The sequence below is a fragment of the Oncorhynchus mykiss genome, chromosome 23 (assembly GCF_013265735.2).
Source record: "Oncorhynchus mykiss isolate Arlee chromosome 23, USDA_OmykA_1.1, whole genome shotgun sequence".
Taxonomy (NCBI): Eukaryota; Metazoa; Chordata; class Actinopteri; order Salmoniformes; family Salmonidae; genus Oncorhynchus; species Oncorhynchus mykiss.
The window spans coordinates 24,414,225-24,700,972 of record NC_048587.1 but is presented as its reverse complement, the minus strand read 5'-3'; the positions used below and the strand labels follow the sequence as shown (position 1 = coordinate 24,700,972).

The window sequence follows — 286,748 nt, the reverse complement described above, 5'->3', positions numbered from 1 at the left end:
GTTAAAGGGGAAGCCAGCATTGTAGATATTGTGTGGACAGTGTATATTACAAATTACGAAGACAATAGAATCCCTGTACATATAGTTTAAACAAGCATAGACAATATAACTTTAACACAAAGAACCAACATTGATAACGAATCACAATCTGCAAGGAGAGAAAACAGGAATTGTATAAGTAGTGATTTTAGGTAGTGATTCTATTTAAATTGCGTTAAATTTAGATTTGGAAACTCCAGCACCTGCAAAAAGTACCTGGATGTCAAATCTAATGCGCCACATGCGCCGAATACAATGGTTGTAGACTTTACAGTGAAATGCTTACTTACAAACCCTTAACCAACAATGCAGTTTTAAGAAAAATAAGTGTTAAGTAATTTTTAAAATAAAAATAACAAATAATTAAAGAGCATTCAATGGTTCACAGGATCAGGTTCACAGGATCAGTCTAAAACTTTGCAGATACACTGCTGCCATCTAGTGGCCAAATTCTAAATTGTGCCTAAACTGTGTCCTTTCTCTTCAAAGACTATAAAAAAAATAAAAACGTTTTTTTCTTTGAATTATCTTTTACCAGATCTAATGTGTTACATTCTCCTACATGCATTTCACATTTCCACAAACTTCAAAGCGGTTCCATTCAAATAGTATCAAGAATATGCATATCCTTACTTCAGGTCCTGAGCTACAGGCAGTTAGATGTCTTTTAGGTGAAAATTGAAAAAAAGGGTCAGATCCTTAATAAGAAGCCTTTTGGACCTAGACTCCGGCACCGCTTGCCGTGCAGTAGCAGAGAGAACAGTCTATGACTTGGGTGGCTGGCGTCTTTGAAAATTTTTAGGGCCTTCCTCTGACACCGCCTGATGTAGAGGTCCTGGATGGCAGGAAGCTTGGCCCCAGTGATGTACTGGGCCGTACACACTACCCTCTGTATTGCCTTAGGTCGGAGGCCGAGCAATTACCTTACCAGGCAGGGATGCAACCAGTCAGGATGCTCTCGATGGTACAGTTGTAGAACTTTTTGAGGATGTGACGACCCATGCCAAATCTTTTCAGTCTCCTGAGGGGGAATAGGCTTTGTCGTGTCCTCTTCACGACTGTCTTGGTGTGTGGACCATGATAGTTTGTTGGTGATGTGGACACCAAGGAACATGAAGCTCTCAACGTACTCCACTAGAGCCCCGTCGATGAGAATGGGGGCGTGTCCTCCGTTTCCTGTAGTCCACAGTCATCTCCTATGTCTGTATCACGTTGAGGGAGAGGTTGTTATCCTGGCACCATATAGCCAGGTCTCTGACCTCCTCCCTATAGACTGTCTCATCGTTGTCGGTGATCAGGCTGTTGTGTCGTTGGAGTCCTGCCTGGCCATGCAGCCATGGGGGAACAGGGAGTACAGGAGGGGACCGAGCACACGCCCCTGAGGGGCCCCCGTGTTGAGTATCAGCTGGGGCGGCAGGCAGCCTAATGATTAGAGTGTTGGGCTAGTAATTGAAAGGTTGCTGGATCGAATCCCTGAGCTGACAATGTGCTGTTCTGTTGTTCTGCCCCTGAACAAGGCATTTAACCCACTGTTCCCTGGTAGGACAACTTTCTCATGGCTTCTGGAGGGAAATGCTGTAGGAATGCTCAACCGGTGTCGCTCATTCAGCCGACAGAAACTTTCAACCGGTTTTCCCCATTAAGTAGCGGGTCGGAGTCTGAGGCCGAGCCTTCTCTTGTCTCTACTCCTCCAGTTACGGGGTCTGAGACGCCGAAGCTTCGCACCATTAGCTCTGACAAATTGAAAACCCTAGTCATTGGCGACTCCATTACCCGCAGTATTAGACTTAAAATGAATAATTCAGCGATCATACATTGTTTACCAGGGGACAGGGCTACCGATGTTAAGGCTAATCTGAAGATGGTGCTGGCTAAAGCTATAACTGGCGAGTGTAGAGAGTATAGAGATATTGTTATCCACGTCGGCACCAATGATGTTAGGCTAAAACAGTCAGAGGTCCCCAAGCGCAACATAGCTTAAGCGTGTAAATCAGCTAGAAAGATGTCTCTGCCCCCCTCCCAGTTATGGGGAGTGATGAACTCTACAGCAGAGTCTCGCAACTCAATCGCTGGTTAATAAATTTGTTTTCAGCCCCTCCCAAAAGATAGAATTTGTAGATAATTGGCCCTCTTTCTGGGACTCACCAACAAACAGGACCAAGCCTGGCCTGCTGAGGAGTGACGGACTCCATCCTAGCTGGAGGGGTGCGTTCATCTTATCTACCAACATAGATAGGACTCTAACTCCTCTAGCTCCACAATGAAATAGGGTGCAGGCCAGGCAGCAGGCTGTTAGCCAGCCTGACAGCTTAGTGGAGTCTGCCACTAGCACAGTCAGTGTAGTCAGCTCAGCTATCCCCATTGAGACCGTGTCTGTGCCTCGACTTAGGTTGGACAAATCTAAACATGGCAGTGTTCGCCTTAGCAATCTCACTGGAATAAAGACCGCCTCCATTCCTGCCATTATTGAAAGAGATCACGATACCTCACATCTCAAAATAGGGCTACTTAATGTTAGATCCCTCACTTCAAAGGCAGTTATAGTCAATGAACTAATCACTGATCATAATATTGATGTGATTGGCCTGACTGAAACATGGCTTAAGCCTGATGAATTTACTGTGTTAAATGAGGCCTCACCTCCTGGTTACACTAATGACCATATCCCCCTTGCAGCCCGCAAATGCGGAGTTGTTGCTAACATTTACGATAGCAAATTTCAATTTACAGAAAAAATATATACGTTTTCGTCTTTTGAGCTTCTAGTCATGAAATCTATGCAGCCTACTCAATCACTTTTCATAGCTAGTGTTTACAGGCCTCCTGGGCCATATACAGCATTCCTCACTGAGCTCCCTGAATTCCTATTGGACCGTGTAGTCATAGCAGATAATATTCTAATTTCTGGTGATTTTAATATTCACATGGAAAAGTCCACAGACCCACTCCAAAAGGCTTTCGGAGCCATCATCGACTCAGTGGGTTTTGTCCAACATGTCTCTGGACCTACTCACTGTCACAGTCATACTCTGGACCTAGTTTTGTCCAATGCAATAAATGTTGTGGATCTTAATGTTTTTCCTCATAATCCTGGACTATCGGACCACCATTTTATTACGTTTACAATCGCAACAAATAATCTGCTCAGACCCCAACCAAGGAGCATCAAAAGTTGTGCTATAAATTCTCAGACAACCCAAATATTCCTTGATGCCCTTCCAGACTCCCTCTACCTACCCAAGGATGTCAGAGGACAAAAATAATTTAACCACCTAACTGAGGAACTCAATTTAACCTTGCGCAATACCCTAGATGCAGTTGCACCCCTAAAAACTAAAAACATTTATCATAAGAAACTAGCTCCCTGGTATACAGAAAATACCCAAGCTTGCTTGGATCGGAAATGGCGCCACACCAAACTGGAAGTCTTCCGACTAGCTTGGAAAGACAGTACCGTGCAGTATCAAAGAGCACTCACTGCTGCTAGATCATCCTATGTTTCCAACTTAATTCAGGAAAATAAGAACAATTCGAAATGTATTTTTGATACTGTCACAAAGCTAACTGTCACGCCCTGACCTTAGAGAGCCTTTTTATGTCTCTATTTGGTTCGGTCAGGGTGTGATTTGGGGTGGGAATTCTATGTTTTTGTTTTCTATGATTTTGTATTTCTATGTTTTGGCCGGGTATGGTTCTCAATCAGGGACAGCTGTCTATTGTTGTCTCTGATTGGGAACCATACTTAGGTAGCCCTTTTCCCTCCTTTCAGTGTGGGAAGTTGACTTTTGTTTATGGCACATAGCTTGTAGCTTCACGGTTGTTTTCTCGTTTGTTTTGTTGGCGTCATTTTTTTATAATAAAATTTACGCTCACCACGCTGCACCTTGGTCCACTTCCTTCAACAGCTGTGACACCAACTAAAAAGCAGCATTCCCCAAGAGAGGATGGCTTTCACTTCAGCAGTAATAAATTCATGAACTTCTTTGAGGAAAATATCATGATCATTAGAAAGCAAATTACGAACTCCTCTTTAAATCTGCGTATTCCTCCAAAGCTCAGTTGTCCTGAGTCTGCACAACTCTGCCAGGACCTAGGATCAAGAGAGACACTCAAGTGTTTTAGTACTACATCTCTTGACACAATGATGAAAATAATCAATGCCTCCAAACCTTCAAGTTACATACTGGACCCTATTCCAACTAAACTACTGAAAGTGCTGCTTCCTGTGCTTGGCCCTCCTATGTTGAACATAATAAACGGCTCTCTATCCACAGGATGTGTACCAAACTCACTAAAAGTGGCAGTAATAAAGCCTCTCTTGAAAAAGCCAAACCTTGACCCAGAAAATATAAAAAGCTATTGGCTTATATCGAATCTTCCATTCTTCTCAATTTTTTTTTGAAAAAGCTGTTGCGCAGCAACTCTCTGCCTTCCTGAAGACAAACAATGTATACGGAATGCTTCAGTCTGGTTTTAGACCCCATCATAGCACCGAGACTGCACTTGTGAAGGTGGTAAATTACCTTTTCATGGTGTCAGACCGAAGCTCTGCATCTGTCCTCGTGCTCCTAGACCTTAGTGCTGCTTTTGATACCATCGATCACCACATTCTTTTGGAGGGATTGGAAACCCAAATTGGTCTACACGGACAAGTTCTGGCCTGGTTTAGATCTTATCTGTCAGAAAGATATCAGTTTGTCTCTGAATGGTTTGTCCTCTGACAAATCAACTGTACATTTCGGTGTACCTCAAGGTTCCGTTTTAGGACCACTATTGTTTTCACTATATATTTTACCTCTTGGGGATGTCATTCGAAAACATAATGTTAACTTTCACCGCTATGCGGATGACACACAGCTGCACATTTCAATAAAACATGGTGAAGCCGCAAAATTGCCCTCGCTAAAAGCCTGTATTTCAGACATAAGGAAGTGGATGGCTGCAAACTTTCTACTTTTAAACTTGGACAAAACAGAGATGCTTGTTTTAGGTCCCAAGAAACAAAGATATCTTCTGTTGATTCTGACAATTAATCTTGATGGTTGTACAGTCGTCTCAAATAAAACTGGCCATCCCACATATGCTCTCTCTAATTCTCTCTTTCTTTCTCTCTCTCGGAGGACCTGAGCCCTAGGACCATGCCCCAGGAATACCTGACATGATGACTCCTTGCTGTCCCCAGTCCACCTGACTGTGCTGCTGCTCCAGTTTCAACTATTCTGCCTTATTATTATTCGACCATGCTGGTCATTTATGAACATTTGAACATCTTGACCATGTTTTGTTATAATCTCCACCCGGCACAGCCAGAAGAGGACTGGCCACCCCACATAGCCTGGTTCCTCTCTAGGTTTCTTCCTAGGTTTTGGCCTTTCTAGGGAGTTTTTCCTAGCCACCGTGCTTCTTCACCTGCATTGCTTGCTGTTTGGGGTTTTAGGCTGGGTTTCTGTACAGCACTTTGAGATATCAGCTGATGTACGAAGGGCTATATAAAATAAATTTGATTTGATTTTGATTTGAACTGTGAAGGACCTCGGCATTACTCTGGACCCTGATTTCTCTTTTGACTAACATATCAAGACTGTTTCAAGGACAGTTTTTTTTCCATCTATGTAACATTGCAAAAATTAGAAACTTTCTGTCCGAAAATTATGCAGAAAAATTAATCCATGCTTTTGTTACTTTTAGGTTAGACTACTTCAATGCTCTACTTTCCGGCTACCCGGATAAAGCACTAAATAAAGTTAAATACGTGCTAAATACGGCTGCTAGAATCCTGACTAGAACCCCAAAATTTGATCATATTACTCCAGTGCTAGCCTCCCTACACTGGCTTCCTGTTAGGCAAGGGCTGATTTCAAGGTTTACTGCTAACCTACAAAGCATTACATGGGCTTGCTCCTACCTATCTTTCTGATTTGGTCCTGCCGTACATACCTACACGTACGCTACGGTCACAAGACGCAGGCCTCCTAGAGCTCCATTTTTATGGAATGGTCTGCCTACCCATGTGAGAGACTCAGACTCGGTCTCAACCATTAAGTCTTTACTGAAGACTCATCTCTTCAGTGGGTCATATGATTGAGTGTAGTCTGGCCCAGGAGTGTGAAGGTGAACGAAAAGGCTCTGGAGCAACGAACCGCCCATGCTGTCTCTGCCTGGCCGGTTCCCCTCTCTCCACTGGGATTCTCTGACTCTATCCCTATTACAGGGGCTGAGTCACTGGCTTACTGGTGCTCTTCCATGCTGTCCCTAGGAGGGGTGCGTCACTTGAGTGGGTTGAGTCACTGACGTGATCTTCTTGTCTGGGTTGGCGCCCCCCCTTGGGTTGTGCCGTGGCGGAGATCTTTGATGGCTATACTCAGCCTTGTCTCAGGATGGTAAGTTGGTAGTTGAAGATATCCCTCCAGTGGCGTGGGGGATGTGCTTTGGCAAAGTGGGTGGGGTTATATCCTGCCTGTTTGGCCCTGTCTGGGGGTATCATCGGATGGGGCCACAGTGCCTCCTGACCCCTCCTGTCTCAGCCTCCAGGATTTATGCTGCAGTAGTTTGTGTCGGGGGGTTAGGGTCAGTCTGTTATATCTGGAGTACTTCTCCTGTCTTATCCTGTGCCCTGTGTGAACTTAAGTATGCTCTCTCTAATTCTCTCTTTCTCTCTTTCTTTCAGTCTCTCGGAGGACCAGAGCCCTACGACCATGCCTCAGGACTACCTGGCATGAGGACTCCTTGCTGTCCCCAGTCCACCTGGCCATGCCGCCGCTCCAGTTTCAACTGTTCTGCCTGCGGCTATGGAACCCTGACCTGTTCACTGGACGTGCTACCTGTCCCAGACCTGCTGTTTTCAACTCTCCAGAGACAGCAGGAGAGGTAGAGATACTCTTAATGATCGGCTATGAAAAGCCAACTGACATTTACTCCTGAGGTGCTGACTTGCTGCACCCTCGACAACTACTGTGATTATTATTATTTGACCATGCTGGTCATTTATGAACATTTGAACGTCTTGGCCATGTTCTGTTATAATATCCACCCAGCACAGCCAGAAGAGGACTGGCCACCCCTCATAGCCTGGTCCCTCTCTAGGTTTCTTCCTAGGTTCTGGCCTTTCTAGGGAGTTTTTCCTAGCCACCGTGCTTCTACACCTGCATTGCTTGCTGTTTGGGGTTTTAGGTTGGGTTTCTGTACAGCACTTTGAGATATCAGCTGATGTAAGAAGGGCTATATAAGTAAATTTGATTTGATTTAGGCATTGTAAATAAAAATGTGTTCTTAATTGACTTGCCTAGTTAAATAAAGACTACATTTAAAAAATCAGCGTGGCAGATGTGTTGTTACCTAGCCTTACCACCTGTGGGCCACCCAGGATGTCCAGGATCCAGTTACAGAGGGAGGTGTTATGTCCCAGGGTCATTAGCTTAGTGATGAGCTTTGAGGGCACGATGGTGTTGAACCCTGAGCACGTAGGTGTTCCTTTTGTCCAGGTGGGAAAGGGCATTGTGGAGTGCAATATAGATTGCATCATCTGTGGCTCTGGTATGCAAATTGGAGTGTATCTAGGGTTTCTGGGATAATGGTGTTGATGTGAGCCATGACCAGCCTTTCAAAGCAGATGTGAGTGCTATGGTTCGATAGTCATTTAGGCAGGTTACCTTAGTGTTCTTGGGCACAGGGACTAAGGTGGTCTGCTTGAATCATTACAGTCTCAGTCAGGGACAGATTGAAAATGTCAGTGAAGACGTTTGCCTGTTGGTCAGCGCATGCTCGGAGTACATGTCCTGGTAATCCGTCTGGCCGAGCGGCCTTGTGAATGTTGACCTGTTGTTTTTAATAGGCTGATAAAACGTTATTTTCTGAATGTTCTCCAATCAGTAAACCACACTGCAGGATAACACCCCATCCCAGGAACACAACCTAAATGTTGTGTCACAAAGTTAAGAGTGGTTATGTTGATATAAAACTAGGAATTCAGCATTTGGAAACAGGCCCATGTCAATGGCTGAGATCTATTTAATACATGAATGATAATGTAAGCAACACTTGCTCATTAGAGGATCCTAAACACTAAGTAATACAACACTTGGACTCATGAGATTTTGGATTTAATTTAGGCCTATTACTTCAGTTGGAAAAATCTGTAACTCCAATGCTTGCTAACACTGCCATCTAGTGAAAAGTAATTGTGAAAGGGCTATAGACCCACGATGCACTTTTCAGTTGTACCTCTCGCCGGAATCTCTATTTTTAAACATTTATTAAAAAAAGAAAGGAATAGAACATTTATGTATACAAAGCCCACCATATATTTAAAAGATGCATTACTAATGCTCTTGAAAAAAAGATGATGATCATACATCCCATAGGAAGGAACACCTTTGTAGATGGGGCATTAGCTATGGTGAGACTATTCATTGTTGAGTCAATTTATTTTCAGCCAAAACAAGCCAAAATCTAATCAATCAAAGAACTCAACTAAGTTATTGAGGTACTGTGTACTTCAAGATCAATAGACCTATAAGGCTGTATCACAACTGGCTGTGATTGGGAGTCCTGTAGGGTGAGCACAAATCGGCCAGTGCTGTCTGGGTTTGGCCGATGTAGGCCGTCATTGTAAATAACAAATTGTTCTTGACTGACTTGCCTAGTTAAATAAATAATTGTGTGTGTGACGATGAAAGATTCAAAGTCAATATCATTCAGGGCAAGCTAAGGTAAATACAGCTACTAAAATACATATTTTTAGAGCTCTCCTCCCTCTCTCCCCCCCTGCTTCCTTCTCTCTTTCTCTCTCTGTTGCTCCCTCCTCTCGCCCCCTCTCTCTCTGCAAAAGCTTTTACTGCACCCAAGGTACAGCCAGGAGACTTCCTCCATGTCTCTATAGGAATCTGCATACAGACATAACCTGGGAGCTGCATTTCACAGGCTGGACATTAACTCCTCAAATAATTTTGCTCCTTCAGTTTGAGACAAATTTGATCCCACTGTGCTTTAAAAAAAATCTACTTGTGCTGCAAAATTATTTCAAAATCCCCAAATATATTGGTGGTCAGTTTATATTGTGTTTCAATATGGATGAGGCAGATGATAACGCATTTAATAATGTTGTCATAGCGTTTTCAATTCAATGTCCAGGGCCCCTGGAAAATATTTGTTGAGGCGGCATATGCCACAGCCCTTTTTAATCTCCACTTTTACAGATTTGCCTGATGACTTGTCAACTCGCACACAATTTATCTGTCCTTCACATCCGAGTGCTGCTGCAGGCTTTTTGAGAAGGGTGCAATTGCGGCCTGTAATTCGGGGCATCTTGCATGTGGGCATTCCCAGTGGTGGAAAAAGTACTCAATTGCCAAACTTGAGTAAAAGTAAAGAAACCTTAATTGAAAATGACCCAGTAAAAGTGAAAGTCACCCCACAGAATGAGGGGTGGGGTCAACAACTGTAGTTAGCTGGCCTTACACCGGTAGACAGTGTCCTTCGTCCCTGCCTGTCAGTCACTGTTTTCCCCCAATTCTGTTAACGACGGCGAGGGCATGTGTTCGGAAAATGGGAGCGAAGGACACTGTGTGCTAGCTTTGCTAGTCCAGTACACAGCCTGTGGGAGCGACACCGTGTACTAGCTAGTTAACTAGCAAACTAGCTAGTAAGCTAACACACGATGTTGCTCCAGCTTCCTGACTGCTGTGCTAGAGGGAGGCTGGGGCGACCGATAGACAGTGTTCTACACCACTGCCTGTCAGGCACAGTATTCTCTGGCACACAGAAGGTGGGAGACGAAAGGTAGACAGTGGCACCATTTTCCCGTAGTTCTGTTAACAACTGTGAGGGCAGGTTTTTGGCAGGCGGGACCATAAGACACTTTACCGTCGTAGCTCCCGCTAGCTAGCAAGGAGGACTCCGGGAATGGGGAGTGAAAAAACGAATATAATATTTTATTTCCTCTATTAAGCTATATGGAATTGTTTAAAGAAGGGTCATTTTGCTATTTGATTTAGAATTTCAAAACCCCTTGAAGTATCAAAAAAAAAAAAATATATATATATACATATATATATACTTGGTTTTAGCCCATACAAACGCATTGAATGGCATATTCACTACGTGGAACAACCGATAGTCCCCCTCACCAAAAAAGGAAATGTATTCTGAAGTGTCTGTCCTATATCGGAGACATATAAGAAAGACCAGGAAACATTAAAATGTATTTTTTAAATGTATTTAAACACTTGTTTTTGCTACTAAACAGTCTTCATATATACTCCTATTAATTTTTTCAACTGATAATCAAATCAAATCAAATTGTATTGGTCACACATGGTTAGCAGAAATTATTGTGAGTGCTTGTGCTTCTAGTTCTGACAGTGCAGCAATATCTAACATGTAGTCTAACAATTCCACACAACTACCTAATACACACAAATCTAAGTAAAGGAATGGAATAAGAATATATACATATAAATACATGGATGAGCAGTGACAAAGTGGCATAGGCAAGATTCAATAGATGGTATATAATACAGTATATACATACAGTGGGGCAAAAAAAGATCCCAGAACCACACGGGGGGACCTAGTGGGGCAAAAAAAAATCCCAGAACCACACGGGGGGACCTAGTGAATGACCTGCAGAGAGCTGGGACCAAAGTAATAAAGCCTACCATCAGTAACACACTACGCCGCCAGGGACTCAAATCCTGCAGTGCCAGGCGTGTCCCCCTGCTTAAATGTCTTGGAATGACCTAGTCAAAGCCCAGACCTCAATCCAATTGAGAATTTCTGGAATATCTTAAATATTGCTGTACACCAGTGGAACCCATCCAATTTAAAGGAGCTGGAGCAGTTTTGCCTTGAAGAATGGGCAAAAATGCCAGTGCCTAGATGTGTGAAGCTTATAGAAACATACCCCAATAGACCTGCAGCTGTAATTGCTGCAAAATATGTTTCTACAAAGTATTGCCTTTGGGGGGGTGAATAGTTATGCAAGCTCAAGTTGTCTGTTTTTTATTATTTCTTGTTTGTTTCACAATAAAAAATATTTTGCATCTTCAAAGTGGTGGGCATGTTGTGTAAATCAAATGATACAACCCCCCAAAAAACTATATTTTAATTCCAGGTTGTAAGTCAACAAAATAGGAAAAATGCCAAGGGGGTGAATACTTTTGCAAGCCACTGTTGATCAGCTTTAATATTGCAGATAGATTGTGGCTTCCATCAATTTTTGCCTAATTTCCAATCCTCCTTATATATTTTTTGTAAATATACAGCATATAAAAATATACAGTACCAGTCCAAATTTGGACACCTACTCATTCAAGGGTTTTTTCTTATTTTGACTATTTTCTACATTGTAGAATAATAGTGAAGACATCAAAACGATGAAATAACACATGTGGAATCATGTACAGTAGTAACAAAAAAATACTTAATTATACCTCAGACCTATCTAACAAACAGGTACCACAGATGTGTTGCAGTCATGAAACACATGTGGCCATTGCAGGCTGGGCGAAAGACCTTTCCAGCTTGGCAGAGAACTTGACGGATGGAGGTATGGATAGGTCAATTGAGAGTGGTACACTCCAAAGCTGCAGCTGTCTCCAGGATTTGGGGGTTAAAATATGTGCACTCATCAGAGAGAATGAATCAGCCTACCAAGTATATACAGTACCGGTCAAAAGATTTAGAAAACCTACTCATTGAAAGGTTTTTCTTTATTTGTACTATTTTCTACAATGTAGAATAATAGCGAAGACATCAAAACGATGAAATAACACATATGGAATCATGTACAGTAGTAACAAAAAAATACTTAATTATACCTCAGACCTATCTAACAAACAGGGAAATCAACTCTGCCTACATTATTGTTTAATCACATCATTAGGCATCCAATTCACAAGACTCATGATAGCAAAACACAAAGTAATCTCCAAAACTTTGCCTTTCATTCATGTCAGGTCAAATACATGGGGAAGTCTTGACCACTCGAGAATGTAATCATTTGAGAATATACGTAGATGTGAGCTTTTTGGATTATTTTTCTCCTAAAGCTCCATTTGAAATAATAGCAGAACAATCCCGACAGTGTTTCTTTTTGTTGTTTAAGCATACCCATGTGAACGCCATATTTTATTCATAAGTCTGGAAAGAGTGCCACGGACAAGGCTAGAGCTCCTACGCTCAACGGGTGGATGACGCTCATGAAAGATTTAATAGCTCCTCTCAGAAAGGGGAGTTCAGACATGTTGTGTTTAGGGAAAATTCTCTTTGTATCCCAAATATAGATTTCTATGGTGCAGTCCAACGAGGGTGTCCCCCACTGACCTCTCTATTTCCATGTTGTAAATATATGAGCTAAGCTATGGTTTGTTTTCTATAAGCTGGCTTGAATGTTTTGCCTCTGCAAGACTCTCCTACCTGACATATTTTTTGGACAGGATCCTAGGTAGCTAAAGGGAGAGAACCATTGTCTTTCAATATACCAGTAGCTTAAGAAACGTTTTCTTATATAAAGTATTATCTTCACTGTGGTCAGAATGAACATGTCAGTGTTAATACTTCGGGGGCAAAAATGGATTGGTGGAAACTACTGATAACGTACTCATAATATTCATATCAGAATATCCAAAGCTGAAAGGTGACGAGTGCGGTATGAAGCTGTTAGGGTATATTTGAATTGTACATAAAATGGAGACATATCTTCTTTAAATCTCATCCGACAGCATCAGGAAAGTGTCATTTAAGTCTTACCTCATTTTTTTTTGTACCATGACAAGCATATACACTGGGGCAAAAAAGTATTTAGTCAGCCACCAATTATACAAGTTCTCCCACTTAAAAAGATGAGAGAGGCCTGTAATTTTCATTATAGGTACACTATGACAGAAAAATGAGGGGAAAAAATCCAGAAAATCACATTGTAGGATTTTTGATGAATTTATTTGCAAATTACGGTGGAAAATAAGTATTTGGTCAATAACAAAAGTTTATCTCAATACTTTGTTATATACCCTTTGTTGGCAATGACAGAGGTCAAACGTTTTCTGTAAGTCTTCACAAGGTTTTCACACACTGTTGCTGGTATTTTGGCCCATTCCTCCATGCAGATCTCCTCTAGAACAGTGATGTTTTGGGGCTGTTGCTGGGCAACACGGACTTTCAACTCCCTCCAAAGATTTTCTATGGGGTTGAGATCTGGAGACTGGCTAGGCCACTCCAGGGCCTTGAAATGCTTCTTACGAAGCCACTCCTTTGTTGCCCGGGCGTTCTGTTTGTGATCATTGTCATGCTGAAAGACCCAGCCATGTTTCAACTTCAATGCCCTTGCTGATGGAAGGAGGTTTTCACTCAAAATCTCACGATACATGGCCCCATTCATTCTTTCCTTTACACAGATCAGTCATCCTGGTCCCTTTGCAGAAAAACAGCCACAAAGCATGATGTTTCCACCCCCATTCTTCACAGTAGGTATGGTGTTCTTTGGATGCAACTCAGCATTCTTTGTCCTCCAAACACGACGAGTTGAGTTTTTACCAAAAAGTTACATTTTGGTTTCATCTGACCATATGACATTCTCCCAGTCTTCTTCTGGATCATCCAAATGCTCTCTAGCAAACTTCAGATGGTCCTGGACATGTACTGGCTTAAGCAGGGGGACATGTCTGGCACTGCAGGATTTGAGTCCCTGGCGGCATAGTGTGTTACTGATGGTATGCTTTGTTAATTTGGTCCCAGCTCTCTTCAGGTCATTCACTAGATCCCCCCGTGTGGTTCTGGGATTTTTGCTCACCGTTCTTGTGATCATTTTGACCCCACAGGGTGAGATCTTGCGTGGAGCCCCAGATCGAGGGAGATTATCAGTGGTCTTGTATGTCTTTTATTTCCTAATAATTTTTCCCACAGTTGATTTCTTCAAACCAAGCTGCTTACCAATTGCAGATTCAATCTTCCCAGCCTGGTGCAGGTCTACAATTGTGTTTCTGGTGTCCTTTGACAGCTCTTTGGTCTTGGCCATAGTGGAGTTTGGAGTGTGACTGTTTGAGGTTGTGGACAGGTGTCTTTTATACTGATAACAAGTTCAAACAGGTGCCATTAATACAGGTAACGAGTGGAGGACAGAGGAGCCTCTTAAAGAAGAAGTTACAGGTCTGTGAGAGCCAGAAATCTTGCTTGTTTGTAGGTGACCAAATACTTATTTTCCACCATAATTTGCAAATAAATTAATAAAAAATCCAACAATGTGATTTTCTGGATTTATTTTCTCATTTTGTCTGTCATAGTTGAAGTGTACCTATGACGAAAATTACAGGCCTCTCTCATCTTTTTAAGTGGGAGAACTTGCACAATTGGTGGCTGACTAAATACTTTTTTGCCCCAAAACAATTAGTGTACAAAACATTAAGAACACCCTCCGAATATTGAGTTTTAACATGAGCCTGAGATGAGCCAGCACCCAATAAGGGATCATAGCCTTCACCTTGATTCACCTGGTCAGTCTGTCATGGAAAGAGCAGGTGTTATTAATGTTTTTTATATTCAGCATATTTTGCATATTGTATTTTACTCAGCAATCAAAGTTTCCATGTTGTCACATCCTGGAGACTGAAATGACTGATATCAGTGACAGTTTTAAGTTTTGAACATGAAAATAAAATCCTCCAAATTGTCCCCTTTGATGTTAGCAATCAGTCCAATGCAGTCACATCTAAAATGTACAACATACAGTAGATCAAAACTCTCCATACTCTATCTCAGTTTTAGTATGCTATCACAAGAAATAGCTTAGGCTAATTTGAGCAATTGTTTAACCATTTTTCATATTCTCAGGCAAATAGGTATTATAATGACAAATTTGACAGTGACTCATAATCAATATCTCAGAAACACAATGTTTGAAGTATATTTCAATGCTTTCATCTGCCTTCATATCTGTTCTGTTGATACCGTATTAAATCCTGGGCAAATATGATATAAATATGATATAAATATGGTATAATGATTAATTATATTGTAATAGTCATGTCTGGATGACACACAACATAGACCTAATTTGAATCCGATGCAAGATTTTTATTTACTATTTTCTGATTGCGTTGACAACTGTACTTTTTTCCAGAGCCCCCAAAAGCTGACAGAAGAATCTGAGCTCCTTTGTATACTTTCACTCCAGCAATGCTCTAAGGAGCGATACGCAACTCTCTTTAGACTCCTTTATTCTCTCTCTCTCTCTCTCTCTCTCTCTCTCTCTCTCTCTCTCACTCTCTTCTCAAAACTAGCAAATACCTTCCAATTACCAGCTTTCAGGAGGGCTGTTGTGACAGCGACAGAATACAATTTATAGTAAAGAAAAATCTGAACTCACTGGTTACCTAAATCATAAGTGAGCCGAATTATAACCCACTTAACTTTATGAAGTAAGCAAAAGTGATGAGGTGATGTTGGCGGGACAAACGTGGCCTTATCTAGAAAGAACATCTGTCCACAGCACAATGGAAACTCCGCTGAAATGGTTGCCATAGTACCACAGAGGTGTTGCAGTCATGAAACACATGTGGCCATTGCAGGCTGGGCGAAAGACCTTTCCAGCTTGGCAGAGAACTTGACGGATGGAGGTATGGATAGGTCAATTGAGAGTGGTACACTCCAAAGCTGCAGCTGTCTCCAGGATTTGGGGGTTAAAATATGTGCACTCATCAGAGAGAATGAATCAGCCTACCAAGTATATACAGTACCGGTCAAAAGATTTAGAAAACCTACTCATTGAAAGGTTTTTCTTTATTTGTACTATTTTCTACAATGTAGAATAATAGCGAAGACATCAAAACAATGAAGAAACACATATGGAATCATGTAGTAACCAAAACAGTGTTAAATAAACCAAATTATATGTTATATTTGAGATTCTTCAAATAGCCACCGTTTACTATGATGACAGCTTTGCACACTAATGGCATTCTCTCAACCAGCTTCACCTGCAATGCTTTTTCAACTGTCTTGAATGAATTCCCACATATGCTGAGCACTTGTTGGCTGCTTTTACTTCAATCTGCAATCCGACTCAAACCAAACCATCTCAATTTGGTTAAGGTCAAGGGATTGTGGATGCCAGGTCATCTGATGCAGCACTCCATCACGCTCCTTCTTGGCAAAATAGCCCTTACACATCCTGGAGGTGTGTTGGGTCATTGTCCTGCTGAAAAACAAATTATAGTCCCACTAAGCCCAAACTAGATAGGATGGCGTATCGCTGCAGAATGCTGTGGTAGCAATGCTGGTTAAGTGTGCCTTGAATTCTAAATAAGTCACAGACAGTGTCACCAGCAAAGAACCCCCACACCACAACACCTCCTCCTCCATGCTTTACTGTGGGAAATACACATGCAGAGATAATACGGTTTTTGAAACCAAAAATCTCCAACTTGGACAAATTTCCACGGTTTAATGTTCATTTCTAGTGTTTCTTGGCCCAAGCAAGTTTCTTCTTCTTATTGGTGTCCTTTAGTAGTGACTTCTTTGCAGCAATTCAACCATGATGGCCTGATTAACATAGTCTCCTCTGAACAGTTGATGTTGAGATGTGTCTGTTACTTGAATACTATGAAGCATTTATTTGGGCTGCCTATTCTGAGGCAGGTTCATTCTAATGAACGTATCCTCTACGGCAGAGGTAACTCTGGGTCTTCCATTCCTGTGGCGGTCCTCATGAGAGCCAGTTTCATCATAGCATTTGATGTTTTTTGCGACTGTACTTGAAGAAACTTTGAAAGTTCTTGAAATGTATCGTATTGACTGACCTTCATGTCTTAAAGTAACGATGGACTGTTGACTTGCTATTCTTATTTGAGCTGTTCTTGCCATAAAATGGACTTGGTCTTTTACCAAATAGGGCTATCTTCTATAAACCACCCCCCCTAACCGGCCGCGACCGGGAGGTCCGTGGGGCGACGCACAATTGGCCTAGCGTCGTCCGGGTTAGGGAGGGCTTGGTTGGTAGGGATGTCCTTGTCTCATCGCGCACCAGCGACTCCTGTGGCGGGCCGGGCGCAGTGCGCGCTAACCAAGGTTGCCAGGTGCACGGTGTAGCCTCCGACACATTGGTGCGGCTGGCTTCCGGGTTGGATGCGCGCTGTGTTAAGAAGCAGTGCGGCTGGTTGGGTTGTGTATCGGAGGACGCATGACTTTCAACCTTCGTCTCTCCCGAGCCGGGAGTTGTAGCGATGAGACAAGATAGTAGCTACTACAACAATTGGATACCACGAAATTGGGGAGAAAAAGGGGTCAAAAATGTTTAAAAAAAAAAAAGAAAAAAAAAATGGTCTTCTGATTAATGAATTCTTCTTTACCTCACGTTAGTCTCATTCCAAACGTCGTAAATTGTTGGTTATCTGCATGAACCCAGTCTTCACTATGAGTCATCCATACATCAATAGTCTTAAATAATGTATTTACTAACTAAGTAATTCACAGAAATGCATAAACAAACAGTAGATAGTTACAAGGAAATGATAACGGAGTTTCCCTAGTGGGATAAACCGGCATCGCGGCTTGGTGTACAAAAGGGAAGTGGGGGTCGACTGAGATAAGATAACACACAGTTGATAATTATAACAAATGAAATGCTATTCCTTTGCACATGAGTGCTCACTCATTCAGGACAAATTGCAATCAATCAATATATTTACGCTCAGTGTGTCGTCGGGATCTCTGTTGAAAAGTTAGTTTCTGTTGGAGAGTTTGTCCGCCCTCTCTGTCGCGGTTAGAATGGATAGTTCAGAGTGACATTCATTCATGTCGTTATGGATAGATGTTTTGGCGGATGTCGGTCTTCGCGTTCAATGATACCAAATTCCTAGCTGCAGACTAGTAATTAATATCGAAGACTTGTTCTTATTCTGTCGGTATCGATAGTCTAAGAGTTTAGACTGGTGGTATGGTTAAAAGAGTCAGCCATCTACTCAAACCTTGGCCCTCTCGTTATCGAGATAAGCTGGTCTGCAACCTTTGTCCTCACGTAATTGAGGGAAACATGGTCTGTTGAGAAAGTAGGGGTTTTATTCAGAACATTGAAAAGGGCTGTCTCATGACACCCGGTCCTGTCTGTGCCCCTGGGGGCATGCCAAGGACTTAGTGAAACTTTTTAGGGAATTGGAGTTTCCTTCATTAAACAGTCCAAAATCACATTATACAATTTCACAAACAGTTCCATCCTCACTCATTCATTTTATACAATAATTAGATGTAAGCCTCATAACTGGGGCTATAATATAAACAGCGTTATGGTAAAGTGGCCGTGTTGTCTCCCCTGAGTTTCACAAAATTGTACCAAACGGATCAGTTCATAGCTCGATTCTTCACCGATCTTTTATACCTTCTCCGGAACATAAATGTTGTTTGGACCTCAAGTTCTGTGAGGTGGAAGAAATTCCTTTGTTGTCTTCTATGAAAACTCTACCTTCTCTCTATACTGTGGCCATGAGGAGATAATCTCCTCCAGGAATTTACGACCTCTCTCTGACCATATAACCCTGGGTGTAGGAGACAGGGAGAGGGGGATGGGGCTTGCTGTACCCAAAGAGGGCAACGTCATGACACTCTATTAACAAAAAAAGCATGCACTCCTCAGAAATCTTCTGCTTTAAAACTTCCTTGAATATTTCAAATGGCATGTCATGGCCTTGGGAGACAAGAAGGGACAAATTAATAATTGCCATGATGAATTGCATTTTTACTGCTCCTGTCATCAGATCTCCATAACATATCATCCACCCTCAATGGGAGGCTCTCATTAGGATGATTGAAGGCAGCCATTCTTTGTCAAAGGGCTAAAGGGACCAGGGTAGTATATCCCACTGGGCACACTGGTTGAATCAAAGTTGTTTCCTCGTCATTTCAATGAAATGACATTGAACCAACTTGGAATAAACGTTGAATTGAAGTCTGTGTCAAAACCTGATCTGCTTCACCTGCCTTTGTGATTGTCTCCACCCCCCTCCAGATAACCGGATGTTTGTGGCTGACACTGTCCACTCCGTGGTCCTGGAGGGGGCCCATTCCTCCAGGTTTACCTGCCACCCAGGCTCCCGCGAACCCTGGCCTTCGCGAGACCAGCTTCGGCTTCGTCCCTCACCGTCCCTGGTCCCACATATCCCTGGTCTCCACCCGTCTGAGGACAACACTGACATTCTGCCTGTGATTGACCGGTTTTTCAAAGCCACCCACTTCATTCCTCTCCCCAAACTACCCTTGGCCAAGGAGACGGCCCAGCTCATGGTGCAGCACGTCTTCCGGATCCATGGACTGACCGTGGACTTGGTCTCCGACCGGGGGCCTCAGTTCTTGTCCCAGTTCTGGAAGGCGTTCTGCACCCTCATTGGATCGTCGGCCAGCCTGTCCTCTGGGTTCCACCCCCAGTCAAATGGCCAGTCGGAGAGAGCCAACCAGGACCTCAAGACTACTCTGCACTGCCTGGTCCCCACCAACCCCACCACCTGGAGCCAGCAGCTTGTGTGGGTGGAATACGCCCGCAACACCTTTCCCTACTCTGCCACGGGCCTATCACCATTTGAGTGTTCCCTGGTGTATCAGCCCCCACTCATTTCCGAGCAGGAAGAAGAGGTCGGCATGCTTTCTGCCCAGATGTTTGTCCGCCGCTGTTGTCGTACCTAGAGGAGAGTCCGTCGGCCCTCCTCAAGACCACCTCCAGGTATTGACGAAGAGCGGATCACCATCGGACCCCGGCTCTCCAGTATCATTTCGAGCAGAAGGTATGGCTATCCACACAGGATCTGCCCCTCCGTGTGGAATCCCGCAAACTCTCCCCCCAGTTTACCGGCCCATTTTCCCATCTCTAAAATGATTAGCCCCTCTGCTGTTTGTCTTCCTCTGCCCCGTACCCTTTGTATACACCCAACCTTTCATGTGCCATGAGTTAAACCACATATGTCAGAGTCAAGGCCCGCGGGCCACATCCGGCCCGCAAGAAGGTTTTTTACGGCCCCTGGGATGATCTTGATTTATTATTAGAACCGGCCCGCAGCAAGCCGGCAGCCCGCAGATCTTTTACACGCACCAATACTACATTTCCCACAATGCAAAGGTGACGCACCGAGCAGTAGGCTGCTTCATTTCAATATTTATTGGCACAGCAGTCGTCAGCATCACAGTAAAATTAACTTTCAGATACCCATCAAAAATGGCAAAACGGAAGGTGGATACTGAGAACCGGGGGTTTCAAACAAGGTGGGAGTCGGAGTATATGTTCACGAAGGTAGCTGGAAAACCTGTGTGTCTTCTGTGTGGAGAAAGTGTGGCGGTACTGAAAGAGTATAATCTGAGACGACATTATGAAACGAAACACGCGGACAAAAACAAGAATATGGACATGGAACAAAGGCTACAAAAGGCAGAGGAATTAAAACGAGGCCTCAAATCTCGACAGGCTCTGTTCAAAAAAGCCAAATCACAAGGCCAGGCTGCTGTCAAGGCCAGTTTTATTTTGGCAGAAGAGATCGCTAAATCAGCCCGGCCATTTACGGAGGGGGATTTCATCAAAAACTGCATGATTAAAGTTTGTGACGAAGTTTGCCCAGAAAAAAGGCAACTCTTTTTAAATGTGAGTCTGAGCAGAAACACCATTGCCGAGAGAGTAGACCAGTTGTCCATCAATCTAAAAGAGCAGCTTGTGAAAAAGGGAAAAGATTTTATTGCATATTCCTTGGCTGTGGATGAGAGCACCGACATTTCTGACATTGCCCAGTTGTCAATTTTCATCCGCGGAGTGGACTCCAGCCTAAGCGTGACAGAGGAGTTTTTGGCTTTACGTCCTATGCATGGCACAACTACGGGGCATGATTTGTATGAAGAGGTGTCAAGATGTGTAAATGAGATGGAGCTGCCTTGGGAAAAACTCGTGGGTTTGACAACCGACGGAGCACCTGCGATGTGTGGACAGAGGAGCGGACTGGTGGCGAAGATACGGGAAAAGATGCAAGAGGAAAACGCGACAGGTGAGCTGACAGCTTATCATTGTATCATACACCAGGAAGCGTTGTGCGGTAAAGCCTTGAAAATGGAGCATGTAATGAGCATCATCACGCGCACAGTTAACTTTATCAGAGCCAAAGGTTTGAATCACCGCCAGTTCAAGGCATTTCTGACGGAGTTAGAAACGGAGCATGGTGATTTGCCTTATCACACAGAGGTGCGATGGCTAAGCCAGGGAAAGGTGCTTCAAAGATGTTTCGAGCTTCGTGAGGAGATTTGTCTATTCTTGGACAGCAAAGGGAAAGACACAACACAACTCCGAGACGAAATGTTTCTGTGTGAAATGGCTTTTCTGTGTGACATTACGAGTCATCTGAATGCAATAAACTTGCAGCTGCAGGGTCGGGATCGTGTCATCTCTGATATGTACAGTACAGTGAAGGCATTTAAAACCAAACTGACTCTGTGGGAGACGCAGATGCGGAAAGAAAATTTGAGCCACTTTCCCAGCTGCCAGACCATGAAAGAGAAGCTCTCTACCAGTGCGTTCCCGAGCACACAGTTGGCTGATAAAATAGGTATGCTTACCACTGACTTTCGACGCCGATTTGCTGACTTTGAAGCACAAAAAAGCAGGTTGGAACTGCTCGGTAACCCATTTGCTGTTGACGTGGAAAGCTCACCACCAAACCTCCAAATGGAGTTGATTGACCTCCAATGCAATGATGCACTGAGGGAAAAATATGCGGCAGTGGGTGCTGCGGAGTTTGCCCGTTTCCTCCCCGGCACAATGCCCCAGCTGCGCATCCAGGCTGCTCAAACGTTGTCTATGTTTGGCAGCACATACCTGTGTGAACAACTGTTTTCTTTGATGAACCTGAACAAAACATCACACAGAAGTCGACTTACTGCTGAACACCTCCACTCAATTCTGAGGATTTCTTCAGCTCAGAGCCTTACCCCGAACATTGATGAACTTGTGGAAAAGATGGGACACCACCAAGTATCACCCTCAACCTCAAACAAGTGAACATTACTGTGCAATCACATATTTAGAGTTTTTACTCAGTTCAAGTTTAAAAGTTAAAATTTAATATTTGTTTTCACTGCATGTTACTTCTCCTTAAACAAAGTGTTGTTTTTGATTAATAGATTTTTGCACTTTATTTTTTTGTATTTCAATCCAATTATATTTTAAAAATATTTCAGTTGAGTGGATGATAGAAAATTGCTATTATTGTTTTTTCTTTGAAGTAAATTTAGCCCACTTTTGCTAAAATAGAAAATATAGTCTACTGATGGTGCCTTGAATACCGGTTTCTTTCATTTAATGTTCATGTTATGGGGATATTTATATAAAGGAAATTTGTCTTTTGTGTCTGTTGAAAATTAAAGATTACTGACAGAGCCATAAGAAAATATTGCTTTATTTATCTGATCATATTGTAATATATTTGTTAGGTTTTCAGTAGGTTCAATTAGGTTCACTAGACTATATGCGTCATTTAAAATTTTTTCAATGAACATTCGAACAGTCCGGCCCTCGTCTTGTAGCTGATTTTTTTATTTGGCCCTCCGTCCATTTGACTTTGACACCCCTGAGTTAAACTCATGTCTCACATCCCTTTGTCTCCTGTTTCCAGCCTATTGACCCTTGCTTGTCCTTGATCTGTCTTTTGCCTGCCCCTGTTGGATTATTAAACGGTTGTTAATTCAACATTGTCTGCATCTGGGTCTTACCTTGAAATGTGATAGTCTGTGCCCAGTGGGATGGGATAAGTAGCAAAGATACTGAGGTTGCATCCCTTGTCTCTCAAATGACTACACCATGTTGATAACTTACAGAAAAACAACATGATTTTCACATGTGATCACATAGCCTTTCACATGTGAAGCTATGTGGTTTTGGAACACTTCACACAGCATGAAAAGGAAAATTTACAGTTCGAACAATCCAGTGCACAAGTCCGAAAACATACCATTTTTTGGAAATTTGCGGGCAAGTGTCCAGCTGTGCTCGACCCTGCACACACCCTCTAAATCTCCGACAACAGACCACTTTTGTGCACGGACATGCATGGACGTGTATACACTACATTTTACATACACTTAGATTGGAGTCATTAACACTCGTTTTTAAACCACTCAACAAATGTATTGTTTACAAACCATAGTTTTGGCAAGTCGGTTAGGACATCTACGTTGTGCATGACACAAGTCATTTTTCGAACAATTGTTTACAGGCAGATTATTTCACGTATAATTCACTGTATCACAATTCCAGTGGGTGAGAAGTTTATATACACTAAGTTGACTGTGCCTTTAAACAGCTTGGAAAATTCCAGAAAATGTAATGGCTTTAGAAGCTTCTGATAGGCTAATTGACATCAGTTGAGTCAATTGGAGGTGTACTTGTGGATGTATTTCAAGGCCTACCCTCAAACTCAATGCCTCTTTGCTTGACATCATGGGAAAATCAAATGAAATCAGCCAGTCTGACAGACCTCAGAAAAAAATTGTAGACCTCCACAAGTCTGGTTCATCCTTGTGAGCAATTTCCAAATGCCTGAAGGTACCACGTTCATCTGTACAAACAATAGTACGCAAGTAAAAACACCATGGGACCATGCAGCCATCATAACACTCAGGAAGGAGACGGGTTCTGTCTCCTATATCCACAGTAAAACGAGTTCTATATCGACATAACCTGAATGGTCGCTCAGCAAGGAAGAAGCCATTACTCCAAAACTGACATAAAAAAGCCAGACTATGGTTTGCAACTGCACATGGGGACAAAGATCATACTCTGGTCTGATGTCCTCTAGTCTGATGAAACAAAAATATAACTGCTTGGCCATAATGACCATTGTTATATTTGGAGGAAAAAGGGGGAGGCTTGCAAGCCGAAGAACAATCGGGAAGCACCGGGGTGGCAGCATCATTTGGTAGGGGTGCTTTGCTGCAGGAGGGACTGGTGCACTTCATAAAATAGATGGCATCATGAAGAATGCAATCTATGGAGATATATTGTAGCAACATCTCAAGACATCATTCAGGAAGTTAAAGCCTGGTCGCAAATGGGTCTTTCATATGGACAATGACCACAAGCATACTTCCAAAGTTGTGGCAAAATGGCTTAAGGACAACAAAGTCAAGGTATTGGAGTGGCCATCACAAAGCCCTGACCTCAATCCTATAGAACATTTGTGGGCAGAACTGAAAAAGTGCGTGCGAGCAAGGAGGCCTACAAACCTGACTCAGTTACACCAGCTCTGTCAGGAGGAATGGGCCAAAATTCACCCAATTTATTGTGGGAAGCTTGTGGAAGGCTACCCGAAACGTTTGACCCAAGTTAAACAATTTAAAGGCAATGCTACCAAATACTAATTGAGTGTATGTAAACTTCTGGCCCACTGGGAATGTGATGAAATAAATAAAATTCATCGGCATTCATCGGAAGAAGAAGAGGAATGGTCAGACCAAAATACAGCGGGGTACGTGTTCATCTTTAATATACTGAACTGAACAATAAATACAAAATAACAATAGGAATAACCGAAAATAGTCCTGCAAGGTGAAAACACTAAACAGAAAATAACCACCCACATCTAACAGTGGGAAAACAGGCTACCTAAGTAAGGTTCTCAATCAGAGACAACGAAAGACAGCTGTCCCTGATTGAGAACCATACCCGGCCTAAACATAGAAATACAAAACCTAGACATACAGGCAGAGAATGCCCACCCACATCACACCCTGACCAAACAGAAAATAGAAACATACAAAGCAATCTACGGTCAGGGCGGGACACATTTCACATTCTTACAAAAAAGTGGTGATCCTAAGTGACCTAAGACACGGAATTTCTACTTGGATTAAATGTCAGTAATTTTGAAAAAAACTGAGTTCAAATGTATTTGGCTTAGGTGTATGTAAACTTCTGACTTCAACAGCATGTCCGGAAACTGTTTAGTAAATCCTCAGAAACGACCATAGACTTCCACCCACTTACCACGACAAATCTTGAAATTCCAGTGCCCGCCGTTGATGTCAGTTGCAATGCAGTACGTCTCCGTCCACGTCTGCCTACGTGGCACCCATAAATGTCAGTAATAGGCTGTGGACTTGTTCAAGGTTGTTATAAACATGTTATAAACATGTTTAGCATTTCCAGGCCCCCATGTGTAAGCCGCTGATTCGCACCTTTGGAACATCTGCATTTAAAAAAGTCTAATAAACCAGGTTGCACATGCTTATTCGCCCCCACTGAATGCTAATCTTAGTCATTGCTAGCTTGCGTTAGTGGCTGTCACTGGTATACTAAAAACATTATTATTAAATGATTGAGTTCCAGTGAATTAGGAATAAATTAATGAATAAATGACATTTCATTATTTTGTATTATTATTCATATCACATATCAGGGTTCCAACACCTTTTCAGAATTAATAGTCAAGCACCACTACCATGGTTTTTCCAGCACCTGATGACGTCGCTATACAAAAACATTTCTTAGTTCCTTGAGTAAAACTCACAAATACACTTCTTGAAGGATGACAATTTGTTTCAGTAGAGCAGGAGAAAGTGGGTAATAGCTAGGGCTGTGATGGTCATGACATTTTGCCAGCTCGTTATTGTCATGCGGAGGACTGCTGGTCTCATGGTAATTGACATAAACATGTTTAGCATTTCCAGGCCCCCATGTGTAAGCTGCTGATTCACACCTTTGGAACATCTACATTAAAAAAAGTATATTAAATCAATTGAATTTACACCATTGCAATAAAACCATTATTTATTTTAGTCAGGTCTAAAGAAAATGTATTATATGAAGAAAATGTATTTAATTTAAGAACAGAATAGGACTTGGCCTACTGTATGTTAGTTATCTGGCTATGCTCCATGCCATAGTCTGTAAGCTTGTTCATTTAGCTGACAATATGTCACGGTTGTCGTAAAGAGGAGACCAAGGTGCAGCGTGATATGATAACATTGATCTTTAATGAAAACGAAGAACACTTAAACAAACTATTCAGAACTACAAAACGAACGTGACGTTATATATAACGAGTGTTGACATGCAACTAACCATAGACAATAACCCACAAACTATCCAAGGCATATGGCTACCTAAATATGGTCCCCAATCAGAGACAATGATAAACAGCTGCCTCTGATTGAGAACCAATTTAGGCAACCATAGACATAAAAACACCTCGACTTTAAAACCCCCAAAACATACAAATACCCTAGAGAGGACAAAAACCACATACAGTATATATATAGTTGAAATAGGAAGATTACATACACCTTAGCCATATACATTTAAACTCAGTGGTTCACAATTCCTGACATTGAACCCAAGTAAAAATTCCCTGTCTTGGGTCAGTTAGGATCACCACTTTATTTTAAGAATGTAAAATGTCAGAATAATAGTAAAGATTCTTTCATATTTTATTTCTTTCATCACATTCCCAGTGGGCCAGAAGTTTACATACACTCAATTAGTATTTGGTAGCATTGCCGTTAAATTGTTTAACTTGGGTCAAACGTTTCGGGTAGCCTTCCACAGGCTTCCCACAATAGGTTGGGTAAATTTTAGCCCATTGCTCCTGACAGACTGGTATAACTGAGTCAGGTTTGTAGGCCTCCTTGCTCACACACACTTTTTCAGTTCTGCCCACAAATGTTCTATAGGATTGAGGTCAGGGCATTGTGATGGCCACTCCAATACCTTGACTTTGTTGTCCTTAATCCATTTTGCCACAACCTTGGAATAATATTTTGGGTCATTGTCCATTTGGAAGACCAATTTGCGACCAAGCTATAACTTTCTGACTGATGTCTTGAAATGTTGCTTCAATATATCCACATAATTTTCAGTCCTCTTGACGCCATCTATTCTGTGAAGTGCACCAGTCCTGAAGAAAGCACCCCCACAACATGATGCTGCCACCCCCATGCTTCACAGTTGGGATGGTGTTCTTAGGCTTGCAAGCCTCCCCCTTTTTCCTCCAAACATAATGATGGTCATTATGGCCAAGCAGTTCTATTTTTGTTTCATCAGACAAGAGGACATTTCTCCAAAAAGTATGATTTTTGTTTCCATGTGCAGTTGCAAACTGTAGTCTGGCTTTTTTATGGCGGTTTTGGAGCATTGGCTTCATCCTTGCTGAGCGGCCTTTCAGGTTATGTCGATATATATGACTCGTTTTACTGTGGATATAGATACTTTTCTACCTGTTTCCTCCAGCATATTCACAGGGTCTTTGGCTGTTGTACTGGGATTGATTTGCACTTTTCGCACCAAAGTACGTTCATCTCTAGGAGACAGAACCCGTCTCCTTCCTGAGCAGAATGACGGCTGTGTGGTCCCATGGTGTTTATCCTTGCGTACTATTGTTTGTACAGATGAACGTGGTACCTTCAGGCGTTTTGAAATTGCTCCGAAAGAATGAGCCAGACTTAAGGAGTTCTACAATTCTTTTCTGAGGTCTTGGCTGATTTATTTTCTGTTTTTCCCATGATGTCAAGCAAAGAGGCACTGAATTTGATGGTAGGCCTTGAAATACATCCACCGGTACACCTCCAAATTACTCAAATGATGTCAATTAACCTATCAGAAGCTTCGAAAGCCATGACATCATTTTCTGAATACTTTTTTTTTTTGTGACCAGGTTTTTCTTGTGATTTTGCTTGCTGTTCACGTTCTGTTATAGTCACAGACATGTCGAGCCATCCCGGATCCGGGATCGTGACTACAGCCTCAAGCCCATTACCATAACGCAACGTTAACTATTCATGAAAATCGCAAATGAAATTAAATCAACATGCTAGCTCTCAAGCTTAGCCTTTTGTTAACAACACTGTCATCTCAGATTTTCAAAATATGCTTCTCAACCGTAGCAAAACAAGCATTTGTGTAACAGTATTGATAGCTAGCGTAGCATTTAGCGTAGCATTTAGCATTAGCATTCAGCAGGCAACATTTTCACAAAAACCAGAAAAGCATTCAAATAAAATAATTTACCTTTGAAGAACTTCTGATGTTTTCAATGAGGAGACTCTCAGTTAGATAGCAAATGTTAAGTTTTTCCTGAAAGATTATTTGTTTAGGACAAATCGCTCCGTTTTCTGCGTCACATTTAGCTACGAAAAAAACCTGTATCCAGGATTGTGTAAATCTATCTGCAAGCTCATTAGCATAACGCAACGTTAACTATTCATGAAAATCGCAAATGAAATTAAATAAATCTATTTGCTCTCAAGCCTAGCCTTTTGTTAACAACACTGTCATCTCAGATTTTCAAAATATGCTTTTGAACCATAGCTAAACAAGCATTTGTGTAACAGTATTGATAGCCTTGCATAGGATTATCCCTGGCATTCAGCATGCAACATTTTCACAAAAACCAGAAAAGAATTCAAATAAAATAATTTACCTTTGAAGAACTTCAGATGTTTTCAATGAGGAGACTCTCAGTTAGATAGCAAATGTTCAGTTTTTACAAAAATATTATTTGTGTTGACAAATCGCTCCGTTTTCTTCATCACGTTTGGGTAAGAAAAAAAAAAGAAAAATAAATAAGTAATAAAATTAAGTCATTAAAACGCGAACTTTTTTCCAAATTAACTCCATAATATCGACAGAAACATGGCAAAAACGATGTTTAGAATCAATCCTCAAGGTGTTTTTCACATATCTATCGATGATAAATCCTTCGTGGCAGTTGACTTTCTCTTCTGAAGAAATGGAATGCGCATGGACCTAGAGATTACGCAATCATTTCGACACAGGACACCGGGCGGACACCTGGTAAATGTAGTCTCTTATGGTCAATCTTCCAATGATATGCCTACAAATACGTCACAATGCTGCAGACACCTTGGAGAAACGACAGAAAGGGCAGGCTCATTCCTGGCGCATTCACAGCCATATAAGGAGACATTGGAACACAGCGCCTTCAGAATCTGGGGCATTTCCTGTATGAAACTTCATCTTGGTTTTGCCTGTAGCATTAGTTCTGGGGCACTCACAGATAATATCTTTGCAGTTTTGGAAACGTCAATTACATGCATAGTCGAGCATCTTTTTGTGACAAAATATCTTGTTTAAAACGGGAAAGTTTTTTATCCAAAAATTAAAAGAGCGCACCCAATCTCGAAGAAGTTAACCAGTTTTAGAAACTTCAGAGTGTTTTCTATCCACACATACTAATCATATGCATATACTATATTCCTGGCAAGAGTAGCAGGACGTTGAAATGTTGCGCGATTTTTAACAAAATGTTGAAAAAATTCAAGAGAGCCTTAAGAGGTAGGCACAGTCAACTTAGTGTTTGACCCACTGGATTTGTGATACAGTGAATTATACTTGAAATAATCTGTCTGTAAACAACTGTTGGAAAAATTACTTGTGTTATGCACAAAGTAGATGTCCTAACCGACTTGCCAAAACTATAGTTGGTTAGCAAGAAATTTGTGGATTGGTTGAAAAACAAGTTTTAATGACTCCAACCTAAGTGTATGTCATCTTCCGACTTCAACTGTATATTTGTAATAATGACAATTACAACAATACTGAATAAACAATGAACATTTATTTTAACTGAATATAATACATAAATAACATATATTTAGTCTCAAATAAATAATGAAACATGTTCAACTTGATTTAAATAACGCAAAAACACAGTGTTGGAGAAGAAAGTAAAAGTGCAATATGTGCCATGTAAAAAATATAACATTTAAGCTCCTTGCTCAGAACATGAGAACATATGAAAGTTGGTGGCTCAATATTCCCAGTTCTTCAATATTCCCTGTTAAGAAGTTTTAGGTTGTAATTATTATAGGAATTATGATTTGTCAACTATTTCTCTCTATACCGTTTTTATTTCATATACGTACATATGACTATTGGATGTTATTATAGGCACTTTAGTATTGCCAGCCTAATCTCGGGAGTTGATAGGCTCGAAGTCATAAACAGTGCTGTGCTTCAAGCATTGCTAAGAGCTGCTGGCAAATGCAGTAATGTACTGTTTAAATTAATGCTTACGAGCCTGCTGCTGCCTACCACCGCTCAGTCAGACTGCTCTATAAAATATCAAATCATAGACTTAATTATAATATAATAAACACACAGAAATACGAGCCTTAGTTCATTAATAGGGTCAAATCCGGAAACTATTATTTTCGAAAAAACAAAACGTTTATTCTTTCAGTGAAATACAGAACCGTTACATATTTTATCGAACGGGTGGCAACCCTAAGTCTAAATATTACATTCACACAATTTGCAACGAGCCTGCCGGCCCAAACTTTTCAGTATAGCTGTCACGCCCTGACCTTAGTATTCTTTGTTTTCTTTATTATTTTGGTTAGGTCAGGGTGTGACATGGGTAATGTATGTGCTTTTGTACTGTCTAGGGGTTTTGTATGTTTATGGGGGTGTATACAATCTAGATGTTCATGTATGTCTATGGTTGCCTAGATTGGTTCTCAATTAGAGGCAGCTGTTTATCGTTGTCTCTGATTGGGAACCATATTTAGGCAGCCATATGCTTTGGGTATTTTGTGGGTTATTGTCTATGTGTTTGTTGCCTGTGTCAGCACTATATTTAGCTTCATGTTCTTTTATGTGTTTCTTCGTCGTCATTAAAGTAACATGTATTCATATCACGCTGCGCCTTGGTCTACTCCATTCAACGAACGTGACAATACCTTGACTCTGCTTGCACTGATGTTTGATTTTTGAAGCATTGATGTTTATGCTTAGGTACATTTGTGCAACGATTGTGATTTTTTCGCAAATGCGCGTTTTGTTAAATCATCACCCGTTTGGCGAAGTTGAAGTAGGCTGTGATTCGATGATAAATTAACAGTCACCGCTTTGATTATATGCAACGCAGGACAAGCTAGTTAACCTAGTAATATCATCAACCATGTGTAGTTAACTAGTGATTATGTGAAGATTGATTGTTTTTTATAAGATAAGTTTAACGCCAGTTAGCAACTTACCTTTGCTCCTTGCAGCCACAAGGTCCTTTTGATGCTGCACTCATTAACAGGTGATCAGCCTGCCATGCAGTTTCTTCATGGATTGCAATGTAATCGGCCATAATCGGCGTCTAAAAAGTTAGATTACCGATTGTTATGAATTTTTACTTAAGTACTTTACACCACTGCATCCCGCTGTCATCCAAATACAATTTGAATTTTAAAAAATGTAAAATGATTGCAGTTTGCGTACACTGTAGTATTATATACTTTGGCATTCTATACTGTGGTATTCTAGTAGGAGACTATATAAAAGTGTAGTAGTCCAAGTGTAGTTATTTCTAATGAAAAGTGTGATCTAACTGCCCCACAATCCAAAGTAATAAGGTTGATATAGTAGTATATAAAAAAGTAATCAGACTAATTATTTTCCTACATTTAACTTTAAACTTTTTAAACTTCTTCCACTACCACAAAAATACCTTTAAAGAACTAAAGCAAGCCACACAACTTTACTTCATGTATAGTAACCATCTAGTTATTATAATATTCACGTCTGTGGATGACACATATCAGAGCGAATTTGAATCCTATGCAAGATTTTAGACTACTATATTCTGATTGCGTTGACAGCTGTATTTTTTCCAGAGCCCAAAAAAGCTAACAGAGGAATCTGCCATAGAGCTCCTTTGTACACTTTTCACAGCAGCAATGCTCTAAGGAGAAGCAGCGGCATGCAACTCTGTGGCAGTCAAAGCATAGACATCTTAGTCTCTCACTCCCCCTCTATCTCTCTCTCTCTCGTTCACTCTCTCTCCTTTTCTCAAAATGAGCAAATACCTTCCAATTAGTAGCTTTCAGGAGGCTGTTGTGACAGAAAACAATTTACAGTAAAAAAAAAAGAAAGTCTGAACTCACTGCTTGCCTAAATTATTAGTGATCCAAAATATAATCCACTTAACTTTGTGAAGTAACTAGAAGTGATGGTGATGTTGGCGGGTCAAAGATACTCTCACTAGTTGAGGCTATCTGTCCACAGCACAATGGAAACTCAGCTGAAATGGTTGCCATGGTACCAGAGATGTGTTGCAGTCATGAAACACACATGGCCATCACAGGCTGGGCGAAAATACCTCTCCAGCTTGGCAGAGAGCTTGACGGATGGAGAGGTGAAGGGAAAGTGGTACTCTCCAAAGCTGCAGCTGTCTTCAGGATTTTGGGGTACAAACATGTGCACTCCGCTGAGAGAATGAATCAGCCTACCAAGTACATCAAAAAACCTTTATGTACAGTACGAATCCCTTTTAGTTTCAGACATTCAACATCAGTTTATTGATTACCGTAAATTAATAGTCCCACTGTGAAGGAATAATTTACTTTTAGCTTATCCGCAAACCTCAGGAACCCAATCTGAAAAGTAATTCATTGTACCTCACAGTATTATGCTAAGGCTAGAACCATATCTTGCCGGTGGCATTGGAAGAAAAAGAGACTCAGAAGTATTGATTTCTAATTGTGGCTTTAATCTGAAACGACTGCCCTCTGTGAGCGCAATCATGTTGAGGCTGCTCCAATGGACTCCATTGATTCATTACGGCTTTGGAAATGGCTGCTCAAGCTATTCATCTAAGCTGAAACTCTCAGTCAATTTGATAGCCTCTGCCACTGCTCTGTTTTTTTCTTATTTTGTCAGTGTGATGCCATTGGAACAATGCCTGAATGTCCGTCAGATGAATATATAGTGACATGTTCTCAATACTATCACGTCATCTCTCTCTCGGTATGGGATTGAACTGTCCCATCTTCTTTACTCGGTTTTACTTCAGGTTCAAGAATGAGAAAAAACCTTCTAACTTGATGCTGCTGTACTCTGATAAAGGCAACATAGTATTCTGATAGATACAAGCACATAGGCAACATATTAGATATCATACTGCAGTGCACATTCAGTATAACATTCTTACTAACTGGGGGTGACCACAGTCTAAATGTATCTCTGTTGTGTGTGTGTATAACAAACCTTCAACCTGTGAACATAGCTTTGTGTAGGCTACATTATGTGCCTGTGTGAGTAGGTCTGGGCTTGTATGCATTTCTTTGCATGTATTAGGGGCGATGCACTTTATGTGTGTATGCGCACCTGCTTTAGTGTGTGTGTGTGTGTCTGTGCGTGCCAGTGTGTGAGTGCCTGTGTGTGTGCCTGTGTGTATGTATGCGCAAGTCACGCTGAAGCTGCCAGACCAGATGTGCAGGTGTCTGGATTAAGTGGAGTGATGAGTGACTCCTTCACTAACTCGGCAGACTTGGAATAATGCACGCAGGTCTCTCTGACTAATGAGCTCCTATGTAATGCACACATGGAGAGTAGCCACTCTAGCTATAGTTTCAATCAGGACCATCATATCCTGGGGCCAAGGCTTTTTATCCTCCTACTTGCATCAGACCAAAGAAAATGACATAAAATGCTAAACAGAATAGAGTATCTTGGGCACCTTCAAAAGTGTTTGTGTGACAGGGTGGAAATGACAGGCTCCTTGGATGTATATAGAGCAGGCGTTGTGAAGCAGAAGCCAGACAAAAGGAGCCCGTTTGATCTATGCCTTCTTTTGAACAATAGGCTACTCATTTTCATATTATGATGAGACATTTCAAGGACCAACATAATGACGTAATTGTTTCCATTGGTTAATTGTTTTGGTCAACCCCGTTACCCCACCACCAGTTAAAATCCACTAAACACATAAACATAGGATACTGAAACAAAGGAGTTATAATAGCCCCTTTTAAAACCCTCAATGATCGATGTCCGTGCCGGCGCAGATGTTGAAGTCATCACGTTTTATTCAATAAAACTGTGTATGCTTACACTAGTGTCACGGCTTTCTTCTGTTGAAGGAGAGGCGAACCAAAACGCAGCGTGGTTATTGTGATACATCTTTAATGAAGATGATAAATGAACAATATACAAAACAAGAAATGTGAAAAACCGAAAACAGCCCTATCTGGTGTAACAAACAAAGACAGGAGCAAAGAAACCACTAACGTTAGCCTGCTATTCAATGGAGTGGCTGTGTCCAGAGAATGCCAGACTTTGATGACAAAATTTTGCCACAAAGGACCACAGCGTCACCTTCACAAGGTGAGTCCAAAAATGTCTTGTATGCTGCGGCATCAATTCTGGAATATAAAAGAGAGAAATGTATACTGTAGCTAAGAACATAATACTCAGTGTATGTTGTGTAGTAAGCTGTTAGTAGCCCATGTGCCTCGTCATAATAATTTGGTCTATTTTCACCAACTTGGCTTGGCTTTCACGTGGTGCAAATTCAGCACACACAACATTCTATAATAGAATTGTGTTATTTGACCTGTCAAATTAAAATATTATTCAAAGTGTCAAATAGTGTTATGTGACGTTTATCTTTTTTTCACACGCAAAGACCCAAACGGCATTCAATATGCCTCACCCTAATAATTTTTGAGTATTTTCACCTCTTAATTTTCCCTACTGTTCAAACTTGGTGGTGCACAAATAGCCTATAACCATTTTTAGAGAAATGTAATCATATAATATTGTAAGAGCTTTCATTGTCTGTTTATATGCCCCATTTATTTATCACATGGTTCTGACTGGTACAGGGAGTACACTGTAAGAACGGCCCATGTTCTGAATTCTGTCGCTGTACATTTAAAAAGTGCTGAACAAATAGTTACATTGACTACGTCCGTCGTCGCTTTCTCATTGTCTTAATCGAAATTATGGATTGCCTCTTGTCCGCTTGTCATCCCCTTACGCCATAATTTGTACATCTCAATTGTCAGTAGAAACCACATTTTTTAAAGCAAGTCTGCCATATAAGCTATGTTTTTTTAAGCAGTAAATTAGGCTGAATGAATTGTTTCGCTGCCAGACAAGGCTCCGCTGAAAGCCAGGTTTAGCAGTGGTAAGGTGTTGGGACTCTGCTGTTGGGACTCAGCTGTTGGGTCAGCTTTATGTAGGCCCTAACAGTTTTTGGGCACCGTTTGTCACCGTTATAGTGCAATTAATGTGTTGTGTTGTGTAGTGTAGTTGTTTTCCTGGCATGCATCCCAATTATTATTTTTGCCCCACCAAGATTTACATGCTAAAATTGCCACTGGCTGCGTTGCATTCCACTGATTACCCCTGTATCGCTGTTCTCATATGCAGTGTTAGTCAGACAGGAGAGGATGCCGACAAGTTACTTTTCACAAAATTGTCTAACCAGTCCGAACTGTTTGAGCTAGAAACTATTGAATGCTGAGACTCACAAACATGCAGATGATGGGTGTTTTGCACTAGGGCCCTCAACAGCTTAATGAGAGTCATCTGAACTCTGAAGGTAACATTGTACTGGGTGGTAAAACTTTTGAAAAGTGAAAGGAGGGTAAATGTGCCAAAAACAAAAGGCTTAAATATGGGTCACATGCGGACATTCAGAGAGGGGGTCTAATACTGTTGTCCTGTGGGTACAGCATACAGAAGAGCAGTTTCCTCTGGAGACCAGCGTGTGTGTGTTGAGGGGGGGTTGCAAGCTCCATCAGGCAGGAATAGACATTGGTCAATCAAAACCTAACCATCCCGGAACATTTTGGTGTTCCTTCCGAATGGCAATAACTTTATGGGCATTCACTTAGCAAGTATACTAATATGGTACACTACTGACGATGCGCTCCCCAAATTTCACCAGGCTCACTGTTCATTAACTCTTGGAAGTGCTTGCACAAAGGATAGTAACATCTCATCCTATGTTCTTGGAATCTGAATATCTGGACTTGTCCAGTGACTGCTGAGAAAGATCAGCTGACAACAGGGGAAAGTCCTTGTGGCGGCACGGAGAGACGGCTGACAGGAGGGAATAGACCCCACTGGGACAGTCATGGGGTAGCATCCCATTTCTGTAGTTTCCCATGCTTCGCAGTATTTTGGAAACACCCACTTTAGCTACAGAAAGTCAACATACGAGAACACCCCTACAGTCTGCGAGAGCGGGGGCGGAAGATGACTCATCGGCTGACAACATGGTAACGACTAGACCGGAAACGACTATGAGTAATGAGAGCACAAACTGCGGGCCACAAACAGATGCAGGTATGTGTCTGTGGTTGGAGGAAAGTTACATGGGTTGAGGATCCACCAGGGGAAGAAGGGGTGTTTGGGTAAAGAGGCCTCGCATTCTGTGAAAGCGATCAAATCAGTCGAATGAAGCACAGCAACTGGACGCAAACCATAGTTTGCAGCGCATCAGTACCACTGTCATGGAGGACGTAAACTCAAGCACTGAAGTAACAACTGAGGTGGAACCAACAACAGGAGTGGAACTCACCCAGCCTCCCAGACCTGCAGTCGAGAGGAGACTACCAGGGCACAGACTGTATGTGAAGTGGCCTGGCGCCAGTGACAAGAAGTTGTGGGAAACAGTGAATACTGACCTTACCTTGATCCTCGAGAAACTTCGAGGCACAGTGGAGAAGAAGTTGGAGAGGATGGGGGACATCATCTATGAGTACGGGGCAGAAAGCTTTGGAGTGCAAGAGGCAAAAGGCGGGAGAAAGGTTCCAACCTCACCAGTTTCCAGGAAAATCAAGCGCCTCGTTCAAGAAATGAGACAGCTTAAGAAACAGTGGAAGAAGGCCTCGGAAGTGGAAAAGGAGGGCATAGAGGCACTTCAGGCTGACATCAACCCGGTTGGCATCCCTCCGTAGAGCAGAGAACCTATGGAACCGCAGAAGGAAGAAAGAACAAACTAGAACTCGATTCTATAAAGATCCCTTCAAGTTCCTTAAAAGTCTCTTCACGAAGGAAAAAAGTGGAGCTCTAAAAACAACAAAGAAAGACCTAGAGGAGCACCTGAGAACAACAAACTTTGACTCAAAGCGACATGAACATCTGGCCATCCCATCAGATATCCCACCCATTGAACCCCGGAACATCATATTGAGACCTGCCCTCCGACATGGAAAGAGGTGGAAAACACAGTTCGACAGGCAAGAACAGCATCAGCCCCGGGGCCAAATGGAGTCCCGTACAAAGTGTATAAGAACGCACCAGACGTCCTGAGGTTCCTCTGGAGGCTTATGAGAACAGCTTGGCAAAAGAAGATAATACCCAAAGTGTGGCGTAGGGCAGGCGTGGTCCTGATCCCTAAGGAGAAGGATGCAGTGAACATCAGCCAATTCCGCCCAATCTCCTTACTGAATGTCGAGGGTAAAAATCTTCTTTAGGGTCATTGCCCAGAGGATGGCCGAGTACCTGCAAAGGAATGTGTACGTCGATACATCTGTACAGAAGGCAGGAATATCAGGGTTCTCTGGCTGCTTGGAACATTCCAACATGATCTGGCATCAGATACAAATGGCCAAGGTGGAGAAAAGGGACCTCCATGTAGTATTCCTCAACCTCGCCAATGCATTTGGCTCTGTGCCCCATGAACTCCTACGGTCTGCCTTCAGATTTTTCCACATACCGGACACCATCACAACCCTGGTGAAGTCGTACTTCCAGGATCTGCAGTTCTGCTTCACCACCTCAGAGTTCACCACCTCATGGCAGTGCCTGAATGTAGGTATAATGGCGGGATGTACCATTTCTCCATTGGCATTCATAATGGCAATGGAGGTTATCATCAGATCCTCAAAATGGGTTGCTGGTGGACAGCGAGTCGACTCTGGTTTCCGCCTCCCTCCACTCAGAGCCTACATGGACGACATTACAACATTGACCACCACTGTCCCATGCACCAGGAGACTGCTCAGAAAACGTGAGGAGAACATCAGCTGGGCCTGTATGAAGATTAAACCATTCAAGTCACGCAGCATCTCGATTGTGAAGGGAGTACTCTCTGACCTGAAATTCTTCATCGGAGATGACCAAATCCCAACAGTGTCTGAGCAGCCGGTAAAAAGCCTTGGAAGGTGGTAATGATGCAAGCCTGAAGGACAAAGACCAGGTGCAACAGCTATGCAAAGACATCAGTAGTAGCCTACAGTCCATCGAAAACACCTGGAAAGTTAAAGGCCTGGTGTCTGCAGTTTGGTCTCCTACCCCGGGTGTTGTGGCCCCTAGCGATGTATGAGGTTCCAATCTCAACAGTGGAGAAGATGGAAAGAGGAGTCACAGGCTACTTAAAGAAGTGGCTCGGAGTTCCACGATGCCTTACCACCATAGGCCTCTCTGGAGATGGTGTCCTCAAGCTGCCCCTCACCAGTCTAACAGAGGAATTCAGGTGTGCAAAAACCAGGCTCCAGAGGACACTGAATGAATCTCGAAACCCAGTGGTGAGCAACAACGCGCCGACCTTGGCAACTGGGCGCAAATGGAGGCCAGGAAAAGCAGTCCAGGAGGCAACAGCAGCCCTCAGACATGCTGACATTGTGGGTCATGTTCAGCAAGGGAGAGGAGGCCTTGGGCTAACTAGCCGTGCTGCTTGGAGTAAGGCCACTGCACCAGAGCGGCGGAAGATGGTAGTGCAGGAAGTACGCCATCAGGAGGAGGCTGCAAGGTGGGCCAAGGCAGTCTCTCTTGCCAAACAGGGACAGTGAACTCGATGGGACAGTGTGGAGAAGAGGAAGATCAGCTGAAAGGATCTGTGGGCCATGGCAGCAAGGCGGTTGTTCTTTTCCATCAGAGCAACATATGATGTCCTTCCAAAACCAGTTAATCTTCACCAATGGTATGGTGAAGATCCGGACTGTGCCCTCTGTTCCATGACAGCTAACCTCAGGCACATTCTCACAGGGTGTAAAACAAGCCTCACCCAAGGACGCTACACTTGGCGTCACAACCAAGTCCTTAAAAACCTTGCGTCCGCCCTGGAGGACAAGCGAGCTGCCACCAACTCCCTACCACCCCAGCAGCATCACACCCCTTACGGACAACCTTTGTCCGCGAAGGGGCTAAACCACCGAAGAGCGGCTCTACACCATTAGAGTGAGACCAGCTGCACTTGGCCCGCGACTGGAAAATGCTAGCTGACATTGGCCGGCAACTTGTGTTTCCTCCGGAGATCGCAACCACCACCCTAAGACCTGACATGGTGCTCTGGTCCCGTTCGCTCAAGAAGGTCTTCATCATTGAGCTCACAGTACCCTGGGAGGACTCAGTAGATGAGGCTTATGAGCGAAAACATCTGCTCTATACCGATCTAGCTGCCGAAGCACGGCATCATGGCTGGAACACAGAAGTCCGACCAGTGGAGGTGGCCTGCAGAGGTTTTGTGGCAACATATACAACCAGACTGCTTAGAGACCTGAGAATTAATTAAGGGCCAGAGCCAGCGTTCGGCAATCAAAGCTGTATCGGAGGCGGCAGAAGGCAGCAGTCAGTGGCTCTGGATGAAGAGGAAAGACCCCAGCTGGGCCCCGAAGTGAGAGGGCCAGGAGGTATGCGGTCAACAATGCTTGACTCAGGGAGGAGGACGCCCCTGCCATGCATAGTCCCATGGGATGTTGGCTATCAACAACAAGGCAACTCCTATGACTAATTGGGAATGGGACGCAAGCGTAGGATTGATCACCCTGTCGCTGGCCGCCTTTGGGGAGGGTGTATAGTGTGAAAGGCCGAAACACCCTAGGAACCAAAGGTACACTACTGACGATGCGCTCCCCAAATTTCACCAGGTTCACTGTTCATGAACTCTTGGAAGTGCTTGCATAAAGGATAGTAACATCTTATCCTGTGTTCTTGGAATCTCAGCAAAGCTTGAGGGTGGAACAACTGTGTGAAGGTCTGTCGGATACGGTCATGTGCATGAGCTTGAGGTTGAATGCTTGTGTGTAAGTGTGTGTGTAGATGAGTGTACGAGCGGAAGGGGAGAGGTTTAGAGATGCGTGGGTGGGGGCGTGTGCGTGTATGCATCCCACAATCGTGACTATACGGTGGCAGACTCCACTGTGCTGGCAGGCTGGCTGGCTAACAGCCTGCTGCCTGACCTGCACCCTATTTCATTGTGGAGCTAGAGGAGTTAGAGCCCTGTCTATGTTGGTAGATAAGATGAGAGCACCCTTCCAGCTAGGATGGAGTCCGTCACTCCTCAGCAGGTCAGGCTTGGTCCTGTTTGTGGGTGAGTCCCAGAAAGAGGGCAAATTATCTACTATCTTTTGGGAGGGGCAGAAAACAGTTTTCAACCAGAGATTGAGTTGCGAGACTCTGCTGTAGAGCTCATCACTCCCCCTAACTGGGAGGGGGCCAGAGACAATTACTCAAGGACCATATCACCTCCACCTTACCTGACACCCTAGACCCACTCCAATTTGCCTACCACCAAAATAGGTCCACAGATGACGCAATCACAACCACACTGCCCTAACCCATCTGGACAAGAGGAATACCTATGTGAGAATGCTGTTCATCGACTACAGCTCAGCATAGTACCCTCCAAACTCGTTATCAAGCTCGAGACCCTGGGTCTCGACCCCGCCCTGTGCAACTGGGTACTGGGGAGCACCCTCCTATCCACATCGACGGGACAGTAATGGAGAGGGTAGTAAGTTTTAAGTTCCTCGGCGTACACATCACGGACAACCTGAATTGGTCCACCCATACAGACAGCGTCGTGAAGAAGGCACAGCAGCACCTCTTCAACCTCAGGAGGCTGAAGAAATTTGGCTTGTCACCAAAAGCACTCACAACCTTCTAGAGATACACAATCGAGAGCATCCTGTCGGGCTGTATCACCGCCTGGTATGGCAACTGCTCCAACCACAACCGTAAGGCTCTCCAGAGGGTAGTGAGGTCTGCACAATGCTTCACTGGGGGCAAACTACCTGCCCTCCAGGACACCTACACCACCCGATGTCACAGGAAGGCCATAAAGATCATCAAGGACGACAACCACCGAGCCACTGCCTGTTCACCCCGCTTTCATCCAGAAGGCGAGGTCAGTACAGGTGCATCAAAGCAGGGACCGAGAGACTGAAAAACAGCTTCTATCTCAAGGCTATCAGACTGTTAAACAGCCACCGCTAACATTGAGTGGCTGCTGCCAACACACTGACTCAACTCCAGCCACTTTAATAATGGAAATTGTTGGAAATTGATGTAAAAATATATCACTAGCCACTTTAAACTATGTTACTTAATATAATGTTCACATACCCTACATTACTCATCTCATATGTATATGTATATACTGTACTCTATATCATCTACTGCATCTTTATGTAATACATGTATCACTAGCCACTTTAAACTATGCCACTTTGTTTACATACCCTACATTACCCATCTCATATGTATATACTGTACTCGATACCATCTACTGCATCTTGCCTATGCCGTTCTGTACCATCACTCATTCATATATCTTGATGTACATATTCTTTTTCCCTTTACACTTGTATGTAAAAGGTAGTAGTTTTGGAATTGTTAGGTTAGATTACTCGTTGGTTATTACTGCATTGTCGGAACTAGAAGCACAAGCATTTCACTACACTCGCATTAACATCTGCTAACCATGTGTATGTGACAAATAAAATTTCACTTGATTTGATTTGATTTATGGGAGGAATTTCAAGCTATAACTTAAAATAATTTCTACTTGACAAAATGTTCCACTGCCCGATACCTTTATCAATGGTAGCTATCCTTTTAGAGGAAATGCTTACAGCATTACGCACACTATCCATGTCATGTGAAAGGAATTAAGATAATCAGGAATAATAAACTAAAATACTTCATTTATATAGTACAACTGAGGCAAAAGGGTTAGAAATGCTTACTGCTACTAACTTACTGCTACTAACTTACTGCTACTAACCTGGTTTTGTGCTGTAAGTGGCACTATGTACTCTTTCTAAGGAACACATCTCAACTTATGTGCTCTAGGATCCATAAAATAAATAAAGATGTTTTATTGTCACATACACCGGATAGATGCAGTGTGTTTTTTTGCATGGTCAGCCATAATAGTACAGCGCCCCTGGAGCAAATTAGGGTTAAGTGCCTTGCTCAAGAGCACATTGTCATGTATTGTCATGTTGTGTCTTTCTGTCCTTTCCTTTCACCCTGTCTCCCTCTGCTGGTCGTATTAGGTTACCTTTTCTCCCCCGCTTTCCCCCAGCTGTTCCTTGTCTCCTCTTGACTACCTCGTCACCCCTTCTCCCACCTGTTCCCCTTTTCCCTCTGATTAGTCCCCTATATCTCTCTCTGTTTTTGTTCCTGTCCTTGTCGGATTCTTGTTTGTTGTGTTTCATGCCTGAGCCAGACTATCGTCATGTTTGCTGTAACCTTGTCCTGTCCTGTCGGAATCTGCCGGTCTATCTGAGCCTACCTATGTTTGGTTATTAAAGAAGCTCTGTTTAAGTTAGTTCGCTTTTGGGTCCTCATTCACTCACCGTAACAGAAGAATCCGACCAAGAATGGACCCAGCGACTTCGGATCCTCTCCACTCAGCCGTCGAGATCCAGGGAGCGATGCTAGGCAGACACGAGCAGGAATTGTCTGCTGCTCGACATGCCGTTGAGACCCTGGCCACCCAAGTCTCCAACCTCACAGAACAGGTTCACCATCTCCGCCTCGATCCACCGGCCACTTCCAGGGCTTTCGAATCTCCGGAGCCCAGAATCAATAACCCGCCGTGTTACTCTGGGGAGCCCACTGAATGCCGCTCGTTCCTCACCCAGTGTGATATTGTGTTTTCTCTCCAGCCCAACACTTACTCCAGGAGCACTGCTCGTGTCGCCTACGTCATATCTCTCCTTATTGGACGGGCTCGTGAGTGGGGCACGGCAATCTGGGAGGCAAGGGCTGAGTGTACTAACCAGTATCAGGACTTTAAGGAGGAGATGATACGGGTTTTTGATCGATCTGTTTTTGGGGAGGAGGCTTCCAGGGCCCTGTCTTCCCTATGTCAATGTAATCGATCCATAACAGACTACTCTATTGAGTTTCGCACTCTTGCTGCCTCCAGTGGCTGGAACGAGCCGGCTTTGCTCGCTCGTTTTCTGGAGGGTCTCCGCGCAGAGGTAAAGGATGAGATTCTCTCCCGGGAGGTTCCTTCCAGCGTGGATTCCCTGATTGAACTCGCTATTCGCATTGAGCGACGGGTTGATCTTCGTCACCGAGCTCGTGGAAAGGAGCTCGCGTTCTCCGTTGCCCCCCTCTCCGCATCACTACCATCTTCCTCTGCCGGCTCGGGAGCTGAGCCTATGCAGCTGGGAGGTATCCGCATCTCGACTAAGGAGAGGGAACGGAGAATCACCAACCGCCTCTGTCTCTATTGCGGTTCTGCTGGTCATTTTGTCACTTCATGTCCAGTAAAAGCCAGAGCTCATCAGTAAGCGGAGGGCTACTGGTGAGCGCTACTACTCCTGTCTCTCCTTCAAGATCCTGCACTACCTTGTCGGTCCATCTACGCTGGACCGGTTCGTCAGCTTCCTGCAGTGCCTTAATAGACTCTGGGGCGGAGGGCTGTTTTATGGACGAGACCTGGGCTCGGGAACATGACATTCCTCTCAGACAGTTAAGGGAGTCCACGGCCTTGTTCGCCCTGGATGGTAGTCCTCTCCCCAGGATTCAGCGTGAGACGCTACCTTTAACCCTCACTGTTTCTGGTAATCATAGCGAAACCATTTCTTTTTTGATTTTTCGTTCACCTTTTACACCTGTTGTTTTGGGCCATCCCTGGCTAGTTTGTCATAATCCTTCCATTAATTGGTCTAGTAATTCTATCCTCTCCTGGAACGTCTCTTGTCATGTGAAATGTTTAATGTCTGCTATCCCTCCTGTTTCCTCTGTCTCTTCTTCACAGGAGGAGCCTGGTGATTTGACAGGGGTGCCGGAGGAATATCACGATCTGCGCACGGTGTTCAGTCGGTCCAGGGCCACCTCTCTTCCTCCACACCGGTCGTATGATTGTAGTATTGATCTCCTTCCGGGAACCACTCCCCCCCGGGGTAGACTATACTCTCTGTCGGCTCCCGAACGTAAGGCTCTCGAGGATTATTTGTCTGTAGCTCTTGACGCCGGTACCATAGTCCCCTCCTCCTCTCCCGCCGGAGCGGGGTTTTTTTTTGTCAAGAAGAAGGACGGGTCTCTGCGCCCCTGCATAGATTATCGAGGGCTGAATGACATAACAGTTAAGAATCGTTATCCGCTTCCTCTTATGTCTTCAGCCTTCGAGATCCTGCAGGGAGCCAGGTTTTTCACTAAGTTGGACCTTCGTAACGCTTACCATCTCGTGCGCATCAGGGAGGGGGACGAGTGGAAGACGGCGTTTAACACTCCGTTAGGGCACTTTGAATACCGGGTTCTTCCTTTCGGCCTCGCTAACGCTCCAGCTGTCTTTCAGGCATTAGTCAATGATGTCCTGAGAGACATGCTGAACATCTTTGTTTTCGTTTACCTTGACGATATCCTGATTTTTTCACCGTCACTCCAGATTCATCTTCAGCACGTTCGACGTGTCCTCCAGCGCCTTTTAGAGAATTGTCTTTTTGTGAAGGCTGAGAAGTGCACTTTTCATGCCTCCTCCGTCACATTTCTCGGTTCTGTTATTTCCGCTGAAGGCATTAAGATGGATCCCGCTAAGGTCCAAGCTGTCATTGATTGGCCCGCCCCTAAGTCACGCGTCGAGCTGCAGCGCTTTCTCGGCTTCACGAACTTCTATCGTCGTTTCATCCGTAATTTCGGTCAGGTGGCAGCTCCTCTCACAGCCCTTACTTCTGTCAAGACGTGCTTTAAGTGGTCCGTTTCCGCCCAGGGAGCTTTTGATCTCCTCAAGAATCGTTTTACATCCGCTCCTATCCTTGTTACACCAGACGTCTCTAGACAGTTCGTTGTCGAGGTTGACGCGTCAGAGGTGGGCGTGGGAGCCATTCTTTCTCAGCGCTCCCTCTCTGACGACAAGGTCCACCCATGCGCGTATTTTTCTCATCGCCTGTCGCCGTCGGAACGTAACTATGATGTGGGAAACCGCGAACTGCTCGCCATCCGGTTAGCCCTAGGCGAATGGCGACAGTGGTTGGAGGGGGCGACCGTTCCTTTTGTCGTTTGGACTGACCATAGGAACCTTGAGTACATCCGTTCTGCCAAACGACTTAATGCGCGTCAGGCGCGTTGGGCGCTGTTTTTCGCTCGTTTCGAGTTCGTGATTTCTTATCGTCCGGGCTCTAAGAACACCAAGCCTGATGCTTTATCTCGTCTCTTCAGTTCTTCAGTAGCCTCCACTGATCCCGAGGGGATTCTCCCTGAGGGGCGTGTTGTCGGGTTGACTGTCTGGGGAATTGAGAGGCAGGTAAAGCAAGCGCTCACTCACACTCCGTCGCCGCGCGCTTGTCCTAGGAACCTTCTTTTCGTTCCCGTTCCTACTCGTCTGGCCGTTCTTCAGTGGGCTCACTCTGCCAAGTTAGCCGGCCACCCTGGCGTTCGGGGTACGCTTGCTTCCATTCGCCAGCGTTTTTGGTGGCCCACCCGGGAGCATGACACGCGTCGTTTCGTGGCTGCTTGTTCGGTCTGCGCGCAGACTAAGTCCGGTAACTCCCCTCCTGCCGGCCGTCTCAGGCCGCTTCCCATTCCCTCTCGACCGTGGTCTCACATCGCCTTAGATTTTGTCACCGGACTGCCTTCGTCAGCGGGGAAGACTGTTATTCTTACGGTTGTCGACAGGTTCTCTAAGGCGGCTCATTTCATTCCCCTTGCTAAGCTTCCTTCTGCTAAAGAGACGGCACAAATCATCATCGAGAATGTTTTCAGAATTCATGGCCTTCCGTCAGACGTCGTTTCGGACAGAGGTCCGCAATTCACGTCTCAATTTTGGAGGGAGTTTTGCCGTTTGATTGGGGCTTCCGTCAGTCTCTCTTCCGGCTTTCACCCCCAGTCTAACGGTCAAGCAGAACGGGCCAATCAGACTATTGGTCGCATCTTACGCAGTCTTTCTTTTCGCAACCCTGCGTCTTGGTCAGAACAGCTCCCCTGGGCAGAATACGCCCACAACTCGCTTCCTTCGTCTGCGACCGGGCTATCTCCTTTTCAGAGTAGCCTCGGGTACCAGCCTCCGCTGTTCTCATCTCAGTTCGCCGAGTCCAGCGTCCCCTCCGCTCAGGCTTTTGTCCAACGTTGCGAGCGCACCTGGAAGAGGGTCAGGTCTGCACTTTGCCGTTATAGGACGCAGACTGTGAGGGCTGCTAATAAGCGTAGAACTAAGAGTCCTAGATATTGTCGCGGTCAGAGAGTTTGGCTCTCCACTCAGAACCTTCCCCTTAAGACGGCTTCTCGCAAGTTGACCCCGCGGTTCATTGGTCCGTTCCGTATTTCTCGGGTCATTAATCCTGTCGCAGTTCGACTTCTTCTTCCGCGATACCTTCGTCGCGTCCACCCGGTCTTCCATGTCTCCTGTATTAAGCCCGTTCTTCGCGCCCCCGCTCGTCTTCCCCCCCCCCCCCCCCATCCTTGTCGAGGGCGCACCCATCTACAGGGTCCGCAGGATTTTGGACATGCGTCCTCGGGGCCGTGGTCACCAGTACCTCGTTGATTGGGAGGGGTACGGTCCTGAGGAGAGGAGTTGGGTTCCCTCTCGGGACGTGCTGGACCGTGCGCTGATCGAGGATTTCCTCCGTTGCCGCCAGGTTTCCTCCTCGAGTGCGCCAGGAGGCGCTCGGTGAGTGGGGGGGTACTGTCATGTATTGTCATGTTGTGTCTTTCTGTCCTTTCCTTTCACCCTGTCTCCCTCTGCTGGTCGTATTAGGTTACCTTTTCTCCCCCGCTTTCCCCCAGCTGTTCCTTGTCTCCTCTTGACTACCTCGTCACCCCTTCTCCCACCTGTTCCCCTTTTCCCTCTGATTAGTCCCCTATATCTCTCTCTGTTTTTGTTCCTGTCCTTGTCGGATTCTTGTTTGTTGTGTTTCATGCCTGAGCCAGACTATCGTCATGTTTGCTGTAACCTTGTCCTGTCCTGTCGGAATCTGCCGGTCTATCTGAGCCTACCTATGTTTGGTTATTAAAGAAGCTCTGTTTAAGTTAGTTCGCTTTTGGGTCCTCATTCACTCACCGTAACACACATACACATATTTTTCACCTTGTCGGCTAAGGTAATCGAAAAAGCAAACTTTCGGTTACACGTCCAACTCTCTAACCGCTAGGCTACCTGCTGCCTCAAAGAGCAGTAGGATTCAAACCCATGCTGACTCTTACATATGTGTATTATGATCCTGCTGAAAAAAAATATAGATCTTGTATTGCAATCTGTTGAAATAGATCAAGACGGAAGCCACTCCTCAGTAAAAGGCACAGCCCGCTTGGAATTTGCCAAAAGGCACCTAAAGGACTCAGGCCATGAGAAACAAGGACTCAGGTCTAATGAAACTCTTTGGGCTGAATGCCAAGCATAACATCTGGAGAAAATCTTGCACCATCCCGACGGTGAAGCATGGTCGTGGCAGCATCATGCTGTGGGGATGTTTTTCAGTGTCAGGGACTGATAGACCAGTCAGGATCGAGGGAAAGCTGAATGGAGAAAAGTACAGAGAGATCTTTGATAAAAACCTGCTCCAGAGTGCTCTGGACCTCAGGCTGGGGTGAAGGTTCACTTTCCAACTGGACAACAACCCTAAGCACACAGGTAAGACAACGCAGTAGTGGCTTCGGTACAAGTCGCTGAATGTCTTTGAGTGGCCCAGCCAGAGCCCAGACTTGAACCCGATCGATCGAACATCTCCGCAGAGACCTGAAAATGTCTGTGCAGCGTCGCTCCCCATCCAACCTGACAGAGCTTGAGAGGATCTGCAAAGAAGAATGGGAAAAACTCCCCAAATCCAGATGTGCCAAGCTTGTAGCATCATACCCAAGAAGACCCAAGGCTGTAATCGCTGCCAAAGCTGCTTCAACAAAGAACTGAGTAAAGGGTCTGAATATTTTTTTTGTACAAATTTGCAAAACTTTCTAAAAACCTGTTTTTGCTTTGTCATTATGAAGTATTGTGTGTAGATTTATGATGGGAATGTATTTATTTTTTAATCCATTTTAGAAATGTGGAAATAAACAAGGGGTCTGAATACTTTACGAATGCGCCGAATACATAAATAGACAGTAAAGCCAATCATACGACCAACTATCACCCTCTGGCCAAAAGTGAATAAAATATTGACCATCAACAGACCATCAACTTGTATCCCTCAATATAATTATGACAGACTTTACAGGAGGACAGGGATATTGGACTAGAGTTTATTGACAGACAGTACTTTCTTAACAAAAACGAAGTATTTCACAACAGATTTTTTTCTGCACAATACAGTTTCAGCCATATTGGAAGCCTTTAAATCTGCCATTAGAGGCCACTCCTATTCAGTTTTCATCCTAAAAACAAAAATGGGTTCGGCAGCGGGAAAACAAAAAACGGCAACAGAAATAGAAAATCTAACATTACATATCAATGATGTTGATAAATGTGACAGACCGGCTCGATTCGGTCTAATGTATCAACATTTGAAATTGTGTTTTTTACATTGGATAAAAGTAGAGACTCATAGTTAGAACATGGTGTATCTTACACTACAATTGAGGAACAACGGGAAAGTAATTATGCTTTGAAAGTTGATCAAGTTGAAAATGGTCCTTGAATGTTTTAGTACCTACTGGTGAGCTCTTCTTTGTTCACACCCATTCTGCATTGTTTACACCCTCGTAAGCTTTAGCCCCACCCATCTCTGTAATGATTCACGTGTGAGGCTATCTACTAAACAACTAAAGGTTTCAAGATGAAAGGCTGGTTTATACTACGGGTGAGCTCGCAAATTTAATCTGGAGTGCCAGAGTGTGTTCCGGGCATTCGTAAACTCAGAGCGTTTCGGTCTCAGAGCGTTCAGAGCTCACATTGGACGCTCTGGCCAAGGAGTATGGTTGATCCAAGTGTTCTAACCTAGCAACAGCAGTCAAGCACCCAAGCTAACTGACTAATTTTGGCTAGCTTCCTAGCTACTTCCAGACACAAAGGAGAGAACAGCTCACTCGGATCATTTTATTCACCCAAGAAGAGCTGGTTAGGCTGTTTTTATGTTATCCATAGCGTTGGTGATTGACTATACTGTTTTGCCAACGTTTACTGACTCCGGCCATATTCCACCTACCTCATCCCCATACTATTTTTTATTTTATTTACTTTTCTGCTCTTTTGCACACCAGTATCTCTACTTGCACATCATCATCTGCTCATGTATCACTCCAGTGTTAATCTGCTAAATTGTAATTATTCACTCCTATGGCCTATTTATTGCCTACCTCCTCATGCCTTTTGCACACACTGTAAATAGACTTTCTTTTTTTCTTCTGTGTCATTGACTTGTTTATTATGTTATTGGCTTGTTTATTGTTTACTCCATGTGTAACTCTGTTTGTTGTCTGTGTCACACTTTGCTTTATCTTGGCCAGGTCGCAGTTGCAAATGAGAACCTGTTCTCAACTAGCCTTCCTGGTTAAATAAAGGTTAAATAAAATAAATAAAATAAATAAAAATGGGTGTTGAGCATTTGTAAATCCAGAGACAGGTGTTTTATCCAACAGCTTTCTGTGTGTGCTCTTTTCGACTCTGTCTGCATATTTGCAATAAAAGGGCAGCATTTTCTCCATCTCCTTTGCTATCATACTCCAATTCCACTGATTTCAAAACCCGGTCCTCCAGAAAGTGGATAGCAACCCTTATGCAGTTCCTCTACATGATATCTTTCAAAAAAGCTCAGTTAGAAAGTATTACCTACACATACTGACCAGCTCATGTTATGGACAGAAACGTGTTACATGGCAGATCAATCCAAACTCATCTCTCTACATGTCCAGCCCACTATTATCTCAGCCAAAAATGGCTAGCAGAAAGGTTGCAGGCTTTTTCCATGGCTAAACCAACTAGGCTCTTAATGTAACAATTTTATTCATATTTACAGATGGCATACAAGTTTGTTCACAAGTTCCGGAAGGCATTTTGACTTTAAAAAAAGTTTACATTCAAATGGCGCTCCTGTGAAGTAGTGACGCGCGACACAGGCCTAGTTTCCTGAAATGCATCACAAATGTACTACTGAAGCACTGAATACTCTAGATGCAAAACAAAAGAGTTTGAGGAACTTATTCATGAAAGATTGGGTTTTATTTATAAAAAAAAGTTTTAAAAAGCTGAGCAAATTGGATGGAGAACATCCTCCCAAAAAAGTACAACTACATAAAATAGTTACAAACGATGGAGACATCCTTTTTTCTTCCAACGTCACGTGGCGATGAGTTTGGTGATATCTGTTTCACCCACAAATGATGTTAAACTATCTGTGACACAAAAAAGAGGAGTGATCTCTCTTCTACTGAAGCAGGAGCCAGGAGGGCAGTACAAAGACCCAGTGTCTTAAAATAATTTGAAGCCCCTCACCCTTCAATGTTACGACACAAAAATATTGGCAAAATGTATTGCTCATAGAATTAAAAAGGTCCTACCGGATATTATTCATCACGATCAGACAGGATGCTTAAAGGGAAGATATACTGGAGACAACATTAGACAACTACTAGAAATAATTGGAAACTATGAGAATACAAGGAAACCAGGTATAATGTTTATAGCAGATTTTGAGAAAGCCCCACTCCCCCAATCATTTATTTAAAATAAAGCCCTCTGGAAATTACCATTGACGGTTGACTTTGGGCATGAAAAACAGTTAATCTCCTCCACTTTCTCAATTTTCAAACAGAAATTGGGTGTGATTCCACCTCCCACTTATACTTATACTTTCAAAATATCCCTCTATATACCCCTCAAAATACCCCTCAAGAGAGGCATAATCAGTCATGTCAAACTGTGTAGAATCGCAGGAAATGCGATTTTTTAAAAATCCGGTGGAGGACCCCGTAGACCTCTGTCTACTGTTCATCTCCCTTAATATCTACACCACAATTTCGCCCCTTGGTTTAGTGACAAAATTATCAATGTATGCCGATGATTCAAGCGACCTCAATCATCGATGCTGAAGGGTCTTATTGAGGACCTGGATAATTTCTCCAGTTTCTCTGGACTAAAACCCAACTATGATAAGTTTATTATGTTAAGGATTGGGTCTCTAAAATGTACAAACTTTAAATTGCTATGTGTTCTCCCAATTAAATCGGCGGATGGTGAAGTCGATGTGCTTGGTGTACATATCCCGGAAAAGTCTAACGATCTATTAACTTTGATAGAAAGCGTAGTAAATAGAAAATATCTTGAAACCATGGTGAGGGAAAAACCCGTCCATCTACGGGAAAATTACAGTGATTCATTCTCTAGTGATATCGCAGTTTAAGTATCTATTCATGGCTCTACCAACTCCAGGATAATCTTTTTTTCAAGTTGTGTGACAATTATTTTTAACATTTCATCTGGAATGGCAAACCAGACAGACACAGTTAAACGGGAAAGTTTATATATTTGGTTTGTAGGGTTAAACCAATAAAAATGAAGACATTAAATCTCTCAATTAAAGCATCCATTTGACCAAATCTATTATATTTAAATCCAAATGGTTTTACCAGCAGGCTGCTAAGACGCACATCCAATGTTCAAATGGGGGCTTTTTGCTGTTTTGCACATTGAAACTAACAATTTCTGGTGGATTGACAACGCTATTCATACAGAGTTGGTTACAATTCCAAATATTATAGCAAATAATAGAGTTAAACTCCAATGTACTGACAGAGGAAAGACCAATTTTCTTGGAAAAAAATGTATTAGGAACTTATCTTGTTTATGAGTGACTATAAATAAGGATGGTACAATTTTTTGCACACAAGCAATGTTAATTAAGAAGCATAGTTTGGCAGATCATGTTTCGGAGGAATGGCTCGACCTTCGCCTCCCGAGCCCGTTGGGGAGTAGCAGTAATGAGACAAGATTGAAAAAGTATTGTTGAAAATGTTGTTTTGTCTAAACAGAAGAGGACAAAACAAAAGGCAATGAAGGAAGAAATGCCAGGGCATTAGTCATGCAGAGTGTCCACCCCTCCTCCCCTCTGCTCCAACAAACATCTACCTTTACTGCAGCAGGATCTCTGGCTATGGATCAGACTCAGCATCACCTCCAAACTCACAGCTATGCCTCCCATAGGAAGATAAATCCTGTGATTTAACCACAGATGATTACATATTTAATCCTGTCTTTTCTGTCAGAAGACTGAATACGAAAGACATTCAACCAGTCATGGCACTGTCCTAGTATCAATGCTGCGTTGAATGAGTTTTTGAGCTAGCTCATTTTAGTGAATGACGCTTGAGACTTCCACTTCAATTAGTACGCGCAACACATCTGGGGCAGCTGAAGAGATGATCGCCTTTTCAAATAATGACTTCAAATACATTACTGAGAGATAAGGTGCAAGGCAATACAGGCAGCGGGTTAAGTGTTTTGACTCTTGTGGAGTACTGTAGGCCATATGTAGTGATGTCAAAACTCCTCTGGTCTATTTCACTGAAGAAAAAGGATAAGTAATGCGAGCCTTTCAGGTTCTGTGGCAGCTAAGGTTTTGGTATTACAAACCAGATCAATTATATTCTATTTTCAAAGACATATGAATTGTAAATGTAATAAAGAGATTTGTACAGACATATCAGTCTCAAACTTGTTTAGGATCAATAGACGATAGAGAGGTGGATGAATTTCCCAACACATAACATTTAAAAGAGAATATGACATCAAATCGAATCAAAGTTTATTTGTCACATGCGCTGAATACAACAGACCTTACAGTGAAATGCTTACTTCCAGGCTCTAACCAATAGTGCAAAAAAGGTATTAGGTGAACAATAGGTAGGTAAAGAAATAAAACAACATTAAAAAGACAGGCTATATACAGTAGTGAGGCTATAAAAGTAGCAAGGCTGCATACAGACACCGGTTAGTCAGGCTGATTGAGGTAGTATGTACATGTAGATATGATTAAAGTGACTATGCATATATGATGAACAGAGAGTATCAGTAGCGTAAAAGAGGGGTTTGTGGGTGGTACACAATGCAGATAGCCCGGTTAGCCAATGTGCTGGAGCACTGGTTGGTCGGCCCAATTGAGGTAGTATGTACATTAATGTATAGTTAAAGTGACTATGCATATATGATAAACACAGAGTAGCAGCAGCGTAAAAGAGGGGTTGGGGGAGGCACACATTGCAAATAGTGTGGGTAGTAATTTGGTTACCTGTTCAGGAGTCTTATGGGTAAAAACTGTTGAGAATACTTTTTGTCCTAGACTTGGCACTCTGGTACCGCTTGCCATGCAGTAGGAGAGAGAACAGTCTATGACTGGGGTGGCTGGGGTCTTTCACCAGTCTTAGGGCCTTCCTCTGACACCACCTGGATGGCAGGCAGCTTAGCCCCAGTGATGTACTGGGCCGCACGCACTACCCTCTGTAGTGCCTTGCGGTCAGAGGCTGAGCAGTTGCCATACCAGGCAGTGATGCAACCATCGATGTTGCAGGTGTAGAACCTTTTGAGGATCTCAGGACCCATGCCAAATCCTTTTAGTTTCCCGAGGGGGAATAGGCTTTGTCCTCTTCACGACTGTCTTGGTGTGTTTGGACCATTCTAGTTTGTTGGTGATGTGGACACCAAGGAACTTGAAGCTCTCAACATGCTCCACTACAGCACCATCAATAAGAATGGGGGCATGCTCGGTCCTCCTTTTCCTGTAGTCCACAATAATCTCCTTGGTCTTGGTGACGTTCAGGGATAGGTTGTTATTCTGGCACCACCCGGCCAGGTCTCTGACTTCCTCCTTATAGTCTCATCGTTGTCTGTGATCAGACTTACCACTGTTGTGTCGTCTGCAAACTTAATGATGGTGTTGGAGTCGTGCATGACCATGCAGTCGTGGGTGAACAGGGAGTAAAGGAGAGGACTGAGTATGCACCCCTGGGGAGCTCCAGTGTTGAGGATAAGCGTGGCAGATGTGTTGCTACCTACCATCACTACCTGGGGGCGGCCCATCAGGAAGTTCAGGATCCAGTTGCAGAGGGAGGTGTTTAGTCCCAGGATCCTTAGCTTAGTGATGAGCTTTGAGGGTACTATGGTGTTGAACGCTGAGCTGTAGTCAATGAACAGCATTCTCCTTTTGTTCCCTTTATCCAGGTGGGAAAGGGCAGTGTGGAGTGCAATAGAGATTTCATCATCAGTGGATCTTTTTAGGTGGTATGCAAATTGGAGTGGGTCTAGGGTTTCTGGTATAATGGTGTTGATGTGAGCCATTACCAACCTTTCAAAGCACTTCATGGCTACAGACTTGAGTGCTATGGGTCTGTAGTCATTTAAGCAGGTTGCATTTGTGTTATTGGGCACAGGGACTATGGTGGTCTGCTTGAAACATGTTGGTATTGCAGACTTAATCAGGGACATGTTGAAATGTCAGTGAAGACACCTGCCAGTTGGTCAGCACATGCCCAGAGCACACGTCCCGGTAATCCGTCTGGCCCCGCAGCCTTGTGTATGTTGACCTGTTTAACCTCTAGCGTCGCGCAATCCCGTATCCGGGAGCGTAATCATAGCCTCAAATCAAATCAAATCAAATTGATTTATATAGCCCTTCGTACATCAGCTGATATCTCAAAGTGCAAGCAATGCAGGTGTAGAAGCACGGTGGCTAGGAAAAACTCCCTAGAAAGTCCAAAACCTAGGAAGAAACCTAGAGAGGAACCAGGCTATGTGGGGTGGCCAGTCCTCTTCTGGCTGTGCCGGGTGGAGATTATAACAGAACATGGCCAAGATGTTCAAATGTTCATAAATAACCAGCATGGTCGAATAATAATAAGGCAGAACAGTTGAAACTGGAGCAGCAGCACGGTCAGGTGGACTGGGGACAGCAAGGAGTCATCATGTCAGGTAGTCCTGGGGCATGGTCCTAGGGCTCAGGTCCTCCGAGAGAGAAAGAAAGAGAGAATTAGAGAGAGCATATGTGGGGTGGCCAGTCCTCTTCTGGCTGTGCTGGGTGGAGATTATAACAGAACATGGCCAAGATGTTCAAATGTTCATAAATACCAGCATGGTCGAATAATAATAAGGCAGAACAGTTGAAACTGGAGCAGCAAGCTCATTACTAGCCATCCCGGATCCGGGATCGTAAATACCTCAAGGCCATTACCATAACGCAACGTTAACTATTCATGAAAATCGCAAATGAAATGAAATAAATATGCTAGCTCTCAAGCTTAGCCTTTTGTTAACAACACTGTCATCTCAGATTTTCAAAATAAGCTTTTCAACGATAGCAAAACAAGCATTTGTGTAAGAGTATTGATAGCTAGCATAGCATTAAGCCTAGCATTCAGCAGGCAACATTTTCACAAAAACAAGAAAAGCAGTCAAATAAAATAATTTACCTTTGAAGAACTTCGGATGTTTTCAATGAGGAGACTCTCAGTTAGATAGCAAATGTTAACTTTTTCCAAAAAGATTATTTGTGTAGGAGAAATCGCTCTGTTTTGTTCATCACGTTTGGCTAAGAAAAAATCCTGAAAATTCAGTCATTACAACGCCAAACTTTTTTCCAAATGAACTCCATAATATCGACAGAAACATGGCAACCGTTGTTTAGAATCAATCCTCAAGGTGTTTTTCACATATCTATTCGATGATAAGTCATTCGTGGCAGTTGGGTTTCTCCTCTGAAGCAAATGGTAAAATACACGCAGTTGGAGATTACGCAATAATTGCACCAAGCGAGCACCTGGTAAATGTAGTCACTTATGGTCAATCTTCCAATGATATGCCTACAAATACGTCACAATGCTGCAGACACCTTGGGGAAACGACAGAAAGTGTAAGCTCATTCCTGGCGCATTTACAGCCATATAAGGAGACATTGGAACAAAGCGCATTCAAAATCTGGGGCATTTCCTGTTTAAAATGTCATCTTGGTTTCGCCTGTAGCATCAGTTCTGTGGCACTCACAGATAATATCTTTGCAGATTTGGAAACGTCAGAGTGTTTTCTTTCCAAAGCTGTCAATTATATGCATAGTCGAGCATCTTTTCGTGACAAAATATCTTGTTTAAAACGGGAACGTTTTTTTATCCAAAAACTAAAAGAGCGTCCCCTATATCAAAGAAGTTTTAAAGGTCTTACTCACGTCAGCTACGGAGAGCGTGATCACACAGTCACCTGGAACAGCTGATTCTCTCATGCATGCCTCAGTGTTGCTTGCCTCGAAGCAAGCATAGAAGTGATTTAGCTTGTCTGGTAGACTCGTGTCACTGGGCAGCTCGCGGCTGTGCTTCCCTTTGTAGTCTTTAATAGTTTGCAAGCCCTGCCACATAAGACGAGCGTCAGAGCTGGTGTCGGAGCCGGTGTAGTATGATTCAATCTTCGCCCTGTATTGATGCTTTGCCTGTTTGATGGTTCGTCGCAGGGCATAGCAGGATTTCTTGTAAGAGTCCCGCACCTTGAAAGCGGCAGCTCTACCCTTTAGCTCAGTGCGAATGTTGCCTGTAATCCATGGCTTCTGGATGGGGTATGTATGTACAGTCACTGAGTGTACGATGTCCTCAATGCACTTATTAATAAAGCCAGTGACTGATGTGGTGTTTTCAATGCCATCGGAAGAATCCCGGAACATGTTCCAGTCTGTGATAGCAAAACAGTCCTCAACACCTGCATTGCTTGCTGTTTGGGGTTTAAGGCTGGGTTTCTGTACAGCACTGAGATATCAGCTGATGTACGAAGGGCTATATAAATACATTTGATTTGATTTGATCTGTAGTTTAGCATCTGCTTCATCTGACCACTTTTTTACTGACCAAGTCACTGGTGCTTCCTGCTTTAATTGTTGCTTGTAAGCAGGAATCAGGAGGATAGAGTTGTGGTCAGATTTACCAAATTTGAGGGAGAGCTTTGTACGCGTCTCTGTCTGTGGAGTACAGGTGATTTAGAATTTTTTCCCCTCTGGTTGCACATTTAACATGTCGATGGAAATTTGGTAGAACTGATTTAAGTTTCCCTACATTAAAGTCTCCGGCAACTAGGAGCGCCGCCTCTGGGTGAGTGGTTTCCTATTAATTTATTTCCTTATACTGTCACGAATCCCGTTTCCTGAGTCTGTTTTTTACCTATGTTCTGTCCTGGAGAGTTTTTCCGGCGTCCTGGAACGCACCCTGTCTGGTTGCCGGGCAATGTAGCCAGTTGGGGTTTCTGATTACCCGCACCTGTATCCCATCAGCTATCTGCACACCTGGTCCTGATCATCTCTCCTCTTCATAAGCCCGGACCTGACATCCATTCCCTGCCGGATCGTTAGCCATGAACAGTATGTTGTGCCAGAGTATCAGCCTCAAGTTGGATAGAAGTTGTTTTGTTGTTTGTTACGTATTGCTTGCCTTGAACTTACCTCTGTTTGTTCTGTCTTCAGTTACTCACCCGGATCATTTACCCCATTCCCGCCTGGTCGTCAGAAGATTCCGCTTCCCCATTGGATCCACCTATTTACTCCCATCAACTCATCACCGCTACCCGCTACACCACCTGGATATATCTACCCATTCACTTGTAAATAAATACTCACCTTTTTCCTACTCTCCTTGTCCTGGTCTGCTTCTGGGTTCGACTTTGAAGAATCGTGACATATACAGCTGACTGAGTGCGGTCTTAGTGCCAGCATCTTTCTGTGGTGGTAAATAAACAGCCACGAAAAGTATAGCGGAACACTTTCTAGGCAAGTAGTGTGGCCTGCAATTTATCACAATATACTCTACTTCAGGCGAGCAAAATCTGGAGACTTCCTTCGATTTCGTGCACCAGCTGTTGTTTACAAATATGCACAGACCCCCCCCCCCCCCCCCCCCCTCTTGTCTTACTGGAGTGTGCTGTTCTATCTTGCCGGTGCAGCGTGTATCCTGCTAGCTGAATATCCATGTCGTCATTCAGCCATGATTCCGTGAAACATTGGATATTACAGTTTTTGATGTCCCGTTGGTAGGATATTCGTGATCGTGCCTCGTCTAGTTTATTGTCCAATGATTGCACGTTGGCAAGTAGTGTTGGCGAGTAGTGTTGGCGAGTAGTATTGACGGTAACGGCTGCTTTCCCACTCGCCTTTTTCGGCTCCTGACCAGGCATCCGGCTCTTTGTCCTCTGTACCTGCGTCGCTTCCTCTTGCAAATAACATGGATGTCGGCCCTGCAGGGTGATTGAAGAATGTCTTGTGCGTCTTGTTTGTTGAAGAAACAATCTTTGTCTAATCCGCGGTGAGTGATCGCTGTCCTGATATCCAGAAGCTCTTTTTTGCCGTAAGATACGGTTGCAGAAACATTATGTACAACATAAGTTACAAATAATGCGAAAAAAACACATAAAGCACAATTGGTTGGGCGCCCATTTCTTCCGGCGCCATTTTCATGTTTGATATGAACTTCTGAGAAGTTTATTTAGTTTTTTCTTGCATCACACCAACATTCTCTGAGGCCTTTGGCACAAGTGGTGGACACGAGTACAGTGCCATCATGTTTGATCTGTTGCCTTCAACCAGGTTAGACAGTGTCCTCTCATCTCTTTGTCCTCCCTCTATCCACTTCTCGCTGGGTTGAACACAGTCAGTCACTCCCCTCCCTCTTAAGTGTCCCGTTAGAAACAGCTGTGGGAGTTCACTATGATGTAGTGTGATCAGGGTTGGGTAGGTTACTTTCTGAACATGATCCATTACAGTAACTAGTTATCTGTCCAAAATTGTAATCATTAACTTAACTTTTGAATTACCCAAACTCAGTAACTTGATTAACATTCAGTTACGTTTAGATTACTTTCCGCTTAAGAGGCATGAGAAGAAGACAAAAATGAATGTTCCCAATTGAACGACATCTATTGCAGGATAAATCAATGTTAAAGTTTACCTAGCTTGCCATATATGGATGTTACATTTTACTTTATGGGTTATGTAGGCTTCTTCTAACCCATTGCTTCTGACTACATATAATAACACGATTAAATTATATCTTAACATTAAAAACCAAAGTCTAGCAGAATTCCAATCATTCCGATAAATATTCTAACCCTTGATCTTCAAGAATAGGACCTGTAAATATGGAAGCATAGATTCGCCAAGTTGATTTATCTGAGCATAACCCCAAAACTAAGGACTTATTAGCCATCCCTACTCTGTGATTATGATTTTGTTGTCATGGAGGACAGATTGGGCTCATTGATTTGAGTTGAAAATTAAATGCTGCGCTCATGGAATGGCATGCTTTGAGCACTACTGAAAAGTACCATTTACATGTGAAAAATGAATGCCATATGCTGTGTTTGATTTTGACCTATTGTTTACAAAATTGTTGGTAACACTTTGATATCTTGATAATATGTATAATAATAATATTTTCAGTACACGTAGCATGTGTAAATATTTGTATGAACATAACAAGATTCAACAACTGAGACATAAACTGAACAAGTTCCACAGACATGTGACTAACAGAAATAGAATAATGTGTTCCTGAACAAAGGGGGGGATCAAAATCAAAAGTAACAGTCAGTATCTGGTGTGGTCACCAGCTGCAGGAAGTACTACAGTGCATCTTCTCTTCATGGACTGCACTAGGTGTGCCAGTTCTTGCTGTGAGATGTTACCCAACTCTTCCACCAAGGCACCTGCAAGTTCGCGGACATTTCTGAGGGGAATGGCCCTAGCCCTCACCCTCTGATCCAACAGGTCCCAGTCGCGCTCAATGGGATTGAGATCCGGGCTCTTCGCTGGCCATGGCAGAACACTGACATTCCTGTCTTTCCGGAAGTCACGCACAGAAGGAGCAGTATGGCTGGTGGCATTGTCATGCTGGAGGGTCATGTCAGGATGAGCCTGCAGGAAGGGTACCACATGAGGGAGGAGGATGTCTTCCCAGTAACACACAGCGTTGAGATTGTCTGCAATGACAACAAGCTCAGTATGATGATGCCGTGACACTCAAAAGTATCTGTAATGTGATTACAATATTTTTTTGCTGGAAACGTAACAGATTACAGTTGCCGTTTTGTAACTGAGTATGATATACACCAGCCCCACTGCTCTCTCTGTGTTCCATTCTTTAAGTCAACAGCCTCAGGTCTTATGTTGCTTTGTTTTTTCCCTGTCCTCTCCACTATAGTGGGGGCTTCTTGTGGAGCAGAAGTAATTCCAGCCTGGCCCTGAGTAGGCTTACTGTAGTCTCAGAGTTTTGTGTAGCTCCAGTGTAAGAAGGTTCCTTGTGGCTAAATTGAGGTTTTCAGACCTTTTCGCCTGCCTAATTAGTCATGCGAGACATAATATAAACAAGGAGAGTGTCACTTTTGTTTTTTCTCCTGCAAAAACTCTTGCAGAAAGTCCAGTGCACAAGTTGCTAGCTCCATATGTTAGATCTTTAAATGAGGTCATCCCAGTCTATCCTGAGCAATCTAAAGGCCATGACAGCCCAATAAACCACTGAGGTTTGCTGAATTACCGTTAGAGACAACTCCCACACAGTGCATCAGTCATTCACTAAGTAAAATATTTCATCTTTCAGGAGATCCCTCTCATTTTCAGGAATGTCCTTTTTGAGCCTTATGAAGGAGGATTGAGAGAAACATCATACTTGACATCAATTATTAACCAACGCATATATCACAACCTTAGAGATCAAAACAGCATGCTTGTAAGACACCGGGGGGCAACTCTTATATTTAGTACTGTGAAGTGCAACACAAATCTAAGATGGAAAGGTTAGACATTTGAAATCTGACAAAATCACAGAGCATTTTAAATTTCCCTGACAGGTTCCCAATATGGCAGAGGAGCACTGTAGGGTATATGAGTCTATCTTAGTACCTCTCCAAGAGGCTGAGGATTTTGCACCAGCACACAGAATAGGGTTCCTGAGAAAGTAAATATTTTATGATATTGCGAGCAGGCTATGATTGAAAGCATGAGCGGATTAGCATTCCAAACTGCCTCTTGAGCATAAATTACATCATTATCAACCTTTAGGTTTAACAGCCAGCATTAATGTCTACGCTGCTCCACCGGGTTGAAAACAACAAGGCACGTAAAAAATATTTACCCTCAATTAAAAGTTAACCATCGCTTGACTCATTACAGCCATTTCTAGAAACAAGACAACAAGACATGACAAAACATGCATTAAAATGGTCAATACTGGTTGTGAGAACTTTGTTCCCTCTGTGTTTTAAAGTCACATGACTATGTTGCTTTGACAGTTTTGATGAAGTACAATAGACATATCATGAATTCAATGAAAAAAATATACAATAATGATAATAATTGATGTCAGAGCTTTTGTCAGAAGGCATGATGACACTGTAATTGTCCGTGGATTAACTGTGTTTTAATTTCACAAAACCAGAAACTCTCATTATTAGTAAATTCATGCTTAAAGCCCCCATGCATTCTTTTTAATACAGTACATATTTTAAAATCATCAATGTAAGTTTAATAAATAACTGTGTGTGTTTATAAAACAAATATATTCATAATTTATTACCATGAGCCTCCTTTTGCCATTGAAATGCTCAGTCTGAGCGTGTGGGTGTTGATACAAATGTAAATATATTTATATAAAACAGCCCTGACTGGTGGATAGGATCGTACTCTAAAGCCTACCATGTTTACCCCTTCAAAATTGGAGGATACACAAATAAAAGATGACTAGTCATTGGTCAGAATAATCAGATCAGACTGTGATGTCATGATCTGGGCCAAAAACTCTATCCCACCTGAACAGGCTGAAATTCCAGGGATAGCTCTGAGACAAAAAGGGCATCATAATTTTCACATTTTCAGAGTGTTATTTCAACCTCATAGTGTGGAAATATTATACAAAAAAATAAGAAAATCATGTTTTTAACTGCACTTCCCCTCTAACTGGATGATTAAACAAACGTCCAATGTAACTCCCTGTGTTGGCTGCAGTCCACAGGTAGTGATGCAGTCTCTTATATTTGTGGTCCCTGTAAGCATGGTTTTTGTTTAGACTCAAATGTTGGAGTGAAATGAATAATGTAGATTACTAATAAGAACGAAAATAGACCAATATTTTTTGTAATTATATATATTATAGATCAGATATGATATTACCAGACAGATTACTCTATAAAATAAAATAATTTCTAATCCCCTTCTTTTTTTTCTAACACCCCCTCCCCTGGTTGGAGGACCAAATGAAAAACATTACAATTCAATATGCGTACAGTACCAGTCAAAAGTTTGGACACGTACTCATTCAAGGGGTTTTCTTTATTTGACTATTTTCTACATTGTAGACTAATAGTGAAGACATATAAACAATTAAATAACACTTTTGGAATCATGTAGTAACCAAAAAAGTTTGAAACAGGTCAAAATCTATTTCATTTTTGAGATTCTTCAAAGTAGCCACCCTTTGCCTTGATGACATACCCCTGTATAGCCTCCTCCTACATATACTGAAATCCAAGTGCATCATCAAATCAACCAATACCTCTAATCTTAATTCCATCGCTCAGATGTCCACAAACTAGCCCGTCTTTCCCAGTTATTACCATTTTACTATTTCCTTTTACAAAGGATCTTTCTATTTGACTGTGATGTCTCACAAGGGTCTTTAAACTCTCTATTTGTACCATTGCTACTGAGATTTCCCTAAAAAGAAATACTACATCGAAGAGTATAATCATATTTCCTATTGCTTGATCATGGTTTTTCAGATCTAACAGTACTGGTTGTAGGTCCATCTGAATACAAACATTATGACTCAACAACCACTCCTGGACCTGACTCCAAAAGTGAAATGACAGTACCAAAAGAGATGATCTATTGATTCTGTTGCTTCGAGTCTGCACAGGACTGATTGTTCAATGCCCCATATATTGAGCATTCTTTTTGTGCAGAACATTTTATATAATAGTTTAAATTGAAAATAATGGATTGATGCATCAAATGTTTTTTTTTAAATATCAGTTCATAAACCCGACGGTATTGGGAAATCAAAAATCTGTTCCCAACTAACTTGAATATTATGTTGTCAATAGTTGTCAAACCTCTCAAACTTAAGTGGAACTGATACATTTTACGATTAATACTACTCATTTTAAGCCGTACATGGTTTTTGATTGGCGGCAGACGAATTCATTCCTTTCTCTTCTAAGTAATTACATCTTCCATTTTTGTGACAGAGCCTCGATGAGTTGATTATACTTTTGTATTGAGCATACATTGACATACACCTTTATTAAAACCTCTTAAGGATCCGCCCCTTTTTTCAACTTTCGCCTAAAATGACATACCCAAATTTAACTACCTGTAGCTCAGGATGCGAAGAAAGGATGTTCATATTCTTGATACCATTTTATTATTTTTTTATTAACCTTTTATTTAACCAGGTAAGCCAGTTGAGAACAAGTTCACATATACAACTGCGACCTGGCCAAGATAGAGCAAAGCAGTGCGACACAAACAACACAAAGTTACACATGGGATAAACAAACGTACAGTCAATAACACAATAGAAAAGTCTATATACAGTGTGTGCAAATGTAATAAGATTAGGGAGGTAGGGCAATAAATAGGCCATAGTGGCGAAGTAATTACAATTCAGCAATTAAACACTGGAGTGATAGATGTAAGATGAATGTACAAGAAGATGAATGTACAAGTAGAGTTAATGGGGTGCAAAGGAGCAAAAAAAAAATAACAACATGAGGATGAGGTAGTTGTGTGGGTGGACTATTTACAGATGGGCTATGTACAGGTGCAATGATCGGTAAGCTGCTCTGACAGCTGATGCTTAAAGTTAGTGAGGGAGATATAAGTCTCCAGCTTCAGTGATTTTTGCAATTCATTCCAGTCATTGGCAGCATAGAACTGGAAGGAAAGGCAAACAAAGGAGGAGTTGACTTTGGGGGTGACCAGTGAAATATACCTGCTGGAACGCGTGCTACGGGTGGGTGCTGCTATGGTGACCAGTGAGCTGAGATAAGGCAGGGCTTTACCTAGCAAGACTTATAGATGACCTGGAGCCAGTGGGTTTGGTGACGTATATGAAGCGAGGGCCAGCCAACGAGAGCATACAGGTCGCGGTGGTGGGTAGTATATGGGGCTTTGGTGACAAAACGGATGGCACTGTGATAGACTACATCCTATTTGCTGATTAGAGTGTTGGGGGCTATTTTGTAAATTACATCGCCAAAGTCGAGGATCGGCAGGATAGTCAGTTTTATGAGGGTATGTTTGGCAGCATGAGTGAAGGATGCTTTGTTGTGAAATAGGAAGCCAATTCTAGATTTAATTTTGGATTGGAGATGGTTAATGTGAGTCTGGAAGGAGAGTTTACAGTCTAACCAGACACCTAGGTATTTGTAGTTGTCCACGAATTCTAAGTCAGAACCGTACAGAGTAATGATGCTAGACGGGAGGGCGGGTGGGGGCAGCGATTGATTGAAGAGCATGCATTTGATTTTGCTTGCGTTTAAGAGCAGTTGGAGGACACGGAAGGAGTGTTATATGGCATTGAAGCTCGTCTGGAGGTTTGTTAACACCGTGTCCAATGATGGGCCAGAAGTATACAGAATGGTGTTGTGTGCGTAGAGGTGGATCAGAGAATCACCAGCAGTAAGAGCGACATCATTAATGTATACAGAGAAAAGAGTCAACCCTAGAATTGAACCCTGTGGCAACTCCATAGAGACTACCAGACGTCGGGACAACAGGCCCTACGATTTGACACACTGAACTCTATCTGAGAAGTAGTTGGTGAACCAGGCGAGGCAGTCATTTGAGAAACCAAGGCTGCTGAGTCTGCCGATAAGAATGTGGTGATTGACAGCTTCGAAAGCTTTGGCCAGGTCGATGAAGACGGCTGCACAGTATTGTCTTTTATCGATGGTGGTTATGAAATCGTTTAGGACCTTAAGCGGGGCTGAGGTGCACCCATGGCCAGCTCGGAAACCAGCAGATTGCATAGCGGAGAAGGTACGGTGGGATTCGAAATGGTCGGTGATCTGTTTGTTAACTTGGCTTTCGAAGACTTTAGAAAGGCAGGGTAGAAAGGAAACACTTTGAAGTTTGTGGAAATGTGAAATTTATGTAGGAGAATATAACACATTAGATCTGGTAAAAGATAATACAAAGAAAATACAACCTTTGTTTTTGCACTATCATCTTTGAAATGCAAGAGAAAGGCCATAAGGTATTATTCCAGCCCAGGCGTAATTTAGATTTTGGCCACTAGATGGCAACAGTGTTTGTGCAAAGTTGTAAATTGATCCAGTGAAGCATATCATTTCTGTTAAAATGTTTGTTTCAAGACTGCCCAAATGTGCCTAATTGGAAAATGAATAACTTTTCAAGTTCATAGCTGTGCACTCTCCTCAAACAATAGAATGGTATTCTTTCACTGTAATAGCTACTGTAAATTGGACAGTGCAGTTAAATTAACAAGATTGTAAGGTTTCTGCCAATGTCAGATATGTCTATGTCCTGGGAAATGTTCTTGTTACTTACAACCTCATGCTAATCACATTAGCGCACATTGGCTCAACCATCCCGTGGGTGGGACACCTATCTGTAGAGATCCTTAAGAAGGTTTAACTTGTTATGGCTGCAATCCCAATATGGAATCGATATGACAACTACCAGTGAAAATAGAGGGCGCCAAATTCAAACCACAGAAATCTAACAATTACAATTTCTAAAACATACATGTGTCTTATATCATTTTAAAGCTATTCTCGTTGTTAATCCCACCAAAGTGTCCAATTTCAAATAGGCTTTTCAGCGAAAGCACTACAAATGATTATGTTAGGTCTCCGCCAAACCACAATAAGGACAGCCATTTTCCAGCAAAATATAGCATTCACAAAAAGCATAAATAAAGATAAAATGAATCCCTAACCTTGAATTATCTTCATCAGATGACACTAGGATTTCAAGTTACACAATACATGCATGTTTTGTTTGATAAAATTCATATTTATTTCAAAAAATCTGAGTTTACATTGGCGCGTTAGATTCAGTAGTTCCAAAAACATCAAGTGATTTTGCATAGCCACATCGTTTCTACAGAAATACTCATCATAAATGTAGATGATAAAACAAGTTATACACATGGAATTATAGATATACCTCTCCTTAATGCAACCGCTGTGTCAGATTTCAAAAAGAGTTTACGGAAAAAGAAACCCATGCAATAATCTGAGACGGCGCTCAAAACAGTAGCCAAATTAGCCTCCATGTTGGAGTCAACAGAAACCAGAAAATACATGATAAATCTTTCCTTACCTTTGATGAACTTCATCAGAATGCAGTCCTAGAAATCCCAGGTCCACAATAAATGCTTGATTTGTTCAAAAATGTCCGTTATTTATGTCCAATTAGCTACTTTGGTTAGCGCGTTTGGTAAACAATTCCTGTGTCAATCGACCCCCTTTCACATTAGAGTCATCAGACAAGGTTCTATTGACTGCTGACATCTAGTGGAAGGCGTAGGAAGTGAAAACTCATCCACATCTCGCTGTAATTTCAATAAGACCTTGGTTGAAAATCTGCCACCTCCAGAAAAAAACAAACAGGAAGTGGAATTTCTCAGGTTTTTGCCTGCTATATAAGTTCTGTTATACTCACAGACATAATTCAAACAGTTTTAGAAACATCAGAGTGTTTTATATCCAATAATAATAATAATAATAATAATAATAATATGCAAATATTAGCAACTATGACTGAGGAGCAGGGTGTTTGATATGGGCACCTTTCATCCAAGCTACTCAATACTGCCCCTGCAGCCATAAGAAGTTAACCCCTTTGAAACCCTATTTCCTAAAAGTTTGAGGAGCTAACACAAAAGCATGCTTATTATGTTCATTTTCAAAATTGGCCCCATGACCTGTTGTCATCTTTGGAAATTACCATTTGCCAATCTGACTGAGTGTCCAGCACAGCTAAGATAATGAGTAGGTCAACTCTAAGATTCTATTCTGTAAAAGTAATACAACAATCACTCACTTTATTAGCATAATAGTTGGCATGAAGTTGCTGAAAATATGCAGAATTATGGCAATACATTGGCCAGAGAATATAATATATGAAATCCTTCATACTGTGCAATGACTACTTGGATTGAATCCAACATTGGGGCTCTATTAGATGTGGAAGCCATCCTCACCATGCCAACTCTTTCATTCTAGTCCTGAGGAACAGTTAATCAATAGGATGAGGTTGGACTTGACTGATGCCTTAGAGCGTCTCTATATTGAGCTGTCCTCCCCATCTCTTTGCTTGAGCTGGGACATGTTCCTGTTACATGGAGGGGTCAGCAGCACAGAGACGTCTTTCATTTGCAGCCATTAGCAATGCAGTGTGCACTAGATGTCTCAATCTGTTTTGGTTATGCTGCATCAGACAGGAGGAAGACCGCCTAATGCAGATGGATGGGTGATTGGGAATTTCAATCATGATTATAGGCCTATGTGTGTAGACCAGCATTTCCCAAACTCGGTCCTCACATTTTGCCTTCTTCCCTAACACTACACAGCTAATTCAAATTAGCAAAGCTTGCTGATTAGTTGATAATTTGAATCAGATGTGTAGTGCTAGGGAAAAAACGCAATTGAATAAATATGGGTTTTGACACTCTTATGTAGGTGTCATAATGTGTTATGACGCTGGGTGTCAAGTGTTACCGAAAACAAACATAAGATCCCTGTTGCATAAAGAAGTATTGTATTGGCATCCCAAGTGGCGCAGCGGTCTAAGGCAATTCCCGGGTTAGGGGATGGTTTGGCCAGGGGGGCTTTACTTGGCTCATCGTGCTCTAGTGACTTCTTGTGGCGGTCCGGTCGCCTGCAGGCTGACCTCGGTCGTCAGTTGAACAATGTTTCCTCCGGCACATTTGTGCGACTGGGCGGGTGTTAAAACTTCTTATGGCTAGGGGAACCCCTCGACAACATTCAGCTGAAATGGCAGAGCGCGAAATTCAAAAATATTTTTTTGAAATATGTAACTTTCATACATTCACAAGTGCAAAACACCAAATTAAAGCTTAACTTCTTGTTAATCTACTCATTGTGTCCGATTTCGAAAATACTTTACAGTGAAAGCACACAATATGATTATGTAAGGTCAGAGCCAAGTCACAAAAACACACACAGCCATTTTCCAGCCAAAGAGAGGAGTCACAAAAAGCAGAAATAGAGATAAAATGAATCACTAACCTTTGATGATCTTCATCAGATGTCACTCATAGGACTTCATGTTACACAATACATGTATATTTATATCCAAAAATCTCAGTTTACATTGACGCTTTATGGTCAGTAATGTTGTGCCTCGAAAACATCCGGCAAATTTTCAGAGAGCCACATCAATTTACAGAAATACTCATAATAAACATTGATAAAAGATACAACTATAATGCACAGAATTATAGATATACTTCTCATTAATGCAGCCGCTGTCATATTTCAAAAAAGCTTTACGGAAAAAGCAAACCATGTAATAATCTGAGTACGGCTCTCAGACACAAAAACAAGCCATGCATATACCCGCCATGTTGTGGAGTCAGTAAAAGTCAGAAATAGCGTTATAAATATTCACTTACCTTCGATGATCTTCATCAGAATGCACTCCCAGGAATCCCAGATCCACAATAAATGTTTGTTTTGTTCGATAAAGTCCATAATTTATGTCCAAATACCTCCTTTTGTTAGCGTGTTTGGTAAACAAATCCAAACTCACGCGGCGCGGGCAGGTCCAGGCGAAAGTTCAGACGAAAAGTTCAAAAAGTCATATTACAGTTCGTAGAAAAAGGTCAAACGATGTATAGAATCAATCTTTAGGATGTTTTTAACATAAATCTTCAATAATGTTCCAACCGGAGAATTGCATTGTCTTTAGAATTGCAATGGAACGCAGGCCACTCTCACATGTGCACGCGTGATCAGCTCATGCCACTCTGGCAAACCCCTGACTCAATCAGCTCTCATTCCCCCCTCCTTCACAGTAGAAGCCTCAAACAACGTTCTAAAGACTGTTTACATCTAGTGGAAGCCTTAGGAAGTGCAATATGACCTCATAGACACTGTATATTCGATAGGCGATGAGTTGAAAAACTACAAACCTCAGGTTTTTGCCTGCCATATGAGTTATGTTATACTCACAGACATCATTCAAACAGTTTTAGAAACTTCAGAGTGTGTTCTATCCAATACTACTAATAATATGCTCATATTAGCTTCTGGGCCAGAGTAGAAGGACGTTTACTCTGGGCACGCTTTTCATCCAAACGTGAAAATGCTGCCCCCTATCCCAAACAGGTTTTATTGGGCTGTCTCCTTAGGAAAACCATTTTTGGTTGCAGGTAGAAACGTTTTTGGTTCCAGGTAGAACCCTTTTGGGTTCCATGTGGAAAGGGTTCTACATTGAACACAATATTGTTTTACTTTGAACCAAAAACTGTTATTTAAATGGGACAGCTGAATAACCCCTTTAGGTTCTAGATAACACTCTTTTTTTTTTACAGGAGTGCATTGTATTTCACATTATTATTTCAACACTTGTAATTCCATGGCATTAACTAAGGTGAAAGTCCGGAGCAAATGACACAGTGATGGGCAGGATCATTTCCTTGAGTCACAGTTACTGCTGAATATCTGATGCTCTTTGCTCAGTTAACAGTCCATTCTGATAGAAAATGAAAAGATATCAAGGGCATCGTTATTTTTTACTAATGATTTAGACATGCGTTTGTAAGAATGACATTGACAAGATCATTTTTTTTGAACAGGGGTAATAAAATGTTATGAATATAATTATGATTTATTGATTTACTATTCATTAAGAAATGCCATATAAGTGATCTATCCTAACTCTTACTGTTACTTGCGTTTGAAAATGTAATATACTAATAAGGAATTGCAAATTATGAACCCATGTCTTATAATTGGTCTATTAATGACAATACAAATTGTGGACATAGTTAAGGTCCCCAAAGACCGCTCTGAGCAAAAATAAATACGCAGGCTATGTTGATTTGAAAGTGTAGCCAAAATGTCTTGACAAAAATTAAGCAGCCTATATGCATCAATTGGTCCAATGGAGTGCATCATTAACAATGCATCAGTATGTTTTAAGGGCTGTTCCTTATTAAAATATGACTAAAATAATTTCTAATTTTCTATGTTATCCAGAGACTAAATTACCCTTAACAGTAAGTCACCTCAAATGGAAATGTAATCATGGTAAATATGTTCCAATCATTATTTTTCTATCGTGGTTGAGATCATGTGGAAGAAAGCACATGGGAAATATAGCCCCTCTCTTTTCTCTCCTATCATGACTGAATCTAACCGCCAGCTCCTCCTCAGTGCATCGTTTGCATCACTACTTGTTTGAGCACTTCTTCGCGCACCGTATCAACCTACGGTCCCGAAACGATTCAACAGATAATAATCAAACCCTAAAAACTATTCTATTATCTACAAGACACAATTCAAAGCGGACTAACTTTAACCAAGGATGGAGGCAACCGTACCCGGCTGCTGCTCTTATTGTTACATTGCTATGTGGATGTGGCTCTTTACCCTAACTTCCACCCTGGACTTGATCAAAACGGAGATAAGGTGCATTCCATCATGCCAACTCCCCGTTATCAAGCCGGCTCCCCGTGAACTCTCTGAAGTGGTATTTGACCCGTTTGGAAAAGTACCAGAGGGTGAAATTGTGGGGTTAGCAGAGAAGTCACCACGTTGTCACCCCTTTAATGGCAGATGTAAAGAAGTCAAAGTTGCGGAATATTTAGCGCGCGTCTCCGGTGATGGGGAGGTCATTTCAGTGCGTAAATCCGAGCAGCACTTTGCAAATAAATCAGACAGCCGTGGATTTGAAAAACGTCAGAGCAGGGAGAAACTTTCCAGTTCTGAGGAGCTTTATCAGCATCAAAGTGGCTCGGGCATATATATTCCATCTGCCACCCTCAATAAAGTATCCGTCAATAACACTAGACATAATAAGATTAATTGTTTTGGAAGAGAAAATAGACTTAAACGACGTGAATTGTCAAAAAACAAGGTTGGAGCAAGTTTTAGGAGCCGTGGAAGGAGACGAAAGCGTAGCTTCCAGACGGCGGAGAGCAGAGCAACTTGGTCCGGATTCCGATGGAACAGTGAAGATGCCTCAACCCCGGGGCAACATGATGAGTTGAAACTCATTAGTTCTACGTTCGCACTCACCGGGGATTCAGCTCATAACCAAGCCATGGTGCATTCCTCCGGACAAAATAGCAGTGTAAGTCAAACTTGGCAATGATGATTGCACCCTTGCATTAGCCTATAGCACATTGCATAATCGTTTTGAATGTATAACAATTAGCCTATATGTTCTGTATTTTAAAATTACAATTTAGGTGGTGGACTTGGTCTTCTGAAGGGTCAATAATATGTAGTTAAGTTGTATTGTGTACGCATCTAGTTAAAATCCTGGAGCTTGGTTTAAATTGTGAGGCATTGGAAGACCATGGGCACTGATAATGCCCTGGCAGTACAGACCAGTGCAGCAGGCCATTTAATGAGAGGATGCTGAAGAGCTGGATTGTGGAAATTGGAAACACACAAAAACACAGGACTGCCCTGTTCAATTAAAACCACATGCTTTCAATGGATTTCAAGTCCACAGACTCAAATTGCCTAAAAACATGTTGATTTTGTGGCCAATATTTTGTTTGTTTACAAAAAGAGATTGCAGTTTTGTAACTGCAGTAAAAGTGCAGTAACTGCAGCGTGAGTGAAGGAGGCTTTGTTGTGAAATAGGAAGCCGATTCTAGATTTGCTTTCGGATTGGAGATGTTTGATGTGAGTCCGGAAGGAGAGTTTACAGTTTCACCAGACACCTAGGTATTTGTAGTTTTCCACATAATTCTAGATCAGAACCGTCCAGAGTAGTTATCCTGGTCGGGTGGGCTGGTGGGGGCAGCGAACGGTTGAAAAGCATGCATTTGGTTTTACTAGCATTTAAGAACAGTTGGAGGCCAAAGAAGGAGTGTTTGATGGCATTGAAGCTTGTCTGGAGGTTAGTTAACACAGTGTCCAAAGAAGGGCCAAATGTATACAGAATGGTGTCTTCTGCGTAGAGGTGGATCTACGCAGAAGGGAATCACCAGCAGCAAGAGCGACATCATTGATCTATACAGAGAAAAGAGTCCGCCCGAGAATTGAACCCTGTGGTACCCCCATAGAGACTGCCAGAGGTCCAGATTGCATTAGGGAGAAGGTACTGTGGGATTCGAAATGGTCAGTGATCTGTTTATTAAATTGGTTTTCGAAGACTTTAGAAAGGCAGGGCAGGATGGATATAGGTCTATAACAGTTTGGATCTAGAGTTTTTCCCCCTTTGAAGAGGGGAATGACCGCTGCAGCTTTCCAATCTTTAGGGATCTCGGACGATACGAAAGAGAGGTTGAACAGCCTGGTAATAGGGGTTGCAACAATGGCGGCGGATAGTTTTAGAAAGAGAGAGTCCATATTGTCTAGCCCAGCTGATTTGTACGGGTCCAGGTTTTGCAGCTCTTTCAGAACATCTGCTATCTGGATTTGGGTGAAGGAGAAGCTGGTGAGGTTCGGGCGAGTAGCTGCGGGGGGTGCGGAGCTGTTGGCCGGGGTTGAGGTAGCCAGGAGGAAAGCATGGCTAGCCGTAGAGAAATGCTTATTGAAATTTTCGATTATCATGGATTTATCGGTGGTGACTGTGTTACTAAGTCTCAGTGCAGTGGGCAGCTGGGAGGAGGTGCTCTTGTTCTCCATGGACTTTACAGTGTCCCAAAACTTTTGGGAGTTAGAGCTACAGGATGCAAATTCCTGTTTGAAAAAGCTAGCCTTTGCTTTCCTGGCTGACTGCGTGTATTGGTTCCTGAATTCCTTGAACAGTTGCATATTGCGGGGACTATTCGATGCTAATGTAGTCCGCCACAGGATGTTTTTGTGCTGGTCAAGGGCAGTCAGGTCTGAAGTGAACCAAGGGCTATATCTGTTATTAGTTCTACATTTCTTTGAAAGGGGCATGCTTATTTAAGATGGTGAGGAAATTACTTTTAAAGAATGACCAGGTATCCTCGACTGACGGGATGAGGTCAATATCCTTCCAGGATACCCGGGCCAGGTCGATTAGAAAGGCCTGCTCACAGAAGTGTTTTAGTGAGCGTTTGACAGTGACCCATAGCGGATGCAAGCAATGAGGCAGTGATCGCTGAGATCCTGATTGAAAACAGCAGAGGTGTATTTAGAGGGCAAGTTGGTCAGGATAATATCTATGAGGGTGCCCATATTTACGGATTTAGGGTTGTACCTGGTGGTTTCCTTAATCATTTGTGTGAGATTGAGGGAATCTAGCTTAAATTGTAGGACTGCCAGGGTGTTAAGCATATCCCAGTTTAGGTCACCTAACAGAACGAACTCTGAAGATAGATGGGGGGGGGGCAATTCATTCACATATGGTGTCCAGGGCACAGCTGGGAGCTGAGGGGGGTCTATAACAGGCGGCAACAGTGAGAGACTTATTTCTGGAGAGATTCATTTTTTTTTATTAGAAGCTCGAACTGTTTGGGCATAGACCTGGAAAGTATGACATAACTTTGCAAGCTATCTCTGCAGTAGATTGCAACTCCTCCCCCTTTGGCAGTTCCATCTTGACGGAAAATGTTGTAGTTGGGTATCTCAGAAATCCCAGAATTTTTGATGGCCTTCCTAATTTAGGATTTAGACATGGCAAGGACATCAGGGTTGGTGGAGTGTGCTAAAGCAGTGAGGAAAACAAACTTAGCGAGCAGGCTTCTGATGTTAACATGTGTGAAACCAAGTTTTTTTTTAATTAGAGAAGTCAACAAATGAGAGTGTCTGGGGACATATAGAGTGGGACTAGGGGCTCCGCAGTAAACTAAAACAATGATAACTATCTTAAACAACGGTATACAAGGCATATTGACATTTGAGAGAAACATAACGCGAGGCATAAAGCAATCACAGGTGTTGATTGGGAGAGCTAGCTAAGACAACAACAGCTAATCAGCTAAGACAACAACAACAGGTAAAATGGCGATGAATGGGCAGAGAGGGTTGGTTAACTACACACTGGGCCTGAGTTCGGGGCTAGGGCTGACAGATAACAAAAGTAAACAAAGTGGAGTACCGTGATAAATGAACAGTCCAGCAGGCATCAGCTATGTAGTCAAGTGATCGTAAGGTCCAATGAACAGCAATAGCTGGAACAGGGAAGCCGTGGGGTAGTCGTTGCTACTCTAGCAAGCGGGAGACATGCCTTTTAAAGTTAACAGGCCGGGGCTAGTAGAAGCGTCTGCTCCGAGGTCGGATGGAATTACGTCTGCGGACCAGTCGTGGTGGTCTGGCAGGTCGTCGTGTCGACAAAGAGACCGGGCCAGATGGCGAAAGAGGTATTGTAGTTGTAGTAATTTTGTTTGATAGCCGGGAGATCAGCCTGGTTCAGGGCTAGCTTCGGGGCTGGATCACCTTGCGGTAGTTAGCTAGCTGTGATTATCAGGAGTAATGGTCCAGGGTTTACGGCAGGAATCCGGCGTTGTATTGGAGAAAAACAGTCCGAGGCTGGTAGGTATTATCCAGGCTAAAAAACAGCTGGTGCCTGTGCAGAGGCTAACAATGACTAAATAGCTAGTAGCTAATGGCTGGTTAGCTTCTGATGGCTAGCTCCTGATAGAGGTTTTGTCTATAAGGTCTAAAAAAAAAAATAGCGGATCCGTGTCACATTGAGTGAGGCAGGTTACCAGAAGGTATATTTAATTTAGAAATCAAAAAGAGATCGAAAAATAAATTGAAATATATACAAAAAAAGATGAAAAATACAAAAAGTAAACAAGAGGACGACAAATCATATCTGCACTGCTACACCATCTTGGGGGGTTACACTGCAAATAATAAAACTGTGTTCTTTTGGACACAGTATTTGCAGCATACTCCAGTTATACTGCAATCTAACTGCAGTTATAATGCAATCTTTTTTCGTAAGGGTGGATTTTGAGGTGAGCTTGGGGTTATTGTCTTGCTGGAAGAGCCACTTGTGACTAAGTTTTAGCCTCCTGGCCGAGACAACCAGGTTTTTGGTTCAAATATCCTGGTACTTGGTAAAGTTCATAATGCCTTTAAGTACACCAGGACCAGTGGAAGGAAAATAGCCCCGTAGCTTCAAAGATCCACCACCATATTTTACAGTAAGTATGGGGTTATTTTCCCTTGCCCTCGGATCAACCTCAATTCATCGGGGCATGGAATCTACAAGGTGTCAAAGCGTTCTACAGGGAGGCAGGCCCATGTTGACTCCAGTTCTTCCCACAGTTTTGTCAAGTTGATTGGATGTCCTTTGGGTGGTGGACCATTCTTGATACACACAGGAAACTGTTGAGCGTGAAAAAAAACAGCAGTGTTGCAGTTCTTGACACAAACCGGTGCGCTTAGCACCTACTATCATACCCTGTTCAAAGGCACGGAAATATTTTGTCTTGCACGTTCCCCCTCTGAATGGCAAACAATCCACATTCCATGTCTCAATTGTCTCAAGGCTTAAAAATCATTTTTTAACCTGTGTCTTCCCCTTCATCTATACCGATTGAAGTAGATTTTAGAAGTGACATCAATAAGGGATCATTGCTTTCACCTGGATTCACCTGGATTTCACCTGGATTCACTATGTCATGGAAAAAGCAGATGTTCTTAATGTTTTGTATATTCAGTGAATAGCGTAATTTACTACACATCTCATTTATATAATTTATGTATAACATAATTCTCACATACTTTATTGTTCCCATATGTGTATCTTTTTCAGTTTCATTCAGCATTGGATTTAGTATTTATTATTCATTAGGATCCCCAATTAGATCCTGCCGAGGCAGCGTCTACTCTTCCTGGGGTCCAAACAGAAAACAACATAACAAATAAAATACATAATATGCATGAATATACATACATAGCACTAGATTTGCATTACAATTTAGTCACTCCCATCCAGAGCGACCCACAGCTAGTGCTTAAGATCGCCAGGTGAGACAACCACATATCACAGTTGTATCCCAACCACGTGTCACATACAGTGCATTCGGAAAGTATTCATACTCCTTGGCTTTTTCCACATTTTGTTACTTTACAGCCTTATTCTAAAATGGATCAAATATTTTTTTTACAAAATTAATTTACAAAATTCTTTGCTCTTCTGCTTGCCTGAAGGAAGAACGTGTCACGTCATTTATAAACTTTTCAAGCACACAAAGAATATGAGATTTGGCTTCGACTTAGGTGTTTGTTAGTGGGGAGAGAGTACTTGTCCCCCTAGATGTTGCAATTTTTGGGACTTGGTATCCGTTTTTGTGTTTGCTAAAAGCTAACTACTTTCTGCTCTGCTTGTGAAGCTAATGTTGCCTTGCTTGAGTAAGATAGTCAGTTGTAAGAGTAAGTTCAAAAAGGCTAAGCAAACGAGTTTGAACATCTGAATGTGCCCTACGGCATGTGATTTCACAATGAAAATTAAAGATACTGTCATGTTTGCCTGGGGTAGAAACACACTCAGGAGGTTTTGGCTCGGACCCGTTCGTGTGACCATTGTCTCCGGCTGGGCTCAACTTCCATTGGGTGGACTTTGTGAGAAAGATTTCAGCTGCTGGCGAGGGGTTTTCCGGTGAAGTGACCTCAGGAAGGGTTGTCTGAGGCCGAAAGAGAGGAACAGTGGTGGTCGGAGTTGATAGGGGTGTAATCCCAGCCGAGTGAGGCTCATTCTAGGTTCTATGGTAGTGTTCGGAGTCTGAATTCAGGGGATGCTATACTATCCCTGGTTGGCTCTGGAGGGTTCCTCCAGGTTTGGTGGAAGGAATTGGCCTCCTGTCCCTGCAGTGGTGAAGCGTCACTTAACCCCGTTTAAAGATTTTGCAGATGAGCTAAAGGCATCCTTGGATTTCCCTCATTCAGCCAGGCTGGTTCTACCATGTTATGGCGAGTTCATGAATGTAGAGGGTATGGAGGAGATGGGGCTTATTTGCATAAAACTGGCGAGTTACTTAGTTCCAGAGGCTAACAACGGGGCTAATCCTAGCATTTTGCTTCCGAATAAACAGTGTTGGGTCTCAGCGGTATCAGCTTGACAAAGTGTACCAGGCTAAGGGAGTGGTTCCTAAGAGGTACAGGTGGATTTATTTAGATGAGCCAGTTTTGCCAACAAGGTAGTTTGTCTTGGCTATGGAGACCTTACAGGTATGTTTCAAAAAAACAAACAGGATGCAGCTCTACGGGGATCTTTACCTACGAAAGCTCTACAATTCTTTACCTTTGTGAGGGCAGCTCAGCAGTTCTAGAGGTGTGAAGGAAATGGTCCAGACCAGAGATGGGTTGTCCTGGGCTAGGGGGCGGCTTCAAGGTCAGTTTTTGACCATCTTGGTGCTTCTGGGCAGTGGCAGACATCTTGTCACAGATGCCATGCTGGGTCGTGGCAGAAGGAGCAGACCTTGCAACCCTAGCAGAAGGCCCTGCTCCCTATTAATTTACTGTGGCAACAGTGCTCCTAAATGGCTTGATCAATGGGGGTAAGTTACTGTTGCTGAAGTCCCCAAACCCGGTGTGGGCCGGGTATCAGAATGGTGGTACCAAGGTTCCTCTGTGTTCAGGGGTATTGAAAGTGTGGTATTGTCCAGGTTTGAGCATAATAAACATAATTCCTTCCTCACATTCAGACACAATTGTCAAGAGTGGTGGATATGAAAACAAGCATGCCCCAAAGAAATGTTTAGCACAGTCCTCAAGGTGGTTCACTGTCCCTTCAGGAGATAATGGTCATTCACCATGGGTGATGAGGATGGTGACAAGAGGGTACAGTCTGCAGTTCGCTCTGCATCCTCCTCCTTGGCAAATCAAATCAAATATCAGTAACATCTCACAAGTAGTCTAACAATTCCCCAACAACTACCTAATACACACAAATCTAAAGGGGTGCATGAGAATATGTACATGTAAGTATATGGATGAGCGATGGCCGAGCGGCATAGGCAAGGTGCAATAGATGGTATAAAATACAGTATATACATGTGATATGAGTAATGTAAGATATGTAAACATTATTCAACTGGCATTATTTAGAGTGCATTGTATAAAGTGATTAGTGATCCATTTATTAACTTCTCTGGGATATGCTAGCGTCCCACCTCAACAACAGCAGGTGAAATTGCAGGGCGCCAATTTCAAAACAACAGAAATCTCATAATTAAAATTTCTCAAACAAACAAGTATTATACACTATTTTAAAGATAAACTTCTCGTTAATCAAGCCACAGTGTCTGATTTCAAAAAGGCTTTACAACGAAAGCATACCTTGCGATTATGTTAGGTCAGCACCAATTCACAGAAAAACATACAGTGGGGAGAACAAGTTTTTGATACACTGCCGATTTTGCAGGTTTTCCTACTTACAAAGCATGTAGAGGTCTGTAATTTTTATCATAGGTACACTTCAACTGTGAGAGACGAAATCTAAAACAAAAATCCAGAAAATCACATTGTATGATTTTTAAGTAATTAATTTGCATTTTATTGCATGAGATAAGAATTTGATACATCAGAAAAGCAGAACTTAATTTTTGGTACAGAAACCTTTGTTTGCAACTACAGAGATCATACGTTTCCTGTAGTTCTTGACCAGGTTTGAACACACTGCAGCAGGGATTTTGGCCCACTTCTCCATACAGACCTTCTCCAGATCCTTCAGGTTTCGGGGCTGTCGCTGGGCAATACGGACTTTCAGCTCCCTCAAAAGATGTTCTATAGGGTTCAGGTCTGGAGACTGGCTAGGCCACTCCAGGACCTTGAGATGCTTCTTACGGAGCCACTCCTTAGTTGCCCTGGCTGTGTGTTTCGCGTCATTGTCATGCTGGAAGACCCAGTCACGACCCATCTTCAATGCTCTTACTGAGGGAAGGAGGTTGTTGGCCAAGATCTCACGATACATGGCCCCATCCATCCTCCCCTCAATATGGTGCAGTCGTCCTGTCCCCTTTGCAGAAAAGCATCCCCAAAGAATTATGTTTCCACCTCAGGATGGTGTTCTTGGGGTTGTACTCGTCCTTGTTCTTCCTCCAAACACGGCAAGTGGAGTTTAGACCAAAAAGCTCTATTTTTGTCTCATCAGACCACATGACCTTCTCCCATTCCTCCTCTGGATCATCCAGATGGTCATTGGCAAACTTCAGACGTGCGCTGGCTTGAGCAGGGGGACCCATTTTCCAAAGAAGGAGAGGTTTCACAAAACTCAGAAATATCGTTAAAATTAATCACTAACCTTTGATGATCTTCACTGGATGTCACTCCCAGGACTCCATGTTAGACAATAAATGTGTGTTTTGTTCGATAAAGTTCATCTTTATGTCCAAAAACCTCATTTGAAATTGGTGTGTTATGTTCAGAGATGCATTGTCTCAAACAAACATCCGGTGAAAGTGCAGAGAGCCACATCAAATTACAGAAATACTCACCATAAACATTGATAAAAGATACAAGTGTTAAACACACAATTAAAGATAAACTTCTCCTTAATGCAACCGCTGTGTCAGATGTCAAAAAGGCTTTACGGTGAAAGCACACCATGTGATTATGTTTGGTCAGCGCCAAGTCACAGAAAAACATACAGCCATTTTCCAAAGAAGGAGAGGTGTCACAAAACTCAGAAATAGCGTTATAAATAGCGTTATAAATATTCACTTAACTTTGATGATCTTCATCGGAATGCACTCCCAGGAATCCCAGTTCCACAATAAATGTTTGTTTTTTTCGATAAAGTCCATCATTTATGTCCAAATACCTCCTTTTTGTTTGCGCGTTTAGCCCAGTAATCCAAATGCTCAATGCCCGATCACTTAGTTAAGACGAAAAGTAAAAAACATGATATTACAGTTGGTAGAAACATGTCAAACGATGTATAGAATCAATCTTTAGGATGTTTTTATCATAAATCTTCAATAATGTTTCAACCGGACAATTCCTTTGTCTTTAGAAATGAAAAGGAACACGGCCACGCGCCTGACTGAGCTCATGGCATTCTGCCAGACCCCTGACTCAAACAGCTCATATTTGCTCCCCCTTCACAGTAGAAGCCTGAAACAAGGTTCTAAAGACTGTTGACATCTAGTGGAAGCCTAATGAAGTGCAATATAAACCCATAGACACTGTATATTGGATAGGCAATGACTTGAAAAACTACAAACCTCAGATTTCCCACTTGCTGGTTGGATTTTTTCTCAGGTATTTGCCTGCCATATGAGTTTTGTTATACTCATATACATCATTCAAACAGTTTTAGAAACTTCTGGGCCTGAGTAGCAGGCAGTTTACTCTGGGCACCTTATTCATCCAAGCTACTCAATACTGTCCCCCAGTCCCAAAGAAGTTTTAAAGTGGCCAGTGATTGGGTCTAAATGTAGGCAGCAGCCTCTCTGAGTTAGGGATTGCTGTTTAGTAGTGAGAAACATGAGATAGAAGCTGTTTTTCAGTCTCTAGAAGCTGTTTTTCTAGAAGCTGTCTCTCGGTCCCTGCTTTGATGCACCTGTACTGACTCCGCCTTCTGGATGGTAACGGTGTGAACAGGCAGTGGCTCGGGTGGTTGATGTCCTTGATGATCTTTTTGGCATTCCTGTGACATCGGGTGCTGTACGTGTCATGGAGGGCAGGTAGTTTGCCCCCGGTGATGCATTGTGCAGACCGCACCACCCTCTGGAGAGCCTTGCGGTTGAGGGCAGTGCATTTGCTGTACCAGGCGGTGATACAGCCCGACAGGATGCTCTCGATTGTGCATCCTTAACAGTTTGTCAGGGTTTTGGGTGACAAGCCAAATTTCTTCAGCCTCCTGAGGTTGAAGAGGCACTATTGCGCCTTCTTCACCACACTGTCTGTGTGAGTGGACCATTTCAGTTTGTCTGTGATGTGTACGCCGAGGAACTTAAAACTTTCCACCTTCTCCAGTGCTGTCCCTTCGATGTGGATAGGGGGTTCTCCCTCTGCATTTTCCTGAAGTCCACGATTATCTCTTTTGTTTTGTTGACGTTGAGTGAGAGGTTGTTTTCCTGACAGCACACTCCGAGTGTCGTCACCTCCTCCCTGTAGGCTGTCTCGTCGCTGTTGGTAATCAAGCCCACTACTGTTGTGTCGTCTGCAAACTTGATAATTGAGTTGGAGGCGTGCATGGCCACACAGTCGTGGGTGAATAGGGAGTACGGGAGGGGGCTGAGCACGCACCCTTGTGGGGCCCCAGTGTTGAGAATCAGCGAAGTGGAGATGTTTCCTACCTTCAAAACCTGGGGGCGGGCCGTCAGAAAGCCCAGGACCCAATTGCACAGGGCAGGATTGATACCCAGGGCCTCCAGCTTTATGATGAGCTTGGAGGGTACTATGGTGTTGAATGCTGAGCTATAGTCAATGAACACCATTTCGCTTGTTTGATTGCCTTGCGGATGGAAAAGCTACTCTGTTTATATTCAGACATTTTCCCAGACATTTTCCATGGTTAAACGCGGTGGATCGCGCTTTAAGTTTTGCGCGAATGCCACCGTCCAGCCATGGTTTCTGGTTAGGGTAGGTTTTAATAGTCATAGTGGGTACAACGTCTCCAATGCACCTCTTTATAAACGCACTCACGAGTCAGCGAATAGGTCGATGTTGTTCTCTGAGGCTGTCCGCGTGATCAAAACAATCTTGAAGCGTGGCTTCTGATTGGTCGGACCAGGGTCGACTGTTTCTCGTCACTAGTACATCCTGTTTGAGTTTTTGCCTATAAGTCGGAAGGAGCAGGATGGCGTCATGGCCGGATTTGCAGATGCGATAGCGGGTGAGGGCTTTGTATGCATCACGTAAGTTAGAGTAGCAGTGGTCGAATGTGTTGCACGTGGGTGTAGCGCAATCAATATGCTGTAGGAATTTAGATAGTCTTGTTCTCAAATTTGCTTTGTTAAAATCCCCAGCTTCAATAAATTCAACCTCAGGATGTATGGTTTCCAGTTTGCATATGGTTTCGAGTGAAGTTCCTTGATGGCCGTCTTGGTGTCTGCTTGAGGGGGAATGTTCACAGCTGTGACTATAACTGACGATAATTCTCCAGGTAGTTAAAATGGCTGGCACTTGAGTGTAATGAATTCTAGATCCGGTGAGCAGAAGTACTTGAGTTCCTGTATGTTGTTATGATTACACCATGAGTCGTTAATCATAACGCATACACCCACGCCCTTCCTTTTCCCAGAGAAGTGTTTATCTCTGTCGGCGTGATGCATGGAGAAGCGCGGTGGCTGAACCGTTTCCGACAACATATTCCGAGAGAGCCATGTTTCTGAGAAACAGAGAATGTTACAGTCTCTGATGTCTCTCTGGAAGTCAACCCTTGCTCAAATGTAATCTACCTTGATGTCAAGCGACTGAACATTGGCTAGCAGTATACTCGGGAGTGGTGTGCAATGTGTAAGTCTACGGAGCCTGGCCAGGTGGCAGCTTTGTCTGCCCCTTCTGCGGCGTCATTGTTTTGGATTGCCTACTGGAATTAGCTCCATTATCCTGGGTGTTGGTCCAAACAGAGGATCCGCTTCGGGAAAGTCATATTCCTGATCGTAATGTTGGTAAGTTGACGTTGCTCTCATATCCAGTAGTTCTTCCCGGCTGTATGTAATAAGACTTAAGATTTCCTGAGGTAACGATGTGGGAAATAATACATAAAAACGGCATAGTTTCCTAAGAACTCGAAGCGAGTCGACCATCTTTGTTGGTGCCATAATGATTGTTGTGGTGTCATTATGTCAATGGTCCCCGAGGTCCTAATGCCTGTCTGCTTCAAAAGCTGGCTATTTGTGTGGTCCCGCCTTAACCCGGAAGCCAGCCGCGCCAATGTGTCAGAGGAAACACTAATGACCAAGGTCAGTTTTGCAGGGGCCCAGCCCACCACAGGGAGTCACTAGAGCGCGATGAGTTAAGTAAAGCCAATCCCTCCCCTAAACCTGGCCCGTTATCTGCTCATATGGAGCTGTGTGCAATTCCTGTCACTCAGGTTAAAGTATCTTGGCAGATATTTCCAGGGGAGATCCTATCTCTACAGAGTGGAGACTGCACCCTTCGTTGCAGAGCTAACGTAGATCTTTGTTCTTCTCAATGAGGGATCTGGGCACTCCGCTGGGAACGGATTCTTTGGTATATTAGTTCCCAGAGATCATCCACCTGTTGGAATCTGTTGTTCTAGGCGCACATGAGTGTAAATAACGATTGTCAGAATGGCCAAACACATTATTTAAATGAGTTTATTCTGATAAAGTTTGATCCCGTGGTGAATTATTTTGAAGTTCGCTACAAGAGATATTTAATGAAATAGTGATGTCACACCCTGATTGGTTTCACCTGTGCTTGCCTCCATCCCCTCCAGGTGTCACCCATCTTCCCCATTATCCCCTGGGTATTTAACCTTGAGTTTTCTGTCTGTCTGTGCCAGTTTGTCTTGTATGTTCCAAGTCAACCAGTGTATTTTCCCTGTGCGCCTGCCTTTTCTATTCTCTTTTGCTAGTCCTCCCGGTTTTGACCCTTTTCTGGACTCTGTACCCATCTCCCTGACCATTTTGCCTGCCCTGACCTCTAGCCTTCCTACCACACTGTACCTCCTGGACTCTGAACCGGTTTTGACCTTTTGTCTGTCCACAGCCATTCTCTTGCCTACCCCTTTTGGATTATTAATAAATATCAAAGACTCAAACCATCTGCCTTCAGTGTCGGCATCTGGGTCTCAACTTGTGCCCTTATATGTGATCCATTCTGACTACTTCATTTGTCGTCACACCAATCACAGTCCCTGTGGCTGAAAAACATCCCCACATCATGATGCTGCCACCACCATGCTTCACTGTAGGGATGGAGCCAGGGTTCCTCCAGACGTGACAATTGGTATTCAGGCCAATTAGTTCAATCTTGGTTTCATCAGACCAGAGAAACTTGATTGTCTTTAGGTGCCTTTTGGCAAACTCCAAGCAGGCTGTCTTTTACTGAGGAGTGGCTTCCATCTGGCCACTCTACCATAAAGGCCTGGTTGATGGAGTGCTGCAGAGATGGTTGTCCTTTTAGAAGGTTCTACCATCTCCACAGCGGAACTCAGGAGCTCTGTCAGAGTGACCATCAGGTTCTTGGTCACCTACCTGACCAAGGCCCAACTCCCCCGATTGCTCAGTTTGGTCGGGCAGCCATCTCTAGGAAGAGTCTTGGTGGTTCCAAACTTCTTTCCATTTAAGAATGATGGAGCCCACTGTGTTCTTGGGGACCTTCAATGCTGCAGAAATGTTTTGGTACACTTCCCCAGATCTGTGCCTAGACAATTCCTTTGACCTCATGGCTTGGTTTTTGCTCTGACATGGGCTGTCAACTGTGGGACCTTATATAGACAGGTGTTTATCTTTCCAGTCAATTGAATTTACCACAGGTGGACTCGGAGAAGTTGTAGAAACATCTCAAGGATGATCAATGGAAACAGAATGAGATGTTTGTTTATTTAATCCATTTTAGAATAATGCTATGAGTTAACAAAATGTGGAAAAAGTCAAGGGGTCTGAATACTTTCCAAAGGCACTGTATTTTCACAAATGTACATTATATTGACAGTAGCGAGAGCAACATCAGCACAATGATTTTGATTTAGCCTTTGCATTACATAAATCAGCCCCTCATACTTAACATTAGCTATCATAAATCATAACCATTATTACTCTTTTATTCACCTCCTGTCCCTGCAGTGGTGAAGCGTCACTTAACCCCGTTTAAAGATTTTGCAGATGAGCTAAAGGCATCCTTGGATTTCCCTCATTCAGCCAGGCTGGTTCTACCATGTTATGGCGAGTTCATGAATGTAGAGGGTATGGAGGAGATGGGGCTTATTTGCATAAAACTGGCGAGTTACTTAGTTCCAGAGGCTAACAACGGGGCTAATCCTAGCATTTTGCTTCCGAATAAACAGTGTTGGGTCTCAGCGGTATCAGCTTGACAAAGTGTACCAGGCTAAGGGAGTGGTTCCTAAGAGGTACAGGTGGATTTATTTAGATGAGCCAGTTTTGCCAACAAGGTAGTTTGTCTTGGCTATGGAGACCTTACAGGTATGTTTCAAAAAAACAAACAGGATGCAGCTCTACGGGGATCTTTACCTACGAAAGCTCTACAATTCTTTACCTTTGTGAGGGCAGCTCAGCAGTTCTAGAGGTGTGAAGGAAATGGTCCAGACCAGAGATGGGTTGTCCTGGGCTAGGGGGCGGCTTCAAGGTCAGTTTTTGACCATCTTGGTGCTTCTGGGCAGTGGCAGACATCTTGTCACAGATGCCATGCTGGGTCGTGGCAGAAGGAGCAGACCTTGCAACCCTAGCAGAAGGCCCTGCTCCCTATTAATTTACTGTGGCAACAGTGCTCCTAAATGGCTTGATCAATGGGGGTAAGTTACTGTTGCTGAAGTCCCCAAACCCGGTGTGGGCCGGGTATCAGAATGGTGGTACCAAGGTTCCTCTGTGTTCAGGGGTATTGAAAGTGTGGTATTGTCCAGGTTTGAGCATAATAAACATAATTCCTTCCTCACATTCAGACACAATTGTCAAGAGTGGTGGATATGAAAACAAGCATGCCCCAAAGAAATGTTTAGCACAGTCCTCAAGGTGGTTCACTGTCCCTTCAGGAGATAATGGTCATTCACCATGGGTGATGAGGATGGTGACAAGAGGGTACAGTCTGCAGTTCGCTCTGCATCCTCCTCCTTGGCAAATCAAATCAAATATCAGTAACATCTCACAAGTAGTCTAACAATTCCCCAACAACTACCTAATACACACAAATCTAAAGGGGTGCATGAGAATATGTACATGTAAGTATATGGATGAGCGATGGCCGAGCGGCATAGGCAAGGTGCAATAGATGGTATAAAATACAGTATATACATGTGATATGAGTAATGTAAGATATGTAAACATTATTCAACTGGCATTATTTAGAGTGCATTGTATAAAGTGATTAGTGATCCATTTATTAACTTCTCTGGGATATGCTAGCGTCCCACCTCAACAACAGCAGGTGAAATTGCAGGGCGCCAATTTCAAAACAACAGAAATCTCATAATTAAAATTTCTCAAACAAACAAGTATTATACACTATTTTAAAGATAAACTTCTCGTTAATCAAGCCACAGTGTCTGATTTCAAAAAGGCTTTACAACGAAAGCATACCTTGCGATTATGTTAGGTCAGCACCAATTCACAGAAAAACATACAGTGGGGAGAACAAGTTTTTGATACACTGCCGATTTTGCAGGTTTTCCTACTTACAAAGCATGTAGAGGTCTGTAATTTTTATCATAGGTACACTTCAACTGTGAGAGACGAAATCTAAAACAAAAATCCAGAAAATCACATTGTATGATTTTTAAGTAATTAATTTGCATTTTATTGCATGAGATAAGAATTTGATACATCAGAAAAGCAGAACTTAATTTTTGGTACAGAAACCTTTGTTTGCAACTACAGAGATCATACGTTTCCTGTAGTTCTTGACCAGGTTTGAACACACTGCAGCAGGGATTTTGGCCCACTTCTCCATACAGACCTTCTCCAGATCCTTCAGGTTTCGGGGCTGTCGCTGGGCAATACGGACTTTCAGCTCCCTCAAAAGATGTTCTATAGGGTTCAGGTCTGGAGACTGGCTAGGCCACTCCAGGACCTTGAGATGCTTCTTACGGAGCCACTCCTTAGTTGCCCTGGCTGTGTGTTTCGCGTCATTGTCATGCTGGAAGACCCAGTCACGACCCATCTTCAATGCTCTTACTGAGGGAAGGAGGTTGTTGGCCAAGATCTCACGATACATGGCCCCATCCATCCTCCCCTCAATATGGTGCAGTCGTCCTGTCCCCTTTGCAGAAAAGCATCCCCAAAGAATTATGTTTCCACCTCAGGATGGTGTTCTTGGGGTTGTACTCGTCCTTGTTCTTCCTCCAAACACGGCAAGTGGAGTTTAGACCAAAAAGCTCTATTTTTGTCTCATCAGACCACATGACCTTCTCCCATTCCTCCTCTGGATCATCCAGATGGTCATTGGCAAACTTCAGACGTGCGCTGGCTTGAGCAGGGGGACCCATTTTCCAAAGAAGGAGAGGTTTCACAAAACTCAGAAATATCGTTAAAATTAATCACTAACCTTTGATGATCTTCACTGGATGTCACTCCCAGGACTCCATGTTAGACAATAAATGTGTGTTTTGTTCGATAAAGTTCATCTTTATGTCCAAAAACCTCATTTGAAATTGGTGTGTTATGTTCAGAGATGCATTGTCTCAAACAAACATCCGGTGAAAGTGCAGAGAGCCACATCAAATTACAGAAATACTCACCATAAACATTGATAAAAGATACAAGTGTTAAACACACAATTAAAGATAAACTTCTCCTTAATGCAACCGCTGTGTCAGATGTCAAAAAGGCTTTACGGTGAAAGCACACCATGTGATTATGTTTGGTCAGCGCCAAGTCACAGAAAAACATACAGCCATTTTCCAAAGAAGGAGAGGTGTCACAAAACTCAGAAATAGCGTTATAAATAGCGTTATAAATATTCACTTAACTTTGATGATCTTCATCGGAATGCACTCCCAGGAATCCCAGTTCCACAATAAATGTTTGTTTTTTTCGATAAAGTCCATCATTTATGTCCAAATACCTCCTTTTTGTTTGCGCGTTTAGCCCAGTAATCCAAATGCTCAATGCCCGATCACTTAGTTAAGACGAAAAGTAAAAAACATGATATTACAGTTGGTAGAAACATGTCAAACGATGTATAGAATCAATCTTTAGGATGTTTTTATCATAAATCTTCAATAATGTTTCAACCGGACAATTCCTTTGTCTTTAGAAATGAAAAGGAACACGGCCACGCGCCTGACTGAGCTCATGGCATTCTGCCAGACCCCTGACTCAAACAGCTCATATTTGCTCCCCCTTCACAGTAGAAGCCTGAAACAAGGTTCTAAAGACTGTTGACATCTAGTGGAAGCCTAATGAAGTGCAATATAAACCCATAGACACTGTATATTGGATAGGCAATGACTTGAAAAACTACAAACCTCAGATTTCCCACTTGCTGGTTGGATTTTTTCTCAGGTATTTGCCTGCCATATGAGTTTTGTTATACTCATATACATCATTCAAACAGTTTTAGAAACTTCTGGGCCTGAGTAGCAGGCAGTTTACTCTGGGCACCTTATTCATCCAAGCTACTCAATACTGTCCCCCAGTCCCAAAGAAGTTTTAAAGTGGCCAGTGATTGGGTCTAAATGTAGGCAGCAGCCTCTCTGAGTTAGGGATTGCTGTTTAGTAGTGAGAAACATGAGATAGAAGCTGTTTTTCAGTCTCTAGAAGCTGTTTTTCTAGAAGCTGTCTCTCGGTCCCTGCTTTGATGCACCTGTACTGACTCCGCCTTCTGGATGGTAACGGTGTGAACAGGCAGTGGCTCGGGTGGTTGATGTCCTTGATGATCTTTTTGGCATTCCTGTGACATCGGGTGCTGTACGTGTCATGGAGGGCAGGTAGTTTGCCCCCGGTGATGCATTGTGCAGACCGCACCACCCTCTGGAGAGCCTTGCGGTTGAGGGCAGTGCATTTGCTGTACCAGGCGGTGATACAGCCCGACAGGATGCTCTCGATTGTGCATCCTTAACAGTTTGTCAGGGTTTTGGGTGACAAGCCAAATTTCTTCAGCCTCCTGAGGTTGAAGAGGCACTATTGCGCCTTCTTCACCACACTGTCTGTGTGAGTGGACCATTTCAGTTTGTCTGTGATGTGTACGCCGAGGAACTTAAAACTTTCCACCTTCTCCAGTGCTGTCCCTTCGATGTGGATAGGGGGTTCTCCCTCTGCATTTTCCTGAAGTCCACGATTATCTCTTTTGTTTTGTTGACGTTGAGTGAGAGGTTGTTTTCCTGACAGCACACTCCGAGTGTCGTCACCTCCTCCCTGTAGGCTGTCTCGTCGCTGTTGGTAATCAAGCCCACTACTGTTGTGTCGTCTGCAAACTTGATAATTGAGTTGGAGGCGTGCATGGCCACACAGTCGTGGGTGAATAGGGAGTACGGGAGGGGGCTGAGCACGCACCCTTGTGGGGCCCCAGTGTTGAGAATCAGCGAAGTGGAGATGTTTCCTACCTTCAAAACCTGGGGGCGGGCCGTCAGAAAGCCCAGGACCCAATTGCACAGGGCAGGATTGATACCCAGGGCCTCCAGCTTTATGATGAGCTTGGAGGGTACTATGGTGTTGAATGCTGAGCTATAGTCAATGAACACCATTTCGCTTGTTTGATTGCCTTGCGGATGGAAAAGCTACTCTGTTTATATTCAGACATTTTCCCAGACATTTTCCATGGTTAAACGCGGTGGATCGCGCTTTAAGTTTTGCGCGAATGCCACCGTCCAGCCATGGTTTCTGGTTAGGGTAGGTTTTAATAGTCATAGTGGGTACAACGTCTCCAATGCACCTCTTTATAAACGCACTCACGAGTCAGCGAATAGGTCGATGTTGTTCTCTGAGGCTGTCCGCGTGATCAAAACAATCTTGAAGCGTGGCTTCTGATTGGTCGGACCAGGGTCGACTGTTTCTCGTCACTAGTACATCCTGTTTGAGTTTTTGCCTATAAGTCGGAAGGAGCAGGATGGCGTCATGGCCGGATTTGCAGATGCGATAGCGGGTGAGGGCTTTGTATGCATCACGTAAGTTAGAGTAGCAGTGGTCGAATGTGTTGCACGTGGGTGTAGCGCAATCAATATGCTGTAGGAATTTAGATAGTCTTGTTCTCAAATTTGCTTTGTTAAAATCCCCAGCTTCAATAAATTCAACCTCAGGATGTATGGTTTCCAGTTTGCATATGGTTTCGAGTGAAGTTCCTTGATGGCCGTCTTGGTGTCTGCTTGAGGGGGAATGTTCACAGCTGTGACTATAACTGACGATAATTCTCCAGGTAGTTAAAATGGCTGGCACTTGAGTGTAATGAATTCTAGATCCGGTGAGCAGAAGTACTTGAGTTCCTGTATGTTGTTATGATTACACCATGAGTCGTTAATCATAACGCATACATCCACGCCCTTCCTTTTCCCAGAGAAGTGTTTATCTCTGTCGGCGTGATGCATGGAGAAGCGCGGTGGCTGAACCGTTTCCGACAACATATTCCGAGAGAGCCATGTTTCTGAGAAACAGAGAATGTTACAGTCTCTGATGTCTCTCTGGAAGTCAACCCTTGCTCAAATGTAATCTACCTTGATGTCAAGCGACTGAACATTGGCTAGCAGTATACTCGGGAGTGGTGTGCAATGTGTAAGTCTACGGAGCCTGGCCAGGTGGCAGCTTTGTCTGCCCCTTCTGCGGCGTCATTGTTTTGGATTGCCTACTGGAATTAGCTCCATTATCCTGGGTGTTGGTCCAAACAGAGGATCCGCTTCGGGAAAGTCATATTCCTGATCGTAATGTTGGTAAGTTGACGTTGCTCTCATATCCAGTAGTTCTTCCCGGCTGTATGTAATAAGACTTAAGATTTCCTGAGGTAACGATGTGGGAAATAATACATAAAAACGGCATAGTTTCCTAAGAACTCGAAGCGAGTCGACCATCTTTGTTGGTGCCATAATGATTGTTGTGGTGTCATTATGTCAATGGTCCCCGAGGTCCTAATGCCTGTCTGCTTCAAAAGCTGGCTATTTGTGTGGTCCCGCCTTAACCCGGAAGCCAGCCGCGCCAATGTGTCAGAGGAAACACTAATGACCAAGGTCAGTTTTGCAGGGGCCCAGCCCACCACAGGGAGTCACTAGAGCGCGATGAGTTAAGTAAAGCCAATCCCTCCCCTAAACCTGGCCCGTTATCTGCTCATATGGAGCTGTGTGCAATTCCTGTCACTCAGGTTAAAGTATCTTGGCAGATATTTCCAGGGGAGATCCTATCTCTACAGAGTGGAGACTGCACCCTTCGTTGCAGAGCTAACGTAGATCTTTGTTCTTCTCAATGAGGGATCTGGGCACTCCGCTGGGAACGGATTCTTTGGTATATTAGTTCCCAGAGATCATCCACCTGTTGGAATCTGTTGTTCTAGGCGCACATGAGTGTAAATAACGATTGTCAGAATGGCCAAACACATTATTTAAATGAGTTTATTCTGATAAAGTTTGATCCCGTGGTGAATTATTTTGAAGTTCGCTACAAGAGATATTTAATGAAATAGTGATGTCACACCCTGATTGGTTTCACCTGTGCTTGCCTCCATCCCCTCCAGGTGTCACCCATCTTCCCCATTATCCCCTGGGTATTTAACCTTGAGTTTTCTGTCTGTCTGTGCCAGTTTGTCTTGTATGTTCCAAGTCAACCAGTGTATTTTCCCTGTGCGCCTGCCTTTTCTATTCTCTTTTGCTAGTCCTCCCGGTTTTGACCCTTTTCTGGACTCTGTACCCATCTCCCTGACCATTTTGCCTGCCCTGACCTCTAGCCTTCCTACCACACTGTACCTCCTGGACTCTGAACCGGTTTTGACCTTTTGTCTGTCCACAGCCATTCTCTTGCCTACCCCTTTTGGATTATTAATAAATATCAAAGACTCAAACCATCTGCCTTCAGTGTCGGCATCTGGGTCTCAACTTGTGCCCTTATATGTGATCCATTCTGACTACTTCATTTGTCGTCACACCAATCACAGTCCCTGTGGCTGAAAAACATCCCCACATCATGATGCTGCCACCACCATGCTTCACTGTAGGGATGGAGCCAGGGTTCCTCCAGACGTGACAATTGGTATTCAGGCCAATTAGTTCAATCTTGGTTTCATCAGACCAGAGAAACTTGATTGTCTTTAGGTGCCTTTTGGCAAACTCCAAGCAGGCTGTCTTTTACTGAGGAGTGGCTTCCATCTGGCCACTCTACCATAAAGGCCTGGTTGATGGAGTGCTGCAGAGATGGTTGTCCTTTTAGAAGGTTCTACCATCTCCACAGAGGAACTCAGGAGCTCTGTCAGAGTGACCATCAGGTTCTTGGTCACCTACCTGACCAAGGCCCAACTCCCCCGATTGCTCAGTTTGGTCGGGCAGCCATCTCTAGGAAGAGTCTTGGTGGTTCCAAACTTCTTTCCATTTAAGAATGATGGAGCCCACTGTGTTCTTGGGGACCTTCAATGCTGCAGAAATGTTTTGGTACACTTCCCCAGATCTGTGCCTAGACAATTCCTTTGACCTCATGGCTTGGTTTTTGCTCTGACATGGGCTGTCAACTGTGGGACCTTATATAGACAGGTGTTTATCTTTCCAGTCAATTGAATTTACCACAGGTGGACTCGGAGAAGTTGTAGAAACATCTCAAGGATGATCAATGGAAACAGAATGAGATGTTTGTTTATTTAATCCATTTTAGAATAATGCTATGAGTTAACAAAATGTGGAAAAAGTCAAGGGGTCTGAATACTTTCCAAAGGCACTGTATTTTCACAAATGTACATTATATTGACAGTAGCGAGAGCAACATCAGCACAATGATTTTGATTTAGCCTTTGCATTACATAAATCAGCCCCTCATACTTAACATTAGCTATCATAAATCATAACCATTATTACTCTTTTATGGTTAGCTCCGTCAACTTGCATCAGCACTTATTCTTGCCTTAACTCTTGCAGCATCAATCTACCATTCACATCTTTACAGTAGCAGCACCAGAGTTGGTAATTTACCTTTGCAACCATGACATAGTGACCTGGTACTCATGGCTCTATTGTCCCTCTAACCACTCCGACATCAATGCAAATTCAATCAGAAATTACATCAAAATAGTAGGTGCTTTTAAAACTCACCTCGCTGTGATTGATCAATTTGATGAAAGAAGTTGAACAACAGGTTGAAACTGAGTGAAAAACATGGTCATTGTGGATGTTGTTTCAAAGACTAACACAACAAAATGGACTGTGTGCGCTTTCTAAGGTGATGATTAATTAAAAACCCCATATTCATATTAGAGCTTATGCATAAGCTTATATATGAGCCCCCCCCCAAAAAAAATATCTGAATTAAAATAAAGTTTGCGCCATTGTACAATGCATAGCCTACTGCATATTATGCGCAGCAGGAAACATAAAGAAAAACTGATTTAAGAAATCGCCTTTGAGTGTGGACTGTATTGTTATGCATACTGGATGGACTTTCTATCCACGAGTCTGGGAGAGAACGTATAGGCCTAGGCGATGCTTGTTGGTTCATTGATTGTTTATTGATTGTGCAGGGAGGTTTACAGTGAATTTGTATTTGATTTTTAATAACCTAGTAATAGAGAATTTTTTCTATTTTCATAATTATTAGGCAAACATATTTACTTTAGCTACAGAATGTCTCCCCACCATGCGTTTCCATCTCCTCCCCTCTCTCCTTCATTCCTTTCTTGAGTGTGCAGAATTTGGTGAAATATGTTTCGTTGCTCTCGATGTTCCCGAAAAGATTTCACTTGGTCTCCCAAATTGGATGGAGAGCCCATGGCATACAGAGTTTGGGCAGAATATCACCTGTCAAGCAGCTAGTGGTTGACGGTGGAGTGAAATAACCGGAGTAGCCTACCCTGCATGAGTGAAAAACGAAACAGCAGGGAAGTAGCATCCTTTCACTATTCCAGTGCATACAGATGACATGTATTTCTCCCCTACCCCTCTTCCTGCCCATTTGACAATGGGCCATTCTAAATGTAAGAAAAGTTATTATTAAACACATGATTAAATTGAGAATAGTCTGATGAGTGAAAATATGATCACTTGATGTTGAGAGAACAGCCTATGCAAGGAACAGAGTGAAACCTTTTTTGATATATTTTTCAAATAATCAATAGCCTATAGTGGCATCATGCAGCCCATATACAGTACGTTTTGATTTCTAAGACATTATAAGGTTTGTATCATTCACTACTAAAGTTGCCAAATAACTCTAAATCTAGCGTATATAGGACCTGTTTCAAATTATCTATTTTACGATCAACATAGCCACTTCATATACACACTCGCTCCAGAATGGGAAAATATCCTTTCTAGTTATTTCAACCAAGTTCAATTATATTCATCTTACTATAAAATCATAGAATATAAAATAATGGGACGGGACTTATTGTCAAGTCCGCCGTAAGGAGGAGACCAAGGCGCAGCGTGGTAAGCATACATTCTTAATTTATTAAACGAATTAACACTGAAACAAACTAACAAACTAACAAACAACCGAACGAAGCGTGAAGCTATACACGAGTGCCAACAGGCAACTACACATAGACAAGAACCCACAAATACCCAAGGGGAAATGGCTACCTAAATACGGTCCCCAATCAGAGACAACGATAAACAGCTGCCTCTGATTGGGAACCATAATCAGGCCACAATAGACATACAAATACCTAGACCTACTAAACCCCTAGACTTACAAAACCCTTAGACAATACAAAACAAGCATACCCACCCTAGTCACACCCTAACCTAACCAAAATAATAAAGAAAACAGAGATAACTAAGGTCAGAGCGTGACACAGAATCATATCGTGTCTGCTAAATGAACAAGTCTACAGCCTATGGCATTGCACATTGTCAGATAACATTCAGTAGGCCAACTCATATTCTGTTCTTCTGAAATACATTTTATTCATATCATAATGTTTCTTTAGACCAACCTAAAATAAATAATGGATGTATTGTGATGGTGTATATTAAATTGATGCATTCGTCTTTTTTAAATGTAGATGTTCCAAAATCTTGTATGCGTGCAGGTCTGGAGAATCTAAACGTGCTTATTTTAATCAACAGTGAATTACCATGAGACCGGCAGTCATTTGCATGTTTATAACCGGCTGACAAAATGTCATGACCACCACAGCCTTAACTGTGACTCAAAATTTGGATACTTCTGTTGGACCTCAGCCCCCCACTAAGTGTGCTGCAAGGGCAAGAGAGGGCAAGCAGGATTTTAGACCAAGGACATTGTACAAGAGTCATGACGTATGCCCCAACCCCAAAGCAAATTACAGAAGTAGATTAACTAGTGACACCCCATCCCGGATCTGGGAGCGTAATCATCGACTGACACTAATTAGCATAACGCAACGGACATGAATATTGCTAGAAAATATTCCTATTCATGAAAATCACAAGCTAAATATATTGAGACACAGCTTGGCATTTTGTTAATCACCCTGTCGTCTCAGATTTTCAAAATATGCTTTACAGCCAAAGCAAGACAAGCATTTGTGTAAGCTTATCGATAGCCTAGCATAGCATTATGTCCAGCTAGCAGCAGGTAACTTGGTCACGAAAATCAGAAAAGCAATCAAATTAAATAGTTTACCTTTGATGAGCTTTGGAAGTTTTCACTGATGAGACTCCCAATTAGATAGCCATATGTTCCTTTTTTCAAAAAATATTATTTTTGTAGGCGAAATAGCTCTGTTTGTTCTTTACGTTTGGCTGAGAAATCGACCGGAAATTGCGGTCACGAAAACGCAGAAAAATATTCCAAATTAGCTCCATAATATCGACAGAAACATGGCAAATGTTGTTTATAATCAATCCTCAAGGTGTTTTTCAAATATCTATTCAATAATATATCCACCGGGACAATTGTTTTTTCAGTAGGACCGATTGGAAAAATGGCTACCTCTGTATTTTACGCGAGAATCACTCTGAAAGCCATCAGGTGACCACTTACACAATGTAGCCGCATACGGGTATTCTTCAACATAAATGCGTAAAACTACGTCATAATGCTGTAGACACCTTGGGGAATACGTAGAAAAAAGTAATCTGGTTGATAGCCCATTCACTGCTCAATAGGGACGCATTGGAACGCAGAGCTTTCAAAACATGAGGCACTTCCGGATTGGATTTTTCTCAGGCTTTTGCCTGCAATATCAGTTCTGTTATACTCACAGACAATATTTTTACAGTTTTGGAAACTTTAGAGTGTTTTCTATCCTAAGCTGTCAATTATATGCATATTCTAGCATCTTGTCCTGACAAAATATCCAGTTTACTTTGGGTATGTTATTTTTCCAAAAATGAAAATACTGCCCCCTAGTCACAACAAGTTTTAACATTTGCTTTGGTTCCAGTTCTTACAATATGTGCATTAATTATCATCCATTGTATCAGAGTTAGACAAATCTCATTGCAGGTAAGGTACATTAGCTTTGAGTTTGTCAACAGAACACACAACCCTGCACCTTTATCTCTGAGCACCCACATTTCAGAAGGCATATCAATGAGTTGAAAGTGTTTTTTGAAAGCATCCTCAGCTCAGCAGGTGCTACTTTTGGGCTGGGTAGGAAACAAACCCACTCGATTTCTTATCTTGCCAGCATTGATCAGACCCCCCTCATCCACGATGAAGCTTCGAGGCTCAGCAAGCTGCCATTGCTGCTGGAGACAGTCGTTAGAGAAAAAGCATACATGCAAAGAAGAAGGGGCTTCTGATGATTTCTCACTTCAACAATTGAAAACAGAGAAATGTCCGCCACAGGGGTGTCTGTAAAGGATCTTACATTTCATATTTTCCTAATAGTATGATAGCATCAGGATATCCCTAGCCAGAGTCCTTTCTGCATGTTGGATAGCTACTGTATATACTCTGGTTAACCAGTTAAAATTATATGGTTAACAGAGGTTCAGGGAAACATAGATCAAAATGGATATTCAATTAGCAAATGTGATGACATGCATATAGGCTTTTGTGGATTTTGGTTGTGCAACATTTTGTTACATGTAATAAATGCTTTAGGATGGATGTTTTATTTTTGAACTTAAGGCTAGTTTGAAGGAGTTTGTGCTGAATAAATATGTTAATGACAGATATCTAGAGAGTCATAGTGCACTGTAAAACATTCCCTGTAGAATTACAGTACAGTGATTTATTTTATGGTAATCCAATTTACAGTACCATTTTTTTTTTACTGTATTCAAATTTCCAGTATATTACTGGAATTACCCACGCAGCGAAATATTACCCAGTGTTCTTTTCAATTTTTCAATTTACATTTTGGCCATTTAGCGGGCACTCTTATCCATAGCAGTTTACAGTCAAACAAGGTTCAAACAAGGTTGATTTAAAAAAAAATCACAGTCAAAGCAAGTAAAAGGTTTATGTAAGTGTTACTGAAAATGTTGTAGGTAAGGATACATTGGTCTTCAAAATAATAGCAATTACAACAAGACATCTTATGATATACAGTGCCTTCGGAAAGTATTCAGACCTCTTGACTTGTTCCAAATTTTGTTACATTACAGCCTTATTGTAAAATATTTCAAATTAAATGTTTTCTTCATCAATCTACACACAATACCCCATAATGACAAAGCGAAAACAGGTTTTTAGACAGTTTTGCCAATTGAAAAATAAATGAAAATAAATACCTTATTTACATAAGTATTCAGACCGTTTGCCATGCGACTCAAAATTGAGTTCAGGTGTTTCCTGTTTCCATTGATCATCCTTGAGATGTTTCTATAACTTGATTGGAGACCACTTGTGGTAAATTCAATTGATTCGGCATGATTTGGAAAGTCACACAACTGTTTATATAAGGTCCCACAGTTGACATTGCATGTCAGAGCAAAAACCAAGCCATGAAGTCAAAGGAATTGTCCGTAAAGCTCAGAGACAGGATTGTGTTGAGGCACAGATCTGGGGAAGGGTACCAAAAAATGTCTGCAGCATTGAAGGTCCCCCAAGAACACAGTGGCCATCATTCTTAAATGGAAGAAGTTTGGAACCACCAATAATCTTCCTAGAGCTGGCCGCCCGGCCAAACTGAGCAATCGAAGGAGAAGGGCCTTGGTCTGGGAGGTGAACAAAAACCTGATGGTCACTCTGACAGAGCTCCAGAGTTCCTCTGTGGAGATGGGATAACCTTCTAGAAGGACAACCATCTCTGCAGCACTCCATCAACCAGGCCTTTATACTAGAGTGGCCAGATGTAAGCCACTCCTCAGTAAAAGGCACATGACAGCCTGCTTGGGAAAAAAAATGCACCTAAAGACTCTCAGACCATGAGAAACAAGTTTCTCTGGTCTGATGAAACCAAGATTGAACTCATTGGCCTGAATACCAAGCGTCACGTCTGGAGGAAACCTGGCTCCATCCCTACAGTGAAGCATGGTGGTGGCAGCATCATGATGTGGGGATGTTTTTCAGAGGCAGGGACTGGGAGACAGGATGGACGGATCGAGGGAAAGATGAACGGAGCAAAGTACAGAGCGATCTTTGATGAAAACCTGCTCCAGAGCTCTCAGGACGTCAGACTGGGGATAAGGTTCATCTTCCAACAGGACATACAGACAAGACAATACAGGACTGGCTTTGGGACACGTCTCTGAATGTCCTTGAGTGACCCACCCAGAACCTGGATTTTAACCTGATCAAATAACTCTGGAGGGACCTGCAAATAGCTGTGCAGCAACGCTACCCATTCAACCTGACAGAGCTTGAGAAACTCCCCAAATACATGTGCCAAGCTTGTAGAGTCATGTTCCAACAAAGTACTGAGTAAATGGTCTGAATACTTATGTAAATGTCATTTTGAAGTTTTTAATTTGTAATATATTTGCAAAAAAAATCTAAAAACCTGTTTTTGCTTTGTCATTATGGGGTATTGTGTGTAGATTGAAGAGAAAAAAAAACAATTTAATCAATTTTAGAATAAAGCTGTAATGTATCAAAATGTGGAAAAATTCAAAGACTCGGAATACTTTCCAAATGCACTGTATCGCTGACTATCTCTGTATAGTGTCAATACAATATTGAGATATTCACGGTATCTTGATGCCAGAGCAATGAAACACAGTGCAATTAAATCAAATCAAATCAAATCAAATTTTATTTGTCACATACACATGGTTAGCAGATGTTAATGCGAGTGTAGCGAAATGCTTGTGCTTCTAGTTCCGACAATGCAGTAATAACAAGTAATCTAACTAACAATTCCAAAACTACTGTCTTGTACACAGTGTAAGGGGATGAAGAATATGTACATAAGGATATATGAATGAGTGATGGTACAGAGCAGCATAGGCAAGATACAGTAGATGGTATCGGGTACAGTATGTACAAATGAGATGGGTATGTAAACAAAGTGGCATAGTATAGTATAAAGTGGCTAGTGATACATGTATTACATAAGGATACCGTCGATGCTATAGAGTACAGTATATCCGTATGCGTATGAGATGAATAATGTAGGGTAAGTAACATTTATATAAGGTAGCATTGTTTAAAGTGGCTAGTGATATATTTACATCATTTCCCATCAATTCCCATTATTAAAGTGGCTGGAGTTGAGTCAGTGTCAGTGTGTTGGCAGCAGCCACTCAGTGTTAGTGGTGGCTGTTTAACAGTCTGATGGCCTTGAGATAGAAGCTGTTTTTCAGTCTCTCGGTCCCAGCTTTGATGCACCTGTACTGACCTCGCCTTCTGGATGATAGCGGGGTGAACAGGCAGTGGCTCGGGTGGTTGATGTCCTTGATGATCTTTATGGCCTTCCTGTGACATCGGGTGGTGTAGGTGTCCTGGAGGGCAGGTAGTTTGCCCCCGGTGATGCGTTGTGCAGACCTCACTACCCTCTGGAGAGCCTTACGGTTGAGGGCGGTGCAGTTGCCATACCAGGCGGTGATACAGCCCGCCAGGATGCTCTCGATTGTGCATCTGTAGAAGTTTGTGAGTGCTTTTGGTGACAAGCCGAATTTCTTCAGCCTCCTGAGGTTGAAGAGGCGCTGCTGTGCCTTCTTCACGATGCTGTCTGTGTGAGTGGACCAATTCAGTTTGTCTGTGATGTGTATGCCGAGGAACTTAAAACTTGCTACCCTCTCCACTACTGTTCCATCGATGTGGAAGCTCTCATGGTATGGGATGCTTCGGAATCTTGACGGTTAGGAGAGTTGTGTGAGGACATTACTCATTTATCTTTGCAATAATCTACCGTGAAGTCACTTAATAATTCATGATCCAGTTGACATGTTATCCATAGGAGACCAAATAGCTCTGACTTCAAAAAACACTGTCTGTGTGAATAAAGAGATACAAATTGATGTGGTAGACAAAAGAAAGCCAATAATACAGGTTGAGGTTGTATGGTTGAGAGCTCTGAGCTTGTGCCTGAAACAGAAAGGTAAAGGTTGTATAAAGAATGATAGTTTATGCATTTTATTCCGTTTGTATTCTTTTAAAAGGACGTCCATCCAGTAAAAGATGGGTAATTAGTCCGATTTTAACATATAGATGGATGATAAGTTGATAATACGAAAGCCTCTACTTTCAAAATGCATAACTTTTGATGATAATATCATTATGAATCAACAGAAACATCTCTTTGAAAGTAAACACTGGCTCCGCTCGCAGTGAAATGTGTCACAATTCTTAGACTCATTGTGTTAGACTGCACATTCTAGTTTGAATCTCATTAATTTGCCATAATGTACTTAGTTAAGTTAAGTTTCTAAGAATGGGGTGTCTCTATTCCATTGCTAATAAGAACTTAAAAAGTATAACAATTCACATCTGTACAATAAGGGTTACCGTTAGGGAGCTGGCTTGTTATTTTTCATCAGCGTCATTAGTGTTGTAGTAGTGGAAATAGATTGAGAAACTCTTAAAAACCAAAAATGGTAATGTGTTAGTGCTTTTCCATGTATAGGGTAAAGATAGAAAACCATCATATATTATTGATATTCTGAGCAGTAACTTGGTAACAATTGATTTTATGGAATCATCTATCTATTTAATTGCAGCGGGTAAATATGTTGACAGTTTTATTGATGAGGTAACTTAATTCCTGAAGCTGATAAGGCTGGATCAGGGAGTCGCTGAGTCTGGGAATGAATCTTAATTTGTAGTCTGTCTAGCCTTTAAATGTCTCTTTCAGGGGCTCCTCATCCTTCACTAATAGGGTGCCCCCCTCCACCCTCTATCCCACATTCCTCCATCCCTCTTAATACAGCGCCTTCATTCTACTGTAGTAATCTTCTCAAACTAAGCCCTTTAAAATCACTATAACACCTCTTTCATGCCTCAAGAATGATCAGATTCATACCAATGTATTCACACAGGGTTGAGATTCACACAGGATTTTTATAGCTACAGTTAGATAGCAAGTAAGTACCCAGCCCCAACCCCCTGTTTAACACAGAAAAATCTGCAAATTTAAGAATCACTGTATATTGATGCCTGGCACATTAAATATGTACAACACTAAGAGAGCTTCACCTTGCACTTTCAACACTCGCCTAACACTTTTCCAGCTGGCACTTGAGGATGCAAATTATTTGAGTCTTCCACTGGACCTTCTCCAAGTAAATAGATAAGGTAATGACTATCCAGAAGACAGGAAGTAATTGGCTCTACTTTCCAAACTGCTCGGGTTCATTTTATTGTGTATGACAATGTCCAGCAGATTGGGACTTTTGGAAGCTATAAAGGTCATGTAATTGGTAGACCATTCATCTCTACAATGGCTTGCGAAAGTATTCCCCCCCCCCCCCCCCCCCCCCCCCCCCTGGGCATTTTTCCTATTTTGTTGCCTTTCAACCTGGAATTAAAAATAGATTTTGGGGGGGTTTGTATCATTTGATTTAAACAACATACCTACCACTTTGCAGAAGCAAAATAATTTTTCTTTCGAAACAAATTAGACAAAGACAAAAAAACGGAAAACTTGAGCGTGCATAACTATCCCCCCCAAAGTCAATACTTTGTAGAGCCACCTTTTGCAGAAATTACAGCTGCAAGTATCTTGGGGTCTCAAAAGCTTGGCACATCTAGCCACTGGGATATTTGCCCATTCTTCAAGGCCAAACTGCTCCAGCTCCTTCAAGTTGGATGGGTTCACCTGGTGTACAGTAACCTTTAAGTCATACCACATATTCTCAATTGGATTGAGGTCTGGGCTTTGATTAGGCCATTCCAATAGATTTAAATGTTTCCCCTTAAATCATTCGAGTGTTGCTTTAGCAGTATGCTTAGGGTCATTGTCCTGCTGGAAGGTGAACCTCCATCCCAGTCTCTAATCTCTGGAAGACTGAAACAGGTTTCCCTCAAGAATTTCCCTGTATTTAGCCATGCTTCACTGTGGGGATGGTGTCTCGGGGTGATGAGAGGTGTTGGGTTTGCGCCAGACATAGTGTTTTCCTTGATGGCCAAAAAGATAAATTTTAGTCTCATCTGACCAGAGTACCTTCTTCCATATGTTTGGGGAGTCTCCCACATGACTTTTGGCGAACACCAAGCATGCTTATTTTTTTTCTTTAACCTCTCTGGGATATGTGGGACACTAGCATCCAAAATCCAGAGAAAATGCAGAGCGCCAAATTCAAATAAATTACTGTAGAAATCAAACTTTCATGAAATCACACATGTAAGATACCAAATTAAAGCTACACGTGTTGTGAATCCAGCCAACATGTCAGATTACAAAAAGGCTTTTCGGTGAAAGCAAACAATGCTATTATCTAAGGATAGCACGATAGTAAACAAAAGAGAAAACATTTCAACCCTACAGGCGTGACACAAAACACAGAAATAAAAATATATAAATCATGCCTTACCTTTGACGAACTTCTTCTGTTGGCACTCCAATATGTCCCATAAACTTCACAAATGGTCCTTTTGTTCGATTAATTCCGTCCATATATATCCAAAATGTCCATTTATTTGGCGCGTTTGATCCAGAAAACACAGATTCCAACTTGACTACAAAATATCTCAGAAGTTACCTGTAAACTTTGCCAAAACATTTCAAACTACTTTTGTAATACAACTTTAGTTATTTTTTAAAGTAAATAATCGATAAAATTGAAGACGGGATGATCTGTGTTCAATACAGGAAGACAACAAACTGACGCTAGCTTTCTGGTTATGCGCCTCTATCAAACAGTACACATGAAGTGACCATCGATCAAGATGGCCGTACTTCTTCATTACACAAAGGAATAACCTCAACCAATTTCTAAAGACTGGTAACATCCAGTGGAAGCGGGAGGAACTGCAAGCAAGTCCCATAGAAATCTGGATTCCCAATGAAAATCCATTGAATAGAGAGTGATCTCAAAAAAATTGTTCAGAATGGTTTGTCCTTGGGGTTTCGTCTGCTACATAAGTTCTGTTTTACTCACAGACATGAGTCAAACCGTTTTAGAAACCTCAGTGTGTTTTCTATCCAAATCTACTAATAATCTGCAAATCTTATCTTCTGGGGATGAGTAGCAGGCAGTTGAATTTGGGCATGCTTTTTATCCAAAATTCCAAATACTTCCCCTATCCTAGAGAAGTTAAGCAATGGCTTTTTTCTGGCCACTCCTCCGTAAAGCCAAGCTCTGTGGAGTGTACGGTTTAAAATGGTCCAATGGACATATACACCCATCTCCACTCTGGAGCTTTGCAGCTCCTTCAGGGTTATCTTTGGTCTTTTTGTTGCCTCTCTGATTAATTAATAAAGTTTTGGTGGGCGGCCCTCTCTTGGCAGGTTTGTTGTGGTGCCATATTCTTCCCATTTTTTAATAATGGATTTAATGGCGCTCTGTGGGATGTTTAAAGTTTCAGATATTTTTTTATAAACCAACCCTGATCTGTACTTCTCCACAACTTTGTCCCTGACCTGTTTGGAGAGCTCCTTCGTCTTCATGGTGCCGCTTGCTTGGTAGTGCCCATTGCTTAGTGGTGTTGCGCACTCTGGGGCCTTTCAGAACAGGTGTAAATATACACTGAGATCACGAGGCAGATGATGTTACCCTTAGATTTCACATACAGTTGAAGTCGGAAGATAGAAAATACACTCAGTTTGGAGACATTAAAACTCATTTTTCAACCACTCCACAAATGTCTTGTTAACAAATCATAGTTTTGGCAAGTTGTTTAGGACATCTACTTTGTGCATGACACAAGTAATATTTCCAACAATTGTGTACTGACAGATTATTTCACTGTATCACAATTCCAGTGGGTCAGAAGTTTACATACACTAAGTTGACTGTGCCTTTAAACAGCTTGGAAAATTCCCGAAAATGATGTCATGGCTTTAGAAGCTTCTGATAGTCAATTCGAGGTGTACTTGTGGATATATTTCAAGGCCTACCTTCAAACTCAGTGCCTCTTTGCTTGACATCATGGGAAAATCAAAATAAATCAGCCAAGACCTCAGAAAAATAATTGTAGACCTCCACAAGTCTGGTTCATCCTTGGGAGCAATTTCCAAACGCCTGAAGGTACCACGTTCATCTGTACAAACAACAGTACGCAAGCATAAACACCATGCAACCATCATACCACTCAGGAAGGAGACTCGTTCGGTCTCCTAGAGATTAATGTACTTCGGTGCAAAAAGTGAAAATCAATCCCAGAACAACAGCAAAGGACCTTGTGAAGATGCTGGAGGAAACGGGTACAGAAGTATCTATATAAACAGTTAAACGAGTCCTATATCGACATAGCCCGGAAAGCAGCTCAGCAAGGAAGAAGCCACTGCTCCAAAACCACCATAAGAAAGCCAGACTATGGTTTGCAACTGCACATGGGGACGAAGATTGTACTTTTTGGAGAAATGTCCTCTGGTCTAATGAAACAAAAATAGAACTGTTTGGCCATAATGACTATCCTCATTTGGAGGAAAAAGGGGGAGGCTTGCAAGCCAAAGAACACCATACCAACTGTGAAGCTTGGGGTGCAGCATCATGTTGTGGGGGTGTTTTGCTGCAGGAGGGACTGGTGCATTTCACCAACAGATGGCATCATGAGGAAGGGAAATTATGTGGATATGTTGAAGCAACATCTCAAGACAAAAGTTAAAGCTGTCACAAATGGGTCTTCCAAATGGACAATGACCCCAAGCAGACTTTCAAAGTTGTGGCAAAATGGCTTAAGGACAACAAAATCAAGGTATTGGAGTGGCCATGACAAGCCCTGACCTCAATCCTATAGACAATTTGGGGCAGAAATGAAAAAGTGTGTGCCAGCATAGAAGCCTACAAACATGACTCAGTTACACGAGCTCTGTCAAGAGGAACTGGCCAGAATTCACCCAACTTGTGGGAAGCTTGTGGAAGGCTACCCGAAACGTTTAACCCAAGTTAAACAATTTAAAGGCAATGCTAGCAAATACTAATTGAGTGTATGTGAACTTCTGACACTGGGAATGTGATGAAAGAAATTAAATCTGAAATAATTCTCTTTTATTCTGATATTACACATTCTTAAAATAAAGTGGTGATTCTAACTGGCCTAAGACAGGGAATTTTTTGCTAGGATTAAATTTCAGGAATTGTGAAAAACTGAGTTTAAATGTATTTGTCTAAGGTGTATGTAAACTTCTGACTTCAAGTGTAGGTGGACTTTATTTAACTAACTATGTGACTGAAGGTTATTGGTTGCACCAGATCTTATTTAGGGGCTTCATAGCAAATGGAGTGAATACAGATGCACTCACCACTTTTCCGTTTTATATTTTTTAGAAACAAGTTCTTTATTTAATTTCACCTCACCAATTTCAACTTTTTTTTGTATGTCCATTACATGGAGTCCAAATAAAAATCTATTTAAGTTACAGGTTGTAATGCAACAGAACAGGAAATACGCCAAGGGGGATGAATACATTTGCAAGGCACTGTATTTCCCAATGTGTGGGTTTCTAGATTACTGCTGTGTTAAAATACTCAGATTATTCCTCACCACACTTTGGCCAACCACAATATATATATGTTACAATGAAGAGACAACTAAAAGGCCAAATTTTAATCAAAATAAATGGGTACAACTGGAAAGACCAATGGTCCCAGGAGATAGGTGTTGTCTCCAAGGTGTAGAAGACCTCCACACTGGTTTATTATGCAGTAAACCATTGAGAGAGTTTTGTACTTAAATGGTCATTTTTCCACATTGTCTTCAAGTATTTAGAGCTGAGGGAATGGGAAAAATCAATCTGTAAACATTGACTGTATGTAATATTAATGTAGTGATACAAAGACTTCAATTTAGGTTCCAACAAACGCTGAGTAGGAAAGAAGTTTCTCCTTTCAAATTAAAACAGAAAATAGAGCTGTCCATAGAGACATTTATTAACATGTAGAATCATTTACATGACACCTCACAATTTATTTGTCTACATACCTATTAAGTATAAGCTTGTATAACCGCCATATAACAATGGTGTTCTTTACAATCTTCTCAAAAAAGATGATATTTACGAGGAGAGCCTTGCTGTACCTGGGATGCTTGTAATGGAAGAAACCCGCTGAGCCCTAAAAAAACCCCACAACCTGTCACATTGTGATCGGAGACAGGCGCAGGAATAAGTAATGGGGGGTTTTATTACTCCACCCAAAAATACAACATGTCATGAAAAAGGAACGGAGCCCAAAACAAATACGTATATAAGGTACACAGGGATGTAAACCAAACAAAAGAGTGAGGGTTAACCTTTAATAATTACATGGGATGTGACCCGAAACAACAAGTGCACGTAGCATGAAAGCCGAAACAACAAAGCACAGGTACTCACAAGACCAACAGACATGGGAACAATGATTGACAAGGACAATGGGGAACAGAGGGCACATATATACACATCCTAATCAGGGGGAATGGAAACCAGGTGTGCGTAATGAGACAAGACAGTCCGGGGTTGGTGGTGATGATCCAGTTCAGTGACACCTAGAAGGCCGGTGACGTAGACCTCCGGAGCTGGTGAATGGAATGAGCAGAAGTACTGGGGGAATCCGTGACACAACCTTTACCTTTACACAGAAGATGCAACATTCTCATGCAGAATGAAGCCTTGACAAGGCCTCATGAATTGGTTTGGGATTAGTTTATGTGTGTGGAGGTTTGACAAGCATCCATATTAAGCTGAGTATCCATATTAAGGCTGCTGTTGTAAAATTGATGATGCACTCCTCCTAAGGCCATCCTGCTCAAACCACTTCCAATGATAAAATAGCAACAGGTGCAAGTTTGAAAATGAGGTAGTCAACATTTTTTTTAAATCCTTTATTTTGAACTTTAGGCTTATTTACCAGAATTGTGAAATACTGCATAATATGCAACTCATTACTTCAAGTCCCTCCAAAGTGTCAGATGATATGATGCATGGAAGTGTTACATTATCAAAGGGTTGTATATTACTCGTATTTTCTAAAGATGCGTGCTGAGATGGGAACTGTGTTCTCTTTTGTAGGTGATTCTAATGCTGACTAAGTACTTTGACTTCAGCCTTGGCAGTGTCACAGAGAGCTCTCTATGGAGGTAAGGATGGGTTAAATTCATCTCAGTTGATTTCTCTCTGGCTTTGATGTTCATGTTTAGGGCCACAAGTATTTCTTGAGCATGTGACCATGGGCCTGAGTGATTGCCTATCACATTGTTAGGAAAACTAATGGCACTTCTCATATTGAATGTTGGTTATATAGGTAACTGCCAAAATAAAGACAGACACGGTCTCTCTGTTTCTAGCTCCTAGCAAACTTTATTTTTTGTTATTTCTTACATTATTTGCTCAGAACGTCTCTTGTATTATTACCTACAGCTGAAAATAACTTTTGGATATTAAATCTGTGGTCACCCACCAGTATTTCGACCAGAAATTTGACTTCCCTGAAATGGATGCTGTATGTTTGAACTGCCCAAGGCAGCTCCATTCATCCCGGGGTCTGCACCAAAATGCTGACGAGTAAGAGGAAGAAGAAGTGGGGCCCTCGTCAGACTCAGACTCATGCATTACCATCCACCGGTTCCAAGTATATTACTCGCTAACGTTCAGTCCCTGGACATTAAAGTAGACGATCTCAGGGCGAGGATCTCCTTTCAGAGAGACATCAGGGACTGTAACATACTCTGTTTTACGGAATCATAGCTCTCTCCGGATATATTGTCCCCATCTATTCAGTCAGTTGGGTTCTCCGTCCATCATGCAGGCAGGAAGAAAGAACTTTCAGGGAAAAATATTGATGGAGGAGTATGTTTTATGATTTACAACTTGTGTAAACATACAGGAACTAAAGTCCTTTTGGTCTCCCAATCTGGAATACCTCACCATCAAATTACTGCATAAACTCCCGAGATAAGTTTCTTCATCATCACTGCCGTGTATGTTCTCCCCCAAGCCGACACGGCAATGACTTTCAGGGAACTACACTGGACTTTGTGCAAACTGGAAACCACATATTCTGAGGCAACATTTATTGTAGCTAGGGACTTTAATAATGGAGATCTGAGGAAAATTCTATCAACACATCTTCTGTGATACTCGTGCATCCAACACTCTGGATCGTTGCCACTCTCCCTTCTGGGGTGGCTACAAGGCCCTCCCCTGGCCTCTCTCCGGCAAATAAGATCACACCTCCATTCTGATCCTCCCCATCTATAGGCAGAAACCTAAGCAGGAATCACCCATGGTAAGGACTGTCAATTGTTGGTCTGAACTATCATAATCTACGCTTCAAGATTGTTTTGACAATGCGGACTGGGAAATGTTCTGGTTCGCCTCTGAGAATAGTATCTACGTATACACTGACTCAGAGACTGGGTTCATCAGGAAATACATAGAGGATGTTGTTCCCACTGTGATCCCACTGTGATAATCCAAACCAAAAACCAAGGATAGATGGCAGCATTTGCGCGAAACTGAAAGTGCAAACCACTGCATCTAACCACATCAAAGTGACTGGGAACATGGACGTACATAAGCAGACCAGCTATGACCTCCGTGAGGCAATCAAAGAGGCAAAACGACAGTACAAGGACAAAGTGGAGTCGCAATTCAATGGCTTAGACACAAGACGTATGTGGCAGGTGACTCCAGGCAATCAATGATTATAAAGGGAAAGCCAGTAAAGTCGCAGACATTGACACCTCATTGCCCGCTTCAAAGAAAACAGCACCGAGCTGCCGCTGTGGGCCACCGCAGCTCAAGAGGACTGTTAGCGCTCATTCTCCTTGTCTGACGTGTTAACCCTCGCAAGGCTGCCAGTCCAGGAGGTATCCTAAGCTGCATCCACAGAGCATGTGCAGACCAGCTGGCTGGAGTGTTTACAGACATATTCAATCTCTCCCTATCCCAGTATATTGTCCCCACTTGCTTCAAGATGGCCACCATCTGAAATAGTCCCTCCATGCTGACAGCGAGGTGAAAGCGCAACAGCACCTCTTCAACCTCATTGGGCTGAAGAAATGTTACTTGGCCCTTAATAAGACCCTCACTAACTTTTATGGATGCACCATAGAGAGCATTCTGTCGGGCTGGCAAATGCAACGTTTGCAACCAAAGGGCTCTCCATAGGGTGATGCAGTCAGCCAAACTCATCACCGGGGGCACACTGCCTGCCCTTCAGTACATTTACAGGAAGGCCAAGAAGATCATAAAGGACCTCAGCCACCTGAGCCACGGCCTATTCACCTCGCTAGCATCTAAAAGATGAAGACAGTACAGGTGCACCAAAGCTGGGACCGAGAGATTGTGAAACAGCTTCTATCTCCAGACCGTCAGGCTGCTAAACAGTCATCACTAGCCGGTCCCCGCCCGGTACTCTGCCCTAAACCTTAGACACTGTCACTAGCTGGCTACCATCCGCTACTCTACCCTATTCCTTAGAGATTGCTGCTCTATAGAGTAATTTAACACTGGTCACTTCAGAAATGTGTACATACAGTTTTACCCACTTTATATGTACACTATTTATACAAAATAACTGTATATTGTTTTACTTTTTGGATTATTTGTGTATTGTTTTGTATTGCTAGATATTACTGCCCTGATAGAAAACAAAAGCATTTCACTGCGATAACATCTGCAAATGGATGTACGCAACCAATAAACGTAATTTTTACAAGAGACTAGGAAGCAGAGAGCTAAGAAACAGAGACTGTACAGCTGGAATGTTTTGTTCAAATATTGCAAACTAGTACAGTATTGTATGTTACTGAATGTAGCATATTACACTTGAAGTATTTCTGACAACCAGAAAATGCACATTAGAAATGTGAAATATACAGTGAGGGAAAAAAGTATTTGATCCCCTGCTGATTTTGTACGTTTGCCCACTGATAAAGAAATTATCAGTCTATAATTTTAATGGTACGTTTATTTGAACAGTGAGAGACAGAATAACAACAAAACATTTATAAATTGATTTGCATTTTAATGAGGGAAATAAGTATTTGACCCCTCTGCAAAACATGACTTAGTACTTGGTGGCAAAACCCTTCGCAATCACAGAGGTCAGACGTTTCTTGTAGTTGGCACCAGGTTTGCACACATCTCAGGAGGGATTTTGTCCCACTCCTCTTTGCAGATCTTCTCCAAGTCATTAAGGTTTCGAGGCTGACGTTTGGCAACACGAACCTTCAGCTCCCTCCACAGATTTTCTATGGGATTAAGGTATGGAGACTAGCGAGGCCACTCCAGGACCTTAATGTGCTTCTTCTTGAGCCACTCCTTTGTTGCCCTGGCCATGTGTTTTGGGTCATTGTCATGCTGGAATACCCATCCATGACCCATTTTCAATGCCCTGGCTGAGGGAAGGAGGTTATCACCCAAGATTTGACGGTACATGGCCCCTTCCATTGTCCCTTTAATGCGGTGAAGTTGTCCTTTCCCCTTAGCAGAAAAACACCCCCAAAGCATACTTTCCACCTCCATGTATGATGGTGGGGATGGTGTTCTTGGGGTCATAGGCAGCATTCCTCCTCCCCGAAACACGGCGAGTTGAGTTGATGCCAAAGAGCTCCATTTTGGTCTCATCTGACACTTTCACCCAGTTGTCATCTGAATCATTCAGATGTTCAGTGGCAAACTTCAGACGGGCATGTATGTGTGCTTTCTTGAGCAGGGGGACCTTGCGGGCGCTGCAGGATTTCAGACCTTCACGGCATAGTGTGTTACCAATTGTTTTCTTGGTGACTATGGTCCCAGCTGCCTTGAGATCATTGACAAGATCCTTCCGTGTAGTTCTGGGCTGATTCCTCACTGTTCTCATTATCATTGCAATTCCACGAGGTGAGATCTTGCATGGAGCCCCAGGCCGAGGGAGATTGACAGTTATTTTGTGTTTCTTCCATTTGCGAATAATCGCACCAACTGTTGCCACCTTCTCTGCTTGGCGATGGTCTTGTAGCCCATTCCAGCCTTGTGTAGGTCTACAATCTTGTCCCTGACATCCTTGGAAAGCTCTTTGCTCTTGGCCATGGTGGAGAGTTTGGAATCTGATTGATTGATTGATTGCTTCGGTGGACAGGTGTCTTTTATACAGTTAACAAACTGAGATTAGGAGCACTCCCTTTAAGAGTGCGCTCCTAATCTCAGCTCGTTACCTGTATAAAAGACACATGGGAGCCAGAAATCTTTCTTATTGAGAGGAGGTCAAATACTTACTTCCCTCATTAAAATGCAAATCAATTTATAACATTTTTGACATGCATTTCTGGATTTTTTGTTGTTGTTATTCTGTCTATCACTGTTCAAATAAATCTACCATTAAAATTATAGACTGATCATTTCTTTATCAGTGGGCAAACGTACAAAATCAGCAGGGGATCAAATACTTTTTTCCCTCACTGTAGATGCTTCTGTAAATGGTTTATGACTCCATACAGCTCATTTTTCTAATATGATTATGTAACTGTATCCAACTCCACCACAGTTGTTATCAAACTCGTTTTTTTATGATAGTACTGAGATACAGGGTTGGTATTTATAATGGTCATTATGGTGTCAACATTTTAGGAGACTTGAATACTGAATGTTTTACTTTTACGACAAATCATATAATTCTCTTGCATATATCCATGTTTATTCTGATAATGAAACAGTTCTCTATTCAACTGGCAAATTGTGTTGTATTATTTCCTGTTTTAATTTTCTGCTTGCCCGCATAGCCATAGGTATTATCATTGATATTGCTCCGTGCTCTCATTCTCACCATTAACATCAGAATAACACATTTTTTTTAATCCCATAATTGAATTCTAGGTCAATAGACTATGGAACCACATATGAGAAACTTAATGAAAAGGTGGGACCAAAAACATTACTAAGCTACTTGTACGTGAGTCCGAATAACAAACGAAAGGTATGTCCTTGTACATGTATCTGCTCTTACCATGTACCATACCATTACCATATCTGTTTGCTGTCCTTAACCCTTACAAAAAAACACATGTCAAATTTGCTGTTTCGTATATGAAAGCATATTTTCAAATAGCATACTTAATGTAAATCCGGGACACTCAAATCAGATTCATATGTTACATACTGTATGATAAGGTTACAGAAGATAGAAGGTTACTTCAGGCAAAAAACTAAAGTATGGTGGTTGGTCAGGGTGGATGGGTAGGCGTATAACGCGAATGTCTAACAACACAATCTGTTCCAATCTCATCATGGACAGCTTTAGCATTTTAGCTAATTAGCAACTTTGAAACTACTCACTATTTTTAGCTACTTTGCAAATTCTTAGCATGTTAGCTAACCTTTCCCCTAACTTTAACCCTTTAACCTAACCCTAACCTTAATCCCTAACCCTAAACCCTAGCCTAGCTAACGTTAGCCACCTAGCTAACAGCATTGGAATTTGTAACATATCATATGAATTGTAATTCGTAACATATGATACAAAATGGATGATAGACATCCACAAATGAATACATAGCACACGAAACATAACATATCATGCTATTTTGAGTGTCCCGGATTTACATTTACTATGTCACATCTACCTCTGAGTCCAAGTGAAACTTCACGTGTCTGAAAACCACGTGTCTGTTTTTCCCACATTACATTTTCCATGTGAAATGTCACACACGTCCAAAAACCATACGTGTCTTGCCAGTCAAAATTTCACGTAGCATTACATTTTTCAAGTGATTTGTTCACACATGTTCGAAAACCTTACGTGTTCTTTTGCATGTATTCTATTCACGTGATTTTTTTCATGTGTTTGTTTTTAAAGGGAAAACTCATAACTATAGTATAATTAGCAAGTTTAATCATTACGGACTTGAATGGATAAGGATAATTATTGCTAAATGTTGTGATTTATAAATCTCTCCTTTCGTCTCCTGACCCGTCCTCTCTCATCTCAGATCATGTTACTGACCGACCCAGAGGTGGAGAGCAGCCTGCTCATTAGTCTTGATGAGGGCGCATCCTATCAGAGGTACCACTTAGCCTTCGACATCCTCAGCCTCCTCTTCCACCCCGAGCAGGAGGACTGGATCCTGGCTTACGGCCATGACCAGAAGGTAAAGAGAAACCGGTCAATTATAACAGAGGAGTGAGGAGGGGCGAGAAAACACACACAACTTGATTGAGGTAAGGGTCTTGTTAATTCCAGTGAGTCTATTGACCTTATTGGCTTTAACAAGATGTTTACTTCAACCGTAGCTGTGTGCTCCACACTTCTGCCTGTTCTTTTATTAGCATCATTGTCTTCCAGTGGGGAAAGCACCTCCCATCTCTTAGTAGCCGACACATCAATGTGCTCTGTTCAGAATAGTCGACTTAGTTAATGTCCCAAAAAGGAGACTGAGACCACGCTTATTATTCCCAAGGAGAACCAAACTGTTTGTTTAACTCAACATAACAGAGATCAAACTCTCCCCTCCCATCCTACTGAAAGACTTGATTATGAGAGAGAGTGCAGTAAAAGGCTGAAAAGTAAGATAAATGGTGAGGGGGAGAGATGAGATGCTTTATTGAGAGCCATCAATATGGTCGACGTGAAGAAGCTGGGGAGAAGTTATCCCTGAGTTTACTCCATATCTTTATGTTAATATAAATGTGTGATTGTTTTCCTCTCTGTATGGTTTCCTTCTTCTGTTTCTGCTTTTATATTAATTAATTGATTTGCTGTCTTTTACTGTGCAATAGTATTGTACACAACAAATTTATTGTACAACAGTTCCCTATGTGTGATGTGCTCTAAAATGAAGTAAAACAGCCCTAATCTGCTGAAAGAGGGAGGTCACTAGCATAATACAAAGGGAATTTATCCTGTCTAGGACAAACGTTCAGCTAACGGAATCCCACCCCAACATTCCGCTGAAAATTCAAAAATATTTTTTAGAAATATTTTACTTTCACACATTAACAAGTCCAATACAGCAAATGAAAGATAAACATCTTGTTAATCTACCCATCATGTCCGATTTTAAAAATGTTTTACAGTGAAAACACAACATACATTTATGTTAGATCACCACCAAATCCCCAAAAACACACAGCCATTTTTCCCAGCCTAAGATAGTCACAAAAGCAGAATTAGAGATAAAATGAATCACTAACCTTTGATAATCTTCATCAGATGACACTCATAGGACATCATGTTACACAATGCATTTATGTTTTGTTCGATAATATGCATATTTATATCCACATATCTCGGTTTACATTGGCACCATGTTCAGAAATGCCTCCAAAATATCCGGAGTAATTACAGAGAGTAACGTCATAGAAATACAGAAATACTCATCATAAACATTGACGAAAGATAAATGTTTTACATATAATTAAAGATACACTGGTTCTTAATGCAACCGCTGTGTCAGATTTTTTTTCAACTCTACGAAAAAAGCATACCATGCAATAATCTGAGAAGGCGCTCAGAGGTACACAACATTTCTCCGCCATGTTGGAGTCAACAGAAATACAAAATTACATCATAAATATACCCTTACCTTTGATGATCTTTCATCAGAATGCTGTGCAATGAATCGTTGTTTTGTTTGATAATGTCCATTACTAGTGTCCAATTAGCTACTTTTGCTAGCACGTTTAGCTCACATGTCGAAAAGCTGGCACCGGTCCAGGCGAACTCGGACGAAAACTTCAAAAAGTTATATTCCAGGTCGAATAAACTGGTTAAACTAAGTAGAGAATCATTCTTCAGGATGTTATTATCATATATATCCAATAACGTTCCAACCAGAGCATTCGTTTTTGTCTACAGAGTAATGGAACGCAAGGCGATATAATAAGTAACCAGGAACTGGCAATCTGCCAGAGCAGTGACTCAAATAGCTGCCATCCGGTCCCACGTTACACTAGAGGCTTCATTCCACGTTCTACTGACTGTTGACATCTAGTGGAAGGCGTAGGAAGTGCGAACAGATCCATATCTTATTTGGATGTGAAAAGGCGATGAGTTGAAAATCAACCTGCCCCAGAATTTCCACTTCCTGTTTGAAAATTTGCCTGCCTTATGAATTCTGTTATACTCACAGACATAATTCAAACAGTTTTAGAAACTTCTATCCAATAGTAATAATAATATGCATATATTAGCATCTGGGACAGAGTAGGAGGCAGTTCACTATGGGCACACTATGGGCACACAATTCATCCAAAGTGGAAATGCTGCCCAAGTGTGTCATTTTATAATGTCAAATAGGGACAAATCCTATGGCCATAGACAGGTACCACTGGGAGCCAAAACGAGCATGTCATTAAAAAAAAAATATGTCTCTCGCTATCTCTCTCAAATAGTCACAAGGCATTAAATCATGAACTCTAGTTAAAATATAAAGTACTATTTTCAAGCCTGCTTTAAAGATTCAGCTGTACAGCACTCATAACAAAAACAATCAAAGTGTTCTGAAGTGCAAAAAGTGAAAAAACAAAGCAATATAATTGAAATGTTGAATGACCCTCCATGAGACATAGATGACAGTCCCTACAATGGAGGGAGAGAATTCTCCAGGTCTAATGTTTCCTTCGTTTTAACTCTTAGTTTTAACTCTGGAATAAAATGTTATTCTTTCTCTTCTGATTTTTTAAACTATAGGATGTTCTTTTCTTGCAGCTGTACGTCTCTGTTGAATTTGGAAGAAGATGGCAGCTCGTGCATGAGAGTGTAGTCCCCAACAGATTTTACTGGTGAGAGTAAAAATCTCTTTCGATCATCATTGGACACATACTTCAAGTCTCTGTAATACAATATTCATAGAAAACAAAGTACCACTCTTTCCTCTACTGACAGCATTTTGAACTGATAGCCCATCAGAATTGACACAATTAATTTAATCTCAAGAAGTACCTGCTAGTACCGGAGTTGAACTCAATAGATGGCATATACAGTGGCTTGTGAAAATATTCAGCCCCTTGGCATTTTTCCTATTTTGTTGCCTTACAACCTGGCATTAAAATATATATTTTTTTGGAGGGGGGGGTTGTATCATTTGATTTACACAACATGCCTACCACTTTGAAGATGCAAAATATGTTTAATTGTGAAACAATCAAGAAATAAGACAAAAAATGTTTAACATGAGCGTGCATAACTATTCATTCACCCCCCCAAAGTCAATACTTTGTAGAGTCACCTTTTGCAGCAATTACAGCTGCAAGTCTCTTGGGGTATGGCTCTATAAGCTTGGCACATCTAGCCACAGGAATTTTTGCCCAGTCTTCAAGGCAAAACTGCTCCAGCTCCTTCACGTTAGATGGGTTCCGCTGGTGTACAGCGATATTTAAGTCATACCACAGATTCTCAATTGGATTGAGGTCTGGTCTTTGACTAGGCCAGTCCAGTACATTTAAATGTTTCCCCTTAAACCATTCAAGTGTTGCTTTAGCCTTATGCTTAGGGTCATTGTCGTGCTGGAAGGTGAACCTCCGTGCCAGTCTCAAACCTCTGGAAGACTGAAACAGGTTTCCCTCAAGAATTTTCCTGTATTTAGTGCAATCCATCATTCCTTCAATTCTGACCAGTTTCCCAGTCCCTGCCGATGGAAAACATCCCCACAGCATGATGCTGCCACCACCATAGCGTTTTCCTTGTTGGCCAAAAATATCTGGCCACTCTTCCATAAAGCCCAGCTCTGTGGAGTGTGCGGCTTAAAGTGGTCCTATGGACAGATACTCCAATCTCTGCTGTGGAGCTTTGCAGCTCCTTCAGGGTTATCTTTGGTCTCTTTGTTGCCTCTCTGATTAATGCCCTCCTTGCCTGGTCTGTGAGTTCTGTTGGGCGGCCCTCTCTTGGCAGGTTTGTTGTGGTGCCATATTCTTTCCATTTTTTAATAATGGACTTAATGGTGCTCCGTGGGATGTTCAAAGTATCAAATCTTTTTTTATAATCCAACCCTGATCTGTACTTCTCCACAACTTTGTCCCTGATCTGTTTGGAGAGGTCCTTGGTCTTCATGGTGCCGCTTGCTTGGTGGTGCCCCTTGCTTAGTGGTGTTGCGGACTCTGGGGTCTTTCAGAACAGGTGTGTAAAATACATTTTAACTCAGTTTTTCACAATACCTGACATTTAATCGAAGTAAAAATCCCCTGTCCTAGGTCAGTTAGGGTCACCACTTTATTTTAAGAATGTGAAATGTCAGAATAATAGTTGAGAGAATTATTTATTTTTATTTATTTCCCAGTGGGTCAGAAGCTTACATACACTCAATTAGTATTTGGTAGCATTGCCTGTAAATTGTTTAACTTGGGTCAAACGTTTCAGGTAGCCGTCTACAAGCTTCCCACAATAAGTTGGGTGAATTTCGACCCATTCCTCCTTACAGAGCTGGTGTAACTGAGTCAGGTTTGTAGGCCTCCTTGCTCACACAAGCTTTTTCAGTTCTGCCCCAAATTGTCTATAGGATTGAGGTCAGGCCTTGGGATGGCCACTCCAATACCTTGACTTTGTTGTCCTTACGCCATTTTGCCACAACTTTGGAAGTATGCTTGGGGTCATTGTCCATTTGGAAGACCCATTTGCGACCAAGCTTTATCTTCCTGACTGATGTCTTGAGATTTTGCGTCAATAAATCCACATAATTTCAGTCCTCATGATGCCATCTATTTTGTGAAGTGCACCAGTCGCTCTTGCAGCTAAGCACCCCCACAACATGATGCTGCCGTCCCCGTGCTTCACGGTTGGGATGGTGGTCTTCAGCCTGCAAGCCTCCCCCTTTTCCTCAAAATGACGATAGTCATTATGGCAAAACGGTTCTATTTTTGTTTCATCAGACCGGTGGACATTTCTCCAAAAAGTATTATCTTTGTCCCCATGTGCAGTTGCAAACTGTAGTCTGGCTTTTTTGTGGCGGTTTTGGAGCAGTGGCTTCTTCCTTGCTGAGCGGCCTTTCAGGTTATGTCGTTAAAGGACTCGTTTTACTGTGGATATAGATACTTTTGTACCTGTTTCCTACAGCATCTTCACAAGGTAATTTGCTGTTGTTCTGGGATTGATTTGCACTTTTCGCACCAAAGTACGTTTTTCTCCAGGAAACAGAACGTGTCTCCTTCCTGAGCGGTATGACGGCTGCGTGATCCAAGGGTGTTCATACTTGCGTACTGTTGTTTGTACAGATGAACGTGATACCTTCGTGATACCTTCGATACCTTCGGGTGTTTGAAAATTACTGGATGAACCAGACTTGTGGAGGTCTACAATTTTTTCTGGGGTCTTGGCTGATTTCTTTTGATTTTCCCATGATGTCAAGCAAAGAGGCACTGAGTTTGAAGGTAGGCCTTGAAATACATCCACAGGAACACCTCCAATTATCTCAAATGATGTCAATTAACCTATCAGAAGCTTCTAAAGCCATGACTTCATTTTCTGGGAAAAAAAATTCTGTCAACTTAGTGTATGTGACCTTCTGACCCACTGGAATTGTGATACAGTGAATTATAAGTGAAATAATCTGTCTGTAAACAATTGTTGGACAAATGACTTGTGCCATGCACAAAGTAGATGTCCTAACCGGCTTGCCAGAACTGTAGTTTGTTAAAAAGAAGTTTGTGGATTGGTTGAAAAACACATTTTAATGACTCCAACCTAAGTGTATGCAAACTTCCGACTTCAAATCTATATATGCTGAAATCACGTGACACTTGGATTGCACACAGGTGGACTTTATTTAACTAATTATGTGACATCTTAAGGTAATTGGTTGCACCACATCTTATTTATTGTCTTCATAGCAATGGGGGTGAATACATATGCACGCACCAATTTTATGACATTTTTTTTATTCTTTAGAATTTTTTGAAGCACGTTATTTTTTTCATTTCAGTTCACCAATTTGGACCATTTTGTGTATGTCCATTACATGAAATCCAAATTAAAATCTATTTAAATTACAGGTTATAATGCAATAAAATAGGAAAAATTCCATCGGGGATGAATACTTTTGCAAGGCACTGTAGTAGATACAAGTATGGTCCTGATGAACACATGAATAGATATTTGTACACTATTTTTTCAAGTTCCAACTGTTGTGCTTAAGAAATAATGTATTTAGTAATGGTCTCTAATCTACACTATTTGCAAGACATATAACAACTTAATGCAGTAGTGCCTGTTGCCAGATAATTATAATATTAATGTGTTTTTGTTAAACATAATATTTTTTATTTTACAAGGAAGCAAGGGAGATTAATACTTTTTGGGTGATCATGTTACGGGGTGCGTGAATGAGGACCCAAAAGCGAATCAACTTAAACAGAGCTTCTTTAATTACCAAACATAGGTAGGCTCAGATGGACCGGCAGATTCTGACAGGACAGGACAAGGTTACAGCAAACATGATGACAGTCTGGTTCAGGCATGAATGACACAAACAAACAAGAATCCGACAAGGACAGGAGCAGAAACAGAGAGAGATATAGGGACCTAATCAGAGGGAAAAAGGGAACAGGTGGGGAACGGGGTGAATGGGTAGTTAGAGGAGACAAGGGACAGCTGGGGGAAAGCGGGGGAGAAAAGGTAACCTAACACGACCAGCAGAGGGAGACAGGGTGAAGGGAAAGGACAGAGACAAGACAACATGACAGTACATGACAGTACCCCCCCACTCACCGAGCGCCTCCTGGCGCACTCGAGGAGGAAACCTGGCGGCAACGGAGGAAATCATCAATCAGCGCACGGTCCAGCACGTCCCGAGAGGGAACCCAACTCCTCTCCTCAGGACCGTACCCCTCCCAGTCAACTAGGTACTGATGACCACGGCCCCGAGGACGCATGTCCAAGATTTTACGGACCCTGTAGATAGGTGCGCCCTCGACAAGGATGGGGGGGGGGGGGGGGAAGACGAGCGGGGGCGCGAAGAACGGGCTTAACACAGGAGACATGGAAGACCGGGTGGACGCGACGAAGATATCGCGGGAGAAGAAGTCGCACTGCGACAGGATTAATGACCTGAGAGATACGGAATGGACCAATGAACCGCGGGGTCAACTTGCGAGAAGCCGTCTTAAGGGGAAGGTTCTGAGTGGAGAGCCAAACTCTCTGACCGCGACAATATCTAGGGCTCTTCGTTCTACGCTTATTAGCAGCTCTCACAGTCTGCGCCCTATAACGGCAAAGTGCAGACCTGACCCTCTTCCAGGTGCGCTCGCAACGTTGGACAAAAGCCTGAGCGGAGGGGACGCTGGACTCGGCGAACTGAGATGAGAACAACGGAGGCTGGTACCCGAGGCTACTCTGAAAAGGAGATAGCCCGGTCGCAGACGAAGGAAGCGAGTTGTGGGCGTATTCTGCCCAGGGGAGCTGTTCTGACCAAGACGCAGGGTTGCGAAAAGAAAGACTGCGTAAGATGCGACCAATAGTCTGATTGGCCCGTTCTGCTTGACCGTTAGACTGGGGGTGAAAGCCGGAAGAGAGACTGACGGAAGCCCCAATCAAACGGCAAAACTCCCTCCAAAATTGAGACGTGAATTGCGGACCTCTGTCCGAAACGACGTCTGACGGAAGGCCATGAATTCTGAAAACATTCTCGATGATGATTTGTGCCGTCTCTTTAGCAGAAGGAAGCTTAGCAAGGGGAATGAAATGAGCCGCCTTAGAGAACCTATCGACAACCGTAAGAATAACAGTCTTCCCCGCTGACGAAGGCAGTCCGGTGACAAAATCTAAGGCGATGTGAGACCACGGTCGAGAGGGAATAGGAAGCGGCCTGAGACGGCCGGCAGGAGGAGAGTTACCGGACTTAGTCTGCGCGCAGACCGAACAAGCAGCCACGAAACGACGCGTGTCATGCTCCCGGGTGGGCCACCAGAAACGCTGGCGAATGGAAGCAAGCGTACCCCGAACGCCAGGGTGGCCGGCTAACTTGGCAGAGTGAGCCCACTGAAGAACGGCCAGACGAGTAGGAACGGGAACGAAAAGAAGGTTCCTAGGACAAGCGCGCGGCGACGGAGTTTGAGAGAGTGCTTGCTTTACCTGCCTCTCAATTCCCCAGACAGTCAACCCGACAACACGCCCCTCAGGGAGAATCCCCTCGGGGTCAGTGGAGGCTACTGAAGAACTGAAGAGACGAGACAAAGCATCAGGCTTGGTGTTCTTAGAGCCCGGACGATAAGAAATCACGAACTCGAAACGAGCGAAAAACAGCGCCCAACGCGCCTGACGCGCATTAAGTCGTTTGGCAGAACGGATGTACTCAAGGTTCCTATGGTCAGTCCAAACGACAAAAGGAACGGTTGCCCCCTCCAACCACTGTCGCCATTCGCCTAGGGCTAACCGGATGGCGAGCAGTTCGCGGTTACCCACATCATAGTTACGTTCCGACGGCGACAGGCGATGAGAAAAATACGCGCATGGGTGGACCTTGTCGTCAGAGAGGGAGCGCTGAGAAAGGATGGCTCCCACTCCCACCTCTGACGCGTCAACCTCGACAACGAACTGTCTAGAGACGTCAGGTGTAACAAGGATAGGAGCGGATGTAAAACGATTCTTGAGGAGATCAAAAGCTCCCTGGGCGGAAACGGACCACTTAAAGCACGTCTTGACAGAAGTAAGGGCTGTGAGAGGAGCTGCCACCTGACCGAAATTACGGATGAAACAACGATAGAAGTTCGCGAAGCCGAGAAAGCGCTGCAGCTCGACGCGTGACTTAGGGACGGGCCAATCAATGACAGCTTGGACCTTAGCGGGATCCATCTTAATGCCTTCAGCGGAAATAACAGAACCGAGAAATGTGACGGAGGAGGCATGAAACGTGCACTTCTCAGCCTTCACAAAAAGACAATTCTCTAAAAGGCGCTGGAGGACACGTCGAACGTGCTGAACATGAATCTGGAGTGACGGTGAAAAAATCAGGATATCGTCAAGGTAAACGAAAACAAAGATGTTCAGCATGTCTCTCAGGACATCATTGACTAATGCCTGAAAGACAGCTGGAGCGTTAGCGAGGCCGAAAGGAAGAACCCGGTATTCAAAGTGCCCTAACGGAGTGTTAAACGCCGTCTTCCACTCGTCCCCCTCCCTGATGCGCACGAGATGGTAAGCGTTACGAAGGTCCAACTTAGTGAAAAACCTGGCTCCCTGCAGGATCTCGAAGGCTGAAGACATAAGAGGAAGCGGATAACGATTCTTCACTGTTATGTCATTCAGCCCTCGATAATCTATGCAGGGGCGCAGAGACCCGTCCTTCTTCTTGACAAAAAAAAACCCCGCTCCGGCGGGAGAGGAGGAGGGGACTATGGTACCGGCGTCAAGAGCTACAGACAAATAATCTTCGAGAGCCTTACGTTCGGGAGCCGACAGAGAGTATAGTCTACCCCGGGGGGGGGTGGTTCCCGGAAGGAGATCAATACTACAATCATACGACCGGTGTGGAGGAAGAGAGGTGGCCCTGGACCGACTGAACACCGTGCGCAGATCGTGATATTCCTCCGGCACCCCTGTCAAATCACCAGGCTCCTCCTGTGAAGAAGAGACAGAGGAAACAGGAGGGATAGCAGACATTAAACATTTCACATGACAAGAGACGTTCCAGGAGAGGATAGAATTACTAGACCAATTAATGGAAGGATTATGACAAACTAGCCAGGGATGGCCCAAAACAACAGGTGTAAAAGGTGAACGAAAAATTAAAAAAGAAATGGTTTCACTATGATTACCAGAAACAGTGAGGGTTAAAGGTAGCGTCTCACGCTGAATCCTGGGGAGAGGACTACCATCCAGGGCGAACAAGGCCGTGGGCTCCTTTAACTGTCTGAGAGGAATGTCATGTTCCCGAGCCCAGGTCTCGTCCATAAAACAGCCCTCCGCCCCAGAGTCTATTAAGGCACTGCAGGAAGCTGACGAACCGGTCCAGCGTAGATGGACCGACAAGGTAGTGCAGGATCTTGAAGGAGAGACAGGAGTAGTAGCGCTCACCAGTAGCCCTCCGCTTACTGACGAGCTCTGGCCTTTTACTGGACATGAAGTGACAAAATGACCAGCGGAACCGCAATAGAGACAGAGGCGGTTGGTGATTCTCCGTTCCCTCTCCTTAGTCGAGATGCGGATACCTCCCAGCTGCATGGGCTCAGCACCCGAGCCGGCAGAGGAAGATGGTAGTGATGCGGAGAGGGAGGCGACGGAGAGCGCGAGCTCCTTTCCACGAGCTCGGTGACGAAGATCAACCCGTCGCTCAATGCGAATAGCGAGTTCAATCAAGGAATCCACGCTGGAAGGAACCTCCCGGGAGAGAATCTCATCCTTTACCTCTGCGCGGAAACCCTCCAGAAGACGAGCGAGCAAGGCCGGCTCGTTCCAGCCACTGGAGACAGCAAGAGTGCGAAACTCAATAGAGTAGTCTGTTATGGATCGATTGCCTTGACATAGGGAAGACAGGGCCCTGGAAGCCTCCTCCCCAAAAACAGATCGATCAAAAACCCGTATCATCTCCTCCTTAAAGTCTTGATACTGGTTAATACACTCAGCCCTTGCCTCCCAGATTGCCGTGCCCCACTCACGAGCCCGTCCAATAAGGAGAGATATGACGTAGGCGACACGAGCAGTGCTCCTGGAGTAAGTGTTGGGCTGGAGAGAAAACACAATATCACACTGGGTGAGGAACGAGCGGCATTCAGTGGGCTCCCCAGAGTAACACGGCGGGTTATTGATTCTGGGCTCCGGAGATTCGAAAGCCCTGGAAGTGGCCGGTGGATCGAGGCGGAGATGGTGAACCTGTTCTGTGAGGTTGGAGACTTGGGTGGCCAGGGTCTCAACGGCATGTCGAGCAGCAGACAATTCCTGCTTGTGTCTGCCTAGCATCGCTCCCTGGATCTCGACGGCTGAGTGGAGAGGATCCGAAGTCGCTGGGTCCATTCTTGGTCGGATTCTTCTGTTACGGGGTGCGTGAATGAGGACCCAAAAGCGAATCAACTTAAACAGAGCTTCTTTAATTACCAAACATAGGTAGGCTCAGATGGACCGGCAGATTCTGACAGGACAGGACAAGGTTACAGCAAACATGATGACAGTCTGGTTCAGGCATGAATGACACAAACAAACAAGAATCCGACAAGGACAGGAGCAGAAACAGAGAGAGATATAGGGACCTAATCAGAGGGAAAAAGGGAACAGGTGGGGAACGGGGTGAATGGGTAGTTAGAGGAGACAAGGGACAGCTGGGGGAAAGCGGGGGAGAAAAGGTAACCTAACACGACCAGCAGAGGGAGACAGGGTGAAGGGAAAGGACAGAGACAAGACAACATGACAGTACATGACAGATCAGGTAGCTTTTAATGTTTTGATAAATAACACCATTTGGACAACATCATCTCTTAAAGTGGATAACTCAATTAGAATACCTTAATTCATATATCACATTTACTAATATTGGGACTAAAATTAGACAAACGTATTTCGCAAACTTTGTCACTTGCGAACAAATGATGATGAATTTCTTTTTAGCCCAAAACTGGAGCAACAGAAAGATGTAGTGGAAGCAATGTACCATCAAGTTAAAGCCATTATTGGCCTCTTGTTCTAAACAGTTGATATATTTGCCCTAAGATTTCCTGGTGGAGATGATACAACAGTAGAGCTGGATACAAAATTGAGTAATACATTAGTTTCTTAATTAGTCATATGATGAATTCATTCTAGTTTACAATTACTTATCAACCTGTGGTAACATTGGTAACATATTTACAGTATGTGTGTGTTGTGTATGGAGGTACAGTATATTTACAGGTTGTGCGTATAGACGGGTTGGTTGTTTAGCAACAATACCTTCTGTACACGTGCTCAACTAGGGGGCAAAACAGTGTTGGCTTAGATTGTTGACATGTTTTAACTATATTTAGTCTCCAAATGTTTGTTGAAAACGTAAATACATTTGCACAATGAGCACTTGTTGTCTCTCAAGTACATTGTTACAGTTGTTGGTTAGCTAGCTAGCAAATTTGATCCATGTTAGCATTGAAAGCAATTCACTCAAAACAAGACATTGTATCAAGAACATGATAAAACTAGCTGAAACGAGCCACATACAATTACCCACATGGCATCTTTTAATATTGTTGCTAGCTATCTGACCGTTCAGAATCATAACAAAGCATGGCTTCTATAGACGGGAATATTACATTCAGGTAGGGCATGCATATTTCGTCAAGGACAAAATACAGGTAATATTTTCAGTTAATATACACGTAAAATATTTTGCTGCTTCACATACTGCAGTTTATGTTACAATAGCCTCAACTTGGCAGAGTTACACCATCAACCTGATAACGAGCAGCATAGCTCACACAATGCAGGCATGTAGTCCATACATTCCGGAGTGATAGAAGAACATAGAAGCAGCCTATCTAAGAACATGTGGCTGCTGTTCTCCAATAGAAGATGATGAAGTATTTGACAGAAAGACCATTAGAAAAAGATGGAGCAGAAAGACAATTACGGAGTGCTGAGGGAAGCAAGATGGGCCCTTTTTTTTATTATGTCTTAGACACTGACACCTTGGAATGTGAGGAGAAACCCATCTTCTTCCACACTTAGCTGCTATTAATGCAACAAGGGGTCACACTTGTCACTCCACACTTAACCGCTGCTTCCCAGTCGTGGCTCTTTTGAAAGAGCATGAAATGGCTCCGAAGTACCTTCCCCTTGAATTACCACACAGGCCCAGTGATTGAAGGGGTCATGTTTGTGGGAAATGTTTGTTGTCATTGTTATATTTTCAAAGAGAAAGGGATCAACGTTTCATGCAGCTAGGTTCCCTATTATAATTGAATTGAATCAAAATGGAAATCACAAACATTGTTTTCCTTCAAATGTTTTCCAACATGACTTTGTCCTCTCTAGAAAGCTGATGTTTTAATAGCGCAATTGAACAAAGGGGTTGACATTTGTGAATGAGTATCCCTGGTCACTCACTTGTTTTAGGACTTTTATGACAGGATCCTTTTGGAATAGATGAAAACAAACAGAATGATTATTCATGTTTCCCATACAGTTTGACCTCAGCGTGCCTTTCTTCATCTTGTTAAACAGATGATTTATTGAATCACAAGGCACACCTACAGCATACTCTTCAATTAAGATATCATATCTGGATCATGAGATAAATTCACACATCATTGACGAAAATGTTCAAATCATGAATTAACTGATACTACTACAAATCCACAAATACTTACCATATGATGTACATATCATAATTGGATAGATGTTTTGCTATGTTCCTCAGTTGCCTCTCCTGTCCCCACAGGTCAAAACTGGGTTTGGACCAAGAGCCAGGAATGATTCACTTGGAGACCAGTGTTTCTGATAGACGTGAGTCATCACCACATCTATGACATCTTATTTGAGGACTTTATTATAGGGATTCTTGGGCTTATTTTCACACACAAGTGACATTTTCTATCTGCTAAACAGCCTTTACAGCAGGGTTCCCCAACTGCCAGCCAACGGGGCAGACTTGCAGTCTACAAATTATTTGTTATTTTATTCCAGCCCCAGACTATCCGCTCAAGAAAAAAAACTGCCTGAGGCTTAATCTAGTTGATGATCCCAGCTTTACAGGGTGCTTCCCACAGTTGTGACAAGTTGGCTGGATGTCCTTTGAGTGGTTTACCATTCTTGATTAACACGGGAAACTGTTGAGCATGGAAAACTCAGCAGTGTTGCAGTTCTTGACACTTTGTCTTGCCTATTCATCCTCTGAATGGCACACATAAACAATCCATGTCTCAACTGTCTCAAGACTTAACCTGTCTCCTCCCCTTCATCTACACTGATTGAAGTGGATTGAACAAGTGACATCAATAAGGGATAATTGCTTTCGCTTGGATTCACCTGGTCAGTTTATGTCATAGAAAGAGCAGGTGTTATTCTAGTACGGTACAGTAGAACGCAGAAGGTGCAATTTCAAAATTGGGTAGTGCATAATCAGTTCCTCTCGTTATGTTAGTCATTGCATACCATAGAGAGTTATCCCATGTCAGCTAATGCTTTTTTATTTCGTTTTTTTTTTGCCCATAGATATTGTTGTAACTTTTTTCTTACTCAAATATCACATGAATAAACATTAAACATAGCAAAATGTATAGAATTGCAAGAGGATTTGCTTTAAAATGACAATGTTCTTTGCACCCCATAACAAAATGTGTAGAATTGCAGGAAATAAGCTTTAAACTGCAAAATTCACCCCACCAACAAGAGGGGTGTGAACAGTTTGTGTCATGAACAGGGGTTGTGCCCATAGAGATAGACATGGCCCGTGCGCACGCATGGGGAGGGGGGGTGCGTGATGTCCCCCACTCATGCTGCCAAACATACACTCCTAAAACTGACCATCCTACCGATCCTCGACTTCGGTAATGTCATCTATAAAATAGCCTCCAACACTCTATTCAACAAACTGGATGAAGTCTATCACAGTGCCATCCGTTTTGTCACCAAAGCCCCATACACTACCCACCATTGCGACCTGTACGCTCTTCGTTGTTTGGCCCTCGCTTCATACTCGTCGCCAAACCCACTGCTACAGGTTATCTACAAGTCTCTGCTAGGTAAAGCCCCGCCTTATCTCAGCTCACTGGTCACCATAGCAGCACCCACTCGTAGCACACGCTCCAGCAGGTATATCTCACTGATCACCCCCAAAGCCAATTCCTCTTTTGGTCGTCTTTCCTTCCAGTTCTCTGCTGCCCATGACTGGAACGAATTGCAAAAATCTCTGAAGCTGGAGACTCACATCTCCCTCACTAGCTTTAAGCACCAGCTGTCAGAGCAGCTTACAGATCACTGCACCTGTACATAGCCCATCTGTAACAGCCCATCTATCTACCTACCTCATCCCCATACTGGTATTTATTTATTTATTTATTTTGCTCCTCTGCACCCCAGTATCTCTACCTGCACATTCATCTTCTGCCGATCTACCATTCCAGTGTTTAATTGCTATATTGCAATTACTTCGCCACCATGGCCTATTTATTTCCGTAACTTACCTCATTTGCACTCACTATATTTTGTTTTCTTTTGTTCTACTGTATTATTGCCTGTATGTTTTGTTTATTCCATGTGTAACTCTGTGTTGTTGTATGTGTCGAATTGCTACGCTTTATCTTGGCCAGGTCGCAGTTGCAAATTAGAACTTGTTCTCAACTAGCCTACCTGGTTAAATAAAGGTGAAATAAATCAAATTAAAATTAAATGCTGGAAGGGGGGGGCCCAAGTGAAAAGGTTTGTGAACTCCTGATGTAAGGGGTCGGACTGGACTCTTAAGTTGGACGGAGTGTTGAGAGCGTCTGTTCCTTAAGGGCTCCAGTGTTACTGTCTTGTCCCTGAGGAGAATGGCTCATTTGGCTGTAGCTAACACGCAGGGACACTTATTCCATCTCTGTTAATAGTAGAAATAGAAATTGGCTTCCCTGCTTTTCTGCTTTCTACTATGAATGCAATTAATGCTAGACACAATGAAATAGTCCCGAAGCACTTATTTTCTCCTGTTACATTGTGTCAATTATTTACCGTCTGTTATAGGGTCCCAGTATATAACGTGTAAGCTGCAGAACTGCTCAGAGGCCAACAAAGGCAGGCCTTTCCCTGGATTTATCAGCCCTGATTCCCTGGTCGTTCAGGACCAGTATGTTTTCATTCAGGTGGAAATTTTGAATCTTTCTGTTATAATAAAAATTCTCTAAAACTGTTCATCTTAATGTACAGTAAACTTGTAGGTATTAATGACCATAAACCAAGAGAGAATGGTATAAAAACATACAACTAAGACTATTGCATAATTAGTCTGTTAGCCCAATTTATAGTGATTCGTTGTAATAATTTTGCTCTAAATGAAATAGAAATTGCTTGGTTTCTCTAGGTACCAATGGGTGGCCGGCCTGTCCATTATGTGTCTTACAGAAGAAATGCTTTCTTCCCAATGAAGCTACCTAAGTACATATTACCAAAGGTGGGTTGGAAATATTACGTTGAGTATTACTACTATCCTGTTATGAATCCAGTGAAAAACTGTTTTGATATTATAACACTTCTAAAGAATATATGTTCTTGATTTTTCTGCTTTTCCAAGGCCAACTTTAATAAAATAAACATACAAATATTGAATAGAAAGTATATATAGACAGTATATTTAAATAAATATTTCAAGAATGTTTTAAAGCTTTCACAGAGGGATTCCATCACAGAACAGATGTACAAACATCATACTAACAGTAGAATAGTTGTACAGCTTCGTACAGAATTACCCCACTGGATACAGACATCAGTTCAACGTCTAGTTGTGTCTAACATTTTATTGAGTTGTCAGTTAACATGAATTCAATGTGTAATCAAAAGAAATGTGAACCATGTCATTAGATTGAGGTTAAAAGTTAGGTAAAAAAATTAAAGACGAACATTCCCCAAATGTATTTACTTAAATTACTTTTTGAAAATCCAGTCAGTTTTCCACATTGATTCAACAGCTTCACATTGATTTATTTTTAGGACATGGAAACGTTGATTCAACCAGTTTGTGCCCAGTGGTACCACTGCAGCCCTGAAACTAAATTAAGTTTTGTATTGGATTATATTGTATGACATATTATCCTAACTCATAATTCCTTCACCAGGACTTGCAGATAATCAGCACAGATGATAACCAGGTGGTTGCAGCAGTGCAGGACTGGCACCAGAATGACTCATACAACCTGTACATGTCAGAGGCCCGAGGACTCTTCTTCACTCTGGCCCTGGAGAACATAGTGAGCAGTGGGGGACCAGAGGGCAACATCATGATAGACCTCTATGAGGTATGTAGCAATGGCTTAGTTAGACTGCCATCCCTGTTTGTATGTACACGACCACTTCTGCCAAGAGGTCTCAACCTTTATGGCACAGATGGTACTGGAGTGTACTTACCCTGTAAGGGCTGGAGGTCTTGTTGAAGCCCTGATCCTGGCTGTTCCCCCTCATTTCCTACGTTATGAACTTAAGCAAACACATACAGTACATTAGTCATGATGAACTGCAATATCCAAGTATGCAGCGTTGATAGAAACCTGGGTTAGCATCTATTCACTCATACAGTATCAGATCCTTATGATCTGTATTTATGAAGTATAAAGGTTTGTTAGCCATTAACTAGCACGTCCATGCGTAACGATGATAATATAACTTTATAAGTTACTGTATGTAGCATTCGTACATTAGCAAAGTTGGCAGGTCTACACACATTAATTCAATATTCACTTCTATTATATCAATCTTAACGACTGTAGAACATGCACCAGAGGTGGCTCCACAGGTCCCATAATGGTGTGAGGAAAAAATATTATAGGGCCCGTAGTTTGTCCTTATCTGATAACCAAACCAATTGAAATTCCAGACTTTATACTTTATGACGTGATTATTCTGTTGTTAAAAGTTTTAATATGAGCTATGATGGGACCAGAGTTTTTCTAATCAAGTCACATGGTTTTAAAAAAAAACTGGAAAAACTCCTGACCTTGGGGAGGATGAATGCCTGTCAAACTGGAGAAACCTTGTACTTGTTCAAATTAATTATATTTAAAAAAGGACTAGGGGGGTTTCCTATACCCAGACTTAGAGATAGGAACAATTGGATAAAACTCATAGTGCTGAGGTTTGCATTGTGTAGTCCTGCCCTATGCAACTGTATTAGGCCTAATACAAAAGTCTATGTCAGCGATTGTGTTTATTGAATATTTTGGATTGAAAAAGTATCGGTAGCCTACTCAGCACAAGTTCGAATATCAACACATTTTTTTCCCATTCCCATTTTTTTCACAATCATATGGTATTTCTTTACTATTTAAGGTACTATTTAGATACAGAATAGCGTTGCGATGAATATCTGCTGTTTTACGGGCCCCTGAAAATGTCTGCTATTTCTTGCACTGATCTTAACTTCTTTTGTACATAATGTTTCCACCATGACTGAAAAGAGGTTCTGGACATCAGAACAGCAATCACTAACCTCAATTTGGAGGAAGATTTCTACTTCAACGAGTCGCCGGCACGGGACCTACGGGACCTACTGCTCACCCCAGACCATGTCCTAATCCCAGAGACTCAGAAAAGGAAGAGACAATGTAAGTGGCTGACGTGCGGGCACTCTGATGAAACTACAACGGCGAATAAATAATTTGCCTCTACCCACTGTTCTATTGGCGAACGTACAATCACTGGAGAAAAAATTGGACGAGCTCCGTTCAAGACCAGCCTGTTAACGGGACCTGAAGAACTGTAATATCCTATGTTCCTTTGAGTCGTGGCTGAACAAGAGCATGGATAATATACATCTAGCTGGTTTTTCCATACATTGGCAGGATCGAACGGCAGCCCCGGGTAAGTTCAATTGGGGATCTGGGTGTTTCTTTGTTAACATCATCTGGTGTGAGATCTCTAATATTAAGTCTCGCGGTTCTGCTCGCCTGAGTGAAAATGCCTCATGATAAACTTTAGGTTAATAAATAATACTATTTACCAAGAGACTTTTCATCTCTATATTTTATTGCTGTCTATTTACCACCACAAACCGATGCTGGCACTAAGACCACACTCAACGACCTGTATAGGGCCTTAAGCAAACAAGAAAATTATGATCCAAAGGTCGCTTTCCTAGTGGCTGGTGATTTTAATGCAGGGAAACTGAAATCCGTTTTACCTAATTTATACCAGCATGTCACCAGTGCAACTACAGGAGACAAAATTCTAAATAATCTTTACGCCACAAACAGAATACAAAGCTCGCCCTCCATTTTGCAAATCTGACCATAACTCTATCCTCTTGATTCCTGCTTAAAAGCAAAAACTCAAACAGGAAGAACCAGTGATGCGCTCCATACGAAAGTGATCTGAGGAAGCGGATGCTAAGCTGCAGGACTGTTTCTCAAGCACAGACTAGAATATGTTTCGGGATTCATCCGATGACATTCAGAAACATCAGCAATGGACATTAGACCGGTGGACATTTGTCCTTTGGGCTGATGAAGGAAAGTAGCCAACAAGTGCTCAGCATATGTGGGAACATTCCAGGTGAAGCTGGTTGAGAGAATGCCAAGAGTGTGCAACGCTGTCATCAAGGCAAAGGGTGCCTATTTGAAGAATCTCAAATATAAAATGTATTTTGATTTGTTAAACACTTTTTTAGTTACTACATGATTCCATATGTGTTATTTCATAGTTTTGATGTCTTCACTATTATTCTACATTGTCGAAAATAGTAAAAATAAAGAAAAACCCTTGAATGAGTTGGTATTCTAAAACATTTGACCGGTAGTGTACGTTTGGGCTGCATCCCAGCCTGATACGGCAACTCCACCGTCGCAGACCGCAAGACGCTACAGAAGGTGGTACTCTCAGCCGAACGCACAAATGGGTGCACATTGCTTACTTTCCAGGACACTTACAGCACCAGGTGTCGCAGGAAGTCCAAAAAGATCGTCAGGGACCCCAGCCCCCAAGCCATGGCTTTTTCTCCCCGTTTCCATCACTCAAATGCAGACAGTATAGGGGCATCATGGCAAAAACTGTAAGACTGGCCAAATGCTTCTACCCCCAGACCACCACTAGCCTGCAATGTTCTCCAAAATGGTGTTCCCTGTCATAAATGCTATTATGTACAGAAGACTTCACTTTCACCTCAAAACTAGGGCTTCAGCTTTACTTATGTTTGAATAATTTACAGTTGTAGCCTTTTCCCCTAATTTTTCTTCATGTCTGTTTCTCAACGTTCCTAGGTAGCAGGAATAAAAGGGGTGTTCTTGTCAAATAAAGTTGTCGAGGGCCAAGTGAAAACGTTTATCACTTACAATAAGGGGCGAGACTGGCATCTTCTACAGGCTCCAACCACTGATCTGAAGGGAACCAGAATCTACTGTGTACAGGTGAGTCTGCTTTTGAAAGTGGCCAATATCTGAAAACCTATAACTGTTTTTGTCTATAAACCACGTTATGTTTTTTTTTTTTTTGATTTTCAGCCCTACTGTTCATTACACCTGCATCTCCATGTGTCTGACAACCCGTACACGTCTGGAAACATAGTCAGTAAGGAATCAGCTCCAGGAATTATAGTAGCTTCAGGTAGGCACTATTTGAAATGTTTAGCTGTGTCTTTTGTTTATTTTTACCCGCATTGGCAATTATCACAGGGACCTCCGCTCTCCTTAATTATGGCTGCAGGGGCAGTATTGAGTAGCTTGGATGAAAGGTGCCCATAGTAAACGGCCTGCTCCTCAGTCATAGTTGCTAATATTTGCATATTATTAGTAGTATTGGATAGAAAACACTCTGAAGTTTCTAAAACTGTTTGAATTATGTCTGTGAGTATAACAGAACTCATATAGCATGCAAAAACCTGAGAAATTCCACTTCCTGTTTGGATTTTTTCTGGTGGTGGCAGATTTTCAACCAAGCTCTCATTGAAATTACAGTGAGATATGGATGAGTTTTCACTGCCTACGCCTTCCACTAGATGTCAACAGTCAATATAACTTTGTCTGATGACTCTAATGTGAAGGGGGGTAGAATGAGACAGGAAATAGTCACCACTGCCACGAGTTGACCATGCTTTCACCATGCGCGTTCACATGGGAAGGACCTGCGTTCCACCGCTCATCTGAAGTCATTCTAATTCTCCGGTTAGAACGTTATTCAAGATATATGTAAACAACATTCTAAAGATTGATTCAGTACTTTGTTTGACATGTTTCTAATGACTGTTACGGAACTTTTGGACATTTCGTCACGTTATAGTGGACGCGCTTTGTGACTTTGGAATTGTTTACCAAACGCGCTAACCAAAGTAGCTAATTGGACATAAATAACGGACATTTTCGAACAAATCAAGCATTTATTGTGGACCTGGGATTCCTAGGACTGCATTCTGATGAAGTTCATCAAAGGTAAGGTTCATCATTTATCAAGTATTTTCTGGTTTCTGTTGACTCCAACATGGCGGCTAATTTGGCTGTTGTTCTGAGCTCCGTCTCAGATTATTGCATGGTTTGCTTTTTCCGTAATGTTTTTTTGGAATCTGACACAGCGGTTGCATTAAGGAGAGGTATATCTATAATTCCATGTGTATAACTTGTATTATCATCTACATTTATGATGAGTATTTCTGTTGAAACAATGTGGCTATGCAAAACCACGTTGTTTTTGGAACTAGTGAATCTAACGCGCCAATGTAAACTCAGATTTTTTGATAGAAATATGAACTTCATCAAACAAAACATGCATGCATTGTGTAACATGAAGTCCTATGAGTGTCATCTGATGAAGATAATTCAAGGTGAGTGATTAATTTTATCTCTATTTCTGCTTTTTGTGACTGCTATATTTCGCTGGAAAATAGCTGTGCTTATTGTGGTTTGGCGGAGACCTAACATAATCGTTTGTTGTGCTTTCGCTGAAAAGCCTATTTGAAATCAGACACTTTGGTGGGATTAACAACAATATTAACTTTAAAATGATATAAGACACATGTATGTTTGAAGAATTGTAATTATGATATTTCTGTGGTTTGAATTTGGCGCCCTCTATTTTCACTGGTAGTTGTCATATCGATCCCGGTAGCGGGATTGCAGCCATAAAAGGTTTTAAGGTTCACAATTTGCAGTGGTTGCTCAACTCTTACACTGCTCTTTTTCCACCCTTAAAGACCCCTTTTATCTTTAACTCTGTTCCCCAAGTAAAGGGTGGTATTCTGGCTTAAAACATTTTAGTCAGCTCCTTTTGATCTGTAAATTTGATCTGTGAATCTGCCAGATGTTTGGCAAAAGCAGATACAGAAGAAAGAGTTTGAATTTCTGAATCTCTGTTTTTGGCTGAGTAAATACTCCCTTTATAGGAGAGCTGTAGCCTGTGGCAGAATATTTTCATCTGTATTTTTATTTCATTGTGCATGAAATATATTTTAATGTGGGTTAAGAAGGCATATAATGAAAGTGTTTACACTGTAACTATGCTCTGCTTTTTACATCTAGGTACCATTGGGCCCGAGCTTACCGCCTATAATGTCAGCATTTTCATCACCTCAGATGCTGGCAACACTTGGAGAGAGGTACTGTGACTGAAAGAGACAGGTGCCACTGAAATGTGACACAAAATCAAAACAACACGTAGAAGAAAAGATCAATCTGCTTATAATTTGGAGGGAGCAAACTCTGGATGCATAATGCATGATATTGTTTGCTTTACCCTTGATCACATGCCATGTATACTGGCTTAAGGAAGATTTTATTATTTTTTTCCATAGAACTTCTTAGGAGCTGATAATATTTGATGTTTTCTCACTTAAAAATAAAATGTAATATGTGGCTGTGTTACATGATATAGAAGAATAGCAGTAGCCTACAGTGATACAAATCCACCACTCATCAAAAGTATACGTGAACGGTATGCACATCTCTGACCTTTGAAAATGTGATGAAATCCTGTCCTGTTTGTAGGTATTTGAGGAGGAGTATAGTGTCCTCTTTCTTAACCAGGGTGGTGCCCTAGTGGCCATTCGACACACACCTCTCCCCATCAGACATATCTGGTATTTTTTCCTTTAACATTCAACTTCCGTGCATACTGTTACAGTATCAACATTGAATTACATTTGTCTATTGAATTACATTTGTCTATACATGTTTTATGGACTGTATTATGTAAGTCCACCTAATGTTAACGTTACAGTACAATCTATTCTATGCATGGTTTATGTTCCACATGAGCCATGCATGAGAGCCAACATGTTGTTTCTCCATCCAGGCTGAGTTTTGATGAGGGAAAACGCTGGAACAAATACAGCTTCACCCCCTCTCCTCTCTATGTAGACGGGGTCTTAGGAGAGCCAGGGGAAGACACCCTCATCATGACGTAAGATTCAAAACAAACACTCTATGGTTAATAGTATGTATTTTGCAATGCGTTGAAAGTTTAATGGACGTTTTGAAAAGAAAGAGTTTGTTTCGAACACAGTGGAAAAACATGTACTCGCTGTCAGAAGTTAGACACTTTTTTATTTATTTTCCCTTTTTACTCTTCTGAGTCATTGTACAAATCCCTTGTGGTTAGCTCAGGCAGCCTTTCATCTCCCACTTGTATGATTAAAAGGTATTTTACTTAATATATTTTAGCTAGCGACCCTTTTTTTCAGCCATTTTTCACCATCGTTTACTTTTTGTGTTTGCAGAATATTTGGCCATTTCAGCCATCGTTCTGAGTGGCAGCTTGTCAAAATAGACTTCAAGGCCATCTTTAACAGAAGGTGTAACACAGACGACTATCAGACCTGGCAGTTACACAATGATGTAAGAGCAACCACTTTGATACATTTGTAATGGATTTGGGCACTTTATTCCAATGGAATACAGTATGAAGAGAGATGTCCTACCACACCCATTTTATATCTCAAATTTGTCTGAAAATTATGGATGCTTTCTATGTATTCACTTTCAAAACAAATTAGCAATTATACACATTTTCATGTACTTTAAAAAACAACATATTAAAAGAACTTCATCACTCAGAGGCTTTTCTTTGAAACTGTTACATCGTATCACGCCTCGGGATAGGACCCAGATATAGACACAGGAGGCGGATAGTACAGTTCTCAGATATTTATTGTAAACACGGGGCAGGCAAAGAGCAGGTCAAGGACAGGCAGGGGTTCATAATCAGGCCAGAGTCAGGCAGGTACAGGACGGCAGGCAGGCTCGGGGTCAGGGCAGGCAACGGTTCGTAATTAGGTCAGAGTCAGGCAGGTGCAGGACGGCAGGCAGGCTCGGGGTCAGGGCAGGCAGAATAGTCAGAACTGGAAAACCTAGGAAACTAAACTTGAGAAAAAGGAAGATGGGAAAGCACGCTGGTAAGACCTGACAGACAAGACAAACTGGCATCAGACAAACAGAGAACAAAGGTATAAATACACAGGGGATAATGGGAACACCTGTAGGGGATGGAGACACAAAGACAGGTGAAACAGATCAGGGTGTGACACATCCAAAAATAAAGTAAATTCTGAAATGTTGTAGTTAATTATTTCAAATAATACATTATTTCTCACAGGGTAAAGTCTGCATTATGGGAGTGAAGAGAATCTTTCATAATCTGAAGCCCGACACCAGATGTGTCAAAACCAGAGATCAGTACATCTCCCAGATGTCAGACTCCTGTCCATGCACCGAGGCTGACTTTGAGTGGTGAGGAGACTACTGGCTGCAACTGTCAATAATATATAACATTCAATTCAATTACATACAGTTTATATTAATCCTTTCAGTGGCAATTTAAGAAGGCATCATTGGAGCACAATAACACGATGACATGCTGTTTATAATTGTATTCATAGAATTATTGACACTAACTGCCCTAGACACAGTTAAAAGTAGTTTTGGGGACAAGATCAAGAAGGCAGGTAGACATCTCTATCTCCATTGTGAAGTAGAAGTTTCACAACCTTCAGCATACATTTCTGTGATCGGTTGGGTCTGTCCAGGTACATCTTTAACCATGTTTATACCTGGTTCTAACATGTACCCTGATTTTGTCCACATTTTGATTCCAACACCGTTGTTCATCCTTTATCTACTCAATGATCTGTCTTGTGTTCAACTTCGTTAACTCTGGACAAGTTAAGATAGTGTTATTTGTCATCACAGTGATGAAAGTATGGCTAGTGTTTGGAAGGAGCCTTAGATTGAGCAGGCTCCTAGGAGCTTACATATTCACTGGTGTTGAGGACTGAAGTGGACCTCTCCTTTAGTCTAGTGGAGGCACATATGTGACATTGCTAAAAGGCCACTTATCTGCTTGATAAGCATTTCGCTACACTACAAGCATTTCGCTACCCTCGCATTAACATCTGCTAACCATGTGTATGTGACAAGCTAGGCTGTCAAGTCAGGTAAGGTCAAAACAGTACTCCACAAATTTATCGCAGTAGTCCTGTGCCATCTTGCTCAAGAGCCAGTCGGCATTGGAATCTACAGTGGTTCCTCCTTTAATTAAAAGTTGCATGTAGTTACACCTTGCGTGCTGTCGCAGCATTCTGTGGCACGTCATTTAATTCTCAGCCATTTTTTCTGTTACTGCAAGTTACTGCTAGTTTGATCACCAGAGGGCATCTTTGAAAAGCATTTGATAGTATTTCATATTGGCAGTACCAGAGCATTTAAAACCTTTTTTGTAATAACATAGTAAATGGGATTGATTTTAAGAAATTTGGTTTAATTCATTTGATTAATATTATGGTGCTTCTATTCAGAGAAAAATGAAAAACCAAATCATTTATAGCAAAGATACACCCCTCTCAACTTACATGACGAACCACAGATCTTAGGAACTCTTCACAAAGGGCATTTTACTTGAGAAAGGAGTATCCCTTAGCCAGATTGCATTCGCTATAAATTATCGCTCAGTTTGGTCTCTAAAACGAGGTTCTAATCTCATTCCTGGTACTTCATAGTACCAAAACATTACCTCATCCAAGGCATAACTCAATTGTCAACTCTATATACTCCCAAGTCAAGTAAACCGCCTCTTGACCCCACTCATGGATAAGCTCACTGAGGGGAGTAACTTGCGCACAGACATTGTAATTGCGCACAGACAAGTAATTGGTTCACCCTTAATCAATCCATCCTTCACATGGTTTAACAGATACATTCACATATGAAGACAATGTTCCATCCTGTCCTCTTCCCTTTCTGATATTATGCATAACACCAGAGACATGTAAAAGACAAGCCTGTCCTTTCCCCTCTCTGGGCCCCAAATGACTGAGCCCCAGCTTCGAAAAAAGTGCAACTGCCAACACTATAGTCCAAAAGGATACATTCTAATGACAAGTATCTCACATAAGCATATTATATAAATAAAATATATTATTTATCTATGTTACCCAACTAATTCTGATTCATCCGCCACATTAGACAACTTTGTTCCAATATTTCTGTAAGTCAGTGATATTTATTCCCATAGTAATTCATTATGGATCCCATAACTAAATCAACATCTGCATTTTGAAAGAGTATTTTTTTATAATTATTTTATTAACGAAATGTGTTTATTTGTTTATTAGGCTACTTTGCAGTCTACAATACATACTGTAGTAAACATGGAAAAGTGCCTAATTCCTTACATAAGGGAGAGCAGGCCATGTCTGTACTACAGAATGCAGGGCACGCGGGAGATGGTGTTATTTCATAGTTGTGATGTCTTCACTATGATTCTACAATGTAGAAAATATTTTTTTTAAATTACATCCTAGAATGAGTAGGTGTGTCCAAACTTTTGACTGGTACTTGCTTAATTAATTTGATTAATATTATGGTGTTTCAATTCCATGAAAAATGAAAAACCCTCTGGGTTTCTGTTAGGATGGAATGGAAAATATGGGGCTGTATAATCTATTGTTTGGCAGTACAGTACTGAGCTATTTAGCTAAAGAATCCCTGTGTCGTGCGGACGGGAGAATGACAGGAATAATCAAGTCAATAAACATTGGGTAGTTAGATAGCCTATAGTTAATATACTGTTAAGTTTGATGTATAACTACTAACGTTAGGTAGATAGCTAACATACCGGTACGTACTGCAGTAATGATATGCTATGTGGTTCGTAAGGACAGCATAGCTACCAAATTATCAGCCAACATAACGTGTAAGGTAACTCATTTGAAATGTCATTACTTTATTACATAGAGTGCGTCCTCGCGGTAGCTTGCTACTCAATCGACTCTGCGGCTTGAGCATGCTTTTGGTGCACTGTCAGTAGCGTTGTAACGCTCGTTGTCGGTGGAAGGAAGAGTGGACCAAAGCGCAGCGTGGAAAGTGTTCATGATATTTATTTTCAAGATACACTCAAACAAAAATAACAAATAAAAAAAAAAAGCGAAAAGTTCCGTCAGGCACAGACACTAAACAGAAATTAACACCCCACACAACCCAAACGGAAAAGCACAACTTATATATGATCCCCAATCAGAGACTACATGCTTTTGGTGCACTGTCAGTAGCGTTGTAACGCTCGTTGTCGGTGGAAGGAAGAGTGGACCAAAGCGCAGTGTGGAAAGTGTTCATGATATTTATTTTCAAGATACACTCAAACAAAAATGACAAATAAAAAAAAACTGACAGCTGCCTCTGATTGGGAACCATACTCAGCCAAAAACACAAAGAGTTAGAAAACATAGATTTTCCCACCCGAGTCACACCCTGACCTAACCAAACATAGAGAATAATAAGGATCTCTAAGGTCAGGGCGTGACAAGCATGCTGGACTTTGGGCAAGAAGGTTGAGGGTTTGAAACCTGCTCCCTGCTTGTTTCATTTGAACTTGTGCACAATTATCAGTTTATTATTTGGTTTATATTGCCCATTCATTGTCAGTTAGAGACAGTAGTGCATTGGGACCCAAAAGCATTATCAGTGCTCAAACTCCCGCTTGGTTATTGTCAAATCATTTTTTTATTTCTGAAAGCAACTTTTTTATTTTCATTCCAAAATAATTGTTATGAAAGCAAAAAAAAAGGGTTGAAATTAAAAAAAATGTTTTGCAATCAAATATTTTGTAATAGAGCTCAGAACTTTATGCATTTTATTCCCCAAAAATATTTAGAAAACAAAACATGTATTGTAAAACAAAACTCCAATTTAATTTCGTTATCAACCACCCTACATTTTGGCCATTTTTTGAGAGTCAGTTTGGCTACAACCAATACTGTTCTGCCTTATATAGCAGACACCTACGAAGAAGGACTGTGTAATGATGGCATCTCAGGTAAGCAGCACTGGGCTTTCTTCTGTCCAGCTTTCACATAGCTAGTAGTTAGCTCCTATGATTCAGTGTCGGTTCATAACATTCTACTATATTACATAGCGTAGAATGATAAATCATGCTATTATTTTTCTCAACCTAACAAAAAGCATTTAGCTATGAACTCCTGTTCTAGCCAATTTCACTTTAATTAATCTAACTTTCTTTCATGGCAACTCATAAGCAGGCCATGTCCTATTTGTTTTATAGTCGATAATAATCATATTTCATGACAGTGTAACGGATAGCTTTTTTACAGAAGGATGAATGAACATAATATGTCTGTCAGGGAATGCTATTCTGATATGTCAGTTAAAGAGTTAGACCAGAAAGTCAGCGCCATGTGGGCTTTAGAATGGTCAGAAGAGGTCTCAGAGCAATGGGCCATCGTGTACAATGGCCAAGAGTTAGGGAGTCTCTGCAGCATGTAGGTGGTGCAGGTATCATTGCCAGAATGATCCAGCTTTGTTGCATTGCTCGGCAAAAATACTCTGTTCCTGCACACCTGTCTCTCGTCCACATTGATACAAATCAAAAATTGGGTACTAAGGTACTAAGATGTATAATGTCTCCATCAAATCTAAGAAGTTATTTTAACTTTTTTATTCTTACTTATTCCTTGACAAATTTTCAATGATGTATGAAATTGGAGTTGTTCTTCATCAACTGGTAATTCATAAATAATGAAGCAGGTTAATAGGGTAAACATTTCACTTTTAATTCCCAATGCTTTTTTTCAAGATACAACAGATAAGCATATTATTTTGTATACATATTGCATATTTCCCATCACCTAATGAACAACCACAATACCAGTCTGGTGTTAAGCTTTCTGTGCTGTGTTGACATATCCTGAATATGACATCTGCTGCTTTAGATTGAACGGTCATACTGTATCTCAGTTATTGTTTTCATATCTACATAGAAGAAGCTATTTTCTTTACTTTTAGAGTGTGAGCTGATCAAGAGGTCAAAAATGTAGATATTGCCAGATGTTCACTGTCCGAGGAACAGGCTGTGGAAGCTTTATTGCTGGTAAAAGTGTCCATAACCAGAGGTATTTAAACTGTTCTGTGTTCTTTTTTTCTCTTCCTCGCTGCCTGTCTTGTTGTACATGGAACCTGTTTCAGTTGCACAGTTTGGAGGAAGAAGGATACACTGTCAAATTCTATCCACCTCTTCTGTGTGGGATATGTGTCCCTACCTCGTCTGTGGGCAGATCTGCAGCATTTCACAGAGATTTGGAATAATCACCCTTTACGTACAGAGCTGAACCTGACACCTCACCAGCTGTGGCATATCAGAATGCACATTTTTGTTTTTGCCTTATCACTACACAGCTGATTCAAATGATCAAGTCATCATCAAGCTTCAAGTGGTATTTATGTCTAATAATGACATTATCATCTATTTTTCAGCATAGAGTACTCTTTGGCCACTTAGTGTGGACACCAGATGAGACCACACACACACGATAACAGTCTCTCTCCTTCACTTCATCCCTCTCCCCCTTCTCACTAAATCCTCTAGGTTATATTAGCTGTGTTGGTGAACCCCTCCCGCATCTGAACTGGCTGACACAGAGGGCACAGAATGATCATATGTGAGAGGTCAGGTCAACAGGAAGTATTATTATTACATTGAAATACAGAGATAGAGATGTAGTAGTCCCAGAGTTATTGATCCAAGGTCAGTTTTGCATTTCACCTCCTGATGATTATGATGACGGACTGTGTTAGAATAAAAAAAACAAGGCTTAATCAAGTTCTCTAACTATCAATCTGTCTCTCGTCTGCAGGTATGTTTTGATGTGAGAGAGGAAGCCAGTCCTGTCATCGCCACCTCACCTGCTCTTAAGATAACCTTCAGGTCAACTGGGGGCCCATGGCTGGTTAGGAGACACCGCTAGAGACACTGTAATTGTGATGAACTGAGAGAATTTTAGGGTAGCAATGTAATTCGTTAATCATATGCTGTCTGCCTCTGTTCTTACCTCTTTCCCTTTCTGTCTTCTACACCTCTCCCCACCTCGTCTTTCTCCTTATGTTATAATGCGCACCATATGTGCATTGAAGTACAGATTGAACTTGTATTTATAATATAACATTACAATGATCATAATTATAACACCTGTATAATGAACTTCTTTCAATAAAGCGTTTCACATTCTCCACTGGTTGAAATTAAGTATCTCATTGAAATGCTATACTGCGTCTTCAGATTAATGCAGATGAAGGGAGTTAGATATGCATTGTTTACTTTCGGTATATATGAATTACAAATCAGCCTTTACTTAAATCATGTTTCTAGTCTGTTGCATAGTTACAATGTGTAATCATTGATTTCCCAGGAGCAGGAGTAGTAAACACTGTTGAAGTGTATAATTGTAATGCATACTGTACATGCAGACACAGAATCATTCAAAGAATGGAGATTGATACACCTGGTATTGGATATGACTGAAAAAGAATGTCTCATAGAGTCATATCTGAACCACGCCTTTATTTGCCAAGGAAGAGTACATGATCAGTGAATATATTCAATGTACAGGCTACAATGTGGGGGGGATCTCATACATGGTAATAACTACAGTACATGTTTATAGGACTTGCATCCTTGGCACAATAAAGTTATTATAGTCTACTCAATACATAGGCTTCATTAATGCCATTCAGACTTGAAGTTGAAACAACAGCTATGATAGCTGAGGTTCATAGATTGGTATGAATATTAGTTCAGAACCTAACATTTTAGGGTCCATACACAGATCGGCTACATACTATAGCTAGCTACACATCCATAGGCATACAGTTATTTTTATCCTCCACTACACAATAAACAAGTAAATAGTTAGCTAGCTATGTTACTTCAGCTGCATTGCACGGCAAGGCAAGCATACACAATTGTACATTCAATTTGCAGTAAATGCTTTAGCTAGCTAGATTCTTTACATCCACGGCTTCCCAAGACGACAGCCTGGTTTTCTCAGGAGTCCCTAAAACATTAAACAACACGAATTACAATGTCATACTGTACTCATATCATAACACCAGCTAGCTAGCTGGCTAATGTTAGCTAGTCAGTTAACTTGCTAAATTGCGATTTTCGTAAATGAATGTTATGACAAAAAAAATGGCACAATCCACATTAACACATTCCCCTCAATTGTACATTTTTAGCTTGACTCGTTACGACGTCATAACTACTTACATCTGCTTCGCCGTAATGTTTTGTCAGCCATCTTTGTTGAAGAAAGCTCCAGGGACGGGTGGTACGCGTAAAAGTCGTCATTGGAACCACTCGATATGATTGGTTATATAAAAACCTTGGGACCCAAATGCATAATGAGAGCTCTAACTACCCCTTGTGGTGACCTGGAGTAATGATGCCGTGACGCTAGGTATCTCTAACTCCCGCGGTGTACGCTCAACTTTTAAAGGAGGAACCACAGTACATCTGAACCTGTAGCCGTTCTGCCCCTCAAGGGTTCTAAGCATGTTTACCAGTGTGTAGATAGACAGTGCGAAGGCATTGGAGGCTTCTGTGTCTCCAAACTCGACAGTGGGTTCAGAATGGTGCCTATCTCACATTGGACGAGTTGGTTAACATAAATGTGAGTGGTTACAGGATCAGGCGTTTGACACTAATTCCTACTTCACAGTAGGGCTGTTCGAAAATGTATTTTTTATTTTTGAACGTGAACGTTCATGTGCCTTGAAGAGTGACTGCCCTTAAAAAGCAGCTAATCCTTTTGAGAATGGCCTATGATATAAGTCAAAAACACTTATTTGAGTGTCAAAATTTACTACAAAGTTTTAAATAGGATCATTTTGGTCATAAACTCAGTCTGGTCTAAAAAAGAGATTGGAACCTCAGTGCATCACAACGAGTAAAGGAAGGTTGGGAATGGATTACAATTATGTAAACAAATCATGCCCCCTTTTGCCAATTCCACATGCAAATCGCCCCTCCTCCCACTTCGCTTCCCTTCATTGAGGGGGTTTGATTCATCTGTCCCTGGCACCCTGTTAGGCATGTTTTGCTTGCATTTGGTTTGGAACTGGGCTGCCTTCCAAGCGTGAGCCAGATGCCCCGTTCAAAGCCGATGACGGAGTCGGCTCAAATCAAAAGTAATGTAATTAGCACGTGTTGTAATGAGTGGGATTGTGTTTTGCTTTTGATAACAACGCTTTATCTGCCTTCCAAATGAAAACTAGTTCAAACATATGCACTGAAGAAAAATATAAACGCAACATGCAGAAGTGTCAAAGATTTTACTGAGTTACAGTTCAGGATATCAGTTAATTTATATAAATTATTTTGGCCCAAGTCTATGGAGTTCACATGACTGGGAATACAGGCAAGCATCGGTTACAGATACCTTTAAAACAAGTAGGGGCGTGGATCAGAAAACCAGGCAGTATCTGGTGTGACCACCACTTGCCTCATGCAGCTCGACAGATCTCCTTTGCATAGAGTTGATCTGGCTGTTGACTGTGGCACTCTGTCCACAATGTTGAAATCAGCAAACCGCACACCCACAAAACACCATACACCGCTGTCTGCCATCTAACCGGTACAGTTGAAACCGGGATACATCTGTTAAGAGCACACTTCTCCAGCGTGCCAGTGACCATCAAAGTTGAGCATTTGCCCACTTTACTCGGTTACGATGACGAACTGCAGTCAGGCCAAGACCCTGTTGAGGACGACGAGCATGCAGATGAGCTTCCTGAGGGGGTTTCTGACAGTTTGTGCAGAATTTCTTCAGTTGTGCAAACCCATAGTTTCATAAGCTTGACTTCATCCACATTTTGTTACGTTACAGCCTTATTCTAAAATCGATTCAATTGTTTTCTTTCCTCCATCACTCTACACATAAAACCCCATGATGACAAAGCAAAAACAGATTTTTAGACAATTTTGCAAATGTATAACATTTTTTAAACTGAAATATCACATTTACATAAGTATTCAGACCCTTTACTCAGTACTTTGTTGAAGCACCTTTGGCAGCGATTACAGCCTTGAGTCTTCTTGGATATGACACTACAAGCTTGGCAGACCTGTATTTGGGGAGTTTCTCCCATTCTTCTCTGCAGAGCCTCTCATGCTCTGTCAGGTTGGATGTGTAGCGTAGCTGCACAGCTATTTTCAGGTCTTTCCAGAGATGTTCGATCAGGTTCAGTCCAGGCTCTGGCTGGGCAACTCAAAGACATTCAGAGACTTGTCCCGAAGCCACTCCTGCATTGTCTTGGCTGTTTGCTTTGGAGGCCACTGTGTTCTTGGGTACCTTCAATGCTGCAGAAATGTTTTAGTACCCTTCCCCAGATCTGTGCCTCAACACAATCCTGTCTCAGAGCTCAACAGACAATTCCTTTGACCTCGTGGCTTGGTTTTGCTCTGACGTGCACTGTCAACTGTGAGATCTTACAAGGACAGGTGTGTCTTTCCAAGTCATTTTCAATCAATTGAATTTACCACAGGTGGACTCCAATCAAGTTGTAAAAACATCTCAAGGATGATCAATGCAACCAGGATGCACCTGAGTAAAATGTTGAGTCTCATAGCAAAGGGTCTGAATACTTATGTAAATAAGGTATTTAGTATATGTTTTTTTGTACATGTTCAAACATTTAACAAAAATGTTGCTTTGTCATTATTGGGTATTGTGTGTAGATTGATGAAGATGTAATGTAACAAAATGTGAACAAAGCAAAGTGGTCTGTATGTACATATGTACATATTTCCCTCAATTACCTCGTACCACTGCATATCGACTGGTACTCTGTTTATATAGAGAAGTTATCGTTATGCATTGTGTATTTATTACTCGTGTTACTATTTTTCTATTATCTCTGCATTGTAAGTAAACATTCCACTGGTAGTCTACACCTGTTGTTTATGAAGCATGTGATTTGATTGGATACATTTTATTTTACTGGTATATTTACTAGTAAACTACCAGCGTTTTGGTGACTTTATTATTTTGTTGTTAAATTTTATCACATGACATCTAATGTCCTTTTTGGGTACTTCAGATGACCTCTTTTGGGCTTTATCACATGTAAACTATATAAACTAATAAAATAAGATTTTTTAAACCTGGAAAACATTATCCTTAATATTAAACCATCAACGTAGTGAATTCAATTGGTGTTTAATATTAGGGTTTCAGCATGAAATATATATATTTACATTTTACACACATATTTATTTTACTATGTCTTTATTGTAAATGTGTTGGGGCCAAACTGGTGGCAGTTGTGAAAAAAGTCAATGGAAAATAATGTCATTGCTAATGCCATTGTTGATTAGATGCCTTCATAATTAAGCCTATTTTCTCTTGAGCCATATGGTCTATCCACTAAAACACATAAAACATTTATACTATATATGAATAATATATATATAATATTTAAGTTATTCAAGTATGTGTAAATTACCAAAGTTACCATAGATTGCCATAGACGGAACATAGGCGGAATACGTTTTGCAACCCTACGTTTGCTTGAATGTGAGTATTTGAATATGTATTTGGTTTGTGTGTGTGTGTATGTCACCGATGCTGTAATTTGTTTACTGGAACCAAACTTTTGATTCCAGCTAACATACATCCAGCTAACATAAAAATGGCCTTTTTGCCTTTGTGCAGATTGCCATGTCTCATTTTCGATTTATTGAAAATGATACTTTTTTCAAAGTATCTATATTTTTCAAACAAGCCTTGCAGAGCTGGCTACAATTTAAATTTCATCCCCCTGAAAAGATAGAACAAATATTACAACAAATATTATGGCTGAACTCAAATGTGCTGGTTGATAAAATACTGTACCTGTATTTATGGGAAAGATGTTTGAAAAGGGTATTTTGTTCTTAAATTACATTGTAAATTGTAATGGTAGAGTTATGTCCTTTGTGGTGTTATCAGAATTGTACGGGAAGGTCTGCTCAATCCAAGAGCACAACCAATTGACAGCATTAACCCAAAAATGGAGGAGGTGGGTGGCAGTGGGAGGAGGTAGGGAACTGGTCTGTCTGCCCAATATACAGGATCAAAACTGGCAGAGGAATGAAAATAGCATAAATAGGAAATTATACCAGTTTCATTTGAGGACCAGGATGTTGACAACTGTGCCATACTGATTGCAAAATAGTTGGGAAGAGAATTTTGATGTACTGATTCCATGGTACAGGGTGTATGAGTTGGTATATAAAACAATGCAAGATTCAAGACTTCGTGCTTTTCAGCTAAAATTATTATATAGAATTCTTGCCACCAACAACATGTTGAATATTTGGAGCATAAAATCATCGAAGCTCTGCAGATTCTGTTGTGAGGATACAGAATCAATAGACCATTTATTTTGGTAATGCCCTCGGGTAGCCTGTTTCTGGTCTCAGGTTCAGGAATGGCTGAAAATGCATAGCATTGATCTAAAATTGACCCTAGAAATAGTACTGTTAGGAGATCTTGAGAGACCGGGTCAGTCAATTACTAATATACTAATAGTCTTAGTAAAAGTATTTATCTTCAACTCGCAATCTGTATATTATATTCGATTAGACAGATTGCAATTCTACTTTAAACGTCATAGCATAGTTGAAAGATGTGTGTTGCGTAGAAACACGAAGTGGGTGGCCAGCAGAGATAGATGGGATGGGCTGAGGGAAGCTGATGGTTGGTATGTGGAATTGGAGACAAGTGGGAGTGGAGTTGCTGTGTGTGAGAGAGAATGATGGTAAAAAAAAGTCAACATGAAACAATAAAAGTACATTTGAATGACACTAACTGGCAGTGTTTTTACAACTAATGCAGGTTTGCCTGAGGCTGATGCCGTGCAGGTGTTTGTATACATACATATACACACACTCTCATTCAAATAAACACATACAAGAACACACACACATACATGTAATCGTGCCAGACATGCACACAAACATATAAAGTAGGGATTGCTGTTATGATTTCAGTCGTCCTTGATGTCCTTTGTTTTAAATGTATTGTTATTATTATTTAAATTTTGCATTGTTGTTTGCTGTTTTCTTCTGTCTTTTCCTTTTTTCTCTTTAGTTCATTCTCTTGGATGTTGGTGCATTGGGGGGGTTTCTTGGTGGTGGGGAATGGAATTAATTGTATTTTATTTAATTTTTTCTTCCTGGGGGGTGGGGGGGGGGGGGGACTGTGGGAGGGGTCTCGAATGGTTGAGGGACAGCTATTGGGGAACTGTGGAGGGTTCGGGTTTCACAAGATTGTGATCATGAAAAAGGGAACTATGACATATATTTTATATCACTATCATGCATACGCACCCTCACACATAAGGATTGCTCTGTTGCGGAAAGACTGATACATGTTTGATAGTGTCTTGGTGCCGTATTGTTTGTCCTTCATGCTCTAATACTTTAATGTTACCCCTTACTTGTGTTTTTTGTAATAAATAATAATACTAAAATAATTAAACTTTTTTTTTTAATGCTTTGAAAGGTTCACTGACATCTGTCAATCAATCAAATAATCAAGTTTATATGATATCTGTTTACATAACATTTTCTTACAGAGCTCCAAAGCCAGCAAACAATATTAAACATATTTAGATGTTTTTTGTCTTCTTATGGTTATTTTGATGTCGAACACACCAAACATAATACTATCAAACTATGTAATGATTGGTATTAAAAATCAAGTACATTCAAATCTGTCTATTTTTATTTTACAGTCTTTAAATGTTACTAATAAACCTTACAAACAGACATCCACTTTCTATGCTTAATGCTTATTACTGATCTCAAGACTTGTAGCCTATTGATTTCTCTCTCCCACCCCAAATAGTGATTATGGCTTTGAGAGGCAGAGTGATGGAGGATGCACCCCTGTCTTTTGGTTTGTTCCATCCTCCGTGTCCACAGACTGCACCACTGGGGACAGCTTCCTCAACACTACTGGGTATGGCAAATCTTCATTTAAACATTATGTACTGCTTAACTAGTCAGAATAACGTACAGTATTAGAGATCCCTTCAGCAAAGTTGACAGTATATTTTCTTGTTTTATTTTTTCATATGTATTTAAGATAGAGTATGGGCTGTCTAGATATTTATGTGTGTATGTGTGTATGTTGCAGATACCGTAAGGCTCTATCCAATAACTGCACTGCGGAAACCCTGGGGAAGTATAGCCCTAGGAGCCAGAGGTGTCCCCGCCAGGCCCCGAGAGGTCTGCAGCTGGTCACCAGTGAGGGGACACTTACGGCCACCATGGGGGACAACGTCACCTTCCTGGTGTTTCTGGAAGAGGTAATGTCTGTAATATTTCTTAGACTGTAAGGGCGTTCGTCTGTAGGAGGAGGAGAAGCGGACCAAAGCGCAGCGTGGTGGTTGTTCATATTTTAATAAATCACTACACATGAACAAACTAACGAAAACAAGAAATGTGAGAACGCAAAACAGTCCTATCCTGTGATGACAAACACAGTGACAGGAACAATCACCCACAAACACACAGTGAAACCCAGGCTACCTAAGTATGATTCTCAATCAGAGACAACTAATGACACCTGCCTCTGATTGAGAACCATACTAGGCCGAAAACATAGAAATGCCCCAAAACATAGAAAACCAAACATAGACTGCCCACCCAACTCACGCCCTGACCATACTAAATAAATACAAAACAACAGAAATAGAGGTCAGAACGTGACAGTACCCCCCCCCCAAAGGTGCGGACTCCGGCCGCAAAACCTTGACCTATAGGGGAGGGTCTGGGTGGGCGTCTGTCCGCGGTGGCGGCTCTGGCGCGGGACGCGGACCCCACTTCACCATTGTCTTAGTCCGCCTTATTGTCCGCCTCCCTGGCTTACTCACCATGGCCACCCCTCTCAATGACCCCACTGGACAGAGGGGCTGCTCGGGACAGAGGGGCAGCTCGGGACAGAGGTGAAGCAGCTGCTCGGGACAGAGGGACAACTGCTCGGGACAGAGGGGCAGCTGCTCGGGACAGAGGGGCGATAGCAGCTCGGGACAGAGGGGCGATAGCAGCTCGGGACAGAGGGGCGATAGCAGCTCGGGACAGAGGGGCAGCTGCTCGGGACAGAGGGACAGCTGCTCGGGACAGAGGGACAGCTGCTCGGGACAGAGGGACAGCTGCTCGGGACAGAGTGACAGCTGCTCGGGACAGAGGGACAGCTGCTCGGGACAGAGGGGCGGCAGCAGCTTGGGACAGAGGGGCGACAGCTGCTCTGGACAGAGGGGCAGCTGCTCGGGCGGCCCCTGGCTGACTGACGGCACTGGCGGCCCCTGGCTTACTGGCGGCCCCTGGCTGACTGGCGGCACTGGCAGCCCCTGGCTTACTGGCGGCCCCTGGCTTACTGGCGGCACTGGCGGCCCCTGGCTGACTGGCGGCACTGGCGGCCCCTGGCTGACTGGCGGCACTGGCGGCCCCTGGCTGACTGGCGGCACTGGCGGCCCCTGGCTGACTGGCGGCACTGGCGGCCCCTGGCTGACTGGCGGCACTGGCGGCCCCTGGCTGACGGGCGGCACTGGCGGCCCCTGGCTGACGGGCGGCACTGGCGGCTCCTGGCAGACGGGCGGCACTGGCGGCTCCTGGCAGACGGGCGGCACTGGCGGCTCCTGGCAGACGGGCGGCACTGGTGGCTCCTGGCAGACGGGCGGCACTGGCGGCTCCTGGCAGACGGGCGGCGCTGGGCAGACGGGCAGCACTGGCGGCGCTGGGCAGACGGGCAGCACTGGCGGCGCTGGGCAGACGGGCGGCACTGGCGGCGCTGGGCAGACGGGCGGCGCTGGGCAGACGGGCGGCACTGGCGGCGCTGGGCAGACGGGCGGCACTGGCGGCGCTGGGCAGACGGGCGGCACTGGCGGCGCTGGAGAGGAGGAAGGCTCTGGAACCGCCGGACTGACGGGCGGCACTGGCGGCGCTGGGCAGACGGGCGGCGTTGGCGGCGCTGGGCTGACGAGCGGCACTGGCGGCGCTGGAGAGGAGGAAGGCTCTGGAAGCGCCGGACTGAGTAGCTCTCGTAGCGCCGAACAGGCGGGAGACTCCGGCAGCGCTGGAGAGGAGGAAGGCTCTGGTAGCGCCGGAGAGGCGGGAGACTCCGGCAGCGCTGGAGAGGAGAGAGCCCCTGCAAGGATGGGCCGGAGAGACAGCCTGGTACGGGGAGCTGCCACCGGAGGGCTGGTGCGTGGAGGTGGTGACGGATAGACCGGGCCGTGCAGGCGCACTGGAGCTCTTGAGCACCGAGCCTGCCCAACCTTACCCGGTTGAATGGTCCCGGTTGCCCTGCCAGTGCGGCGAGGTGGAATAGCCCGCACTGGGCTATGCAGGCGAACCGGGGACACCGTGCGCAAGGCTGGTGCCATGTAAGCCGGCCCAAGGAGACGCACTGGAGACCAGATGCGTAGAGCCGGCTTCATGGCACTTGGCTCGATGCCCACTCTAGCCCGGCCGATACGCGGAGCTGGAATGTACCGCACCGGGCTGTGCACCCGCACTGGGGACACCGTGCGCTCCACAGCATAACACGGTGCCTGCCCGGTCTCTCTAGCCCCCCGGTAACCACAGGAAGTTGGCTCAGGTCTCCTACCTGGCGTAGCCATACTCCCTGTTAGCCTCCCCCCAATAAATTTTTGGGGCTGACTCCCGGGCTTCCTTGCCAACCGTGTTCCCTCATATCGCCGGCTCCTCTCTCCGGCTGCCTCTGCTCTCCTCGCTGCCTCCACCTGTTCCCATGGAAGGCGATCCTTTCCCGCCAGGATCTCCTCCCATGTGTAGCAACCCTTGCCGTCCAACACATCATCCCAAGTCCATTCCTCCTTGTGCCGCTGTTGCCCGTTACCACGCCGCTTGGTCCTGTTGCGGTGGGTGATTCTGTAAGGGCGTTCGTCTGTAGGAGGAGGAGAAGCGGACCAAAGCGCAGCGTGGTGGTTGTTCATATTTTAATAAATCACTACACATGAACAAACTAACGAAAACAAGAAATGTGAGAACGCAAAACAGTCCCATCCTGTGACGACAAACACAGTGACAGGAACAATCACCCACAAACACACAGTGAAACCCAGGCTACCTAAGTATGATTCTCAATCAGAGACAACTAATGACACCTGCCTCTGATTGAGAACCATACTAGGCCGAAAACATAGAAATGCCCCAAAACATAGAAAACCAAACATAGACTGCCCACCCAACTCACGCCCTGACCATACTAAATAAATACAAAACAACACAAATAGAGGTCAGAACGTGACATAGACATCTTATTGAAAGCATGTGCTGGGTCGTTCCACCAATTGGGTGCCTTTTGAGTAGCGTAACTTGGTGATACATTTTTTAAATAATAATCTGTCATAAAGAGCACATATTCAACTTAGATAACAAACATGTTTTGCCATTTCAAGAGGTTGATAAAAAAAGACAATAGCAAGTGCCTATTAAGTGCCAAGTAAAGTAACAGGGTTGACGATTTGGTCTTATCAGCCATAAATCCTCTTTTGATAGGGGTACAGAAGCTTGTTGTGTGCAACAGGGAGGGAAATTGAATGCAAGCTTCACCCCAAAAAATTGCTAAACGTTTGTAGTCTGTCAATCTATGTGCACAGACAAACATACACGTGACAAGACACGGATGTACACATTCATTTTGTATTGTAGATACAGTATGTGATAGTAGAGTTGTCGCCTGAGGAAGCACACTTAATGTGTTGTGAAAAGTTATAAGAAATGTAATGCCATGTAACATTTTTTATTTTATATAACCGCCTTAGTGTTGCTGGACATCCTTAATAAATACAAATAGGTAACAGGGTTGATGTGTTATGCTCGACCCACTCAGTTTTCCACCATAAAACATGAGAAAATGGCAAAAAAAAGAGTAGGACCAGCTCACCTGCTTGGACTTTAAAATGTTCCGTCTTTGTTTTTTGTTTTATATTTAAAAAATGAATCATTTTAAATAATTCCATATTAAAACGAGAGTTCAGTTCACGTAACAGGGTCGACCTTAAAATGATGAACAGGTAGTTTTTTTTTTTACGTTAAAAGTAATCACCAATCACATTAAATGAACTAGGGGTTTACAATTATGGAGACAACTTTGAGAAATGTTGGGGCAAGTGGGTTAAATCTTACAAGAAGTCACTGTTACGCTCGTCGAAAGATGAGTTAAACCAAGGTGCAGCGTGGTAGGCGAACATCTTACTTTTATTTAAAATGAACACCAAAAAAAAATACACCACGAACGTAAAGTTCTGCAGGCTATACAGCAACTAACAAAAATCAAGATCCCACAAACTAAGGTGGAAAACAGGCTGCCTAAGTATGATCCCCAATCAGAGACAACGATAGACAGCTGCCTCTGATTGGGAACCATACCTGGCCAACAAAGAAATAGAAAACATAGATTGCCCACCCTGGTCACACCCTGACCTAACCAAAATAGAGAATAAAACGTATCCCTAAGGTCAGGGCGTGACAGTCACAGCGGGTGCACATGTCAAAATGCTGAATAAATCAGATTGATTAAATTTGACATGTGGTCTATATTAAAAGGCACTTCATTTATTATATAACAAGCTGTTAAAATTCAATATTTGTACTTGAAATATCAAAGGGATCCAAAAGGCACTCATTTTGTGGTATGAATGGGCATGTTATGTATTTGTCGCCCTATAGTATACATTTACATATACATTGGTTTACTCTCAATCGTCAACCAATGGATTGAGATGAGCTGCAGTGCATCATGTTGTACATTTTGTTGATTCGTAGAGCCTAGATTGTTGTTGTCAAACACTTGTAGCCATTGTCATATAACAGTTGTCACATATAACAATGTATTTCTACATGCAGAATATGTGTAGGATGTATAAATAAATATATGAATATATGTATTTCAATTGTGTTAAACATGCACACTGTGGCCATTTAAAAAAAAATCTAATCATAAACATGTTTCCATTGGTAGAGTGATGGCTCCACAACAAGTATAACATTGGACTTTGGAGACGGGACGGCCATATCCTACGCTAACATCAGCTCCATAGAGGATGGAATCAAACATATATACAGTAAAGTGGGCATTTACCGAGTGGCTGCCACGGCACTCAACAGCCTTGGCTCTGAGAGAGTCTTACTATATCTACATGTTACCTGTAAGTGAAACAGCACATGAATGACTGATATAATTCATTTACTTTAGAATTACAGGTACTCTTTGCAACATTTCTACCCGTAAAAAAAACTCTGTTAATGATGTATCTGCAGTAGGAAAGGAATACACTTCCGTGAAAGGAAACACATCTATTTTATTTTACTGTAGGTCTCCTTGAGCAAGTGCAGCTTTCAGCTCCCTCGGTGGTTGTTAGGAATGAAGCAGTGAATCTATCAACAGTCCTGAAGCCACGTTACGTTGGATCAGTCACCTACTACTGGTGGTTCAACAACCACACTGAGGTCAGTGAAGTATTCCACAGTATCTTAAAACTTTACAGATTTACTGAACTTTACTTACAGTACCTCATTTACCATATGAATTGCAATATTGTGAATTGTACGGACAAACCCACCTTTAGTTTGTGACATTCTCTCTCTCTCTCTCTCTGTCCAACTCACTCTGTCTTTTGTATGTGTGTTAGCCTGTTATGACTTTAGTGGGAGGAATGTCCTTCACCTTCTCAAAGGAGGGAACCCATACTGTCACCGTGCAAGTGTCAGTTGGTAACACCGTCCTTCAAGACAAAATAACTGTTGCTGTCTATGGTAAGGTATTTGAAATGACTCATCTCTAAATTACAGAGGTGTTATATGTTTCTAACATTCAGGTGGTAAATGTTCTGTGATATAAAATACTGACTGTGATGCGACCAATAGAAGGTGATTTGATCATTTAGATGTTTAACGTTTAATCATTTATAACCTCTTCTGATCTATTAACAGTTTCTCTCTTATTATCTAGCATCTATCGCCATTAAATATGTGTCTTGTATTTTCCTGTAGAACATTTCAAGTCGCACGTTTTAGCCTTCTCCTCTAATCTGGAGGCCTTCAATCCTGGTGTGCCTGAATGGAGGCAGGACATCAGTAGAGTGGTCAAGGACTCCATGGTCCAAGTGAGTTCTCCTGTACCAGCCCAGCCTCACATCCAATTTGCGCATATATATACAAAATGTATTTCAGCAGATTTCGTGCGTTTTTGTTTATTTTTGTGTGGTTCAATTCGTTCGAAAATGCACAAATGTATATGCTACTTAATTTGTGCAAAAAGACACGAATTTAACCAGTAGGCACACAAGCCTTTGCAACAACCATATACGCGACTATACCTTACCCTAACCTTAACCCTAACCTTAACCATTCTACTAACTATACCTAACCCTAACTCCAACTGGACCTAACCCTAGCCCCCACCCTACGGACAGACGACTCTTTAACCCAACCAATGGGTCAATCTACAAGTGGGCAACCATGGGGCCTACAACTTTGGCTGGCTGCGCCCGGACCCCTCGGCCTACACGCATATGTGTGGAGTTCACCCCCTCCCTTCCCCCCTCCGGTTTCCACGTGTCAGAGATGGAAGTGGATCAACCGACTCAAAACTAGAAACCAAACTCCTAGTTTGCACTATGCTTTCCACATCCGTTGACAAGCGGACCTAGACATCATGACCACACCACTCGATATGGACACATGGCAACCAACCGAGGACTAAACCTGCATAAGGTGCGGCGCAACTCAAGGGATTTTGCCTGATCCTACATCGAGTTTAAGAACAAAAATTAAATATAAACTATCGCGTCTATATGGTTGTTGAAAAGGCTTGTGTGTAGCCTACTGGTTAAATTTGTGTCTTTTCGCACGAATTAAGAAGCACATAAATTCCTGTCTTTTCTCACGAATTAAGCCAGAAAAACACACAAAAATGCACGAAATTTGCTGAAATGCATTTTGTACTTATATGCACGAATTGATTGTGAGACTGTGTTGCCTGTACAGTACTACTACAGAACTTCTTACCAGTAAATTACTGTGATTACAGTAACTAATTGGTGCACTCTGATGATTATTTCAAGTCATTCTAACAGCATTGCAAACAACTTGGTAGCAAATTGTATGTCATGATGCTTCCCTCACTGAATTCACTGAAGTTAGCTGGTAAACATTACTAGCAGTATACGATTTCTAATTGCCACAAATCAGGTTATGTCCCTATAAGTATTTGGCTTAATGTAAATAGCAGGTAGAGTGTACCATATAAGGTAAAGTGTTTCCAGTCTCCTCCATTGTCTCTTTCAGGATGTTAAGAAGCACATTGGGTTACATAAAAGGCCTGGCTGCTGAGCTATATATATACACCACACACTGGCTTTCTGTCTTGTCAGCTATGACCATGTTTTATACCAGGAAACTGACAGGGTTGTTACAGCACAAATGCACTTAAAAAGGCCTGCTCTTTACTAAAGACTGTCAAAATGAACTTGCATGTTTGGGCTGATTTGTGCATTATCTCTTGCCAGTGACTGGTACTTAGTCAAATGACATCTTTAAAAAAACAAAAAAAGCTGGTGCATTTAGCCTTTTCCATAGTTAAGTCCAGTGTATGACATAACGTAATGAAAATATGGGAGAAACTGAGATGCCAGATGTATTTTTTTTATTTTTCATTACTTTTTAATTGAAGGTCACAGGGATCAGTGGAGAGCAGCTTCTAGTGTCAGTGCTCCCAGGGTTGCCAACGGCAGCAGAGTTTTGCATCGTCCCTGAAAAAAGGTCAACCGAGGGGAGAATGGATGGAAAAGTGACACATTTAGAGCAGGTAATGTATCACCAGATTATAAAGTCTTAAACGATTTTGTATTATTATTATAGTTCTACCCATTTACTTCCATTTATATAGATCCATTACATGAATCATGCTGTAGTTAGGCCTACAGTACCTCAATGTGAAATTAAGCAAATAATAACAGCATCACTAAATAGCAGCACATTGTGAAAACACATTTCCCCTTGATTATATTCTTCATATCATGGTGGGTTCATCATTTGCTCATAATTCGTTTTTCTCTTTTCGCTGCTTTAATCAGACATGCATATGGAATCTACTGATCCTTTATTAGATATTCAAGCGCAACAAAAGGGCATTTATTCACACACTGCCACCACTAGAGGGCAATGTCTTCCCATCAAAATAACAGAACTTCGCTCTTGAAAAGCTGCATTCATCTCAGTACATCCTTGCAACCTAAACTGTAGCATCACAATTTATTTCACATAACTCATGTCTAACCATTATAAGTTAATAGCTCTAAGACATACTATACTTATCATTCATTCCATCATAAAGGGTTTGCTTCGAATATAATATCTAAGATGCTGGACCTGGGCTCTAATGGTTTTTACAGCTCTATAATTCTTGACATTCTATAGAGTTGATAAAACACACCACGTTTTCATCTGCCTTTCAGCAGCTCAATCGTATAGTAAAATTGATATCCATTTCAGTCCACCATCAGACATTTTTATTCTGCATGATCTGTTACACTTATTGCATATACAGTGCCTTGCGAAAGTATTCGGCCCCCTTGAACTTTGCGACCTTTTGCCACATTTCAGGCTTCAAACATAAAGATATAAAACTGTATTTTTATGTGAAGAATCAACAACAAGTGGGACACAATCATGAAGTGAAACGACATTTATTGGATATTTCAAACTTTTTTAACATATCAAAAACTGAAAAATTGGGCGTGCAAAATTATTCAGCCCCTTTACTTTCAGTGCAGCAAACTCTCTCCAGAACTTCAGTGAGGATCTCTGAATGACCCAATGTTGACCTAAATGACTAATGATGATAAATACAACCCACCTGTGTGTAATCAAGTCTCCGTATAAATGCACCTGCACTGTGATAGTCTCAGAGGTCCGTTAAAAGCTCAGAGAGCATCATGAAGAACAAGGAACACAACAGGCAGGTCCGAGATACTGTTGTGAAGAAGTTTAAAGCCGGATTTGGATACAAAAAGATTTCCCAAGCTTTAAACATCCCAAGGAGCACTGTGCAAGCGATAATATTGAAATGGAAGGAGTATCAGACCACTGCAAATCTACCAAGACCTGTCCGTCCCTCTAAACTTTCAGCTAATACAAGGAGAATACTGATCAGATATGCAGCCAAGAGGCCCATGATCACTCTGGATGAACTGCAGAGATCTACAGCTGAGGTGGGAGACTCTGTCCATAGAACAACAATCAGTCATATATTGCACAAATCTGGCCTTTATGGAAGAGTGGCAAGAAGAAAGCCATTTCTTAAAGATATCCATAAAAAGTGTCGTTTAAAGTTTGCCACAAGCCACCTGGGAGACACACCAAACATGTGGAAGAAGGTGCTCTGGTCAGATGGAACCAAAATTGAACTTTTTGGCAACAATGCAAAACGTTATGTTTGGCGTAAAAGCAACACACCATCCCCACTGTCAAACATGGTGGTGGCAGCATCATGGTTTGGGCCTGCTTTTCTTCAGCAGGGACAGGGAAGATGGTTAAAATTGATGGGAAGATGGATGGAGCCAAATACAGGACCATTCTGGAAGAAAACCTGATGGAGTCTGCAAAAGACCTGAGACTGGGACGGAGATTTGTCTTCCAACAAGACAATGATCCAAAACATAAAGCAAAATCTACAATGGAATGGTTCAAAAATAAACATATCCAGGTGTTAGAATGGCCAAGTCAAAGTCCAGACCTGAATCCAATCGAGAATCTGTGGAAAGAACTGAAAACTGCTGTTCACAAATGCTCTCCATCCAACCTCACTGAGCTCGAGCTGTTTTGCAAGGAGGAATGGGAAAAAACTTCAGTCTCTCGATGTGCAAAACTGATAGAGACATACCCCAAGCGACTTACAGCTGTAATCGCAGCAAAAGGTGGCGCTACAAAGTATTAACTTAAGGGGGCTGAATAATTTTGCACGCCCAATTTTTCAGTTTTTGATTTGTTAAAAAAGTTTGAAATATCCAATAAATGTCGTTCCACTTCATGATTGTGTCCCACTTGTTGTTGATTCTTCACAAAAAAATTCAGTTTTATATCTTTATGTTTGAAGCCTGAAATGTGGCAAAAGGTCGCAAAGTTCAAGGGGGCCGAATACTTTCGCAAGGCACTGTATATATGCAATATATGATACACTTATTTGCATATGTTGCAACATGTAAACGTAATTCCAGTCGCTCGCAGTTAGTCTTGAACTGAGTTAATAGGTATTTAATTACAATGATGCATCATGTAATTGGACACATCAGAGGAGACTAGTGGCTGGGCAGCCTGAGTTGGGAATTAGGTGGATGTATTTATCTATAGCCTGTCTGAATACCTGGCAAGACATCACAGACAATAGGTTGATATATCTTAGTTCACTATTGCACATCTTATAGTGTCGTGTGTGTGCACGTTGGGTTTGTGTGTGTCTGTGTGGTGGGGGGGTGGTGATGTCTGGCACAGCTTATTAAAATGTGTTATAGATTTACTGACCCTGATATGCCACTAGAATAAAAAGTAATTATTCATACAGTGTAGAGCAGTCTAATTTTAACCAGTGGAAAGATTTTAGAAAGAGCGAGATGGAATTAGTGAGCCATGGCTAAGGAGTCGAATAGGTTTTGGGAAGGCTTTCTGGTCTCTTGTTAAATGGTTTCTGGTAAATTGTTAAATTACTGCTTTTTCTAGCTGTGAACCCTTAATGAAAAAACAGGCTTCTGGCAAACAGTTGTGGCAAATCTTTGGCAAATTTTCCTAAAATTGGTCATATTTTCAGATGCAAATAATTTTTTTTGTCACTTGTCTACACACAATACCCCATAACATCAAAGTGGAATTCTGCTTTTAGAAATTTTTACCAAAAAAATTAAAAGCCGAAATGTCTTGAGTCAATGAGCATTCAACCCCTTTGTTATTGCAAGCCTAAGTTCAGGAGTACAGATTTGCTTAACAAGTCAAATATAAAATGTTGCATGGTCTCACTCTCTGTGCAATAATAGTGTTCAACATTATTTTTTATTCACTACCTCATCTCTGTACTCCACACATAGAATTATCTGCAAGGTCCCTCAGTCGAGGAGTGAATTTCAAACACAGATTCAACCACAGAGACCAGGGAGGTTTTCAATGACTTGCAAAGAAGGGCACCTATTGGTAGATAGGGGAAGCAGACATTGAATATCCCGTTGAGTATGGTTATTAAGTACACTTTGGATGGTGTCTCAATACACCCAGTCACTAGAAAGATACAGGCGTCCTTCCTAACTCAGTTGCCGGAGAGGAAATAAAACGCTCAGGAATTTCACCAATGGTGACTTTAAAACAGTTACAGAGTTTAATGGCTGTGATAGAGGGAAATTGATGATGGGTCAACAACATTGGAGTTACTCCACAATACAGAGTGAAAAGAAGGAAGCCTGTACAGAATAAACATTTCCAAAACATGCATCCTGTTTGCAACAAGGCATTATGGAGAGTGGTACTCAGTAATGTGTTGTATTGGATTTTCCCCAAGCATAATTGCTTTGCCACATTTTTGGCAGTATGAGTTTATTTTCAAACATAGTGGTGGCTGCATCATGCTATGGGTATACTTGTAATCTTTCAGGAGTGATGAGTTTGTTAGGATAAAAAAGAAACGGAATGGAGCTAAGCACAGGCAAAATCCTAGAGGATAACCGGGATAAGTCTGCTTATACACCAGACATTGGGATATGAATTCACCTTTCAGCAGGACAATAACCTAAAACACAAGGCCAAATCTACCCTGGAGTTGCTTCCCAAGAAGACAGTGAATGTGAGTTGACAAAATACAGTTTTGACTTAAATCTACTTGAAAATCTATGGCAAGATTTGAAAATGGTTGTCTAGCAATGATCTACAACCAATTTGACTTGGATACATTTTTAAATAATAACAATGGGCAAATATTGTACAATCCAGGTGTGCAATGCTGTAATCGCTGCCAAAGATGATTCTAAGATGTATTGACTCAGGGGTGTGAATGCTTAGGTGAATGAGATATTTCTGTATTTCATTTTCAATAAATAAGCAACAATTCTGAAAAACAAGATTTCACTTTGTCAGTATGGGATATTATGTGTAGATGGGTGAGACAAAAAGGCACTCTACCTACAACATTTACTTGAGAGAAATGTGAACACGACGGGGATGTTGACCTTGATAACTGAGCAATGAGCTTTCAACCAATGGATGTTTAAAAGAAAAGGAACCAAATTAAAATTATTAAAACCAAACAAAAATATTAAACCCAGTTCAGAACTGTTGCCTTTTTGAGTGAAAAAAAGGAACATTATTAGATGAAAATTTGGCCTTGTATTAGCCCATAAAAATGCATTGAAAAACAGATTCACTACATGGAACAACAGATAGTCCCCCCCAAAAAATCTTAAGGAAGTTTGTTCTGAAGTGTCTGTTCTATATCTAAGAGATACAGTTGAAGTCGGAAGTTTATTTACACCTTAGCCAACTACATTTAAACTCAGTTTTCACAATTCCTGACAATTAATCCTAGTAAAAAATCCCTGTCGTAGGTCAGTTAGGATCACCACAATATTTTAAGAATGTGACATGTCAGAATAATAGTAGAGATAATGATTTATTTAATCTTTTATTTCTTTCGTCACATTCCCAGTGGGTCAGAAGTTGTCATACACTCAATTAGTACTTGGTTGCATTGCCTTTAAATTGTTTAACTTGGGTCAAATGTTTTGGGTAGCCTTCCACAAGCTTCCCACAATACGTTGGGTGAATTTTGTCCCATTCCTCCTGACAGAGCTGATGTAACTAAGTCAGGTTTGTAGGCCTTCTTGCTCGCACATGCTTTTTCAGTTCTGCCAACAAATTCTCTATAGGACTGAGGTCAGGGTTTTGTGATGGCCACTCCAATACCTTGACTTTGTTGTTCTTATGCCATTTTGCCACAACTTTGGAAGTATGCTTGGGGTCATTGTCCATTTGGAAGACCCATTTGCGACCAAGCTTTATCTTCCTTACTGATGTCTTGAAATGTTGCTTCAATATATCCACATCATTTCTCCCTCATGATGCCATCTATTTTGTGAAATGCACCAGCCCCTCCTGCAGCAAAGCACCCCCACAACATGATGCTGCCACCCCCGTGCTTCACGGTTGGGATGGTGTTCTTAGTCTTGCAAGCCTTCCCCTTTCTCGTCCAAACATAATGATGGCCATTATGGCCAACCAGTTCCATTTTTATTTCATCAGACCAGAGGACATTTCTCCAAAAAGCATGATCTTTGTCCCCCATGTGCAGTTGCAAACCATAGTCTGGCTTTTTCATGGCAGTTTTGGAACAGTGGCTGCTTCCTTGCTGAGCGGCCTTTCAGGTTATGTCGATATAGGACTCATTTTACTGTGGCTATAGATATTTTTGTACCTCTTTCCTCCAGCAGCTTCGCAAGGTTCTTTGCTGTTGTTCTGGGATTGATTTGCACTTTTTGCACCAAAGTATGTTAATCTCTAGGAGACAGAACGCGTCTCCTTCCTGAGCAGTATGATGGCTGCGTGGTCCGATGGTGTTAATACTTGCGTACTATTGTTTGTACAGATGAAAGTGGTACCTTCAGGCATTTGGAAATTCCTCCCCATGATGTCAATTAGCCTATCAGAAGCTTCTAAAGCCATGACATAATTTTCTGGAATTTTCCAAGCTGTAACTTAGTGTATGTAAACTTCTGACCCACTGGAATTGTGATACAGTGAATAATAATAAGTGAAATAATCTGTCTGTAAACAATTGTTGGAAAAATTACTTGTGTCATGCACAAAGTAGATGTCCTAACCGACTTGCCAAAACTATAGTTTGTTAGCAAGACATTTGTGGATTGGTTGATAAGTGTGTTTTAATTACTCCAACCTAAGTGTATGTAAACTTCCGACTTCAACTGTATGAGAAAGATCAGAAATGATTTGTAAAAAAATCGACACGTATTATCCCCCTTATTTTTGGCACTAAACCGTCTCTATATACAGTTTACTTCATTATATTTTTTCAACTGGTACCAGAGACAAGTCTCGTGAGGCCTGTGGGCTTCCTAGAGCAAAACTACAGACATGTATGTGTCTGTGAGAGTCTCACCTTTCCACAGAGGGTCATATTAGTGTATAGCCCTAAAGCAGGGTTTATTTTTCAGCCTGGGACCCAAATTCAAAATGTTGTGTTTTCCTGGTACCCAAGCTTAGGAAAATACGCAACTATACCTAAATGTCGGTACATTTCATTGCCCTCATGCCTAAAACAAATGCAATATAGACAAAAACAAATAACAATGAAATTAAATATTCATATACAGTAAATATATATTCATGTTTATTTTCCCCCATTTAACATCTACTGCTTTCTCAGTCAGGCAGTAGACTGTTTCCTGCTGTAGAACCCAGAACTGTGTGAGTGTTTGCCTCAAAAAGCATCTTGCTTCAGTCAATTTATTCCAGTTCAGAATACACATTTTTACTTGTATTTTAACAGAAACAGTTCCAACCTAGACTAGTTTCCAACAATCATTTCCGACAATCAACAATCATTACAGATGTAGGAGGATTGTTTGAAAGAGAAACTCACATCTACTACTATGAGAGTTACTATTTCTGCTTATCATCGCCTATTCTAAAATTACAACACTGCCTTGCTAGCTGACTTACCTTTCCAATGTCAAAGCACTGTTTCCTGAAGCAGGATCAGCACTGTTTCCTGGTCAGGATGTGTCATTTTATTAATTTGTTTGTTTACTAACGTTAAGCACTTCTCCGCGCAAAACACATTGTGTTTCTCCTTATTTGTCAAAGTAAGAGAGAGAAACTCATCCCTGTCTTTGCGTTTCACGACAGTTGAGCTCAGTCAGAACTTGTGGCTAGCATGAGTACATTTGATGACAGTGGTGAGTGATGGCGAGTGGGAATGACAAGTCATTGGCTGTCAGGGCATCATCTGCTGCTGAATGATAGCGCTGCCTTGTGTGTCGTGGAGTGATCTTCAAGAAAAGTGCAGAAAATGATCTGGCATCTCCCTCTCCCACTTGCGCAACTGCCGAACTGAGCAGAGACCGCTGCTAAGCAGAGAGTGCACTGAACAGATAGCACAGATGCACTTGGCCAAATCAATTCCAGTAATTAATTAAATAATAAAACATTTACTCTGACACGTTGCAACCCACCATTAACAGGTCGGTGGGTCGCGACCCATAGGAAAGGCTGCCCTAAACTGTTGCGGACACTACAGACGGACGTTGGCAGATTGTCTGTGCCGACTTCAGATGAGTCCCAAGACGCTTGTGGGGGCAGATGCGGAAGCGCGACATCAGCGGATGCGGTGGACAGATATCTTACACTGACAGTTTTTTATGGGGATTTTTGTATTATGCTAATTAGATTTTTGCGTGGCAGCAGAAAATCGACTCTAGGGGTTATTAAGGGCCAGTTGTCTACAAGTTGTTTCTTCTTCCTGATTCAGGTGTATAATCCTTGGGTGGAAGAAAAGTGACATACCATTTAGTTATGCCGACTATGTAGTTGGTGAGCGATGGATTGGCAATGTAGAAAACAAGCTCCCGGGCGGTTGTAAATAATTCACCCCCAAATTCATCTTTTCAAAATGTTTATATATTAAGCTTCAGTATAAAATGAGTGGGGGAAGTTGAACGAGATGTCAGAATAAGTGTAAAACACAAGTTATAGAGTCAGATAAAGCAGAAATGGATGAAGATATACACAGCCCTCAACAAGCAAGGCAAGACGGCAATGTCGAAAGTGAGATGGAGAGGAACCCAGCGAAGGAAATTCTGATAAGTATTAGCAGAGAAATCTGCAAACTTAGAACCGAAGTGAGAGGGAACCTGACTACATTCAAGGACGAAGTTGAGAAGGAAATAAAGAAGGAGTTAGAGGAATTCAAACATGAAGTTTCAGCGAGGCTCCAGGAAATGTAATGGGAACTTCACGCCCAAAGTAAAGTTTTTAAGGGGCAGAGACACGGATCGAATAGCTGGAAGGACAAAACATGGAAATTGGCAAAGCTCTACTTCTTCCATTGAAACAACAACAGTGAATATAGGAGAAACTGAGGGACCTTGAGAGGGAAGGTCCAGGCACAACAATATCCATATTTACGATATTGCTGTGGATGCAGAGGGAAGAGATATGCCCCAATTCATTGAATGTCTACTCAAAAATGAACGTTCTCTGCCGACAGACACAGATCTTCCGATCCAGAAAGCATACAGGGCACTTGCTCAAAAACCAATACAATACAAAGGAAATGATTTTGAGGAAAGCCTGGCAGAAGAAGATTAAACATGGAACACGCATACTGTCATTCGACCACGATTACGCTCATGAGGTGATTCAGAGATGCAAATCCCCCATGGACAACGGTCTACAGCAGTGTGGCTGAGGCTGTACAGGACATGAGGAAGATGGGATTCAGTATCAAGGTAGAGGAGAGAACGGGCTCAACAGCATCACCAGTGAGAGACAACTACAACACGTGTTGAAGTGGAGGCGTGTGGGAGGGGAGCGGAATTCTGCCAGAGCCGAAGGATAAGAGACGGTACAATGAGCAAGGGACAGACTGCAGTAATTCAAACGGAGATCTAATTCTATGGATATATATGTGATTTGTAATAACGGGTATGGGGAATTTGCTAGGGCTGAAATATGATGTAGGTGGATAACACCTATAGATGGCTGGGTTGACCAAGCAATTTATAGCTAGCCAAATAGCCTGCAACCTCAGCTCTGCTAATTTGTTTTGGGGCTAAAACTGTCATTGTTTATAGGCTATAACCCAGCCTTGGATAGGGTCACTTGAGGATTAAGGCCAATCGGTTAACATACTGACGTAACGTTATTTCCGACTGTTTACTTTAGCTGCAACAACGTTTTATTCAGAAACTCACAAACGAAGTGAATCTTTCAAACGGAACACTGACTCTTTTGATTAGGAACCAAGACTGGCGGGTGTGTGTCATAAACTGGTCATAGCTAGAATGTGTAGAGGGAGAATTTTATACTATCTCTGCACTGCTAGAGAGGGGCCTCCACATAGCATGGATTTTTCTCCTCGGACCACACAGGGGGTGTGTGGGGAGGACTGCATTGGGCAACCCATTTTTTTTGAAGGTCTACTTTTTGTTATCTTATTGAGATTTTGTATCCAGATGTTCAGGGTTTGAATTTTTTTTGTTTACCGGGGTTCCAATACCATCTTGATGTATAAAAATAATGCAACATATGACTAATTAAACCACTGGGAGTTCGGCCCGTGAATGGTTTGAACAATCCTATTAAGAGAAGTAAGGTTTTTTCAAAAATAAAAAAGGAGAACGCACAAGCCATTTATCACAATTGGAACATGAAAAACTGAAAAACACATTCTACAATACTTTTAAATAGAAACACAGTAGGGGTCTGGCGATCATTATTATTAACTCTGTTCATTTTGAAAGTATTAAGTCAATTAATGACAAAAAGGAGAGATTAACGGTGGTAATGGGGAAAATAAAACATAAAGAGGTAACTAACATTCATGTTTATGTCCCTCCAGAGAGTGAAAAGTAATTTTTTACACATTTATTTCAATTTGTACGGGCAATTTGAACCTGGTGTTAAATCATCTGGACACGACCAGTACTAGGAGAAATAAAATGCACCTCACAAAGTTGATTAATATCTCATTGATAGAACTGGGACTGATAGATATCTGGAAGGACCTCCACACATTGGAAAGGGATTATACCCGTTACTCTGTACTTCACTCAGTCTATTCTAGGAAGAGGTAGGGAGTGCAGTTGCTCGACTTGAGAACAACAATTCTCCAGGGAGCGACGGCTTCCCATCAGAGTGGTACAAAACCTTTGAAGAGGGATTGACCCCTTTGCTTATACTGTATCATCCGTCAATTAGACCTTGAAGTAGGAGGGCCTTACTCCCCCATCGTGGAAGGAATCTATTATCTCAATTTAGTTATGCATTACATTTAACTATGGTTCCCTGAAAGCTTTCCTGGGAGGTTTTATTAATGTTTTGAGAATAGACATTTTAGGTCATTTGAAGGTAATTAAATAACGTTCTGAGAACATGTTTCAATAAGGCTTTTAATAACACTGCTAGCTTCGGTTAATAGGATAGGATGCATGGAAATTAATTTGCTTAGGCATTAATCATGCAAACACATTTATGTTGTATTGTGGAAGGGAAGGGAAAGGGGGAAACCTTGTACTACTGAATGCATTCAACTGAAATGTGTCTTCCACATATAACCCAACCCCTCGGAATCAGAGAGGAGCTGAGGGCTGCCTTAATCGACATCCACGTCTTCGGTGCCGGGGAACGGTGGGTTAACTGTCTTCTTCAGGGGCAGAACGACAGAGCACGGGTCAGTGAGATTCGTACCTATGATATTCTGTTCTATTTCCATGGAAATAGTCCACTGTGGAACCAGAATGGAGCTACATTAGCATGGCATGTTGATTCTTTTGTACTTATACAAAGCTGTTTATTTTTGTCTATTCAAACAGACTCCACCTCAAACAAAACAAGCACTCATTAAGATCAGGTGTGGTCAATTAGTCAAACACACTTAATTAACAAGATAGAAGATAGTGAGACCCAAAGTGGGTCGTGACATGTCTGACTAAATGTATAGTTATTTAGTTAATTACTGGAATTGATTTGGCCAACTGCAACTGCGCTCACTGTTTAGCAGCGGTATCTCAGCTCAGTTTGGCAGCCGCATGATTGGGAGGAATATGCCCGTGTGCTTCCTTGTGTTCCAGATCCTTTTTCTGCCGTTTTCTAGATCACGCCGCGACCCACACGCTGAAGCGCTGTCGTTCAGCAGCAGATGATGTGCTGTCAGCCACTGACTTGTCATTCCCACTCGCCATCACTTACCGCTGTCATCAAATGGACTCAAGCTAGCCACAAGTTCTGACTGAGCTCAATCATCATGAAATGCATATACAGCGAGGAGTTTCTCTCTCTTTGATTTGTACAAACTTTGAGAAATAACGAGGATCGACCGCAATGTGTTTTGTGCGGGGAAGTGCTTAGTAATGAGTTTCTCAAAACGAACAAATTAAAATGACATGTCCTGACCAAACATCCACAGCATGACAGTAGACCAAGGGAGTTCTTTCAGAACAGGGCAGGATGCTTCAGGAAACAGTGCTTTGACAGTGGAAGAGTAAGTCAGCTAGCAAGGCAGTGTTGTAATTGTATAACAGGTAGAACAGCACTTAACAGCATAAGTAGAAATAAGGGAGCACCATCTCTCGTAGTAGTCGTTGTGAGTTTCTCTTTCAAACAATCCCCTCGTACTCAGCTAATAGCTAACGTTAGCCAAAGCAAGCCAGCTAGAGACTAGGGTTGCCAACTGTCCCGTATTACCCGGGATGTCCCTTATATAGGGCTAAATTGGTTTGTCCCGTATGGGACACTCCCTTGTCCCGTATATTCATCCAATCACAGTATAGCGTAAACGCACCAATTCCTACAAAGTCATTTCTGTTGTTGTTTGGTCGGTTTGGCATATCAAGGAAATCTGGATAAACCTGCAAAAAAAAAGAAAAGACTTTGCAGCTACAACAAACAATAAGAAACAAAAAGACGTGGGTTAAGCCCATCAGTGGTGACTCGACGAAAGCTTTCTGTACTTTATGCCGTCGGGAATTCTCAATAGGCCATGGAGGGGAGAATGACCTAACTCAGCATGCATCCACAGAAATGCACAAGAAGACCAAGCTAGCTAAAGGTGCTAGCAATATCGGTGCATTCTTCATGACGTCTACTGCGGAAAATAACAATATCACGGAAAGCGAAGCCTCGTATGTGTACCATTCGGTTAAACACAGACTCCGGCTACAACAGCACCAACTGTCTTGTTAAGCTCAAAGGTGCTTTGTTTCATGACTCAAATGATGTGAAGAAGATGCACTTGGGAAGAACAAAGGTTAGATTATTACACTGAATGTTTTAGGACCAAATACTGTGCCGGATATTTTAGATGATGTGTCCCCGACCTAAGGTGAGCCCGTGTATTTCCCAGTTGCCAGGGATGCCTCAAACAAGGGAAATAGAAACATGTTTCCAGTGTGCGTGAGATATTTCTCTGTGTCTGATGGAGTGCAGTGCAAGTTACTTGACTTTTACGACAATGATGAAACTGCAAATGGCATCCATCAAGCTCGGATGAATTATCTGGAAAAGCTTGAACTGGATATTAGACACATCACAGCAGATATGCAGCAGATAATGCCAATGTCAACTTTGGAAAACACCTCTCTGTTTACCAGTTATTGAGCAGTGCCAACAATCGCTTTCTGAAAGCTAATTGCCCAGCACACATAGCTCCTAATGCCTGCAAGAAGGATTGTGATCAGCTGTCAGTGGATATTGAGACAGTTGTTTTAAAGATCTACAGCCACGTCTCAGTATCTGCTTCCCGAAGAGAGGAACCGCTTGCATTTTTTTGCCTTTGTTGACATTGAATGGAGTGAAATTCTGCGACATGTTTGCACACGATGGCTCGCTCTTCATCCAGCTGTCAATCGTCTCCTGCAAAGCTGGCCAGCTCTTACTTCCTACTTCAGGTCCCTTGGGGAGACTTGCCCTGTGGCACTGAAGAGTGCTTTTGAGTATGAAGAAAAAACGGAAGCTGCTGAGATTTATCTGATTTAAGTTAGCCAGTTAGCCTATCAGAAGCTTCTAAAGCCATGACATCATTTTCGGGAATTTTCCAAGCTGCTTAAAGGCACAGTCAACTTAGTGAATGTAAACTTCTGATCCACTGGATTTATGATACAGTGAGTTAAAAGTGAAATAATCTGTCCGTAAACAATTGTTGGAAAAATGTCTTGTGCCATGCCAAAACTATAGTTTGTTAAAAAGATTTTTGTGGAGTGGTTGAAAAACTAGTTTTAATGACTCCAACCTAAGTGTATGTAAACTTCCGAATTCAACTGTAAATCAAGAGTGTTGGCAGAAGTTTGCATCTTGTAGCTCCAACTCCAAAAAGTTCTGGGACACTGTGAAGTCCATGGAGAACAAGAGCACCTCCTCCCAGCTGCCCACTGCACTGAGGCTAGGTAACACGGTCACCACCGATAAATCCATGATTATCGAAAACTTCAACAAGCATTTCTCAACGGCTGGCCATGCCTTCCGCCTGGCTACTCCAACCTCGTCCAACAGCTCCCCCCCCCCCGCAGCTACTCGCCCAAGCCTCTCCAGGTTCTCCTTTACCCAAATCCAGATAGCAGATGTTCTGAAAGAGCTGCAAAACCTGGACCCGTACAAATCAGCTGGGCTTGACAATCTGGACCCTCTATTCCTGAAACTATCTGCCGCCATTGTCGCAACCCCTATTACCAGCCTGTTCAACCTCTCTTTCATATCGTCTGAGATCCCCAAGGATTGGAAAGCTGCCGCAGTCATCCCCCTCTTCAAAGGGGGCGACACCCTGGACCCAAACTGTTACAGACCTATATCCATCCTGCCCTGCCTATCTAAGGTCTTCGAAAGCCAAGTCAACAAACAGGTCACTGACCATCTTGAATCCCACCGTACCTTCTCCGCTGTGCAATCTGGTTTCCGAGCCGGTCACGGGTGTACCTCAGCCACGCTCAAGGTACTAAACGATATCATAACCGCCATCGATAAAAGACAGTACTGTGCAGCCGTCTTCATAGACCTTGCCAAGGCTTTCGACTCTGTCAATCACCGCATTCTTATCGGCAGACTCAGTAGCCTCGGTTTTTCGGATGACTGCCTTGCCTGGTTCACCAATTACTTTGCAGACAGAGTTCAGTGTGTCAAATCGGAGGGCATGCTGTCCGGTCCTCTGGCAGTCTCTATGGGGGTGCCACAGGGTTCAATTCTCGGGCCGACTCTTTTCTCTGTATATATCAATGATGTTTCTCATGCTGCGGGCGATTCCCTGATCCACCTCTACGCAGACGACACCATTCTATATACTTCCGGCCCGTCCTTGGACACTGTGCTATCTAACCTCCAAACGAGCTTCAATGCCATACAGCACTCCTTCCGTGGCCTCCAACTGCTCTTAAACGCTAGTAAAACCAAATGCATGCTTTTCAACCGTTCGCTGCCTGCACCCGCACGCCTGACCAGCATCACCACCCTGGATGGTTCCGACCTTGAATATGTGGACATCTATAAGTACCTAGGTGTCTGGCTAGACTCTAAACTCTCCTTCCAGACCCATATCAAACATCTCCAATCGAAAATCAAATCAAGAGTCGGCTTTCTATTCCGCAACAAAGCCTCCTTCACTCACGCCGCCAAACTTACCCTAGTAAAACTGACTATCCTACCGATCCTCGACTTCGGCGATGTCATCTACAAAATTGCTTCCAACACTCTACTCAGCAAACTGGATGCAGTTTATCACAGTGCCATCCGTTTTGTCACTAAAGCACCTTATACCACCCACCACTGCGACTTGTATGCTCTAGTCGGCTGGCCCTCGCTACATATTCGTCGCCAGACCCACTGGCTCCAGGTCATCTACAAGTCCATGCTAGGTAAAGCTCCGCCTTATCTCAGTTCACTGGTTACGATGGCAACACCCACGCGCTCCAGCAGGTGTATCTCACTGATCATCCCTAAAGCCAACACCTCATTTGGCCGCCTTTCGTTCCAGTTCTCTGCTGCCTGTGATTGGAACGAATTGCAAAAATCGCTGAAGTTGGAGACTTTTATCTCCCTCACCAACTTCAAACATCTGCTATCTGAGCAGCTAACCGATCGCTGCAGCTGTACATAGTCTATTGGTAAATAGCCCACCCATTTTCACCTACCTCATCCCCATACTGTTTTTATTTATTTATTTTTCTGCTCTTTTGCACACCAATATCTCTATCTCTACCTTTACATAACCATCTGATCATTTATCACTCCAGTGTTAATCTGCATAATTGTAATTATTTGCATACCTTCTCATGCCTTTTGCACACAATGTATATATAGACTCCCCTTTTTTCTACTGTGTTATTGACTTGTTAATTGTTTACTCCATGTGTAACTTTGTGTTGTCTGTTCACACTGCTATGCCTTATCTTGGCCAGGTCGCAGTTGCAAATGAGAACTTGTTCTCAACTAGCCTACCTGGTTAAATAAAGGTGAAATAAAAAATAAAAAAAAAGAGAAGGTCATATTTAGATAAAAATATTTTTACATGATAGTTCATTGTTATTGGTTTTGACAAAAGGCTTTCTCTGCTTCTCTAACAGACCTTCAAAGGGAACAGAGCTATCCTCAAAGCTTCATACTAGGTGAGCCTAAATATAGCCAAATCAAAGAAGCCCCACACTATAGGAGAGGAGCTCATCAAACCCTGCCTGAGGGATGTCTGTGTATCTCTTTTGGGTGAGGAGGCAGTAAAAAAAGAGGACTCAGTAGGCAAAAGAATGACACAGTAGGCAAAATAATAAGAGATATGTCAGTTGACATAGAAGCATCCGTGATAGTAAAGATTTCAATTAGACGAGTCAGCAGATGTGGCTGGAATTCCGCAATAGACGGTATATGCATGATACGTATTTGATGACGATATCCAGGAGGAATTTCTTTTCTGTGACCATCTACAAACAACAACAAGGGGAGAGGACATTTTTAGGGTGGTAGACACTCATTTGAAAGACTTACAAATTGACTGGGCAAATTGTGTTGGTATTTGCACTGATTGTGCAAGATGCATGACTGGGTGCAACTCCAGATTCATAGCTCATGTCCACAGAGTGGTGCCCAACGTGAAACTGGCACATTGTATTCTGCACAGACAGTCTTTGGCCAGCAAAGCATTACAACCTAAACTAGGGGCTGTTTTTGACTCAGTCGTGAAGATGGTGAATCTGACCAAGAAGAGACCTATTCAAACAAGACTGTTCAGAGAGCTTTGCAAGGAGATGGGAGCAGACCATAAGCACCTGCTCTTTCTTTTTGAGGTTAGGGGAGGGTCCTGGAGAGGCTGTGGGTACTGAGAGAGGAGGTTCTGGCCTATCTGAAGAAAGAGGACAGCGACCTTGCAGTCCTATTCGGTGACAAACTGTGGTTGGCTAGGCTGGCTTACCTGGTTGACATTTTCAGAAAACTCAATGAGTTGAACACAAGCCTCCAGGGCAAGGAATCAACCATTTTGGAGCTTGAAGATGGCATCAAAGGATTCGCTGCATGCCTGGGATCGTGGCAGTCACAGCTGAAGGCTGGAGCATATGGCATGTTCCCTGTTCTGTCAGCTCACATGCAGCTGTAAGTTTCCCCCCTATGTAAAGCTGTGAAGAAGGACATGGCTGAGCACATGACCAGCCTGCAGCAGAACTTTGACCTGTACTTTCCTAACCCACAGAAATCTAAAAAAACTTCAATGGGTGAGGTATCCTTTTCAAGCAGTGTCCTCATCAGACCTAGGACTAGTCTGCCTGAGATGGAGGCCTTAGTGACGCTACAAGGAAGCAATGGAAGCAAGATGCTTTTGGAGGCAAACACACTCACACAGTTATGGGTTGCTCATCTACAGCAGGAAGCGGTCTCCTGCCTGGCTGTGAAAGCAGTAGATGTTCTGATCTAGTTTGGCACCACATAGCTATGCGAGTCAGATTATCAATTCTGGCATACTTTAAAAACAAGCACAGAAACAGACTTCATGCATGACCTCAGGGTTGCACTGTCAAAACCTAAGCCCAGAATAGACCTGGTTGTTGAAAACTTCAACCAGTCACACACCTCTCATTAGGACTGTGTGTGTGTGTGTGTGCTCGTCTACATCTGTGTGATGTGATCAATCAGTTTATTCCAGTTCAGAATACACATTATATATTGTATTTTATCAGCAACAGTTCCAACCTATACTTTCTACAGAAAGATTTAATTTTTTTACCAGGTAAGTTGACTGAGAACACATTCTCATTTACAGCAACAACCTGGGGAATAGTTATAGGAGTGGGATGAATGAGCCAATTGTAAGCTGGAGATGATTAGGTGACCATGATGGTATGAGCGACAGCTTGGGAATTTAGACAGGACACCAGGGTTAGCACCCCTACTCTTACAATAAGTGCCATGGGATATTTAATGACCTCAGAGAGTCAGGACACCTGCTTAACATCCCATCTGAAATACAGCACCCTATACAGGGCAGTGTATAGGGCATTGCAATATTTTTTAGATCAGAGGAAAGAGAGCCTCCTACTGGCCCTCCAACACCACTTCCAGCAGCATCTGGTCTCCCATCCAGGGACTGACCAGGACCAACCCTGCTTAGCTTCAAAAGCAAGCCATTTTTATTTTTTATCTGTACTGTTACTTAGGGTTGCATTATCAAAAACTGAGCCTGTGTGTGTGTGTGTGTGTGTGTGTGTGTGTGTGTGTGTGTGTGTGTGCTTTGTTCACAGGCGGTTGGTGGCACCTTAATTGGGGAGGACAGGCTCATGGTAATGGTTGAAGCAGAATTAGCGGAATGGTATCAAATACATCAAACACATGGTTTCCAGGTGTTTGGTGCCATTCCAGTCGCTCTGTTCCAGCCATTATTATGAATCTCCCTCCCCTCAGCAGCCTCCTGTGGTTCTGTTATACATCTGTGTGATGTGATCAGTCAGTTTATTTCAATTCAGAATGAAAATTATTTATTGTATTTTAACAGCTGCAGTCTCACCTAGACAGATATGTAAGACTGTTTTTAATGGGGAAAATAAACAAGAATAGCTATTTATACGGGTATTTAATTTTTTTAAATATATATTGCATTTGTTTTAGGCATAACGGCAATAAAGGTTTGCTACAGATTCAAATAGAAACTTGAGGGAACTGTTTGCCGCGGGTTCACCACTAGTGGCAAAAATCTGCAAACGTCTGGCTTCATTATGTGGCACACTATTTATTTTGCATCAAATTTACCACAAACTTGCAGGAAGTTTCCTGCAAAAAAAAAATTGTAAGGGTAAAACAGGGAAAATCATAGAGCATTGGGAGAAAAATGTGGGGGAAAGGCAGATTTTTAGAATTTAAATGTTTTTTTTTAATACTTTTTTGAACTACTTCATTATTATTTTAATAAGCAAAAAACATCCAAAACAAAAAATCACCAGTGAAGGAAAAAGTATTGGAAAAGCGACATACATTTTTCAAATGTCAGTAACTCTTGTCTTTCATAACCAAGGCAATTTTTCCTGATAGGATTTATATTGCTATGATTGGTATGTTAGCCTTTTGACAGAAATGTTATTACAGTAGGCCTTTACATGTCATATCAACACTTGCCCCTCTTTAAAAAAAGCTATAGTTACTGATCATGATTGAGCTTGAAATATTGATGAGTGTGAAACCAGAGCTGTGTTTATTCCTCCACAGCTCTCTCTAGTCCTGCTAAGTGCCCTGAATCAAGACCTCATCCAGTTTACTCTGCAGCCTGGGGTTCAGATTAACGTCTATGCCACACAACTGTCTCCAGGTCAGCCAGTCTGCTGTGTTCACAGTATAGTCTGATGTCTGGCTATAGGATAGTTAAAGATATAAGGTCCTGCCTACTACTATGCAATTACAATCAATTCATAGGGTTTTGCATGTTGGCCATTTTGGCAATGATGTTATTATGAAATGGAACAATAACAGTCTCTACACCCACGCACACTTGAGAGGTTGTTAGCACAGGGTCAGCCACAGAGCAATGCACCGGGAGCAACATGTTTTATTAGGTGACTTGCTTATGGCCAAAACAGCAGGAGATTGCTCCAGAGATTTGAACCAGCAACCTTCCAGGTTGCATAGCATTGTGCTACTCTACCCTTTAGGCTAACTGCTGTTGAGAAGTCTAGTACCACAACAGCTTTATGAGAACGGTATAAGAAAGACATAACACATGTTGTTTTGATCATTGAGGTCAGATTCAGTTACACTTTGGTGTTGAAAATCCTCACAGCACTTGGGAGTTTGATTCCAGAAGAAAAGACAGCCCTCTATTTCTCTCTTTGTCTTGTGTCTAAATACTTTTTCCCCCCCTCTATTTTTTCCCCAAGCTCCTATCATGGACACCAGTGAGAGTGGTCACAATGGTGCTACAGTCATTATGCTAGTGTCAGTCGTATTTGTGGGTTTGGCAGTTTTCGTTATCTACAAGTTCAAAAGGTAAAGTATCCCCGACTTCATTTGAACTAAGCCGATTCTAATGAGAGTGATAGTGTCAATTTAGGCCATTCTCACACGCCAATCCTTAAGCAAATGAATATGTACATCTTGTTTCTTGAATCCAATAGCATAAACTAGTCAAAATATCATGAACTATCTTTAGAGACATCCTAACAATTGGACATCATCAAAGACACTCTTCTCTTTCCTATACTCTTGAATATTCCCAGGAATGACAGTCGAATCAATGTTTTAAGTGCTGAATGAGTGTAAGTATTTTGCAGTCAGTATTCTGCAGTATTCATCTATCTAAAAATATGAATGTTGACATTTCTGAAATGCTGAAATAGAGTCATTCAGGGAGAGGCATTCAACAGAATGGCAGCAATGGTTGAAAAGATAAGACCCGAGACAACATACAATGTCATATAAAATGGATAGTATCCTCTATTATTTAACTAGGCAAGTCAGTTAAGAACAAATTCTTATTTACAGTGACGGCCTAGGAATAGTGGGTTAACTGCCTTGTTCAGGGGCAGAACGATTTCTTTTACCTTGTCAGGTTGGGGATTTGATCTAGCAACCTTTCAGTTACCAATGCTCTAACCTCTAGGGTACTTACCACCCCTGCTTCCATTGCATTGCAAAAGACCACACTCTTTCACAAGTTTAAATTATTACTATACTCAAAGTATTAAAGTGTGTGAATCTGTCACTTTTAAAGATAATGAGGGTTGTTCATAGTTCAACATTTATCACGGCAGTGAAAAAGTACTGTAAATACCCCATGAAACCCAGAATTATCAGAAAATTAAACAGGGAATTTTACTAAATTTTTCCCTCATCGGTGGTAAATATATTTTATGAGATATATTTCACAAGTGATTAAGCAGAGAACCAAGCTAGCACATACAATTCTGAGTTCCCACAACCAATGTGAAACCAAAAACATACGTTCCAACAACTTCCAAGGAACCAAATGTGCTAGCTGGGAGCTAACAATGTATTTACTATTCATTTGACTTGCTGTTAATCCTCTTAACTATTTTCTACAACGTCTATTTCCTATAGGAAGATCCCTGGCATCAACATCCACACAAATGAGCGAGAGAAACAACAGGAAGTGATCCCTTCGGTGGTGTCTATAGCTGTCCCAAACCCTGAGGGGGACATGGTGAGCACTTTGGAGCACTTGGACATAGGGCCAGATGCACGTGGCATAGGTAAGGTATCCTTCATAAAGAGGACAGTTACTGATAAGTAGTCAAGAATAACTCATGGGCCTATTGATGAGACAGCTATAAATGCACTTATTTTACCTTTATATAGTGGTGTACTGGTCTATTAAAGGGATAGTTCAACATTTTGGCAATATTTACCCAGAGTCAGATGAACTCATGGATACAATTTGTGCCTTTACTTGCAGTTTGTAGTCAGTTGAAGGTCGTTTCTGGTCCCTTTGCTAACTAACGTTAGCACAATGACTGGAAGTCTACAGGAACAGCTAGCATGCTACCAGAAATGACTTTTCTTCCCAGAAACTACCTTCAACTTCCTTCAAACTGCACGCAGAGACATAAAAATGGTATCCATGAGTTCATCTGACTCTGGTTAAGTAGAAACATGGCCTTAATTGCCAACCTTTTGCACAATTGTTTTACTGAATTACTTATTATTTTGAAACGTGTTCACAGGTAGATCAAAACAATACATTGAAATTGCAATGTCCTTACTCTCCTCATTAAGTTGATACATTCCTATATGTTTGCTTTGGTAATGTGAGATAGTGCCCTATCATGCCAAAAAACCTAAATTAATTCAATTGCATGCTGAAGTTATTTTTGAATATTTGAATTAATTATTGTCCTAAGAATGTAGCAGTGCAGTGAGAATGCTATATTAGAATTGTGATAAATGACTCTGTAGAGCTGTAGTTGATGTAATCCTTCCAAATGTCAAGCAAGATTTGTTAGCATGGAAGATGGATATGCTTGCATGGAAAAATAGATATGCTAGTGTGCTAATGCTGATACATAATTTATTATCTGTCTCTTGTGTCACCTGTCTCTGGCTAGGATACCTACCATCTCACACAGATGTCAAACTCTCAGATGAAACTCCCCATATGTTTTAATGCTGAGTCTACAGCCAACTTGTAAGCAATACATCTTTTTGGCAGTTGCTTCCAGCATTCTCTGAAACCACAGAACAAATGGAAGGTCTCCAGTGTTTTCTACCCATGCATGGACAGACCATCTTACACTGTGCTGCCTGGACTATAGGAGGAGACTACAGATTTTACTGGCGTCTTGAAAAGGGTCATTTTTAATCGAAATACTTGTATTTTTGCAAGAACATTGCACGTTTGTGAAAATAGGGTAATTACAGAACTGCTGAACTAAAGATAATTTGACTCAGCTGGTTACAGTCGTGTGTATGACTTCAAGACAAGCAACAGTAAAGCAACAGTAATGTACAGTAATCTATTTCTCTTGAGTGTTCCATTCCTAGTACGTCTCTGGTGGTAGGTGTGTGGAGGATGTGTAAGTTAAGTGTACTTAGGTCCCGATTCCGACCCGAGTTAAGCACCTGTAAATGGAACGTTATTCCCTTTTTATGCACTTTTCTCTCTTTCTCTCTATTATGACCTTGAACATAACCATTGTGTAGTCTTAACATTCTGTATACTCCCCTTTTCACTAAACCCCAAAAATGAAGCAGCTTAATTTTAAACCCCAAATCTATTTTGCATGAAGAAACAATCAGTCATTCATCACAAACTTTGTGAATATCTGGGTTTTCCCTCTTCACAATGCAGAAAGACTGCATTTAATCAGTGGACACTACTCATTTTTATAATACAACACACCTGTTGTAATTGTTTTCTTTACTAAAGTAGAGGTTTATTATTATTATTAGTATTATTGCTAAAGGTACTGCATAGGTGTAAATATTTTTTTTTAAATATCAAGAGATAGCACTTGTGTAGCCTAAGAAAGTAGCAGAAATGTGCAGAAAGTAGTTTTGAATGAATTTTATTGAAAGGAAACTAACTTTTGGCAACGTGGTGATGTATTATTATATACTGTACAATGAGGATTTCAACTACAAAATACAAGTCTTCTCCCATTTTTTAACCATTGCCCCCACCCACAAAGTGTATAAACAACAACAATAAATAATAATAAAATAAGATAATAGATACAAAACGAAAATGTGAAGAACATAAATCAATCAACTCTAATTAGCACATGTAGGACAGTGTGCAAGTGTGTGTGCATGGATGTATTTCTCACATGTGCAGCACATAGTGTTTGTTTTACAGTCCTTCTTTGGGAGGCAGAATTGGAATCTCCTCCTCTTGCCTGCCCCAGCCTGCCCCAACAGACTCAGGAAGCGGGATTCGTGACAGTACCCCCCCTCCGACGAACGCCACCGGGCGGACTACCTGGAGCGCCAGGGTGCAGGCGGTAGAAGTCACGAAGCAGGTCGTCATCAAGGATCTGACGCCGAGGAATCCAACTCCTCTCCTCTGGACCATATCCTTCCCAATCCACGAGATATTGGAACCCTTGACCCCGCCGTCTGGAGTCCATGATGCGGCGCACCGTGTAGACAGGACCACCTCCGATCATCCGAGGAGGAGGAGGACGAGGAGGAGGGGGCAACAGAGGACTGAGGTGAACCGGCTTGAGGCAGGAGACATGAAAGGTGGGGTGTACTCGAAGCGTTGCCGGCAATTTGAGTCGGACCACAGCAGGGTTAATGATTCTCTCCACCACGAACGGACCAATGAACTTTGGTGACAGTTTCCTTGACTCAGTCCGTAGAGGAAGATCCCGTGTAGCCAACCACACCTTATCTCCGATGGTATAAGCGGGAGCAGGAATACGGCGACGATTCGCCTGGATCTGATACCGGTCAGAAACTCTAAGGAGAACCTTCCTGGCCCGATGCCAGGTCCGGTGGCAACGACGAACGTGGGCCTGGACAGAAGGGACCGTAAGATCCCTCTCCTGAGAAGGAAACAAGGGAGGTTGGTATCCGTACAGGCATTGGAAGGGGGACATCCCAGTGGCAGATGAAGGAATGGTATTATGGGCATACTCGACCCAGGGTAATTGAGATGACCAAGAGGTGGGATCAGAGGAGACAAGACAACGCAGCGTGGACTCCATCTTCTGGTTGGCTCTCTCCGCCTGACCATTAGATTGGGGGTGAAATCCAGATGTGAGAAAAACAGAAGGATTTCCAGACAGCAGAGGTAAACTGAGGACCACGGTCAGAAACAATGTCACAGGGCAACCCGTGGACCCTGAACACCTCCCTAACCAGGATCTCGGACGTCTCAGTGGCAGAAGGCAGCTTGGAGAGGGGAACAAAGTGGGCAAACTTGCTGAATCTATCCACAATGGTCAGAATAACCGTGTTACCAACAGAAGAGGGCCGTGACAAAATCCAGGGCCAGATGCGACCAAGGTCGTCGGGGAATAGGTAGGGGGTGAAGAAGCCCAGAGCTGGCCCGATTGGTACTCTTATTCTGCGCACAAACAGGACAAGCGGCAACAAACCTCCGGGTATCTTCTCCCATGGCAGGCCACCAAAATCGTCTGCGCAGTAGCGCCATAGTCCGAGCAACACGAGGGTGACAAGCTATCTTGCTGGCGTGGGACCACTGAAGGACAGCAGAACGAACCGACTCAGGCACGAACAACCGACCGGGTGGACCGTTACCGGGCCTAGGCTGTGTCCGAAGAGCCGCCATCACCTCCTCCTCAATCCTCCATGTAACGGCTCCCACGATAACGTTCTGGGGAAGAATCGTCTCAGTCTTGGCCTCACTCTCCTCTGTCTTGGAGAACATCCGGGACAGGGCGTCCGCCTTCCCGTTCTTCGACCCAGGTCGGAACGTCAGGGAAAAATTGAAGCGTCCAAAAAACAAAGCCCACCGGGCCTGACGAGAGTTGAGACGTTTAGCCGATTGCACGTAAGCCAGATTCTTGTGGTCAGTCCAGACCACAAACGGTTGCTCCGCTCCCTCCAACCAGTGACGCCACTCCTCTAAGGCAAGCTTCACAGCGAGAAGCTCCCGGTTACCCACATCGTAGTTTCTTTCAGCTGGAGAAAGACGACAAGAGTAGAAGGCGCAGGGATGGAGTTTACCGTCAGTGGAGCTACGCTGGGACAGGATGGCGCCCACCCCCACATCAGACGCATCCACCTCCACAACGAACTGACGGGAAGTGTCAGGTTGAGAGAGAATCGGGGCGTTGGTGAATCGGCTCTTCAAATCTAGAAATGCTCGGTCTGCCTCAGGAGACCAACAGAACTTTCTGGTGCAAGACGTCAGTACAGTTAAAGGGGCGGCCACCCGGCTGTAATCACGGATAAACCTCCGATAAAAATTTGCAAACCCCAGGAATCTCTGGAGCTGCAATCTCGAACCGGGCTGGACCCAATCCCGAACCGCCCGAACCTTCTCTTGGTCCATCTTGATCTCTCCCCTGGAGATGATGTAACCGAGGAAGGACGTTGTGTGGGCGTGAAAATCACACTTCACGAACAGACGGTTCTCCAATAACCGCTGCAGGACCTGCTTGACATGTTGAACGTGGCTAGAAAGCTCCTTCGAGAAGATGAGGATATCATCCAGGTAAACGAACACAAAAATACCAATCATATCTCTCAGAACGTCATTCACCATACTTTGGAACACAGCAGGAGCGTTGGTCAGTCCAAACGGCATCACCTGGTACTCGAAATGTCCCATCAGAGTATTGAACCCAGTCAACCACTCGTCCCCCTCTTTGATCCGAACCAAATGATAAGCATTACGTAAATCAAGCTTCGTAAAAACCGTAGCACCCTGTAAAGAATCGAAAGCCGAGCTCATCAAGGGCAGGGGATACTTATTCTTGACCGTAATATCATTCAAACCCCGATAATCAATACACGGTCGAAGAGTGCCATCCTTCTTGCTCACAAAAAAAAATCCTGCTCCCAGAGGTGATGACGATGAGAATGAGACTTGCAGCTAGAGACTCCTTGATGTAGGTCTCCAAGGCCTCACGTTCAGGTCAAGAGATACTGTATAACCGTCCTTTGGGAAAGGCGGCTCCAGGAAACAGATTAATCGCACAGTCATAAGGTCGGTGGGGAGGAAGAGACTGAGCCTTCTGTTTACTGAAAACTTCACCCAACTCGTGATATGTTTCTGGAACCAGGGACAAATCAGGAGGAGCAGAGTCACTGACCTGACTGGAAATGGCAGGAGAACAGGCAGTCCTAAGACAGTTAGCATGACAATCAATGCTCCAACTAGTTACCTTACCCGTCACCCAATCAAACGAGGGATTGTGTTCCTTCAGCCAGGGGTAACCAAGAACCAGAGGAACATGGGGCGAGGACAGAATGAAGAAGGAGATAAACTCTGAATGATTACCCGACAACAACATCTTAACCGGTTCAGTCCTCATAGTGATCCGTGCCAGACTACTGCCGTTCAGAGAGGTTGCTTCAATGGCTTCCAGCAATTGCTCCTTGGAAAGCCCCAGCTGTTCCACCAAGTCAGCATCAATAAAGCTGCCATCGGCACCTGAATCGATAAAAGCGTTCATCTCTAAGCTCTGATCCTTATTCATAAGGGTCGCAGGAAAACGGGGTCTGACAGGATTCTTGAGAGGTTGAGTCTGGCTCGCTAAAATTCCGGGCAGTTTAACGAGCGCTGTGGACAAGCGGAGATGTAATGTCCTGAGCTACCACAGTAGAGACAGCTGTTGGTCTCACGTCTACGTTGGCGCTCCTCCTTAGTTAGCCCGTGTCGCCCCACTTGCATTGATTCAGGCTCTGGTGGCAAGACCCCTCCACTAATCCCGTGTGGGGAATAACGATCAATACGTTCTGGTTCACTTCCTGAACCGAATGGTAACCGAGTTGCTGATTGATTGGATGGGCCCCACTGCTTATCCCTCCTTCTCTCTCGGACTCTATTATCTACCCGAATAGATAAAGTGACCAAGCTGTCTAGGTCCAGGTCCGCTGGGTTCATTCTTGGCCGGATCGTTCTGTCACGATTCTTCAAAATCGAACCCAGAAGCAGACCAGGACAAGGAGAGTAGGAAGAAGGTGAGTATTTATTTACAAGTGAATGTGAATGGGTAGATATATCCAGGTGGTGTAGTGGGTAGCGGTGGTGAGTTGATGGGAGTAAATAGGTGGATCCAATGGGGAAGCGGAATCCTCTGACGATCAGGCGGGAATGGGGTAAATGATCCGGGTGAGTAACTGAAGACAGAACAAACAGAGGTAAGTTCAAGGCAAGCAATACGTAACAAACAACAAAACAAATTCTATCCAACTTGAGGCTGATACTCTGGCACAACATACTGTTCATGGCTAACGATCCGGCAGGGAATGGATGTCAGGTCAGCGCTTTTGAAGGGGAGAGGTGATGATAAGGACATGTGTGCAGATTACTGATGGGATACAGGTGCGGGTGAACATCGATCTCCCAACAAGCTAATTCGCCCGGCAACCAGACAGGGTGCGTTCCAGGACACCGGAAACACACTCCAGGACAGAAACACAGGCAAACACAGACTCAGGAAGCGGGATTCGTGACATCCATACTTAGTTTGGCATGTTTCTACGGGCTGTAACGGACATTTTTGAACTTTTCGTCCGACGTTCGGAGCGACCTGAACGCGCTTTTGGATTTGTTTACCAAACGCCCTAACAAAAGAAGACATTTGGACATAACTGATGGACATTATCGAGCAAATCAAACATGTATGGTGTAACTAGGATTCATGGGAGTGCATTCTGATGAAGATCATCAAAGGTAAGTGAATATTTAAAATGCTATTTCTGAGTAATGTTGACTAACCAATATGGCAGGTATCTTTTTGGCTGCTTTGTTGTCTGAAGGCTGTACTCAGATTATTGCATGGTTAGCTTTTTCCATAAAGTTTTTTTGAAATCAGACACAGCGGTTGCATTAAGGAGAAGTGTATCTAAAGTTCCATGTATAATAGTTGTATCTTTATCAATGTTTATTATGAGTATTTCTGTCATTTGATGTTGTTCTCTGCACAATCACCGCATGTTTTAGAACTACTGAGCGTAACGCGCCAATGTAAACCTAGATTTTTTTATATAAATATGAACTTTATCAAACAAAACATACATGTATTGTGTAGCATGAAGTCCTATGAGTGTCATCTGACGAAGATCATCAAAGGTTAGGGATTAATCTTATCTCTATTTCTGCTTTTTGTGACTCCTCTCTTTGGCTGGAAAAATGGCTGTGTTTTTCTGTGGCTTGGTGGTGACCTAACATAATCGTTTGTGGTGCTTTCGCTATAAATACTTTTGGAATTCAGCCACTGTGGCTGGATAAACAAGAATTGATCTTTAAAATGGTGAAAAATACTTGTTTGCTTGAGGAATTTTAATTATGAAATTGTTGTTGTTTTGAATTTGCCACTTTCACTGGCTGTTGACCATTCTGCCTGCCCTGACCTCGAGCCTGCCTGCCCCTCTGTACCTTCTGGACTCCGACCTGGTTTTGCCTGTCCATGACCATTCTCTTGCCTACCACTTGGATTATAATAAATATCAGAGACTCAAACCATCTGCATCTGGGTCTCGCCTTGTGCCCTCAGCTGTTTTGTGCAGTGTGCTCAGGAGGACCACATTCTTGTTCCTCTCAGGGAGGTAAGAAACTAGGGTGGGGGTGAAGGCAACTTTGATGAGAAGGCCTCTCTCCCCCTTGTTGCAAGGAGTGCAGGGGGAGCTCAGGCTTGTTCTTTCTAACTGTGCCAACCATGGTGATCTTCCTCTTCAGGAGCTGCTGCCTGAGTTAAGAGGCAGCAGAGGCATAAGAGGTGAAGACATTTTCACACGTGACATTGTGCCCCCTCAGTCCATCTGTCACATCAAGCACAACCCGCATCCCCTGGTTCTTCTCCGGGCCTCCACCTGTTAGCTTCCCTGTGTATACGTGCATCTTCCAAGCGTTACTGGATTGTGCATTACAAGCCACCCATGTCTTGATGCCATACTTTGCTGGCTTGCTGGGCATGTACTGCTGGAAAGGACAGCGACCTTTTGACAAAAGAGATTACTATCAGTAACTAGTATCAGTGTCACAGAAAATTATCACAGAAATCAATGATATTACAGTACATAATACAATTAACATTGAAAATCACTTACAGTTGAAGTTGGAAGTTTACATACACTTAGTCATTAAAACTTGTTTTTCAACTACTCCACAAATTTCTTGTTAGCAAACTATAGTTTTGGCAAGTCAGTTAGGACGTCTACTTTGTGCAAGTAATATTTCTAACAATTGGAATTGTTTCACTGTATCACAATTCCAGTGGGTCAGAAGTTTACATACACTAAGTTGACTGTGCCTTTGGAAAATTCCAGAAAATGATATCATGGCTTTAGAAGCTTCTGATAGGCTAATTGACATCATTTGAGTCAATTGTAGGTGGACTTGTGGATGTATTTCAAGGCCTACCTTCAAACTCAGTGCCTCTTTGCTTGACATCATGGGAAAATCAAAAGAAATCAGCCAAGACCTCAGAAAAAATAATTGTAGTCCTCCGCAAGACTGGTTCATCCTTGGGAGCAATTTACAAATGCCTGAGGGTACCACATTCATCTGTACAAACAGTAGTACACCACGGGACCACGCAGCCATCATACCGCTCAGGAAGGAGATGCATTCTATCTCCTAGAGATGAACGTACTTTGGTGCGAAAAAGTGCAAATCAATCCCTGAACAACAGCAAAGGACCCTGTGAAGATGCTGGAGGAAGCAGGTACAAAAGTATCTATATCCACAGTAAAACGAGTCCTTTTTCGAGATAACCTGAAAAGCCGCTGAGCAAGGAAGCAGCCACTGCTCCAAAACCACCATAAAAAAGCCAAACTACGGTTTGCAACTTCACATGGGGACATCGTACTTTTTGGAGAAATGTCCTCTGGTCTGATGAAACAAAAATATAACTGTTTGGCCATAATGACCATCGTTACGTTAGGAGGAGAAAGGGGGAGGCTTGCAAGCTGAAGAACACCATCCCAACCGCGAAGCACGGGACCGTGAAGCACTCATGTTGTGCGGGTGCTTTTCTGCAGGAGAGACTGGTGCACTTCACAAAATAGATGGCATCACGAGGGAGGACAATTATGTAGATATATTGAAGCAACATCGCAAGACATCCGTCAGGAAGTTAAGGTTTGGTCGCAAATGGGTCTTTCAAATGGACAATGACCCCAAGCAATCTTCCAAAGTGGTGGCAAAATGGCTTAAGGACAACAAAGTCAAGGTATTGGAGTGGCCATCACAAAGCCCTGATCTCAATCCTGCAGGTCAATCTCATCCATCCTTTTCCAGTTTTCTCCATATTTAGGAAACCCTTCAAATTTGTCATCTCCAGGATGATATTTTTGATGGCTGGTGTGATGAACGCGTAGAATATTGAGGCAATGTCCTGAGCATGGGCAACTGCATGTCTTGTGGGCCCCAGGTTAATCAATATGACATTTGTGCTGCCCTGGTTGTCATATGGTGACAAGGACAATGCTAATTTGCTGTTCTTTGACAAAAATGTCTCTCAATCAGCTTGAGGGATTTCTTTGATGATACATTGTGCTCTGGGTTGTATTCTTCCCCATCTTCTTCTTCAGATACCTCCTCCTCCTCTAAATCATTGTTCCCTTGTTCCTCCTGGACATCTGAAAAATGGCAGATCTACGACCTGTTGGGCACTGAAACGTGCAGTCGTGGCTTCAGCAAAGAGAGAACTTGAGGGGACTGTCATCTGCAGCGCATTTATAGCCACTGACTGCATTCCCCATTAGGTAACAATGCTTTCAAGACATTTTTATTTTGTCTGAAATGTTGTTTATTTTGTCTGTGAACTGTGAGTCATGTGTGGGGTCGTGGAGGGGAGATGCACAAGAAGGTTTTAGTTTTGTCTGAGTTCAATCAGTAGCACATGTAATCTCAATTTCTCATTGTGTGTGTGTATGTGTCTTGGTGGTTTTTCTGGTGTGTAAATGGTTTTATAATTGTCGTGTCAACAATGAACCTAAGACAATCTTTGTACCTTGGTGGTGTACAACTTTCATGGAACTATGAACAAAGTCAATGTTTCACTTTTTCTAATGTTGGTGTCACTCTAGGAAAAGTGATAACATTTCAAGTTGAAAAAATATAATTTAGTGGGTTGTCTCTGCTGTTAAACATAGTGGCGGGACATTTTTGACCCTTAAGACAACACCAGAGTTAATCATGAGAATAGCATGATATTCACCCGCTTTTCGTTGGGAGGATCTAAGAAATAAAGGTGTGGTGGAGTTTGGTCTACAGATAAACCGTATTCTGACCTTTACTTTATTCCCTCATAATTCCACCACTTTTTGTTTTTTCCCATATAAATAACAGCATTCTCCATGTACTGCAATTTATAAAATGGATAAGAGCTATTGATAAATGCTAGGTAAATGAGTAATCCATTTGGAGATGGGAATTGTAAATACACATAGCAATTGTTTAATTTTGATTATTTTCCTTATGATCCCTGGATACGAATGTGAAACCAGCCATATTGAAGCAAACAGAAAATCATATCAATATGACGTATTGCGGCCCGTTATCCACAGTGAAATAGGCTATAAATAGCTGTCCCGTTATTCAGAATTTGAAGTGTGTACTCTCATAATTTGCATGGATGAAATTTGGACACCAAAGGTATAGGCTTCTGTAGGGCTGAACCTACTGAGTTGATGTCCCAGAACTGCTGTTTTCAACTCTCTAGAGACAGCAGGAGCGGTAGAGATACTCTGAATGATCGGCTATAAAAAGCCAACTGACATTTACTCCTGAGGTGCTGACCTGTTGCACCCTCGACAACCACTGTGATTATTATTTTGACCCTGCTGGTCATCTATGAACATATGAACATCTTGGCCATGTTCTGTTATAATCTCCACCCGGCACAGCCAGAAGAGGACTGGCCACCCCTCAGAGCCTTGTTCCTCTCTAGGTTTCTTCCTAGGTTCGGGCCTTTCTAGGGAGTTTTTCCTAGCCACCGTGCTTCTACACCTGCCTTGCTTGCTGTTTGGGGTTTTAGGCTGTGTGTCTGTACAGCACTTTGAGATATCAGCTGATGTAAGAAGGGCTCTATAAATCAATTTGATTTTGATTTGATGTATTCCTATGCCAGTGCTTTTCTCCATGTATTTTATAATTTGTATCATATTAGACACTATGGGGAGCCACCGTCAGTAATACCCACATACATTTACAACTATCACTTTAGTGTTAGTTTTCTTCAAGTTGTGACTTACATTTTGCATCATTCCATTCCATTCCGTTGACCTTTCTTTCCTCTGTCACGTGAAGTTGTTCCTGAAGGTCGCTAGCATTAGTGGATCATATTAGGCTAACGTTGTGCAATAATTTGGGACATTAATCATTATGGAACTCAGACCACACGTAGCAGGATAAACCTGCTAATCAATATATTTTGTTCGTAAAGGCTCTCCAAAACAGTTTTTGTAATGATTGATAGATACTTATATTTGCCTAAATAATCTAAAAGATCAAGAGTATTTTTTAAATCTACCAGTTGCAGCTGAAACAGAGACGAAGATGCATAGATGGCATTCATTCATTGATCCCTATTTTCTGAACCCATTCTAACGATGTATTGTAGTCTGTCAACAAAATTGTAATTAAAAGGTACACTGTATTTAAAGTGTTGGCTTACTGAAAACGCTATTGAATGAAAACTCCACGAGATCATCTGTTGGCTAGGAAGTGGGAGGGTTTTCAGCAGCTGAATTACATTTATTCAGTACGGACAAGGGAACCATGCTTGCAAAGCCTGTTATGCATTTTCGTAAGGTAAGTCTGAACACCAACTACTGAGAAGTGCATAGGAAAGGAATATATAAGAAATATGCAATTCCCTACGTCGGAATCGGGCCCTTAGTGACTAACTACATGGAAATGATATTTAAACAAAACAATAAGAGAAATGTCTTAACGTGTGGTTTATGCAATCAGTCAATGTTGTTGTTGGGCATTAATACAATATTTAAAGCTCGTGGTATTCAGATGCTAACTTGAGATTCATGCAAAAAACTCTCCACTTTTTTCTCATGTTTGGATGCAGACCATAATGCATACGTAAGGTCTATGACTGTGTTATGTAATTATCATGACAGTATCTAAGTTAGATGTGGTGGTTGTAGGAGGATGGAAGTTTCCACATAGCACATACCAATACCAGACAATACCTTTTTTTGGCTCTGCTGGATTTTGCCCTTTAAGCTTTGAATCAGAAGTTGAGAGCACACTCAAATTGGAGACTGGTAGACCCCAGGACCTCCATGAGAAGGGCATAGTTCAGGATGTACCATGCAGGCTTTATCTCTGTCAAATCGTCGAGTTTCTGAAGAGGTTTTTTGCAGATGAGACATGGACAGAGAATTTCTGCATTCTCTATTTGTTCTTTCGCACATTGGATATATGCCATGATGTCAACACTTGGATGCTACCACTCAACTTACGGTATTGTTGCAGACATTGCCATCGAAACTTCTTTCCTTGGGCAAAGGACTACTGGGTAAAAGATTCACCTCCAATCTCCTTGTGTTCCACACTGAAAGACTGAAGAATATCCCTTCTTGTCGACAGGAGGTTCCTAGCCAGAGATGACTGACTGTTTTCAGTAGGTTGGCTGTCTCTTTGGGAGAGGCACAGAGGTTCTAATATCCCACTCCTAGACTTTATTTGGGGAAATGTAAACTCATTTTCCATTTGCAAACTGTGCAACTAGAGTAGGGCAAGTATTGTGACTCCTTTACTGTGCATTAATGTCTTTTTGGGTGGTATCACACTGTACCAGCCAATGTGAGTTGAAAGAACAAATATAGAAATACTGACAATGTGGTGAAGACAGAGATGATCTGCAACTATATGTTTATTCTATTTGCATAGTTCTTATGAAAGGAATTATTCCAACTGCTCCTAACAGTTAGTTGTATGACATAATTAGATTTAGATGCTGATTACCCTGAGTTAGTTACAGTAGATCTGAGACTATTACGATGAGTAGGAGGAGAAGCGATCTCGGGAGGAAACGGACTGGGATTGGCTCATGATGAGGATCTTTAAGATAACCATCCACAGTTGATCTGTTTTTACCTGTAACAATAGTTATTTAGCATCCTCTATGTCCTAAGGTGGTCATCTGCATATACTTGGGGGCTGACTAGGAGGACAATGAAAAGAAGCAAGAAGCCTTGAGTGTATCTAATGGGCTAGATGCACATTTTCCCCCCTGTGCAACAAATTAATTTTCCCCTCTCCACACTGTAAACCAAAGGCTTTTTTAACTCAAAATACTTATAGAAAGTTGAACTCAAAGTCAATAAAGTCATTATTGCTTAAAATGTTTATATGGTACTGACTCAAAACTAAATGAGAAGTCACATCAACTCAGTTTTTTTTAAGGTATGATGACAAATTAACTTTTTACCCAGCATACTCTACCGCATGTAAAAAAAAAAAAATCTAATTGTTTTTAATACCTGTGTGTTACGGTTTTCTTCCGTCAAAAGAGAGGAGGACCAAAATGCAGCGTGGTGATTTATAAACATCTTTAATAAATATGAATAACGTGAACAATAAACATATACAGAACAAGAAAACGTGGAAAACCGAAACCAATCCTAACTGGTGCAAAACACAGAGACAGGAACAATCACCCACTAAATACTCAAAGAATATGGCTGCCTAAATATGGTTCCCAATCAGAGACAACGATAAACACCTGCCAACGATAAACACCTGATTGAGAACCACTCTAGGCAACCATAGACTTACCTAGACTACTTCACTAACCACAATCCCATAACCTACAAAAAACCCCTAGACAAAACACACCACATAAATAACCATGTCACACCCTGGCCTGACCAAAATAATAAAGAAAACACAAAATACTAAGGCCAGGGCGTGACACTGTGTTTTTGCATGTACAGTGCCTTCGGAAATGATTCAGACCCCTTGACGTTTTCCACATATTGTTAGGTTACAACCTTAATCTAAAATTGATTGTTTTTTCCCCTCATCAATCTACACACAATATCCCATAATGACGAAGCAAATACAGCATTGAGTGCAAAGGGTTTCCTCAAAAGTTTGAGTGATGACAGCACATTGTCATTACTCAAACACACTCCAGCGGGTTTCTATAAGTGGACTAGCACCTTGAAGGAAAACACCCCACAACAATAGCTTGCGGCAATATTGTGTTAGCAGCAGTGTGAAATAGTTTCCTTTAATTGAGTACAGCATTATGTTCCTGCTATAGAAATGTAGTTGGTGTAAATTTGGAATGAGAAACGTAGGTAGAGTGAGACTCCCAGGGACATGGAAACTGCTTAACAATGATGTAGCTTGGTATCTGACATCGTGGTGTTGAAATAGTTACACACAAAATAGAAAGAGAGAGAGAGAGATTAGGGGGTGAGGAGAGAATGAAAAAATGCACCTGTTCAAATTGTACTTTAATGTCAGGGGTACAAAATCTCACACAAACTTAGACTTCTGGCAAAAAGAGATTACTTCGGGGCCTATGCTGGATAATCAGGAAGTGAGTGTGTCAGTGTGCATGTCTAGCCTTAGCTGGCAGATATAAGGGATATGTGTTCCAGCCAGGACTCACTGTGCAAAACCTTTGGGCATAATAGTAAAACAGAGATTCAGGAAGCTGGGGGGTGTTTGTGTTAGAGGCTGTCCCGATGACAGTACAGACAACTCCTCTGATAGAGAGGACAAACATATAGAAATAGGTTTGTTTGTCTATCACTTCTGTTGCAAACAATTATTACAAGGTAGACTATCATTGAACCATGGTGAATAACGTGGTTAAATGTTAAAATGAGGTGCTTTGTAAGACCAAAACTAGTGGCAACTGAGTTGCCAACAACTGAAGGAGACAAAACTGTAACTGTGGTAGATTATTGAAACACATCATCTTGATGTGTGTTGTAACACCACTTAATCAAGTATTTTGCAAAACCTTACCAGAGACTGGGATTATTAACAAAAAAGGTTGAAAACCCTATTATGTTTTGAATCCTGTCTAGTACAGAATTAGATCCCCTTTTCTGAAGTGTCTTAATGCTTAACATTTTTCTATGTATTTTATAATTTGGCGGGCATTGTCAAGCACAGTGTTCAAAACACCTGCAGTAACTGGTGGTTGTATTGCAAGAACTGAGGATTCTGCACTTGCCTCTGCCATTGGTTCTCGAGTAGCACAGCAGTCTAAGGCACTGCATCTCAGTGCTAGAGGTGTCACTACAGACACCCTGGTTTGAATCCAGGCTGTATCACAACTGGCCGTGATTGGGAGTCCCATAGGGCGGCCCACAATTGGCCGGTGTAGGCCATCATTGTAAATAATAATTTGTTCTTACGTAACTGACTTGCCTAGTTAATTAAAGGTAATCAGGGTAGTGATGGAGTCCAGGTGTGCGTAATGAGGGTTGCCAAGTGTGCGTGATGATGGGTTGCCAGGACCTGCAACGTCGAGTGCCGGAGAGGGGACATTTTTTACATCAAAATAAAGCATCATAAAAAATAAAGGTGGACTTCCACAAAAAATATTCCCCATAGGCCCTTAAAGTATCACCAATCAATATGTAGGTTATAAACCATTTGCATTTCTAATTAATTGATTGAATGAAAAACTGTTTTTTGTTGTTGTGTGTCTTGATGCAGACTTTTACATGCACTGAAACCCCTATAAGCAACAATATTCAGGTTGAATAACCACTTTGGGTTACTCAGAGTACTACATTTCTGTTTTAAAACACATTCTGTGTATTAAAACATTTACATCCTCCAGACACCAGATCTCAGCTTACAGTAGGTGCATTACCTTTCATGGTTTCATGACACAATCATGGTGTTTTAAGACTTTCTGTTTTTACAGTTTGGTCATCAGTTATCAGAATCCGTGATTATGGAGAACATAAAGCTTGGAACTCAAGGCTAGTTACCTTGAAATACTTGTTTACGTCTCCATCAATACAATCTGTACATGTAAAAACAACATAGGCCTACTTTCATAGAAAAATACATTTATTTTGAACAATTACAACATTTCATTTTGTTTACAGTAAGAACTATGGGGTAAAAACTTAAATATTAGCTTATCTAACAAAATTAACAATACAGTATAGCTCATGCACTACAATGTTAAGAAACTTTTGCTAAATCTTCAACAAGACCATCCCATAAATGGTTTAAAACATTTACTAATATTAAAATCACCATGATCAACACTTGCTTACCTCATCATATTATCTTAGATGTTACAGTTACAAAGTGAATTATGACATGCTAGAAAAAGTGAGAAATATTATTATATTAGCAGTAAGCTAATAGAAAACCAACTCTGTTCAGTGTGCCAAGATTCTAGAATGGACAATCTAATAAAATGTACATCTGTAAGATAATCATGTTGCGTTAAAGTTTTCATTAGCAATGCTATCTGGCACTGAAGAAAAAAATTACTCTTTCAACAATGGCATGTTCTTATGCCTATTTCTGACATTCACAGATGTCATATTACGCTTCCTCAATACTCAAGTAAGGTATATACACCAAATGTATTCTCCTGCTATACAGAATTCCAAAGTATTGTGAAATACATATTAAGTAGCAATTCTCGGCGACCAAAGTATAGGGTGAAAACGAAGCTTTTTAAATTGGTACATTGAAACACCACAACCTGTACTTACAGTACTCATAATCTCATTTCTTAGACATTAGTACAAGTAGGAAACTCTCTTGTGATCACTCTCTCCCCATTTCTTCCATTTTCTCCTGGTGATAGAATATATAAACACAGGTATAATTATTATGAATAGTGCCCCCAAATACACTATTGTCTCCAACACCCCAATAAAGCAAATTACCCTAGTTGGTATCATTTTAATGTTTTGATGTTGGCAGCAATTTAAGGACCTTTGTGTCAACCTACCAACTAAACTAGCACTGCAGGCATCAGAGTAATCATGGAATCTTAACTTCTTATGGCTGGGGGCAGTATTGAGTAGCTTGGATGAATAAGGTGCCCAGAGTAAATTGCCTGCTACTCAGGCCCAAAAGCTAAGATATTTATATCATTAGTAGATTTGGATAGAAAACACTCTGAAGTTTATAAAACTGTTTGAATGATGTCTTTTAGTATAACATAACTCATATGGCAGGCAAAAACCTGAGAAAAATCCAACCAGGAAGTGGGAAATCTGAGGTTTGTAGTTTTTCAACTCATTGCCATTCCAATATAAAGTGTCTGTGGGGTCATTTTGCACTACCTAAGGCTTCCACTAGATGTCAACAGTCTTTAGAACCTTGTTTGATGCTTCTACTGTGAAGGGGGGCCAAATGAGAGGGGATTGAGCCAGGTGTCTGGCAGATTGCCACGAGCTCGTGACGCGCGGTCATGTGAAAGTTAGCTTGCGTTCCATTGCTTTTCTAGAGAAAAAGGAATTCTCAGGTTGGAACATTATTGAAGATTTATGATAAAAACATCCTAAAGATTGATTCTATACTTCGTTTGACATGTTTCTACGACCTGTAATATAACTTTTTGGACTTTTCGTCCGACCTTTCGGCTGGACTTGTTTACCAAACGCCCTAACAAAAGGAGGTATTTGAACATAAATTATGAACTTTATCGAACAAATCAAACATTTATTGTGGAACTGGGATTCCTGGGAGTGCATTCTGATGAAGATCATCAAAGTTAAGTGAATATTTATAATGCTATTTCTGACTATTGTTGACTCCACAACATATCTCTTTGGCTGTTTTGGTCTCTGAGCGCCGTACTCAGATTATAGCATGGTGTGCGTTTTCAGTAAAGCTTTTTTGAAATCTGACACAGTGGTTGCATTAAGGAGAAGTTTATCTATAATTCCATGCATAATAGTTGTATCTTTTATCAATGTTTATTATGAGTATTTCTGTAAATTGATGTGGACCTCTGCAAAATCCCTGGATGTTTTGGAACTACTGAACATAACGCGCCAATGTATAGATTTTTTAAATATAAATATGAACTTTCTCGAACAAAACATACATGTATTGTCATGTATTGTCATGTTGTGTCTTGTTTCTGTCCTTTCCCTTCACCCTGTCTCCCTCTGCTGGTCGTTATTAGGTTACCTTTTCTCCCCCTCTTTCCCCCAGCTGTTCCTTGTCTCCTCCTAACTACCTCGTCACCCCTTTTCCCACCTGTTCCCTTTTTCCCTCTGATTAGTCCTCTATATCTCTCTCTGTTTTTGCTCCTGTCTTTGTCGGATTCTTGTTTGTGTTATTCATGCCTGAACCAGACTATCGTCATGTTTGCTGCAACCTTGTCCTGTCCTGTCGGAATCTGCCGGTCCATCTGAGCCTACCTATGTTTTGTCATTAAAGAAGCTCTGTTTACGTTAATTCGCTTTTGGGTCCTCATTCACGCACCGTAACAGAAGAATCCGACCAAGAATGGACCCAGCGACTTCGGATCCTCTCCACTCAGCCGTCGAGATCCAGGGAGCGATGCTAGGCAGACACGAGCAGGAATTGTCTGCTGCTCGACATGCCGTTGAGACCCTGGCCACCCAAGTCTCCAACCTCACAGAACAGGTTCACCATCTCCGCCTCGATCCACCGGCCACTTCCAGGGCTTTCGAATCTCCGGAGCCCAGAATCAATAACCCGCCGTGTTACTCTGGGGAGCCCACTGAATGCCGCTCGTTCCTCACCCAGTGTGATATTGTGTTTTCTCTCCAGCCCAACACTTACTCCAGGAGCACTGCTCGTGTCGCCTACGTCATATCTCTCCTTACTGGACGGGCTCGTGAGTGGGGCACGGCAATCTGGGAGGCAAGGGCTGAGTGTACTAACCAGTATCAGGACTTTAAGGAGGAGATGATACGGGTTTTTGATCGATCTGTTTTTGGGGAGGAGGCTTCCAGGGCCCTGTCTTCCCTATGTCAAGGTAATCGATCCATAACAGACTACTCTATTGAGTTTCGCACTCTTGCTGCCTCCAGTGGCTGGAACGAGCCGGCTTTGCTCGCTCGTTTTCTGGAGGGTCTCCGCGCAGAGGTAAAGGATGAGATTCTCTCCCGGGAGGTTCCTTCCAGCGTGGATTCCTTGATTGAACTCGCTATTCGCATTGAGCGACGGGTTGATCTTCGTCACCGAGCTCGTGGAAAGGAGCTCGCGTTCTCCGTTGCCCCCCTCTCCGCATCACTACCATCTTCCTCTGCCGGCTCGGGTGCTGAGCCTATGCAGCTGGGAGGTATCCGCATCTCGACTAAGGAGAGGGAACGGAGAATCACCAACCGCCTCTGTCTCTATTGCGGTTCTGCTGGTCATTTTGTCACTTCATGTCCAGTAAAAGCCAGAGCTCATCAGTAAGCGGAGGGCTACTGGTGAGCGCTACTACTCCTGTCTCTCCTTCAAGATCCTGCACTACCTTGTCGGTCCATCTACGCTGGACCGGTTCGTCAGCTTCCTGCAGTGCCTTAATAGACTCTGGGGCGGAGGGCTGTTTTATGGACGAGACATGGGCTCGGGAACATGACATTCCTCTCAGACAGTTAAGGGAGTCCACGGCCTTGTTCGCCCTGGATGGTAGTCCTCTCCCCAGGATTCAGCGTGAGACGCTACCTTTAACCCTCACTGTTTCTGGTAATCATAGCGAAACCATTTCTTTTTTAATTTTTCGTTCACCTTTTACACCTGTTGTTTTGGGCCATCCCTGGCTAGTTTGTCATAATCCTTCCATTAATTGGTCTAGTAATTCTATCCTCTCCTGGAACGTCTCTTGTCATGTGAAATGTTTAATGTCTGCTATCCCTCCTGTTTCCTCTGTCTCTTCTTCACAGGAGGAGCCTGGTGATTTGACAGGGGTGCCGGAGGAATATCACGATCTGCGCACGGTGTTCAGTCGGTCCAGGGCCACCTCTCTTCCTCCACACCGGTCGCATGATTGTAGTATTGATCTCCTTCCGGGAACCACTCCCCCCCGGGGTAGACTATACTCTCTGTCGGCTCCCGAACGTAAGGCTCTCGAAGATTATTTGTCTGTAGCTCTTGCCGCCGGTACCATAGTCCCCTCCTCCTCTCCCGCCGGAGCGGGGTTTTTTTTTGTTAAGAAGAAGGACGGGTCCCTGCGCCCCTGCATAGATTATCGAGGGCTGAATGACATAACAGTGAAGAATCGTTATCCGCTTCCTCTTATGTCTTCAGCCTTCGAGATCCTGCAGGGAGCCAGGTTTTTCACTAAGTTGGACCTTCGTAACGCTTACCATCTCGTGCGCATCAGGGACGGGGACGAGTGGAAGACGGCGTTTAACACTCCGTTAGGGCACTTTGAATACCGGGTTCTTCCTTTCGGCCTCGCTAACGCTCCAGCTGTCTTTCAGGCATTAGTCAATGATGTCCTGAGAGACATGCTGAACATCTTTGTTTTCGTTTACCTTGACGATATCCTGATTTTTTCACCGTCACTCCAGATTCATGTTCAGCACGTTCGACGTGTCCTCCAGCGCCTTTTAGAGAATTGTCTTTTTGTGAAGGCTGAGAAGTGCTCTTTTCATGCCTCCTCCGTCACATTTCTCGGTTCTGTTATTTCCGCTGAAGGCATTAAGATGGATCCCGCTAAGGTCCAAGCTGTCATTGATTGGCCCGTCCCTAAGTCACGCGTCGAGCTGCAGCGCTTTCTCGGCTTCGCAAACTTCTATCGTCGTTTCATCCGTAATTTCGGTCAGGTGGCAGCTCCTCTCACAGCCCTTACTTCTGTCAAGACGTGCTTTAAGTGGTCCGTTTCCGCCCAGGGAGCTTTTGATCTCCTCAAGAATCGTTTTACATCCGCACCTATCCTTGTTACACCTGACGTCACTAGACAGTTCGTTGTCGAGGTTGACGCGTCAGAGGTGGGCGTGGGAGCCATTCTTTCTCAGCGCTCCCTCTCTGACGACAAGGTCCACCCTTGCGTGTATTTTTCTCATCGCCTGTCGCCGTCGGAACGTAACTATGATGTGGGAAACCGCGAACTGCTCGCCATCCGCTTAGCCCTAGGCGAATGGCGACAGTGGTTGGAGGGGGCGACCGTTCCTTTTGTCGTTTGGACTGACCATAGGAACCTTGAGTACATCCATTCTGCCAAACGACTTAATGCGCGTCAGGCGCGCTGGGCGCTGTTTTTCGCTCGTTTCGAGTTCGTGATTTCTTATCGTCCGGGCTCTAAGAACACCAAGCCTGATGCTTTATCTCGTCTCTTCAGTTCTTCAGTAGCCTCCACTGACCCCGAGGGGATTCTCCCTGAGGGGCGTGTTGTCGGGTTGACTGTCTGGGGAATTGAGAGGCAGGTAAAGCAAGCACTCACTCAAACTCCGTCGCCGCGCGCTTGTCCTAGGAACCTTCTTTTCGTTCCCGTTCCTACTCGTCTGGCCGTTCTTCAATGGGCTCACTCTGCCAAGTTAGCCGGCCACCCTGGCGTTCGGGGTACGCTTGCTTCCATTCGCCAGCGTTTTTGGTGGCCCACCCGGGAGCATGACACGCGTCGCTTCGTGGCTGCTTGTTCGGTCTGCGCGCAGACTAAGTCCGGTAACTCCCCTCCTGCCGGCCGTCTCAGGCCGCTTCCCATTCCCTCTCGACCGTGGTCTCACATCGCCTTAGATTTTGTCACCGGACTGCCTTCGTCAGCGGGGAAGACTGTTATTCTTACGGTTGTCGACAGGTTCTCTAAGGCGGCTCATTTTATTCCCCTTGCTAAGCTTCCTTCTGCTAAAGAGACGGCACAAATCATCATCGAGAATGTTTTCAGAATTCATGGCCTTCCGTCAGACGTCGTTTCGGACAGAGGTCCGCAATTCACGTCTCAATTTTGGAGGGAGTTTTGCCGTTTGATTGGGGCTTCCGTCAGTCTCTCTTCCGGCTTTCACCCCCAGTCTAACGGTCAAGCAGAACGGGCCAATCAGACTATTGGTCGCATCTTACGCAGTCTTTCTTTTCGCAACCCTGCGTCTTGGTCAGAACAGCTCCCCTGGGCAGAATACGCCCACAACTCGCTTCCTTCGTCTGCGACCGGGCTATCTCCTTTTCAGAGTAGCCTCGGGTACCAGCCTCCGCTGTTCTCATCTCAGTTCGCCGAGTCCAGCGTCCCCTCCGCTCAGGCTTTTGTCCAACGTTGCGAGCGCACCTGGAAGAGGGTCAGGTCTGCACTTTGCCGTTATAGGGCGCAGACTGTGAGAGCTGCTAATAAGCGTAGAACTAAGAGTCCTAGATATTGTCGCGGTCAGAGAGTTTGGCTCTCCACTCAGAACCTTCCCCTTAAGACCGCTTCTCGCAAGTTGACCCCGCGGTTCATTGGTCCGTTCCGTATTTCTCAGATCATTAATCCTGTCGCAGTTCGACTTCTTCTTCCGCGATATCTTCGTCGCGTCCACCCGGTCTTCCATGTCTCCTGTATCAAGCCCGTTCTTCGCGCCCCCGCTCGTCTTCCCCCCCCCCCCCCCCATCCTTGTCGAGGGCGCACCCATCTACAGGGTCCGTAGGATTTTGGACATGCGTCCTCGGGGCCGTGGTCATCAGTACCTAGTAGATTGGGAGGGGTACGGTCCTGAGGAGAGGAGTTGGGTTCCCTCTCGGGACGTGCTGGACCGTGCGCTGATCGAGGATTTCCTCCGTTGCCGCCAGGTTTCCTCCTCGAGTGCGCCCGGAGGCGCTCGGTGAGTGGGGGGGTACTGTCATGTATTGTCATGTTGTGTCTTGTTTCTGTCCTTTCCCTTCACCCTGTCTCCCTCTGCTGGTCGTTATTAGGTTACCTTTTCTCCCCCTCTTTCCCCCAGCTGTTCCTTGTCTCCTCCTAACTACCTCGTCACCCCTTTTCCCACATGTTCCCTTTTTCCCTCTGATTAGTCCTCTATATCTCTCTCTGTTTTTGCTCCTGTCTTTGTCGGATTCTTGTTTGTGTTATTCATGCCTGAACCAGACTATCGTCATGTTTGCTGCAACCTTGTCCTGTCCTGTCGGAATCTGCCGGTCCATCTGAGCCTACCTATGTTTTGTCATTAAAGAAGCTCTGTTTACGTTAATTCGCTTTTGGGTCCTCATTCACGCACCGTAACATGTATTGTGTAACATGAAGTCCTATGAGTGTCATCTGATGAAGATCATCAAAGGTTAATGATTAATTTTATCTATATTTCTGCTTTTTGTGACTCCTCTCTTTGGCTGGAAAAATGGCTGTTTTTCTGTGACTTGGCTCTGACCTAACATAATCGTTAGGTTTGCTTTCGTCGTAAAGCCTTTTTGAAATCGGACACTGTGGTGGGATTAACAAGAAGTGTATCTTCAAAATGGTGTAAAATACTTGTATGTTTGAGGAATTTGTAATTATGGGATTTCTGTTGTTTTGAATTTGGCTCCCTGCACTTTCACTGGCTGTTGTCATATCGATCCCGTTAGCGGGGATCTCAGCCCAAAGAGGTTTTAACAGACACACAACAGCCATATTATTGAATCTAATGGTACAAGTTAAAGCTCCCATATTGCTCTGCCCATTGAAAATAAATAGTTGGGATGCAACAGAAGAGAAATCTATCTGTCTCAGATCACTAAGGTCTGCTGGAGGAGAGACCTGCTGTGAGATGAAGATTGGCCAAATTGCTAACCTCTCAAAAAGCCTTCCGCCCACATGTCTATCAGGACCACTGCAGTAGCACTATTGTCAAAACAGTCAGCAGTCCCCCTGATTTAACAACCCAATGGTTTCCCTATGTTAACCTTTATGCTTTATGCACACACGTACACATGGATTTTGTACTGTATATATGTGGCAATGGTGGAGTAGGGGCCTGAGGGCACTCACAGTGTGTTGTGAAATCTGTGAATGTATTGTAATGTTAAAAAATAATGTATAAACTGGCTTAATTTAGCTGGGGATCCATATTAAATACAAATACTTACAGGAGCTTGTGGTACAAAATAAGACAAATCAATGGCACTTAAGGGTTTGTCAAGTACAATACAGTAGGCCTACACCATGAAACATTCTGTATCTTAAAATGGCTAATCATAATGCCCTCATGACACTGAATATTGATACAATGCTTTCCATTGCAATCCATAATTCTGTCAGAACTCAATATCTGACACAAACCTATTCTGATAGACGATAAGGTGCTGTGTTGTTTTTATTGCAGCTCGCTTGACGCATTAGCTATCTCTTTGAAACTATGTGAGTTAACTGACTAGCTAGGAGTTTGTGGCTTTTAAACTTGCTGTCCTAGCAATGATGAAAATGTATTACAATGTTTCAATTATACCTTTTATACCTTTTAACCAATGTATTTAGCGTGATTAATTATTGAAATTGCAAATGAACTTGATGTCTATTACGACAATTTACAATATAACTATTGCCCATATGTTACGGCGCACAACAGAGATTTGTCTTCTGCTGTGTGTGGACAGATGATGTACATAGGCTACGGCATGTGATGATTTTCATGGGAGCTTGGCTCTGGCTCATGGGAGCTTGGCTTGGCTCTAGGTCCATTAGGCAAGTCCGCCACTTTTCTATACGGTAAGGTCTAACTTACCTCTGGTCCTGGTCTCCAGTTCTTTCTCTGTAAGTTCCTTCTCTGAGGGGAACTCACTGTGCTTGATCTTTGACATGGTGTTTTTCTGCCTAACCGTGCCGATCCTCTCCGGCTCCTTTTCCTGGTTCTCCTCAGCCTGGACATGGATCCAAGGGATTTTCCTAACAAGCCAGACACCACTCTACTGACGTCATGTGAACTTAAGCTGCAGTTCTGTAACAACTTCACTTCTTAGTTGATAGTTAACAGTATAATGTAGCTTTTGAATGCCACTAAGGCAAAATAAGAAAAAAATGGTTGACTATTACCAACCAATCAATATTATTACGAGAACATACCTTTTGAACTTGAAGATGAAGAATGCAACTAAACCAACAAACGCCACAGATAGCAACATCAGCATGGCTGAGCTACTGTGAATTGGGTTGGAATCGACCAGAGGTGCTGGGGAAATACAGAGACAGAACAAGACTTTAGCCTACAGATTTCTGCTTTAGCCAATTCTTTTGTTGATATTATTAATTGAATGTAGTTATGTCTTTGTTACTCTTGTCTATAACTGTTCTGTACTTTCTCATGTACTTTATGTTTTGTGCTGACCAAGAAGAGTAGCTGCTGCATGAGCTACAGCTAATGGGGATCCTAATAAACTAAAGTAAACCAACCATGCCAAACACACAAAAAAAGAGTTGGTAAAAGCAGAAACAATTTCAACGGGAGAAAACAAGGGAAGAAACCAGCAATCATTCGTTTTTATTCACTTAGCAGGTGTCCATTATGTCTGAGTGAGCATCTGTCATGTTTCATTTTAAGAAAGGCCTCCATCCATGAGGTCCCGCTCTTTCTCCCTACGCCTCTGAAAGGTTTGCGCTTAGTCATGGCTTTAAGTGCTGAGGCATATTATTCAGAGTATGTATTAACCCACCCCCAACCAATATTTCTCTCTTCCAAGATTAGACCAGTGAAGTCGTTGACCTTTCTACAGCATTTTAAAGGCACCTCAGACCTTTCCATGCAGACACAATTTAAGACACATCAGTGACTGAATGAAAAGGGTAAAGTCATGATTGACAAGTTGTAGTGATATGCTAATATCCAAATGACCCTGTTGACTTCCCAGGTGTATATTAAAGGTATCTGTTGTTAAAAGTCTCATTGATTGCATGACTAGTTACAAAAGAGATTTAAGGAAAAATATCTATCAATGTCTGATGTTGACATCAGGTGGTGAATTGAATGTCGGTACAGTGCTTATTATAGTATTTATAATTGTTTATGCATTGTTATTTAGCATTTTATACTGTGAAAGAGTCAAAGAAAAACTGCAACTTACCTGAAGTTAGCTGTGTGATGTAAACAATTATTTGAGTGTCAGGTTTCAACTCAAACTGGATCAATCCTTGGTTCAGGGCATTTATAAGAATGTCTGATATCTGTATCACAGAATTGAAAAATGACATGGCACCCCAAAATGTGCATTTGCAAAGATTATTCTTTCAAATTTGAAGAAAAGCTAATGATAACATTACCAATTAAATCAGTTAAACACCATTGGTGATCCAAATGTGAATTGTTTTGTAGATTAATTACAAGATAAGACATTCTAGAAGATTTCCTAAAGTACAAACAAAAAATATGCTTACACTCACTAAGCCCTCTTCATTCCCTTTCCCATGTTCAGAAAACTGAGTCTCAGGCAGGATAAATAGTTCTGCTGTTGTTGGAACACCTGGAAACAACGATACCAACAGCTGCTCTTCTGGAAACCCAGACACCTGTAACAGCAGTCTTCCAGTCAAACACGCACACTGCTATCGTGGGAAAACACATCATACTACACATCTATGTTTACTTTACTTCCTTAAAATGTCACATTGAATTAAAGAGGGTTATCCTCATCACGACCATAAAAGCCATTGCGTGACAACCTCATGACGACTGTTGTCCCAGAGGGAACTTAGTCCTATACCTGTGACACAGCTGTCCTCACCACACGGCCCACATCCTCTCTCCACTCAGGGATGTCAGGGTTGTGCTCGTCCAAAGTCGGAGAGAATGATAACAGCAGGGATTTGAAGAACTCTGCGAAACATGGAGGATGATTCCATGAACCCTCTACCACAAAGCTTTGCCGTGTGGCAACATACCATTAAGAATCCTTCAGTTTGCTGGAATTGCTTATAACCTAACATGAATTTACAATTTACTCTTGTTTCTCATGACATAAAGGTGAGTAGAAAGGAGTAGAGGTGACGTCCACATTCTCACTAACAAGGCAGCGTTAACATGGATACAGAAGATGTGTGATTAAAACAAGTTGCGTACCTATGTTGCATTCATATTAAAGCCTTCGAAGGAGTCCTTTCCGCTCACCTTTAACAATGATGACCTTGGTATCCTGCAGTATGTTGCAACCAGAAGACACCTGGACAACGACCCTGTTCATGCCCTCCTTCTGAAACGTGTACGCGATGCTTCCACCCAAGGTTATTAAGGACTGGGTTTTGCAAGACAAAGCGAATGGCATAGAAAACCTCACAACCTTGCCTTTTGCAGCACACATGGAATACACAAAGGACCAAAACAACTTGCTGTGAATAAACAATTCCAATCTACAATATAACAAGGTACCTGAACTAGGCAAGGTGTAGCACCCACACAGATACAGCAGGAACGGTCAGTGTAATTGGGAGAAGGACTCTCACCTCAGAGCTGTTTTCAAACCACCAGAAAAAGGTTAGTGTTCTTTGGTGGACAGGCCAGACCACAGCAGTTAGGTTGGCTTCCTTCTTCCTGATGGCCACAATAGGAGCTGAGAGATACACACGCTCCACTGGGCCTGAGACACACAAGAGAACCACATTGGCCAATACAAACCAAATGCAGTCATTTTGGTAACAGTAAATTGGTTAATTTAAAAATCCAACATAATCCAATAGCTTCATAAGCACTTAAAATGCATTGTTGTTGTAGGTCAATCTATAGTTCTTGACGTATGATCATCTGTAATCTATGCTGGTGTCAGTGGCTTACTGCGGTAACATGCTTAGGCAGGAAAAATCATGAAACATAAGGGAGCCAGTGTTTCTTGTTGACATACTGGTGATATGTAAGAATATGGAGCTGCTGTCATATCCCTGGCTGTTCTCAGCATGTGCTGTCACTCTGAAGATCCCAGGTGCTCTATAGCTGTGTTTGATCCCATCGCCTCTCCGGCTCAGGTTGTACATGACCGTGATGCCATCCCCAAAGTCTAGCTGGATATGTGTCCACAACGAGTTTCCCTGGAGACAGGAAGTAAGACAGACATCATTAGTCAGAACAGATTGTTATGACACTGCATTATCTTTCACAGGGAAGAGTTGTCTAGGGAAATACTTGGGATGAGATTTGAGATTAGACATAGGAGAAGCACTCGGGAGACGAGAACGAACAAGAGAGAACTCAGGAGGAGCAAGTGAGAGATAAAGATAGAAAGAAAAAGAAACAGAGACAATGTAGTGAGTCATAGTGCTCTTTCATTCCAAAACCAGACAAAAGCGGTTCAGACTCTGGGGACTTCACGTCATCCAACACTTCAAAAGCACAAGATAATCCAGGACAAACTTCCACCGCTCCATGATGAAATAATAATAATATGCCTACTAATGACACAGTATTGGTTAGTGGTGGGAGAGGAGACTCACATCGTCCAGATGCACCAGGAAGGTGATGTTACTGCCCAGGTTGGCGGTGAGGTCTCCATGGCTGGTGGTCAGTCTGAGGCCTCTGGGAGGCCTGGGGGAACAATGCTGTTTCCTGGGGGAGTACACATCCTTTCCTCCCTCTTTGCAGTTATTAGACAAAACCTTCCTGTACCTACCAGTGACAACATTCACAGCATAGATGTCATTTTATAATTGAGAGTGAGACTGGATTTACTGTAGTCTCAATGCAGAGAGAGTAATTTGCTGAACAAAGGGCCCTATTCAATCAAAAACAATATTTACTGAGTGGGAAAACACTGAATATCAAATCACTGCACAGAAAGAGTGTTATTTTGCACAAGGGAGGAAGGAATGAGGGATAGTACATGTTACTTACCCTGTGCTATTGAGGTAATTCTGGCTAGTGCTACAGATTCTTGGTACCGTATTTGGGTCGAACCAAAAAGCAGGTGAACACTTTCCATCAGCTTGACGTTCATACCCATAATCACTGTAAAACATGAGACTGTTCATAAAACACTATCTACTTTCCCCTCGCTGACACTAAAAAGCTTTTGTAGTTGAGCAATAGGTCAGTTCTTTTTTGTATGACTACAAGGCTAGTGACATGATCGTTGTCAGAAGAGATTTTCAGAGATAAAGATACAATACATTTAGAATTAATTTAGCAATTCCTTACTTATTAATTGGATGAAAATAAATAATTTGTCATTATGTAAATTAGACAAGCTTAGTCACATTCACAATTTGCAAACCATAATTGGATTGTGTGAATGCATGCACAGTGGCTACATGCAATAAACTGGAGAACATTAGGGAAATTGAAGAGGTATAAAGTTGAGCAAACTAATCGTTTTGGTGATTAGATATGTGATTAGGGGGGCTGTTAAGTCCTGTGAGGCTCCAGTAATTAAGAAACAATTCCATTTAATGTCCAGCAGAGTGTTGGGGGATGGGTTACATATACAATCCCCTTGCCTATTCACTGATGTAACAACTGAGGAAGTCTACCATAACTTTACTTACCATTCAAAATCATAGGCCCTGCAGATGCATGGTTCTGAGGATATGACTCGGGAGTAGTCCTGGGTCAGCATACAGCGGTTCCCTGGCCTCCGTTTCATAAAGGTCTGCTTTTCTCCCATCACACATGGCTCTCCCTATCAAACGCATTACATTTCATTCCCTGCGGTAAATTTAATTACATTGATTCAATGTTTTTTACAGATCAATAGCCTGAAATTATATGAATGTACAATGTGATTCAGCTGTGTGTGTGTGTGTGTGTGTGTGTGTGTGTGTGTGTGTGTGCGCGTGCGTGCGTGCGTGCATGTGTGAGTGTGTGTGTGTGTGTTTGTGTACATGCATCCATGTGCTGTGTTTACAGTGACAATAAACAAACATGCCTATCTTGATGTTGGCATCAAATCAATAACTTCATTGTGTACATAACCTTGTTATGTAGGTTCCAAGTCTGATAATCTCCGTCCATGCATCTCCTGCTAAAGATGGCTTTGTAGTCAATCTTTATCAGCTGCCATTCTGAAATACGACTTAAGTGTCCAGTGAAACTTAAATCAACAAAACAAAACATTAGGTAAGTTATTAGCCTTATTGTCTTTGTCTCTTGTAAAATGAAGATGTTGCCCAGACTAGTGTATTGCTGCTGTGGCCCAGACATTCAATATAAACACATTAACAAAAATAAATAACTTTGCAAACACAGCTATGTGTATAGTACCTCTGGTAAACAAAACATTGTAAATTGAGAAATTAAGTTTAGGTGCTATTTACTGATTAATGCACAATAACAACACTATTTTACTTTCATAAACAGATGACCTGTAACCAAGAATATGAGTTCTTTGTTTACTTAATGTTCACCCAACCCTAACTCCACTTACGTGATGATGTGATTCTCTGGTTGCATAAGAGCTCCATCCAGAAACAAAGGAACCAGAGAGAAACTGTGACGATCCCATTTCTTACCCTCGTCCAGACTTATCCTATTTCGCAACACAGGACAACAAATATTAACATCTGATTAAATACATAATGTAGTTAATTTACTATGCTAGTAATGGCGTAATTACATGTACACCACAATTTCAAACTCTCTGGCATCTTTGTAATATTTGTAAGGTGTGACAATGAAAAGAGTTTAACAGAAAATATTCTAGACATTTCTACAGAGTCCAAATTCCTAGTGATACCGTTCTTAAGATGCATTCTCATCATGGATGAAAAATGAAGTACCCACATCAGCCTGTTCTCTATGTGGAAAAGTATCCTAACTATGCACTCAATAATAGAACTAATGTTTCACAGGTCTAGGTAAATGTTGAGGGTGACAAAACGTAAAAAAGAGATATGACACAGGCTCTAACAATTGAGGGACTTAAATCACCCTTCACAGATGTTAATTGATTGTGACACTGTTTCAGTACGGGGGATATCAAAGTATCTGGTGTGACAGGGTTCCAACAACACAAGGACCCTGGCCCACAAAGTCCCCCAATACTTCAAACCTGGACTTGGCAACATTTGCATAAAAGTAATTTGCGAAAATACCCATGAACAGTGCAACGCGGTAACAGACATTCTTTGTTGAAAGGATTCTGACAGTTTTGATGTGGTGAGAGAAACAGTTGCAGTTGCTGGAGACAGACAACCCATGCAAATATACCTTTCCAATCAGCATTTCAAATGCTAAATGTAATCGTATGCAACAACACAACCAAAACTGAAATCAGAATTAAATTAACTGTGTCCTTAAATGGGAACATCAACATTAGTTTTTAAGCATTGCACACCTGTTTCTGAAATCAACTGATAAGGCACAGTATAATGCATCTTTACATACAATGTATATCATTATTATACTACCATATACAGTACCTTCAGAAAGTATTCACACCCCTTTACTTTTCTGCATTTTGTTGTGTTACAGCTGAAATTGAGATTTTTTTGTCACTGATCTACACACAATAAACAAAGTTTGAATTTTTTGGTAGAACATTTTCCAAATTGATAACAAATGAAAAGCTGAAATGTCTTGAGTCAATAAGTATTCAACCCCTTTGTTATGGCAAACCTAAATAAGTTCAGGAGTAAAAATGTGGTTAAAAAATGTGTTCAACAGTGGTTAAAAAAAAAAAAAAATCCCCGTCTCTGTACCCCACACATACAATTAATTATCTGTAAGGTCCCTCAATCGAGTAGTACATTTTAAGCACAGATTCAGCCACAAATAACAGGGAGGTTTTCCAATGCCTTGCAAAGATTTGTTAAGATAAAAAAGCAGATGCTGAATAACCCTTTGAGCATGGTGAAGTTATTAATTAGGCTTTGGATGGTGTATCAATACACCCAGTCACTACAACGATACAGGAGTCATTCCTAACTCAGTTGCTGGAGAGGAAGCAAACTGCTCAGGGATTTCAACATGAGGCCAATTGTGATTTTAAAACAGTTACAGAGTTGAATGGTTGTGATATAAGAAAACTGAGGATGGATCAACAACATTGTAGTTATCAAAAAGAAAGGAGGACCAAGGCACTCTTCATATAATTAATTAAAATGCCTTTATTTGTATGGTATGTTCAATAGAAATAAAGTTTAAAAAATACGACGTATTTCGGCTGCATGGCCTTCGTCAGGGAGTACCAAGAAATGTACTTCTAGTTCCGACCATGCAGTAATACCTAACAAGTAATCTAACAATTTCACAACAACTTCCTTATACACACAAGTGTAAATGAATAAGAATATGATGGCCGAAAGGCATAGGCAAGATGCAGTAGATGGTATAAAGTACAGTATATCAAGTGGCATTGTTTAAAGTGGCTAGTGATACATATAATGCATCCGATTTTTATTAATAAAGTAACTAGAGATGAGTCAGTATGTTGGCAGCAGCAACTCAATGTTAGTGATGGCTGTTTAACAGTCTGATGGCCTTGATATAGAAGCTGTTTTTCAGTCTCTCGGTCCCCGCTTTGATGCACCTGTACTGACCTCACCTTCTGGATGATAGCGGGGTGAACAGGCAGTGGCTCGGGTGGTTGTTGTCCTTGATTAACTTTTTGGTCTTCCTGTGACATCGGGTGCTGTAGATGTCATGGAGGGCAGGTAGTTTGCCCCCAGTGATGCATTGTGCAGACTTCACTACCCTCTGGAGAGCCTTACGGTTGTGGGCGAAGCAGTTGCCGTAGCAGGCGGTGAAACAGCCCGAAAGGATGCTCTCGATTGTGCATCTGTAAAAGTTTGTGAGTGTTTTTGGTAACAAGCCAAATTTCTTCAGCCTCCTGAGGTTGAAGAGGCGCTGCTGCACCTTCTTCACCACGCTGTCTGTGTGGGCGGACCATTTCAGTTTGTCCGTGATGTGTACGCCGAGGAACTTAAAACTTTTCACCTTCTCCACTACTGTCCCATTGATGTGGATAGGGGGCTGCTCCCTATGCTTTTTCCTGAAGTCCACAATCATCTCCTTTGTTTTGTTGACATTGAGTGTGAGGTTATATTCCTGACACCACACACCGAGGGCCCTCACCTCCTCCCTGTAGGCTGTCTCGTCATTGTTGGTAATCAAGCTTACCACTGTATTGTCGTCTGCAAACTTGATGATTGAGTTGGAGGTGTGCATGGCCACACAGTCATGGGTGAACAGGGAGTACAGGAGAGGGCTGAGAACCTACCCTTGTGGGGCCCCAGTGTTGAGGATCAGCGGGGTGGAGATGTTGTTTCCTACCCTAACCACCTGGGGGCGGCCCGTCAGGAAGTCCAGGACCCAGTTGCACAGTCTCGAGCTTAATGACGAGTTTGGAGGGTACTATGATGTTAAATGCTGAGCTGTACCCGATGAACAGCATTCTTACATAGGTATTCCTCTTGTCCAGATGGGTTAGGGCAGTGTGATTGCGTCGTCTGTACCCCTATTGGGGCAGTAAGCAAATTGGAGTGGATCTAGGGTGTCAGGTAGGGTGGAGATGACTTGACTTGTCTCTCAAAGCACTTCATGATTGAAGTGAGTGCTATGGGGCGATGGTCATTTAGCTCAGATACCAAAGCTTTCTTGGGAACAGGAACAATGGTGTCCCTCTTGAAGCATGTGGGGACAGCAGACTGGGATTGGATTGATTGAATATGTCTGTAAACACACCAGCCAGCTGGTCTGCGCATGCTCTGAGTACGCGGCTAGGGATGCTGCCTGGGCCGGCAGCTTTGCGAGGGTTAAAACGTTTAAATGTTTTACTCATGTTGGCAGCAGTGAAGGAGAGCCCGCAGGTTTTGGTAGCGGATGGTGTTGGTGGCACAGTATTGTCCTCAAAGCGAGCAAAGAAGTTTAGTTTGTCTGGAAGCAAGAAACTGTGGACCGCAACAGGGCTGGTTTTCCTTTTGTAGTCCGTGATTGACTGTAGACCCTGCCACATACCTCTCATGTCTGAGCCGTTGAATTGCGACTCTACTTTGTCTCTATACTGACGCTTAGCTTGTATGATTGCCTTGCGGAGGGAATAGCTACACTGTTTGAATTTGGTCAAGTTTCCGGTCGCCTTGCTCTGATTAAAAGCAGTGGTTCACGCTTTAATTTTGTGCGAATGCTGCCATCAATCCACGGTTTCTGGATGGGGACCGTTTTAATAGACGCTGTGAATACGACATCACCGATGCACTTGCTAATTAACTCACTCACCGAATCAGTGTATTCATCAATGTCATTGTCCGACGCTATGCGGAACATATCCCAGTCCACGTGATCGAAGCAATCTTGAAGCGTGGAATCCGATTGGTCAGACCAGCGTTGAACAGGCCTGAGCACGGGTGTTTCCTGTTTCAGCTTCTGTCTATAGGCTGAGAGCAACAAAATGGAGTCATGATTAGATTTTCCGAACGGAGGGCGGGGGAGGGCTTTTTATGCGTTGTGGAAGTTAGAATAACAATGATCCAGGGTTTTGCCAGCACGGGTCACGCATTCAATATGCTGATAAAATTTAGGGAGTCTTGATTTCAGATTAGCCTTGTTAAAATCCCCAGTTACAATAAATGCAGCCTCAGGATATGTGGTTTCCAGGTTACATAGAGCCCAATGCAGTTCTTTCAGGGCCGTCGATTTGTCTGCTTTGGGGGGATATACACGACTGTGATTATGATCGAAGAGAATCCTCTTGGTAGATAATGAGATCGGCATTTGATTGTAAGGAATTCTAGGTCAGGTGAACAAAAGGACTTGAGATCCTGTAAGTTGTTACGATCACACCACGTCTCGTTAATCATAAGGCCTCCGCCCTTCTTCTTACCAGAGAGATGCATGTTTCTGTCGGCGCGATGCGTGAAGAAACCAGGTGTCTCTACCGACTCTGATGACGTTCCCCGATTGAGCGATTTTTCCATGAAATAAAGAATGTTTCAATCTCTGGAAGACAGCCCTTGCTCGGATTTCGTTTACCTTGTTGTCAAGAGACTGGACATTTGTGAATAGTATGCTCGGGAGCGGTGTGCGATGTGCCCGTCTACGGACCCTAACCAGAAGACCGCTCCGTCTGCCCCTTCTGCGGCACCATTGTTTTGGGTCGCGGGCTGGGATCCGATCCATTGTCCAGGGTGGTGGACCAAACAGAGGATCCACTTCAGGAAAGTCGTATTTCTGGTCGTAATGTTGTTGAGTTGACATTGCTCTTATATCCAATAGTTCTCTCTGGCTGTATGTAATAAAACATACGATTTCCTGGGGTAACAATGTAAGAAATAACACATAAAAAAACAAGACCGCATAGTTTCCTAGGAACGCGAAGGGAGGCGGCCATCGCTGTCGGCGCTGGAAGTATGATGCTTGCAACAAGGAACTCAAGAAATAATTGCAAAAGATGTGGCAAAGAAATGTTATTTTTGTCCTGAATACAAAACATTATGTTTGCAACAAATCCAACACAACACATCACTGAGTACCACTCTTCATATTTTCAAGGATGTTGGTGGGTCTGCTTGTCATCGGTAAGGACTGGGTCTGCTTGTCATTGGCAAGGATTAGGGAGTTTTCTGAGACAAAATTAAACAGAATAAAGGAAACCATGAAAAACCAGTCTTCTTTTCAACATGGGAGATAAATTCACCTTTAAGCAGGACAATAACCTAAATCACAAAGCCAAATCTATACTGGAGTTGCTTACCAAGACACCATTGAATGTTCCTGAGAGGCCTATTAACAGTTTTGACCTAAAGTGTCTTGAAAATCTATGGCAAGACATGCAAATGGTTTCTAGCAATGATCAACAACCAACTTGATGGAGCTTGAATTATTTTGAAGAATAATGAGCAAATATTGTACAATCCAAGTGTGCAAAGCTCTCAGACTTACCCAAAAAGGCTCACAGCTGTAATTCCCTGCCAAAGGTGTTTCTAACATTCATTGTATAAAGGGGGTTAACAATTATCTGATCAAGATATACACTGCTCAAAAAAATTAAGGGAACACTTAAACAACACAATGTAACTCCAAGTCAATCACACTTCTGTGAAATCAAACTGTCCACTTAGGAAGCAACACTGATTGACAATACATTTCACATGCTGTTGTGCAATTGGAATAGACAACAGGTGGAAATTATAGGCAATTAGCAAGACACCCCCAATAAAGGAGTGGTTCTGCAGGTGGTGACCACAGACCACTTCTCAGTTCCTATGCTTCCTGGCTGATGTTTTGGTCACTTTTGAATGCTGGCGGTGCTTTCATTCTAGTGGTAGCATGAGACGGAGTCTACAACCCACACAAGTGGCTCAGGTAGTGCAGCTCATCCAGGATGGCACATCAATGCGAGCTGTGGCAAGAAGGTTTGCTGTGTCTGTCAGCGTAGTGTCCAGAGCATGGAGGCGCTACCAGGAGACAGGCCAGTACATCAGGAGATGTGGAGGAGGCCGTAGGAGGGCAACAACTCAGCAGCAGGACCGCTACCTCCACCTTTGTGCAAGGAGGAGCACTGCCAGAGCCTGCAAAATGACCTCCAGCAGGCCGCAAATGTGCCTGTGTCTACTCAAACGGTCAGAAACAGACTCCATGAGGGTGGTATGAGGGCCCGACGTCCACAGGTGGGGGTTGTGCTTACAGCCCAACACGTGCAGGACATTTGGCATTTGCCAGAGAACACCAAGATTGGCAAATTCGCCACTGGCACCCTGTGCTCTTCACAGATGAAAGCAGGTTCACACTGAGCACATGTGACAGAGGTGACAGAGTCTGGAGACGCCGTGGAGAACGTTCTGCTGCCTGCAACATCCTCCAGCATGACCGGTTTGGCAGTGGGTCAGTCATGGTGTGGGGTGGCATTTCTTTGGTGCTCGCCAGAGGTAGCCTGACTGCCATTAGGTACCGAGATGAGATCCTCAGACCGCTTGTGAGACCATATGCTGGTACGGTTGGCCCTGGGTTCCTCCTAATGCAAGACAATGCTAGACCTCATGTGGCTGGAGTGTGTCAGCAGTTCCTGCAACTGGCCCGCCCGTTCCCCAAATCTGAAACCAATTGAGCACATCTGGGACATCATGTCTCGCTCCATCCACCAACGCCACGTTGCACCACAGACTGTCCAGGAGTTGGAGGATGCTTTAGTTCAGGTCTGGGAGGAGATCCCTCAGGAGACCATCCGCCACCTCATTAGGAGCATGCACAGGCGTTGTAGGGAGGTCATACAGGCACGTGGAGGCCACACACACTACTGAGCCTCATTTTGACTTGTTTTAAGGACATTACATCAACGTTGGATCAGCATGTAGTGTGGTTTTCCACTTTAATTTTGAGTGTGACTCCAAATCCAGACCTCCGTGGGTTGATACATTTGATTTCCATTGATCATTTTTGTGTGATTTTGTTGTCAGCACATTCAACTATGTAAAGAAAAAAGTATTTAATAAGAATATTTCATTCATTCAGATCTAGGATGTGTTTTGAGCAGTGTATTATTTTTGAGCAGTGTTTTTATTTTTCATAAATGTTTAATAAATGTTAGAATTGTTATTCTACATTTGGGAGTATTAAGTTCATTTTTTATCCCACTTTGTAACACAACAAAACATGGAAAAAGTCAAAGGGTGTGAATACTTTCTGAAGGCACTGTACTCTACAGTAAAATTACAATGAACTTACCATATGTGCCGGATGGGTACTGTTGCAACTAAAGACACTGCAACTAAAGCACCTCCATTGTCAAGAAACCAAACACCAAGTTCTTCTTCAAATATCTAATAAAAAGTAGAAGACAATAAACATATGATTTACATCAATAGTTTTTCATATTCATAATGCATATTTAGGAAAAACGGACTGAAGTCAGAGCCCATTTTGAGGCAAAGATGGGTCTCACCTGTCTCCAGCTATTGCCAGCATCAGATGTTATAAACATTCCAAGGCTAGTGGAGGACAGCTCTGTACCAATGTTGCCTGGGCAAAAAAGAAAATATTAATTCATATATCAGTATATTTGCATTGTAAAGATACATATTTGCAAAGAAAATAAACGATCATATCATAGCTATGCAGCTCCTTCTATTTTAGAGGACTTGATCCCATTATGAACACTTTTATTGATCTGTATTCTATTTGAAGATTTCTACAGTACCACAGATAAAAGCTTGCACAACGTTAACAGCTGTGCCTGTCTTTACAATTTTGTTGCTAGAACACAAATATCATGCAGTATAAACCTTTTCGGCTTCTGTCCTACCTGTGGCTACGATGATCCCTGGTGCTGAGTCCTTACTGAAGATGCGTCCAGGCAGGTAAGGGTTCACAGGCATATCCAGGTGCAGATGCAGAGAACAAAATGGCTGCCAAAACAAACACAATGGATTCCATTTAGACATAAGCCTAAACAGTGGCAACCTGTTTTTCATGGCCTTTCTTGAGTAAGGCAGCTCCAAAATGCATGTGTTTCAGCCTTTCTCAGTGCTTTCTGTGGTGGTGGGGCAGCCGGCGGAAAATACGGAGCGTAGGGGTTGGTAATATTCTCTAGTTGCGCCATGATTGGCTCAGTATTCTGTCACTATTGGGGACACTACATCAACACAAAATCTACAGGTAGAGCTAAAAAAATCAAGCCCCATGGGTGCTGCCATTGAGTTACATTAGAAGTGCCCATCGAAGAATGCTCAAGATAATTGGCCACAGATAAAAGGACGTCAAATCACGTTCTATAGTAGCTTTGATAATACTTCCAAAATCTTAGCTAGCAAGCTAACAGACAATCTACTGGCAAATCATTTTCAACCCTTGTCATATAAAGATAAATAATGAAAATCATAGATAAAACAAATCGGTGTTCGTTGGCCATTGGACATAAACATTACACAACAAGTTGGAAATCACAAATTCAACAATGAGTGGTTTAGATGGAATCAGTGGCTAACTGCAAGCAATCACTAGCCTGCTATTCATTGGAGTGGGTGTGTGGTTAAAGTTTGGGTTTAAGGGTCTCTTTTCCAAGCTTAAAAGGATAAACATTCAAAATTGGCCATGCTGTCAATCCAGCATGACTTCTGCCACACTCAAAACAACTGGAAATCTCGAAAATGAGTTGTCATTTTTGCAACATTAAATACATGCTTAATCATGTGTACAAGTATCCTACCTCCAAGGTAAATAAAATCAATTTTTCTCAGTTCCACGCTATGAGCAGTTACTGCCTTTTTGCTTGGTAGGGCAGTATTGCATATATTGTAAGAGCTTTCATTGTCTGCTTACATGCCCCATTTATTTATCCTACCATTCTGACTTGGTGTACAGGGAGAATCCTGTAAAAAATGGCCCATGTTCTGAATTCTGTCACTGTACATTTCAAAAGTCCTAGCTCGCGCATTAAAGTTTTATTAGAAATTATGGATTTCTGCTTGTCGTTCCCTTATGCTATAGATTTTACATCTCAATTGTCAGTAGAAACCAAATAAGTTTAAACAAGTCAGCCTTATTAGTTTTTTTTAAAAGGTGGTAAATGAGGCTTAATGAACTGTTTCGCTGCAGGCTCTGCTGAAAGCCAGGTGTGACAGTGGTAAGGTGTTGGGACTGCTGTTGTGCAAGCTTTATGTAGGCCCTAACAGTTTGTGGGTACCGTTTGTCACCATTATAGTGCAATTAATGTATTGTTTAGTGTTGAGTTGTGTAGTGGCTTTGCTGGCATGCATCAAAACGTATACTGTAAATCTTTCTTTGTCCCACCAATATTTACATGCTAAAATCACCACTGGGCCTAAACCAATACATAAAATAAAATGCATCTTATAAGGATCTTTACTAGGTATACCAAACATTAGGGACACCCCCCACCCCCTCCCCGGAGCATTTCACAGGGATGCTGGCCCATGTTGACTCCAATACTTCCCACAGTAGTGTCAAGCTGGATTGATGTCCTTTGAGTGGTGGACCATTCTTGATACACACAGGAGACTGTCGAGCGTGAAAACCCAAGCTGTGTTGCAGTTCTTGACACAAACCGGTGCGCCTGGCACCTACTAACATGCCTAGTTCAAAGGCACTTCAATATTTTGTCTTTCCCATTCACCCTCTGAATGGCACAAATACACAATTGTCTCAATACTTACAAATCCGTCTTTAACTTGTCTCCTCCCCTTCATCTACACTTATTGAAGTGGATTTAACAAATGGCATCAATAAAGGATCATAGCTATTACCTGGATTCACCTGGTCAGTCTATTTCATAGAAAGAGCAGGTATCCTTAAAATGTTTTGTATACTCAGTGTATATCTGACTCATTTATATATGACTCTGTGTTCATACTAATCTCTTTGAAATGAAAGTTTACAAAGACCATTTATGAAACATTTGAATATCTTTCACCAACAGATTTAAACTGGCTACAAAGGACATTGGAGCTGGCTGTTCCATTCTGAAGCAAACAAGCCATGTAATAAAAACATTATCCAAGGTGCAAAGACTAATCTGACAAAATTGCTTCATTTACTGATACACCTAAATTACTAATGTCTCTGATGTAATTCACCCAGAGGGGAGGCAATTTGTATGACAGACGAAAACAGTATTATTATCAAGGCACAATGCGAGACCCAATTGCAGACACAGGAGGCAGATGGTTCGAGTCTTACAATGTTTATTAATCCAAAGGGGTAGGCAAGAGAATGGTCGTGGACAGGCAAAAAGGTCAAAACCAGATCAGAGTCCAGGAGGTACAGTGGCAGACAGGCTCGTGGTCAGGCAGGCGGGTACAAAGTCCAGAAACAGGCGAGGGTCAAAAGCGGGAGGACTAGAAATAGGAGAATGCAAAAAGCAGGAGAATGGGGAAAATGTTGGTTGACTTGGAAACATACAAGACGAACTGGCACAGAGGGACAGGCGACACCTGGAGGGGGTGGAGACAATAACGAGGACAGATGACACTGATCAGGGTGTGACAATTATATACATTTTTCCTCTCAAATCCAATCAAATTTTATTGGTCACATACACATGGTTAGCAATGTTAATGTGAGTGTAGCGAAATGCCTGTGCAGGTAGTAGGTAAGGTGGAGGTGATATGATCCTTGACTTGTCTCTCAAAGCACTTCATGATGACTGAAGTGAGTGCTACTTCAGATAGTCATTTACTTCAGTAATATTTGCCTTCTTGAGTACAGGAACAATGGTGGCCATCTTGAAGCATGTGGGGACAGCAGACTGGCATAGGGAGCGATTGAATATGTCCGTAAACACACCAGCCAGCTGGTCTGCGCATGCTCTGAGGACGCGGCTAGGGATGTGGTCTGGGCCAACAGCCTTGTGAGGGTTAACACGTTTAAATGTCTTACTCACGTCGGCCACGGAGAAGGAGAGGGGGGTTCCGCAGTCCTTGGTAGCGGGCCGCGTCGGTGACACTGTATTATCCTCAAAGCGGGCAAATAAGGTGTTTAGTTTGTCTGGAAGCAAGACGTCGGTGTCTGTGACATGGCTGGTTTTCTTTTTGTAGTCTGTAATTGCCTGTAGACCCTGCCACGTACGTCTCGTGTCTGAGCCTTAAATATATTATACATTCTTCTAGAAATGCATAATATGTGCATATCATGTTAACTCACTTTTCATATAAAAAAAGAATAGATTATTTAAATGAATATCAAACATTTCTAACACAGATCACCATGGGGCACTGTCCAACTGCCATTTATTGTAATGTAACTTTCATTAGGGTGATCTATTTACAGTGATTAAGTTGTCAAATTGAAATATTTTAGGTTAATGTAGATTTTGAACCACTTGATGGACTGGAATGTATTGAACTACACGTCTAGGATGAGATTCCCCTACCAACCCTTTGCCTGACAATGTAGAAAAGTAAAAGGTAAAACTGATTAGAGACCAGGCATCTGCCATGAACAACTCTTACTATTAAATCAGCAAGCTTTCGGTGGGTTAAAACATTTGATGAATGAATACTTTAAGAAGCAGTGTCATCCACCCCAATGATTTCAGCTCACCAGGATGCAGTGCAGACTGTTTCCAGCCACATCAGTGTTAGGGGCTTGCAGAAGGGCCCAGGTCTGACCCTTGTTATAGGTAATGAAAGTCTTCACTTCATGGTCCACCAATTTGTTGGCAAAAAATATGCCGTTTATTCCTTCTACCTAGAATGACAATAAGCCAAACAGATGAAACAAAAGAGATATCACATTGAGAGAGTGTATGTAATTATTTTAAACAACTTGGTTATGAAAAGTCATTGCACTATGCAAAACTACAGAAGAGATTAAATCATACATAGGAAGTGTGCCTTCAGAGGTACCAAACAAACAGTACTTAACATAGTAATATGGTTTAACTAAGAGCGCCTCACGGAGGTCCTTCCACAGGGAGAGTGTCCTGCATACACATACAGTAGATGTACCTTATACATGTCAACCAGTACATTTCCGCCTGGCTCTCTTCTGGTCCGGAGGTTCTCTAGAGACAGAGTGAAGTAGACCCCTGGAGAGTCTGAGATATACAGGCTGTAGGTGTCATTCTGGTTCCACTCCTGTACAGCCGCAAACACCTGCTTCTTATCTGTACTGATGATGTGCATGTCCTGTTTAGATGAGAGGGAGAGAGTGTGGAAGGGTGAATAGACAGGCGGGTAGATAGAGGCAAATTAAGACTTTCATTCCAAAACACTATGCATGCATTTTCAGAAATGTTGGTCAATTAGGTTTTATTGTTGAGAGAAAATATGAATTGGTGTGATTGGTGTGTCTTTTCACTATTTCATCGTGGCATCGGGTTGTTCAATGACAAACATGCATTTGTAAAAAAAAATCTAACACTTGATTCATTTCATTTCAGAGAGACAAATAATCACGTTTCTTTGCTAAATTCTATATATCCGCCTCACTAATAATATAGTATAGTAATATGAGATCTGCATGTAAAACATTTACATTTGAGTCATTTAGCAGATGCTCTTATCCAGAGTGACTTACAGTAACTCCATTCATCTTAAAATAGCTAGGTGAGACAACCACACATCACAGTGAAATTGACAGAATACGAACATTCCATTCCAGCTAAACAATGGATATTTAGCATTTTGCAAAAAAATAAAAGAATCTTACGAATCTAAAATATATTAATTTAAAATCTGAGAGCAGTACTTTATACACACACACGAACATACCCATAAGCTATAATTTCCAATAAAAAATAAACCACAAATATGCAGATATAGTGTTTTGAAAATAAACTCTTCAACTAGACAGTCATACAGATGAATGGAGCTAAATATAATGTAGAGCAATAGAGATAAATAACAAGTGAGAGAGTATCCGTGATCTGTGTGCTTCAAGATGAGCAGCTTTCTGTCTCCACAGACAGCAGTGTACCTCAGAGTGAGTAAAGGGAGGCTTCAGAAATGAAAATGTCCTCAACCTGCTGCTGTATTTATTGCAAGGTGTATTTGGGTAGTGCAATGCTTACCTTGGGAAGACAGTATTTGGGTAGTTGAATTTGTTTGAATGATTCCCTCATATAGGACACAAAGTAACTCGCCTGCCCTGACTTGGTAACCTGTAGAAGAAAAAAGGTCTTGCTTCAGTAGCTCTTGTGGGCGAGTAAGCACAATTCTCGCTTGTAAAGTGAATATTTGATTGAGTATATTAAAATCAGCGATGTTTCAGGCATGCTGGCGTTCATTAGAATTAATCCATTTGAAATGTCACTGATTTTAACACACCCATTTCATTTTACTCCACCTCGACTTAAGATCGTGGAAACACTGACTCACCCCACAGAAGAACTCTAGTCTTTTTCAGACCTACATCATTGGAATGAAACTACATTCTGGAAGTCAAAAACTAGGTAAAACTTAAATACAGTTCAGGTAGGTCGAGTTTAGACACTTACAATAATTACAATAATTAAAACAATTATAATGTGGAAATCAATTTCAAATCAAAAACATTTTCATAATTTAGGGACTTGATGCTTTAACACATAGAAGGCAATACAAGTTTATACACCAACATCCAAATGACATACCACTGTATTTACCTCACAAATAGGTGTGTCCTCTAAATGTATCTTAGATGTCCTGCTAGCACCAAACACACTACATTAGAACGTCTGGATGACTGTGTGATCACGCTCTCCGTAGCCAATGTGAGTAAGACCTTTAAATAGGTCAACATTCATTAGGCCGCAGGGCCAGACGGATTACCAGGGCGTGTGCTCCGAGCAAGTGCTGGGCAAGTGTCTTCAATAACATTTTCAACCTCTCCCTGACCAAGTCTGTAATACCAACATGTTGTTTCAAGAAGACCACCATAGTCTCTGTGACCAAGAACACCAAGGTAAACCTGCCTAAATGACTACCGACCCGTAGCACTCACGTCTTTAGCCATGAAGTGCTTTGAAAGGCTGGTCATGGCTCACATCAACACCATCATCGCAGAAACCCCAGACACACTCCAATTTGCATACCGCCACAACAGATCAACAGATGAGGCAATTCTATTGCACTCCACACTGCCCTTTCACACATGGAAAAAAGGAACACCTATGTGAGAATGCTGTTAATTGACTGCATTTCAGTTTTCAACACCATAGTGCCCTCAAAGCTCATCACTAAGCTAAGGGCCCTGGGACTAAACACCTCCCTTTGCAACTGGATCCTGGACTTCCTGATGGGCCGTCCCCCAGGTGGTAAGGGTAGGTAACAACACATCTGCCATGCTGATCCTAATGGGGGCCTCTCGGGGGTGCGTGCTCAGTCCCCTCCTGTACTCCCTGTTCATTCATAACTGCATGGCCAAGCACGACTCCAACACAATTATTAAGTTTGTCAATGATACAACAGTGGTAGGCCTGATCACTGACAACGATGAGACCTCTCCCTCAACGTGATCAAGACAAAGGAGAGGATCATGGACTACAGGAAAAGAAGGGCCGAGCACGCCCCCCATTTTCATCAACGGGGCTGTAGTGGAGCAGGTTAAGAACTTCAAGTTCCTTGGTGTCCACATGGTCCAAACACACCGAGACAGTTGTGAAGAGGGCATGACATTGGCTATTCCCCCTCAGGAGACTGAAATGATTTGGCATGGGTCCTCAGATCCTCAAAAAATTCTACAGCTGTACCACCTCGGACTACAGAGGGTTGTGCATAAGGCCCAGTACATCACTGGGTCCAAGCTTCCTGCCATCCAGGACCTCTATACCAGGCGGTGTCAGAGGAAGGCTTGAAGAATAGTCATAGTCATAGAATGTTCTCTCTGCTACCGCACGGCAAGCGGTACCGAAGAGCCAAATCTAGGTCCAAAAGGCTTCTTAAAAACCTCTTAACCAGTTGCATCTCTAGGGGCGCTATTTCATTTTTGGATAAAAAACGTTCCCGTTTTAAGCGCGATATTTTGTCACGAAAAAATGCTCGACTATGCATATAGACATTTTTGGAAAGAAAACACTCTGAAGTTTCAGAATCTGCAAAGATTTTGTCTGTAAGTGCCCCAGAACTCATTCTACAGGCGAAACCAAGATGATACATCAAACAGGAAATGAGCAGAATTTCTGAAGCTCTGTTTTCTAATGTCTCCTTATATGGCTGTGAATGCGACAGGAATAAGCTTAGACCTTCTGCCGTTTCCCCAAGATTTCGGCAGCATTGTGACGTATTTGTAGGCATATCATTGGAAGATTGGCCATAAGAGACTACATTTTCCAGGGGTCCGCCCGGTGTCCTTTGTCTAAATTTGTGCGTAATCTTCAGGTGCGGGCATTTTCTCCTGGGATTCAGGAGAGAAAGCACACTTCCACGAACGATATATCATCGAAGAGATATGTGAAAAACACCTTGAGGATTGATTCTATACAACGTTTGCCATGTTTTCAGTCGATATTATGGAGTTAATTTGGAAAAAAGTTCGCGTTTTGAGGACTGAATTTTCGTTTTTTTTTGGTAGCCAAATGTGATGTACAAAACGGAGCTATTTCTAATACACAAAGAATCTTTTTGGAAAAACTGAGCATCTGCTATCTAACTGAGAGTCTCCTCATTGAAAACATCTGAAGTTCTTCAAAGGTAAATGATTTTATTTGAAGGCTTTTATGTTTTTGTTGAAATGTTGCGTGCTGGATGCTAACGCTAATGCTAACGCTAAATGCTAACGCTAAATGCTACGCTAGCTAGCTACTTTTACACAAATGATTGTTTTCCTATGGTTGAGAAGCATATTTTGAAAATCTGAGATGACAGTGTTGTTTACAAAAGGCTAAGCTTGAGAGATGGCATATTTATTTCATTTCATTTGCGATTTTCATGAATAGTTAACGTTGTGTTATGCTAATGAGCTTGCTGATAGATTTACACAATCCTGGATACAGGGGTTTTTTCATAGCTAAACGTGACGCAGAAAACGGAGCGATTTGTCCTAAACAAATAATCTTTCAGGAAAAACTGAACATTTGCTATCTGAGAGTCTCCTCATTGAAAACATCTGAAGTTCTTCAAAGGTAAATTATTTTATTTGAATGCTTTTCTGTTTTTTTGTGTAAATGTTGCCAGCTGAATGCTAATGCTAAATGCTACGCTAAATGCTACGTTAGCCATCAATACTGTTACACAAATGCTTGTTTTGCAATGGTTGAGAAGCATATTTTGAAAATCTGAGATAACAGTGTTGTTAACAAAAGGCTAAGCTTGAGAGCTAGCATATTTATTTCATTTCATTTTCATGAATAGTTAACGTTGCGTTATGGTAATGAGCTTGAGTCTGTATTCACGATCCCGGATCCGGGATGGGGAGATCAGAAAGGTTAAGGATCGTACCCTTTCTTACATTTTCGCCTAAAATGACATACCCAAATCTAACTGCCTGTAGCTCAGGACCTGAAGCAAGGATATGCATTTTCTTGATACCATTTGAAAGAAAATACTTTGAAGTTTGTGGAAATTTGAAATTAATATGGGAGAATATAACACATTAGATCTGGTAAAAGATAATACAAACAGAAAAACGTTTAATTATATATATATATACAGTGCCTTGCGAAAGTATTCGGCCCCCTTGAACTTTGCGACCTTTTGCCACATTTCAGGCTTCAAACATAAAGATATAAAACTGTATTTTTTTGTGAAGAATCAACAACAAGTGCGACACAATCATGAAGTGGAACGACATTTATTGGATATTTAAAACTTTTTTAACAATTCAAAAACTGAAAAATTGGGCATGCAAAATGATTCAGCCCCCTTAAGTTAATACTTTGTAGCGCCACCTTTTGCTGCGATTACAGCTGTAAGTCGCTTGGGGTATGTCTCTATCAGTTTTGCACATCGAGAGACTGAAATTTTTTCCCATTCCTCCTTGCAAAACAGCTCGAGCTCAGTGAGGTTGGATGGAGAGCATTTGTGAACAGCAGTTTTCAGTTCTTTCCACAGATTCTTGATTGGATTCAGGTCTGGACTTTGACTTGGCCATTCTAACACCTGGATATGTTTATTTTTGAACCATTCCATTGTAGATTTTGCTTTATGTTTTGGATCATTGTCTTGTTGGAAGACAAATCTCCGTCCCAGTCTCAGGTCTTTTGCAGACTCCATCAGGTTTTCTTCCAGAATGGTCCTGTATTTGGCTCCATCCATCTTCCCATCAATTTTAACCATCTTCCCTGTCCCTGCTGAAGAAAAGCAGGCCCAAACCATGATGCTGCCACCACCATGTTTGACAGTGGGGATGGTGTGTTCAGGGTGATGAGCTGTGTTGCTTTTACGCCAAACATAACGTTTTGCATTGTTGCCAGAAAGTTCAATTTTGGTTTCATCTGACCAGATCACCTTCTTCCACGTTTGGTGTGTCTCCCAGGTGGCTTGTGGCAAACTTTAACCGACACTTTTTATGGATATCTTTAAGAAATGGCTTTCTTCTTGCCACTCTTCCATAAAGGCCAGATTTGTGCAATATATGACTGATTGTTGTCCTATGGACAGAGTCTCCCACCTCAGCTGTAGATCTCTGCAGTTCATCCAGAGTGATCATGGGCCTCTTGGCTGCATCTCTGATCAGTCTTCTCCATGTATGAGCTGAAAGTTTAGAGGGACGGCCAGGTCTTGGTAGATTTGCAGTGGTCTGATACTCCTTCCATTTCAATATTATCGCTTGCACAGTGCTCCTTGGGATGTTTAAAGCTTGGGAAATCTTTTTGTATCCAAATCCGACTTTAAACTTCTTCACAACAGTATCTCGGACCTGCCTGGTGTGTTCCTTGTTCTTCATGATGCTCTCTGCGCTTTTAACGGACCTCTGAGACTATCACAGTGCAGGTGCATTTATACGGAGACTTGATTACACACAGGTGGATTGTATTTATCATCATTAGTCATTTAGGTCAACATTGGATCATTCAGAGATCCTCACTGAACTTCTGGAGAGAGTTTGCTGCACTGAAAGTAAAGTCAATTTTGCACGCCCAATTTTTCAGTTTTGATTTGTTAAAAAAGTTTGAAATATCCAATAAATGTCGTTCCACTTCATGATTGTGTCCCACTTGTTGTTGATTCTTCACAAAAAAATACAGTTTTATATCTTTATGTTTGAAGCCGGAAATGTGGCAAAAGGTTGCAAAGTTCAAGGGGGCCGAATACTTTCGCAAGGCACTGTATATATATATATATATATATATATATATATATATATATATATATATATATATATATTTAAATTTTACCCCCTTTTCCCCCCAATTTCATGGTATCCAATTGTTAGTAGTTACTATCTTGTACATAACTATAGGGAACAAACAAAAATTATATGGTAATACAAAATGTAAGTTTTTACAGTCCCAGGAATGTCATACATGATGGATCATTAGCTTATACACTAACTTTAACACATCTAGATGGCCGGGTGTCGAGCCATAGACAGCTGGGGTTCAAACTGTAGAACCCAGTTCCTACATTTGAACATAAAAATGAATTTTATCAAAACAAAACTATGCTACATTTTATCTCTGGGACCCTCATGATGACAAATCAGAGCAAGATTACCGAATGTAAATACATTATTTACCTTCAGAGGTGAATGTATCAAACCAGTTGCCGTGATAAGTTTGTTGTTGTTATGCACTCTCCTCAAACAATAGCATGGTCTTTTTTCGCTGTAGAAGCTACTGTAAATTGGACAGTGCAGTTAGATTAACAAGAATGTAAGCTTACTGCCCATATAAGACATGTCTATGCCCTGGAAAGTTTTCTGTTACTTACAGCTGTCATGCTAATCCCATTAGCACACATTAGCTCAACCGTCATAGGGACACCCATCCTGTAGAGGTTTAACAGCTTCCACACCCAAGCCATAAGATTCCCGAACAGCTAACCGGACTATTTGCATTGACTCCCCGTCATAGGGACACCCATCCTTTAGAGATGAACAGCTGCTACACCCAAGCCATAAGACTCCTGAACAGGTAACCAAATGGCTAGCCGGACAAAATGGCTCTAATGGAATAATCTAATCTATCAATGAACCGCATTCTCCCAGGGCAGATTTCTGAGGATGTTGTACTTGGCTGTTCCATCTCTCCCAAGAGACATTCGGGGGGTGTTGAAGACTGCTTATTTTGTTGTAGCCCAATCGATAACCTCATTACTCTTTGTCAAGTTAAATCCAACTGCCCCAAGCAATGAAAGTCACTAGAAAGTAATCTGTACTGCCACAGTTACCTGCAACGAGTCAGCTGTGTCCAACTGGGCTATTTTCAACAAAATCTATGAGGCTGGGGTTAGTTCCATCTCAGCTCCAATTCGATTCAGGCATTGTATTGGATAATTATTTATGACCCAGACAGTTACTAATTATTTAGAATACTTTGTTCATTAAATAATATTTTCAATTAAATCCATGAATTGAAAGAGTTGAAACAAATTGACTCACCACTGTACAACCCTACCATTTATCTTCATACGCACAAAGATGATTTTTACAGGCAAGATGCAGCATTCATCATAAACACCCCATCACATATCTGTCTCATTACAAACTAAAAGAGAACATTTGCTGAAAACTTATTGTATGTCTTTTAAGTCTCAGCAAACAATTTCAACATCATATTATTAAATAATGTTACACCATAATTGAACCTGAACCCTAATTAGCACTGCAAAACTGTTTAAATTGATGAACAGCAACGCTGACAAAGAAAGACAGACAGCTTTAAATGGAAATCGATGGCAACAGGAGAGAGTGATAATTAAACCAGTAATAATGACACACAATGCCTAACGCCAGCCAACTTCATGTCATCCTTGTTGGCAATAATGACAGCAAACTCCATACAGATTCCCTGCCCGATTACAAGAAAAGTCTTCGGCAGACGTGATAACATTTTTCAGTCGACAGAAAATCCTTCAACGTCATAGGCAGCTTGGACAACAGAAAATCAAGACGTAAGTGCAGCAGGTGTTTGGAAGGAATGCCATTTTGTAGACTTCAGTGGTACATCACAGATTGGATGCGGTAGAAGAACAGTTCACAGAAACACGGAAGCCTTTTGTGAACACTTAAAATGCACTGGAGTAAATATTTAGATACGCTACACACCTGAACGAACACATAGTTGTCCTGAACAACCAGAGAATTTTGGTCTATGTGTCCCGGGAACAGGTACTGTCTGTTTGATTCTGTGCATCGTTGAGCTCGGCACGTAACATACTGAGCACCTGACACAGAAGAGATCTAGATTAGTTGTCAGTAACAATCTTAGAACAACCAACCAATGAAGAAAAATCACAAGTTAACGGACTGTCTTTAGTGGGCACTAAAACTTTCTACACCTATTCTCAATTTTGCAGGGACAAGATAAAAATAGCATTCCTCTTGCACTGAGAGAATCAATGAAACAAAAACAAAAAACATGATGACAATTCAATCATTCTCTCTCATATCACATAAGTAATAGTATTTTGTCCCACCAAGGAATCCTGGTAATTGGTTTCATTGAATAAAGTCTATATTGTTAATATTTTTTATTGAATTGAGGTTCTGATATGGGGCACAAGGGACTGATTAAAGTGGAAATACATCTATCAATCTATTATATAAAGCTCTATATTTGTCAAGATACTCATATTCTGCTTTACAGTGCCTCTGGTTCCTATCCTGCAGACAGGAATGAGCCTTATCTTTTGAGTGACCTCGCTCTAAATAAGAGGCAAGGGATTCATGGGGTCCTGCTACTGCGGGGGAGCGTGGCAAGCTACAGAGCAGCACTCACGTCCTTTGGCAATGTGGGTCTCCATGTGGACCATATCTGCCTCTCTGTCCAGTCCCGTTTGTGCCCTGCAACATAGGAGAGAGAAGTGGAGGAAAAAGAGAAAGAGGAGGATAATGAGAAAGGGGAAGAGGAGAACAGCAATTCAGAGGAAGAAGAGGGGAAAGAAGAATATGGTGAAGAGGAGGAAGAGGAGGAGGATGTGCATAGTGGGGAAGATGCGAAGGAAGAGGAGCAATTTAGACGCAGGGGGATCGCCATAAGAGAACAGTGGCAGCCCGTGATGGACAGCCTTACTGTCTGCTTCCCTTTACAGCACAGACAACACATTTCCATTTCCTGTAGTCCTACGGCAACTTCCAATTTGTGCCAGCCTCAGCAATTAATCGTAATTTGTGATAACGTAAAGAAAGGGAGACAGAGACGGGTAAGTCTCCACACTACACAACAATTATTTAGGTTTGTGGTCTTCTTTCTTTCTTTCTCTCATCAATCATTTGTAATATGACATTAAGGCAAGGTCAAATCTGTTATATGGTACAATTCTATAAACATTATATAGATGCAAAAGCATTTCATGCAGGCAGCAAATACAAGCAGTTAAACATTTCATATGTAAAATCATAAATTGTCCAAGCATATTATAGTCTTGTGTGGGTTGCCATTACTCCCCACATGCTGTCCTTATTCATCAATTGTTTTGCTGTTCCTGTAGCGTGTGCTCCAAACAATGTCCTTTCTTTCTCAGCTTGAGAGGCACTTAAGTTTGACACACAACATGACAGACTGGGATAAACTGCATCACATCAATATTCACTGCCTTGTGTCCGTGCACTTGAGACTGCAGAATGACAACGAGCAAAAACAACATGTCAGACTTGGGCTTTAGAAAGAGTAGCCCAATATTCCTGGCTACGTGATATGGGTTGAAGTACAGTAGGCCAACACTTTATGGTTGGTTGTCAAAATCTTTCAAGACCTGTTTTGACATACTCTAGTAAATCCATCTGACAGAGTTGAGCAGGGATCCATACATAACCTCCATCTTAATAACAAAATAAATACATTTGACCGCACACTGGACTTGGTCATTTGGTATGTGGTTGTTTCTTCACCATTCCGGGGCTATAAGACAATGGGCTTTACATACATCATAAGTTTCAAGATAGCTGCAAGATAGCATTTCCAATTTGCATATGAGATTCTATATAAGACACAAATGCTAATATTCTCTCTCATATTCCCTAGATTTACGATAAAGAGATTATAGAACGGAGTGTTTCTAAATTAATAATGACAAACACGGCTGGAATGAAATCATACTGTACCAGAAGAACCGTCCAGGAGTCACATTCTCACTAACCAACTGCCATTTTCTTCCAAAGTCCATTGTGCTGTACACCTGGTAATACATGAATGTGATCAAACATGAATGGAATATGCAACATTTCACATTAAGTTTGTACATTCAACCTTTTTGATTGTAATGCAGAACAGTTTATGAAAGAACCAAATACAAAAACAGAATTGTTCAATACTTTAGCAGAATCTTTCAACTTTGGACTTATTTCAACTTCAAATACCTATTTTCCATTCAATATTGAAATAAAAGTCCTGCTGCTTACCTTGTTGTCAGGACTGCTAGCCAGCAGCCAGTTTTCCTGTGTTGGATGAAACAGCAGACCGTCCATGTAGAAGTTAATGGGATGCTTCTCGAAGCTGGCACCTTCATCTGAGCTGATGAGTACACTGTGTTCCAGCTCTGGGTCGCTAAGCATCATTATCTAAAGTACAGAAGGGGAGAGATATGAGGGGGGAGAGGGAGAGAGGGAGAGTATAGTTCATTGTGCTCAATGGAGGATATGATTGCATGTCATTGTACAACATTATGAATAAACAGCGGTATAAATGCATTGTTGATGAAAGCAAAAGCGACATGATGTACCAAAATCATTAGTCAATAATAAACTGACCAACAGAACAGGTTTTGGTAAAATATCTTAGTCGTTTTTAGTACGGTAGTGAGGTAGTTAGTTATTGTTGCCTTGAAGTGAGTGGGGTACTGTGGTAAGTGAGTGGGGTACTGTAGTAAGTGAGTTTGGGGTATAGTGGAGTAGTTAGTGAGTGTAGGGTAGGTAGTTAGCAGAAATGTTGCAGAAATCTTTATGAACTGGTGTCTGGGTAGGATTGTCGAATGACACTAAACTCTAATAAAAAAAGGGTTATCTAAAACCCAAAAGAGTTCAACTGTCCCCATAGGAGAACACTTTGAAGAAACCTTTTTGGTTCCATGTAGCACCATCTGTGGAAAGGGTTCTACAGTACATGGAACCCAAAAGGGTTCTACCTGGAAACAAAAATGGTTCTTCAAAGTGTTCTCCTATGGGGACAGCCGAATAACTCTTTTAGGTTCTAGATAGCACCTTTTTGTAGGAAATACCTTGGGTATTCTGAATTCATCAATGCGAATATACCAAGATTGACAATGTTCAGAACCAAGATGGAACGGTTGGGTGCTGATAATAAACATTGAAACATTCTTTGGAGTCCTGCTCCCTCTAACTGGAGTTAACATCATTCCAGAAACTAGTCATAACTCAACAATACACTACACACACTAAACAATACACATCCTGGATGAACAAGTAATACTCTGCTTGTCACTGGAGTCCTTTATCATGGAGATGTTAAACAAACCTTTCTCTTGTTGGTTGGGCAGACGTAGAGGCAAGCCAAGGTTGACCCAACCTTATTATTCAGTTTAATATAAGTGCTCCCATAGTCCACTGATCTGTGAACAGTAGAGAAGACCATGTAAGGACAACTTTATATGTTTTTCTGTATTGATGTGGCCGGAGTAGGTCTAATTCTCAAATATCTACGTGCATAGCCTGTGGTTTAGTGGTAACGCACCCGGCTGCTCTAAACACATTCTCCACCCATCAGAGACCAGGGTTAAATCCCTTCATTCTTCCTTCTGACTGTCTCTCTAACTTACCTGATTCATTACTGTCTCGATAAAGTTCAAAACAATATGTAACGAGAGTCTCATTACACTACATTCATATAATGACATACCTTTCAGAATTTAGTTCAAGTCTGTTTTACCTCAACTTGGTGAAATAATTGTGTTATGTTTGGTCCTTTATTAAACTGGATGATTGTAAATTTGACCTAAATCCCTGGCGAACTTTATTTAAGCTTCTATGTCCACACAGTAGGCTGTGCTGAATTGCCCTCCAGAAACAAACAAATGAGAGACAAAAGACATTTGCTTCTCTGAACGTTCTCTGTCCCTTAGCTAAGACTTCCTGTGTTGTTCGATGACAAGGGTAAATACAGTGGCTTGCAAAAGCATTCACCCCCTTGGCATTTTTCCTATTTTGTTGCCTTACAACCTGGAATTAAAATTTATTTTCTCGGGGGATAGTATCATTTGATTTCCCCAAATGCCTACCACTTTGAAGATACAAAATATTTTTTATTGTGAAATAAACAAGAAATAAGACAAAAATTTGAAAACTTGAGCGTGCATGACTATTCACCCCTCCGAAGTCAATACTTTGTAGAGCCACCTTTTGCAGCAATTGCAGCTGCATGTCTATTGGGGTATGTCTCTATAAGCTTGGCACATATAGCCACTGGGATTTTTGCCCATTCTTCAAGGCCAAACTGCTCCATCTCCTTCAAGTTGGATGGGTTCCGCTGGTGTACAACAATCTTTAAATCATACCACAGATTCTTAATTGGATTGAGGTCTGGGCTTTGACTAGGCCATTCCAAGACATTTAAATGTTTCCCCTTAAACCATTCAAGTGTTGCTTTAGCAGTATGCTTAGGGTCATTGTCCTGCTGGAAGGTGAACCCCCGTCCCAGTCTCAAATCTCTGGAAGACTGAAACAGGTTTCCCCTCAAGAATTTCCCTGTATTTAGCACCATCCATCATTCCTTCAATTCTGACCAGTTTCCCAGTCCCTGCCGAAGAAAAACATCCCCACCGCATGATGCTGCCGCCACCATGCTTCACTGTGGGGATGGTGTTCTCGGGGTAATGAGAGGTGTTGGGTTTGCGATAGAAATAGCATTTTGCTTGTTGGTCAAAAAGCTCAATTGTAGTCTCATCTGACCAGAGTACCTTCTTCCATATGTTTAGGGAACGTCCCATGTGCCTTTTGGTGAACACCAAACATGTTGCTTATCTTTCCTTTAAGCAAGGGTTTTTTTCTGGTCACTTTTCTGTAAAGCCCAGCCCTGTGGAGTGTACAGTTTAAAGTGGTCCTATTGACAGATACTCCAATCTCCGCTGTGGAGCTTTGTAGCTCCTTCAGATTCTTTCTTTCTTGCTTCTCCGATTAATGCCCTCCTTGCCTGGTCTATGAGTTTTTAATAATGGATTTAATGGTGCTCCGTGGGATGTTCAAAGTTTCAGATTTTTTTTTTATAATCCAACCCTGTTCTGTACTTCTCTGTACAATGTGTACAATTGTGTATGTCCATTACATTAAATCCAAATAAAAATCCATTTAAAATACAGGTTGTAATACAAAAAAGTAGGAAAAACGCCAAGGGGGATGAATACTTTTGCAAGGCACTGTATACAATATCTTCCTCCCTTTCTATTCTTCAGTGGTGTAAAGTACTTAAGTAAAAAGTACTACTTAAGTAGCTTTTTTGGGTATCTGTACTTTACTATTTATATTTTATACTTCACTACATTCCTAAAGAATATGTACTTTTTACTCCATACCTTTTCCCTGACACAAAACTACTCGTTACATTTCGAATGCTTAGCGGGACAGGAACATTGTCTAATACATACACTTATCAAGAGAATATCCCTGGCCATTCCTACTGCTTCTGATTTAGGGGACTCACTAAACACATGCTTTGTTTGTAAATTATGTCTCATGTCTCAGTTGGACATGCCCCTGGCTATCCGTAAATAAAAAAAACTAGAAAATGTGGCCATCTGCTTTGCTTAATTTAAGGTATTTGAAATGATTTATACTTATATTTATACTTTTACTTTTGATACTTAGAGTAAGTGAATTTTTGCAATTACACTTATGTTTGATACTTGAGTATATTTAAAATCAAATACTTTTAGACTTTGTATTTTACTGGGTGACTTTCACTTGAGTCATTTTCTATTAAAGTATCTTTACTTTTACTCAAGTATGAAAGTTGGGTACTTTTTACACCACTACTATTCTTCATGGGTCTATTACTACTCAAACACACAACCCACTCGTCTCTTAGTTCTACCTGGGCGCCTCCAAATAAAACCCCATTGCATAATTGGATAGATACCAGAGTTGGCTATCACTACTTGTTCATTAAGCTGCATCATTTCATTTGCTGTTGACATTGTTTGCAAAGGTTTCCTCCTCAACATTTTTTAGCTTCTCATTTCGGTTGACAAATCCCCTCAAATGTAGCTGGAAAGACATCACAAATGAAGTTATTACAGTGACACGTTCCTTCCCTAAGGGAAGCAGTCATTACTTTGAAACACACAGGAGATGTTTTTCGTGATGCACCAATTGATCTTCTTATTGCATTTTGCCATCAAGAGTGCCCCGGGGTTATATAAATAAATAATGTATCTTATTATTGCAGAGATCCTTTACTCCGTTTCTTTTCATAATATTCAACTGCTTTCCTTTTTTAATATCATACTAAGTGCTTTGCCGCACCACCTGAGGTACACTCTAATTTACTGCTGTTGCTATTGTTAACCAGACACCTTGATGATGGAAGACCTTCTGTACACAATATGGGATTTCAAAATGTGTCAAGTCAGGTGTAAATCTTATCGGCGCCTTTAGTGAAACATAAATTAATTTGAGTCTCTCTGCTTGGTGAACTGATGGTCTTTATGTCAGGTGTAATTCAAAATTAAATGAGTTTCTTGTGGGCTTGGAAAAAGGTGAGCGAAAAAACACAAGAGACATTATCAGTCTCTGTATAATCCTAAATTAATTATATTCTTATTTATTATGTGACAGCATACTGTACAGTAACACACCAAACGATATAAAATTAATGGGATTGTTAGTCCTATGTAAAAATTGTTAGTGGCATGTAAAAAATATAAACCAAGATGGCGTAGCAGTCAGACGTCTTAATCTTCATCTTGTCGTGTCCCGTGTATATCTTTTTTTCCCTCGTATATACTTTCATATATATTTTTTATATATTTAACCTCAATTTCAACATACTCTCCTTCAACCCACCTCACCCAATGTGGTATGGATCTGCTATTTTCTATACTTTAGAACCGGAACCCCCCAAAGAAGCTAGCCAGCTAACTAGCTACTAGCTAGTAGTCAGTTAGCCACTGCTAGTGGTCATCAGCTAACCTCAGCCCGGACAACTCCTGAAAGTCCGCACAGCGCGATTCAACCCAGAGCATATTGGACTGCTTTTTCTCTACATCTCCGGATTCCTACAGCAAGCTCTGAACATTTTCACCTGGATCATCGCAGCTAGCTAGCTGCTTTCCGAGTGGTTACTCCTGGAGTCTCTGTCCCGAAGCAAGCACCAGATAGACTGGAGCTAGCCTCGTGCATGGACCATCTTCCGGCTAGCTGAAGAGGTCCATCAGCCACTTCTTGGGCTGCAATACCTATTTTGCAAATTGGCCTGGACCTCTTTTACTGCCGACACAGAGCCCTGCCGTTCCATCATGACTGATCTACCTACGTAATCTGCCCAAGGGGGTTTCAACAGGATCCTCCATCGCGACGTCCCCTGAAGACCCATCTGCTAGCCTGCTAGCAGTGGCCCGTTAGCTGTCTAGAGCATATCGTTTTCTCTCTACCACTTCTCCACATCCCTACCACAAGCTCTGAACCTTTACACTGGATAATCGCAGCTAGCTAGCTGCTATCCGAGTGGCTACTCCTGGCTAACATACCTGTCCCGAAGCAAGTTAGCCTGTAGCTAGTCCTGAGCTAGGGCCACCTCCTGGTTAGCTGAAGAGGTCCATCAGCCAATTTCTTGGGCTACAATACCTATTTTGTCAATTGGCCTGAACCCTTTTACAGCCCACACGGAGCCCTGCCGATCCATCACGACTAGTCTTCCAACGAACCGTCCGGAGGGCTTCAACAGACTCATTAGCCACAATGTCCCCTAAGGCCCTTCTGCTAGCCCTGGACCGCTAGCTGTCTGAATCACCGTGTCTCCAGCTCGCCTAGCTACTCACTGGACCATATGATCACTCGGCTACGCATGCCTCTCCCTAATGTCAAAATGCCTTGCCCATTGCTGTTTTGATTAGTGATTATTGTCTTATTTCATTGAGCCCTGCTTAATATGCCTCAGGTAGCCCTTTTGTTCCAACTCCCACACATGCGGTGACATTACCTGGTTTAAATGGTGTCTCTAGAGACAAAACCTCTCTCATCGTCACTCAATGGCTAGGTTTACCTCCACTGTATTCACATCATACCATACCCTGGTTTGTACATTATGCCTTGAATCTATTCTTCCGCGGCCAGAAACCTGCTCCTTTTACTCTCTGTTTCGAATGCACTAGACAACCAGTTCTTATAACCTTTAGCTGTATCCTTATCCTACTCCTCCTCTGGTAATGTAGAGGTTAATCCAGGACCTGCAGCGCCTAGCTCGACTCCCATTTCACAGGCGCTCTCATTTGTTGACTTCTGTAACCGTAAAAACCTTGTCTTCATGCATGTTAACATTAGAAGCCTCCTCTCTAAGTTAGTTCTATGTGAATTGATTGCCCCCATCTATCTTCAGAACTCATACTGTTAGGTGACCTAAACTGGGACATGCTTAACACCCCGGCCGTCCTACAATCTAAGCTAGACGCCCTCAATCTCACCCAAATTATCAATGAACCTACCAGGTACTACCCCAAATCCATAAACACGGCACCCTCATAGATATCATCCTGACAAACCTGCCCCCTAATGAAAACTCTGCTGTCTTCAACCAGGATCTCAGCGTCACTGTCTCATTGCCTCCGTCCGTAATCGGTCTGCAGTCAAACAACCACCCCCCATCACTGCCAAAAGCTCCCTAAAACACTTCAGTGAGCAGGCATTTCTAATCGACCTGGCCCGGGTATCCTGGAAGGATACTGACCTCATTCCGTCAGTAGAGGATGCCTGGTTATTCTTAAAAGTGCCTTCCTCACCATCTTAAAAAAAGCATGCTCCATTCAAAAATGTTGAACCAGGAACAGACTTAGCCCTTGGTTCACTCCAGACCTGACTACCCTTGACCAGCACAAAAACATCCTGTGGAATTCTGCATTAGCACTGAATAGCCCCCGCGATATGCAACTTTTCAGGGAAGTTAGGAATCAATATGCACAGGCAGTTAGGAAAGCAAAAGCTAGCTTTTTCAAACAGAAATATGCATCCTGTAGCACAAACTCCAAAAAGTTCTGGGACACTGTTAAGTCCATGGAGAATAAGGCACCTCCTCCCTGCTGCCCACTGCACTGAGGCTAGGAAACACTGTTACCACCGATAAATCCACGATAATGTAGCATTTTTCTACGTCTGGCCATGCTTTCCACCTGGCTACGCCTACCCCGGTCAACAGCTCTGCACCCCCCATAGCAACTTGCCCAAGCTTCCCCATTTCTCCTTCACCAAATAGCTGATGTTATGAAAGAGCTGTAAAATCTGGACCCCTAAAAATCAACTGGGCTAGACAATCTGGACCCTCTCTTTCTAAAATTATCCACCGCAATTGTTGCTACCACTAAAACTAGCCTGTTCAACCTCTTTCGAATCGTCAGAATCCCGAAAGATTAGAAAGCTGCCGCGGTGATCACCCTCTTCAAAGGGGGAGACACTCTAGACCCAAACTGTTACAGACCTATATCTATCCGACCCTGCCTTTCTAAGGTCTTCGAAAGCCAAGTTAACAAACAGATCACCGACCATTTTAAATCTTACCGTACCTTCTTCACTATGCAATCTGGTTTCCAAGCTGGTCATGGATGCACCTCAGCCACGCTCAAGATCCTAAACGATATTATAACCGCCATCGTTAAAATAAAAAACTGCGCAGCCTTATTCATCGACTTGGCCAAGGCATTCGATTCTGTCAATCACTGCATTCTTATCGACAGACTCAACAGCCTTGGTTTCTCAAATGCCTCGCCAGGTTCACCAACTACTTCTCAGACAGCGTTAAGTGTGTTAAATCGGAGGGCCTGTTGTCCGGACCTCTGGGATTCTCTATGGGGGTGCCACAGGGTTCAATTTCTCTGTATACATCAATGATGTCGCTCTTGCTGCTGCTGATTCTCTGATCCACCTCTACACAAATGACACCATTCTGTATACTTCTGGCACTTCTTTGGACACTGTGTTAACTAACCTCCAGACGATCTTCAATACCATACAACGCTCTTTCCGTAGCCTCCAACAGCTCTTCAATGCTTGTAAAACTAAATACATGATCTTCAACCAATCGCTGCCCGCACCTGCCCGCCTGTCTAGCTTCACTACTCTGGATGGTTCTGATTTAGAATACGTGGACAACTACAAATACCTAGGTGTCTGGTTAGACTGCAAACTCTCCTTCCAGACTCAAATTAAGCATCTCCAATGCAAAAATAAATCTAGAATTGGCTTCCTATTTCACAACAAAGCATCCTTCACTCAAGCTGCCAAACATACCCTCATAAAATTGACTATCCTACCAATCCTTGACTTTGGCGATGTAATTTACAAAATAGCCTCCAACACTCTACTCAGAAAATTGGATGCTGTCTATCACACTGCCATCTATTTTGTCACCAAAGCCCCATATACTACCCACCACTGTGACCTGTATGCTCTTGTTGGCTGGCCCTCGCTTCATATTCGTCGCCAAACCCACCTGCTCCAGGTCATCTATAAGTCTTTGCTAGGTAAAGCCCCGCCTAATCTCAGCTCACTGGTCACCATAGCAACATTTATCTCCTGCACATCTATAACTCCAGTGTTTAATTGCTAAATTGTAATTACTTTACTATGGCCTATTTATTGCCTTACCTCCCTAATCTTACCTCATTTGCACATACTGTATATAGACTATATTTGTTTATTCCATGTGTAACTCTGTGTTGTTGTTTGTGTCTCACTGCTTTGCTTTATCTTGGCCAAAAAATAATAATAATAATAAAAGTACCATGTCAAATGCCTCTGCATGTACAGTATTCTGCTGTATACTGCTATCAAAACCAATAGCAGGGAGTTTCCTAGATGAGTGAAATCAACATTGACCCAATAGCAAGGTAGATAAACACTATATGTCATTCAGTGAATTGATCCAAAAAAACATTATCACAAGGGTGTCAATTGTGTTAGAACAGAGCCCTACTTATTTTCAAATAATTGTCAACATATAACACTATTTTAAGATGTGAGACATTCACTGTATTACAAGAAACAACTAGCAGGTCTTTTTCACTCTAGCAGCTTCACTCTTAGAAAAACAGGGTTCTATATAGAAACTTTTGGTTCTTTGGACGAGTTTAATATGGATATAAATGTCAATGCAAAACAGCTGAAACAAGTTAAAGGAGAATGCTAGCTGTGATTTCAGAGTTTGTTGTGACTGGGTTAGCTTTTGTTAGCTGTTTTTACACCCGCGGAAATCTAATCAGCACAATACAACAAATCCCCAACAAAATCAATCTGATTAAACTAGAGATATGTTTTTTTGTGTGTGTATGGCGACCTTCCACATCTGTGGTGGAAGGAGGCTAAACTACAGCGGTTTTTGTCAGACCATGAGACATCCCTAAAATCGGTCTTCTCACAAAAAAGTCTGTAGCATCTGAACGGTTTGGCCAATGGTATGACCACTCTATGGAAAGATGAGACTGACAAACATGGTGGTGTTTTCCGTATTGCTCTACAACCCCTGGAGTCAGTACCGCCAATCTGCCAACTTCTGTCTGTAGCATCCGAACAGTTTGGGCTACATACACACTAACATGACCCCACCATCGAAGATGAGACTCTCATGAACATGTACATGTTGTTCCGTTTGCTCTAGGATTCCCGCAAGCATAACAAGACTTGTCGGAGGGTAGCCCGGTACCAGTTTAAAAAATGAATGGAAGTAGTCTAGTGGCCAATTTTCTTATGTAAATATGGGTAATTTAAAAAAATATGAATTTCCTGATATTTCTTAGATATAGGACAGACACTTTAAAATGGTTCATATCATGTTTTTCCATGTATGAATCTGTTATTCAATGTGTTGCTATGGGTTAATAGCATTCCAAATCATACAGCCAAATAATCCTTGGTATGACCATCTTAAAACAATTCCATATGCTAGCTTGGTAATTAGCTAATTGTTAGAAGACTGTTGCTGACTGAGAGAAGGTATGTATTCATTTTATAATATATTATGTATAGTAAGTCTTTGTGATTTAATAGCCCAGTTAATCATTACATGACTTTTAACACACTATCTCTATGTTTTGCTCAGTCTGGTAGTAAACCAGAACTATCAGAGGCAGAGGATCTCTTTTGGCTGCTGGTGACAGTAAGTTGTTCTTCTACATCATAATAATTATATGTCTGCATAGGATTTTGTCTTCATTTTGTCATGCTTATTTCTAAATATTAACTCATATTAACTCATTTTTTCTTCTTCCCTGGAACCAGTCATACAACATCCTTTACAGTACTGGCGGTAGGTAGCCCAGCGGCGAAGGAGTTGGACCTGTAGCCGAAAGATAGGTGGCTTGTTAAAATCCCGGACCGGGCGCTGGAAGAAATTGGCAGAATTGATCTGATAATTGGAGGGCTGCTGGGTTCACATCCTCTAAACATCCCCCTACAGTTGGACCCTTGAGGAAGGCCCTTAACCCCACAACATGCTCTCCAACCAGGGGCACTGCACTGCAGCTTAAACCTGTTCTCATCCCAACTGTATGTGTGAGTTCTGCAGTTTTTTTTTTTTGGGGGGGGGGGGGGGGGAGAACAGAGCAGAAGCCACATTTTTGTTTTTAACTGTAACTAATGGACAACGTTGTATTATATGCCAACCAGTGTTCTCACTATCACCCACTATCTTACAAAAACACAGATATTAAACTGCTTTCTAAAATGTTTTCTGCGTTCGACAAGACAGAGGGTGTGTTAAAAAAAATGTACCCTCAGATAACCTCAGACAACTATTATGCAGTATCTTAAATGCAGTATCTTAAATTCTTCATTAGAAACAACAGCTCCTTGGGCTGTATTATCTCTAAAAGCTTTTGATACACTAGAATGGTCATATCTCTGGTCTGTCTTGGAACTTATGGGAATTGACTCCAATTTCATTAATATGACTAAAATGCTATATGGCAATCCTTCAGCCATAGTTATTGCAGGCAATATTGTATCTGCTCCATTCAGAATTATTAGAAGCAGCAAACAGGGCAATCTAATTTCTCCCTTGCTATTTTATTATCCATGGAACTCCTGGCCCTAGCAAATTGTTAATCGAAGGAAATAACACACATTTCCCTAAAATCTAGTGATCACTTCATACACAGACAATATTTTACTATATCAAGACCAATGTATCTCAATCACTCCAAAACATATTGAAGATCATAGATGAATTCAGCTTTGTCTCAAGTTATACAATTAATCTAACCAAATCAGCCCTACTGCCTCTCAAGACCCCGATGAAGGACTCCGTCTCTACTTATGGAATCCCAATAATTTCCAATTTAAAATAGTTAGGAGTAGATATATTTCCTTCCTTAGATAAAACCAATACCAAAATCTTTCAGAGAATGCTCAAATCAATTAAATCCAACCTCAGTAGATGTAATAACATCCCAGTTGTTTAACCGCAGAATATCTGTTGTCAGAATTAATATATTGCCATGGCTGAATTTCTGTAGTTCAATGCCTCCCATGGCACCACCTTCTGGCTATTGGGATAAAATTCATAGTGGGGTTTCAAAATATATATGGCAAGGTAAACAATCCCGGATACAATGTACAAACTTCAAAGAGGGAAAGACGTAGAAGGACTTTCCGTACCAAACCTTTAATTGTATTTCCAGGCACTAGCATTTCGCCCCATCCTAAATTGGTTTAGACATGATCTTCTGCCCCCTGGTTGAGTGTAGAGATCAATATCAAATCAAATCAAATGTATTTATATAGTCCTTCGTACATCAGCTGATATCTCAAAGTGCTGTATGATTTGGTCCTATTATTACTCACACAATGTAAATTTGGCTGAAAATGGAAAAACAATGTAACTAGGAATGAAAATGGTATGACCATACTCCAATATGGGGGATTTTCATTCCTAGTTACATTGTTTTTCAATTTTCAGCCAAATATACATTGTGTGAGTAATAATTTGACCAAAGCATAGTTTACATTGTTTAAGGGATATATCAGTGAAGAACACCTCTCCCAGGGCAATAGGAGACTCCATACAGCACTTTGAGATATCAGCTGATGTACGAAGGGCTATATAAATACATTTTGGCTGGGGGAATGGGATGGGAGGTTGGAGGCCCACTTGTTTTTTGTTTGCTTTTCCCATTTATACTGAATTTATTGTTACTTCAACTCTATATGTATTTCTTGATGTTGTTTTTCTTTTGAGTGGCAGCCTACGGGTACATGTTTTATAAATGTATACATTAACAATTTAAATGTACCTGTAACCCCTCCAACAACAAAAAACAACAAATAAAAACTTGGTAAAAAAACACAAGAAACAGAGCCCTACTAGTTCAGCACTTCTGAATACATCAAACGTTCATGAAGTCTTACCTCCAGAGAGAACTCTCAGTGAAAGCACCCAAGTTAAAGTCATACTGCTTCGTCAAGGTCAGGATCACCTAAAAATAAAAACAAGAAGCATTTTAATTGTATGCAATTGCAAGTACATCTATATCTACAATCAAGTGCACTTACACCATGCATTTGCTGTGTCTAACAGCATGGGATATACACTATTATTGCTACATTACCATAAAATATAATCTTTGTATGACAGCACAATGATGAATGTTCCTCAGGTTGTCTAGATCAGCCAGTCTGTTGGTTGCAATGATCTGAACAGGCATGCAAGCAGTCAAGTGTCTTATCAGTTTCTCATGTGGAATGATACCTACATGACGGTGGACTCCGAAAATCTTTCAGTGAACAACAAAATTAAGTATGGACAGTAATTCCTACCTTTCTTTCTCAATCTCTCACTCCCCCCTCTCTCGTGTCAAGAATGCCTCTGCAATGGATAACAGCCATTTTATGGGCTCCTGACGGATTCTGCTATTTTGTGTGTTTTTGTGCACTGATCTGAATTTTTTTTATACATAATGTTTCTGCCATCGTTTCCTATGACTGAAAAGAGCTTCTGGACATCAGAACAGTGATCACTAACCTCAATTTGGATGAAGATTTCTACTTCAACAAGTCAGATGCGCAGGACATACTCCTCACCCGGACCAGGCCCTAATCCACGAGACTCGGAAAAGAAAAAGGCGGTGTAAGAGAGTGCGGGCACCCTGATGAAACTACGTCAGGGTGGCCGAAAACAGAAACCGCCTCTGCCTTCCGTTCTATTGGCGAACGTACAATCACTGGAGAACAAACTGGACGAGCGCTGTTCGAGACTATCTTATCAACAGGACCCGAAGAACTGTAATATCCTATGTTTCTTGGTGTCGTGGCTGAACAAGGACAATATACATCTATCTGGTTTTACTTTACACCGGCAAGACTGAACGGCAGCGTCAGGTAAGCTCAAAGGGGGAGGTGTGTGTCTCTTTATAAACAACAGCTGGTGCACAATCTATAACATTAAGGAAGTCTCGAGGTTCAGCTCACCCGAACCAGAATACCTCATGATAAGCTGGGGATACCAAGATTTATTTTCCTGGGATAAATAACTGCGAGAAACAGTTCAATTATATAAAATTGTTTATATGAAAAGCATGACGTTAAATGGAACTGTTGAATTATATGCAATGTCCAAATCTGGCTTCTCGAAGGGCCGCAGCCTACTCTGCTACAGTATACAGTGGCAAGAAAAAGTATGTGAACCCTTTGGAATTTCCTGGATTTCTGCATAAATTTGACATAAAATTTGATCTGATCTTCATCTAAGTGAAAACAATAGACAAACACAGGGTGCTTAAACTAATAACACACAAATTATTGTATTTTTCTTGTCTATATTGAATACATAATTTAAACATTCACAGAGTAGGTTGGAAAAAGTATGTGAACCACAAGGCTAATGACTCCTCCAAAAGCTAATTGGAGTCAGGAGTCAGCTAACTTGGAGTCGAATCAATGAGACGAGATTGGAGATGTTGGTTAGAGCTGCCTTGCCTATTAAAAAACATACAATTTGAATTTGCTATTCACAAGAAGCATTGCCTGATGTGAACCATGCCTCAAACAAAAGAGATCTCAGATCCTAGAAACAGACGATCTGGTACAATGCTGTGTACTACTCTCTTCACATAAGGCAGCAACATATCTGACATGCTGATCCTCAACACGGTGGCCCCTCAGGGGTGTGTGCTTAGTCCCCTCTTGTACTCCCTATTCACCCATGACTGCGTGGCTTCTCACAGCTCCAACACCATTATAAAGCTTGCCGCTTCACCAACAACGATGAGACAACCTATAGGGAGGTCTGAGGGCTGGCAGTGTGGTGCCAGGACAACAACCTTTCCCTCAATGTCAGCAAGACAAAGAAGCTGATCGTGGACAACAGGAAACAGAGGGCCGAGCATGCCCCCATTAATATCGACAGGCCTGTAGTGGATTGGGTCGAGAGCTTCAAGATTCTCCGTGTCACATCACTAAGGATCTATGACGGTCCACACACATCAACACAGTGGTGAAGAGGGCACGACAATTCCTCTTCCCCCTCAGGAGGCTGAAAAGATAAGGCATGGGCCCTCAGATCCTCAAAAAGTTATACATCTGTAACATTAAGAGCATCTTGACTGACTGCATTACTGCTTAGTAAGGCAAATGCTTGGCACCCGACCGCAAAGCGCTACAGAGGGTAAATGACTGGGGTCAAGCTCCCTGCCATCCAGGAACTCGATACCAGGTGTGGTCAGAGGAAGGCCCCAAAAACACTCCAGCCACCCAAGTAAAATACTTTTCTCTCTGCCACCACATGGCAAGCGGTCCTGATGCACCAAGTCTGGCTCCAACAGGACCCTGAACAGCTTCTACCCCCAAGCCATAATGCTGCTAAATAGTTATTTAAATAATTACCCAAATGTACTCATTGTACTCATCACATATGGTACTGTTACTGTTTATTATCTGTCACTTTATTCCTAGTTATATGTACAGTGGCTTGCGAAAGTATTCACCCTCTTGGCATTTTTCCTATTTTGTTGCCTTACAACCTGGAAATAAATTTGATTTTTTTGGGGGGGTTTGTACCATTTGATTTACATAACATGCCTATCACTTGAACATACAAATAAAGGCATTTTAATTAATTATATGAAGAGTGCCTTGGTCCTCCTTTCTTTTTGATAACCAATTTACCCCTTTTACCAAAGAGCACCTTCTGTCTACCAAAATCTACTATACCTTACCAGCGCTTCACTTCCTCCTCTCTTTTTCCCTACAAGTTAATCATAGCACTTGGGTAGTGCTTAGAGGAAGCAGCTCCACAGTCTTTTTTTCCTGTGTTTTGGGGACATTTTACAACTCATACTATGGATTTTACCTAAGAGGCTACAAGATTCTCCTATTCCCATGAAGAGGGTCAAAGGATTATTACCACTACCTCATTGCTAGATGAGATGACAGCCACAGAGAATACTGGAATGGACTTAAACAAGGCTTACAGAGACTTGCAACACCTTATGGAGAAAGACACCAAACTTGACCTCAATTCTATCACCTTGTCTGACTATTGGAGGAAAGGCCTAATCCCCAGAGGACTCCGTATTATTACGTTTCCAGCTAATGGAGCACAAGGTAAAACTGAATTGAGAGATAAATGGGAGGCTATTCTCATCAAGTGTTCTTTTGACCTAATGCTACTTCTAATAGAATAATCTAAAAAGGACGGACATGTAGTCAAAACAGATATTGAAGAAGTAAAAAGGAAAATCAGAGAGGAAGCCTTGATCTGTTTCTTTCAACTTACGATGCAGTGACGATGTGGATCACCCCAGACACTCAGAGGCTAGCTCCTCCCAAGATTTTTTAGACCAGGAAGAGGAGTCACACAGGTTCCTCAACAAGAGAGGGAGAGGACGCGGAAGAGGCCAACACGGAGGGGGAGGAAGAAATCAAGACTATTCAACCACATGAGCAGGACCAGAACAAGGCTGTGATCAACATTTCTGGAGAAACCCTTGATGATGATTGTGTAAAGGTCTTGTCTAAAGGACTGTCCTTTGCCCCCACATACTCAACTAATGAATTCAATACAAAGATTGCCCTATCTGTACTGCTTGTACGCGAGTTTACCACTCCATTATGTCTCCCTATCATGGCTTTTGCGCCATTAGTACAGATACCAACACATCTTGACCACCAATGTCCATTTGATGTCACAAACCTGTCCAGTACTTTAAAAATATCCTCTCCGGTTGTCCTGGTATTCAGTGGTTTGCAGAAGAGGATGTCTTCCTTAATTGACCCCCCATGAACGTAACGGACATATACCAGGAGCTGTGCCAGGCCCGCCACATCTGTTGACTCATCCAGCTGTAACGCAAAGAATTCACTGGCTTGTATGCAAAGCAGTAATTCTTTCAAAACATCTCCTGCCATATCACTGTTGCGTCATGAAACAGTGCTGTTTGATGAAGTCATTGTCTGTATAGTTTTTTGGGCCTTTTCCCCCAGTATTGTCCCAGCCATATCCGCGGCAGCAGGAAGAATTAAGTCCTCCACGATAGTATGGGGCTTGCCTGTCCTAGCCACTCGGTAGCGCACCATATAAGATGCTTCTAGCCCCTTATTAATGGTATCTGTTGCTTTTAAACATGTCTTACTTCTCCAAAGTCGTCTTAATTCTTGCTAAAAAAACTCCTGTGGCTTATTTTTCTAATTGGCCTGTTTCATTTCTAAATGTCTGCGCAAGAGTGAAGGTTTCATCGAGTAGTGAGAGCTTTTGCACATATAACACACTGAGGCTGAGGAAGGGCACTACTCACCATATAATTGAACCCCAAATCAATGTAGTTCTCATCATATTTGCGCCTCTATGATGGTCCAATGTCCCTGTCTGTTGTTCGGTGCTTTCGTAAGGGGGCAGTAGCTCTTCGGCTGCATCAGATTCACAACTGTCAGTGTCCATGCTAGCTAGGTTAGCAACAAATGTAGAATTACTGACGCTGGCACTGGATGTGCTCGTGGAAGCAGTACAACTTGTGTCTTCAACAGGTGCAGGTGTAGCACTGCTGGTAGTAGCAGTACTACCAGTAGAGCTGGTATGTGTCTATGGCCACGGGCCTTACGTTTTTTAACCATTCATCTATTTTAGAGCAAACAGAATGAGCAGCAGCTACGTTTGGCTACATATGGACCGTTAGTGGAATTTCTACGAGAGAGCAACGGTTAATGTGATGTTAATTATTTTACATTGTGTTTTTATTTAGCTGAACACTAGATGATATAATTTTATTTTTGGGAGTGAAACGAGACTACTCAAGAAAGAAAAAAACCTCACCCTAATGTATAGCCCCTTTGGAAAATCTAAATGGACTGTTTGAAAATGTGAATCACATTTTTATTTAGCATACCCCTGACGGCATTGCACACCCCAGTTTGGGAATAACCGTTCTAAATGATTCTGTGCTTCCAACATTGTGGCAACAGTTTGGGGAAGGCCCTTTTCTGTTTCAGCATGACAATGCCCCCGTGCCAAAAGCGAGGTCCATACAGAAATGGTTTGTCGTGATTGGTGTGGGAGAACTTGACTAGCCTGCACAGAGCCCTGGCCTCAAAGTCTTCGAACACTTTTGGGATGAATTGGAACGCCGACTGTGAGCCAGGCCTAATTGCCCAAAATCAGTGCAAGGCCTCACTGATGCTCTTGTGGCTGAATGGAAGCAAGTCCCTGCAGCAATGTTTTAACATCTAGTAGAAAGCCTTCCTGGAAGAGTGGAAGCTGTTGTAGCAGCAATGGGGGGGGGTCCACCTCCATGTGAATGCCCATGAAAGTGAAAGAGAACAAGAGAGAGGGGGGTAGAAAGAGAGGGAGGGAGAGAGAGACGGAGAGAGAGCAGAAGATAAATATCAAGAGAGGAGCAATCATCATAAATACATCATGAATTAAAAATGGAGACTGAAAGAAAGCTAAATTACAGTGAGTTTAAACACATTAACCCTGTGGGACCCATAGAACGAGTCATTAAACCAAAAAAGCCACACAAGAATTAGAGAACAATGCCAAAACCCAATATACCCATCAAACAACTCTTCGCGGCTTAGATTATCTCCATTCCAGGTTAATTAACCAATCAATCAAAGAGAAAGATAACCATTTACATAACTAAATGTGCCATGTCTGCAAGTACCAACAACAGAGTCAGAAGTAATTTGGAATACAGATTTAGTTGAATGGATCCAATGTTCTAACTAATTGCATCTGAAAAAATGAGAGGAGGAAAAAAGTCCCACCAAACAGTGTAGGCTAGTATTAGTTTCTTCATGTGTTGCTGGTTATGATGGGTCAGAGGCAAAGGAGCCTGATACTAAGTATGGTAAATAAAATCTGTCTGTAATAAAACCTCTTTCCTGTAGGGAATGCTTTATAATGAAGCCATATCATATCACACCGAAAGGCATTGGTTGTCCTTCATTTTTACAACTTAAGTGATGCCAGAGGCCTTGTAACATAATTTTCATTAATTTCACCTTTCATTAGACTTGTAGGGAACAAATCATACAATTCCATAGATGATCTGTTGATTTGACTGTAATTGACCCTAACACAAGGGTCAGGCTAAGATTTGGGTTTAGGCTAAGCATAGACAATGGAGACAATGTTGTCTAAATTGTGAGAGCATCGCCCACATCTTTTGTTTCTCCCCATTAGCTGTATGACTGTTAACTAACAATGACCCATAGAATTAGGTCAACGGCAATCCACCACAGGGCCAGCAGGCTGCCCAGGCAGATGACTAAGAGTAAAAATTGTCCTAAGTGGATTCATCACGGGTACATAATTGGAAACAAAATGTTTGTACATCCCTCTCATTATTGTTAGCCAGATCAACTGCAGCTCATGTCAATAGAGAACAACTACTATACATGCAAATACTGCAGCGACCGGGGACCAAGCAGCAATGAACCTCTAACATACTGCATATGTAATGCTTGGCTATTGATGTTGCAGAAGGCACATTGCAAATTCAATCATTTTTATGATGCAGTATTGCACTTACGTAAATACCCATAACAAACAAGAATGGTAGCAAAACTTATTTTGAGCCTTCTCGGTAAGTACAATTTAATACATATGATCACTCACTTGCGTACATGAAATTAAGTAAGGACCCTGGAATACCAAAAGCAGTGCATTTATTCCTGTTTTATTGATGTGGGGAGAGCCTTGCCCAAGGAAAGTCAACCAATCATTTTCAGAATGGCTCCCACTCTCTGTGGAGATCAGTCATCCCTTATCTTAACATTTTATTATTATTATTTTTTTTTGTTAGAATTGACTCTGAGTGCCTGATTTTGTTCCTGATTGAATTCCAATCCTGTATCTTTTGCGAAACACCACGGCACAACGAGCAGATAGAAACATTAAAGTTATATTACAAGCGCTGTTCGCCAATGCAGACATTTTGAGTCTTTGGAGATGCTTGAATGGACAGACGCCAAGGCAACAGAGGTGTTCAAGACATAATTTCCTTTTGATATACATTGTGATACAAGCTGGACATCTCTCTCTCTCGCACTTCTGACAAAATCACTTCGCCATGCTACCAGTTCACTAGGTTTCCAGCCGAGGTCAGACAACTCTGAAATTCAAAGTGTTCTCGTTGGTTGGGGACGAGGTTTAGTCAAGAATAACTCATGTAGCCAGAGTTGGCCAAGCAGCAGTCAAACATGGATTGCACCAGTGGTTATTTAATTTAACAGAGGTAGGAAGGACAACTTAGCCAATGCTATTTAATTCAAACTAGAAACATTAAGTTTGAATAGGACTTGTCATGCTTTCTAACTACATCCCTCCAATCTTCCACTGGACCATACTGTAAGAAGACTACATCCCTCAAATATCACGTTATTCTAATGGTGTAGATAGTTGTTGGACTGGTGCTTTTCAGAGTAACCTAAGGGGCCAAACACAGGATTTAAATACAATTTCAAGGGACACCCACACTGGCGTAGAGCAGTTTCTCTGGGGCCCCACAAAGAGTATGCCCCCCCCCCAAAAAAAATAAAAAATCTAGCGTGACAGCCACTCACGAAGTATAGACTACTGATCTCTGCCCATGGTTCTGAACTAGCGACATCTACGCAGTTTCCTATCAATAGGCTATCGGATCATGTGGTGCTAGCGCTTGTAGTAGCCTATAGCTTTGCTTAAATGGATAGATATTTATTTTTATTTGGTAGTTATTTTCTCATGTTAAGCCTAACATTTATGTTTCACGAAGATTTAGGCCTATGGTGTCACAATGCTGCTATTTAGAATGCTGGCTGGCAGCAACAACGTATTCACTTGTTTAGTAATTAAAGTAGGGAATTCAAACGTTGCAGATTGTAAAAACATTTTTTTAATGCAACAGCAAACTAATCAGTAACCAATAAATGTTTTTTATATACAGTATACACACAACCGTCCTGTAGGCATATGCCCATAACCTACATTAGCCGCAATCGCGTTCTCGCAGCTAGGATAGAACGTTTGTGCTGTATCAAACCAGTCTATTAATGCCAAATAAAACAATCAGTCCACCGTCAAAAGAATAGCTGACTAGGTTATTCTTTCATTATGCAGACAATGCAGTCTATCCTACATGGTCTACTAGCCTCTCTATAGCTACGTATATCAAGCATTTAGCTGGTAGCCTATTTACACTGAATAAAAATATAAACGCAAACATGCAACAATTTCAAAGAGTTACAGTTCATATAAGAATATCAGTCATTTGAAATACAGTGCTTTCTGAAAATTTTCAGAAACCTTGCTTTTTCCACATATGGTAATGTTACAGCCTTATTCTAAAAAGTATTAAATAAAATGTTTTCCTCATCAATTAATGAATAAGTGAAAACAGGTTTTTAGAAATGTTAGCAAAAGTATTCAGACCCTTTGCTATGAGACTCGGAATTGAGCTCAGGTATATCCTGTTTCTATTGATCATCCTTGAGATGTTTCTACAAATTGATTGGAGTCGAACTGTGGTAAATTCAAATGATTTAAAAGGCACACACCTGTCTATATAAGGTCCCAAAGTTGACAGTGCATGTCAGAGCAAAACCCAAGCCATGAGGTCAAAGGAATTGTCCGTAGAGCTTCGAGACAAAATAATGTCGAACCACCGATCTGGGGAAGGGTACCAAATAATATCTGCAGCATTGAAGGTCCCCAAAAACACAGTGGCCTCCATCATTCTTAAATGGAAGAAATTTGGATCCAGCAAGACGCTTCCTAGAGTTGGCCACCCAGCCAAACTGAGCAATCGGTGGAGAAGGGCTTTGGTCAGGTAGGTGACCAAGAACCCGATGGTCACTCTGACAGAGCTCCAGAGTTCCTCTGTAGAGATGGGAGAACCTTCCAGAAGGGACAACCATCTCTGCAGCAGTCTACCAATCTGGCCTTTATGCTATAGTGGCCAGATGGAAGCCACTCCTCAGTAAAAGGCACATGACAGCCTGCTTGGAGTTTGCCAAAAGGCACTTAAAGGACTCAGACCATGAGAAACAAGATTCTCTGGTCTGATGAAACCAAGATTGAACTCTTTGGCCTGAATACCAAGCATCATGTCTGGAGGAAACTTGGCAACATCCCAACGGTGAAGCATGGTGGTGGCAGCATCATGCTGTGCAGATGTTTATCAGTGGCAGGGACTGGGAGACTAGTCAGGATCGAGGGAAAGATGAACAGAGCAATGAACAGAGAGAACTTTGATGAAAACCTGCTCCAGAGAGCTTAGGACATCAGACCGGGGTGAAGGTTCACCTTCCAACAGAACAACGACCCTAAGCACACAGCCAAGACAACGCAGGAGTGGCTTCAGGACATGTCTCTGAATGTCCTTGAGTGGCCCAGCCAAAGCCTGGACTTGAACCTAATCGAACATCTCTGGAGAGCCCTGAAAATAGCTCTGCAGCAACACTCCCCATCCAACCTAACAGAGCTTGAGAGGATCTGCGGAGAAGAATGGGAGAAATTCCCCTTATACAAGTGTGCCAAGCCTGTAGCATCATACCAAGAAGACTCAAGGCTGTAATCACTTCCAAAGGTGCTTCAACAAAGTAAAGGTTCTGAAAACCTATGTAAACATGATACTTCAGTTTGTTTTTTTATTTAAATTTGCACCAAAAAAACAGCTGATTTTGCTTTGTCATCATTGGGAGGGGGGAAAAAACAATTTAATCCATTTTAGAATAAGGCTGTAACGTAACAAAATGTGAAAAAAGTCAAGGGGTCTAAATGCACTGTAAATTCATCAGGCCCTAATTCATGGATTTCACATGACTGGGAATACAGATATGCATCTGTTGGTCATAAATACCTTTTAAAAAAAGGTAGGGTAGTGGATCAGAAAACCAGTCAGTATCTGGTGCAACCACCATTTGCCTAAGGCAGCGCGACACATCTCCTTTGCATAGAGTTGATCAGGCTGTTGATTGTGGCCTGTGGAATGTTTTCCCAGTCCTCTTCAATGGCTGTGCGAAGTGGCATGATATTGTCGAACGCAAATGCACAAATACACAACAATACAAGGGATGAGACCCATAATAACAAGAGCACAATACACGCAGCACGAAAGCCGAAATAACAACGCACATGTATTCAGACCAAAGGACATGGGAACAATAACCGACAAGACAATGGTGAACAGAGGTCAAATATATACAATTACTATTCAGGGGAATTGGAATCAGGTGTGCGTAATGAGACAGTTCAGTGACTACTAGAGGCTGGTGACGTAGACCTCCGGAACTGGTGCACGGAATGAGCAGCAGTACCAGGGGAATCCGTGACATATACATATATATTTATATACAGTACCAATCAAAAGTTTGGACACACCTACTCATTCAAGGGTTTTTCTTTATTTTTAATATTTTCTACATTGTAGAAGAATAGTGAAGACATCCAAACTAAGAAATGACACATATGGAATCACATAGTAACCAAAAAAGTGTTAAACAAATCAAATATATTTTAGATTTAACATTGTTCAAAGTAGTCACCCTTTGCCTTGATGACAGCTTTGCACACGATAAGCATTCTCTCAACCAGCTTCACCTGGAATGCTTTTCCAACAGTCTTGAAGTAGTTCCCACACATGCTGAGCACATGTTGGCTGATTTTCCTTCACTCTGCAGTCCACCTCATCCCAAACCATCTCAATTTGGTTGAGGTCGGGTTCTTGTGGAGGCCAAGTCATCTGATGCAGCACTCCTTCTTGGACAAATAAGCCTTACACAGCCTGGAGGTGTGTTGGGTCATTGTCCAGCTGAAAAACAAATGATAGTCCCACTAAGTGCAAACCAGATGGGATGTCGTATCGCTACAGAATGCTGAGGTAGCCATGCTGGTCAAGTGTGGATTGAATTGTCACCATTAAAGCACCCCCATACCTCCTCCTCCATGCTTCATGGTGGGAACCACACATGTGGAGAGCATCCATTCACCTACTCTGTGTCTCACAAAGACACAGTGATTGGATCCAAAATTGTCCAATTTGGACTCCAGACCAAAGGAAAGGTTTCCACCGGTCTAATATCCATTGCTCATGTTTCTTGGCCCAAGCAAGTCTCTTATTATTATTTGTGTCCTATAGTAGTGCTTTCTTTGCAGCAATTCGACCACGAAGGCCTGATTCACGCAGTCTCCTCTGAACAGTTGATGTTCAAATGTGTCTGTTACTTTGTGAAGTATTTATTTGGGTTGCAATTTCTGAGGCTGGTATCTCTAATGAATTGATCAACTGCAGCAGAGGAAACTCTGGTTCTACCTTTCCTGTGGCGGTCCTCATGACAGACAGTTTCATCATAGCACTTGATGATCTTTGCGACTGCACAAGTTCTTCAAATTTTCTGGATTGACTTACCTTCATGTCTTAAAGTAATGATGGACTGTTGTTTCTCTTTGCTTATTTGAGCTGTTCTTCCAAAAATATGGACTTGGTCTTTTACCAAATAGGGATAACTTCTGTATACTACCCCTACCTTGTCAAAACACAGCGGATTGGGTCAAACGCACTTAGAAGGAAAGAAATTCCACAAAATAACTTTTAACCAGGCACACCTGTTAATTGAAATGCAGGTGACTACAGTACCTCATGACTACCTGCTGGTTGAAAGAATGCCAAAAGTGTGCAAAGCTGTCATCAAGGCAAAGGGTGGCTACTTTGAAGAATATAAAATTTCAAATATACTTTGATTTGTTTAACACTTCTTTGGTTACTGCATGATTCCATATGTGTTATTTCATAGTTTTGATGTCTTCACTACTTTTCTACAATGTAGAAACTGGTACAAACACAGAAAAACCCTTGAATCAGTAAGTGTGTCCAAACTTTTGACTGGTACTGTATATTAACAGTTAAAGTCGGAAGTGTCCATTCACCTTAGCCAAATACATTTAAAAGCAATTTTTCACAATTCCTGACATTTAATCCTAGTAAAATTCCCTGTCGGTCAGTCAGGATCACCAATTATTTAAAGAATGTGAAATGTCAGAATAATAGTAGAGAGAATGATTTATTTCAGCTTTTATTTCCGTAGTCTGTCTTTTTTTATGGCAGTTTTGGAGCAGCGGCCTCTAACTTGCTGAGCGGCCTTTGGGGTTATGTCGATATTGGACTTGTTTTACTGTGGCTATAGATACTTTTGTACCTGTTTCCTCCAGCATCTTCAAAAATTCCTTTGATGTTGTTCTGGGATTGATTTACACTTTTCGCAACAAAGTACGTTCATCTCTAAGAGACAGAACGCTTCTCCTTCCTGGGTGGAATGACGGCTGCGTGGTCCCATCGTGTATATACTTGCGTACTATTGTTTCAGGAATTTGAAAATTGCTCCCAAGGATGAACCAGACTTGTAGAGGTCTACAATTTATTTTCTGAGGTATTGGCTGATTTCTTTTGATTTTCCCATGATGTCAAGCAAAGAGGCACTGAGTTTGAAGGTAGGCCTTGAAATACATCCATAAGTACATCTCCATTTGACTCAAATTGTGTCAATTAGCCTATCAGAAGCTTCTAAAGCCATGACATAATTTTCTGGAATTTTCCAAGCTGTTTAAAGGCACAGCCAACTTACAGTGCCTTGCGAAAGTATTCGGCCCCCTTGAACTTTGCAACCTTTTGCCACATTTCAGGCTTCAAACATAAAGATATAGAACTGTATTTTTTTGTGAAGAATCAACAACAAGTGGGACACAATCATGAAGTGGAACGACATTTATTGGATATTTCAAACTTTTTTAACAAATCAAAAACTGAAAAATTGGGCGTGCAAAATTATTCAGCCCCTTTACTTTCAGTGCAGCAAACTCTCTCCAGAAGTTCAGTGAGGATCTCTGAATGATCCAATGTTGACCTAAATGACTAATGATGATAAATACAATCCACCTGTGTGTAATCAAGTCTCCGTATAAATGCACCTGCACTGTGATAGTCTCAGAGGTCCGTTAAAAGCGCAGAGAGCATCATGAAGAACAAGGAACACACCAGGCAGGTCCGAGATACTGTTGTGAATAAATTTAAAGCCGGATTTGGATACAAAAAGATTTCCCAAGCTTTAAACATCCCAAGGAGCACTGTGCAAGCGATAATATTGAAATGGAAGGAGTATCAGACCACTGCAAATCTACCAAGACCTGGCCGTCCCTCTAAACTTTCAGCTAATACAAGGAGAAGACTGATCAGATATGCAGCCAAGAGGCCCATGATCACTCTGGATGAACTGCAGAGATCTACAGCTGAGGTGGGAGACTCTGTCCATAGAACAACAATCAGTCATATATTGCACAAATCTGGCCTTTATGGAAGAGTGGCAAGAAGAAAGCCATTTCTTAAAGATATCCATAAAAAGTGTCGTTTAAAGTTTGCCACAAGCCACCTGGGAGACACACCAAACATGTGGAAGAAGGTGCTCTGGTCAGATGGAACCAAAATTGAACTTTTTGGCAACAATGCAAAACGTTATGTTTGGCGTAAAAGCAACACACCATCCCCACTGTCAAACATGGTGGTGGCAGCATCATGGTTTGGGCCTGCTTTTCTTCAGCAGGGACAGGGAAGATGGTTAAAATTGATGGGAAGATGGATGGAGCCAAATACAGGACCATTCTGGAAGAAAACCTGATGGAGTCTGCAAAAGACCTGAGACTGGGACGGAGATTTGTCTTCCAACAAGACAATGATCCAAAACATAAAGCAAAATCTACAATGGAATGGTTCAAAAATAAACATATCCAGGTGTTAGAATGGCCAAGTCAAAGTCCAGACCTGAATCCAATCGAGAATCTGTGGAAAGAACTGAAAACTGCTGTTCACAAATGCTCTCCATCCAACCTCACTGAGCTCGAGCTGTTTTGCAAGGAGGAATGGGAAAAAATGTCAGTCTCTCGATGTGCAAAACTGATAGAGACATACCCCAAGCGACTTACAGCTGTAATCGCAGCAAAAGGTGGCGCTACAAAGTATTAACTTAAGGGGGCTGAATAATTTTGCACGCCCAATTTTTCAGTTTTTGATTTGTTAAAAAAGTTTTAAATATCTAATAAATGTCGTTCCACTTCATGATTGTGTCCCACTTGTTTTTGATTCTTCACAAAAAAATACAGTTTTATATCTTTATGTTTGAAGCCTGAAATGTGGAAAAAGGTCGCAAAAAAGGCAGAATACTTTCGCAAGGCACTGTAGTGTATGTAAACTTCTGACCCACTGGAATTGTGATACAGTGAGTTATAAGTGAAATAATCTGTCTGTTAACAATATTGTTGGGAAAATTACTTGTGTCATACACAAAGTAGATTTCCTAACCGACTTGCCAAAACTATAGTTTGTTGACAAGAGATTTGTGGAGTGGTTGAAAAACAAGTTTTAATGACTCCAACCTAAGTGTATGTAAACTTCCGATTTCAACTGTATATCCTATTCTGATGGTCTAAATGTTCAGTTTCTAAGTCCATCCATATAGAGGCAACAATTATTTTCTTTATTTGTCATATTCTCAGCCAGAGCTCCCTATAATTGTATCTCAATCTTTGAGGAAATGGCAGAGTTGATTCGAGAAACAGGAGATCCAAGTGTGGAGAGGTCTATAAAGAACATATCATTATGCAGGAGGTAAAAAGACTAAATGTATGTTATATTTAAATCACCTGTCAAAAAAGAAAACAGATTTTCCATTTCCTTCAAGGCCAAACTGTCTGTGCATCAAAGGAAGGAGACATAAAGCATTTTGCTGCATCATAAGAGAGGGTAATCGCAACATAAACTCAGCAAAAAAAGAAACATCCCTTTTTCAGCACACTGTCATTCAAAGATAATTCATAAAATTCCAAATAACTTCACAGATCTTCATTGTGAAGGGTTTAAACACTGTAAACAATTAATGAACCATAAACAATTAATGAACATGCACCTGTGGAACAATCGTTAAGACACTAACAGCTTACAGACGGTAGGCAATTAAGGTCACAGTTATGAAAACGTAGGACACTAAAGAGACCTTTCAACTGACTTTGAAAAACACCAAAAGAAAGATGCCCAGGGTCCCTGCTCATCTGCGTGAACGTGCCTTAGGCATGCTGCAAGGAGGCATGAGGACTGCAGATGTGGCTAGGGCAATACATTGCAATGTCTGTACTGTGAGACGCCTAAGACAGAGCTACAGGGAGACAGGACGGACAGCTGTTCACCCCGCTACCATCTAGAAGGCAGAGAAAGGGTACGTGAATCAAAGCTGGACCGAGAGACTGAAACCTTGCACATTTGAGACTGCTGCCCTATCTACATAGTCATTGAACACTGATCCCTTCAATAATTTGTACATACTGTTTTACCCACCTCCTATGTACAGTGCCATTAAAAAGTATTTGCTCCCTTTCTAATTTTCTCAATTTTTGCATATTGTTGAAACTGAATGTTATCAGATCTTCAACCAAAACCTAATATTAGATAAAGGGGTCCTGAGTTTACAAATATTTAATTGATTTAATTAGCAAAGTTATTCAACACCAAATTCCCCTGTATGAGAAAGTAATTGCCCCCTTGCACTCAATAACTGGTTATGCCACCTTTAGCTGCAATGACTACAACCAAATACTTCCTGTAGTTGTTGATCAGTCTCACATCGCTGTTGGAGAACTTTTGGTTCCACTCTTACATGCAGAACTGCTTTAACTCAGTGACATTTGTGGGTTTTCAAGCATGAACTAATTGTTTCAAGTCCTGCCACACAATTTCAATTGAGATTAGGTCTGGACTTTGACTAGGCCATTACAAAACTTCAAATGTGTTGCTTTTTAACCATTTTCATGTAAGACTTGATTGTGTGTTTTGGATCATTGTCTTGCTACATGACCCAGCTGTGCTTCAGCTTCAGCTCACAGACGGATGGCCTGACATTCTCCTGTAGAATTATTTGATACAGAGCAAAATTCATGGCTCCTTCTACTAAGGCAAGTCATCCAGGTCCTGAAGCAGAAAATAATCCCCACACTATCACACGGCCACCACCATGCTTGACCGTTGGTATGAGGATCTTAGTGTGGAATGCAATAATATATGTAAACTATTTGTACGCGACTAATAAATGTGATTTGATATCGGGGAAAACACTGAACAATTAAATACATCATTAACATAAACCATCTTATGGCGAGGTATTAAACTCCAATCATCCACTTTAACCTATAGCCATCAACATCTCCACTAACCAAAAAATAATTGATTGTGAGAAAAGCCAGTCATGACCTGATTCCCTATAAGGCGAGATAGGGTGGGGAGCCTGAATACATTGAATGATTAAACAAAATATGGCTCATAGGGTCTAGACATTGACGTAAACACATTCATTTAATTGGGCCCTTACACACAACACACTGGTTGGATCTGTCGTACCACTGAGAAAGATGTGCTCTACATCATTCCTGTACTGTAGCCACATCTCATAATGGACAACAACTGCAAGAGATGCAGTGATTGTCAAACAACACAGAGCTGGCAGGTAGCAGGAGAAGAAAGACTGTGACTGTGCCACTGTTGTCCTCTCTAGTCTGCAACCCATATCATAGCACTGGCAAGCACAGGCAATTCGGGGCCAATATCTCAATTTGATTTGATGTTAAACTGGTAAATTGCCTTTTCGGATTGGAATAGCAAAATAAAAGAAGTAGAAAATAATTAATTCAGAAAATGCAGTATTTTCATTAGCCGAACACATTTGGTGATGCTCACTCTGATTACTGTTGCTGTTTTGAGGTACCCCTCTAACTTTTCAGAGATTTGAATTTTATGATACCCTAATAATCAGATACACATTAATGACAGACTGTGAAAGCAAGTTATGCAATCACTAAGATAAAAACTTATTACAGAACAACATGTGACACATGTTTTATTATTGTGATTAAGGATGAATGTATTAATGTATTCATAATAAATCATTTTAATCAAACACCTGCAGTGACATATTGAATGCATACATTTTGTTAGCTAATTGATTGTAAAACAACAAGTAGCAAACAACAAACCAAAAATAAATGGCTTAGCTATAGAAAGACCTTGGTCTTTCCTAATCACATATGGATTGAATTGATTGTTTATGTCTTTGTGAGTGAGGAAAAGCTATTCTGTGAAGTCCCCATTTCCTCCAAACAGAAATCTGGTGAAAGCCACATTGAGCAAATAAACCTTGAATGTCCAGTTTGAGAGGTTTTAACAATCGATTCCAACCAACCAACTCTAATGGTCTTTAAACAGGCATCAATTAAGATTGGCAACAGCATTAGACTTTAAATGCTTGCTGTAGGCCAGCACTCCATTATCACAAATCCTTACAGCTATGCTTTCTATGTCTAAAACACCATAGCGTATGGGGATTCCTTACTCAGTGATAAGTCCTCTGCATTCCAAGCACCTGAGAAATAATGGATGTATGAATGTCACACCACTGCATGTGCTGAGTAGTGCTTCACGACCTCGCTCAGATTAAAACATGAAAGTAACTGTAGAGATTTTAGTGAAAAATATGAAGTGCAACATAATATAATCTCTCCTATCAAATGAAAATAAATAGATATACAGTGCCTTGCGAAAGTATTCGGCCCCCTTGAACTTTGCGACCTTTTGACACATTTCAGGCTTCAAACATAAAGATATAAAACTGTATTTTTTTGTGAAGAATCAACAACAAGTGGGACACAATCATGAAGTGGAACGACATTTATTGGATATTTCAAACTTTTTTAACAAATCAAAAACTGAAAAATTGGGCGTGCAAAATTATTCAGCCCCCTTAAGTTAATACTTTGTAGCGCCACCTTTTGCTGCGATTACAGCTGTAAGTCGCTTGAGGTATGTCTCTATCAGTTTTGCACATCGAGAGACTGGCATTTTTTCCCATTCCTCCTTGCAAAACAGCTCGAGCTCAGTGAGGTTGGATGGAGAGCATTTGTGAACAGCAGTTTTCAGTTCTTTCCACAGATTCTCGATTGGATTCAAGTCTGGACTTTGACTTGGCCATTCTAACACCTGGATATGTTTATTTTTGAACCATTCCATTATAGATTTTGCTTTATGTTTTGGATCATTGTCTTGTTGGAAGACAAATCTCCGTCCCAGTCTCAGGTCTTTTGCAGACTCCATCAGGTTTTCTTCCAGAATGGTCCTGTATTTGGCTCCATCCATCTTCCCATCAATTTTAACCATCTTCCCTGTCCCTGCTGAAGAGAAGCAGGCCCAAACCATGATGCTGCCACCACCATGTTTGACAGTGGGGATGGTGTGTTCAGCTGTGTTGCTTTTACGCCAAACATAACGTTTTGCATTGTTGCCAAAAAGTTCAATTTTGGTTTCATCTGACCAGAGCACCTTCTTCCACATGTTTGGTGTGTCTCCCAGGTGGCTTGTGGCAAACTTTAAACAACACTTTTTATGGATATCTTTAAGAAATGGCTTTCTTCTTGCCACTCTTCCATAAAGGCCAGATTTGTGCAATATACGACTGATTGTTGTCCTATGGACAGAGTCTCCCACCTCAGCTGTAGATCTCTGCAGTTCATCCAGAGTGATCATGGGCCTCTTGGCTGCATCTCTGATCAGTCTTCTCCTTGTATGAGCTGAAAGTTTAGAGGGACGGCCAGGTCTTGGTAGATTTGCAGTGGTCTGATACTCCTTCCATTTCAATATTATCGCTTGCACAGTGCTCCTTGGGATGTTTAAAGCTTGGGAAATCTTTTTGTATCCAAATCCGGCTTTAAACTTCTTCACAACAGTATCTCGGACCTGCCTGGTGTGTTCCTTGTTCTTCATGATGCTCTCTGCGCTTTTAACGGACCTCTGAGACTATCACAGTGCAGGTGCATTTATACGGAGACTTGATTACACACAGGTGGATTGTATTTATCATCATTAGTCATTTAGGTCAACATTGGATCATTCAGAGATCCTCACTGAACTTCTGGAGAGAGTTTGCTGCACTGAAAGTAAAGGGGCTGAATAATTTTGCACGCCCAATTTTTCAGTTTTTGATTTGTTAAAAAAGTTTGAAATATCCAATAAATGTTGTTCCACTTCATGATTGTATCCCACTTGTTGTTGATTCTTCACAAAAAAAATACAGTTTTATATCTTTATGTTTGAAGCCTGAAATATGGCAAAAGGTCGCAAAGTTCAAGGGGGCCGAATATTTTTGCAAGGCACTGTATAATAACAATACAATCAGGCTATACTCCTCAACATTACTATGCTGTGACAGCTATTAGAGTAATTCATCACATGCAAGCTTGTCAAATATGATTCCCGCCTGCATCTGCTCTCTGATTAATTCCACAGCATAGTGTGTGTTTGTGTGTGTGTGTGTGTGTGTGTGTCTGTTTATACATGCATGTGTGTGCATGTGTAAGTAGCGGTTGAATTAATTATCAAGGCAACAAAACAAGTGCAGCATTTGCCCCAGATTTATATTAATTATGGCCTATAATTACATACAATATGAAATAAATACTTTTTAAAACAACATTTTGTAATTAGGTATGTTAAAAATCATATTTTCTGTGTTGGAAGGGTGTGGATGTACCCCAATAACAGAATGGTGTGGGCGTATACTGCTCATTAAAAACATTAACGTAAATAGACCGCTGATTGGCCAGCTCATCCTCCTCTAGACCGCTGATTAGTCAGTTCATTCTCCTCGGGAATATGACATCATACTCAATTTTTTATTTATTTTATTTCATTACATTTACATTTACATTTATTTAACCAGGTAGGCAAGTTGAGAACAAGTTTTCATTTACAATTGCGACCTGGCAAAAAAAAAGCAAAGCAATTTGACACATACATCAACACAGAGTTACACATGGAGTAAAACAAACATACAGTCAATAATACAGTAAAAAAAATAAGTCCATATACAATGTGAGCAAATGGGGTGAGATAAGGGAGGTAAAGGCAACAAAAAAAGGCCATGGTGGCGAAGTAAATATAATATAGCAAGTAAAACACTGGAATGGTAGATTTGCAGTAGAAGAATGTGCAAGGTAGAGATATAAATAATAGGGTGCAAAGGAGCAAAATAAATAAATACAGTAGGGGGAGAGGTGGTTGTTTGGGCTAAATTATAGATGGGCTATGTACAGGTGAAGTAATATGTGAGCTGCTCTGACAGCTGGTGCTTAAAGCTAGTGAGAGAGATAAGTGTTTCCAGTTTCAGAGATTTTTGTAGTTCGTTCCAGTCATTGGCAGCAGAGAACTGGAAGGAGAGGCGGCAAAAGGAAGAATTGGTTTTGGGGGTGACCAGAGCGCGTGCTACAGGTGGGTGCTGCTTTGGTGACCAGCGAGCTGAGATAAGTTGGGACTTTACCTAGCAAGGTGTTGTAGATGAAGTGGAGCCAGTGGGTTTGGCGATGAGTATGACATCGCCGAAGTCGAGGATCGGTAGTATGGTCAGTTTTACAAGGGTATGTTTGGCAGCATGAGTGAAGGATGCTTTGTTGCGAAATAGGAAGCCAATTCTAGATTTAACTTTGGATTGGAGATGTTTGATGTGAGTCTGGAATGAGAGTTTACAGTCTAACCAGACACCTAGGTATTTGTAGTTGTCCACATATTCTAAGTCAGAACCGTCCAGAGTAGTGATGTTGGACAGGCGGGCAGGTGCAGGCAGCGATCGGATGAAGAGCATGAATTTAGTTTTGTTTGTATTTAAGAGCAATTGGAGGCCACGGAAGGAGAGTTGTATGGCATTGAAGCTCGCCTGGAGGGTTGTTAACACAGTGTCCAAAGAAGTGCCAGAAGTATACAAAATGGTGTCGTCTGCGTAGAGGTGGATTAGAGACTCACCAGCAGCAAGAGCGACATCATTGATGTATACAGAGAAGAGAGTCGGTCCAAGAATTGAACCCTGTGGCACCCCCATAGAGACTGCCAGAGGCCCGGACAACAGGCCCTCAGATTTGACACACTGAACTTTATCAGAGAAGTAGTTGGTGAACCAGGCGGGGCAATCATTTGAGAAACCAAGGCTATCGAGTCTGCCGATGAGGATGTGGTGATTGACAGAGTCGAAAGCCTTGGCCAGGTCAATGAATACGGCCGCACAGTATTGTTTCTTATCGATTGTGGTTTAGATATCGTTTAGGACCTTGAGCATGGCTGAGGTGCACCCATCACCAGCTCTGAAACCAGATTGCATAGCGGAGAAGGTATGGTGGGATTCGAAATGGTCGGTAATCTGTTTGTTGACTTGGTTTTCGAAGACCTTAGAAAGGCAGGGTAGGATAGATATAGGTCTGTAGCAGTTTGGGTCAAGAGTAACCCCCCCCTTTGAAGAGGGGAATGACCACAGCTGCTTTCCAATCTTTGGGAATCTCAGACGACACGAAAGAGAGGTTGAACAGGCTAGTAATAGGGGAGGCAAAAATTTAGGCAGATCATTTTAGAAATGAAGGGTCCAGATTGTCTAGCCCGGCTGATTTGTACGGGTCCAGATTTTGCAGCTCTTTCAAAACATCAGCTGACTGGATTTCGGAGAAGGAGAAATGGGGAAGGCTTGGGCGAGTTGCTGTGGGGGGTGCAGTGCTGTTGACCGGGGTAGGGGTAGCCAGGTGGAAAGTATGGCCAGCCGTAGAAAAATGCTTATTGAAATGTTCAATTATAGTTGATTTATCGGTGGTGACAGTGTTTCCTATCTTCAGTGCAGTGGGCAGCTGGGAGGATGTGTTCTTATTCTCCATGGACTTTACAGTGTCCCAGAACGTTTTTGAGTTAGTGTTACAGGAAGCAAATTTCTGCTTGAAAAAGCTAGCATTGGCTTTTCTAACTGCCTGTGTATATTGGTTTCTAGCTTCCCTGAAAAGTTGCATATCTTGGGGGCTGTTCGATGCTAATGCAGAACGCCATAGGAATGTTTTGTGTTGGTTAAGGGCAGTCAGGTCTGGAGAGAACCAAGGGCTATATCCGTTCCTGGTTCTAAATGTCTGGGAATGGGGCATGCTTATTTAAGATGGTGAGGAAAGCATTTAAAAAAAAATAACCAGGCATCCTCTACTGACGGGATGAGATCAATATCCTTCCAGGATACCCTGGCCAGGTCGATTAGAAAGGCCTGCTCGCTGAAGTGTTTCAGGGAGCGTTTGACAGTGATGAGTGCAGGTCGTTTGACCGCAGACCCATTACGGATGCAGGCAATGAGGCAGTGATCGATGAGATCTTGGTTGAAAACAGCAGAGGTGTATTTAGAGGGCACGTTGTTTAGGATGATATCTATGAGGGTATCCCGTGTTTACGGCTTTGGGGTGGTACCTGGTAGGTTCATTGATAATTTGTGTGAGATTGAGGGCATCAAGCTTAGATTGTAGGATGGCTGGGGTGTGAATCATGTTCCAGTTTAAGTCGCCTAGCAGCACGAGCTCTGAAGATAGATGGGGGCAATCAGTTCACATATGGTGTCCAGAGCACAGCTGGGGGCAGACTGTGGTCTATAGCAGGCGGCAACGGTGAGAGACTTGTTTTTAGAGAGGTGGATTTTTAAAAGTAGAAGTTCAAATTGTTTGGGTACAGACCTGGATAGTAGGACAGAACTCTGCAGGCTATATTTGCAGTAGATTGCAACACTGCCCCCTTTGGCCGTTCTATCTTGTCTGAAAATGTTGTAGTTAGGGATGAAGATTTCAGAATTTTTGGTGGTCTTCCTAAGCCAGGATTCAGACACGGCTAGAACATCCGGGTTGGCAGAGTGTGCTAAAGCAGTGAATAAAACAAACTTAGGGATGAGGCTTCTAATGTTAACGTGCATGAAACCAAGGCTATTACGGTTACAGAAGTCATCAAAAGAGAGCGCCTGGGGAATAGGAGTGGAGCTAGGCACTGCAGGGCCTGGATTCACCTCTACATCACCAGAGGAACAGAGGGGGACTAGGATAAGGGTATGGCTAAAAGCTATGAGAATTGGTAGTCTAGAAGGTCTGGAACAGAGAGTAAAGGGAGGTTTCTGGGGGCGATAAAATAGCTTCAAGGTATAATGTACATACAAAGGTATGGTAGGATGTGAATACAGTGGAGGTAAACCTAGGTATTGAGTGATGATGAGAGAGATATTGTCTCTAGAAACATCATTGAGACCAGGTGATGTCATCGCATGTGTGGGTGGTGGAACTGAAAGGTTGGATAAGGTAAAATGAGCAGGGCTAGAGGCTCTACAGTGAAATAAGCCAATAAACACTAACCAGAACAGCAATGGACAAGGCATATTGACATTAAGGAAAGGCATGCTTAGTCGAGTGATCATAAGGGTCCAGTGAGTAGTGAGGTTGGTTGGGGTCACGGCGATTCAGACAGCTAGCCGGGCCATCGGTAGCAAGCTAGCAGAGGATGGAGGTCTGTTTTTAGCCACCTTGTGCGTTTCCGTCGGTAGATTAGTGGGGTTCCGTGTGGTAGAGTGGATCAATACAATTGGCAAAATAGATATAGTTATAGTGACCCAAGAAAAAATGTCTGATAGACCTATTCAGATAGCAGCCGATAAGACAGCTAACGATTAGCGGGCCGCAGATGGGCGTTCAGGTAACGTCGCGATGGAGGGGCCAGTTGGATAACTCCTTCGGGCAGACAAAGTCGGTAGTCCAGTCGCGAAGGCCCGGTGGGGCTCCGCATCGGCAGTAAAACGGGTCCGGATAGGTGATTGTAGCCCAGGAGTGGCTGATGGAACTCTTCAGCTGGCCAGATACGGAATAATTGATGTTTGCTCCGGGATCGACATAAGCCAATAGTCACACGGACAGCAGCTAGCTAGCTGCGAGATCCAGGTGTAAATGTCCAGAGCTTGCGGTTGAAATCCGGGGATATGGAGAGAAAAATAGGTCTGGTATGTTCTGGTCTGAGTCGCGTTGTACAAAACTGGCGATAGCTTCTCGAGCTAAAGGATAGCTGATGACCACAAACCGTGGTTAGCTATCTATCTCTATGAGGAAATCAGCCAGGTCACCCGGGATACAAGTCCGTATTCGACGTCCATCCATGTCTGAGGACATTTGGGGTGACGTGGAAACTGGCCACTAGGGGCAACAGTGAGTGCTGTTACCTTCAAGTAGGTTTCGGTTTTGCTAAGGTGTTGTGGACAGGATTGCAGATGGGCATAAGCATTTGCCTCTGATTTAAAAGGTTACAAGTTGAAATCAAGCAATGGAAAATATTTTTAAAATACTTTTTGTTTAAAGCCTATCCCAAACCTTCACCCTTACAATTCAGAGTTAATGCCTAACCTTAAGAATCTTGCGTTAATGCCTGAACTTCACCTTAAACAGTTTGAAATGTGAATTGTGGAACAACTTCGAAATTTGACGTTTGAGAAACATGGATGAACGGCCTGTTTGAGGTGGGGGGTTTTCTCCAATTTATGCTTTGGCCACAAATACGATTATAGGATGAATAAACAACATTATTTAGGCAAGAGTTAAGAGAACATTATGAACTTCTAAAAATGAGATTTTCACTGGACAGTCACATAAAATGCACTTTGTGAAGCCAAATGAATCTAAGAGTGCTGAATAAGTGCTGAGAACCCATGGTGATGTGTTGCATTATGGTCCCTTCACACAAATCATTCACAATAAAGGCAGATACGAGTGTAGTTTGGTGGAGTAAAATATAGTTATGGGAATGGTAGGCTAACACTTTACAGTTCCCTTAATACTGTGTGAGTACACATATTCCTATAAGTACAGCATAACAACTATTGTAATTACTAGTTGTTACACTGTACTTACATTGTACTTACAACAGTAACCCTAACCCTAGTCCTAACCCTTACCCAACCTCTAATCCTAAGTATAGAGCAAGTGCCATTTATCAATGAGTAAATACAATATTTGTTGCACTATACTTACAGGAATAATTACACAGTAATAGGTATATGTATTCAATTACCACATATAAGACTATTTCCATTTTGGGGGTACATTCACACAGTAACATGATCTTCATGATAGCCTTCCACAGTGATGTACAATGTAATCTATCAGGTATCCAACCCGGGTTGTCTTTGCGCCTCAAGATCACGTCAGCCCACTGAGCTAAAGCCTAGGCAATATCATTGAGAGCTAACATGAGTCTTAAGCTCTCTGGAAAAGTTACTCAGGCAAGGTGTATTTCACTGAACTACCTGTGCTACACATACTCTCTATCAGCATCAGTGGATCACGTAGGAGCATGAACTTACAGAAAGCAAAACATTCAGCAACAAATTGTTTTCAACAGACCCCTGATCAGTTTGGACCACAGTATCAATGACTGCAACAATTATACTGCAGTAACCTATTACATATTAGACACACCTTCTACTGCTACTATTACCATACCTTACTGATGTTGGCAGTTGGACCTAAAACAGTGGGACAAATGCCATTGACAAAGGAAGACTTAATTGTAAAAAGGTGAAAATGCTCCTCTTCAGAGTATACCCTTCGCAGCCTCCAGCCTGGGTGAGCTTTTTTTGTTTGTTTTTGTCTGTGTAGATTGTTGTGATTAAGAACGTGATAATTTCATCCATTATGAAAATGTGTTTTTCATGGGCCATCATGGAATGAGTGCAGATAAAATGGTAATGTCTGTGACAAAAAAAAGAGTTCGTGTCTATTGTATGGATGAGGCACAGTGCACATTCGGAGCTGTAGTTGTGGAAGTAGTACAATATGGATGGAGAAATATTTCACTGTATGCTTGCAACACATTTTCTTAATTGCATTTTAATGAAAATACCAATATTTCACAGACAACGCTTACAAATAGCCTAACCATGCAGTCCACTCGAACAGGAGCGCTAACATTTGTTGATTCTAATCCCTCTCCTATAATTATGCACTAATAATTAAATAGCCATAAAGCAAAGTAACCTCAATTCTGTGACAGACATGTTTTACATGAATAATCTCTTGTCTGTAAATCATTCAGAGACACGCTCCCTCAGAGTTGAAGTGACAAGAAACGCATGCATTTTGTTGCGCGCCGTGAGAAAGCTGAGCGTAATGATGCGCAACTGAATGATAGACTTTGGAAATATACCGCGGGTGAAACATCGAGTAAAACGCATGCAGGTTGCGTTTAAAATTTACTTTAGAATGCACACCATTTGAAAAATCGTGTTTTTGTATATTATAAACGTCAATTTGAACTCACGCTGCTGTTGTCTCCAACCCAGTGCCCCATCGCCTGGTTGTGAGCAGAGTCTCCGGATAGAGGGAAAGTAGAGGTGACCAGAAGCGACTCACTTTGCCTCGGACCAGTTCTTGCGTCCTCCCCAGTTCGTCGGTATTCTGTCCTCGGACTATAAACACCAAAAGGCTCGAAAAGCTTCTCGGCTGAAAATGCGTCACCGGGACCTCCAATTTGACTCCTGTCCGAATATTCGCTGTAGGCTGTACTTCGCTTTGTACGGTTACTTAAAGGAAGTGTGCCGTCATTGTCATTTACGTCAAAAAAACGGTCCGACTTTTTTCTGTCATCAGTAAAATACTTGGAACGGTTTGGCGCAGTTTTATCTCTGCCAGAAGATATAGCACCAGGTGTCACTTTCCCAATAACTATTTTCAAGTCCTTTGGTAATCTCCCTCCACCTTTTGGAACCGCCGGTTTTCCATCAATTGGTTCCATTTTAAAAGCCCTGGAAAAGGCAGATTCCTTGACGATATACTTTGGGATTTTGACCCATACGGATTTTAGGTTTGTGCGCAGCTCCAAAGGCAATGTATCAACACGGTTAAGCCAAACGTTCGTCGTTGTGGAACTCGCTGGCCAATTTATTTCAGCGTATGCTGTCAACATATTGTAAAAATAGCTTAAAACGCAAGTCAAAATAGCCCAACACCAAACTGAACCTGAGATGACCATGGTTTTCACCTCACTGTTGCCAATTATTTGAAAAATAAAATACGTTTCGACGTCGTTAATATATTCTATCAACTTTTGAAATACTCACTGTGTAACCGTAAGTCCGACAATCAAAGATCAGAGTGTCTTTATCTGATCTGCTCAAGTCCAGGAATTTGTCAAAGTGAACAACAAGTTGGGCGGGCGCTGCGCACCAGACAAATGCGCCCGACAAAAAGTGATTGTGGAATTTGTGGAGGGGTGTGTAGAATAGGAATAACGTTAAAAACGCATGCAATATCTAAACTTGTTGATGTATTTTGCAACGACATCTGTCCATTTGAAATAGTATCAGTATCATTGACAAATCCATATGAAATAGTTACCTCCAGTGCGTTATTGGTTCATCCGAGAAATAATTAATCTCAGTTGCCTATACGTAATTACTCGCAACTGCAATTCCTTCTTCTACAGAACAGGTGAGTGCTATGTGGATATGTTTTGGACATTTGGAGGAAGAAACATTTACAGCTAGTTTGTGCAGCCACTGTTCTCACATACTGTATGTGTATTAAGCCCTACATTTGGAAGAGTTCACCCAAAATATAAATGTACATATTTTCTACCAACCTCTTTTCTTTCATTTCAGCAGCCTCTGGCTGCATGGCGTTAGCTTCCTCAGACCTCTAATGAATTGCACTCATCAGGGCATATATCCTAGCATGGAAGTACCTTCAAAAGTATCATTCCAAACCTCTGCAACATGAATTGACAACTGCCAAGGTAAGTAGAAAATCTTGTAAATTTGTATTTTGGGTAAGCTATCCCATGAAAACAATAGGAACGACTCAATAATATCAAAGTTGTAATCAGCTCAAACCAGCCCAGAACATGGCAGTCTCTTTTGCAGAGGAGGAGTGGAGTCACATAAAATGGTTGTGACTAGATGGGATACAGTCATAACAGGTTATGAGAGCATTTTGGCTTAGGAGAGCATTTTAGCTTACCCTAAGTACTGCAGTGCATCTCCTTCTCATGGACTGCACCAGGTTTGCCATTTCTTGCTGTGAGATGTTATCCAACTCTTCCTCCAAGGCACCTGCAAGTTCTCTGACATTTCTGGGGGGAATGGCCCTAGGCCTCACCCTCAGATCAGACCCCAGACGTGCTCAATGGGATTGAGATCCGGGCTCTTCGCTGGCCATGGCAGAACACTGACATTCCTGTCTTGCAGGAAATCACGCACAGAAGAGCAGTATGGCTGGTGGCATTGTCATGCTGGAGGATTATGTCAGGATGAGCCTGCAGGAAGGGTACCACATAAGGGAGGAGGATGTCTTCCCTGTAATGCACAGCGTTGAGTTTGCCTGCAATGACAACAGGCTCAGTCCGATGATGCTGTGACACACCGCAAAGAGCACTTTTTGCCAGTCCTGTCTGGTCCAGCGATGGTGGGTTTGTGCCCATAGGCGACGTTATTGCCAGTGATGTCTGGTGAGGACCTGCCTTTACAACAGGCCTACAAGCTCCTAGTCCAGCCTCTCTCTCTCACGGCCTGACCTTAGAGAGACTTTTATTCTCTAATTTGGTTAGGTCGGGGTGTGACTAGGGTTTGTACTCTAGTTTTTCTATTTTTATGTTGGCCTGGTATAGTTCCCAATCGGAGGCAGCCCTGATTCGTTGTCTCTGATTGGGGATCATATTTAGGTAGCCTTTTCCCACTGGGTTTTTGTGGGATCTTGTTTTTGTGCTGAGGGCTGTGAGCTGTACAGAACATCACGTTTCGTTGCTCTTTATTGTTTTTATGAGTTTCATTTAATAAACATGTGGAACTCTAAGTACGCTGTGCCTTGGTCCGAGTATGATTACCACGACGTTCGTGACACTCTCAGCCTATTGCGGACAGTCTGAGCACTGATGGAGGGATTGTGCTTTCCTGGTGTAACTCGGGAAGTTGTTGTACCTGTCCTGCAGGTGTGATATTCGGATGTACCGATCCTGTGCAGGTGTTGTTACACGTGGTCTGCCACTGCGAGGACGATCAGCTGTCCGTCCTGTCTCCCTGTAGCTCTGTCTTAGGCGTCTCACAGTACGGACATTGCAATTTATTGCCCTGGCCACATCTGCAGTCCCCATGCCTCCTTGCAGCATGCCTAAGGCACGTTCTCGCAGATGAGCAGGGACCCTGGGCATCTTTCTTTTGGTGTTTTTCAAAGTCAGTTGAAAGGCCTCTTTAGTGTCCTACGTTTTCATAACTGTGACCTTAATTACCTACCGTTTGTAAGCTGTTAGTGTCTTAAAGACCGTTCCACAGGCGCATGTTCATTAATTGTTTATGGTTCATTGAACAAGCATGGGAAACATTGTTTAAACCCTTTACACTGAAGATATGTGAAGTTATATAGACTTTTACGAATTATCTTTGAATGACAGTGTCCTGAAAAAGGGACGTTTCTTTTTTTGCTGAGTTTATGTTGCGATTACCCTCTCTTATGATGCAGCAAAATGCTTTATGTCTCCGTCCTTTGATGCAAAGACAGTTTGACCTTGAAGGAAATGGAAAATCTGTTTTATTTTTTGACAGGTGATGTAAATATAGCATACATTTAGTTTTTTTTATCTCCTGCATAATGATATGTTCTTTATAGACCTCCACACTTTGTTCTCCTGTTTCTCGAATCAACTCTGCCATTTCCTCAAAGATTGAGATACAATTATAGGGAGCTCTGACTGAGAATCTGACAAATATAGAAAATAATTGTTGCCTCTATATGGATGGAATTAGAAACTGAACATTTAGAGCATCAGAATAGGATATACAGTTGAAATCGGAAGTTTACATACACTTAGGTTGGAGTCATTAAAACTTGTTTTTCAACCACTCCACAAATCTCTTGTTAACAAACTATAGTTTTGGCAAGTCGGTTAGGACAACTACTTTGTGCATGACACAAGTAATTGTCCCAACAATTGTAAACAGACAGATTATTTCACTTATAACTCACTGCATCACAATTCCAGTGGGTTTTCTCTGGTTCTGACTAGGTGGAATACAGCTATGATCCGGAGGTGACTTTTTCGTAGCAGGTTAGGAGAACTTTCACAGCAGGTTTGGATCATTAACATAGCAGGTTTGGGGAATTATATTAATGTTAGGAAAGGGGTTAACCTCTCTGGGATCGTTCGGGACGCCAGCGTCCCACCTCGCCAACAGCCAGTGAAATTGCAGGGCGCCAAATTCAAAACAACAGAAATCTCATAATTAAAATTCCTCAACCATACAAGTAGTGTACAGCATTTTAAAGATACACTTCTCGTTAATCCATCCACAATGTCCAACTTCAAAAAGGCTTTTCAGCGAAAGCAGAACATATCATTATGTTAGGTCAGCATCTAGTCACAGAAAGCAAAGAAAGCAAAACCAAAGAGAGGTGTCACACAAAGTAGAAATATAGATAAAATGAATCACTCACCTTTGATGATCTTCATCAGATGACACTCCCAGGACTCAATGTTACACAATACATGTATGTTTTGTTCGATCAAGTTCATATTTATATCCAAAAACCTCAGTTTACATTGGCTCCATGTTCAGAAATGCCTCCAAAACATCCGGAGAAATTGCAGAGAGCCACATCAAATAACAGAAATACTCATCATAAACTTTGATGAAAGATACATTTTTTTTACATACAATTAAAGATAAACTTGTTCTTAATGCAACCGCTGTGTCAGATTTCAAAAAAGCTTTACGGCAAAAGCACAATATTCTTAACAGCGTTCAGCAACAAAAGCAAGCCATACAGTTACCCGCCAAATTGAGGGGGTCAACAAAAGTCATAAATAGCATTATAAATCTTCACTTACCTTTGCTGATCTTCGTTGGAATGCACTCCCAGGACTCCCACAAGAAATGTTTGTTTTGTTCGATTACGTCCATATTTATGTCCAAATACCTCCATTTTGTTCGCGAGTTCAGTTCACTATTCCAAAGGCACAATGCGCGAGCGCAAAATCCAGACGAAAAGTCAAAAGAGTTCCATTACAGTGTGTAGAAACATGTCAAACGATGTTTACAATAAATCCTTAGGGACTTTTTATAATAAATCTTCAATAATATTCCAACCGGACAATAGCGTATTCATTACAAAGGAAAAAGAAGGCACGGCGCGCCCGCGTGACCGCGCAGTAAACAACTGATTGGCCACAGCCTAGTCCACTTGTTGAAACAGCTCTTATTCGACCCCCTTCCACAATAGAAGCCTCAAACAACTTTCTAAAGACTGTTGACATCTGCTGGAAGCCTTGGGAAGTGCAATCTGGCCCCATAGACACAGCATATTGGATAGGCAATCACTTAAATGAAACTACAAACCTCAGATTTCCCACTTCCTGGTTGGATTTGTCTCAGGTTTTCGCCTGCCATATGAATTCTGATATACTCACAGACATCAATCAAACAGTTTTAGAAACTTCAGAGTGTTTTGTATCTAATACTACTAATAATATGCATATATTAGCATCTGGGACAGAGTAGCAGGCAGTTTACTCTGGGCACCTGATTCATCCAAGCTACTCAATACTGCCCCCCTGTCACCAAGAATTAATGCAGCTGGTGGCCACACCAGATACTGACTGTTACTTTTGATTTTGTCCCATTCCTTTGTTCAGGGACACATTATTCAATTTCTGTTAGTCACATGTCTGTGGAAGTTGTTCAGTTTATGTCTCAGTTGTTGAATCTTGTTATGTTCATACAAATATTTACACATGTTAAGTTTGCTGAAAATTAACGCAGTTCACAGTGAGAGGACGTTTCTTTGTTTGCTTAGTTTAGAATAATTAGGCTATGCAAATACTCCCTAATTTATAAAATGTGGATATCTTCATAGTCTTTTAAAGTCTATTCCTGCATATTCAAGTCATCACTTATTACTTTTTTCTACAAATAAGTTTCTTTCCTATTCTAGCTTTTGAATGACACTAGTGTAGCAAATCCTGCCATATACATGTAAACTCTAATATACTAGTTATGAAACTCATGTAAGAACACATTCTTGCCACATATGTATATCACAATTGTTATGTAGTTACTCTTTATGACCAACTTATTATGAAATATTGTCTGTTCAAGCAACCCAAGGCATGTTTTAAATCACATGTAACACTTACTCAATGATAAAATCATGACACACATGGGTTGGTGACATGATGGATAAGAGTGACATTAAATCAATTCATGGTTGATACAACCTACCACAGTGCTGCAGTAGATCCCAATAGAGTGCAATGTACAAAAAAACTAAAGAGAATCCAGTGACACCATATCTCAAGAATTTCGCATTTGGCTACTGCTTTCTGCACGGCTGTACAAACAAATTGAGATTCATGCAACTGGAGGCTCGGGGCAGCAGGTGTTATTGTTGTGGCTATCAAACTCAGCCCCATGCAGACGCCGCGGACGCCACACACACACACACGCACACACACACACACACACACACACACACACACACACACACACACACACACACACACACACACACACACACACACACACACACACTCTCTCTCTCTCTCTCTCTGTGGGCCAATCCTGTTACCACACCCCTCTGCCATGGAAGGCTAATTGGACTGATGATACTCTGTTTACCTATTTTGCACCTTAAATGAAGTGGCAGACCAGGAAGAGAAATCACCTCCATCAATTACCTTTCTTTTAATCTATTCTAACCTTGAGCCAAAGAACGTACATACATAGATCATTCATAGATCTTTCTATTTTTATTTTATTTTGTGTTATTGACTGTATGTCTGTTTATGTGTAACTCTGTGTTGTTGTTTTTGTTGCACTGCTATGCTTTATCTTGGCGAGGTCGCAGTTGTAAATGAGAACTTGTTCTCAATTGGCCTACCTGGTTAAATAAAGGTGAAATAAAAAAAAAATAATAAAAAAAATGGAGAGCAGAAGGCAGACCCACGTGTGTGTGTGTGTGTGTGTGTGTGTGTGTGTGTGTGTGCGCACATGTGGACATGTGCATGCGTCTCTCTCTCTATTTGTGTGCGTGACAAATAGAGAGATGGAGAAAAAGACAGTCTCCCAGACTCCAACGATGTTTGTGTGTATCTACGCTTTGCACTCCCCTCCCCTGAGTAGATGATTAATTACATTATCAGATCTAATCCTCCCATTCGAATGAGGGGCAGAACTTTAAGTAGGTTTGCAGTCGAGCCCTCAGAACAGCAGTTAGTCCACAGCCTCCAGCCAGCCTAGCCTAGACGAGGAGGAGCAGCCCAGAAGCTCTCAGGACCAAAACCCATTTGTGCATTCGCTGTCTGCATCCCAAGCTTGTTAGATCCAACACTTCAGTGATCCCGATGGAGTGGACGCACTCGACGTAAAAGGAACTGTAATGGCCATCACACAGACAGCTCACACTCCCGGCACTGGAGATGAACAGCAAGGTACACTCTCCCCATCCCATTAAAGACAAAACATGCACTTCTACTTCGATTGGCAAACAAAAAAAGCAATCAAAACATGGTTTCAGTCTTTGTTTGTGTAACTTCTACCCGGCTGTATTGACAAAAAGTTCCTTTGTAAGGTCATTGAAGTCCAACTGTCTATAAAAGGGGTAGGCAACCCTGTTCCCAGAGTGCCACAGCTACTGCAGTATTTTTCCCAACTAGGCAACACACCAGACACACTGAGCAAATTGATCAGTTCAGTGATTGACTAAATTGACCACACCTGGTTTTCCAGGTTGGTTAAATCCAAAACATGAAGTGCCTGTGGCACTCCAGGACCAGGTTTGCCTACCCCTGGTCTATATCATTATTGTCACCCTCACAGTTTATATGGGTAGGCACTATAATGTAACTCCTCTCTCCATATGTACTCAAGTCATTTATTTTTGTTCTTAGAAAATGGAGTGTTATTTTTCACTCCATCATTCATCATAAAATGTTAGACAGACAAGGACCATTTGTTACAGCATTCAACAAAAACCGTAATGTGATTGATCAACATACCTGTACTTGATATAGATAAAATAAGAAAATTCCTCCTTAATTTGAATCTATTAGTATATATTTCCCGTAAAATAAAGTCAAAACATTTCTCTATTAGTTTGATCATTTATAATCAGGGAGGATTATCATGATTAGCAGGGGACCACCCATGCATAATAACACTATTGTAAGTCAGGAGCATGTGTCTCTACTGAACACATTTGTTCATTACCACTGGAAAGCAAACACCATCTGTTATCAAAAGAAATCTCTTTGACCCACTTAGAAAAATACACTTCAATACAGAACTTCAGCTTTATCCTTCTTTAATGTATTAGATACAGTATGTCTGTACCTATTGATTAAAAAACAGAAACCCCGCCTCCCGGGTGGCGCAGTGGTTAAGGGCGCTGTACAGCAGCGCCAGCTGTGCCACCAGAGACTCTGGGTTCGCGCCCAGGCTCTGTCGTAACAGGGAGGTCCGTGGGGCGACGCCCAATTGGCCTAGTGTCGCCCGGGTTAGGGAGGGTTTGGCCGGTAGGGAAATCCTTGTCTCATCGTGCACCAGCGACTCCTGTGGCGGGCTGGGCACAGTGCGCGCTAACCAAGGTTGCCAGGTGCACGGTGCGGCTGGCTTCCGGGTTGGATGGCGCTGTGTTAAGAAGCAGTGTGGCTTGGTTGGGTTGTGTATCGGAGGACGCATGACTTTCAACCTTCGTCTCTCCCGAGCCCGTACGGGAGTTGTAGCGATGAGACAAGATAGTAGCTACTAAAAACAATTGGATACCACGAAAAAGGGGTACATTTCCAAGATGAGATTAAACACACAGACACTAACTACATGTATGTATACTGTGGAAAGCAAAGCAACCACACACTAGATATTGGATTGACAAATAAATACATTCAAGAAATTCCCTGTAATGTTTGACTATACCCATTTGACTGTACAGTAGCTCAGTTCCACAGTGCATTTCCATGTGCCTTTCCTTGCAACACAAACTGAAAGGAAAAATCAATACCTTTAAAACCCCTGGCAACGTTTTGGGGATTTTTTAAACAAGTACTTTAGTTCTGGGCAAAAGATGATGTGTTCTCTCTGCTCTCTTGGTTCTCGGATCTAATAGAATGCAAGCAATTGGCAAATGCTGTGTCTTTTCTTTCTCTCTCCCTTCTCTCTCGGCAGCCAAACATAACTTAAAAACAGAATCAATCTTTTTATCAACCATGGATGCACAGTGTAAAATGACATAGAATTGAATTCTAGCTGTTCATCAAATATCTTGTGCTAAAGCAACGTAGCATGACATGTTGTAAAAAATGACTTTGCATTAATCTGTCACTACTGTGTTATATATGCACACTTCTATATGAATATATACTGTCCACATTTCTCTATGAATATATTCAGTAGGGGCAATTGGAAACAAACACCAAAGGACATACAGATTGCATAACAAACAATAATGTAACTCCATTTCATGGACACATTAGCTTTGCATTAGATGACCTAAAACCAAACCCACAATAGAAATGGATAAATATCTAATCATATTACTGTATATTATGTTATGTAAAAAGTAGCATTGTGCAGAACTGATAAATGCATTTAGAAAAACATGGTCTGTTTATACTAATCAATTGTTGGTCATGGAATCAGAACAATTTGATCAGGGAATCAGAGAAACCTATTATCAATGCCGAAGGCCCTTTCTTCAGGCTGGCTAATTTATTTGTGGTAACAAATCAATTTCTTTGAGAAATTTTTTTTTCAGTCTTGTTCACACTTTATTCAAGGTAAGAGAGGGCAATTCATTGTTACAGTCTCAGAAATATGGGCTGGACATGGCTCTCACCGCAACCTGTTTCTTCTATGTGGTTTTTAAAACATCATATAGTGCCTAGTGGTACCCTGAAGACTGGAATGCAGCTCTCCCGAAATGAACACAGCATTTCCCAATGATGGACCTTGCTCCAGGCAGCTAGTTCTGTAACTGAGGTCAACACAGGACAGGGTAGTGCAAGAGAAAGAGAAGGAGAGTGTGAGAGACTGGATGAATAAATTAGAGATGGTGAGTGGGAAAGAGATGTGCAAAAACATCCAGTTTCACCATGACCTTTTCAGTTGGGTTTCCATACTTCGATAAGAAATGTAAATACTGTAAGGGAGAGTGGGTAAGTTGAGCTAAAGGGAAAGTTGAGCTACACTTGTTTCTAGGAAACCGTACACAAAAAGTATAATTTGACCAAATATTTAGAAAGAGGTACTCATTTCATGGAGTCTGTTTAGGAAGAAACCACATTGGAAAAGTGGTAAGCAAGTCAAATGAAAGTATTGTGTTAGAGGTTTCATGATGCTTGTATCTAAACCAAAGTAAATAATTGTAAGATTGTTCTATACATCATTTGCATACTCTATAAACTTCAATATGAGGTCCTAAACCAAGCATTAAAATGCATCCTTGTAGCTGTGTGTCCTAATATAGTCCAATTTTTGGCCTTGGGGAAAGTTGAGCCAATGGCCATGGGGTAAGTTGAGTCAATGTCAAATGTAAGTATTTTCTTCCAAGTCTAAATGCAAGGTATTTTAGCTGGGATCTGAGGAAACAACAGGGCCTTTCCTATGATGAAAGTGTTAAAAAACAGTACAAAGTTTTTGGAAGGTGTTAAGCCTGTTTTAAAAGATGTTTAAAATGATTAAAAGACAAAAAAAAGTGATTGTGATTGTGTTGAATTGTGGTAATATTTCATAGAGTACAGAAATGTGTAGGCGGCTGAAATTGCCCTGTCCCGTGACTCAGCTTACCCCATACCTGGGGTAAATTGTGCCACTTGAACATGCTATGTTATTTTTTTATTGTTTACATGAATTCTGATTATTTCCAGGAATAGACAACATCCTGAAATATACACTACCGGTCAAAAGTTTTAGAACACCTACTCATTCAAGGGTTTTTCTTTATTTGTACTATTTTCTACATTGTAGAATAATAGTGAAGACATCAAAACTATTCAATAGCACAAATGGAATCATGTAGTAAACAAAACAGTGTTAAACAAATCAAAATATATTTATATTTGAGATTCTTCAAGTAACCACCCTTTGCCTTGATGAGAGCTTTGCACACTCTTGGCATTCTCTCAACCAGCTTCACCTGGAATGCTTTTCCAACAGTTTTGAAGGAGTTCCCACATATGCTGAGCACATGTTCGCTGCCTTTCCTTCACTCTGTGGTCCGACTCATCCCAAACCATCTAAATTTGGTTGAAGTCGAGGGATTGTGGAGGCCAGGTCATCTGATGCAGCACTCCTTCACTCTCATTTGTGGTAAAATAGCCCTTGCACAGCCTGGAGGTGTGTTGGGTCATTGTCCTGTTGAAAAACAAATGATAGTCCCACTAAGCCCAAACCAGATGGGATGGCGTATCACTACAGAATGCTGAGGTAGCCATGCTGGTTAAGTATACCTTGAATTCAAAATACATTGCAGACAGTGTCACTAGCAAAGCACACCCACACCATAACACCTCCTCCTCCATGCTATACGGTGGGAAATACACATGCAGAGATCATCCGTTCATCCACACCTCATCTCACAAAGACATGGCAGTTGGGACCAAGAAAAAGGACAAATTTCCACTGGTCTAATGTCCAATGCTCGTGTTTCTTGGCCCAAGCAAGTCTCTTCTTATTATTGGTGTCCTTTAGTAGTGGTTTCTTTGCAGAAATTTGACCATGAAGGCCTGATTCACACAGTCTCCTCTGAACAGTTGATGTTGAGATGTCTGTTTATTTATTTTATTTAACTAGGCAATCAGTTAAGAACACATTCTGTTACTTGATCTCTGTGAAACATTTATTTTGGCTGCAATCTGAGGTGCAGTTAATTGCCGATTTCTAAGGCTGGTACCACTAATGAATTTATCCTCTGCAGCAGAGGTAACTCTGTGTCTTTCTTTCCTGTGGCGGTCCTCATGAAGAGCCAGTTTCATCATAGCGCTTGATGGTTTTTGCGACTGCACTTGAAGAAACTTTAAAAGTTCTTGAGATTTTCCAGATTGACTGACCTTCATGTAATGGACTGTAGTTTCTCTTTGCTTATTTGAGCTGTTCTTGCCATCATATGGACTTGGTCTTTTACAAAACAGGGCTATCTTCCATATACCAACCCTACCTTGTAACAACATAACTGATTGGCTGAAATGCATTAACTTTAATTAACTTTTAACAAGGCACACCTGTTAATTGAAATGCATTACAGGTGATTACCTCATGAAGCTGGTTGAGAGAATGCCAAGAGTGTGCAAAGCTGTCATCAAGGCAAAGGTTGGCTACTTCGAAGTATCTCAAATATATGTCTGTTACTTGAACGCTGTGAAGCATTTATTTGGGCTGCAAATTCTGAGGCAGGTAACTCTAATAAACTTATCCTCTGCAGAAGAGGCAACTCTGGGTCTTCATTTCCTGTGGCGGTCCTCATGAGAGACAGTTTCATCATATCGCTTGATGGTTTTTGCGACTGCACTTAAAGACACTTTCAAAGTTCTTGAAATGTTCCGTATTGACTGACACTCATGTCTTAAAGTAGTGATGGACTGTCGTTTCTCTTTGCTTATTAGAGCTGTTCTGGCCATAATATGGACTTGGTCTTTTACCAAATTGGGCTATCTTCTGTATACCACCCCTACCTTGTCACAACACAACTGAAGGGAAGAAATTCCACAAATTAACTTTGAACAAGGCACACCTTTTAATTGAAATGCATTTCAGGTGTCTACCTCATGAAGCTGGTTGAGAGCATGCCAAGAATGTGCAAAGCTGTCATCAAGGCAAAGGGTGGCTACTTTGAAGAATCTCAAATCTCAAATATATTTTTATTTGTTACTACATGATTCCATATGTGTTATTTCATAGTTTGATGTCTTCACTATTATTCTACAATGTAGATAATGGTAAAAATAATGCAAAACCCTTGAATGAGTAGGTGTTCTAAAACTTTTGACCGGTATTGTGTGTAGATATCCTTGTTAGAAAGAATACTATATTTCTCTTAATGCTGAATGTAATTGATTATTAAGATAGAAATAAAGCATCACTGTGTCAGAGTTTTCAACAGCTCAGCCCATAAGTAATTTCTCATTAGCACCAAGTGTGCTAAAGTTAGTGATAGTAACAATACTGACTAAAAAGGCACCTGAAATATGTATATGTATATACTGTACTCTATATCATCTACTGCATCTTTATGTAATACATGTATCACTAGCCACTTTAAACTATTCCACTTTGTCTACATACCCTACATTACCCATCTCATATGTATATACTGTACTCGATACCATCTACTGCATCTTGCCTATGCCCTTCTGTACCATTACTCATTCATATATCTTTATGTACATATTCTTTATCCCTTTACACTTGTGTGTATAAGGTAGTAGTTGTGGAATTGTTAGGTTAGATTACTCGTTGGTTATTACTGCATTGTCGGAACTAGAAGCACAAGCATTTCGCTACACTCGCATTAACATCTGCTAACCATGTGTATGTGACAAATAAAATTTGATTTGATTAAAAAGGCACGTCTATACCATCAACACGTAGTATGCCTATTATTAATAGCTTCTCTCAAAAAATTGTCTGCAAATTCTATAAATACACGTGTAAGAAACACTTGTTTACCACAATCAGTCCCCTTAAAGTACAATCATAACTGTAGTAGATATCAGAGCATAGAATAATTTATAGCAAAGGGCTTTTAAGATGTGGGGATGAACATGGTCTGAAGGGTCTTGGAATTTATAGTTACCAAAACATAGACTGCCTCCTGTAGAATGCGAGGCTGAGTCTTATCCGGAATGAAATGATTTATACTCTCTGAATCCCTAAACCACTGACTGTTGCTCTCATGCAGTGAAGATACTCCTGTGTCAGATAGGGAGAGAAACAAACCAGAGGCACAATGCAGATAGCTAACAATATCAACAGCAAAGAAGACTTATTTTCACCCACCAACAGTCAGTCCCATCATAGGATAGACAGATGTGATTTGAGTGGATGGTTTTCAAGCGACTGGTAGAGACATGGTTTCTGGTTAATGCTGTTATTATTCACTTGTAAGATGGAGGCCTTTCCTGGGAGACTAAATTAAAGGCTGCTCTTCTCTGCACCAGGCTTCACTCGGCTCCTCTTCCTCCCTGCAGGGTGGCTTACCACAATGCCACAGCAGTGTGACACACTTGCACAGACTCCTGACTGTGCCCTGAACAGAGTGAAGGAGGTGTGACACATTTTACAGCGACTACTAGCTGTTCCCAGAGTAGATGCTGAGGACTGTCCTGAAAGCTTTCCACAAAGAGGAAGAGGAATTATTCTACAACTTTCTACTTCTATTTCATTTTTATTCTACTTCTTCTATTTTTAATGTGGTTGTCTAGATCACATTGGTGATGGTGTGAAGGATGAATTATGTTTTTTTTGTAACATAGCTAAACATGATAATTTTCAAGAACTAGTATCATAAAACATTGCCTGTTAGACATTTTTTTTCCATCTTTTTTTGTGTATATTTCAATCTCTTTTTCCATTTTTAAATTAAATATACCTTCCGGCAACCCGGCTCACCCAATGTGATACGGATTTGCTATTTTCGGCTATTTTTATAGCCAGAACCTCCATCAAAAGCTAGCTAATTAGCTACTAGCTATTTAGTCATTGTTAGCCACTGCTAGCGGCCTTTACCTTTAGCACAGACACAGCTTTTAGCCTGGATAATACTTGCCAATCTGCCAGTCGGCACAGCGCAAAATCAACCCTGAGCATACCGGACTGTTTTTCTACAACACTGGATTCCTTCAGTAAGGCATGAACCATTATTCCGGATCATCGCAAATAGCTAGCTGCTACCGAGTGGCCCAACCCCGAAGCTAGCCTTGAGCCAGGCCCATCTCCCGGCCTGCTCAGTGGACCCTATGATCACTCGGCTACTCAGCTGATGCCTCCCGGACTCTTCACTAACACAACTAGAATCCACTACATCACCAGATTCTTGCACTGGACCTTTGCATCGGATCGGCGCAGCTAGCTGCAACCGAGGGGCTATAGTGGCCAACGCCCTTGTCCCGAAGCCAGCACCAGTTAGCCTCGAGCCAGGCGCATCTTCTGGCTAGCAAACAAAATTACTCCAGCTACAATACCTCTCTTGCCAACTGGCCTGGACCCTTTGTTGACACGGAGCCCCTCCAATCCATCACGACTGGTCTGCCGACGTAATTCCATCCGTTGTGCCCTCAACTGACCTTTGCTGGACGTCGGTGAAGACGCTTCTACTAGCCCCGGACTGCTAAAGTTTTTGAACGCTGTGTCTCCCGCTTGCAAGCGTAGTAACAACTACCTGGCGGCTTCCCTGTTTCATCTATTGCTGTTCACTGGACCCTATGATCACTTGGCTACATAGCTGATGCTTGCTGGACTGTTCATTAATCACGGTACTCCATTTTGTTTATTTTGTTTATCTGTCGGCCCCAGCCTCGAATTCATCGCCATTGTACCTGTTGTTGTCTTAGCTGATTAGCTGTTGTTGTCTTACCCGCTGTTGTCTTAGCTAGCTCTCCCAATCAACACCTCTGATTGCTTTATGCCTCGCTTTATGTCTCTCTCTAATGTCGATATGTCTTGTATACGGTTGTTTAGGATAGTTATCATTGTTTTAGTTTACTGCGGAGCCCCTAGTCCTACTCATCATGCCTCAGATTCCTCTTTAGTCCCACCTCCCACACATGCGGTGACCTCACCCAGTGCAACTAGTTGCGTCCAGAGATGTAACCTCTCTTATCGTCAATCAATGCCTAGGTTTACCTCCACTGTACCCGCACCCTACCATACCCCTGTCTGTACCCCTGTCTATTATGCCCTGAATCTATCCTTCCACGCCCAGAAATCTGCTCCTTAAATTCACTGTAGCCAACGCACTAGATGACCAGTTTGATAGCCATTAGCCGTACCCTCATCCTACTCCTCCTACTCCTCCTCCGTTAATCCAGGGCCTGTGTGTCCCCAGGCGCTCTCATTTGTTGACTTCTGTAACCCTAAAATCCTTGGTTTCATGCATGTTAACATCACAAGCCTCATCCCTAAGTTTGTTTTACTCACTGCTTTAGCACAAACCCTGACGTCCTTGCCGTATCTGGATCCTGGCTTAGGAAGGCCACCAAAGATTCTGAGATTTCCATCCCCAACTGCAACATTTTCCGTCAAGATAGAACTGCCAAAGGGGGAGGAGTTGCAATGTACTGCAGAGATAGCCTGCAAAGTTCGGTCATACTTTCCAGGTCTATGTCTAATTTTAAAAATGAATCGCTCCAGAAATAACTCACTGTTGCCGCCTGTTATAGACCACCCTGGACACCATATGTGAATTGATGCCCCCCATCTATCTTCAAAGTTCGTACTGTTAGGTGACCTAAACTGGGATATGCTTAACAGCAGTCCTACAATCTAAGCTAGATGCCCTCAATCTCAAACAAATTATCAGGGAACTCACCAGGTACAACCCTAAATCCATAAACATGGACACTCTCATAGATATTATCCTGACCAACTTGCTCTCCAAATACACCTCTGCTGTTTTCAATCAAAATCTCAGCGATCACCCCCTCATTGCCTGCATCCGCTACGGGTCCCCGGTCAAAAGACCAACCCCCATCACTGTCAAATGCTCCCAAAAACACTTCAGCGAGTAGGCCTTTCTAATTGACCTGGCCTGGGTATCCTGGAAGGATATTGACCTCATCCTGTCAGTAGAGGAAGCCTGGTCGTTCATTAAAAGTAATTTCCTCACCATCTTAAATAAGCATTCCCCTTTCAAAAAATGTAGAATTAAGAACAGATATAGCCCTTGATTCACTCCAGACCTGACTGCCCTCGACCAGCACAGACTGCACTAGCATCGAATAGTCCCTGCGATATGCAACTTTTCAGGGAAGCCAGAAACCAATACACACAGTCAGTTAGGAAAGCAAAGCCTAGCTTTTTCAAACAGAAATTTGCATCCTGTTGCTCTTGGGACACTGTAAAGTCCATGGAGAATAAGAGCACCTCCTACCAGCTGCCCACTGCACTGAGGCTAGGAAACACTGTCACCACCGACAAATCCACGATAATCGAGAATTTCAATAAGCATTTCTCTACGGCTGGCCGTGCTTTCCTCATGGCTACCCCAACTCCGGCCAACAACTCCGCACCCCCCTGCAGCAACTTGCCCAAGCCTCCCCAGCTTCTCCTTTACCCAAATCCAGATAGGAGATATTCTGAAAGAGCTGAAAAACTGGATGCGTACAAATCAGCTGGGCTAGACAATATGGACCCTCTCTTTCCAAAATAATCTGCCGCCATTTTTGAAACCCCTATTACCAGTCTGTTCAACCTCTCTTTCGTATCGTCCGAGATTCCCAAACATTGGAAAGCTGCCGCGGTCATCCCCCTCTTCAAAGGGGGAGACACTCTACCCAAACTGGTACAGACCTATACCCATCCTGCCCCGCCTTTCTAAAGTCTTCGAAAGCCAAGGTAACAAACAGATCACTGACCATTTCGAA

At 42.1% G+C, this 286,748-nt stretch overlaps 2 protein-coding genes across 6 annotated transcripts; one reads left to right on the top strand and one right to left on the bottom strand.

Moving 5' to 3' along the window:
- The first annotated feature begins 70,391 nt into the window (after nucleotides 1-70,391).
- Nucleotides 70,392-180,427, top strand: LOC110502477 (VPS10 domain-containing receptor SorCS1-like). The gene is made up of 27 exons (XM_021580517.2): nucleotides 70,392-71,244; nucleotides 107,226-107,293; nucleotides 112,014-112,113; nucleotides 113,126-113,284; nucleotides 115,843-115,916; nucleotides 126,461-126,525; nucleotides 128,740-128,858; nucleotides 129,077-129,166; nucleotides 129,828-130,007; nucleotides 132,960-133,106; nucleotides 133,200-133,302; nucleotides 135,207-135,283; nucleotides 135,672-135,763; nucleotides 135,979-136,086; nucleotides 136,403-136,520; nucleotides 137,278-137,411; nucleotides 149,861-149,974; nucleotides 150,152-150,323; nucleotides 155,006-155,192; nucleotides 155,360-155,493; nucleotides 155,676-155,799; nucleotides 156,037-156,149; nucleotides 157,718-157,852; nucleotides 176,482-176,581; nucleotides 177,147-177,255; nucleotides 178,327-178,478; nucleotides 179,331-180,427. The coding sequence occupies exons 1-27, from the start codon at nucleotides 70,477-70,479 to the stop codon at nucleotides 179,387-179,389; spliced, it is 3,801 nt and encodes a 1,266-aa protein (XP_021436192.2). The 5' UTR covers nucleotides 70,392-70,476; the 3' UTR covers nucleotides 179,390-180,427.
- A 13,989-nt stretch (nucleotides 180,428-194,416) lies between these two features.
- Nucleotides 194,417-270,331, bottom strand: LOC110502476 (VPS10 domain-containing receptor SorCS3). 5 transcript variants are annotated; one of them, XM_036960051.1, is made up of 28 exons: nucleotides 243,791-244,539; nucleotides 243,586-243,634; nucleotides 243,178-243,245; nucleotides 232,094-232,187; nucleotides 231,022-231,180; nucleotides 230,725-230,798; nucleotides 229,400-229,464; nucleotides 228,727-228,845; nucleotides 221,612-221,701; nucleotides 220,548-220,727; nucleotides 220,141-220,287; nucleotides 216,386-216,488; nucleotides 216,026-216,102; nucleotides 215,809-215,903; nucleotides 208,574-208,675; nucleotides 208,123-208,240; nucleotides 207,696-207,829; nucleotides 207,046-207,159; nucleotides 206,649-206,820; nucleotides 206,063-206,246; nucleotides 205,668-205,801; nucleotides 205,336-205,459; nucleotides 204,932-205,044; nucleotides 204,606-204,737; nucleotides 204,296-204,395; nucleotides 203,301-203,406; nucleotides 202,963-203,123; nucleotides 194,417-195,181 (listed from the first exon to the last, which is right to left on the bottom strand). In XM_036960051.1, the coding sequence occupies exons 5-28, from the start codon at nucleotides 231,175-231,177 to the stop codon at nucleotides 195,117-195,119; spliced, it is 2,865 nt and encodes a 954-aa protein (XP_036815946.1). In that variant the 5' UTR covers nucleotides 231,178-231,180; nucleotides 232,094-232,187; nucleotides 243,178-243,245; nucleotides 243,586-243,634; nucleotides 243,791-244,539; the 3' UTR covers nucleotides 194,417-195,116. The 5 variants fall into 5 exon arrangements, with proteins under 5 accessions (XP_036815946.1, XP_021436189.2, XP_021436187.2 ...); XM_021580514.2 differs by lacking the exons at nucleotides 243,586-243,634; nucleotides 243,791-244,539 and adding an exon at nucleotides 269,451-270,331 and having other exon boundaries at nucleotides 202,963-203,098; XM_021580512.2 differs by lacking the exons at nucleotides 243,586-243,634; nucleotides 243,791-244,539 and adding an exon at nucleotides 269,451-270,330.
- Nucleotides 270,332-286,748: the final 16,417 nt, after the last annotated feature.

Coding starts and splice junctions, on each gene's coding strand:
- LOC110502476 (XM_021580512.2), bottom strand. CDS start 270,161: ATGGTCATCTCAGGTTCAGTTTGGTGTTGGGCTATTTTGACTTGCGTT. Junction 232,188..243,177: donor ACTGAGAGTTCTCTCTGGAG/GTAAGACTTCAT, acceptor TACTGTTCACAG/ATCAGTGGACTATGGGAGCA. Junction 216,489..220,140: donor ACAGTCTGCACTGCATCCTG/GTGAGCTGAAAT, acceptor TTGTTTTGGCAG/CCATTTTGTTCTCTGCATCT.
- LOC110502477 (XM_021580517.2), top strand. CDS start 70,477: ATGGAGGCAACCGTACCCGGCTGCTGCTCTTATTGTTACATTGCTATG. Junction 128,859..129,076: donor ACCAGTATGTTTTCATTCAG/GTGGAAATTTTG, acceptor TGGTTTCTCTAG/GTACCAATGGGTGGCCGGCC. Junction 136,087..136,402: donor GAAGACACCCTCATCATGAC/GTAAGATTCAAA, acceptor TTGTGTTTGCAG/AATATTTGGCCATTTCAGCC.